Source organism: Pan paniscus, chromosome 4 (genome assembly GCF_029289425.2).
Source record: "Pan paniscus chromosome 4, NHGRI_mPanPan1-v2.0_pri, whole genome shotgun sequence".
Lineage (NCBI taxonomy): Eukaryota > Metazoa > Chordata > Mammalia > Primates > Hominidae > Pan > Pan paniscus.
In genome coordinates this window covers 97622730-97911087 of record NC_073253.2, presented here as the reverse complement: position 1 = coordinate 97911087, position 288358 = coordinate 97622730, and the positions used below count along the sequence as shown (strand labels likewise).

The 288358-nt window shown below is 36.0% G+C and overlaps 1 protein-coding gene across 6 annotated transcripts; it reads left to right on the top strand.

The window, feature by feature from the left end:
* Positions 1-136303: 136303 nt before the first annotated feature.
* SLCO6A1 (solute carrier organic anion transporter family member 6A1) lies at positions 136304-264498 on the top strand. Of its 6 annotated transcripts, none has more exons than XM_003828317.5 (14): positions 136304-136881; positions 154943-155200; positions 157518-157703; positions 159582-159678; positions 175566-175687; positions 176852-176961; positions 196616-196760; positions 215369-215564; positions 222239-222392; positions 235641-235828; positions 244341-244405; positions 246564-246701; positions 261863-262020; positions 263234-263583. In XM_003828317.5, exons 1-13 carry the CDS (start codon positions 136524-136526, stop codon positions 262003-262005), a joined length of 2160 nt encoding a protein of 719 aa, XP_003828365.1. In that variant the 5' UTR covers positions 136304-136523; the 3' UTR covers positions 262006-262020; positions 263234-263583. The 6 variants fall into 6 exon arrangements, with proteins under 6 accessions (XP_003828365.1, XP_054968481.1, XP_054968480.1 ...); XM_055112506.1 differs by having other exon boundaries at positions 263231-263416; XM_055112505.1 differs by having other exon boundaries at positions 136312-136881; positions 263286-264498.
* The last annotated feature ends 23860 nt before the right edge of the window (positions 264499-288358 follow it).

The following is a 288358-nucleotide window of genomic DNA, read 5'->3' as shown; positions in this document are numbered from 1 at the left end:
ACCCAGTAATGGGATGGCTGGGTCAAATGGTATTTCTAGTTCTAGATCCTTGAGGAATCGCCACACCGACTTCCACAATGGTTGAACTAGTTTACAGTCCCACCGACAGTGTAAAAGTGTTCCTATTTCTCCACATCCTCTCCAGCACCTGTTGTTTCCTGACTTTTTAATGATCACCATTCTGACTGGTGTGAGATGGTATCTCATTGTGGTTTTGATTTGCATTTATCTGATGGCCAGTGATGATGAGCATTTCTTCATGTGTCTTTTGGCTGCATAAATGTCTTCTTTTGAGAAGTGTCTATTCATATACCATTCAGGACATAGACATGGGCAAGGACTTCATGACTAAAACACCAAAAGCAATGGCAACAAAAGCCAAAATAGACAAATGGGATCTAATTAAACTAAAGAGCCTCTGCACAGCAAAAAAAACTACCATCAGAGTGAACAGGCAACCTACAAAATGGGAGAAAATTTTCACAATCTACCTATCTGACAAAGGGCTAATATCCAGAATCTACAACGAACTTAAACAAATTTACAAGAAAAAATCAAACAACCTCATCAAAAAGTGGGTGAAGGTTTTGTTGGTAATTTTTAAATTACCATTTCAATCTCGCTGCTTGTTATCAGTCTGTTCAGGATGTCTAATTTTTCCTGATTTAAGCTAGAAGAATTGTATCTTTCCAGGAATTTATCCATCTCTTCTAGGTTTTCTAGTTTATGCATATAAAGGTGTTCATAGTAGCCTTGAATGATCGTTGGTATTTCTGTGGTGTCAGTTGTAATATCTCTCATTTCGTTTCTTATTTGCATTTTCTCTCTTCTTTTCTTGGTTAATCTTGCTAATGGACTATCAATTTTATTTATCTTTTGAAAGAGCCAGCTTTTTGTTTCATTTATCTTTTGTAGTTTTTTTGTTTCAATTTCATTTAGTTCTGCTCTGATCTTGGTTATTTCCTTTCTTCTGCTGGGTTTGAGTTTGGTTTGTTCTAGTTCCTGGAGGTGTGATCTTAGATTGTCAGTTTGTGCCCTTTCAGTCTTTTTGATGTAGGCATTTAGGGCTATGAACTTTCCTCTTAGCACCGCCTTTTGATGTATCCCAGAGGTTTTGATAGGTTGTGTCACTATTGTCATTCAGTTCAAATAATTTTTTAATTTCCATCTTGATTTCATTTTTGACCCAATGATCATTCAGGAGAAGGTTATTTAATGAGCAAGAAAAAAAAACAAACAATCCTATCAAAAAGTGGGCTAAGGACATGAATAGACATTTCTCAAAAGAAGATATACAAATGACCAATAGGCCAATAAACATGAAAAAATGCTCAACATCTCTAATGATCAGGGAAATGCAAATCAAAACTGCAATACAATACCACTTTATACCTGCAAGAATGACCATGATCAAAAAAATCAAAAAATAGTAGATGTTGGCATGAATGTAGTGATCAGGGAACACTTCTACACTGCTGGTTGGAATGTAAACTAGTACAACCACTGTGGAAAACAGTGTGGAGATTCCTTAAATAACTAAAAGTAGATCTACCATTTGATCCAGCAATCCCACTACTGGGTATCTACCCAGAGGAAAAGAAGTCATTGTACACAAAAGATACTTGCACATGCATGTTTATAGCAGCACAATTCGCAATGGAAAAATTGTGGAGCCAACCCAAATGCCCATTAATCAATGAGTGGATAAAGAAACTGTGATATCTATATCTATATAGATATAGTTATAGATATGATGGAATACTACTCAGCCATAAAAAGGAATGAATTAGTGGCATTTACAGTGACCTGGATAAGACTGAAGACTATTATTCTAAATGAAGTAACTCAGGAATGGAAAATCAAACATCATATGTTCTCACTGATATGTGGGAGCTAAGTTATGAAGACACTCAAAGGCTTGCGAAAGATACAATGGACTTTGGGGACTTCTGGGAAGGGTGGAAGGGAAACAAGGGATAAAATAGGGTGCAGTGTATACTGCTCAGGTGATGGGTGCACCAAAATCTCACAAATCACCACTAAAGAACTTACTCATGTAACCAAACACCACCTGTACCCCAATAACCTATGGAAAAAAAAAGCTTTTTCTAGAATTAAAAAAAAAGTGGTCAGCTTGATGTTTAATTGCAGAATCGATCTTTCTTTATAAAAGAAAATATAATGCTTATTAAATAGCAGAAATAAAGTTATGTTTGACCTTACAAAAGATATATCTGGTATCTGAAGAGTTAAGATTAAGGAGGTTGAAAATGTTCCAGAAGTAAGAATAATTACAAGAAATGCATGTCTTATAGGCAAATGGTTCTTATAAAGTTAAGAGCTTGCTTTTACACGGATGAGAGGACAAGGTTTGGATAAAGGCTTGATTGGCCTTCCACGTGTGGAGAGACACCTTTTTATCATTCCTGTAAGAAAGTTGGTGATGTATCAGGAATAAATAGTTTAAAAATCAGGTCTGAGACCTAGGTATTAAGGTGATAAATGCTTTATGGTTGAGTTATGAGTGTCAGCTATGTCTCTGCTTGCCTTAATTAGACACCTCACCAAATCTGCGGGTGGAGCTTGCGTCACTTTATCAACAGACTCATCCTCTTGTGAATGATACGGGCCAATGGCACCCTGCTCGTCCCTGTGGGTGTGAGAGAAGGTCTGGGAGGGTGTGTGTGTGTGCTGTGTGCTCCCCATGTAAGGAATGGTATGTGAACATCAGCTATGGAAATTAACAGGTTTGGGGTAAGCTGGGTCAAGGACATGACAGACATACACAAAATGCTCTCTTAGACAAGAATAAAACATGCTAGAAATGTGTAGGACAGGAAGCAGGGTGAGCTTTTTGCTACAGTGATCAACAAAACATGTTACTAGGTATTTTTGTCAGGAGAATCTTAAACTTCCCAGACCCCTAAGCACTTAGCTAATTGATATCAGTTTATGACACTGATGGTAATTTTAGTGAAGTGACATGATAAAGTAAACAGCAATTCATATCTCTTAGACCGCTACAAAGCCTTACATGGACATGATTTTCTCCTCACATTTACCATGACCCAGGGCTTGAACAGCACTTTCATTCTTATTTTCTTCAGTATCAACCATCCAAACATTAACACTCTGGTAATGGCAAGAGAATGGTTCTTAAGATTTACAAAGTTATAAAATGTAATCCGCTATATATAGGATAAGTAGACACAAGTATCTGAATACTACTGTGGCCTAGAAATTTTAGATAGCACTTTTACTGTTGTTGTATTAAAATTTTTTTATTATAATTATTCACTTTAATACATATTTGTGCAATTATATATTGAGCATAAGATAATATATTATATACATTTTAATTATTAAATTTAAAACACATATTTGTCTCCCCAATAGATCATAAGCTCTTGGAGGTAGGAGAAAGATTGTATTTTATTTATCATAGGGTCTAGCAACAAACAGATGCTCAATAAATGTTCATTGAAAGAAGGAAGATTACCAGATGTTTTAAAAAGAAATTAACACAAACATTTACTATGTATTAGACTTTACAAATCATTTCATTTGTTCTTAATGGCCACTGTAAAATTTAAGTATTTTATTATTTCTAACTTGGGGAAGAAGAAATGAAGGCCTAAGGGGTTAAGTAATATGCTTGGTGTCATTGCCAGCAAGAATTGTAGCTAGGATTTGAAACCAGGTCTTCATAGTTCCATAGTTTGAGCTGTGACTTCCAGTTTAGATGAACACTCAAACAAACATTTTGAGAGAGTGTTTGTGTTTTATTGATTAAGAAGAGACTGGATAATACTACTTTTTGTAGAAATATGAAGACAATATGAAGTTTGGATTAATGACTCCTGGGAACTTGGTACTTTTTAAATCCTTTGATTCATAGACAGTGAAGATTTTTAGTTACTTAGTTGAATTTTTTATTCTATATAAAAACAGGTTTGGGCTGAAAAACCTGCTAGCTCCAAGTATAAATCTGGGAGGACAGGGCTGAGTCAGAGCTCACTGACCTTCTCAAAGAGGCTTGAGACATCTTTGTGCCAGCTGCACTACTGGAAGAGGGAGTCCTCAGGGGAAAAACACCCACTCTGTTTTATTAACGGAAAATTTGTCATTCTGGTTTTAACTGAAGGATTAAAAAGGAGACATGAGAATACTTCAGACATGAATTTCTGTATGATTTGGGCTCCCAGGCTTCAGAGATTCCTCTCAGGCAGACAAAGAAGGCAAGCCATGGTCAAGAGCTCTGGCCTTTATTTTGTTTCCCTGTGAAGCATTTTGTGAGACACAGATGCAAGAGTAAGTGGCTTATTCCAGGTCATCCCAGGAAACAGCAGCAAGGGTGTGGGCGAGTTAGACAGTGAAGAAGAGGAAGTCAGAAAAGAGTTTGTGATCAAGCAAGTCACCACTGTGGCTAAATTGGCAGTCATTTTCATGAAAACTGAGCAGCCGTGTAGATGGTGCACCTCAGAGTTAGGGAAGCTGAGGTGTGTTGTCCACAAGTTTCTCATTTGTCATTGGTTGATGGCTACATCTAAGACCAGTAACTGGTACAGAGACAAGTGTTATCAACATAAGTTATATGTTTCTTTTTCTAACCTTTTTCTTGTGCTTTAGTAACTTCAGTTTGTATATCAGAGAGTCAACCAATTCATTGACTATTGAAATTTACTAAATTCATTAACCTGTTGACTGAAATACCAAGCCCTGTATTCCCGCTCTCACACCTAGTCTTAGATACAGCATCACTGTGCTTATTCAATTTTTGTATTGAATAGACATAAATGTTGATTAGTCTTAAAGGAGCATCCACTTTCATGTAGCATATATTGTATTCATTGTGAACATTTTTGAAGTCTCCATAATTATTCATTTTGGAAATACTATGTAATGCTAATTGCATAGATCCATTTGTAAAATGGATAATATTTTGAAAGATATTAATGTGCTTTTCCAGTATTTTTCCTCATGGGGGTCTTTCAACTAGTTTACCTGAGGCATCCCTGCCTCTTAATACCAATATTAAGCTTTTGGTATGCAACATAGGATTGTACAGCAAGTTAGTATTCTTACAAGCCAGGCTATTGTCTTAAGGAAAGATTTTCTAAATTTTTTTGGTTCCCTCAGTTGCCATATTAACAACAGAATTTCTTGTACCATGTTGTCAATAAGCTATATTAACAATCAAACTGGAGGTCTCAGCCTTTGCCTATCATGGGGCTCAGATGGAACCTGGAAGGAGACTATGATTAAAAAGATATAAATGAAAAGCTGCCTCTTCCTGACCTTGAAATGCTATGAGAAGAGTAAGAGAGAAAAGGTCTAGGAGCAGAGACATTTAGATGTCTGCTCAGATTTTCACTTATTTGGAATTGGTCTAGAGAGGGACAGGTATATTAGTGAGGATACTACAGTGATAGCAGATGACTCATGTTTCCTACATCATCTAACAAACTGCCCTATACTGATCTAGATTACATTAACAGTCAAATAAATTTGATTGTCTCCAGCATGATTCATCACTCAGATCCTGTTGGTTAGTTTTTCCAGCCTATTCTTGCTTTCCTTGTGGTGTAGAAAAGAGTCTAATTTGAAAGCTTTCCAGAGGGGTTTTGTGCAGTGGGGAAAGGTGGCTTCTCAGCAAGGGCTGCTGAGTGGACAGCCTGAGCTGGGGCTGAGTGGTGTTAAAGGCAGACCTCCTATAGACCTATGGGAGAAGTTTAGGTGCACTCAGAATAGCCAGGAGCCATCACTAGGAGCATTACTTGAACCAAGAATATCAAAAAGTTAAAAAAAACTTCAAAGTTCCTGTGCTTCTGTCCTGGAGGTCCATAGGACCCCAAGGAATGAGATAGCCAAGGGCATCGCCCAAAGGCCAGAGGATGAAAAGATAGCATAAGGACCTTATAGTTCCTCAGCACCACAAGGTCATATAAGAAGGTCCCCATACCTCTTCGCTCATATACCCATTCACCACTTGCAGAGCAAAGAAGGGGGAAGGTGAGATTATCTAAGAAAAATAACATTTTTATCTTATAGAGACTAAGCACCACCTAAAGGGATTATTTTACTTATTGCATTTTATTAAGCTTTAACAATTGCCTACTTAGTTCATTTTTTGCCCATTTAGTTAGCAGAGGAGTGGGCATGAAGAATCAAAAGGAAGATCACGGTAGCTAGCACAAAACGAAGACATTACTATTTGCTCTGCAATTCCAAAATGCAGTATGATTTAGTAGTATCTACTCTGATATAGTCATATTCTTTAACATATCAAGTCTCCTAACCATTAAATATGGAGACCTCAAACTGGCCTTTACCAAATTATCTTCATTCTACCTCTGCAATATTTCTTTTCCTTCCTTCCTTCCAACCAGGTCTCGCTCTCTTCCCCAGGCTGGAGGGCAATAACGTGGCATGCAATCATAGCTCACCACAGCCTCAACCACTTGGGCTCAAGTGATCCTCCCACCTCAGCCTCCCGAAGTCCTGGGATTATAGGCATGAGCCACTGTGCACAGCCCTCTGCAATATTTCTAAACTCTCTTTGTCATAGCTATCCTGCTATTGCTCTAGTCCAGACCTTTCAGCCTCACTTGGACTAAACCTTTTACACTGTGTCTTCAATTCATGGCTTGCCACTCCAGTCCATCTACAGTTTTTTTTTTTGCCATGTGGATTTTACTGAACACCCCACCCCTTGCCATTTCATTGCTCCAAAATCATCTTGCCTAAATAACAAATTCCACATTCTTTAGACTGGGATTTGAAATTTTCTTGGATAGAGCTTCAATCCACCAACAGGTCTTTTTAGGATCTTTGGAAGAGCATACACATCCTCTCTTTGTGTCTGTGTTTATATTGGCCCTACTTCTTGGAAAGTCCTTCCTTTCCCATCTGTATAAGCTCGTAAACTCTGCAAATTCAAGCTTTAGAACAAATGTACCTCTTCCAAAAAGTTTTTCCTAACCCACTCAGGTAAAAAGCATTTTTACTATCTCCTCTCAGCATCGTTTGCATGGTCCATATTGGGAGAGTCTTATCTGTTCTATGAGACTATATTTTTTTTTACAGTGCCTTGCTCATGATGGTTGTTGAATATATTTTTTAAAATTTGACTGGGTAAAGGGAGGCTATATATATGTTAGACTGTAATGCTTAATTAGTAATCTTAAACAGATGTGTATTATTTACTCTACATGGACACTGAATGATTTTTAAGAGATACAAATTAAATAAAAATAATTTCTTATGCCATTTAACACATCCATAAATGTTGTTGCTGATAAGTTAAGCAGGAATGTGTGAAAAGTCATTGTAAACTATAACAGTTGGAGCCTATCTGAAGGCCTATAAATACCTAAAGAGGGCTCTTGCAAACTGAAGGATGGTTTTAATAGAACAAACTGTTCCATTTAGATTACATGAACACACAGTTTTAAAAATACAAAATTAGTGTCTTGTTTATAGTTCTCTACCCACTGGATTTTAGCAGCTTCTTTATTTTCAAACCACTTGAAAAGAAACAAATGAAAACTTACATAACATGAACAAAGATTTTTGAGCCATGTTTTTTTTTTCCTAATAGAAAATTTTTCTTCTTCTGAAACATCATGAGTAATTTATTCTGATGATGAACATGTTTTCAACATAATTGATGTCCTATAATTTCAGAGTGGAGAAGCAATATTGGATTTCATATATTAAAACAGTTTGATTTTCCAACTCTAAAATATATTTGAAATGTGGACATTCTCATTGATTTTTGTCTTCATAGTCTATATGCCAAGGACACTGTATATTTTGGAGACCAGTAGTGTTTTCTTTCTTTTTGATTCTTGTCTTTGTGAAGTAGCAAAATTGAGATAAGAAAGTGGAATATTCAAGCATCCTTATAAACTGTTAAAAATAGTCAACAAACTGAATAAATATCCCTTAGATGCTTGAGATCTTTCATAGACTCAATTCTTGTGTGTTAGGAAAATCTTTAGTATAGGGGACCCACTTATGGAGAGGAAAATAATTCTTTCTAGTCTTCCCTGCCTCCCGTTTTTCTTTCAAACAAGGGTTTGTAAAAATGAAATTTGATTCAAGAATCTAATTTGAGAGTTATAAGATGAATACAAAAAGGGAATCTCTCTATTTTGAATGAAGTTAACCTTATTCAGAGACATATATCAGAGACATAATGGACGGTACCAATTTTAATCAATATCTCAAGATGAACCAGATCAAGACTGATGTTACACTTTAGCAGACTAAACAACAGGAAAATGACCTGTCCTGAAAAGTGTGTGCACGTGAGTGTTTTTAAAGACCGATTGGGAAACTGCTATCATGATGTGCATTCAGTCAGAACCAAGCAGGCATTTCCCTTGCCCTTCGTGCTTGAATGCAAGGAGAGACAGGGAGGAGTGCCACTTCGGGAGGCCTCTACCTTCCTCTCCTCTTTGGCATGCACTAATTGACAGCCCCTCACAACTCTTTTCCCTTCACTCGGTTTATATACACAGGGTGACTGCTTTTTGGTCTACATGAGTCAGTATATTTATTTGGTAGAATTGATGAGCCTTGACCCCATAAAAACTGTATTGGAATAAAACAAAACACAATCATTTTCAAATCCAGTAATTTTACAGCCTATTAAAGGACTCTTTAGAGAAATCATTATGCATTTTATTAATCTAAAAAATTCAGTGTGTTCATATGAATGCATGTTCCCTCTTCTATTGTTGTGGTTGTTCTGTTAAGTTTCCATCTTATGAAACTAGCCCACTAGCCAAGGATAGATTTGCAAAGCAAATAGTATAGACTGATAGTCTGTGGTGTATTTATTACATGATTAGTTTAGATATCTTTTCTTCTTCCCTAGTGTAGCATTTTGATAATTAGTTGCTTGCTTTCTGATATTTAGTTTCTAATTCACTCTTTAAATCTAGCTAGGAGGAAATTTAAGTTAAAATGATAAGCATTGTATCTCATATACACTAATTAAATTGTCTTTTAAAAAGATGACTTGCATGTATATCTGTTTAACATGTTTCATTGAAACTGTTACAGTGGTATGTAATTTTAATGTAAAATAACCCTCTTTGCAGGGAATTGAGCCTGCTGCTGGATCTTTAAATTTTCAGTGTCTGTTGTCATAGTAACCAGAATTGACTCTCGTACCCACTGTGTTCAACATAAATTAATTTAAAGACACAGCGTTTGAAACAGTTTAGTCAATTTTAAGTAGGCATCTGGCTAAGCCTCAGATTTCAATGCTGTTTTTTATTTAAAATATCATTAAATGTGTTCTTTTTATGTTAATTATACTTATTTGTAGGATTCAGTACCTCAAATGTGATTTAAGATAAATGTGGAAAAACTGGTTCCTGAACTGCCTGTGAGATGTACACTTCTAATGATGTAAAAGGTGTTTCCTTTTTAAAAATAGAGGAATGTTCCTGCTTGTCCTGCCCAAATACCCTGGTATTATCTGAATATATAGTCTTGACGTCACCTAAATAAATCTTCATTTTGCATGTATTTATCAAAGATCCCTCAGCCCAGTACTGTGATAATCTTTCTAGGAGGAGGAAGCTGGCTATCTTCTGGCACTTTTTATGCCGGATAGACCCATCCCTATTACCTTGATGAGGCATGGATTTTCTTATTAAATAATTTGAATGAGGTTTAAAATATTTTTTCATGTAACCTCTGGGGCTTTTGGTTTTCTAGGTAGATACAGTGAAAAAACAAAAGAGGAAGAGAGAGAGAGATCTAGAGAGAGTTATTTTGGTGAGGTTCAAACTCATCCTGCTTTTCTTTTTTGACCTAGACAATTTTTACAGCTATTCCTACTGTATTTGATCAGGTAATATTTTATTTTTCACACTCTATTACTATTAAAGCAAATATATAGACTATACATTATGATAGACAAAGCTTAAGAGAGTAGTGATGCTTTCACAATATCATGAGATTAATATTTTTATTATAGAAAAAATTTTTCCATATTTTTAGTAGTTCTATTTTTTCCAATTATAGGTACTGTACCTTGTTTCTGAGGAATAACTTTGTTTTTCACAGCGCTGTTAGGCTTTATGTTATGCTTTTCTGATCATGGGAAATATCATGGCTACTATGCAGAAAATAAAATACACATCCAAAAATTTCTTCTCTTCTTAGAAAATATGCAGTTTACTCTGAAATGGCTTCATTTCCTCTGAACCATCAAATGCCAACTTGAAGTCTTCTGAACCATAATCCTTCACTTTTGGATTTAAATGATAGACTAGCGTGTAGGATTTCAGGAGCACTGCCTTCATATTTCTTCTGAAATTAGAAAGAACTCTATACATTAAATATTTAGAATTCTAGTTATACACATAAAACTCAGCTGCTACATCAGCCTAAGGTTTATGCGCATGAGTTGTTTTTTTATCTTGCTGTATTGATAGAAACCAGAACAAGACATTTAAGAAAAGACAGAAATCTGTTGCGGCCCTTGTGTGACTCATTGATGCCCACCAGATAGTGTCATTAATAAAAGAGCAGAGACAACACATCTGAAATTCATTGCTCCTGAGGGGATTGTTCTGCAATATATGTATGTCACCCATGCACACATATATATGTAGACAGAGAGAGAGAGAGTGTGTCAAAATGAAGAAATTTTAAAACTTCCTTTTTTTGAATTGAATCCCCTGAACATCTGTCTCTAAATGAGTATGCCATCAGTCATTATGCTAAATCTTCTTTTTTTGATTACCATAAATAAATTTGTAGATTTATCACTAGATTCACTTGAGAACATGTTTTGAAAAGAAGTGTGAGAATTCCTTCAATAATAAACACATGTCTGGGAATTAAAAATAATCATAATTTAATGTGATCATTTGATCCATAATTCAATGCTTGATATGAATGAAATCAGATACAGTTTATAATGGTCCGCAGGAGGTGATAATTAAAGTTGGAGAAAAGAATCTACTAGGAAATTTCAGGGATGAAAATTACTCTCAATTTCATCCTGAGAAACTTACATTTGATATGGTGACAGAGATTCAGAGTTGGGGAAAAAGAGGAGTCACTTTTATAAAGCAATATCATAAGGCTCATGACCACAGCTCTCCCCTTCCCCAGTAACAGCATCCTGTGATAATGAGCTTTGTCTAAAATGCAAGGGGCTTCAGGACTCATATGACTATTAAAGTTATCCTGAAATGGATTTATAAATTCCAGCTCTGTTCATATTGCATAGTCATAAATAAAAAAAAATTGAGAATAATAATATTTCAAAAAAATTATTTTACTCCCCCTCTTTCTTACCACCCCCCTCCACCTTTGTGCTAGTAATCTTTGGCAATCTAGAGAGACAGCAGAATTTGCTGAAAAAGGAATACAAAGGCAGATAATAGTGATGTGGTCTGGCTCTGTGTCCCCACCCAAATCTCATCTTGAATTGTAATGTGAATTGTAATTCCCATGTGTTGGGGGAGGGACCTCATGGGAGGTGATTAGATCATGGAGGCAGTCCCACCATGCTGTTCTCATGACAGTGAGTGAGTTCTCATGAGATCTGATGGTTTTGTCAGGGGCTTTTCCCCCTTTCCCTCTGCACTTCTCCTTCCTGCCACTATGTGAAGAAGGACATGTTTGCTTCTTCTTCCACCATGATTGTAAGTTTCCTGAGGCCTCCTCAGCCATGCAGAAGTGCATGTCAATTAAATCTCTTTCCTTTATAAATTACCCAGTCTTGGGTATGTCTTTATTATTAATAGCAGCATGAGAATGAACTAATACAGTCAGATTCTGCCTTGCTAAATAAGATTATAATGTAACATAATAGTCAACTGTCTTAAGATAGGATTTCACAATGTCCTCTATCCTCCTTTTGCTTTTAGTAGCTCAGGTGTTAAACTTGCAGCATTCTTTTGTAGAATAGAGGAGTTTCCCCTTCTGCCTTTGACAATGAAGCCACAGAATACATCTTAAGGACAGAAAGGAGAGGAGAAGAGGTACAGGACATAAACATATTATTTCCTGGCCTGGTAATTTGTTAGAGATCACAGAGAAAGCAAGAAAGATTTCCTTTCTCCATGCTAGTTATAGAGTACCTGTGGTATTAAGAGTGAAAGTGCTAGGAAAGGATGGAGGGCAAGGAGAAGGTATTGTCTTGCTCCCCATTTGTGATTCTGAAAAGTGGTCACCTCTCTGATTGCAACTGTATCATTTTCTAGGCCAGACCACACCAATGAGACTGCTCAGTGCTCAGGAAGGAGACTGTAAAGTTTAGGATTTCAGTATGGCATGAAAACAAGTTGAGCCAGATATCTGTCATAGCAGCAGAAGCAAAAGTCAAACCAATGGACTGAAAGAAGGGTCAGTAGGAATGGGAATTGAGGTGAAGTCTAGCCAGCCTCTGTTCTGCCCATGACAGACCTGAGTTCCAGTACACACAAGCTTTAGTTGTGAGTGCCAGAAGAGTCAGCTGCTTTCAGGAAGACTAGGGCTGTCATCCTAAAAATCAGAGGACCCTGATCCTTTCCTTCTGCCATGAGGTTAACCAACTGCTCTCAGTATACATCTTGGCATACTGCTGTCCCAAGTTCATGAGAGGCTCTGCTCATTATTTTTTTCAGTCATGCCTCTCTTTGTGCTTCAGTATATATAATTTATTTTGACTATCTTCAAGTTTACTAATGTTTTCTTGTATTGTATCCAATCCAGTATGAATCTTATTCAATTTTTTTTTACTTTGGATATATATTTTTTCAGTTTTAAACTTCTTATCTGTTCATTTTTGAACAGTATTCACATATGTCCTGAAATTTCCTAATCTCATTATATTCAACTTTTCCTTCAGATTCTCTTGCATATTTGTTAGGGTTACCTTAAAGTTGTCTATTAATACTAAGATCTGGTTTGTTTTAGTATATCAACTATTCTTCCTCTCTTGACTATGGGTCATCTATTTCTCTAATTGTTCATATGTCTAGTCATTTTTTATTACATACTGGATATTGTATGGATACGATAGAGACTCTGGATCCAATTTTTTTTTCTATCAGGCAGTTAAATTGTTAAATCACTTAGTCTTGGGTTGTAGTCTTTAATCCTAAAGTGTGGTTCTTCTGCAATTTTTTTTTTTTTTTGAGACAGAGTCTCACCCTGTCACCCAGGCTGGAGTGTGCAGTGGTGTGATCTTGGCTCACTGCAACCTCCACCTCCCGAGTTCAAGCAATTCTCATGCCTAAGCCTCCCTAGTAGCCGGGACTACAGCCGTGTGCCACTATGCCTGGCTAATTTTTTGTATTTTTAGTAGAGATGGGGTTTCACCGTGTGTTAGCCAGGATGGTCTCGCTCTCCTGACCTTGTGATCTGCCTGCCTCGGCCTCCCAAAGTACTGGGACTACAGGCGTGAGCCACCACACCCAGCCTCTTCTGGGATTTTAATAGAAATCCTGAGGTACTTCATAAGCCAGTCAAACTTGATATAACTCTAATTCCCAATCTTAACTCTCCTGTAGTGTGCATCCACTAAAGTCATTGTTAACTGCTGCCTTCCTGCAAGCTCCTTGGAGTCTCACCCTAACTGTCAGCAGTTTAGTTTGAATGGGGGTTATACATAGATTTTGGGGTTTTCCTTTCTGTAACACCCTCCCTTCCAGAATTTCTCCCTCTCAATATCCAGCCACTCGGGCAGCCCCCAGATCTCTCATCTGATTTTTCCAGTAATAATGTTTTGTTTGAGCTCTATCTATCCGGAGCTGTTTTCAAATCCTGACAATTTTCAAATATGACAATTTTGTCACTGTTTAGTGGCTTCGAATAGTAGTTTTTTTTCCCACTTAACTTTCTAATTGTTAACAGCAGGAGGGCTAGTCTAATATAAGCTACTTTGCCTTTACTGAAAGCCAGAATTCCTAAAGTGGAAATGTCCTTCAGTGTATAGACCAAGAATGGTAGGTGATAAGGTTCAAAATACAAAAAAAAAAAAAAAAAAAAAAAAAGCTTAATCATGTATGACTTCTTAATCCTTGGCAAGAGGTTGATGTTTATTCTAAGCATTATACCGGCATTACCAGGAAATTTTAAGCAAATGAGTGCTTCAATCTTATTTATGAATACAGTGGTAATTCTACATGAAAATATGCTAAATGATAATATTGGTAGTTCTACATGGAAATGGTAAATAATAGTACTGGATAGTGTTTATTAATAATAAAGTGCATGCCAGGCAGTAAGAAGTAACATAACATAAAACTTTATAGTGGGAGATGATACTGATGATTTACACAGGCAATGATACTCACCACCTGACTTATTAGGAAATAAAAGAGAAATAATTATGGCTTTAAAAATTGGGATTGTTTTGATAACTGAGGATGAGTCCTTTATTCACTCATTTATTTTATACTGTCCAGCTACTGTTCTAGATACTAAGGATACAATAGGAAATAAATACATTCTCTGGAGAAATGTAAGACAAGTCTATGTAGTTTTGACATTTTATCTTTGACAACCCCGAATACAGTCAGAAACTTACCTTCTCAATGAGATCTGGTAATTGAACATTTCTTTAACTTCTTTTACTAGAGATCAAATGTGAATCCCGAGTTACAGAAAAAAAAATACATGATAAAAAAAACTCTTCAAATCATGGATAAGGCATGACAATAACAATTCCTTTTAACATGAGTTCCAATTTGATGAAATAAATTATCATTTTTATATTACCAAAGATTATTTCTGACAGAAGAACATGGACTACTTTATACCTCTCTTGGCAAAATGATGAGCTAGGGTTGTAGTTTATCTGTAAATGTTTTACTCTCACTTAGGAGGCTATAAAAATGATTTAAATTAGGAAGAAATTCTCCTGTCAGTTGCAGAACGAAAACCATGAGCCTCCTAAGGAAAATCTCTGAGTTTGTGTGTGTGTGTGCGTGTTTGTGCAAGTGTGGCCAGCTCAAAAGCCATCAGCCAAATAATAAAACTAAAATAAATATTTACAGATCCATTGCATGCAACTCTGTTCTCTTGGTTTGTCAGGGAATCATACTTAACTTTCTTATTTCAGGGCTTTTGGCTCAATTCTGAATAAACAGTGAACATCCATGTGGGAGCAATGAGGAGGAACTGTAGCATCTGGTATGGCTTTAAAAATAACTTCCTACTTATGTAACTGAGATTTTACCAAAGATCAATGAGCTTTTTCAGGTCTGAGACCTAAGGTTGGATGGCATGAAATAGTTCCTTTGGAAGCTGTTGATTCATGTAGCACTGTTATTTTGAAAGAAAAACATTCCTACCCAAGAAGCAGATGTTAACAGACCATAGCCCTAGAGTCATAACTCTAGGTTATTGAGATCTAAGTTTTTGTTCTCAGCTTCATTTACAATCATTAAGAGTCTTTTACTTTTAGTTACTTCTTTATTGATCTCATACCACACATTTCTTCTAGTCTGTACAAAATGTCAACTTAAGTAGGGTGGGCATATCTGCATCCACAATCAAGCAAGCCTGCTTGGTTACAACACAAAATGGTGCCTATTGGCTCATTATTTCTAGATGACAATGTTATTCATGATGTTGCATGCTTCCAAGACAAAAACCACTTTATTGCATTAGCAGCTAAACCCTGTGATGCCTTTGGAATATGATATTGTAGAACAGTCTTTAGCTTCTCAGCTCTGGGGAGTTGTAGAACATGTTGAAATCAGAACTTATTTGTGGTTCATCTGAAAAAATATTCATCTGGGTTCTCTTTTAAACTTCCTTTGTAAGATGTTTTTCTTCAATGACAAATGCATCTGTAAATGGAAAGTACTTTCTGAAGAATTCTGAACTTTGATATTTTATAATAAATGTCCCACCATCTCTGGTAAGTAGGAGCCTAATAAATATTAAACCAGTGTATAATAATAGGTACTAAGCATAGGTCCTATGCAATACTTTTGGGGGGATGAATAGGATTAACAAGTGGGTTTCCATACTAATTTATTGACACATCGTAAGACATTTCTATAACTTATATATTTTTCCTGTGTTCCCCTTTCTTATTCTTTATTTTCTACAGCATATGAAATTGCTACTCCTGTAAAATCAGTCTGAGATTCAGGGGACACTGAAATACTGGAAGTGATGTATATTTTAGAAAGAAAGTTTGTGCAGGTCTACCCCCACATATCATCAAAAAGATAGAAAAAAAATAAAAGGAGGAAGACCACATGTCTTGAAGGCTGTAGTGATATCCAGTATATATTTATGGTTTGTCATCCTGTCATCTGATCATTAGCTGTTGATTTAGCTGTTGTGGTTGTTTTTTTAAATAATTTTTGTCTCTACTGAACTCTAGGAAAATAATTTGTGCATCCTAATTGGCTATCTTTGCCTTATTTGTGTGAATTATGCAAATTTTTAGTCATTCCTATACCCCATATAATCAAATTATTGTGCTAATAAAAACAGACTGCATATGCTTAGGCCATAGACTCTGCCTTCATGTGCTACAAGAAACATTGTTGCTTTTCTCAATCAGATTGAATGTAACAAAAAGTTTTTTTCGTGGAAAAGGAAATAAACCCTGAAAGATTTTAGAGAAGCATTATGCAATGTAGAAAAGAATGGAGCAAACACTCAAGAAAAGAGATTTGATGAAAGACTGAGTGGGGTAAATTTGGAAAATTGTACCTCTGAAAGAGTTAAATTTATATATATACATATCAATATTTCAATAAACATTGAATAATATTAATTTACATTTTGTTACTTACTATACCCCAAATGCGTACCCAGAACTCTGCTGGAGGAACACATAGTTAAAGCTCATATCCTTGATGTTTTAACTTTTAAGCCAATACCCAAATTTACATATTCTCCAAGTGACTGGTTGTGCAAAATATTGTTTGATTTGGCAGATTCCCTCCATATTCTTTTAAAAACTTTATAGAGACAAAATAATAGGATGTGTCTATTAGCCATCTATGAAGCTGATTATGAGGTTATTATAATGGAGATTAACTGTTAGAAAATGACTAGCAATAACTTTGTCATTAGATTGCATGTAAGAACTGAAATTCTCCATGCTGACCCAATCTCAATCTTTGTATGGTCTTCCCTTCCCTCAGAGTGGATTGTTTTCTTGCTTCGTCTTTCCCATGATTATCTGATGCCTACTTTCAAAGAAGCCCTCCACATCTTTGAAATCAATAGTCTACATTCCTGAGGTTGCAGGCCTTCTATGTTATTTTGAATCCATTGCTTCCACTTTGTGCCTTTACTGAAAGAAAAATTTAGAAACATGGCGAGTTTTCTTGGCATCTTATTATTTTCATATTTTCTCTTTCCGTAAAAGATGTTTCATCCCAGCAAATAAAATGCAATACAGTTTTCAAAGTCAAACAAAACCCAGCATATTCACATATGGTATTTCCTTTCTAAATATTTCTTGTCTCCTTTAACTTGGCATTCTGGTTGGGTTGGTGCTGAGATTCATCAATATTATTTTGTGTGATTTGATGAAACCCATTTCCTTAGCTCCTATCCCAGAGATAATTTTTGTTTTGTTTTTCTTTGTGCTCTGAACAGGCAAAGCCTTCTTAGCTGTCATATAATCTTTAGGGATGCTATTGGGCTCTTGGGAGAAATATTCCTTTATTCAAAGAAATGATCTGTCAGGGTAGGCTAGACTCAGCAGCAAACCCTGGTAGTGTTTGACCCATCACATCAAGAAACTTAGCAGCACTTGTATGACTGGGAAGGAGAAGAAGGGGATGTGAAATAATTGTATTATCAGGGTCTCTAGCCTCTCTGCTCCTGTGCTAAAAAGATACTAGATGAGTAGCCCCAGGAGTAAGTAATAGTGAAGAGAAATGCTTTAAAGTATTTTCTCAAACTTAGCAAACTTTGTGGACTCCCAAAAAGGCATAAGAAGATAAAAGGCTGAGTGATATGTTCTTCTCACCAATTGGGTGATTAAATGTCTGAGCTGGGGGAAAACTCTTACCTTACATGGGCCCTATAAGTAAAGGAAAAAAAGGAAAGCATTTGGCTGTGATGTTGTAAGAGAATAGTTATACTTAAAACACCTCCAATGTATCCCATTTTTCTGGATCCTTTTCAGACAAGCAAATGCTGAGGGAATTCATTACCACCAGACCAGCCTTACAAGAGCTCCTGAAGGAAGCACTAAATATGAAAAGAAAGGACCATTACCAGCCACTACAAAAACACTCTTAAGTACACAAACCAGTGACACTATAAAGCAACCACATAAACAAGTCTGCAAAATAACCAAATAACATCATGTTGGCAAGATCAAATCTACAAATATCAATACTAACCTTAAATGCAAATGGGCTAAATGCCTCAATTAAAATACAGAGTGGCAAGCTGGATAAACAACCAAGATCCACTGCTACACTGTCTTCAAGAGACTCATCTCACATGCAAAGACACATATAGACTCAAAATAAAGAGATGGAGGAAAATCTACCAAGCAAATGGAAAATGGAAAAAAGCAGGGGTTGCAATCCTAGTTTCTGACAAAACAGACTTTAAACCAACAAAGATCAAAAAGACAAAGAAGGGCATTACACAATGGTAAAGGGTTCAATTCAACAAGAAGACCTAAACTATCTTAAATATATACACACCCAACACAGGAGCACTTAGATTCATCAAGCAAGTTCTTAGAGACTTCCAAAGAGACTTAGACTCCTACACAATATTAGTGGGAGACTTTAACATCTCACTGACAGATCATCAAGACAGGAAGTTAACAAAGATATTCAGGACCTGAACTCAGCTCTGGATCAAATGGACCTGACAGACATTCACAAAACTCTCTACCCTAAAACAACAGAATATACTTATGTATTAGTCAATTCTCATGCTGCTATAAAGAACTGCCTGAGACTCAGTAATTTACAAAGGAAAGAGGCTTAATTTACTCATAGTTCTATGGGGCTTGGAGGGGGCCTCAGAAAACTTACAATCATGGCAGAAGGGGAAGAAAACACATCCTTCTTCACATGGCAGCAGGAAGAAGAGTGAGTGAAATGTGGAAGCTCCTTATAAAACCATCTGATGTCATGAGAACTCAGTCACAGTCTTGAGAACAGCGTGAGGATAACCACTCCCATAATTCAATTACCTCACACCAGGTCCCTGCCATGACACATGGGGATTATAGGAACTGCAATTCAAGATGAGATTTGCTTGGGGATACAGCCAAAACATATCAACAGCTCATTGCCACAGGCTCTTATTCTAAAATTGACCACATAATCAGAAGTAAAAGACTCCTCAGCAAATGCAAAATAACTGAAATAATAATAAACAGTCTCTCAGACCACAGTGTAATCAAATTAGAACTCAAAACTAAGATATTCACTCAACACCATACAATTACATGGAAATTGAATAACCTGCTCCCAAATGACTTTTGGATAAGTAAGAAAATTAAGGTAGAAATCAAGAAGTTCTTTGAAACTACTGAGAACAAATATACAACATACCAGAATCTCTGGGACATAGCTAAGGCAGTGTTAAGAGGGAAATTTATAGCACTAAAAGCCCACATCAAAAAGTTAGAAAGATCTCAAGTTAGCAACCTAATATCACAACTAAAAGAACTAGAGAACCAAGAACAAACAAAGTCCTTAGCTAGCAGAAGACAAGAAATACCAAAACTCAGAGCTGAACTGAGGGAGATTCAGACACAAAAATCATTCAAAAGATCAATGAATCCAGGAGCTGGTTATTTGAAAAAAATAATAAAATAGATAGATTGGTAGATAGATTAATAAAGAAGAAAAGAGAGAGGATTCAAATAAACACAATCAGAAACAACAAGGAAGATATCACCACTGACCCCACAGAAATACAAATAACAGAGAATATTACAAACACCTGTATGTACATAAACTAGAAAATCTAGTAGAAATGGATAGATTCCTGACACATACACCCTTCCAAGACTAAACCAGGAAGAAATTGAATCCCTGCAGCAAACCACCACAGCACGTGTATACCTATGTAACTAATCTGCATGTTCTGCACATGTACCCCAGAACTTAAAGTATAATAAAAAAAAATAAATTGAATACCTGAACAGACCAATAACACGTTCTGAAATTGAGGCAGTAATAAATAGCCTGCCAACCAAGAAAAGCCTAGGATCAGACAGATTCACAGCTGAATTTGAGCAGATGTACAAAGAAGAGCTGGTACCATTCCTACAGACACTATTCCCAAAAAATTGAGGAGGAGGGACTCCTCCCCAACTCATTCTATGAGGCCAGTATCATCCTGATATTAAAACCTGGCAGAGATACAACAAAAAAAGAAAACTTCAAGCCAATACCCTTGATGAACATTGATGCAAAAATCCATAACAATATACTGGCAAACCAAATCCAACAGCATGTCAAAAATCTTATCCATCACGATCAAGTAGGCTTCATCCTAGGGATGCAAGATTGGTTCATCAAATGCAAATCAATAAATGTGATTCATCACATAAACAGAACTAAAGACACAAACCACATGGTTATTTCAATCGATGCAGAAATGGCTTTTCATAAAATTCGGTGTCCCTTCATGTTAAAAACTCTGAATAAACTAGGTATTGGAGGAACCTACCTCAAAATAATAAGAACCATATGTAATAAACCCACAGCTAATGTCATAGTGAATGGGCAAAAGCTGGAAGCATTCCCCTGGAAAACCAGCACAAGACAAGGATGCCCTCTCTCACCACTCCTGTTCATCATAGCATTGGAAGTTCTGGCCAGGGCAATCAGGCAAGAGAAAGAAATAAATGGCATTATTTTTAAATTGGAATAATTACCTTTACCTCTTTTTACCAAAATGTTAAGGCTGAAGTATTTTTAGCATCTCAGGACAGTTACTCTCATCATATATCAAACTAAATCTCCTAGAAGTAATCTATCCACATCCATATCAGTTCAATCTCAGAAATCAGTATCTCAATGGGTACTGTGTACCCAAATCATCTGCTAGAATAAAACCTCTCTCTGTGACAGGAACAGTCCAAAAAGGAAGCTGGGAGTCAGCCCATCACGAGGTTGCTTGATCAGAATCACATGGTGAGAAACTCCATATATCCTCCTGATATTCTGAATGGCCTGTTGGGTGAGATTCTCCCTTTCCCCCAATTCCCCTTTCCTCCCACACTGAGAGTTCTAGCCTTATAGGTGAGAATATGTTAGATTCCTTGTGGATGCTGGGGAAGGGAAAAGGTAATTAAATACTGAATTTGAGCCTGATGTGGTAAGATTATGTTCATAGATCCCATTTGCTGAAGGTTTTTGTCAAGTCAGACTCTTTTCCTTAGCCCATGTATTTTGCTCTTGTGAGCAACTTGGGGAGACAGTTAAAAGGTTGAGCATGAATGGCTTCTCCTTGCTGGAAAGTTGTCTATATGCCTTGTCGACTGTGGGTAAGCCAGATCATCTTGCCATATATAAGACACACATGAGTCATCAACAGCTTATCCAGGAAGACACAATTACAGCTTGATCCCTTCTGTAAAAGTTCTTCAGGATACAGAGAGGACATGCCAACTAGAGATTAAGTATGTTTGCCTGAAATCAATAATTAAAATTCATTCTCCAAATTTGGGCTTTTTGTGCTAAATCAAGATTTGAAATTTGGGTATTGACAAGCTAATATTCTGCTTCTTAAACAATGTCCAGAAAAGGATTACTTGAATTAAGTGTATCATTATTAAAATAATTAAAATTCTACCTTTTATAAGGTAATACATTTTCAAAACATCACATTGAGCCTCTTTTTAATGATTCAAAATGAAGAAGTTAAATTTAGATAAACATCAAGGACTAATCAATAAAAAAATTAGAGTAATACTGAAACCTTATATGATCTGCATTTAAAACAGTTCTGCTCAGTACAAGAAACATTTATTGAATGCATACAATATCCTAGGTACTAATAATAAAATGATCAATAAAACATTATTCTTGTCACTTAATCTCAGGTAAGGGATGAGAGAATTGACCTAAACAATAATACATGTAAAAAATAAGCAGTAGAATGTGGAAGTGGATGCTGCATAGTAGACTTTGGAGACAGATAGGACTTAACTACTTAATTAAGAGAGCTCTTGCTCTTGCTCTAACTCTGTGTTTTTACATCAGCTACTTTATTCTTCCTTACCTTTGTTTTATCATTTTTGGCACAAAATAAGCATTCAATAAATAGAAGCTAATAACAATAATTAAAAAAATGTGTTGGGTACCGAAGTAATGTGCCATAGAGAATGATTTTGGGAAGTTGATCCAGGAAGGCTTGTAAGAGGAGATTATGTGTCCAAAGGGTTTTGATACAGGAAGAGAAATTTGCTAGGTAGTTAATATTTATAAAAATACTCCAGGAAAAGAAGACATGTTCAAAGGCAGAGGAGGCAGTAGCTCTAAAACCAGGTAACAGTTTAATATTGCTGTTGCATTCATTAGTTGTTGAAAAGTAATGAGAGATGAGGCTGGAGAAGAGGCAGGGGCCAGTTTATTAGGAGGCTTTGCCCTGACAAGAAGTTTGAACTTGATCTTTTAGGACAGAGAGTGAAGATATACTTTTTTGTGATTTTTTTTGTTTCACATTTGCTTTATTTTCTTTTATTTTATCCAAGGTTTAAAAATGGGATATTGCCCTTAAACTCCATGATTTTTGGCTTCTCTTGAAAATTTGCCACCATTAATCTGCATTTTCTCATGGCAGCTATTAATTGGAGATAAGCAATGTCTGCCTCTTCACAGGCATGTGCTCTCTTCATGGGCAATGAGAAAACTTCGAGGGTTTTAAGTAGATTTGTTATGTGGTGAGCTATGTCATAGGACTCTCCTTGTGTTTTTTCACTGTAGTTGAGGAGGAGGAGGCCAGGAGTTGAGAAGGGGTAATTGGATGTGACACCGCCAAAAGCTAAGTTAATGGAAGAAGGATACATAATGTGATTAATCTTGGTTAGAGAAAGATACATTAAAAAAAGCAAAATAAAGTTAAACATTCCTCTAGAAAAGGGGATGGGAATTTCATATATAGAGTTGGTAACTATTATTGGTTGGAAATTAACTCTTGTGGGACAAGATATCTGAATTTTTAAAAAAGATATCGCTAAAGAAAAACAGAAAAATAAAATAAAGCTGCAGTACAAAATGGACAATCAACCCAAATATTCTTTCTCTCCTCTTCTCCTAACTGGAAATTCCCTGTCTCCCCTTAACCAGCACTGGAAGCAGATGGGAAGAGAATAGCTGTGACTGACACACACTCTAACCCAGCAACCCTCAGCATACAAGTGGGAGACCATAAAGTTTTTCAAGACCCCAAAAGAGGCCAAAGGTCTGATAATTGCTGGGAGAAGGTCCACTATCCAAGAAGAGAAGAGGAAAAGGAATTAAAGTCTCCAAGCACTGGGGATGCAAGAAGAGAGTTGCACAGGAGAGAAAGAAGAAGTTGTCCACGGGGTGACCCTGCAATTGGAGGGAAATGCATGTGGATATGTGCAGGGAGTCTAGGAAGTGAAGCCTTAGTGATCATTTACAAGAATGAGGGTTAGGTAAAATAAGGGATGCAAAGCCACCTGTAGTCTATTCTAACCTCACTCCATCACTCTATACAATCTGTGTTTTATCATCTGAAATGTTAAGTAAAGACCTGTTTGGGTCTTGTTCAGAATCCCATACATTTGAGTTCATTAGTCAGAAAAAGGGAAAATACCACCACCCCATCCTGGAATGGCAGTCATGTACACTTTTATAATGAGAGATTGGGCAGCAAAGGGGGCCCCTTGTGGACCTCACCCAGCCAGAGAAGGAGGCAGAATGTTTCCTTTACTATCTTTTCCTCTCCCCAGAGGAACACTACATATTGTTCCCTCCATGGGCTTAAGAGAAGGTGCCAGGGTTACAGATAGATATATCGCTAGCTGTAGAGCACAGGGTGAATTGGGATGTCCATGTACAAAACTAGGGACAGGAGAATCAGTTTAAAGACTTTAAAAATAATTAGGAAAAAAAGGAAGGCCTGACCCAAAGCTTAGGAGTGCAGGTAGAGAAGAGATGGTGCCATGATATACCATGTCTCTGGGACTTTTCTGTATTCCTCTTCCTCTGTATACTGTATTGCCCTCATTCCCTATTTATTCAAAATCTGTGCTACCTCCACTGCGAAGACTTCCACGAGAAAATTCAGATATTTCTTCTTTTGTGGACACTTTCTACCTTACAAATAAGTTAATTTTAATTCAAGGAAGAGTTTTTCCAGAACCCTGTTGGCCTGCTCACAGGAATGTAAGTTCCTTAAATCTAGGGCACAGTGTCTTTGAGAACTGCAATCACCTACATCAACATGACATAGCTATTAGGACTAAGAACAGAGACCACCTGTGTCAACATGAGTTAGTATTTTTTTCTGTGAAACATTTGTCCAAGAAAGATAAGACTGTAACCAATAAATAGTTTGCACTTTTTGCATCAGGTAATTCCTGCAAATCAATTTATCTGAGATAACACTCTGCTTGACTAGGCAAATAGCTCACTTCTCAAACAGCAATTTATTCGTTAAAACCATCATCTTGCTCTGATGACCAATACTAAGCTATTATGTCCTGACCACTGCTCCATCTCAATCCATTTTCTACTTTGAAGGGCCCTTTTAAACTACCTGAGTTAGACCTCCAAATCCTATAAATACCTTCTTTTGTACAACATTGCTAAGACTGTCAAGGGGGTGTTCTCTCTTACTACAGTGAGGGAGGCTATCTGGCGGTGATATTTTGAAGTATTCAACATCTTTCGTTCTAAATCCATCCTGAAATATTTATGAAGCTCACGGCAGTGCTTAGTAAATATTTGTTGAAAGAAGTATTTAAGAGGAAAATCAACATGACGATGTTGGTAGATAGGAAAGTCAAGGATACTTCAAAAGTATGAAGTTAACTTGTGCCATCACTTAAGAGGGCAAAAACACAAGAGCATATTTTCAGTGAGAAGACAGTGATTTCAATTCTAGGTATGTTGTTTGACATTGCTGGGATGTGGAAATAGAGAGGTCTGATACACATGCTCTGTGCTCAGTGATGAAAGGCCCCCAGGAATAAGATTTGTGAGGAAGTTTGGGAACTTGTTTTCTTAATTAGTGGTTCTCAAAGTATGATCTTCAGGCCAGCAACATCAGCACCACTGGGGACTTTGTGGAAATGCAAATTTTGGGGCCCAGGCCACACCTACTTAATTGAAAAGTCTGGGATGGGGTTCAACTATCAGTGTTTTAAGAAGTCCTCCAGGTGATCTGCTATACCATGAAGTTTGAGGACCACTATCTTAAAAATTAATCAGAACTACCAAGCTCTAATGCTCAATGCTATCCAGACTTCTGGTGATAAACCTACTAAGGCATGCTAACATTGTGTTCTTTGTACAGCCAGGTCCTCCCTAACAGGGGATCTAAGAGGCTATAAATAAAAGCAATGAAAGCTTTTACTCTATGCATTTGAATGCTAGCTATACCACTTTCTATTTATGTGTCTTAGGAAGTAAATTGCTTAACCTTTTTGAGCCTAGGGTCCTCATCTGTAAAATGGGAATGCTAATGGTACCTATTTCATTGAATTCTTCTGATGATTAAATGAGTTCATATATGTAAAGTGCTTAAAGCTGTAATAAGTTTGCTGCTTTTAAAATCTTTACTCATTTAGAAAGTCACTTGCCCCTGGTCCCCCCAACCTTTTTTTTTTTTTTTTTTTTTTTTTTGAGATGGAGTCTCACTCTGTTGCCCAGGCTGGAGTGCAGTGGCGTGATCTCAGCTCACTGCAAGCTCTGCCTCCCGGGTTCATGCCATTCTCCTGCCTCAGCCTCCCGAGTAGCTAGGACTACAGGCGCCTGCCACCACGCCTGGCTAATTTTTTGTATTTTTAGTAGAGATGGGGTTTCACCGTGTAAGCCAGGATGGTCTCAATCTCCTGACCTCGTGATCCACCCGTCTCAGCCTCCCAAAGTGCTGGGATTACAGGCCTGAGACACCGCGCCTGCCACCCCCCCTCTTTTCTTTAACCGGCCTAACTAAATATTTAGTCTTTTGAAGTTTACCTCAAACCTCTCACGTGTGAAAGCTCTACTGGTTAGCCCTAGAGTTAATTATATTCTATTGCTTGGCTCATAGGAGGTATTTAATAAACACATTAGTTGACTGAATGAGCACTCTAGTCCTCATTTCTTTATTTCTTCTCTGAATTTTATAGATTTATTATCAGTACCTCTTATTTTGACACTAAACTATACCTTGTTGTATTTATGCCTTGCTTCCTAATCATATTATAAGCTCTTGGAGAGGAAGTATTGTGCTTTACTTATCTTGTCCACCTAACACAGCACCTGGCAGTGCTAACCACACAAACAAAATTCATTAATAATTTGTGCAAAATGAGGAATTTTTTTGGTCACAAATCCATGTACCCAAGTTTTCCAATTTATTATTTTCCTCATATCACAACTATTATTTACCCTATTAAGTTTTCCAGTTTATTATTTTCCTCATCTCACAACCATTTCAAAATCTTAAACTTCCACCACTTTCTCCCAAGGATCACAAGATTAAAAGAACAGAATATTTTTTCCCATTTCTGATGTCAGCCAGTAAAATCACTCTTATTATGTTGAGCTTCCATGTCAACCACATAAATTCAGCCTAAAATTCCTAAGATTATTCCTTAAATCAAAGCTAGGGTGTTATGTATGACCTGCTAGTCTGTTTTTTCCTTTTTCTTTTTTTTTTTTTTTGAGATGGAGTTTCACTCTTGTTGCCCAGGCTGGAGTGCAGCGCAGGATCTCAGCTCACTGCAACCTCCACCTCCTGGGTTCAAGCGATTATCTTGTCTCGGCCTCCTGAATAGCTGGGATTACAGCGCCTGCCACCATACCCGGCTAATTTTTTGTATATTTATTTATTTAGAGACAGAATTTTGCTCTTGTTGCCCAGACTGGAGTGCAATGGTGAGATCTTGGCTCACCGCAACCTCCGCCTCACAGGTTCAAGCATTGTTCCTGCCTCAGCCTCCCGAGTAGCTGGGATTACAGGCATGCGCCACCACACCCGGCTAATTTTGTATTTTTAGTAGAGATGGCATTTCTCCATGTTGGCCAGGCAGGTCTCGAACTCCTGAACTCAGGTAATCCACCTGCCTCAGCCTCTCAAAGTGCTGGGATTACAGGCGTGAGCCACCGCACCTGGCCTGACCTGTTAATATCAAGCCAGAATAATGGCACGCTCTATCTCTCCAGAAGGACACCTTTACTGCTAAGAAACGATGTTGCTTATCCTCTATGTAACTCTATTTTACCAGCAGCTTACTTCAGCTTTCCTTTAACCTATCTAGTAAGCTCACTGCTTTGTGTAGCACTGAATTGAAATTCTGCTGGCACAGAGGATTTAAAATTTCCCATCTTATATAGTTATGAAGCTCCTTTAAACATATAGATAATTAATGTAATTTATATAATGAAAGGTGAACATTAGAGCCAAATAAATCTGATATCAAAATTTAAGCTTTGTTACTAGTTTGCTTTGTGACCTTTACTAAACTACTCAACACATATGAGCCTCTATTTACTCATCTGTAGACAGGGACATAAATATTCACTTATGATGTTATGTGTGGAGATTAAATAAGACAAGTTAAGTACCCAGCATGTGAAAAATATTAAATAAATGATGAATTATAACAAAACAAATAAGCAAAGAGAGCAAAGTAGTGTAAATATCAGAAACAGAGGCCATTCTAGAGTCTAAAGACACATTGGCATTATGAAAACATGATCTCTGGTATTGTGGAATTAGTTCTATTCCAAAATTCTATTTAAATTTTATTCAAGAGTGGCCCCATCAAATCTCAAATCACTTTACTTTTGATAATTGATCTTCAAGTAAGATCTCTTAATTAATTACGTAACTGAAAGATCTCTGCCACACTTCTATCCTGAGAGATTGTTCACGGTTCACATGTGACTTCGTGGACCAGGAAATCTCATAACCCCTAGGCAAAGGCTTGCTGCAGCTATTCACTAAGCACATCTCACTAACTCCTCTGGAAAATATTGAGTGTCCTTTCTCCAGGATCTGTGGAAATAGTTGTACTCTCCAAAGGCTCTTTTCATTTTTCTCCATAAAACTCTAGAGGGAACAGTGAGAAACTGAAAATCTAATGATACTTTTTTTCCTTTTATCCAGAAAGACATGTGCATTCAAGAGGAAAGCAGAAAAGTCTCTGGGTAGGCAGGACCCAGGTGGTCTGGATGGCAGAAACTGTTCTGAAGGGCTGTTTGGAGATAAGAATATAGTAATATACAAGTATGTCCCATATGATTTGTAAGAATATTATTTTTTGGGGAAAAGCTGGAAGGATTCCCCTTGAAAACTGGCCCAAGACAAGGATGCCCTCTCTCACCACTCCTATTCAACATAGTATTGGAAGTTCTTGCCAGGGCAATCAGACAAGAGAAAGAAATAAAGTGCATCCAAATAGGAAGAGAGGAAATCCAATTATCCCTGTTTGCAGGCAACATGATTCTATGTCTAGAAAACCCCATAGTTGTGGCCCAAAAGCTCCTTAAGCTGATAAACAACTTCAGCAAAGTTTCAGGATATAAAACCAATGAATGAAAATCACTAGTATTCCTGTACATCAACAACAGCCAAGCTGAGAGCCAAATCAGGAATGCAATTTCATTCACAATTGCTACAAAAAAGAATAAAATACCTAGGAATACAGCTAATCAGGGAGGTGAAAGATCTCTACAACGAGAGTTGCAAAACAGTGCTAAAAGAAATTAGAGGCGACACAAAAAAATGGAAAAACATTCCATACACATGGATAGGAAGAATCAATATCATTAAAATGGCCATACTGCCCAAAGGAATTTACATTGAATCTCAATGCTATTCCTATCAAACTAACAATGACATTCTTCACAGAACTAGAAAAAACTATTTAAAAATTCATATGAAACTAAAAAGGAGCCTGAATCACCAAGGCAATCCTAAGCTAAAAGAACAAAACTGGAGGCATCATGTTACCTGACTTTAAATTATGCTACAGGGTCACAGTAACCAAAAACAGCATGGTACTGGTACAAAAACAGACATAGAACAATGGAACAGAATAGAGAGGCTAGAAATAAGTCTGCATGCCTACAGCCAACTGATCTTTGACAGAGCTGACAAAAACAGGCAATAGGGAAAAGACTTCCTATTCAATAAATAGTGTTGGGATAACTGGCTAGCCATATGCAGAAGACTGAAATTGGACTCCTTCCTTACATCATATAAAAAAATCAACTCAAGGTGGGTTAGAGACTTAAATGTAAAACCCAAAACTATAAAAAGCCTGGAAGGTAACCTAGGCAATATCATAATTCTGGATATAAGAATGAACAAAGATTTCGTGATGAAGACACCAAAAGCAATTGGAACAAGAGCAAAAATTGGCAAATGGGATCTAATTAAACGTAAGAACTTTTGCATAGCAAAAGAGACCATCAACAGAGTAAACACACGACCTACAGAATGGGAGAAAATTTTTGCAAACTACACGGCTGACAAAAGTCTAATACCCAGTATTTATAAGGAACTTAAACAAATTTACAAGAAAAAAGCCACAATCCCATTAAAAAGTGGGCAAAGGACATGAGCAGACAGTTTTCAAAAGAAGACATTTATTTAGCCAACAAACATGTGAAAACAACCTCAATATCCCTGATCATTAGAGAAATGCAAATCAAAACCACAATGAGATACCATCTCACAGAGGTCAAAATGGCTATCATTAAAAAGTCAAAAAATAACAGATGCTGACAATGTCGTGGAGAAAAGGGAACATTTATACACTGTTGGTGGGAGTGTAAATTAGTGATCCATTATCGAAAACAGTGTGGTGATTCCTCAAAGAGCTAAGAACAGAACTACTATTTGATCCAGCAATCCCATTACTGGGTATCTACCCAGAAGAATATCAATTATTCTACCCTTAAAGACATGTGCATGTGAATGTTCACTGCAGCACTATTCACAATAGTAAAGACATGGAATCAACCTAAATGCTCATCAATGACAGATTGAATAAAGAAAATGTTGTACATATACACCATGGAATATTATGCAGCCATAAAAACAAGATCATGTCATTTGTGGGAACATGGATGGAGCTGGAGGCCATTATCCTTAGCAAACTAATGCAGGAACAGAAAACCAAATACTGCAAGGTCTAACTTATAAGTTGGAGCTAAATGATGAGAACTCGTGGACAAGAACAGGGGAACAACAAACACTGGAGCCTACTTGAGGGTGGAGGCTGGGAGAAGGAAGAGGAGCAGAAAAAGTAACTATTGGGTACTGGGCTTAGAGCTTAGATATGTATAACAAATCCCCATGACACAAGCTTACCTGTATAACAAACCTGCACATGTACTCCTGAACCTAAAATAAAAGTTAAAAAATAATATTACTTAATTTATTTTTCTTGCAAAGCACCTGGAACAATTTCATGATTGATATTCTGAATCTAGTTTTATGTTCCACTGATTCACATATGAGAATAGCTACTATCTTTCCTACTTTCCTCTCATCATCTCTTTTGGGGAACAGAGTTATTTTGGGACCCAGTGAAGGGGAAGTGGCATTCTTAAATAACCTGGGGTTCAGAAGTGGAGGCAGCAAATATCTAGGGCCAGTTTTCAGAAGTTGACTTCAAAGAAAAACTCATTTCCAGCTGGAACACAGACTTGGCTGCAGGCCCTCTGCTGCAAGTCTTCTGCTGCAAATTTCTTCTTCAGATAGCCAAATAGAACTTCATTTATATTAATATGCTTTCTATATTTTAGAAGGCAAATCTCTCTAAGGGGTCTAGAAACTCACATCATTCATACATCGGTATAAATTGCTTACTTGAATTCAATAAGTTATTTCTCTCTGGAATTCTGCATTATGAAACCTATACATATGTGTGGTAGATTAAACAGAAGAATAAACCACTGACACCTATAAATAATAATTGAGTTGATTAAATTACAGCTACATATATTTTGTGCTGTAATTAATATGTGTTCTCTATTCTTCCTCCTGTGGGGAAAAGCAAAGCAGTGTTTTTAATTCTTATATAAACATGATTCCCAACTCTCACTTATGACTATAAAAAAAAGTATGCTGTCAGGAATAGTCAGAATGTTCCCAGTATTCAAATTTGGTTTTGATTTATAAAAGCCTCCTTTTGACATCTGTGTTTCCTAGTTATTTCCGTGCTTTTTCCATGTCATGGTCTCATCATCCTTTTCAATATCTTGAAAAAGTAGTCAATATTTACTTCTATTTCCTCTTTTCTATTTCAAAACTTTGTAATCCAAATTTTGTCCCCACTATTTTCTCAAATCACTTTACACAGCAAAATGATGTATTCATGTTAGTCAAATTTGAAGGTCTCCTCTATGTTCTCATACACTCAATTTTATTGCAAAATTGAATCATCTTCTCCATATCTTTGATTCGGTGTTTTTTTCTTCCATCTCTTAGAACACCTGATTTACTCACTTCTCTTCTAGTGCACTTTGTTCAAAAGTTAGAAGAATTCCTTAAAGATACTTCCGTGACTTAAACCAGTGGTTCTCAGCTCTGGTTATACATTAGAATCACCTGGGAAATGTTGAAATATTAATGATGCCTGGGTTATCCCAAGAGGTTCAGAATTAATTATTCTGAGGTACAGCCTGAGTATTTGGAGTTTTTATTAACAGTTCCCCAGATGATTCTGGCATTCTGCCAGGACAGAAAACAGTCTTAAACTGTGACTCAGATTTCAGGGAAGGCTATTTTTTTTTTGAGGTTCAAACAAAATTGGTCCAAGCTCCTGTTCCATGGGAAGCCCCAGGTCCTCTTTAAATAACTTTTAATTCTGGGGATTGACATTCTTGTCGTCCTTTCTGGTTATACATTTTTAACTTTCACAACATTTCATTTCATTTGCATCTCACCTCCTTAATCAAATGGTCCTCTTACTTCTGCTCTACACAAATCAAGATGTAGAACTTGGCCCCCTTTCCCTGAACCACACAGAGAAGACATTTTCATGGTGGTAGACTTTTCTGAAGATTTGCGTCAATCTAAAGGTTTTGCATTCAGGCAAATAAGCATGGAAAATTTATCTGTAGACTGTAACTTCCTGCCATATACCTGAGGTTTCTTTTGCCTGAAAGACTGTTCTCACATATTAAGTATCCTCTTATTCTAAATAGTTTAGATTTCCATCCCTTTGGCTCACTTCTTAGTATCAGTCTCATCAGTCTCTTAAAATGGAATAGAGTAGTATATAGGCTAATTTTTCCTCTAATAGAAATTGTATCTCCTCTTAAGGCAACTGCAAAACAAGTAGACTGGGAGAGATATAGAAGAGGAGGTTTAAAAAAGAAAAGAAAAATCTTATTACTCACAATGTATTTCAATCCCTGCTTCTGCCCAAGTCATAACGAAATCTAATGTCAGAAGAAACACAAACAAAATCAAGAATCAAAGCAAAAAATTAATCCAGATGAAAAAGATTTGAAATAAGTATGCTTTGGATGTTCAAACAGATGAATGAGGCATGGTTTCCACTTTTAAAAGACAACAAGTTATTAATTAACACAGACAAAAATGAAACTGGTAGATATTAAATATAATTGATTACACGTCTTAGAAATAAAAAATACAGTCATTGAAGTAAAAATGTAATTACTTCAGTTATTCATTACAGTTTAAGAAACTACCCCAAAATTTAGTAGCTTAAAACAAGTCTTCTCATGATTCTAGGTTGGGACCTTGGGGGAGTGTTCAGTTAGGAACATTGGCTGGGGTGCCTTATTTAGCTGCGGTCAGACGGTGCCTGGACTGTGCTAGAAGGTCCCAGAAATCCTTCATTCACAAGTCTCAGGCTTTCACCATGTTGCTTTTTTCTCTCTACCTGGTGTTTCATCATGCAGTAATCTAGCTTATGCTTTGTTAAAGCACGTTAGCTGGTTTACTGGAGAGAATATGAAGGCAAAAAATGCAAGGCCTCTTGAAGAACTGGCATGGGCACAGTGTCACTGTGCCACAGTCTATTGGTCAGCTGCATATAGGACTGACCTAGGTTCATGGGGAAGGAACACAGACTCAATCTCTCCCTGGCAGGATTGGTAAAGTCTCATTGCAAAAAGCACGTGGGACGGGAGACAGTGTTGTGTTTATCTTTGGAAACACAATCTACTGCTACAATAGACTGAATAAACTCTATAGGAAAAATAATAAATTGGAAGGAATGACCCAGAAAGCAGCACAAAAAAAAAGATAAATAAAATGAAAGAGCAGTTAAGAGAGGAGATTGATAGAAAGAATAGTTGAGGGAATGACAAAGAAGCAATATTTAGTGAGGTTGTTGCTAAACTTTCTCCCAAACTGAAGAAAATAATGAGCCCTAAGATCAAAGTAACTCTGAGTAACAAAATAAATAATGATACATCCATGACTAGAAAACCATAGTCAAACTGAAAAATGTCAAAATTTAAAAAAAATTTTTAAAGCTACTGGATATTTACCCTATAATAAAATGAGAAATAAAATTTAAACTAATAGATTGCGGAATGCAATGGAATATTTTCAATGCGTGTAGAGATACGTAGATCTTCAATCTAGAATTTGATAGCCAGCTAAACTATAAATCTGTAATGTTGGCAAAGGTAAGACATTTTTAGACACTGTAAGCCTTAAAGAGTTTATGATCCATAGATTCCAATTAACTTTGCAAGATGAGACATGAATGAAGGCAAAGGATGCAAGAAACAACAGCAAACATAGAAACTGATAATGTATTGGTAAATTTAATTATGTACAGTTAAAAAAACCTGCAGTTAAAAAAATTCTATATACTAATATTTTAAACAAAATAATATGATAGGGTGTGGTGATGTTAAATATTGCTATGTTGGGAGGAGGATCAGAATGTGGAATAATAGCTTTGTTAGAACAATATATGGCTAATTATACAAGTTAAGATGAAGATCTAAGGTTTGAAAACTAGCACAGATTTAAGTAGAAAATATAGAATACTTTAGCAAATCAACCAAAGGTAAGGGATTAAAAAGAAAAGAAAGAAGTAGAGGTAGTTAACAGAAAACACAAAATAAAGATGTTAGAAATAAGTCCACATACATCTGAAATTGTAATAATATAGATTGATTAAATTCACCTATTAAAGAATGATGGTTAGATTAAATTTTTAAAATTCCTGCTTTATACTACTTATAGATAAGTTGTATAGCAATGTATAGAAACTATAAAGCAAAAGGAATGAATAGAGATAGTGACACTACAAAGTAATACAATGAACAATCCATCACAAAGATATAATAATCATAACTGTTTTTCATTCACAATATAGCCTCATATAAAGCCAAAATTGACAGAATTAGAAAGACAATTGGACAGACCCACAACTAGAGTGAGAGATTTAAAGATGTTCTATGAGAAGTGGGTAACTTCTGATGTAATAGATGAAACGTTAATAATAGAATATAGTAGAACTTTTTTTGTGCCCCATGGGCTCCAGGAGCCCTAAGAGAGTCCTTTTCACTATTGTGACTTCTTGCTGGGCCTGGGGCACCTGGAACACTTCTTTATCCCCTGCATTTGCCTACAGTTGTGAACTGCTTAAAATACTGATAAAACTGATCATGTTCCCGGTCAAATTGGTGAGCAAATATTTAAAAAGGAAACGTAGTGTTCATATAGGAAAAGGAAGAAGGAAATTAGCGCATTCATGTACAATTGCAAGGTTTTTAAATGGGCATAATTTTTTGGCACTATAATTTGGCAATACTCTAAAAAAAACTTTAGAATTTTGCATATATTCCAATTCAGCAATAGCAATCCTAGAAAGTTTTTTTTAACAATGTAATTATACAAATGAGCAGGTATATATGCATAAGGAGATTCATCATAGAGTTATGTGTAACAGGCATAGAAAACAACCTAATGCCCCAAAACATGGAATTGGTTAAAATTTATTTGCAATTATTTGATAGAATAAGATGTGGTATTAATAGAGATATAGAAGTGAGTCAGCCAATAGTTGGTATTTGTAGCATGGCATCATTAACCTGAACCTGTGAAAACATGCTAAATAGTTTTCTTCTCATTTAATTAAAAGACGGTCTCATGATCCTCTTAATGTCAAGTTCTAAGCAGCCATAATCAGGAGAAGAAATAAAAGAAAACATGAAACTTATGAGCCATACCTATTGCATAAGAATAGCTAATGACATAGAAAAATGTTAATTATGTATTGTTAAGGGGAAAAGGCAGATTACCAGGGAGTATACCTCTGAACACTGATGACTATTAAATTTTCTTTAAAGAATATTTGTGTTGACATATATAGAGACAAAAATGTTAGCATGAGTGTTAAAAGTAATTATTTTCAGCTGGTGGGATTGTATATGACTTTTATTTTTTATTTTTCACAGTGAAGTTGTATTACTTTCATAGTAGAAAATATGTTTTTCAAAATATTTTTACTTATTCTTGAGGCCCTAGCATCTAAGAAACCTTCCTCATACTGAATCAATTTCTCCCTTGACTCTTTAGGTGTCTTGAGCCTCTTTCATGGCAGTTATCAAAGTTTGACCTTTGTTGGAGTAATCTATATATGTGTGTCTTCCTCCTCATCTAGATTGGAATTTCTGGGGTGTAGTGACTCACACTACTCCACACAAGTGGATTGCTCTTAATAGGTGCTAGGACACATAGTGTTGAATTGAATTGAATGAACTTTTGGAATACACTTTCATCTAAGTCAGATAGCAATAACTCAATACACCACATGCTCAAGTACAGAGTCAGTAATTGGAAACTCTAATTCCAAGTGGCTATAGAGTGTTGAAAGGAAACAAACTGACTTGTTGGGCTCAGTGAACTTCTTTAATCCTTATATAAAACTTTTCCCATACAACATTTTCATTTCGTGCAAGCAAAGGTATATTTTTTACTTCTACTGTTTGGAACTTGGTAGGATGAATATTTTACATAGGATGGACCATTTAGTTAAGATGGACAATCTGGGCAAACATTTCCAGTTTTCTGTTTGTAACTGAGGAAGAACAGTTCATCTTTTCAGAAGTTTTTGGAGTCAGCATATGTAGACAGTTTTTAACCTCTGAACCCTGATGGGCATGATGTGTCATTGTTAAGAAAGTCTGGTCTGGAATAATTTCTCCACTGGGAAGAATATTCAGTGATCCAGAAAAAGTTACCTACTCTCATGCCTTTGTCTGTATTTTTAAAACTAATTTCTGATAGAATGTACCTAAAGAAGAAGTACTCTAAAGTCAGGACGGAAGTGGAGCACAAGAGAGAAACTTCCAGGACACACTTACTGGTACAAAAAGAGAACTTGAAAAGCTAACCTGGGCCTGAAATAAAGACACTGGAGCTGAAGAGTAGAAATATCCTTATTTCTAGGAGAATTAAGCTAAATCTTATTATCAGCTAATATTTTCTTAAGTTAAGGCTTACATAACAATACAACAACAAGTCACAGTGCTGGAGTCTCTTTTGTTCACTGTTCTGCTTTTACGTTAGTCATTACCAAGCCATTTCAGGAAGGAAAAAGTACCTTCTTTTTAATGAGCTTCAAAAAACGAAAGTACATAACCCTTGCGGGTAAAGTATTCCAGAGCTGAGCAACACTTGCTTTAAACAGAAAATAACATTATGTATATAAATAACTGACAGTAAAATTGAAGTCTATGTCCTTTTGTTCTAAGCTTAATGGATGTGGGACTTGTGATCCTGGTTCTCAGTATTCTAAAACTTCATTTATATGACAACTGGCACCAGCACCAAAGTTATAATTATTATGGAGATGGCAATAGAAGATTTAGATATGTCTAAAGTTTACTGCAGTATTTCCAATTATTTGTAGGTGGTTAAAGTTGGTCGTTCAGATGGCAGAATCACTACGCCTATATCCACGTGTAATTTTGTGTGGATCATGAAGAAGAGAAAGAACTGCATCCATGCAAATAAAGTAGAACATAATTAACAATTCTTACTACTTTCTCTTCTCCAAGGTAAATAACCTAGCTGATTATTTTTCTTCAGAAGACTTCATTTCATAGAAACATGGCATTTAATAGCCAGACAGGATTGCTAAAATCATCTAGACTAATCCATAATTTCCTAGGCAAAGAAACTGTAGGGCTAGGGCGTTTTAGTTAGTGAAAGAGCTGGTATGGCGGGAGCACAAGGCTTCTGACTTCTGGTCCTGGGCTTTTAACATCATTTCATTGTATTGTTCTGCCACTTCCCCTAGACATTTTTTCCCCATTAGAGATATGTGTACACCAGGACCTAAGTTAGTGCTACTCTAAGTGTAGTTCTTGGACCTGTGTTGACTCATGACTGTTACTGATCAATGATGAGATAAGTAAATGCATTGAAAGTATTTAGAAACTCTTATAAGCCTGTCAAATTATTTGACAGAATAATTTATATCTTTGAATGTAACAATAAACAATTTGGACCAGTGGTTTTTTATGTCTAATTACGTAATTTTATTTACCTAGAAATTCTTTTCTATAGTATTTTATAAATACACTGATCTTTGCTGGATTAGAAATAAAAATTGGGCCATTGCCACAGATGGATGGAGAAGCACTAATTTAAGTGGGACATTGGGTTTTCCTAACAATTATTGGGGCATTAACAGAACAGAATGTCTACAAACTTATAAAAGTAATTGAAAAGAGTGTGCTTAGTATTTTCATTATGGTTGGAGTTTGACATTGAAGTGACTAGTTTGTGGAAAATAAGATAGGAGAAGCTGAAGAGCATTGAGCTATGACACATTTTTATGGCACTCCACTAATTACTCTCTAGTTTAAGTTCTTTCAGTTCAAGTTCTTTCAGTAATGTGATTTTTTTGGCCAAGTTCAAGAAATCTTTTAACAATTCATAGCATATGGGACAATTATTTTATACTATTGCTCAAATATATTTTCCACCATATTTTTAAATACACAGTTAAGTCTACATTCTTTTCCTTAATTTTGAAATTTCTGCCTAAGTCTGCTAGTATTTGTCCTTACTTACATAGTCAAGTTTATTATAATCAGTAGTCTGATTTCATCATGATTGCAAAAGGTCTAATTCAGTCCTCTGGACTTTCTTTCACCTATAGATTCTGTAAGCATAATTGCTTCCCAATATCCAAGTCAAAGAAAAACACAAGGATTTTTTATCATAGTATCAGTCTCAATTAAATATTCCTGGATATTCTCCCAAGGTTGTTGATATAGTTTGGCTCTGTGTCCCTACTCAAATCTCATCTTGACATGTAACTCCCACAATTCCCACCTGTGATGGGAGTAACCCAGTGGTAGGTGATTGAATTATGGGAGCAGGTCTTTCCTGCAGTGTTCTCATGATAGTGAATGAGTCTCACGAGATCTGATGGGTTTTAAAACAGGAGTTTCCATGCTCAAGTTCCTTCCTTTGCCTGCTGCCATCCATATAAGATGTGACTTGCTCCTCCTTGCCTTCTGCCATGATTGTGAGGCTTCCCCAGCCATATGGAACTCTAAGTCCAATTAAACTTCTTTCTTTAGTAAATTGCCCAGTCTTGGGTATGTCTTTAACAGCAGTATGAAAATGGACTAATACAGTAAATTGGTACAAGGAATGGGATGTTGATGATTAGATACCCAAAAATGTGGAAGCAACTTTGGAACTGGGTAACAGGCAGAGATTAGAACAGTTTGGAGGGATCAGAAGAAGACAGGAAAATGTGGGAAAGTTTGGAACTTCCTAGAGACTTGTTGAATGGGTTTTACCAAAAGCCTGATAGCAATATGGACAATAAGGTCCAGGCTTAGGTGGTCTCAGATGGAGATGAGGTAATTGTTGGGAACTGGAGCAAAGTTTACTCTTGTTATGTTTTAGCAAAGAGGCTGGCAGCATTTTGCTCCTGCGCTAGGGATTTGTGGAACTTTTCTACTTGAGAGAGATGATTTAGGGTATCTGGTGGAAGAAATTTCTAAACAGCAAAGCATTCAAGATGTGACTGTTAAAGGCATTCAGTTTTATATGGAAAGCAGAGCATAAAAGTTCAGAAAATTTGCAGCCTCACAATGCGGTAAAACAGAAAAACCTATTTTCCGAGGAGAAATTCAAGCCTGCTGCAGAAAGTCGCATAGGTAATGAGGAGTCAAATGTTAATCCCCAACACAATGGGGATAATGTCTCCAGGGCCTGTCAGAGGTCTTCACAGCATCCCCTCCCATCACAGGCCTGGAGGTGTAGGAGGAAATGGTTTCATGGGCTGGGCCCAGGGTCCCTGTGCTGTATGAAGCCTAGAGACTTGGTGCCCTGTGTCCCAGCCACTCCAGCTGTGGCTGAAAGGGGCCAATGTAGAGCTCAGGCCATGGTTTCAGAGGGTGCAAGCCCCAAGCCTTGTCATCTTCCACATGGTGTTGAGCCTGCAAGTGCACAGAAGTCAGTAATTTGGTTTTGGGAACCTCTGCCTAGATTTCAGAACATGTATGGAAATGCCTCGATGCCCAGGCAGAAGTTTGGTGCAGTGGTTGGGCTTTCATGGAGAACCTCTGCTCAGGCAGTGCAGAAGGAAAACATGGGGTGAGAGCACCCACACAGAATCCCTACTGGGGCACTGCCTAATGGAGTTGTGAGAAGAGAGCCACTGTCCTTCAGACCCCAGAATGATAGATCCACTGACAGCTTGCATTGTTCACCTGGAAAATCAACAGACACTCAACACCAGCCCATGAAAGCAGCCAAAAGGGAGGCTGTACCCTGCAAAGCCACAGGGGCAGAGCTGCCCAAGACCATGGGAACCCACCTCTTGCATCAGTGTGATCTGGATGTGAGACCTCAAGTTAAAGGAGATAATTATGGAGCTTTAAAATTTGAATGCCTTGCTGGATTTTGGACTTGCATGGGCCCCGTAACAATTTTGTTTTGGCCAATTTCTCCCATTTAGAATGGCTGTATTTACCCAATACCTGTACCCTCATTGTATCTAGGAAGTAACTAGCTTGCTTTTGATTTTACAGGCTCATAGGCGGAAGGAACTTGCCTTGTCTCAGATGAGACTTTTGACTGTGGACTTTTGGGTTAATGCTTAAATGAGTTATGAGTTTGGGAGACTATTGGAAAGGCATGATTGGTTTTGAAATGTGAGGACATGAGATTTGGTGGAGCCAGGGGCAGAATGATATGATTTGGCTCTGTGTCCCCACCTAAATGTCATCTTGAATTGTAATTCCCACAATTCCCATGTGTCATGGGAGGAACCCAGTGGGAGGTGATTGAATTATGGGGGCAGGTCTTTCCTGTGCTGTTCTTGTGATAGTGAATGAGTCTCACGAGATCTGATGGGTTTAAAAACAGAAGTTTCCAGCCGAGGCAGGTGGATCACAAGGTCAGGAGTTCAAGGAGAGCCTGGCCAAAATGGTGAAACCCTGTCTCTACTAAAAACACAAAAATTAGGCAGGTGTGGTGGCGGACACCTGTAATCCCAGCTACTCAGGAAGCTGAGGCAAGAGAATTGCTTGAACCTGGGTGGCAGAGGTTGCAGTGAGCTGAGATCGCACCACTGCACTTTAGCCTGGGCGACAGAGTGAGACACCATCTCAAAACAAACAAACAAACACAAGAGTTTCCATGCACAAGCTCCTCTCTTTGCCTGCTGCCACCATATAAGATGTGACTTGCTCCTCCTTGCCTTCTGCCATGATTGTGAGGCTTCCCCAGCCACATGGAACTGTAAGTCCAATGAAACCTCTTTCTTTAGTAAATTGCCCAGTCTTGGGTATGTCTTTATCAGCAGTGTGAAAATGGACTAATATAGTTGTTAATGACTTAACTGATAACTGCTCCCTCAGACACTCCAACCATTTATTAACCCACATAACACAATAAGAGAAGACTCCTAGCCACCTCGACTACCTAATAGTTGAAACCTGAAAGTGAAAAAACTGTGAGCATGAGTAAGACAGCTATCATAAAAGCTGTAATGATTCTAAATGCCAGGTCATAGCATGGAGCTGCCTCAAGTCAGTATCAAGTCTTGGTGTTATGTGTAGCCTCAGATCGGTAACTGATACTATTCCTTTAGTCTTGAATAGCCTACACACCCTGGACACAGACCCCTCAGACGCCACTTCCTCTGTCAAGTTCATTTTAAGACTTTCATTCTCAGTGCACTGACAGAGTTTTGCACGTATTTCAATGGCTGTTCTCTAATATTGCTGTACTTTTTTGCTTACATGACTGCCTGTTAGAGTTTTCCAATAAACAGATAGAAAGCAGGCAGTTTCATGTATACTTGTGTCCTTAGCACCTAGTGCATAATAAGCATTCCACAGAATTTGTTGAAGAAATTATTAGATGGTTATCTGATTTTCCCTTCAGTTCTTCTAAGTATAAAATCACACATGTGGCCCCAGCTAGTATATATTTTCTGTAGTCATAAAATCCACATACAACCATAGTATTTCTGTCTACCAATAGGTAGCAGTTTCATCTTGAAAATATCTATGATTCCAATAGGAATTATAAAAGGGGATGGAGTAGACGGTGCTTGGGTCAAGAATAAAGCTCACGCCTGAATTCGTGTTTCTGGTGTCATTTTATTAACCTACCTGCCCTGATGTTTGACTCTTACTTGCCTTGATCAATGAAGAACTGATTGGCTCTTCCCTCCAGCCAGGCATATCCCTTCCCTTCCTACCTCCTGCAGCACATCTTTTCCCTTCCTGCCTCTTCCAGACTGTCTCATGTCCAGTGCACACTGTTCTTGTTTCCTGTTATTATTAACTTGGAGTATCTGCCCCATATAAGTTATTAAGTATGAAATGTGAGCAGTAAATATGAAATCTTGAATTTATACCAGGCCGGTAGTTTGTTAGGCATCTTATTATATACAGTGGGCATATGGAAGAGCAATGTGTAATCTTTGCTCTTGAGGGACTCACAATTTAGTGGGAAATAGAAGGATTACTATTAAATTACCTAGTACTATCATTAATTGAGCAGTCACTCTGCCAAGTCTTTTACTTGTATAATCCCATTAATTTTTCATTAGATGATACTATTATTATTCCCATTTTGCAGATAAGGAAAGTGAATCTTGGGGAGATTGTGCAAATTGCCCAAGATCGCATTCCTTGTAAGAAACAGAATGAGGATTTAAACTTAAGGTGTTTGAATAGCAAGTCTGCACACGTAACTGTGTCATAATGCCTCTCTATAGATATTTCAACATCTCTTTTCCTAACTCATCTAAAAATTTCACTGTGGAAAAGAAGGAGAGTAGACCTCATTTTCCAATTATGTTTGATAAATTAGCAGATACTATAGCTGCCATGTGGAAACTTATTTTCCTGTAATATTGATGGAGAGTATCATGCAGGATCTTAAGTAAATTTTTAAGAGACTAAAATCTGTATCTCCGCTCTAATATGCCAGGACCAACACCTTACCATTGATTAAATTATTCTTTTACATTTATTATTTAAGAAAATAAACAGATAATCACCCATTGCCCTGTTTTTTATAAGGGTCTTGCCAATCATTTTTGCCTTGATTTCCTCTCACTATTCTTTCCAGCTAAGTTTTTTGCTTTATAATTTTCTAGGTTATTACTGCATTTTCCTTTTTGAAACAGAAGTAGAGGTTCTTTTGAACCTTCTTAAACCTGTCCAATCTTGTTCAAGTTCTCAAACACAACAGCCATTTGACCCATAAGGTCTCTGGTAATTTCATAAACACTTCATTATGAAAATAGTCAGGCACTACAGACTTGAACTCATTAAGTTCCTCCCAGGTCTCCTCCTATTGTGGCTTGATTTCTTGCCCTTCCATCTTCTGTGAGATCTGTTCTGTTTCCAATTACAGTTCATTTTACTAACACGATTTTTTTTTTTAGTATTAGCTATGATTAGTTTTCTATTGTGCTATAACAATAACAACAACAAAAAGACATCCAAGACACAATGTCTTCTTTGTCCTTCCAACCCTGAGAAATGAATCATATTGGGTTAGAGCCATGTTTTCCCTTAGTCTAGCAAATTCTTGTCTTTCTTATTCGAATGTGACTGGCAGTAAGTAAGCAGTGAAAAATTTCTTCTCTACTTTATGTGCTAATGTTGCTCTGGTGCTTTTTGCCTCATAAACTAAAAACAGAAACCACAAAATTTGTTGAAAAAAATAGATATTTATAATTCACTGGTGAATTAATGTATAGATGAGAGATTGATGTGAATTTTTGAGTGCTATTTATAAGTCACTTTCTGCCATATTTGAAACTCTGTACTTATCTTGATAATCCCATTACCCAAGGAGAAGCAACAGTTAATTCAGTGTATTTAAATGAAACCAACACGTTGAATTTTGCCAAATATTTGATTATTAATGCTGCAATTAGATTTTTCTGTTTTTAATAGAATTTTAATAATGAAAATTATGCTGCTTGGTTTAACCAAGCAGCAGAATTTCTTGATGATTTCATAACAATAAAGATTTCTGTATCAAAGAATATTATTTTATCATAAGCTGCTCACACAGTATAATGCGGTGCATTAGTTAAGTTCCTCTAGAACAAATAAGATCTATGTATCTATATATTATCTTGATATTATATATTTATATCATCTTGAGATATATATCTCTATATATTATCTTGATATATCTATATATTGATATGTATATATAATCTTGATATATATATATATATTTCAAGAGATTATTTCGAGTAATTGGCTTATATGATCGTGGGAGTTGGCGATTCTAAAATCTGCATGGCAGGATGGCAGGCTGGAAATCCAGGGAAGAGTTCATGTTGTGGCTCCAGTCTGAAGGCAGTCTGCTGGTGGAATTCCTTCTTCCTTGATAGACCTCAGTGTTTTCTCTTATGGCCTTTAACTGATTAGATAAGACCAACCCACATTATGGAGAGTGATCTGCTTTACTCCAAGTCTAACAATTTAAATGTTAAACATACCTAAAATATATTTTCGTATCAATGTGTAGACTGGTGTTTGACCAAAAATTTGGGCACGACAACCTAAACAAGTTCACACATAAAATTAACCATCACAAGTGTCTAACCAGTTCTTAATTTTAATTGCCACAAAATTTAAAGACAGTATTCAAAATAATTAAGGAAAAATCCTTTCCAAATGGATGCAAGCACATTTTATAAGATCATTATAAGAAAAGAGAGCAAACAAGTCATTTTTCTCTAGTTCTCTATACTTCAGGCGTAAGTATTTTTTCAAATGTGAAAATGGAGTTTACAGTTAAGAAGCCAGATGACTGGAAAAAAGACTGTGTTAATGCTGAGGAAAATTAAGGCAAAAGTTATTGTCATTACTTTGAAAAAGAAATAAGTAGAAACATCCACACACAAATTTCTTAACTCCTCTCTTAAGCTGTAAACTCCTTATGAATAAGGATTACATATCACATTTTTTCTGCTCTTTGTGGATCTTAGCATATTGTTGGATATTTAAGTAAGAGAGAGAATCTCTACAAAAGTTAACCCACAGATTCAGTAGACAAAAGGACCAAGTAAAGCCAAAAGGGCATCAAGGATGGAGTAAAGTGTAGAGGTTTGAGTGACTGCAAAGCACGAGAGGAAGGAGTTCTATGAGTTGTGAGGAGAAAGAGGCTGTGGCGGAGAAAAAGTGCAGTGAACTTGATATCTTGGTTGTAGTGTAGTGCTTTTAGATAATGTGATCCGTCTACAAGGTAAATGTCCAGAGATAGAGGTAGATGCATGTCATTGATGAAAGGAGGGGCATGAATAGCATGATACTGAGGTGGCTCATAATTCATAAATACATTTTTTGTTACTTAGAATGATGACAAATAATGGCGGTTGTGAAGAAAAATGTGTGCTCAGTACCACATTATCTAGAAAGGTGGGAGAAGTTTCTGGAAGTTATAGATGAAGGCAGCATTGTCATTATGAAGGTAATTGACAGATGTTTATGAAGGAGGTAGGCCAAAGCAGCACCTTTGGAAGGCATTGGGACCTTTAGAAATGAGAAGCCAAGAGAAGGTGTTCCTTCATGACTCCTAAATGGCGCTGGGAATGGAAAATTGTGACAGTTCAAGTTCTGAGTTTAAAAAAGGGTTGAAGTGAAATATGTACTGCATGATGTGGGAGTATTCAAGGGAGGCAACTAAGGTGAAAAATCTGGGTCAAGAGTAGTTGAGAACACCATTGTAAAAACAATGAATTGGGAGTAAACAAAGATATATTCAAGACATAATTCTTTTCTAGAAATATTGGGGGATCTAATGCTTTATGAACCCTGCTATACACATACACACAAACTCACACACTAATCAGCAATGCCTTAAATTCTATTAAAAAAATTGAAAGTAAAGTTAAAATTCTGAAGAGCAGTACAATCTTTCATTTAATTGCTAATATTTAAGGACATTGATTTCAAACCATCTATGTGTATAAAATATTTTTTAAAATTTAAATATTTGCTGAGTTCCAAAGAATGTTATATATTGCTAATGTATATGCAAAGTATTACACTGAGTTTAGAATCAAATTTCCTGTTCAGTAAATTAAAAATCTTATCAATGATAGATAAGAGTTGGGAAATAGGATGCTGAGTAAAAGTGAAAACAAAATAGAGCAATTAGTATTCTCCAACCCACTAAGGTGGATGAATGAAAACTGTTACCAGGTAGCTCTTGGCACATGAATGATGGATGGTGAATTTACAGTGCTAAAATAAATCCAACTGATAATTTACCTATTAGACATTCTGCTCTCAATACTGTTTCGAATCAAGACATTTACTAATACAAGCATCAGATTCTGAGTTCATTAATGATACATGGACACATCTGCCTTTCATCATGTGATTCATCTCTAAAGGCAAATTCAGGTAGAATGCTGGCCTTATTTCACAGAACAGCTTTAGTTCAGAGAACAGTTTAGTTCAGAGCTAAGAGCTGATCTTAAAGGTATCCGAGTCCTTTGATAGGCTTCTGGCATTTGTTGCTTGCTCTCATGCCTTTCATGCTGAAGCTTTTGTCTCCTTTGAGGGTTTGTTCTAAAGAGCAGGCATAGAGAAACACTTCTATGTACCTGGCTATGCCAATTGCTCCATCACATTTGGGGTACCAATAACTTTGGGAATCCACCCATCTCATTACTGCACAAAGAACAATCAACTCAATTCTTTCCTTCTTATTCTACAGACTGTGGCAACATACGCTCTGTGGGGAAAAGCATAAATGCTCTCTGCCTCACCTCAAGGGAGGAGGCTTTATTCTATCTTCCCTACATAAACCTGACAAGGGCAGGTTTCAGCAACACAACTTTGACCTGTGGGGTTGCAGAACTGGACTAAATAACTCTGAGCACCTGTGAAAGTCCTCTGGGGAATGTCTTTTCCAAGACAATGTTGTATTCCTTGAAAATGTATAAAGAAAAAACCCTGAGCTTGAAACGAAAAGGCATGCTTTTGAGTCTAGCCCTACAACTTGCTAGCTGTGTAACATTAGGCAAGCCTCCTTTCTGAGTCTCCTTTTGATATGAGAATAATAAGGTTTACCTCCAAGCTGATGTGTAGAAATCATGAGCTAGTAGATGAGCAATTACCTGGCAAAGATCCTGGTCTCAAAAAATGCTGATCAATAAATGCTAACCCTAAGATGTCCTGAGTAGACATTTGGTAGAAGGCCAAGCATATTGTTAAGTGTTTTCCAGATACCATCTCATTTAATCCTCCCAGCCATCTGGCGAGGTAGTCATCGTCTGTCTTCATAAACTTGATGAGAAAAGGAAAGCTGAGAGAATTAAAATAACTTACCCAAGTCACCCAAGAGTAAGTATAAATCATGGAATTTGAACTCATCTGACAACACACTCTTTCCTTTAGCATCTATTGGCTCTGAATTTGAAGTAGAAAATTAAACAGCTTTAAAAAGGAATAGGTTGGAGCTCTATAGAACTCCTGTTCTCATATCCAGGTTACTTGACATTTCTCTTGCCTGACAATTACTCTCTGATATTTCCCCAAAAGTCATTAGAATCTAAGCGCTTGAGAATCTAAGCTTTATTCTTTTTATTATGTTTTTTGTATAGACTACAGTGTCTGCAATGTAGTAGAACATTAGTAAAAGGTTTTTGAATGATGAATAATTTCATGTGTTGGCTGGGGTAAAGATTTGGGACTGTATGGGGGAAGTAAGGCCTGTAACTATTCAAGAGACATAAAGTAAATAATGACTGTGGATTCAAACGTGACACTCTCAGAACTAGTAAGAGCTTAGAAAAGTGTTCTGGACTGCTGGGTCATTCCAAAGATTCATTAGACCAGCAATTAACCAAAAAACTAGCCCAAATCTCATGCAGACCTTGGGATGATTTGGGTTTATTTGACATTCGTTGTTAAACTGGCGCTGATTTCATGACCCAGAAATCCTAATGTCTCTTCAGGTTTCTTTGATGCAGGTCATTCACATCCCAATAATATCATGCAAGCTGTAGAAGTGTATTCAGAATTGGCAGCAATTAAAGGGAAGAGAGTTAAAGGGAGGTAATAGATACTGTGATTTATGGGAAAATAACGCTTCTCTTGCAATTCTATTGCAAGAAGGGATCTACAGAATTAGAAAAAGAAATCATAATACCATTTCAAAATAATGGTTAAATCTTTGTAGGAACTAGTAATAACTTCAAGGGCCTTGCTTAAGGGAAGGGGGCTGTATCTGTTGGACATTAATTCTGAAGGTTTTTATTCCCTTTGAGGCATCCTATGATCTCTATTCAATAAAAGAGCAAAAAACACACAGTAATTGATGGCTGTCCTCGTCAGCTGGGGACATTTGCAGGTTTGGGAGAAGGAGAAAATGGGGCTGGAGTGAAAAGTTGGAAGCAGCCCACTGGATAATAGAAGAGAAGAAAATTATAGATCAAAGGATCTAGCTAGCATTTTTTAAAAAGGAGTTTTGGACCTACTCCACTCTGTTCTGTTAGGGTCCTAACAGTTGTAGTTTCTGCTTTTTGAGACACTGTTTTAGCACATAATGGGACACAAGTTTTAAGTTAATTTCTTCTAAAGTACTGACAATTTAAATTTACCTTTAAAAAAATTATTGCTTCCTGAGCTGGTATACTCTTATCAGATAACAACTTCTCAGTAAATAGATGTTTAAAAAATTAAAACTCTCCTTAGATTAACACGTAAACAATTATGATTTCAAGTTCTAATGTTTCTTAGAAAACAAGGTTGTAGGTCCCTTAATATTCACAAGACTTGGGATTCTGAAAAGGAAGTAGTATAGTTCAGTGGGGAAAAATCAAACAAAAATATTATCTAATTTCATAATCAGATACCTTTTATTCTAGTTCAAATCTTATATGAATAACATATCTCAATCTCAATCCACATTTAAAAAAGCTATCTGTCACATAGAGTAGTACTCTCAGGTCTGAATTTCTATAACAGATATTTCCAAGTTATTCTGCCTTCCTTTCCCACAAACTCAAGCAGTTTTATGTATTTGTGGTATGAAAGTTTTAGTTCCATTATTTAGCACAACCTGCAAGGTATTTACATATGTTGCGATTGTAACCATCTAACGATGTAGGTCTGTTGCGTAAGAAAGGGTTATTACTGTATGGAGGTTAAAAAAAAAAAAACTCCAAAAACCAAACAAAACAAATAGATGCATCCATTCCATTGTTGATGTCATGACTAGGTGTTGGGAGGATAAATGAGGGAATGAAAGAAGCTCTTGAGTTCTGGGGAGGACAGCTGCTTCATGCAGGCAAGACATCATTATTATTAATTACCTTTATTCACTTTCAAACCATCTGTTTCCAAACATGGGCACGTGTGGCCCTATTTTCCTATCTCAGTGCCCCCTAGTGTGTACCTTATACATATTTAATCTTCAACTGATTTCAAAGGAAGCAACATTATGTACAGATGGATGGCGCTGGAACAGAGGACAGACATTAATTCATTTCTTTGATGATTTTTTTTTGTTTGAGAGAAGATCGTTCATTCATATTAAACTATTGCTGATGGTATTATGCTAGTAGTTTTTCTTTAACCTTAAAAAAACTAAATAATGCCATCTGGTGGTGAAAATAAATATTCTAGAGGGTATTTCCAGAATTTGTTTATTTCATTTTTTTGTATTTTAATATCTTCATTACTGTAATAGTTTTTAACGAGTTGACTGAAGTCATTAGAAAGTAGAATAAAGATTTTACACAAAAGATAGAAATAAATAGTTTGGAATATATCTAGCCAGATCTAATTATACAGTGATGAAATTCCCAATTCAAGTTCTTTTCACCCATAAAGAGTGGTGACAGATTATGCAAAACCGTGGAGCTGGTTCTCTTCTTAAGTAACTGAGAGTGGTAATTTCCTGGCATCTGATACTATCATTTCTTCTGTAGTCACAATAAATAAAATGATATCCAGCCATGAAATTCAGAACTGCTCTCATGGGTGATAGACCAACTTCCTGATAAGATATGATGCTTTTATTGATTCCCTCTCAATTTTGCTCACCTTTGGAATTCAGGTCATGTCTGAAACCTAGAGGGGTATACTTGCTGGAAGATTTTGTTTTGTTTTTGTTTGTTTGTTTACATGAGAACCTGATGAGTCTGCTATGATAACTCAATGGGGCTGAAACTGGAGACCTGTATAAGTGAAAGATTATATTTTACTTAGGATCCACTCTCTCTCACGCTTTCTGTCCTCTAAAGACTAGGGTATGTCCCAAGAGAGAATTTGTCACACAGGGAAATGTCTTCAGACAACAAATTTCACTGAAAGTTGGCTTTTTCTAGGGTAACAAGGAGGAAATAGGGCTGGCACAAAGACAGTGTTCAATAAATATTTGTTGAATTACATCAAAATGAAGAATTTCTTCCCTCGAAGCCCTTGTAAGGGAAGACTTCAACCAAAATGAAATTTCTGAAATGCCAATGAACCACATCTCTCTGTTGCTTAAAGTCTTGCAATGGCTTCATAATCCACTCCAAATTCCTCACAAGGCCACCCATAATATGGTCCTTGTATACCTTTTGACTCATATTCTGTCATTCATCATTCCCCCCACTTGACTTCTCTGCTTTAACACAAACATATATCCATGTGCACGCATGTACACACACACACACACACACACACACTGAAATAGATCTATCCCACCCCCCAAAGCCAGTGTTCTGTTTAGCCTTTGCTGACCAAAGCACTCTTTCTTACTTTACCTAGTAAACTTTTAATCATTTTGAAAGATTCAGTTCAAACACTGCACTACTTCCACTAGGAATCTTTTCTTGAGTTTCTCATGTGGACAATAGTGCTTTATCCTCCATGCTCAGAGAACCTCATATACATACTCCAAAAAAATGCAGTTACTTTGCTAAAATTGTTTCCATGGACATCTTCACTATACCATGTGTTTCTCAAGAGCAAGGGCTACATTCTATTTGTTTAAAATCATTTTTAAATGTTTTGAGTGGTAATTGACCCCCATTAGGTACCTATTAAATGCAAGCTAAAGGCATGAATAATTGGTAGCAGATATTGCTAATCAAGCTCCAACATCCAGTCTTTCTTCTTATTTAATAGAACTCCAACCCACTTCAACCTCTCCGTAGCTACCCACCTAGGGAAGGTCCTATGACAAAGCTCTCACCGTGAGATATAACTGGATAAGATATGTGATGCTTCCTCCTTCCAACGTCCTTATTAAGAAACTGCTGTTCTTAAATTCTTTTGTCTTTTCTGCTTCTCACAGACTGAAAACAGGTGACAACTGGCAGTTTCCTTGGACTTAGTGATGGAAATGAATGTTGATGTTGGCTGAGCTCTCCTGACAGCCTGGGAACCTGCAGAAACTTGGTGACCAGACCACCCTACTTTGGGTTATGTTAGAGAAAAATACATCCTGTCATATTTAAGCCACTGTATTTTGGGGTCCCTTTATTACAGCAATTCAGGTGATGCCCTAATTAGTACACGGTTGAAATGGAAACTATTTTCTATGATATTGAAGCTTTATTTTCTCAGCATTGTACCATAGAAAATATTTCCATTTCTATTATGTATCAGGATATAACCTAGAAATACGTCATGGAAAACAATTAAATATTACTTTTACAGATAAGCTTCAAAACACTATCAAATTTCTATTTATTGCCTGTAGAACTTAAATTATCATTAAAAATTAAAAGGCAACTATTTCCAAGAGTAGAAACTTTATTTACAATCTTTAAAAATATCCTCTAGTCTTAAGACCCTACCTTGTTTTTAGCTTCTGTGTCTTCTTCCCTCATTGAAGAATCAGTCATTCACTTTAGGCACAGCCTTGTGTTATATGTTAGGAAAATCTTGACCTTGGATGAAAGAGAGAAAAGGAACTCCAGAATGACAGCCAGGTATTAATTGCTAGCATTACCTTCAGCAGCACTTAACACTGTTGTGCTTTTTCTTCTGAAACCTAATATTCATTCTTCTTTCTGGCCCTGGTATGTGAAACCATGTTTTAGAAACCTGAATAGCAACTGAAATGCTGTAAGGCTGGAATTGCATTCTTGCAATTGCCAGTGACCTGATTCAGGATACATCCCCTTGATCTAGATCATATGACTTATTTCTTGACCAACCTGTTAGAAATTTCCACTCTGGTGATTTTCCTCCAGTATGTACCACTGGGTATCTGTTACTATACTCTGTACATTTGTCTTTTGCTTATCAGGAGGCTATTATCATACCTAAAATCTGTGTTTGTCCCCTATTTCACTTGAGTGCCTGACACTTTCAGATGAAAAAGTCTTGGTTCCTCTTAGTATTCCTTAGTTTCCACTGGAGTTAAGGGTCAGTAATGAGAATGTCCTGAGATATAATGATATTGGTGAGTAGCTTCCAATTTGTCATTAATATATCATTAATATATATATATTTATTAAAGAATTTCATTGCAAAACATTAGGCTTTTGGGCAATATTGTCTTTAGCAATTGCCTTCAATCTAAGGTTGAAGGTACGCAAAACCATCATAGTGAACACTGTAATTTATCCCTGCCCTATACTTTCCTTTTCTCTCATAAATTATGTGGACTTTTTGGCCTTTTGTTAATTGCTTCTCTCTCATCTAGCTAGTCTAGCAATCAAATGTCCCTCCTTCTTCTTTTATAGAGGTAGGCATGTGAGCAGGGCTGAGCAGTGAGTGGCCTGGAATGTTGATTGATCCAAGGATAGGAAAATGGCTTAAGCAAGGCCTCAATATCCTTTCAAGAACTGATGTAGTTGCTAGAAGACAGAGAGTTTTTTTTCTCACCTTCTGAGATCATGTGTCATAAGAGCATTCAACCTGGGGAGGCAAATGACCAAGAAATAGAGAGAAAATAGGTTCCTGCCAACATCTTCTGAACATCCGGACTACGATTATTTTTCCTGCTCCTTCCAATAAATATGCAACAAGTTTGAGCTCTTTTACTTGCAAGGAAGGTAGTCTAAACCAGAGGTGATAAACTATGGCCCCATCATCTGTTTTTTTTTGTAAATAAAGTTTCATATGAACACAGGTACATGCATTTGTTTACATATTGTCAATGGCTTATTTCCCACTCCTACTGCAGAGTAGAGTGGTTGTAATGGAGATTGTATGGCCAAAAAAAAAACCCCTAAAATATCTAATATATGGCCCTTTACAAAAAAGTTTTGCCAAACCCTGCTTACTTTTGAAATAGGCTTTAAAAAAAGAAATTTTAATATTTAAACAATTTGAAGCGTTTTCAAATATAACTTTTCTTTTCTTTCCGTAACTTCTATGTCTTTTTAATGTGGACAAATTAAATTATGACTGAAGGAGTGATACTAAGGGTGGCACCAAATGTCAGGCAATTTTTGTTTTGTTGGTTTATGCTTCAATATACTTTGTTGATTTCTAGGCTGACTTATATTCAGTAAAATTGTATGCCTTACTACAAGGTGACGTACCGGGTGCAGTTTATTTTTGAGATAATATTGGCACCTTCTGTACCTCATAATTCGCAGAACTTATTCATAGTCTGTATAATGCATAATGATCTGCCTCATCTAGAGTTATCCAGTATAGTACCCACTAGCCACATGACATGTGACTATTGGCAAGTGAAACGGGCTAGTCTGAATTGACATATGTTGAACATGTAAAATACACACCAGATGTCAGTGAGCAAGCATGACAAATACAACACAAAAAGTCTCAGTGATAATTTTTGAATATTTATTAAATGTTAAAATGATATTTTTAATATATTGGATTAATAAAAATATATTGGAATTATTTTTTATGTTTCTTTTAAACTTTTGAAAATGAATATTAAAAAATTAATTACCTTTAATTTTTTAATATTTCTATTATATTTCTATTAAACATTATATTTCTATTTCTATTAAACAACAGTGATCCAGAAATCATAGAAAAATGTAGTATGACTGAAGATTAAAGTAAACTTTCATAACTTTGAAAGCATTTTCAGTATTTTATCTTTGTAAGATGGGCAAATCATCTCTATATTATTATGTTATATCCTTACATTCTCTTGAGGACCAGGCATTTGTGAATATGCACATACTGTTGACCAAACATGTAATTTGTATTTTGTTGATAAAATTTCAGCCTATGAAAAACATCATTACATATATACGATTAATTATTAGATACATATAGGTTCTGATTCTCCATATTTAATTTTAAAAAATCTATGCAGGGAGCATAGAGGAGCATGCAGAGTTGGTTACGTTCTTGTAAAAAATCTTATTATGTTATTTATTAAAGTAAGTCTAAATACATACAAATGTAGGGACATTGTAGGTATAATTGAAATAAGATTTTCTCTTCATTTATTTCTAAAGTTATTATCCTGTGAAATTTCTTATAGTGAAAAATACGAAAAGAATATTCATTCTTGTTTAGTTACTATGTTGTCATACCGAAATTGAGGTCTGCAAAATGGGGATGATGGGTAAAATGGAAGCTGTTCAGAGGTTCCAACCAAATGGCACTCTTTTAGATTTGATTGCTTAATTTATGTTAATCTCTTTTTAATATAAATATACCAATATATGCCTAAAATGAATAGTAACACACTTGCACCTTTCTTTCTAAACGAAAGCAGCTGGAGACATAATGAATTCAGTACAAATGTTATATATTCCGTTCACATCTCAATACATTTAGCATGTGTTGTTAGTATGTCATTTTTGAGAAAGAAAGGCAGCTGTCAGAGTATGAAACATGCTCACCAAGTCAATATGAAAGCAGTATTTTAGCTTCCTATTGAGCATTTATGGTTGCAAAAGGTATTTATCTACTGGGATGAACAGGAATCTAACAACCATTAGAGAGTTCTCCAATCATTCCTGAGCATGATGACTTTTTGGTGAGCAGGTAATATGTGAATCATGCATTGTATTTTATTTAAGAATTTAAAAGTAGATTCATAATAGAGTCTATATACTTCAGACATTAGCAGGCTCTTGGGTAACTGTCAAATGCTTTGTTTTGCATTTATTATTTCAAAAGAACAGCATGGAAATTATGCCAGATTTTTGCCTATTTATATTTCAGTTTATATCATTTAAAATTTGAAATTATATCAACGATTACATAGAATGTATTGAGAAAATTTAATAAGTTATTTAGATTTGTTTTAGATGATAAAATATATATATAGACAGTTGCTGAAAAAGAACTGCCATAATAACAGAATTTGCAAAGGCATAATTAAATTATAAGAAAACTATTTTTAGAATTTTTAGTATTTTCAAATTGAGTAAAGAGTACAGGGATCTCTCTGCATTATTTCTTATAATTCCAGGTGAACCTAAAAGTATCTCAAAATAAAAAGTTAATTAGGACTTGTGCGGTGGTGGTTCTAGCCTGTAATCCCAGCACTTTGGGAGGCCGAGGCCGGTGGTTTGCCTGAGGTCAGGGGTTCAAGACCAGCCTGGCCAACATGGCGAAACCTCATCTCTGCTGAAAATACAAAAATTAGCTAGGTGTGGTGGCGGGTGCCTATAATTTCAGCTACTTGGAAGGCTGAAGCAGGAGAATCGCTTGAACCCAGGAGGCAGAAGTTGCCGTGAGCCAAGATCGCACCACTGCACTCCAGCCTGAGTGACATAGTGAGACTCCATCTCAAAATAAATAAATAAATAAATAAATTTTAAAAGTTAATTAAACTGAACTAGAAACAGAGTCTAGTAAGATGACAACATACAAAATAGATAGCTTAACTATGACAGAAATAACCAATTAGAAAGTGAAATAGAGAAAAAGCTCATGTATAACTGCATCAGAAACTAGCATCAGTAAAATGTTATAGAAGAAACCTAAGTAATGTCCATATCAGGAGCTTAAAGAAAACATAAAACTTTGCTGAAAGACTTGAAAGACGACATGAAAACATGAATAAACAGATATGTAATTACTATGGATGGGAAGACTCTGTATTGTAAATAAATCAGTCATTTGCAAATTAAGCTGTGAATTCATTGTGATTCTAAAAATATAATCCCAAAGTGATAAACTCTTAAAACGAAATTACAAACTTCCTAAATACTTAAAGTTATACTGAGAGAAATAAAAAGAGGCTAGAATAAAACATATCACAGAGCAAAAAGTATCTATATACAAGACAAATGCACATACATATAAACATGTATATGTATAAAACAATATGACAGGCCAGGCATGGTGGCTCACATCTCTAATTCCAGCACTTTGGGAGGCTGAGGTGGTAGAACTGCTTGAATCCACGAGTTCAAAGCCTGGGAAACATAGAGAGCCCCTGTCTCTACAAAAAAAAAAAAAAAAAAAATAGCTGTTGTGGTAGCAGATACCTGCGGTCTCAACAACACAGGAGGCTGAAGCAGGAGGATCTCTTGAGCCTAGGAAGTAGAGGCTTCCGTGAGCCATGTTCGTGCCACTGCACTCCAGCTTGAGTGACAGAGAAAGACCCTATGTCAAACAAACAAACAAACAACATGACAAAAGTGAGGATAAAATAATGATCATATCAATAAATATAAACGGACTTACAAAATTATCTTCAGAGTGCATATAAATGAAGGAAGCAAAGTGAATAGAAATGTGCATAATATGTTAATGCTCATATGCCTAAACATGTTTGCTTATGATAAAATAAAACAATGGAAGGATAAACCATAAAATTACAAAAAAATAATATGGGTGAAGATAGCAGTAGGTGGAGAGGATTGGGTAGAAGGTGAAATTCTTAGGCTGTACTCTGTTTTATAGACTTGGAGTCATTTCTCTAAAGGAAATATATATTTTATGTAATTATAAAACAGTTAATTAAAAAATGGATAAAACAAGTGAACCTAAATTTTTATCAAGTTGGTGGCATAACCACATAAGTAGGAACTGTTTCACATAGCTGTGACAGAGTGATCTTACTATACATCGTTAAAGGAGATGCTGAAACCAGAAACTCTTCCAATGTTTACAATGTTGTTATAGTTATTCTGAGATTATGGAGAGTGTAGTGTTGAACAAAGCAAATAAATTATTTTTGCTTTGAGAATTGAGATTTTTGGCATGACAGAGATTTAAGGTTAATAGGGTCCAAAGCATCTGTATGATCCACTGAGACATATTTTTACTAAAAAAAATTTCTAGTTTTGTGTATTGAAAGTTGTACAAATAATGATCAGCCTAGTACCAGTAAATGTTGCAGGTGTCCAGACTGTGGACTCTAAATACAATTTTCCACCAAAAAGAAACAGAACACCTGGAGAAACAACAGATTACAGGTCTGGTTAAAAAAATGTACAAGTTTAGCTTAGCAACTCCTACATTACAAAGTAAGAATAATATATGACTAATCTGATCATGTCTAAAGGATGAAAGAGATCATCAGAATACATTTCCACTGGTCAAAAAAGGTACACCAATGAATTTAAACCACTAAATATATATTTATATGTTATTATTAATATATTAACAACATATACTTTCTGATTTCAAAATCTTTCTATACAGCTATACAGTAATCAAGACAGTAAGCTACTGTCATGAGAATAGCCATATAGATCAATGGAATAGAATTGAGAGTTCCAAAGTAAAATTGTACATCTGTAGTCAATTGGTTTTCCACAAGGGTGCCAAGACAATTCAATGGGAAAAGAAGAGTCCTCAAGTACTGCTGCGACAACTGGATATCCATGTGGAAAAAATGAATTTGGTCTAATACAATACAAAAAAACTCAAAAGTGATAAAAAACCTAACTGTAAGACCCAAAAAGATAAAACTCTTAAAAGAAAACATGCATATAATCCTCTGTGATCTTGGGTAAAGCAATGGTTTCTTGCTATGAAACCAAAGCACAAGTAACCCAAATAAAAATAGAAGAACTGGGACTCAACAAAATTGAAAACTTTTGTGATTCAGTGTATACTGTCAAGAAAGTGAATACAACCCACAAACTAGGAGAAAATATTTAAAAATCATATATTAAAATAGGGCCTTGTATCTATAATATATAAAGAACAATTACAACACGATAATAAAAAGTCAAATAACCCAATGTTTAAAAAAAATTGGCAATATGATCTGGCACTTTCATTTCTAGGTAAAGATCCGGAGAAATTGAAATCAATATGTTGAAGAGATATCTGCATACCCATGTTCATTGCACTATTATTAACAATAGCTGAGATATGAAATTAACACCTGTTTCCATTAACAGATGAATGAAAAGAAAATGTCACACACTCACACACACACACACACACACACACGAATACAATTCAGCAGCCTGTCACTTGTGACAACATGGATGAACCTGGAGGACATTATGGTAAGTGACATAGGCCAGGCATAGAAAGACAAATACTGTATGATCTCACTTATAAGTGGAATCTAAGAAATTTGAACTTACAAAAGCAGAGAATAGAATGGTGGTTACTGGAGGGTTGGGGGTGGGGGAAATGGGGAGATATTGGTCAAAGGATATAAAGTTTCGGTTAGACAGGAGGAAAAAAGCTTTTTAGATCTATTGCACAGCAGGATGACTCTAGTTAATAATAATGTATCCTATACTTCGAAATAACCTAGTAAATTTCAAGTGTCTCATCACAGAAAATGGTAAGTAAGTGAAGTGATGGATATATTGATTAACTTGATCTAGCCATTCCACACTATATACATATGTCAAAATATCACACCATACTCCATAAGTGTATACAATTAAGATTTGTCAATTAAAAATAATATTAACAAAAAATAAAAATTTAAAATGCACAAGATATTTGAAAAGTAATTTCTGTAGAGAAAATATACAAATGGCCAACAAACAAATGAGAAGATACTCAGAGATGACACCATTAGTCACTAGGTTAATGCAATTTGAAAACACAATGAGATACCACTTTATACCCACTAGAATGGCTAGAATAAAAACCATGGGCAATAACAAGTGTTGATGAGGATGTGGAGAAATTGAAATCTTCATACATTTCTGGATAAAATACATTGCTAGTGAAAATGTAAAATAGTGCAGGCACTTTAAAAAATGGCTTTGCATTCCTAAAGAACCTAAACATAGTTACCGCATGACCTAGCAATTAGACTCCTAGCATGTATCCAGAGAAATGAAAAAATTTGGTCACACAAAAACTTGTACACAAATGTTCATAGTAATGGTATTTATAATAGCTAAGAGGTAGAAACAGCTCAAAGTCCATGAACTGACAAATGGATGAACAAAATGATGTATATCTATATGATGAAATATTGTCAGCTTTAAAAAGAATGAAGTTTTGATACATGCTACAACATGGATGGACCTTGAAAGCATTATGTTAAGTGAAAGAAACCAGACACAAAGAGCTACATATTATATAAATCTATTTTTTAATATAATTTTTATTGATACATAATAGATGTACATATTTTGGGGGTATATGCAATAATTTGATACATTCATGTAATGTGTAAAATAATGTGTAAAAATTAGGATATCATAAGTAATCATGATATCCATCACCTAAACTATTTATCTTTACTTTATGCTAAAAACAATTAAGTTATTCTCTCCTGCCTATTTTGAAGTTTACAATCGATTGATGTTAACTGTATCTCCCTTCTGATTTATTGAACACTAGGCTTTATTTTTTCTAACTTGCTGTATATTTGTGCCCATTAATCAACTTCTATTTATCCTCCACCTCCCCTCTACCCTTCTGGCCTCTGGTAACCATTAATCTACTCTCAAACTTAATAAGATCTGCTTTTTTTAATCTCTCACATATGAGTGAGAACATACGATATTTATCTTTCAGTGATTAACATATTTCAAGTAAAAACCTCCAGTTCCATTCATGTTGCTGCAAATGACAGGATTTCATTCTTTTTATGTCTAAATAATATTCCATTGTATATATGTATCACATTTTCTTTATCCATTCATCCATTGATGGGCACTTAGATTGATTCCCTATCTTGGCTATATGAATAGTGCTGCAATAAATATTGGAATGCAGATGTCTCTTCAATATACCAATTTTCTTTCTTTTGGATATATGCCCTGTAGTGGAATTGCTGGGTTATATATGATAGTTCTATTTTTAGTCTTTTGAGGAACCTCCATATCGTTCTCCATAGTGGCTGTACTAATCTAAGTTCCCACCAACAGTGTATAAGGGTTCTCCTTTTGCTTCATCCTTGTTAGCATCCATTATTGCCAGATTTTTTGATAAAAGTCATTTTTATTGGGGTGAGATGATATCTCAATGTGGTTTTGATTTACATTTCTCTGAAGATTAGTGATGTTGAGCACTTTTTTTGTATATTTGTTTCTCATTGTTAATCTTCTTCTGAGAAATTTCTATCCAGAACTTTTGCTCATTTTAAACTGGATTACTTGTGTTTTCACGATTGAGTTGAGCTCCTCATATATTCTGGTTAGTAGTAGTACCTTGTCAAATGGATTGTTTGCATTTTTTTCTCTCATTATGTGGGTTGTCTATTCACTTCGTTTATTGCTTCCTTTGCTGTGCAGAAGCTTTTTAGCTTGATGTAATCTCATTTGTCTATCTTTGCTTTTGTTGCCCATGCTTTTGAGGTCTTAACTCAAGAAATTTTTGCCCAGACCAAGGTCCTAGAGCATTATCCCAATGTTTTATTCTAGTCGGTTCATGGTTTCAAGTCTTAGATTTAAGTCTTTAGTCCATTTTGATTTGATTTTTAAATAAGGTGAGAGATAGGAGCCTAGTTTCATTCTTCTGCATATGGTTATTTCATTTTTCCACCACCATTTATTGAAGACTGTCCTTTCCCCATTTTTATGTTCTTGGTGCCTTTGTCAAAAATGAGTTGGCTTTAAATATATGAATTTGTATCTGCATTCTCAATTCTGTTCCATTGGTGTATGTGTCTGTTTTTATGCCATTACCATGCTCTTTTGGTTACTACAGCTTTGTAATAAATTTTGAAGTCAGGGATGGCTTCCAGCTTTGTACTTTTTGCTCAGGACTGCTTTGGCTACTTGGGGTCTTTTGTGGTTCCATATAAATTTTATAATATTTTTCCAATTTCTGGGAAGAATATAAATAGTATTTTGATAGAGGTTACATTGAATCTGTAAATTATTTTGGGTGGTATTGTCGTTTTAGCAATACTAATTCTTCTAATCTATGAGCATGGAATGCCTTTCTATTTTTTTGTATTCTGTTCAATTTCTTTTTTCAGAGTTTTATAGTTTTCCTTATACAGGGCTTTCACTTCTTTGATTAAATTGATTCCTAGATATTTTGTATTTTATATTTTTTGTAGCTATTATAAGTGGGTTTCTCTTCTTAATTTCTTTTTCAGATTGTTCACCATTGGTGTATATAAATGCTACTAATTGTTTTATGTTTATTTTGTATCCTGCAACTATATTATATTTGTTAATCAGTTCTAACAATTTTTTTGGTGGTATCTTTTGGTTTTTCTAAATATAAAATCACATCACCTGCAAATAAGGCTAACTTGACTTCTTTTTTTCCCAACCTAGATGCCCTTTATTTCTTTTCTTTGCTTAATTGTTCAGGCCAGGAATTTCAGTATTCTGTTAAGTAAAAGTGGTAAAAATTGGTATTCTTGTATTGTTTCAGATCTTAGAGGAAAGGCTTTCAGTGTTTACCTGTTTAGTATGATGTTGGCTGTGGGTTTTTCATATATGGATTTTATCATTTTGAGGTTTCTCCCTCTATACCCAGTTTGTTGAGGGTGTTTTTTTTAATCACAAAGAGGTGTTGAATTTTATTGAATGCTTTTCAGCATCTATTGAAATAATTATATGGTTTTTGTTCTTGGTTCTATTAATGTAATGTATCACATTTATTGAGTTGCATATGTTGAACCACCCTTCCCATCCCTAAGATAAATCCCACTTGGTCATGATGGATGATCTTTTTAAGGTAATGTTGAATTCAGTTTTCTAGAATTTTGTTGAGGATTTTCACATCTATGTTCATCAGTGCTATTAGCCTGCAGTTATCTTTTTGTGTGTGTGTATTTTTGCCTGGTTTTGGTGTCAGCATACTGCTGGCCTGTAGAATGAGTTTGGAAGTATTCCCTCCTCTTCAATATTTTTGAAGAGTTTGAGTAGAATTTGTGTTAGTTCTTCTTTAAATGTTTGGTAGATTTCAGCAGTGAAGCCATTAGATCCTGGGATTTTCTTTGATGGGAGACTTTTTATTATGGCTTTGATCTTGTTATGCAGTATTAATTTATTGAGGTTTTCTATTTTTTCGTGGTTCAATGTTGATAGATTGAATGTATCTAGGTATTTACGCATTTCTTCTAGGTTTTCTAATTTTTTGGTATAGATAGTCATGATATTAAAAACCGCAATTACTTTTGCACCAACCTTATAATCTCTAATGATTATTGTATTTCTGTAGTCTCAGCTGTTATGTCTCCTTTTTAATTTTTCATTTTACTATTTGGGCTTCCTCTCTCTTTTTTTATGTTAGTTCAGATAAAGGTCCGTTTATTTCATTTACATTTTCAAAAACCAACTTTTCTTTTTATTGTTCTGTATTGGTTTTGCAGTCACAATCTCATTTACTTTTGCTCTGATGTTTATTATTTCTTTACTTCTAATAATTTTGGTTTGGTTGGTGTTCCTTTCCTAGCTACCTGAGGTGCAATATTGGTTTTTTATTTGAAGTCTTCCTGCTTTTCTGATGTAGGTGTTTATTGTTATAAACTTTCTTCCTAGTACTGCTTTTGCTGTGTTCCATAGATTTTGGTATGTTGTGTTTACATTTTTATTTGTTTCAGGAAAGTTTTTTCTTTTTAACTTCTTTATGGATTTATTGGTCATTCGGGAGCATGTTTAATCTTCATGTGTTTGTATATTTTTATTGATTTCTACTTCAGTCCATTATGGTCAAAAAAGATACTTGAGAGAAAATGGAGCAGTATAGTCAAATAGAAGGCTCCACTGACTGCCTCCCCAGTAAAAACACCAAATTAAACAACTCTCTACTCAGGAAAATCACCTTCAAAAGAAACAAAAATCAGGTGAACGCTCATAGTTCCTGGCTGTAATTTAATACCACTGAAGAGGCACTGAAAAGAATAGAAAAGACAGTTTGAATTTCCAATGCCACCCCTCACCCATCCACTGGCAGTGGTCATGTGGCATGGAGAGAGAATCCCATGGTAACCTCAAGTTTAAAAACACACAATGGATACCATATACACTTGTACTAAGAAAATATCTTCATTTTATTTCCTTTCTTTTTCCTTTATCATGTGATATAAGATTTATTGACTTCAAATCAGCTTTTAAGTGTTGTTAACTTTGCATAATAGCATTTGGGTTGGAGATTGGTGCATTTCCGGTTGTACAAAGGATAGCTGTTTATATGTTAGGCATAATTATGACCTTATTACTGTCTTTATTTGAAGATTATGTATGATTTCAGAAGGTGTGTATGGGTTCAAGTGGACAAAGGGTGGACTTGCGTTGGTTAATATTGTCAACTTAATCGGATTGAAAGATACAAAGTATCATTCCTGGGTGTGTCTGTGAGAATGTTGCCAAAGGAGATTAACATTTGAGTCAGTGGACTGGGAAAGGCAGACTCACCCTCAATCTGGGCGGGTGCAATTTAATCAGCTGCCAGCGTGGCCAGAATAAAAAGCAGTCAGAAGAACACGGAAAGACTATACTGGCTGTCTCCTGGCTTCCATCTTTCTCCCATGCTGGATGCTTCCTGGCCTTGAACATCAAACTCCAAGTTTATCAGCTTTGGTACTCTTGGAACTTCAACCACAGAGCGAAGGCTGCACTATCAGCTTACCTACTTTTGAGGTTTTGGGACTTGGCCTGGCTTCCTTGCTTCTCAGCTTGCAGACAGCCTATTATGGGACTTACACAACCTGTGATTGTGTGAGTCAATATTCTGTAATAAACTCATATATATATATATATATATACACACACACACACACATGGATAGATATACATATACATACATCTATATATACACATACATACATATATATATCCTATTAGTTCTGTCCCTCTAGAGAACCCTAATACAGATACACAAAAAAATGAAAAGGAAGAAATTAAATCATACAACCAGAGAAAATCTTCATTAAAAGGAAGACAGAAAGGAAAGAAAAAAAAAAGAAAATCACAAAACAACCAGAAAACAAATAATAAAATGGCAGGAATAAGTCCTTACTTATCAATAACACATAAATGAACTGAACTCTATAATAAAGAGACATAGAGTGACTGAATGGATTAAAAAAACGAACAAACAAAAAACAAAACAAAACAAAACAAAAAACAACAACAACAACAAAAAACAAGACCTAATGATTTATTGCCTTAGGAAACACACTTCACTTGTAAAGACACACATAGACTGAAAATGAAGGGATGCAAAAGGCTATTCCATGCCAATGGAAACCACAGAAGAGAGCAGAAGTAGCTGTACTTTTATAAGACAAAATAGATTTCAAGACAAAAACTGTAGGAAGAGACAAAGAAGGTCATTACATAATGATAGTGGGGTCAATTCAGCAAGAGAATATAACAATTGTAAACGTATATGCATCCAACACTGGAGTACTCAGATATATAAAGCAAATATTATTAGGGCTAAAGAGAGAGATAGACCTCAATACAATAATAGCTGGAGACTTCAACACCCCACCTTCAGCATTGAACAGATATTTCAGACAAGAAATCAACAAAGAAATATTGGTCTTAATCTGCAGTATAGACCAAATGGACCTAACATATATTTACAGAACATTTCATCCAAAGGCTGCAGAATACACATTTTTTTCTCAGCACATGGATTATTCTAAAGGATAGACCATATTTTAGGTCACGAAAAACTCTTAAAACATTTTAAACAATTGAAATTATAGCAAGCATCTTCTCTAACCACAATGGAATAAAACCAGAAATCAATAACAAGAGTAATTTTGGTAGCTATACAAAAACATGGAAATTAAAAAATATGCTCCCGAATGACCAGTGGGGTAATGGAGAAATTTTAAAAAATGAAAAATTTTTTTGAAAAAAATGATAATGGAAATACTACCTTTCAAAACCTATGGGATACAGCAAAAGTAGTACTAAGAGAGAAATTTACAGCAATAAGCACCTGCATATAAAAAGAAGAAAAGCTTTAAATAAATGTTAGGTTGGTGCAAAAGTAATTGTTTTTGCCATTAAAGGTAATGAAAGGGAAGAAAAGAAATAAGGATCAGAACAGAAATAAATGAGTTTGAAATGAAAAAATAAAAAAATCAATGACACAGGTCATAGATTTTTTGAACAGATCAACAAAATTGACAAATCTGTAGCCAGACTAAAAAAAAAAAAAAAAGAGTGAATACCCAAATAAATAGACTCAAGATAAAAAGAGACTTTACAATTGGTATGATAGAAATTCAAAGGATCATTAGTGGCTACTATGAACAACTATATTTCAGTAAATTGGAAAATCTAGAAGAAATGGATAAACTCCTAGACACATAACACATATAACCTACCAAGATTGAACCATGGAGAAATTCAAAACCTGAGCAGACCAACAACAAGCAATGATATCAAAGCCATAATAAAGTGTTCCAGCAAAGAAAATCTTGGGACCCAATGGCTTAACTGCCTAATTCTACCGAACATTTAAAGAACTAATAACAATCTTACTCAAGTTATTTTTAAAAAGTAGAGCAGGAGGCAGCACTTCTAAACTCATTCTACAAGGTTAGTATTACCCTAAATCAGAGTCATTAAAAAAACAAACAAACTACAGGCCGATATCCCTGATGAATATTGGTGCAAAAATCCTCAACAGAATACTAGCAAAGGGAATTCAACAGCACATTAAAAAGATTATTTATTATGACCCAATGGGATTTAGCCCAGGGATGCAAGGATAGTCCAACATATGCAAATTAATCAATGTGATACATTATATCGACAAAATGAAGGACAAAAACCATATAATTATTTCAATTGATTCTGAAAAAAACATTTGATAAAATTTAACATCCCTTCAAGATAAAAACCATAAAAAAAGGTAGGTATAGAATGAATATACCTCAACATCATAAAAGCCATATATAACAGTCCCACAGCTAGTATCATACTGAATTGAGAAAAACTGAAAGCATTTCCTCTACAATCTGGAATATGACAAGGATTCCGCTTTCACCAAGATTATTCAACATAGTAGTGGAAGTCCTAGCTAGAACAATCAGACAAGAGAAAGAAATAAAAGGCATACGAATTGGAAAGGAAAAAGTCAAATTATGCTTTTTTGCAGATAATATAATCTTATGTTGGGAAAAGCTAAAGACTTCACCAACAAATGATTAGAATAGATCAACAAATTCAGTAGAGTTACATGACACAAAATCAACATAAAAATCAGTAGCATTTCTACATGCCAACAGCAAACAATCTGAAAAAGAAATCAAGAAAGTAATTTCATTTACAATAGCTACAAATAAAATAAAATAAAATACCTAGAAATTAACTTAACCAAACAAATGAAAAATCTCTACAATGAAAACTCTAAAACATTGATAAAAGAAACTGAAGAGAATGCAAAAAAAGAAAAAGAAAGAATGATATTCCATGTTCATGACTTGGAAGAATCAATATTGTTTAAAATGTCCAAAGCAATCTACAGATGCAATGCAATTCTTATCAAAATACCAATTATATTCTTCACAGAAATAGAAAAAAACTATCCTAAAATTTATATGGAACCACAAAAGAGACTGAATAGCCAAAGCTATCCTAAGCAAAAAGAAAAGAAAATACTGGAGGAATAACATTACCTGACTTCAATTTATACTACAGAGTTATAGTAACCAAAATGGCATTGTACTGGCATAAAAACAGACACATAGACTAGTGGAACAGAATAGAAAATTCAGAAATAAATTCATACATCTATAGTGGTGCAGAAGAATGAAATTATACCCCTATCTCTCACCATGTACAAAAATCAAATCAAAATGGAACACAGACTTAAATCTAATACCTCAAACTATGAAACTATGAAACTATTATGAGAAACCTTTGGGAAAACTCTCCAGGACATTGGACTGGGCAAAGATTTTTTGAGTAATACCTCACAATCATAGGTAACCAAGGCAAAAATGGACAAGTGGGATCATGTCAAGTTAAAAAGCTTTGCACAGCAAAAGAAACAATCAACAAAATGAAGAGGCAACCCATAGAAGGAGAAAATATTTGCAAATTACCCATCTGACAAGGGATTAATAACCAGAATATATAAAGAGCTGAAACAACTCTATGGGAAGAAATCTAATAATCCAATCAAAAAATGGAAAAAAGACATTTCAGGAAAGAAGACATACAAACGCCAAACCGGTATATGAAAAGATGCTCAACATCATTGATCATCAGAGAAATGCAAATCAAAACTATAATGAATATCATCTCACCCCTATTAAAATAAATTTCATTCAAAAGACAGGCAATAACAAATGTTGGTGAGGATGTGGGGAAAGAGAACCCTGGTACACTGTTGGCAGAGATGTAAATTAGTACAACCACTATGGAGAACAGTTTGGAAGTTTCTCAAAATACTAAAAATAGAGCTACCATATGATCCTGCCATCCCACTGCTAGGTATATACCCAAAGGATGGAAAATCACTATATCGAAGAGACATCTGCACTGCCATGTTTATTGAAGCACTATTCACAATGGCCAATATTTGGGAGCAACCTAAGTGTCCACTAACAGATGAGTGGAAGAGAAACATGGTACATATAGACAATCCAGTACTGTTCAGCCATAAAAAGAATGAGGTCCTGTCATTTGCAACAACATAGATAGAACTGGAGGTCATTATATTAAGTGAAACAAGCCAAGTACAGAAAGACAAATGTTTCATGGTCTTACTTACTTTGTGATTTTGTGGAAGCCAAAAATGAAAACAGTTGCACTCATAAAGACAGACAGTAGAAGGATGGTTATCAAAGGATAGGAAGGGAAGTGAGTGGCTGGGGGAGATGTGGAGATGGTTAATGTGTACTAAAAAATTTTAGAAATAATGAATAAGACCTAGCATTTGCCAGCACAACAGGGTGACTATAGTAAAAAGTAATGTAACTGTACATTAAAAAATAACTGAAAGAGTAAAATTGGATTGTTTGTAATATAAAGGATAAATTGGGTGATGGATACCCCATTTGCCCTGAAGTTGTTATTATGCATTGCATACCTGTATCAAAGTATTTCATGTAACCCATAAACAAACACAGCCACTCTGTACCCACAAAAGTTAAAAATTTAAAAAGATACTTGATAGAATTTCTACTTTTAAAAATTTGTCACAACTTGTTTTGTAGTCCAAGATATGGTCTATCCTGGAGAATGTTTTATGAGCTGATGAAAAGTATTTGTATTCTGTAGCAGTTGAGTGAAGTATTTTGCAAATGTGTATCAGGTCCATTTGGTCAAGTATGTAGTTTAAATCTGATGTTTCTTTGTGGATTTTCTCTCCGAATGAGCTCTTCATTACTGAGAATGTGGTGTTAAATGCCCCTACTATTATTGCATTGCAGTCTATCTCTCCCTTTAGATCTATTAATGTTTGCTTTATATACTTGGGTGTTCCCTTCTTGGGAACATAAGTATTTATAATTGTTATATTCTCTTACTTGTAATATCCTTCATGATTACATAATGACCTTTTTTGTCTCTTTTACAGTCTTTGACTTGTAATCTATTTCATTTAATATAAGTTTAGCTACTACTGCTCTTTTTTAGTTTCTATTTCCATGGAATATCTTCTTCCATACCTTCCCTTTTAATCTATGTGTGTCTTCATATGTGATGTGTGTTTCTTGGAGGCAGTATATAGCTGAGTCTTCTTTCTTTACCTATTCAGCCACCCTATGCATTTTAATTAGAGAATCCAGTTCATTTACATTGAGATGTTATTGATAAGTAAGGACTTATCGCCTTTTTGTTGTTGGTTCTTTTCTGGTTATTTTGTAACTCCTCACTTCCTGTCTTCTTTTTTCACTGTCTTCCTTTAAGGATAATTGTTTTTTTCTGGTGGTATCTTTTAATTTGTTGCTTTTTATTTTTAGTATATAAATATGTATTAGTCTGTTCTCATGCTGCTATAAGGATATACCTGAGACTAGGTAATTTATAAAGAAAAAGAGGTTTAATGGACTCACAATTTCACATGGCTGGGGAGACCTCACAGGGCAGAAAGCAAAGGAGTAGCAAAGGCATGTCTTACATGGGGGCAGGCAAGTGAGTTTGTGCAGGGGAACTGCCCTTTATAAAACTGTCAGATCTTGTGAGACTTATTCACTATCATGAGAACAGCATGGAAAAAACCTGCCCCCATGATTCAATTATCTCCCACCAGCTTCCTCCCATGACACATGGGGATTATGGGTGCTACAATTCAAGATGAGATTTGGGTGGGGAAACAGCCAAACCATATCAATGCATATTGTTGGTTTTTGTATTGTGGTTACCACGAGGCTTACAGAATACATTTTAGATATAAAAAGTTATTTCAAAGAGATGACAGCTTATCTTTGATTAGAAAAAAGAATAAAACAAAATAACTTAAAAATACCTCTACACTTTATTTTTCCTACAATTTGACTTTTGGTTGTCTCAATTTATATATTTTTACTATCTCTTAAGAGGTTGCTATTGCTATTGTTTTTGAGAGATTTGTCTTTTATGTGTCATAGTACAATTATGAGTGGATTGCAAACCACAATTACAGTATTAGGGAATTCTGGGTTTGTCTGTGTATTTAATTTTATCACTGAGTTTTATACCTTCAAATGTTTTCTTTTTGCAAATTAACATTTTCTTTCTTTCAGACTGAAGAATTCCCTTTAGCATTTCTTGTAAGACAAGTCTGGTGGTGGTGAATTATCTCAGCTTTTGTTTGCCTTGGAAAGACTTTCTCTCTCCTTCATATTTGAAGGAGACCTTTTCTGGATATGGTATTCTTAGATAGCAGTTTTTTTTTTTCTTTCAGCACCTTGAAAATGTTATCACTCTCTCCTGGCATGTATGGCTTCTGTTGAGAAGTCTGTTGTCAGAGGAATTGGAGCTACTTTTCATGTTTTTTAAAATACGTTATTTGTCTTTTCTCTTGTTGCCTTTAAGATCCTCTCTATGCCCTTGACTTTTGAGAGTGTGATTATTAAATTCTTTAGAGTAGTCTCATTTGGATCAAATCTGTTTGGTGTTCTCTGGCCTTCCTGTACCTGGATATTTATGTCTTTCTCAAGTTTTGGAACGTTTTCTATTAATATTCCTTTGAATAAGCTTTTTACTCCTTGCTCTTGGTCAACTTCCTCTTGAATACCAATAATTCCCACATTTGGTCTTTTGAGGTGATCTTCTATATGTTGTAGGTAATTTTTGTTGCTTTCCATTCTCTTTTTTTTCTCTGACTATATTTTCAAATAGCCTTCCTCAAGCTGATAAATTCATTCCTCTATTAATCTGTTTCTGCTGCTGAGAGTCTCTAATGAATATTTCAGCTGAGTAAGTGTATTTCTCAGTTCCAAGAATTCTGTTTTACTTTTTAAAATTATTCCAATCTCTTTGTTAAGGTTCTCTGATAAACTTCTGCAATGCTTTTTCTGTGTTATTTTGGGGATTATTGACTTTCCTTACCACTGCTATTTTCAATTATTCGTCAGAGAGGTCACATACCACCACTTCATTAGGGTCAGTTACTGGTTCCTTGCCTTGTCTATTTAAGGAGGTCGTGGCTCCCTGGTTGCTGTTGTCTTTGTGTATGTAAATCTATATTGTTGCTTGGAGGATTTATTCCAGTCTTCTTTGTCTGGCTTGTTTTGTTTTTTATTGGATATAGTTGCTTAGAGATTCTTTGTAATTTACTTGAATTTCTTTTGCTTTTCCCACTAGGTGTCTGCCTCCTGTTGCCACTAGACGGCGCTGTACGTTCAGGCTTGACTTTTCTACAGGAAAGGATCGGAGTACTGGCCCTCCTGAATGGGGGAGGTCCCAAAAGGGATATCCTGGCAGAGTGGGAAGGCTGGCTAGGGATTCCTCGGGGGACTTGTGAAGTGTACCTCTTACATTGTGGTGCTGCTAAAAAGTCACTCTGATTTGGTATCCTCTATTACGTAGCAGAGTTTCCAGGCCTGAGGATAGTACTCCTGCCTCCCTTCTTTGTCTCCGACTGTCCTCAGGGCTTTTTCTCCCTTCAGGTACTTGCCATGCTTCCTGTGTGTTGAGGCAGGGACAGGTCTCCTGCCAGGGAACCAAAGGTGGTACAGAAGCTGGTTGTCCATCTCAATCTCATTTTTTCCAGTGTAGAAACTGGAATTGGGGGAATATTTTCCATACACTTGGTGCTGACCAAATTGGGGGAAGATTTTTTTTATTCCCTGTAGCTCCAGGAACTGTTTCATCATCATATTTGAATTCTGGGACATTACAGGTGGTAATCTCAGTGCTGTATCTTTGTTTTTGGTTTTCAGTGTGAGGAAGTTAAGCTAGTTTGCTTATCTGCTACCATTTTGGAACTAGAAACTTCCATATGAATCTATTTATATGAAATGTTCAGAAAAGGCAAATCTATGGAGACAGAAAATTGATATGTGGTTTCCAGAGCTGGAGGAATGAGGGACTGGAAAATAACCACTAATAGTTTCTTTGGGGGATGATGAAAATGTTCCTGAATTAGTGACAGTGGTTGCACAGCCTTGTGGATATATTAAAAACCACATTGTACACTTGGAAAGTGTGCATTTTATGGCATATGAATTATAACTCTATGATATCCATCTATAATATCTATTTACCTGCCATAATAATACTAACAAAACCCTCATTAGTCATTTTTAGAGATGCCAAAGTACTCTGTAAGCTGATATATAAGAAAAAGATCAGGAAAAACAATTTAAGATGGAAATTCAACAAGCCATGTCTATCATACATTTGACAGACCTTACACAGCATTGAAAAGATTATTTTGTAAAAAGGATTGAAGTTGGGGGGTTATTTTTCCTGTCAAATATTAAAATTCCATTTTATTTACATAATTGAAACCGTGGTATTAGTAAAAGTTCGTAGAAATAAATCAATAAAATGGTTTACAAAGCTAAGTAGATATATGTGAATATTCATATATATGAAAAATATAAAATATAAATATATAAAGTATAATATATTACATATTTTATAGAATGAAAAAATATACTTGATTATATAAATACATATAATTATAGTATATATCATATAAATATATTTATAACATTTTTATGAAAGTTTAGTTTGTAATTTCAATGCAGTGAAGAAATTATTCATCCTTCACCCCTGAAAGGGAGTATTTATTTTATTTATTTTAATTTTAAGTTCAGCGGTACATGTGCAGGATGTGCACATTTGTTATGTAAGTAAACGTGTGCCATGGTGGTTTGCTGCATAGATCATGCCATCACCTAGGTATTAAGCCCAGCATGCATTAGCTATCCTTCCTGATGCTCTCCCTCTTCCCCCACCACCCACAGATAGGCCTCAGTGTGTGTTGTTGTTCCCTGCCATGTGTCCTTGTGTTCTCATTGTTCAGCTTCCACTTATAAGTGAGAACATGCAGTGTTTGGCTTTCTGATCCTGCGTTAGTTTGGTGAGGATAATGGGCTCTAGCTCCATCCATGTCCCTGCAAAGGACTTGATCTTATTCTTTTTTATGGCTGCATAGTATTCTGTGATGTATATGTACCATATTTTCTTTATCCAGTCTATCATTCATGGGCATTTAGGTTGATATCATGTCTTTGCTATTGTAAAGTGTTGCAGTGAACATACGTGTACATGTATCTTTATAATAGAATGATTTATATTCCTTTGGGTAATGGGATTGCTGAGTCAAACAGTATTTCTGTTTCTAGGTCTTTGAGGAATTGCCACATTGTCTTCCACAATCGTGAAACTAATTTACACTCCTACCAAGGTGTAAAAGCATTCCTTTTTCTCCACAACCAATCCAGCATCTGTTGTTTTTTGACTTTTTAATGATAACCATTCTGATTGCTGTGAGATAGTATCTCTTAGTGGTTTTCATTTGCATTTCTCTAATCATCAGTGATGATGTGCTTTTTTTCATATTTTTTTGGCCACATGTATGTCTTCTTTTGAGAAGTGTCTGTTCATATCATTTGCCCACTTTTTAATGTTTTTTTTCTTGTAAATTTGTTTAAGTTCCTTGTATATGATGAATATTAGAACTTTATCACATGGATCGATTGCAAAAATTTTCTCCCATTCTGTAGGTTGTCTGTTCACTCTGATGATAGTTTTTGGCTATGCAGAAGCTCTTTAGTTTGACTAGATCCCATTTGTCAATTTTTGCCTTTGTTGCAATTGCTTTTGGCATCTTTGTCATGAAAACTTTGCACATGCCCATGTCCTAAATGGTATTGCCTAGGTTGTCTTTCAGGATTTTTATAGTTGTTGGGTTTTACATTTAAGTCTTTAACCCATCTTGAGTTGATTTTTGTATGTGGTGTAAGGAACGAGTCCAGTTTCATTCAGTCTTCTCCATATGGCTAAGCAGTTATCCCAGCAGCATTTATTGAATAGGGAATCCTTTCCCAATTGCGTGTTTTTGTCAGGTTTGTTGAAAATCAGATAGCTGTAGGTGTGTGGTCTTATTTCTGGGCTCTCTATCCTGTTCCATTGGTCTATGTGTCTGTTTTTATACCAGTACCATGTTGTTTTGGTCATGGTAGCCCTGTTGTACAGTTTGAAGTCTGGTAACATGATGCCTTCAGCTTTGTTCTTTTTGCTTCCAATTGTCTTGGCTATTCATTCTCTTGTTTGGTTCCATGTGAATTTTAAAATGGCTTTTTCTAATTCTGTGAAGAATGTCAGTGGTAGTTTAATGGGAATAGCATTGAATCTATAAATTGCCTTGGGCTGTATGGCCATTTTCACAATATTGATTCTTCCTATCCATGAGCATGGAATGTTTTTCCATTTGTTTGTGTTATCTCTGATTTCTTTGAGCAGTAGTTTGTAGTTCTCCTTGAAGAGGTTCTTCACTTCGTTAGCTGTATTTCTAGATATTTGATTCTTTTTGTGGCAACTGTGAATGGGAGTTCATTCATGATTTGGCTCTTGGCTTGCCTATTGTTGGTGTATAGAAATGCTAACGATTTTTGCACACTGATTTTGTATCCTGAGACTGCTGAAGTTGTATACTAACTTAAGAAGCTTTTGGTCTGAGACAATGGGGTTTTCTAGATATAGGATCATGTCATCTGCAAACAAAGATAGTTTGACTTGAAATGGAGCATTTAAGAAAATAAAAAATAAAGTATTCATTAATGTTAGTACAGTTACCATGGATTTTAAAAATAAAAGTTGACTCTTACTTCAAACCACACACAATACATTTTAGATAAAAGAACTAAATGTAAAACATAAACAAACCAAAACAAAATAAATGCTAACTACAGCCATATCAAAACAAAAGCACAAAAAATTAATGTAGGATTGTGATGAGGAAAGCCCACTTCACCAAAACAAAAAATCCTGAAGTAATTCAGGAAAAGTCTAATTAATATAATCTCATTAAAGCAAACACTGCTTATGGAAAACAAATAGATGTTGGGAAAAATATTTGCAACATGGAAGTAAAAAGAAATTTAAAAAATTACTACACACCATTAAGAAAAGCTCATCAAAAGAAGATATGCAGACTAGAGATTACAGTATCAAATATAAGAATAAGGAATATTCAGGACAGACAATTGGAATACTAAAGGGATTATGGAACCAGGTTTTTGACAGTGACATCACTCTTTTTAAAATGACATCTATTCTTAGAACAAAGAAGCTAATTTTAAATAAGAAGTGCAAATTATCTTTTTAAAAAGCCTTATTTTTCACCTTTGTCAATGGTCAAACGAGGGCATTGACCAAATCCTATTTAATGCAACCAAAATTTGATATGAAAAAACAAAAGTGTAAACCTTTTAGAAGAGGCTTCTAGAAATTCCATTCCAGAAAGACTTTAAGAAGATAATTTATAACCATTTATGCATTATAATAGATCTTTAAAATTGAACTAAAAATGTATTTTTTTCCAGTGCATGACATGTTTACAGGTAAGGAGTTGTATAGATTGTATCTCAAGCTCCCTCCAAGACATCATCATATCAATAATCTTTATTCCCAGATTCTGGCCTACACAATCAAGTGTCAATTATCCAATCTAATGGAAGGCTACATGTATGCATATGTGCAAAAATAACAATAACTTCACTATCCAAATTATATTTTATTCATGTTATTAACATTAGTTTATATTTCTGCAGCTAACCACTGGTAATAAATGTACCTTAAACCATTACCTATCAAAGCATCTCATTCTATGTAAAGAAGAAGTGAGCTAGATGCATCCTGATGCAATGAGACATGAACATGCAATATTATGTTTTTCTTGGAAAATTCAAAGGAACTATATTTGAGTTGGAAGTGCTTAGCATTGGGGCTTAATATATGCAAGGTTTAAAAAATGTTTTTTTTTAAATAGAGACAGGGTCTCTCTCTGTTACCCAGGCCTAAGTGCAGTGGCATGACCACAGCTCGCTGCAGCCTTGAACTTCTGGGCTCAAGGTATCCTCCTGCCTCAGTCTCCTGAGTAACTGGAACTACAGGCACTTGCTGCCATGCCTGGCTAATATTTTATTTTTTGTAGAGATGGGGTCTCGCTACGTTGCCCAGACTGGTCTCAAACTCCTGGGCTGAAGTGATGCTCCTGCCTTGGCCTCCCAAAGTGCTGGGATTACAGGCATGAGATACCACGTCCAGCTCAAGTTTCAATTATAGCATTACCATTTACTAGCTTGGAATTTTCACTACCTGTAAATAAAATTGAAGTCATTTTCCTCTTTGATGAAAATACTTATGTCCTAATGAGGAGAAGTGTATTTTTTTTGCAATAGTTGTAGTTTACTGTGAACTAACATATATTTGACTTTTCAAAAGGCTTTTATGCCTTTCAAATATTGAAAATGAGATTTAGAATGAAACTGAGTAAGTCGGTTAAAGCTTTATTAAGGAAAGACTTGGGAAAACCTTGAAATGCCAGAAAGCCCTGTAAGAAAAAGTGCAGAAATGGAATTGAAATCTGCATCTGCCACTGTCATAATTAAATTTTCTTTGGCATAACCAAATAAAGTTTTCAATACAGCTTTATTCATGCCATTGTGCTTGGCACTGAATAAGTCAGACTGAAGAGCCTCTTGTTTATGTCTCTCTAGTCTTTCAATCAGAGCTGACCATACTGTCTACAAAGGATATCAAAGTACATTAATTGGAACATATCTATAGTAAAATAGTAAATGCCATATGTATTTGATACAAGTAAAAATAGTTACTTTCAACATGATCATGTTTGGTATTTTTTTAAAAAAACTTCAACTTTTATTCTAGATACAGGGGTATGTGTGCAGGTTTTTACATGGGTATATTGCATCCAGATAGTGAGCATAATATCCAGTAGGTAGTTTTTCAACCATTGACCTCCCCTCCCCCACCTTCTAGTAGTCTGCAGTGTCTACTATCCCCATGTTTATGTCCATGTGTGCTCAATGTTTAGCTCCCACTAATAAGTGACAATATGTGGTATTTAGTTTTCTGTTGCTGCATTAGTTTGCTTAGGATTATGGGCTGTAGCTCCAAACATGTTGCTGCAGAAGGCATGATTTCATTCTTTTTTGTGGCCACATAATATTTCATGTTGTGTATATACCAGATTTTCTTTGTCCAATCCATCATTATAGGCACCTAGGTTGTTTCTATATCTTTGATATTGTGAATAGCACTGTGATGAACATAAAGTGCATGTATCTTTTTGGTAAAATGGTCTATTCTCCTTTGGATATATAGCCTGCAATTGGATTGCTGAATTGAATGGTAGTTCTGTTTTAAGTTCTTTGAGAAATGTTCAAACTCCTTTCCATAGTGTGCGTCATGTCCTTTCCTTTCCAAAGCTTTCTCAACAGAGTGAGGCACTTTGTTTTTTCAGATAAACTTCTAACAAGTTACTGAGTATTAAGAAAGTCACATTGCTATCCTCATTTGTTTATGAAGTACCAAGAAAGTTGGAAATCTTTTTCTAAGGAAATCTATTATTTCTACAATGACTTTGACACAATTGAACAACCCTGTTTGGTTTAATTGAGGATACTACGTGATATGGCTTGGCTCTGTGTCCCCACCCAAATCTCATGTTGAATTGTAATCCCCAGTGTTGGAGGTGGGACCTGGTGGGAGGTGATTGGATCATGGGGGTGGTTTCTGATGGTTTAACACCACTCCCTAGTCCTATCTTGTGATAGAGTTCTCACAAGATCTGGTTGTTTAAAAGTGTGTGGCATCTCCCTCTTTACTCTCTGTCTTCCTCCTGCTCCAACCGTTTAGGACACGCTGGCTTTCCATTTGCCTTGCGCTGTGGTTGTAAGTTTCCTGAGTCCTCTCCAGCCATGCTTCCTGTACAACCTGTGGAACTGTGAGCCAATTAATACGCTTTTCTTCACAAATTATGCCGTCTCAGGTAGGTCTTTATAGCAATGTGAAAATGAGCTAATACACTATGCATAGGTATTAAAAATATGTGACAATTTATTTATAATGACATAGACATTTTCTCTCTACAATTGTGTGTAGTAAGTTTATTAATATATTTGATTGGCACGGAATTGAACTAGGGTGAAGTCTGTTTTAGGACTATAAAAAACATGTTTCACTACCTATAAATAAACTAAAGCACTAGATGTTTGTGAGGAAGTTAGCTCATTGATTGTTTATTTGACAAGGAAGACTGACCACCTTAGGTCTCTAATGACTGCCAAAGTATAATGGTTCCTGTCCTCTGTCTTCAATTTAAGTCAGAAGAGTTCCTTTCGTGGTAGTTCCTTTCATAAACTCCCTGTGGCTGAACCTGACCAAAAACACAAAGAACAATACATCACTCTCCTATCCACCGACAGTGACAATTTTCTAGCCAGTTAGGTAATACCATCCAGTTTATTACTCAGGTTTCTGCATCTTTCACAAGACTTAAATTGTCCACCTACTTTTAATTTGGGGTTGCCACATTCTTTTCAGTGAAAGGTGAAATGTTTAATAATTTCTTTCAGTAATCTATAACCTGCAATTATCCTTCAGCCAGAATCAAACTGTTTCTCAAATAGAGTCTTGTTATATTTGTTTAACTTTCCATAGAACACTTGATTTCTTTCTTGTAATTCTGTAGAACAGTGTAAGCACAAGTACACAGAACTCTCACTGCATCATTTATGCATAAATATAATAGGTTATGAAACTGGTCTCTTTAATGTACCCAAACATCCCTTCACCCTCCAGGTGGTGCTAGAGCATTTAACATGCTTCATCTTAGGTGGTCTAGTGGCTTGTTTGAAGACTAACACTGTGAGGTAAGAGATATATAGATACTTACATCACTTTTTTAACAATGAAAAAGGAATTAACTCAAGAATATATGATTATTAAGAAGCTAAATTTAGCCTTTAATAATCATAAGAAGATTGCTCTAAGTCCGGCTAAATTCTCTGAAAACTTAGAACTCATAGAATTCTTACTGAATTTAAAAAAGGAATCACAATGCAAAATGAAATCTGATCAAGATTTGTCTCTAAACCAATGAGTATGCTGAGTGCCTCTCAGAATTCCTGAGAGATTTGGGATATGTCTATTCTTTGAAACTCCCCATATCCTAAAAATGGGGAGCTATCAAACCAGGGTAGCCAACAACATTGTGATATGCTTTACATACTTATATTTGTCAAATGAGGACTTTTAATACATATACAAGTCTCTGACTATGTCTATAAAAACTCCTTTGGTAATAATGGCAAAAGGCTACATCTGAGGCTCCTTGTGGCTTGTGGAGCCCTGTGGTTGTGTTTTGCATGAAAGCTAGCACACAGGCTTAATCTCCTCTGCTGCTTGCTTAGAATATATCAATAGGCAAGGGGCCTTGTTTATCTTGCATTCAGCTGCTGTAAGAGTGAACTTGGAATAAAATACTTGACATTCTTGAAAGGAACTGAACCATGTAATCTCTTCCATTTGAACCATGTGTGGCATATGATCATTCTTATACAAAGATTCTAGGGCCCTGGGCACTTAGCCTTTCTCCTCTGATTTCCATCCAAATGACTGTGTTTGAGAAAAAGAGGTAAGGCCATTCCAGTTAGGAAGTTATATATTTTATTTGAGTTGGAAGTGCTTAGCATTGAGGGTTAATATATATATTTATATATTTTAAGAATAGATTTTCTCATAATTGATATTTTATGACTAAAAATAACAATAAGATAATATAGGATAACAGTAATAAATAATAATATATAGGATAATAATATTTTGGAAATATTATTTAATTGATGTCTCAAGAAAATAAGATTAAAATTACTTCAGCACAAGGCATTGAGGTTCTGTTTGGTTTTTTTGCCTGTTAATTTAATTATGAGCAATATAGTTAGGGAAGCAAATTAATCACCATATTTAAAGAGCTGACATTTAAATATAGCATTTATAATAAAAGTAATCATCAGTCTAGAAGTTAGAGTAAAATTAATCTTTTATAAAGGATTTTCAGCAGCCATGACCATCACTGCTATGTAGAAAAATTTCTACATATTTATAATGAAATTAGAAATACCCAACCAATCAACCACAAAAGTTAACCTCATAAGCTCAAAGTCCCTTTGGCCAATCATTACCTGAGAGGACAGTAGAGTTTCTAAGAACACCCTAAAAGTATTCCTTACGAACAATATTAAGTACTGATTTAGAGGTGTTCTGCAGGTTAAGAGGTTAAACTAGATTAGCATACTTGATATCTGTTTCAGAGAAATATGTTTAATCATTGAATACCTTCTATGGTCAATGGCACATTTTTTCAAACTAGAATAAATTTTAGAATGTGCACTATGTAATATCAAAAATTTGAAAAATGTTTTCTTCTGTTTTTAATTGGGGTATTAAGACAAAGAGGAAAGTATAGTAGTCCTTGTTTTATTTAAGTAATTCTAGATTGTCTAAACTATGGCAAAATTCAAGTTATATCCCCAATGAAGGAACATAAATGAAGAAAATAAAACATACAGTTCACGTCCTACAAATAAAGTTTACATATGTTTAGTTATTATGTTGTCTTTTAGGTTCCTTTTAAATGACCAAGAGGGTTATATGTAACAAAAACATAATTGCTGCAATGAATAAAATTGAGGCTAAATCATTGGGTATATAGATTATCATTTTCTTAGAATAAATTTTAGAAACAGAGTTGATGCAACCAAAATATCCATATTTTAAAGCAGTAAATCCAAATGGATAAAACATACTCCTGAGAATTGTAATCATTTCATGTTCTCTCTGGATTGTGTGAGATAGTCATCTCTCTGGACAAAGTGTGGGCATTTTTTGATCATGTTAATTTAAATTTGGACAATATATAAAAAGGCAAATAATGGAAAACTGACTGGCCATATGCAGAAAACAGAAACTGGACCCCTTTTTTACACCATATACAAAAATTAACTCAAGATGGATTAAAGACTTAAAAACAAGACCTAAAACCATAAAAACCCCAGAAGAAAACCTAAGCAATACCATTCAGGACATAGGCATGAGCAAAGCCTTCATGACTAAAACACCAAAAGCAACGGCAACAGAAGCCAAAATTGACAAATTAGATCTAAGTAAACTAAAGAGCTGCTCCACAGCAGAAGAAACTATCATCAGAGTGAACAGGCAACCTACAGAATGGGAGAAAATTTGTGCAATCTATCCATCTGACAAAGGGCTAATATCCAGAATCTACAAAGAACTTAAACACATTTACAAGAAAAAAAACAACCCCATAAAAAAGTGGGCGAAAGATATAAACAGACAGTTCTCAAAAGAAGACATTCATGCGGCCAACATATATATGAAAAAAGCTCATCATCACTGGTCATTACAGAAATGCAAATCTAAACCACGATAAGATACCATCTCATGACAGTTAAAATGGTGATCATTAAAATGTCAGAAAACAACAGATGCTGGAGAGAATGTGGAGAAATAGCAATGCTTTTACACTGTCGGTGGGAGTGTACATTAGTTCAACCATTGTGGAAGACAGTGTGGCAATTCCTCAGGGATCTAGAACTGGAAATACCATTTAACCCAGCAATCCCATTACTGGGTACATACCTAAGGGATTATAAATCATTGTACTATAAAGACATATGCACACATATGTTTATTGCAGCACTGTTCACAATACCAAAGACTTGGAACCATCTCAAATGTGCATCAATGATAGACTGGATAAAAGAAATATGGAACATATACACCATGGAATACTATGCAGCCATAAAAGAGGATGAGTTCATGTCCTTTGCAGGGGCATGGATGAAACTGGAAACCATCATTCTCAGCAAACTAACACAAGAACAGAAAACCAAACACTGCATGTTCTCACTCATAAGTGGGAGTTGAACAATGAGAACACATGGACACAGGGAGGGGAACATCAAACACCAGGGCCTGTTAGGGGGTAGGGGGCTAGGGGAGGGATAGCACTAGGAGAAATACTTAATGTAGATGACAGGTTAATGGGTGCAGCAAACCACCATGGCACGTGTATACCTATGTAACAAACCTGCGCGTTCTGCACATGTATCCAAGAACTTAAAGTATAATTTAAAAAATTTTTTTAAAAAAGAAGAGAACAGAAAAAAAGATGTTATACCATTGTTAATAATATAGTATACCTCAAGGAAAAGAGATGTATTGAAGAGAATATTCAATGCACTCAGAGGATGTGCTAATGACTATAAAATGTTCATAAGAAGCTAAAGGAGAAAAATCACTCATTTTAATGGATTTGCTATATTGCATCTACATGGAAAGAGAGAGTGGTACTCCTTACTTTGTTTTATGTTAATACATGAGTACCCTTTAATGAATGAAATAGCCTCTGCTAAATATCATAAGCATAAAATATTGAAAATAGAGATATTTGCTGTTTGCTTCAGAGCTATGAAAATGACGTTTCATTACTGGCTATTATCTGGTTTTATATGATAGAAGTAAACCAAATATGAGACTATAAATACTGAATTGTGTTAATGTGAAGAGAATAGAAAAATTGGTGCTTTTAATTCACAGATGTGCAGCTCTGTTAAAGATTGCATTTTATTTTTAGGTGGCTTATTATTCAGAGCTTAATGCTGAAAACTAGAAAATCTTTCCAGTTATCTTAGTTTGGCAAAAATCAACACTTAACTCACTTTTCAATTCTTCTTCCATTGAAATAAGTATGGGAGTTGTGTGATGTGGGGCAGTAAAAAGAATGCGGGTATTTGGAATCAGAAAAACTTGGGTACAAATTTTGAACCGGGCATTTATTAAATGTGTAAATTTGATCAATCTTGTATGTAAAATAGCACATTAATACATATTGATTTACCAAGATTTGTTTGTAAATCAGAGTAGGTAAAAGCTTATGATTCTTAAGTGATGCAAAATTGACTATATTAATCAAGGTAGGGTAAGTGATATAAATAGAAAATCCTAAAATTTCAGTTACTTAATACAACAAAAGCTTGTGATATGATTTAACTCTGTGTCCCCACCCAAATCTCATCTCAAATTATGATCCCCATAATCTCCACGTGTCAAGGGAGGGACCAGGTGGGAAGTGGCTGGATCATGGTGGTGGCTTTTCCCATGCTGTTCTTGTGATGGTGAGTGAGTTATCATGAGATCTGATGGTTTTATAAAGCGGTTTTCTCTGCTCTTGCTTGCTTTCTCTTGCCTGCCACCATGTAAGATGTGCCTGCTTCTCCTTCTGCCATGATTGTAAGTTTCCTGAGGCCTCCCCAGCCATGCAGAACTGTGAGTCAATTAAACCTCTTCTCTTTATAAATTACCCAGTCCCAGGTAGTTCTTATAGCAGTGTGAAAATGGACTAAATACAGCTTATTTCTTGATTATGTGATGGATGTAAATCACTAGGTTGAGGGAGGCATCTGTTGGCTCTGTCATCCCCTACATCAGAGTCTTCTGGTAGCTGGAAGACACAAAGCAAAGAAAACATGGAATTAGGTGGGAGGTTTTAGTGAGCCAAGCCTGAATGTTGCATATATCACATGCATTTATCTTCCATCAGCCAAATTCAGTCACATGGCCATACAAATAGACTAGCTGTGTACTCAATAAAAAGATGAAATAATTTCAGTCTCTGCTCATTCACTAAGTGACCTGAGCAAATTTAACTGATGTAAGTAATCTAAGGTGATTGACCTAGGCCAGTTTAGCTATTCACAAATATTAGTCTCTCTCTCTCTCTCTCTCTCTCTCTCTCTCTCTCTCTCTCTCTCTCCCTTCTTTCCTTTCTTTTTGGCAGAGTCTCACTGTCACCCAGGCTGGCATGATCTCAGCTCACCGCAACCTCTGCCTCCCAGGTTCAAGCAATCCTCCCACCTCAGTCTCCCTAGTAGCTGGGATTACAGATGCTTGCCACCATGCCCAGCTAATTTTTCTATTTTTAGTATAGTCGGGATTTCACCACGTTGGCCAGGATGGTCTCGAACTCCTGGCCTCAGGTGATCCACCCACCTCAGATTCCCAAAGTGCTGGGATTACAGGTGTGAGCCACCACACCTGGCCAGTTTTCTTAAAACTAGATATTAGTAGTCTATAATCACAGTGATTATAAGTGAGAACACGTGGTATTGGTTTTCTGTTCCTATGTGAATTAGCTTAGGATGATGGCCTGCTAAGCTGGAGAGCTACATCCATGTTGCCGCAAAGGACATGATTTAGCATTTTGTATGGCTGCATAGTATTCCATTTTATGTATGTATCACATGTTTTTTATCTAAGCCACTGTTGATGGGCACCTAGGTTGATTTACTGGAGTTAATTCTTAAGAGATGTATTTCTGTATCTTCTGGTTTTGATATTCTGGAGACTTGATTCAGATAAAGATTTGCTAGATTGTATTTATTTCTTTAACTCCTTCTACTTACCCCAAAATTTCAAGTAATTAATATCAGGTATAAGATTATGTTACATACTGCTTTTTGAAAGCACTAAGCTTGTCATTAATTTTCTTACTTTTTCTTCATAAAGAAAGAATATATGAAAAAGAATCATAAATTCAACAACTATTTATTGAGTGCCTACTGTGTGGTAGGAATTGCTTTATATGCTGGGAAGTTAGCAATGAGCAAGAGTGAGAAGAATTTTACTTTCATGGGGCTCACTTTCTACTGATAGGAGGTGGAAAAGGAACAACATATAAGTGAGCAGGCATGCACATAGACAAAAATGCCAGAACATAAAATAAAATAGGGTGAAGTGTCAAGGAAACTTGTTGAAGGTGAATGCTGGTTGAGGAAGAAATAATTAACCTGAGATGTGCATGATAAGAAGTCAGGTATGTGAAATTAGATGGGGGAAACAGCTAATGCGAAAGCTATAAGGGAGGCATAGTACAGGAACAACAGCCATCCCTTTCCTCAAGCAAAAAGGGGTAGAAAGTAAAAAACAGAAATGTAGCTGAGTGGAGCAATGTAGGAGATGCACTGGAAGCAGGTGATATGTTTTATGTTAATACATGAGTACCCTTATATCAGATGATACAAGGCATTGTAATCTATCTTCCAAAACACTCTTCTGGACAATTGCACAATTTAACCAACACTTCCTTTTTAGGATATGTTTGTGTGAATGCTTTCACTGTTCCTTATGCACTTTATAGATACCATTTCCTCCTTCTGGCTGCATTTTCTTGGGTTGTTAATCTACATCCAGTTTTGAATGTCTGAAAGCTCTGTGACCCGATGAACACACTTACATATCATTCCCAGTCACTTCTTGGCTCATTTACACCTACCAAAAGATGGTGAGCATTAGGCATCTGTGCACCTTATTGATACATATTATACATATTATCATAATCACTTTTCACACTGAGTTGAAAGGTTTGTGATGTGACACTGGTTCTTTAGCCTATAAGCAAAGTTTGGCTCTTGTACTTTAATAAATGCATGACTGGCTAGATTCTATGCATATTACGTATGTTCATTGGCTGTCTTAAGCTCCTAAAGGACTGAGACAGTTTAGCTCTGACTACCCTTAGTATTACTGCCTTAATGGCAGGTATGAATATGCATATTATGCTGTAGCTGATGATGAAAAACAGAGATGGTTAACATCTGAAGTGTAACACCAGCTGTAAATGCCTCTATATTAAGAAAGTGTTTCTTTTCTAGAACAACTATGAATGGGAAAACAGAACACATTTTTGTGCCCATCTGTTTGTGACACAGCTTAGAAAAATATTGTTAAGTGATTTGAGGACCAGTTTCTGGGTCTCTTCCCCACTGTTTCATGTATTTCATAATTTGGCAGCTATTTAGAATACTTTGAATGTTATTGGCTTAAATAGCTAATTTATACTTGCTCTAGAATATTGAACTATTCCAAAGAGCAACATTCTCTTCCTGCAGTCATACTTCATAACCCCTCTTGTTAATTCCAAGAAACAAACTCCCACACACTGAATAGTTGGAGCTGTTTGCATGATTATACTCTGAAGCTTGCAATAATTTTTCTTCCTCTCAGCTAACAAAACAAATACATTTTTATCGATGATCTGAACAATTAAAGAGATAAGTTAAATTAGAATATTTTAAAGGAATGCTACCTTCTAGATAAAACCATTAGTGAGCATCATAAAATGCTCACTCTATCAACATCATTCAAGATTGGACAGAAATTCCAGAAGCTGAATCTCTCATACTTAGCTGCCAAAAGGTAAATATTGGCTCGAGAAAATGTGTTTAAAGTTTACAGAGGCAATGATGCTTCTAGAAGGATTCCTTATTCTGTCCTAAGTATCATAGAACAAATGTAAAAGCTCACAGTCTGACTCTGCCAAGATTCCTCATTTGTGAGATTTACTTAACTTCACAGAACGAACAAAAATGCTTTCCAAAAGATTATCTGCAAATGATCCAAAAATGCCTTTGTGAGTACTTTTATTTAATTTTTGAAATCACCACTCATAGCTGTGATTTGGCAAGTGTTTGTCTTTTCCAAATACCTCATCATCTTTCACAGGTTGTGAAAAATGAGTTTGAGATCGATCTTATCTGCGAATTTTGTTACCTTTCTTTAACGTTGAGAGCAACTTTTTGTGAGAACAACTGGCTGAGACTCTAGATGAGGGTTTTTTTTTTCAAAAAAGCTAAGAGTAGTGAAAGAACAGAATATTTGTTGATGTCCTATTATGTGGTAAACATGTTGAACAAGATAATATTCTTGCCCTCAGGTAGTTTATACTGTATTGAAGGACTGGAGCATATAAAAAGGAAATTCAGTATAATCTTATGTTTGTGTGTTAGGGGCTGGGAGAGGGGAAATGCAATCAGAGAGAAGATTTCCTGAAGGAAATAATATATAAGCTGAGATATGAATAATATACACAGTTGCCCAGAAGAAGAATGGGGATATTGAAAGGAAAGATGTCTCAGGTCAAGGGCCCAGCATTTGCAGAGCGCTTGGGTTGAGAGAACATGGACCATTCTGAGAACTGAAAATAAATAGTGCAATACGATTAAATCATCAGTTGCATTTTGTTAAGACACAATGCTGTCTTAGTCAGCTTGGGCTGCTATAACAAAATCCCATAGACTGGTGTCTTAAACAAGAGACATTTATTTGTCACAGTTCTGGAGCCTGGGAAGTCCAAGATCAAGACACTGGCAAATTTGGGTCTTGGTGAAACCCTCTTCCTGGCTTGCAAAGTGGTAGCCTTTTTGTTGTATCATTACATGGCTGAGAGGGGAAGCTCTGGTATCTCCTCCTTTTATTATAGGGGCACTAATCCCATCAGGGGGTTCCACCTTCATGACCTTATCTAAACCTAATTACTTCTCAAAGGTCTCACCTCCTAATACCATCACTTTTGGGGATAGGGCTTTACTGTATGAATTTTGGGGCAGAGCACAAACATTTAGTCCATACAAATGCAATTTTTCTTAAGATATAAAATATATTAAATTTCAAATTTTTGTTAAATTATTAATTTGTATTAACAATAGTGTATAAGACTTTATTCCTAAGTGCTTGCTAAAAATCTTCAGGTGGAATAAGAAACCTACAAAATGATTTTTATATCCAGTTCTCCCCAGAAACCTTGAAACTGGTATTTTCTAAAATGATTTTCTTAGTATTTCCTCTGGACAAAATATATTTCAATTCTGACTGAAAAGAATGTGCAATCTCTGGAGAGGAGTGTTTTGTTGAGCTAGAATTCTTCTTAGTAGACACAGGCCCAGACCAGAACCAAATCACCTTTAACTGCTCGACTTTTATATTAGTCAAATAAAGGTAATTATCCTTAGCTGTCTCCTTTCCTGCTTCCTTCCAAACTCAATTTTCTTAGTAGTGAGGAAAGTCACATTAAAATCCTACTTTAAGAAGGCTAGATGGCATAGTCTAATATGCTTTATTTGAAAAATAACAAAGAGATTAGATCAGAGTCCAAGAGGAGACAGACAGAAGCCACACAATAATTTGAAGAAGAAAAGTTTAATATAAGAATTAACTATAAATTATAACTATAATTATTAATTATAACTCATAACTATTAATTATAACTTAATAGGGAACTAACTATTAAGATGTCAGGAGAACCCTGAAGCCTATCCTAGGGTTAAGAAAGAGTGTAAGGAAGAAATAAACTTGGAAGGGTGGCCTCTGCTCGTGTCTGGGATTCAGACCTCGTTAGAGAAGGTGTGGTTGTAGCCCACTAGATGACAGAGAAGTTCATGGGGGTTGAATGGCCAAAGCTGGCCTACGGTCTCCAGGCAGCAGGGGGTGCAGGTGAGCCGACGCTGCAGAGGGGGTGCACAGAGCAGCTGAGATGTTAGAGTCAGCAGATGTGTGATGCCTGTGTATGGAACGCTGCAGCAAAGCAGTTACCAGACTGGACTTGGGACTGAGACTGCACCAAGTGGTCGCATGCTCTGGGCCAGCAGTAGGATGTCCACTGCATATCCCCACCCATACTCCTCTGGCTGCCAGTGTAGGGACAAGAAGGAAAAAACAGGCCATATAAGCAATAGAACGAGAAGCTCTTTTTTCCTGTAATGTCCTTCCAGCCCTCTCTACTGAAAAAAACATAACATTGTAGTTACTGAAAAGGAGAATTGCTTAAATAGATTCACTCCATTGTCACAAAGCAGATCATAAAGCATATATTTGGATCTGACAAGCAATAATTTGATAAATGACACGGCAAAAAAATGGAAGATAAATTGGCAAAGACAAATTGTAATCTTAACTAAGGGAAATATGTAGATGCCTGTACATCTTCTTGCACTCCCTAGAACAACATACTTAGAATTCTATCCTGAGGAAATATTGCAGTAGTGAAAATTTCATTGATTTGGCCCTTGTTTTTCTTCATTCTGCCCCCCCACCTACATATATGCATGTGGATGCACACACACACACACACACACACACACACACACACACACACACACACACCTTACCTGAATTCTGATTCCTGATCTGCCAGATCATAAATCTCTAAAACAATCTGCCTATTTGTAAAGTAGCAATTAAAATATGTCTTCACAGTATTGTAAGGGTTAAAAAATGATGTTTGTGAAAACTCAGCCCATTGTAGATACTAAGAAAATGTTTGTTAAATTCAAATCCTTTGTAATTTTTGGCTCAAGGACTTGTTTAACAGAATACAAATGAGAAGGACTAGAGCTGGCTTTTTGCTTCTTATATGTGGAGGAAACTTCACAGAAGATCCTAATGGAGACAGTTCCAAGAAAACATTAGAATAATATCTATGCTCTACAATTAAATTGATTCAGGCTTTGTAAACTGAAATTACAAACTCATTTTCTAAAGGTCTCAGACTTCTATACTTCTGTGAGAAGATAACAATTATTAATTGCTACTGTATTTACATAGATGTTTGAAAGTTACAATTGTAGGGTTGATCAATCAATGTGGTTATTTTTAATAAAGTTTCTCCTTTCTGCTGCATAATTATCTTTCACATTCAATATATATTCCTAGCTAAACACACTTCCACGTGTGTGTGCAGACACCCACACATTTATTTATTCCAGCTAGCAGAAAGTTCTCTTAGTTGAAACATGAATAAAGCTACTTACTTCCAAACTCCAGCATTAGTCATATTCTGTGTTCTTTTATGCCTTACAGTTCTTGATGTTTCCCAATCATATACCATCTTATGTCATCAAATCATAACATTTCTTCTACCTGGAATGTTTTTGAAAGGTAATGCTTCCTTCAAGGCTTTACTGAGAGTGCAAACAAGAATGGTCGCTCTGTCCTTCCACCTATCCCACTGCCATCCCCTCCACCCACCCCAGCATGTGGTCTACATACAACTTTCATTGTGTATTTTCTTGTGTTGCAGGCTTGTATGTATCTGCTGTGTCCAAATAAATGCTCTTGAATGAGACGTCCAATATCTCCTTTGTGTAATATGTAGCGGACGGAAGATGTCTTTTCCTCATCAATCCTAGGTTCATGGCTAAGGCCCTTTTACAAAAACAGATTAACAAGAGAAAGCATACAGATTTATTTAATATAAATTTAATGGAACACGAAGCCTTCATAGGAAATAAAGACCTGAAGAAACAGTTAAACCTGCTTTTTTTTTTTCTTTTTTGAGATGGAGTCTGTCTCTGTCACCCAGGCTGGAGTGCAGTGGTGTGATGTCGGCTCACTGCAAGCTCCGCCTCCTAGGTTCAAGTGATTGTCCTGTCTCAGCCTCCCGAGTAGCTGAGACTATAGGGGCACACCACCACACCCAGCTAATTTTTATATTTTTAGTATAGACAGGGTTTCACCATGTTGGCTAGGCTGGTCTTGATCTCCTGACCTCAGATGATCCACCTGCCTCGGCCTCCCAAAGTGCTGGGATTACAGGCATGAGCCACCGTACCTAGCCCCGAGTGTGTTTTTTATACCAATTTGATAAAGAGTGGATTGTCATGGAGAAAGGGCAAAGAGTACAACCCAGTGGTGGTAAACTGGGGGGAAACTTAGCGAAGTCTTTTTTTCAGATTCTTCTCTGTTCTGTGTGTCTTCAGAGATAAGAATACTCCTTTCCTCCACATATGGGATGAGAGGGCACGTCTCACATGAAGGCCTTACAACCTTCTTCAGGGGAAGGTCAGAAAAATCCTTCGTAGTTTTTATGACCTGCTTCAGGGGAGAAGGATGTGGGAAAGGTCAGAGACACCTTTTCATATATCCTGTTTCTCAAATTTCTTCATCTTAAAATATTCAATATGCCAAGGTGCCATATTTTGGGATAACATGTCTTGAACTCCGTTGAATACATTGTGTATTATGGTATATCATAATTGCTACCCAATATTTGATTAGGATAATAATAGCAATAAGGTAAGTGATATCAATTTGATTGTAATAATAATATTAGCTATATTTTAAAATTTAATTGCTGAACAGTGAATACATTTAGAAGGCTCAAAATTCAAAAAGCGTGAAGAGTCCTACAATGAAAACTCTCTCTCCGCCTTCTTCTCAATTCCCCTCCAGCTAGGTAATTAATGTTATTAGTTTCTTAGCAATTCTTGCAAGAAAATTTTATATATGTGTAAGTAAAAATATGTGAAATTCCCCTATTTGTTTCAGGTATGCAGCACTTTGCTTTTTCACCTTAACAACACATTTAGGATAGCTTTTCACATAACCTATAAATAATTTTAGCTAACACATTTATTGTTTTCTATGTACCAGATTTTGTTCCCATTGTTTTATATGTATTAACTTAGTTAATGCTTACAACAGCCCTCAAAAGTAAGGACTATTATTATCCCCCTTTCACTAATGAAGAAACTCAAGCACCAAGAGTAAAATAAACTGCCCATGGTCACATGATAGTAAGCACACAACTCAATATTAGAATACTTGTAGTCTGGCTCTATCACTCATGTTTTTACCCCTATGCTACACTAACATTTGTAGAACTTCCTCATTCTTGTTTACAGCAGAGGCTGGAACATTGACTATATAACAACAGCCGTTTTTAATCTCACTGTATATCAAGCACAGGGCTAGTCACATTATTAACTGAAGGAGGCACAATTTATATGGAGTTCTCTATGACTAGATCATCCATGGTGTTGTTTGATATGAATATTCTGGAGGCCCTTTCAATAATGCGAAGAAAATGAGATGTAGATTGGCAATTTGGCCAAGATTACATAAAGTGCTGGTAAGTGGCCGAATTGGGATTTGCATGTGAATCTACCTGACATCGATGTTTAACTACCACACTACACTTCCTCAGATGCTTTCAGGCTTAAAATCCATAGCAAATGGAAAATGTACCTTTTAGCTCCTAGGTGGTATTGAAATTTCCTTTGCAAAAATTGTAACAGAAATCGAACCTCACTTACTCCATCTTGCTTATAACTTCCAAGCTGTCCTAGTACATTCCTGGGTGTAGGCCAAGTTAACTATTCGAGGAACTTAGTTTATAGTGTAACTTTAAAACAAAGATAATAAGAGCTCCTTCCCAAAGCCAGCCCCCTCCTTGCTCAGGGACCAAAACCACTTTCTAAAACTAACAAATTAGCCAGAAGGTTAAATTTATGCTTCAGGAGTCATGTAGCCAGAGGTCACAAGATGTGTTACCTCCTCACTTACTTCTATAGATAACATCATTATTGTAAAACCTAAGACTGGTAGTTTCCAGGCCCTGTACTCTGATGGGCCAGCTGGCCCCACCTGAACCAGGAACCCATACCAAGAAACTGGCTTATCTGGTCATGTGGCCCCCACCCAGGAACCAACTTAGTGCAAGAAGACAGTTTTGACAACCTATGATTTCATCCCCAATACAACCAATCAGAGTTCCTCATTCCCCAGTCCCCTGCCTACCAACTGTCCTTGAAAAACCCTAGTCTCAAAGTATTCAGGGAGGCTGATTTGTGTAATTAGTCCCATCCTTTCATTTGGCTAACCCTGGGATTATTAAAATCTCTTTACTGCAATCTTGCTGTCTCAGTGAACTGGTTTTATGTGTGCAGTGGGCAAGAAGAACTGACTAGGCAATTACAGTTTTGAAGAAAAAACAGTGGTGCCTTCTCTGCTGAGTTTTCTTTTGGATACACCTATGGATTCTCTGCAAATACTTCTTTTCTTATCCACCACCCCTTTCCCAAACTTGCCTTATCTATTTCATTCAAACGTAAGAGGATGCATAACAGGAATTCCTATGGGTAACATAAATGTCCAGCTTATGATATGGATTCTGGTTGACTCAGTCTGCAGAAAGAAAGTACAAAAGAAATAATGACAAGCTGTATTTATTTGCTTTGTAATCTTTTTTTTTTCTGTCCAGCTCAAATCTGATGGCTCTTGCCCTTATGATGTTAATTTTTCTTTGCATTTCATTTAAGTGACTCACAATTCTGGAAATTGGTGAAAATTTGTGAAGTGTCAAAACAGGCTTTTTAACTTTCCCTTTAACCTTTGAAAAGGGGTTACTCTTCTGGGGGAAAATGAGCAGATGGTACCTAAAACAGTTGGCCAAATATCTGTAACAACTCTGTCACTTGACTGTATGTAATCAGCTGGAGCATCTGTCAGGAAGAAGAGTTATGCTTCTGTGCTTCTCTCTCTTGACAATTAATCACACCGCTCCTCCATTTCTCACTGTTCAACATGTTGTCTTTTTCAGAACCTGGTGCCAAGAGATTTCAGTGACTCTGACATAATTCAAAAAAGATACTACAACAATAGCATTATTGCAAGTCCTATGAGACAAAGAGAGACTTCACTAGAAGAGAGGCTGACATTTGTTCAGTTATTTTTGACAAGACTATATAGAGTCAGTCACTTAATCTCAAGCGAATTATGATCCATGATGATATCTCAATAAGGAAAAAAAATCTAATATGCTATGGAAACTCTACAACTTCATTCTCCTCCATCATTCTGACTCATTTCCAGTCAGCCTATATTCAAACGTGTACATGGTGAAGAAAATCCATCATTAATCCTCATGGTGATAATATGTCATTATTACCACTCGAGATGCCTGAGTCAAAGATCAAGTGTCTGAATGCAATCGTATTTATAATATTGTCTGTGTCAGTGTATTAGTCAGGGTTCTTCAGAGCAATAGAGCCAATAGGATATATGGATACATATTTTGAAATAAAATACATATTTTCATGTATGAAAAAATATGTATCCATATATCCGATTAGCTCTGTTGCTCTGGAGAACCCTGACTAATATATTGACATACATATACACCCACATATATATACATGTATATTTATATAAGGAGATTTATTATAGGAATTGGCTTACATAATTATGGAGGCTGAGGTATCCTATAACATGCCATATTGAAGCTGGAGAACCAGGAAAGCTGACAATGTAATTTAGTCTGAGTCAGAAGTCCTGTGTAGCAGAGAAGGGGTTGATGGTGTCAGTCCTGGCTTGAGTCCAAAGACCTGAGAACAAGAAACACAGATGTCTGAGGACAGGAGAAGATGGATATCCCAGCACAAGGCAGAGAAAGCAAATTCGCCCTTCTTCTCCCTTTTTTGTTCTATTCAGGCCCTCAACAGATTAGATCATGCCCACTCACCCTGGTAAGGGCAATCTTATTTGTTCAGTATCCATATTCAAATGCTAACCTCGTTCAGAAACACCCTCACAGGCACACCTGGAAATAATGTTTTACCAGCTATCTGGACATCCCTTAGCCCAGCAAAGTTAACACATAAAATTAACTATCACTATCAGATAGAGGTTGTTAATGTCCATGACTATACTTTGGCCAAAGTAACAAAAGAAAGAACAGGATAGCTGTACTAAGCTGGAGGAGTCATAGTCATAATAATAAAACCACTGGTCATAGATGTACACATAGTTTGTTCAAGTAGAATATTGCAGGTATGTAAGACCCTTTAAAGGTAGAATGAATAAGCTCCATTTCATAGGTAAAAAACAGGTTATATGCTGCATCCCAGGCATGCACCAGCTCTTATGACTTTCCAGACACCATCTCAATTGCTCCAAGCTCTTTAGCCAAAGTCATGATATTTTGAATGTTTTTGCTCAACACTGGTCCAGCCCAATGGAGGCTGTTTATGAATTAAGCTAAGCCAGTGGGCCCTTCCACCTACATCAGAATAAGAAACTCACATACCAGTCCAGGCGATGAGGCAAGACAGAGGACTCAGTTTTATTTTTCTTCTTTCTTTTGCCAAACCTTGTGGGTTTTTTTCTTTCTTTTTGAGATGCATTTTATGTTTTGTAGCTGATTCTGGAATAGGGGATATATTTATGGGAACAGAGAAATAAGAACAGAGACTGTCCATGGATAAACTAATTTAACAGTGCTATGTTAGAAAGTAAGTGAACCTGCCACCTATTCCTTTGTTCTTAGAGGCTACCATAATAATACAGAACTGTACCCTCTCTTCCACAAATTTTGGAGACTTTAGATTTCTATATAAAAAGGGCTCAAGGGTACAACTGGAATTAGCAGAAGTGGGAAAGCTGGGGACCCTGACTTGAAATTGTATTTGCTTAATATGATATCCTTGGATTACATATTATAGATAAAGTCTCAGATGCTTTTATTTCATAAAGATTAAAAAATTCAATTGTCTATAACAATATTGTTATCTGATATTACAATTACAGTAACTGTTTTTATTTAAAATGGTTTTAAAGGACAGTGGGTCTAGCAGAGCTGAAGCTTACCCAGGTTATCCTTTGATTCTAATACTTTTCATGGGATCTTCCATGTTGTTTCCACCTCCATCCTCAAAGCTGTCAAATACTCCTTTGGGCTTCCATTGTACTTTATATACTTTTCAATTCCAGCTTTTATCATTTAGAGTTGTAATTATTTATTTGTACCTTTCACTAGATCATTTGCTCTTCAAGAGCAGGGATATTATACCTATGGCACTGGGTACTGGCACATAGTCTATGCTCAACATCAGCATAGACTGATGTTAATTGAACCACAGACATAGAAAAAGAACAAACAGTTTGAGTCAATCAATCTTTGCCATGACATTGTCAGTAGATCCCCTGACTCATTCCTCAGTGGAACTGGTGAAAAGTATTTTAAAACAACCATTCAAAGCTTCTGGAAATGGCCCTAAGTACAAACCGCAAATTCAAAAACATCTATTCAAGAAAATCTATGAAAGATTGGTATGAAAGGTGAGAGTCTGTGACATTTGAACCAAGACTGCTTTTTTGTTCTGCCTTACCAGTTCAACAAGGTAGAGACTCTACTCCAAACTGCTGTAGTCAAGAACATGAGGCTGCTGCAGCTCCAGTCCCTGGAGGTCTTCCGCACTTCTCATTCTGTCCTAGCTACCCATTGCTGAGGCTAAATTTCAGGTGATTGCTAATGAGAGATGGAGTACTGAAAATACTGGGGTCCTGAATGCACTTCCCGTAGGTTCATGAGGCAATGGTTCCATGACAGGACAGGCAAGCTGAGAGGATCTCTGGCTGTTTCCACCCCTCCCATCACTGAATGCACAGCTCTAGAGTAGAGTGGTCATGCAGAGAAAAGCTTTCCATTGTTCCCACACCCAGTTCCTGAGTCCAGCTCAGCAAGTTCACCTGGGAGAAGAATCAGGCCATAAAACAGTTTCTAATCTCATCTCAAAGGAATTGACTTCACTGCAACACAGCGTGGAGAAGTTCAAGCTTAAGAATACTCTCAATAATAGTGGAGATTGTGGTGAAAGGCACTTGGGAGGAGATTCTTGGATTTAATGACAATGCATCTTAGACTGTAGGCTAGCAGGTTTGTAGGAGAGAATCAGAGAATGAGACCACTGGGAGGAGTCCTCATAGGTCAGGACAAATATCAAACACTGACCTCAAAATCTATTTTTTTCCTAAAAGCCACAGTTTGGTTGAATTAATTTGCAGGGAAATTTCTGCCTTAGGACATTGTTGAAAGTAATAGAACAACCAGCTGGCAATTAATGGAGTTTAACATTAATGAGTATGGTTAGGGAAAGAAAGGAAGAAAAACCCTACAAATACCACTGTCATTATGTCACATCATAGGGTAACTGTAAGCATATCTCTGCTTCACTGAGAAGCATTAACAGAGACTTAACACTTTGTGTGTGTGTTGAAGGGCGGGGGAGTGGGCATAGGGAATAGACTTCACTAAAATAATCTAGCCAGTCTCTAACAAATAAACAAATGAAAATGACAAGCCTGGGAAGTGGGAAACCAGTACTTGGAGTTTCTACAATATATTATCTGAAATTTCCAGTTTTCAGCAAAGAATTGCAAGGCATTAAAACAAACAAACAAACCAACAAACAAACAAAAACAGGAAAGTAAGACCCAGATAGCAGAAACAACAAGGGAAACAAACAAACAAACAAAAACTGGTAACAGAAAGTCCTGTGAGAATGACCAGGGATCAAGTTTCATAGAAAAGTCTTTCAAAGTAGCCACTATGAAAAAGCTCACATTACTAAAGGAAATCATGATTAAAGAAGTAAAAGAAGGTATGATGCCAGTGTTGCACCAGATAAGAGCAATAGAGATAGGAGGGTGATAAATGGTACTGGGTTTCTTTTTGAGGTGATAAAAATATTCTATAATTGACTGTGGTGATTGCACATATTTGTGAACATACTAAAAATCACTAAATTGGCTGAATTTCATGTCAAGAAAACTAATAAAAATTAAAAACAAAACTGACAAGAGAAATAAAGTTTGATGTAGGCAGGGACTGTAACTCATATATCTCTGTTTCTCCTATAGTATATAGCTTGGATTTGTGTATGGTAGATTCTCAATAAATATGTGTTATTAAATATTTGAACAGAAATAATCTGAATTGTCCATATGCTATGATGTCAGGAGTTATTGGAGAGTCCCACATATCAAAGTTCTGTATAAAGAATCTCAGAAATTCTCAAGATCGCCATATATAAAAATATCTATTTTTATCTGATAGAAAATTACCACTATTTTGCTACTCTATGCAACCTTTCAAAATATAGAGCCAAGAAGAAGAGTACTGTAATTAGAATCTGATCAGAAGAATTCATAGACATGCTAGTACTCTGTTACTTTATAGCTATTAGCCTACTTTATAACCCAGTATACCCTTCTATGAAGCTGAAGACTATAATTTTATTACAATTCCCAAAGCCAAATTCAGTCAAAAATATTTCTGTATTTCTTCACATTATTTCTCACATTGTCGAGGATTTTCTGCCAGCCGTCTTTCTTGGTCACCTCATAGGCTACAAAATTTTGAGTTTTCTCACTACGTGAATTAAATGTGATATTTTACTGTGTATACTTTAAGAAGTGCTAATAAAGCATTTTTTTCAGATATACTAGATGTTATTCCTTTAGAAAACCCAATAATTGTAAATAAAATAGATCTCATCTTTATGTTCTATAGAAAACAGGGTTTTCAAAGTTTCTATTTCTATAGTAAGAGTAAAGTTAGAACTAAATTTATTTATTATGTAATTTCTAATTAGAGATATTTTTGTCTGGCTTAAGAATACATAATTTATATATGCATATGTATATTACATATATACACATACAAATGTATACATATTTATAAGTCAGAATGCTCTTCTAATAGTTATTTGATTTTTCATATTTAGTAGTAAAATAATTTTCACATATATGTAAAAGACAGAACGTATCTAATGATGAAAGAACAGTATGTAATGATACTTGATTTGTGTAAACCTCCAGGACATCCTATTATGTTATTTCCAAGCTTATAGTTAGACTATTTATTATAAAATAAACATTACCCTCTCATATTAGAGTTATTGAGATTCTCAAATAAATATATTTTTAAAAAATCAATGCACATTTAAAATATGTTAAGAAAGAGAAATAAATGTTAAGATTTTCCTGTTAATAGAGACTTTTACAAAATCTGCCAGAATTATTCAGAATGTTTATAATCTTAGTTGCTTTCTCCCAGGCGATTTTTGGCATGTCAGGTTAATTGAGCATTCAAATATTCAATATTGAGAAAACAAAAATCAAAACTAATTATACAAAGGATTTGAACAATAAAAATCAGCCTTTTTAGGTGTGCCGTCAATGACTTTTGACAAATGTACATAATGTGTAATTGTGACAACAAACAAGCTATGGAATACTTTAATCTCAAAAGGTCTATATAGGTATGCCCCTTTGCATGCAGCCTCTTCTCCTCAATCCCAGTCCATGGCAACCACTGATGCAGTTTCAGCCTGAAGTTTTCCTTTCAAGAATGCCACATGAGTGCAGTCATATAGAATGTAGCCTTTTGTGTCTGGCTTCTTACAGTCCACATTATACTTTTAAGATTCATCTATGTTGTTGCATGTAGTTCATTCCTTTTTACTGCTAAGTACTATGTCATTGTATGGTTATACCACAGCTTATTCATCCATCCCCCAGTTGATAGGCTGTTTTTAGTTTGGGGAATATAAGGTTGTTATGAACATTTACATATTGAAATTTGTATGGATATAGATTTTCATTTATCTTGAAAGATGTAAAGGTGTGGAATTTCTGGGTAGTATAGCAATATAAAGAGCACTCACAACTCAGCATTAAGAAAACAAACAAACCAATAAACATTGGGTGAAAGATTTGAATAAACGTTTCAGCAAAGAAGATATAAAGCAAGCAAATAAGCATGTGAAAAGATACTTGACATTATTACTCATTAAGGAAATGTAAATTAAATTTATAATGAGATACTACTATACAGCTATTAGAGTGACTAAAATAAATGGGTGGCCAAGTGACAATAAGGATATGAAGCAATTGAACTTTTATATGTTGCTGATGGGAATGCAAAATGGGACAGCTACTTTGGAAAACAAGTTTGGAGGTTCTTACAAAATTAAACATACACTCTGTCAATTTTCCTACAACTAGCTTAAGCAAATGGCTCCACCTAGTGTATATATGAAGATAAATGTTTATAAAATTTACATTTACATTTGAATTGGAGGAATTTCATGTCAATTTTTACCCTACTTTTTGTTTGAACATTCTTATTTTATTTTGAATCATATTTCTCAATAGTAGTTTATGCTCTCAAGGTAAGAAAATCCCAAAGAATAATCAAATGCATAAAACAAAATCTAATTAAATGTATAAAACAAAAACAGAAAATAACATGAAGCTAGAGTAGGAGAAAAATAGTAGGAGAAAATTGCCTTTCTCTCAGGCGATTTTTGGCATGTCAGGTTAATTGAACATTAAAATATTCAATATTGAGGAAACAAAAATCCAAAACCAATTAGACAAAGGTTTGAACAGTAAAAGTCAGCCTTTTTAGTGGTACAATCAATGACTTTTGACAAATGTGCATAATGTGTAATCATGGCAACAAACAAGACATGGAATACTTTAATCTCAAAAGGTTTATGTATGCCTCTTTGCATTTCATTCCTTCTCTTCACTCCCAGTCCATGGCAACCACTGCTCCAGTTCCTGTCTGAAGTTGGATCAGGTGCTATATAACCTCTTGTGAATCTAAGACACTAACTAGTGAAAAACGTATTTTCTTAAAGGTAAAATGATATGTTGAAATAGAGTACTGAGAAAGCAAGAAACCCTTATAATTTCAAATTATCTCTTTTTTTCATTTTGTATGTTAGTAGTAGAATTAATATGTAAAATGAATATATAAAGAGATGATTATGCAGCTGTTTGACTTGAGATCATTCATGACATCTATTTATTTATGCTTCGACTTTAATTCAGTATTGAATATATGGCAGACACAATACTAGGTCCAGCAGATGCAAAGAAAGATAAATAAAGCATGGTTTCTATCTTCTAGGAGTTCACATATATTCTGGGACTGACAGTAACATTATATAAAAGTAAAAGCAGCAAATTTTTAAAAGCACAAAAGGTAAAACCTCATTCTACATACAGCGGTGTACATACATTAATTTTCAAAGTTAATTTCCTGATAAAATTTCATTCATTTTACATGAAATTTGTGTCTCTTTTCAGATATGTGCAATTATAGGAAAGCCTACTTCAATTTAGAAGAGGGATAAACTTTTTCTTTGCAAAATTATGTGAAAGAATTAAAAAATATATATATATTGGGAGGCCGAGGCGGGCGGATCACGAGGTCAGGAGATCGGGACTATCCTGGTTAACATCGTGAAACCCCGTCTCTACTAAAAATACAAAAAATTAGCCGGGCGTGGTGGCGGGCGCCTGTAGTCCCAGCTACTTGAGAGGCTGAGGCAAGAAAATGGCATGAACCCGAGAGGCGGAGCTTGCCCTGAACCGAGATTGTGCCACTGCACTCCAGCCTGGGGGACAGAGCATGAGACTCCGTCTCAAACAAACAAACAAACAAACATAATAGACTTTATATTTGGGGCAATTTTAGGTTTACATAAAAATTGAGCAGAAAGTACTGAGTTCCCAGATACCCACTAACCACCCCCCACTTCCCTTGTTAACAGCTCCCATTGGTGTTATACATTTGCTACAATGGATGAGCCAATATTGTGACATAATTATTACTTAAAGCCCATAGTTTACCGATTTCTTGCTCTTCTTTTAATCATGGTAAAATATACATAACATAAATTTTTGCCATTTTAACCATTTTTAATTGTACCATTCAGTGGCATTCAGTACATTTGCACTGTTGTGCAATCATCACCAGGATCCATTTCCCAGATTGAAACTCTGTATCCATTAAACAAAAGTTCCCACAGGCTTCACTCTAGGTGTACATTCTGCGGGTTTGGACACATGCATAATGACTTGTAGCCACCATTACAGTATCATACAGAGTAGTTTCACTGCCTTACAAATCCTTCTCTTCATTCCTCCTTCCTCCTGCCCAAACCTCTGGCAACCTGATCTTTTATTTTATTTTATTTTTATTTTTTTTCTTTATGGAACTCTTTTTTTTATTATTATACTTTAAGTTTTAGGGTACATGTGCACAACTTGCAGGTTTGTTACATGTGCCGTGTTGGTGTGCTGCACCCATTAACTCGTCATTTACATTAGGTATATCTCCTAATGCTATCCCTCCCCCCTCTCCCCACCCCACAACAGGCCCCAGTGTGTGATGTTCCCCTTCCTGTGTCCAAATGTCCTCATTGTTCAATTCCCACCTATGAGTGAGAACATGCGGTGTTTGGTTTTTTGTCCTTGCCATAGTTTGCTGAGAATGATGGTTTCCAGCTTCATCCATGTCCCTACAAAGGACATGAACTCATCATTTTTTATGGCAGCATAGTATTCCATGGTGTATATGTGCCACATTTTCCTAATCCAGTCTATCGTTGTTGGACATTTTGGTTGGTTCCAAGTCTTTGCTATTGTGAATAGTGCCACAATAAACATATGTGTGCATGTGTCTTTATAGCAGCATGATTTATAATCCTTTGGGTATATACCCAGTAATGGGATTGCTGGGTCAAATGGTATTTCTAGTTCTAGATCTCTGAGGAATCGCCACATTGACTTCCACAATGGTTGAACTAGTTTACAGTCCCACCAACACTGTAAAAGTGTTCCTATTTCTCCACATCCTCTCCAGCACCTGTTGTTTCCTGACTTTTTAATGATTCCCATTCTAACTGGTGTGAGATGGTATTTCATTGTGGTTTTGATTTGCACTTCTCTGATGGCCAGTGATGTTGAGCATTTTTTCATGTGTTTTTTGGCTGCATAAATGTCTTCTTTTGAGAAGTGTCTGTTCATATCCTTTGCCCTTCGCCCACTTGTTGATGGGGTTGTTTGTTTTTTTCTTGTAAATTTGCTTGGGTTCTTTGTAGATTCCAGGTATTAGCCCTTTGTCAGATGAGTAGATTGCAGAAGTTTTCTCCCATTCTGTAGGTTGCCTGTTCACTCTGATGGTAGTTTCTTTTGCTGTGCAGAAGCTCTTTAGTTTAATTAGATCCCATTTGTCAATTTTGGCTTTTGTTGCCATTGCTTTTGGTGTTTTAGACATGAAGTCCTTGCCCATGCCTATGTCCTGATTGGTATTGCCTAGGTTTTCTTCTAGGGCTTTTATGGTTTTAGGGAATCCTTTCCCCATTTCTTGTTTTTGTCAGGTTTGTCAAAGATCAGATGATTGTAGATATGTGACATTAGTTCTGAGGGCTCTGTTCTGTTCCATTGGTCTATATCTCTGTTTTGGTACCAGTACCATGCTGTTTTGGTTACTGTAGCCTTGTAGTATACTTTGAAGTCAGGTAGCATGATGCCTCCAGCTTTGTTCTTTTGGCTTAGGATTGACTTGGCAGTGTGGGCTCTTTTTTGGTTCCATATGAACTTTAAAGTAGTTTTTTCCAATTCTGTGATTCAATGCCATCCCCTTCAAGCTACCAATGACTTTCTTCATAAGAAGGATTTTTAAATTGCCTTGAGAATTCATTGTTTTCAAGTAATTTAGTGGAACCAGTTTCAAGATAAGCATTTACTATAGAATGCAAGGCCCTAAGTGCTATTAGTACTTTCCATACCATGCTACAGGCAATTTGACAGTAATAAAACTGTATTTTTTAAGAAACTCTTTAATAAGACTTTATGAATTTAAATTATGCTAAAGTAGCTATGTTAAGAATTAGAAATATAGTTTATCTCATTGTACTTCTTTGATTCATTTGATGAAAACCTCTTCCACCCACTAAGTAGAGAATATTTTCTTAAATGGTTTAGATACATTGAATTACATCGATAAAACAGAAAAATTTGGGTAGTAGAAAATATTGGGAAATTGGTTCATTCAGGACCATGTCATTATTTTCTCCCATATTTTTACTATGAAAAATACATTTCAGAGGATATCCATCTTTGAAAAAATCAAGAGGTTTTAAATTTTATATTCTACACCAGAACATTAAAATAAGTATTCAATGGGTTTTGTAAATTGGACTAATCACTTTCCAAGAGGACCAGGACACAAAATTCTCTCATGTAAATAGTGGACGTCAAAAAGCCATTAATGTAAGATGTTGGAAAGCCATTCTTATTCTGGGCAGACTCTTATCAGTGGTCAGATGTTCTATTGTTTTTCTAAGACATACTGCAACTGGGAACTTTTTTTATTCTCAATTTAGAATGGTCATCCCAAATGGCTGGAAAGCTTCATATTTCTCATGTTTCCTAGCAGCATCGGTCCCTGAAGAGTGGAACCGGCCAAGATCATGATGTCATTCCCACTGTGGCCATGAGTATTCCAGGGCTAAATTGTTTCTCATCTTATATACTATTGAATATATTGCCCATGTTTAATGTTATGAGCTATACTAGTATGTACAGGAAATTAAGAAAATTCACCTGGTTTAGAAATTTATAGAATATTTCTTTTCTATAGTATGGCAGTTTATATGATAAACTATTCACTGCAGTTCGATTCAACTCTTAAGATAGCTAAGTTAAAAGATGCAATTCTAAATTCTTGAGAGAATAATTTCTATAACCTATTAATAGAAGAAACTTTCCATGCACATTAAACTTGGTTAGCTATAAATTATAAGAGAGTTTAACTATAAACCTTTAACCTATCGTATGTAATAATTTGTCTGTTTTGTGGTAAACATTCTATATAAAAACAATAAATGGCTTCTAATGGGCTGTAGAGCCATGCTTCCTGTGTGCCTGCACCAGTGATCTCTGCTTTTTGAAACTGTGGCTTATTCAGGACTGTATCCTGTTTCAATTCCTCTAATGGAAAGAGGTTTGTTTAGTGAGTTTATGTTTTACAAATTTCTTCCCTCAAAGGAAGTCAATGTCCATATTATTGCAACACCCTTACAACAATCTGGTGATGTAAGAGGCAAAAGTTGATTTCTACAACTTAGTATTGAGGAAACCAGTGTTTACTGAAGTTAAGTGGTTTAACAGAAGTCATTTGGAGGTACAGAATAGACTCTCTTACCGCCATTTTTAAAAAACTAACTCAGACCATATTTTGCGCACAATATATAGTCATAGTCCTGGAGTATATTAAGTTCTTAAAGTCAATATGCAGTACAGATGCTGCTGCTGAAGAGACTGAGTTTTCTGCACATGTTTGATAGTGCCATGTCTCAGAGGTAATTAGCATTTTCCTAAAGCTTTCTGTTTAAATTACTCTTGCTAAACATGACTTTTTAAAAAATTGTGTCTGCTTGATCATCAAAATGATCATTTGATATTTTTTTCTGCCAGTGACAGGGAAAGGACATCATATTAGATGGGTTGAATAGGATAATTATTATTTAAAGAAAAGCTTATTATTTTTAATTTTGTTTAGAAATGAGGTCTCACTCTTGTCACCCAGGCTGAGTACAGTGGCATGACCATAGCTCGTTGTAGCTTGGAACTCCTGGGCTCAAGCAATCCTTCCACCATGGCCCCCCAAAGCACTGGGATTACAGGCATTAGCCACTGTACCCAGCCTTAAAGAAAAGTTCTTAATTGCACAGATTTGTGCAATAGCAATAGGAACAAATAAAGTAGTTCACGGACAATTGGTAACTGTTTGTGGTTGAAGCAAATCTGAACTCTGACTGGTATCTGACAGAGACTGGAGCTGCTCTGTACTGATAGGAAGAAAACGGCTCAGTCGACATGATCCATTTCTGGTTCTCCAGAAAAGGGCACCATGTTTCAAAGATATAAATAGAAGAGAAAAAAGAAACTAAGTCTGTGCCAAGACCAGGACCAAGTCAATTCTCTAGCCTTTCAGGACTGAGGCTTTCTTCAAGAAAGGAAAGATTGGAAATTAATACCAAATTATAGATTATACAGTTATAATTTACTTCAGGTTTGTTAAAGCACATGTGTTGCGAAATTTAAGATATGAAGAGGTCTTGTTATAAATATCAGCCTTTTGTTGTTGCCTCCAAAAGCCCTAATTAAAGTACTACAAAACATCTATTAATAAGTAGTCAAAACCAGGTAGATCAGGCATTAAGTTTACACAGCACTTTCGCAGGCACTAGCTTGGCATAATAAACCCATCATGAAGGAAGTCATTTCATTAGCAATTCTGATTAGCTTTAACACATGTGTACTCATTTTATAGGGGGTTCTTATACAGTTACTAAAATTCTTTTAATAATATCTCTTTCATTTTAAAATATTTTATAATAATGAATAACTGAGTGATTACTATTTTGAAACACTCTAAACATTATGAAAGTGTCTGTGTGATTAAATTTGACCTATTGTATCCCAGAACCTAAAATATCTTTTGACGTTTTTCCCTCTGTCATTTAAAAGGGATCTCAATACTGACCAGGTACTGTTTGATGAAACATGACATCTTTGTAACAATATTCAACACACATTTATGGAAAACCAACACATTTAAGCCATTGTCCTAACAGCCTGGGTGAAGTGCTAAGAATTATTAAGATATTTGAATAACTTTATCCAGATACATGCAGTTCTGGTTTGATTATTTTTGACCAAAATTGACAAAGTTCAGTCAAACACATGTTAGTTCAACCTTACAATCAGGCTCTCTCTCTCTCTCTCTCTCTCTGTCTCTCATTTTTAAATGAATTAACTAGTTGACTGAATTGATCTGGTATTTTTAGTAAAGTAGTTAAACTGGGTGTTGTGTGTAAGCACATCTTCAATTGTCAGAACCTTAATTCTGATTAACTCAGTTGAATCAGATTATGTAGGAACATAGACAATTTTTTTTCCCTTTATGTTACCTTCTTCTATTAGTTGTTGCTTTTCTTTCCTACTTCAATAGTGGATTTTAGCTTTGCAGCAGCCTAGTGACTATGCCTGAGTTTACAGATGGCTGTGCATCTTATGCAGAACTCAGGTTCCAGCTGGTAAATGCTGTAGCAAAAATATAGTGACAAATGTAAGACATGGGCGTTATATTATGATTTTATAAAGATCCAAGTGAAATTCCCTGAGGTGCATTTGAATTTAAGGGCTATTAAAAATATACATTTGTTATGGTTTCATTTTTGTTTTCTTGCGTGATATTCGGGAAAGTCTTTTTCTTTTCCCCTCTCTCTCTTTTAGTTCATGTTCCATGATAGCTATTTCAGCTTTATCTTTCCTTTTCACTCCAACAAGTCAGGCCAAATTGAATATGTCCTTCAATTCATAAGTTTTAGTCTGTATATGTTGCTGTAATTTATTAGAGGTCTTCTTAGCTTCAGTTGCTACAGACTTTTGCCTTGCAAAAAACAAAACCAAAAAACATAAACAAAACTTGTTCCCTGAGGCATAATTTACTGTATAGTAGGAATTATGAAATACAAGAGAACTTGGTAAAATTTCAAATTATCTTCTCAGTCCTAGCAAGTAATAGTAACCATTCCATAAACTGAGTTTTCTGCCTTTTTCCAGGAAACAAGAGGCCAACATCAGTATCACTGTGGAAATTTAAAGAGGAAATATGCTAATCTTTTTGCCAGATTGATTTTTATAAAGCAAAAAATTACTTGGTTTAGGGCATAATACATAGACTATCTAAAATAACACACAGCAGCCATTTAGTAAACATTCTTAATTATCTTGTTTTGAAAATAAAAGTTGGGCAGTCTCTGTTGGTCTGTTGTTTTCCTTGCCCAGGAGATACACCCTGGACAACTCAGTGCAGTTAATCAGGAGCTTGCTCAGCCTTTTGTCCTTTCCTCTGGGAGATAATTCACATTCCATCTCTCCACAGTGCTTACCAATGCAGTAAGGCACGCCAGTACAAGGGAGTTTAAAATACTCCACTGTCAATGACCAAGACCCACTGGCTTGCTCCTCCCCTTCTTCCCTCAGTATATTATAGTTCAGTCTAATCTGGTGTGTAGATTCCATGGAAAAGAGAAAACCCAGGTAGAAGTCTGGAGATTATACCTGAAAGAAGGCAAACAGAAGACGAAAGTTTTCAAGAATCCAGTATTTATCATCCCATATCATGAAGGTGTGGGTAGAGGAACCTGGATAAAATCTAGTGACTAAGAAATTGTAGCAGAGGATTTAGTACAACAAAAACAATTGTAAGATAACAACTGGTTACTTTAAGCAAAACAAAACTGGCACACTAGGGACAAAATTAGTAAGCATAACACAGTGGTTAAACATTAATGATAATGTACACAGACAAACACACATACATACACATATATATAATTCATAGTAAGAAGATAAAATGTTTTCCTAAAAATTTTCCAAAATAATTACACGGTAATATTAGTACATTAATTCTAAACATACTCAAAAGAGTTAAAAAATAGAATCTGCTGGTGAAACTCAAATAGAATTAATGACTTCATGAATTTGGTATTTATATCACATTTAAGGATACAAAGTTGCATTGGTTAGGAATCGGTAAGTTGTAAGAAATAAAAGCACAAATTAAACCAGCTAAAGAAAACAAAAACAAAGGGATTCATTGGCACACAACACTGGAATTGAAGAGATACGCTTCAGTTGTAAGAGATTTAAATAATCTCATCAGAATTCTGTCATTCTATCTGTATTCCTTCTTTCTGTATGTTGGCTTCATTCTGAAGTTAGGCTCTTTTCAGATGACGAGGAAGAAGATTTCTGTTAGCTGAAGCTTATATACATTCATCTTAGAATTTTAGTGGAAAAACTCTTAATAAATCTATATTAGTCTCAGTAAAAACGATTGCTTTTGCTTAAGTCATGAGACCAGCCTTGTGTCAATTAACTGTGCTAGGAGATGAGGTGCTATGATTGGTCCAGAGTGGGTCATGTGGCCACCCTATAGTTGAGAAGTAGTCCTGAACATTATGTGGGAGCAGTCCAAATCAGAATGAATTGGAGAAAACTTAACTGTTGTTACCATAGATGGGAGAAGAAATACTAGGCAGGCAAACCAACAAAAGTTTCCTACTGTAGTAATATTTTTAATTGGGAATGGTGGAAAAGATTATTTATGAGCATTGATTTAAAAAAAACAAGTGAAACCATTTTACTGTCAAAATACCAGAAAAATATGTTTTACACTTATAGGTAAAGTATAAGACGGTATAGTCTACTTATCAGAGTTAATGCTCTTCATGCTCAATTTTCTTTACAAATTTTAGCCAGTTGAAAAATAAAACCTGATTGTAACTATTATATTTGCAAGCCTTATAGGCAAACTAGACTGAAAGAAGTGTATGATACTTGTAGTTAACTCTGACTTGAGTGACAGAACTATATAAATAAAATTGTTGTAACAGAAGTTCAATGATTCTGATTGTGGTATAGTACACTTATGTTCAGTGTAGAAAACAATATGTGATATGAAACTTACAATAGCTGTGACTGTTGGAGTGCACAAAATGAAGGTAATTCCTGCAATTCCCCTTTAACATTCACATGTGGCTAACTTAATAATTATTAAAAGTTTTAAAAAGAATTTTAAAGTCTGCAGTTCTGTCTGTATTACATAGATTTGACATATCTTCCATTTATAGGTTATATAACTTTTAATTATGTGGAATGTAAGTCAACAAATTTATTAAACCTTTGCAGAGAAGATTTGTTAGCAAGTTCATATACAACATACAGTATTACCAGTTCATGATTTTGTCATTCTCAATAGCTACCACCAATCTTCAACTGTTGAATAAGTTATTTCTGACAGTGATATCTAGAAGTTAATAATAAATTCAAACTTTGTGCAAAGTTTTCTGGTATTAACTTAAAATATAAATACCAAGATTCAACAGTGATTTTTGAAATGGTAATCCAAATGTTTTGTGCTGACTTATTCTGAAAGTCTGGAAGGAGCCTTGCACATCTGAATAATTCTAATTTGAAAATTAGTTTATGAGTTAAGAAAAAGTGACAGAAAGGAAAGCTCAAACTTGCTTTCTGCTTACTCTCTTACTTTCATGAAAAAACAAACTCATGAAAAGTTGAAAACTTATGACTACAAAACATATATATGTACATAAAACTCATAGTAAGAAAATATGTTTTTCTAAAAGTTTTCTCATTTGATGCAGATAAAACAAAAACCATCTAGAATCTCACATTAATCATTATTGATGCAGATAAAACAAAAACCATCTAGAATCTCACATTAATCATTAACATTAGTTGTATTAAAATGTATGTTTTGTAATAAAGAAAACTCTCAGAATAATAAATGTGCTTTTGTAGTCAGATGAACCTTTACAAATTACTTTATCTTAGTATTGTTCCTATATCCACCTAATAATACTGTAAATAGATTGCTAAAATACCTATGATGAATGAATTGAACCAGAAATTATTTTTTCCCAGTGACTCCTGAGATCTTAACAAATTATTTTTTTGCTCCCTTGTAGCTGCAAAAAAGAGCAAAATTCTAATAAGTGCTTCTTTACAATTTATATACTTTGCAATAATGAAATTGATATTTAGTTGAGTTCTGAAGACTATTTAAGATTATCTAAAACATATATGATTATATTATCTATCAGCTTACTTCAAAAAGTCTTTCTAATCAATAAGTTAAATCAAATAATAAGATTACATAAACATTTTTACTAATTTATTCAACAAGTTGTCATTGTGCACCTACTGCCTGATACATGCTATTCTAGGAGGCACACTGAGATTGTGGTCATGAATATCTGTTCTCTTGAATCCTATTTTTCTTTCCTTTTTTAACTTTCATTTTAGGTTCGGGGTACATATGCAGGTTTGTTAATAGAGGCAAACATGTATCATGGGGGTTTGTTGTACATATTATTTTGTCACCCAGATATTAAGGCTAGTACACATTAGTTATTTTTCCTGGCCCTCTCCCTTCTTGTTGAAAATCAGATGGTTGTAGGTGTGCAGCATTATTTTTGGGCTCTGTATTCTGTTCCATTGATCTATGTGCCTGGTTCTGTACCAGTATCATGCTGTTTTGGTTACTGTAGCCCAGTAGAACAGTTTGAAGTTGGGTAATGTGAGGCCTCCAACTTTGTTCTTTTTGCTTAGGATTGTCTTGGCTATTTGGGCTCTTTTTTGGATTCATATGAATTTTAAAATAGTTTCTTCCAGTTCTGTAAAAAAATGTTATTGGTAGTTTGATAGGAATAGCATTGAATCTGTAAACTGCTTTGGGCAGTATGACCATTTTAACAATATTGATTCTTTCTACCCATGAGCATAGAATGTTTTTCCATTTGTTTTTGTCATCTCTGATTTCTTTGAGCGTGGTTTGTAGTTCTCCTTGAAGAGGCCCTTCGCTTCCCTTGTTAGCTGTATTCCTAGGTATTATATTCTTTTTGTGAAATTGTGAATGGGAGTTCATTCATGATTTGGCTCTCACCTTGGCTGTTGTTGTTGTATAGGAATGCTACTGATTTTTGTATGTTGATTTTTGTGTCCTGAAAGTTTCCTGAAATGATTTATCAGTTCAAGGAGCTTTTGCGCTGAGACTATGGGGTTTTCTAGATACAGAATCATGTCATCTGCAAACAGGGATAGTTTGACTTTCTCTTTTCCTATTTAGATGTCCTTTATTTCCTTCTCTTGGCTTATTACTCTGGCCAGGACTTCTAATACTATGTTGAATAGGAGTGGTAAAAGACAAGACAAGGTGCCCTCTTTTATCATCATACTGAATGGGCAAAAGCTGGATGCGTTCCCCTTGAAAACGTCAGTTGGGCTTTTGCTCATTCAGTCAAATGGGCTTTTGCCCATTCAGTATGATGTTGGTTGTGGGTTTGTCATAGATGGCTCTTATTATTTTGAGGCATGTTCCTTCTATGCATAGTTTATTAAGGGTTTTTAACATGAAGGGATGTTGAATTATATCAAAAGCCCTTTCTGCATCTATAGAGATAATCATGTGGTTTGTGTTTAGTTCTGTTTATATGATGAATCACATTAATTGATTTGTGTATGTTGAACCAACCTTGCATTACAGGGATAAAGCCTATTTGATCATGGTGGATAAGCTTTTTGATGTGCTGCTGAATTCAGTTTGCTATTATTTTGTTGGGGATTTTTGCATCTATGTTCATCAAGTATATTGGCGTGAAGTTTTTTTGTTGTTGTTGTGTTTCTGCCAGGTTTTGGTATCAGGATGATGCTGGCCTCATAGAATGAGTTGGGGAGGAGTCCCTCCTGCTCAGTTTTTTGGAATAGTTTCAGTAAGAATGGTATCAGCTTTTCTTTGCACATCTGGTAGAATTCGTCTGTGAATCTATCTGTTTCTGGGTTTGTTCTTGGTTTGTAGGCAATTTATTACAGATTCAATTTCAGAGCTCATTACTGGTCTTTTCAGGGATTCAATTTCTTTCTGGTTCAGTCTTGGGAGGATATATATGTAATAATTTATCTATTTCTTCCAGATCTTCTGGTTTGTGTGCATAGAGGTGTTCATAGTAGTCTCTGATGGTTGTTTGTATTTCTGTGACATCCTCTATTTCAAGATAATAGATAGATCAATAAATAAGATAATTTCAAATAGTGATCAATTCTATAGAGACAATATAATTGAGTGATGGGAAAGTGTGCACTCATGTTTGAGTTTCATGTTATAGGTTTAGGAAATGAGTTAGTCTAGCTGGGATAATTTGCCAAGGAATTATGCTGAGGAAGCACTTAATTTAAATCTTTCATTAATTTTTTTGCAATGTACAATGTCTAATATCCATAAAGGAGATTAGAAATGTAATTAAAGATTACCATAGAACAACCAGCAGGCAAGATGTTTATACAACTAACATATTTATAGTGAAAAATGTCTTTGCTGACACCCAGTCTGCTGGAGTGGGAACTGAGAATTGAAACAGAAACCACAACTTTTCAAAGCGTATTGTGCCATGCCTTGCAAAACAGATAAATTGTACTGAATGATACCCATTGTAGACTTATAGCACTAGTTCGCTCAGACCCGTATATTTCAAGGTAACACCATAGGTAGATTGACATAACAGTAGCTTCTCAAGGATTCTCTAAAGAGAACACTAACTGTTCCAGCAATTCCCTAGTTTACAAACTGTGATCATTCAACCTAGACTACTCTATTTCTCACTCCAGGCCCCCAACCCCCTGTGTTTCTTCCCTTACTCCCCAATTTTTATATACCCATTACTCCATGGTATGCTGTCTTCCTTGCTGCAAGTGATGAACCTAACTTTGTAAACTACAAGTGTGTTCCAAGTAGTCTTTGGTTGATGGGAACTGATAAAGAACTATTTTAAGATGATTTGAACTATTTCAAATCACACCATCTTTTTTGAAAGTGGAAATTAAATAGGGAGAAAGAGATGAGAATATCTGAATAAACTTTCTTATGTTAATTAGCCACCTGAAGAAATTAGAAAGGATATACTTTTTCAATTTAGTTTTCTGAAACAATAAGCAACTACATATGATTACAGAAATATTAAATTACCATCATGTATTTGATATGTTCTAAGACTCTGAAGATATGCCTTAATCACAAATCATTATAAAATGAATATCTTCTATCACAGGGCATTATTCTCCAAATTAAAAACTCTTAGAATCTGTTACTATGCATTATACAATTATAGAGATGTAGGATTTTCACTGTTTAGAATATATTCTATTGCTGTAAGACACCCAAGTATTTCAACCAAAGCACCTTATTTTTATCATGATATTTTGTATTTAGGAGACTTATCCCTTTGTATTCAATTTATTCTGAAGGATAGTATCTGGGTGGTTTAAGTGGCCTTCTAAATTGGTAGAATATTTGCTTCGTGAGCAAAGAAAAGTTGCAAGCAGTTCTGTCTCATGTTGTGAAGCAGCGTACATCTCTTTAAAGCCCCTTTGGGACAAAGCAGAGTTTCTAGCAGGTTGTCACACAAACCAGCAAAGAGAGCAACAGCTCTGCATAGGTGAGTAGCTCCTCAAGTCCACTTTGAGAATAATTCTGGGTTATCTAGAATTTTATTTTCCATAGAGCATCAAGGTAGAGGTATGGGAAATGTGTAGTCCCTGTAATAGGTCTTAGGACAGTTGTCCTCCATTCTGGTTGCATATTAGAAACATATGGGGAGCTTTAAAAAAATCCTGATACCCAGATCATAGCCCAAACCAATTAAATCAGAATCCCTGAGGATGGGACCCAGATATCAGGGTTTTTTAAAGCTCTCTGGATGATTACCGTGTGTGGCCATGATTGAGAACCACTACTTTAAGAATAAACTGAGTTACTGGCAGTAGTATGTCACTTGGAAAAACAATTTAATGATCTAAGAAGGGTAAAACAAACAAGCAAACAAAAAAGTAAACCTTATCCCTTAGACTTCCTTGTTAAGGAGACATTTCCTTGTGGATGTGCTAAAGGTTACATTAACCCATTTAAAACTATTTTAGTAGTTCAGATGATAGTTAATGTCCCACCAGCTCTCCATTTGTCCTTGTTTTTCTGCCAGAAATACTTGGTTAATTTTGAGCTTCAAGTTTTATGATATTTCTAATAGGTAAAACATCTACATTGATTAAGACTATTGAGTAGTCGATATTTATTAAAAAACAGAATTTCTAGTTAATTTGATAGAATGTTCTAGCTTGACTCTCTAATAGTGGTTAGTGATTATCTGTGGACTATTTTTCATTAGACCTTTTGTTAAATCTTTAATCAACTGATAGTATAGTGATATTTATATACTTATAAATATCCATGTGGTTCAGAGCTTAGGCTTTTGTGTTAGACCTAGCTGTATAATCTTAGTAAATTAGGTGGTTCTCTGGACTTTTTTTTTTATCTGTGAAATAGTGATAATGTGTGTACTTAATAAAGTATAGGACTAATTACAGAGCACATAAAAAATACTTTCTACAGTACTTGATGAATAATAAGTACTAAGTGATAGCTATTATTAAATCATTTTAGTAATATGCACATTGGTATAATCTGGAGTAAGTAAAGTCTCTCATTTCTACATATGGAAGAAAGAAATAATTTTTGTTTTTTTTGTTTGTTTGGTTTTTTTTTTTTTTTTTTTTTTTTGCAACTGGAGTATACTGAACATTGGGCCAGGAGGCTTGTATAGATTTTTCATTTCATCCTCTTTGTGTCAATTAGATTACATCATCCAAGCTTTGCAAATGAGAGTACTGTGGCAAGACAGATTAAGAATGCTACAATTAGGCTGGGCGTGGTGGCTCACACCTGTAATCCTAGCACTTTGGGAGGCCGAATTGGGCTGATCACCTGAGATCAGGAGTTAGAAACCAGCCTGGCCAACATGTGAAACCCTGTCTCTACCAAAAACAGAAAAATTAGCTAGGTGTGGTGGTGGGTGCCTGTAATCCCAGCTACTAGGGAGGCTGAGGCATGAGAATCACTTGAACCCAGGAGGCAGAGGTTGCAGTGAGCCAAGATCACGCCACTGTACTCCAGCCTGAGCAACAGAGAGAGACTCCGTTTCAAAATACAAACGAACAACAAACAAACAAACAAAACAATGCTACTATTTCAGTGGACCCTTTTAGTGATATTTAATAGAAATAATCTTAAGGAATGCCCACAAACCTTGCTCTCATATTAATTTTAAACAGTAGAAAACGGTCAGTATTGTAGTGTAGGGAATATTTCTTGTGGCTCTTTTCTATTATTTAACCTTGGAGGCTGGGATAAGAGAAATCATTCAAGTGTTGGAATATCTCGATGTATAATATTAATTTTTTTCCTTTGGAAAATAGAAGAGAAAATGACACAGAGATGTTCAGAATCCAGAAAAGTAAATGTCTGGGGCTTCAAATATATAATAGGCCCAAGGTAACCCTGTATTGGTCAGCATGAACTAGTCAGATAAATACTTTGATTTCTAATCTTAGTAAATATTTTTTTCCTAGTACAGCAATCCACATAGACCGATGATAATTAGACCTGCTTTCTCCTTTAACTGGGTTTTAAATGAGCAAAGAGAAACAACACTCCCTTTGTACCTCATCTCCCTCTCTCTTTCTTTTTTGTTTTCTTTCTTTCTTTCTTTCTTTTTTTAAAGATGGAGTCTCTCTCTGTCACCAGACTGGAGGGCAATGGCACGATCTCAGCTCACTGCAACCTCCGCCTCCCAGGTTCAAGCGATTCTCCTGCCTCAGTCTGCTGAGTAGCTGGGACTACAGACACGCGCCACCACACCCAGCTAATTTTTGAATCTTTAGTAGAGACAGCATTTTGCCATGTTGGCCAGGATGGTCTCGATCTCTTGACCTTGTGGTCCGCCCACCTTGGCCTACCAAAGTGTTGGGACTACAGGCATGAGCCACCACACCCAGCCTCCCTCTCTCTTTCTATTCTGTCCACCTTAGAGGTAAGCATACACCAGCAGTAGGCTTATTTTAATAAACAGAGCCAGGACAGTGAGTATGTGGTAGTGGAAGTACCACATAAGCCCAGTACCTGGGGCTGGTATGGAGAATTTTTTGCTTGGTCTAATTATGCTTTGAGGCCCCCTACTTGTTTGTCTGTAGATTATTCTCTGTAAAAACAAGATAAACTATAAATATGGAAGCCCAGTGGAGACTAGTTTTTGTCTTAAGGGCTCATAAACATAGTATTCATTACTACCCCATGTGTGCTGAGGAGGAATATCCAGATGGTGAAATTCTTTCTCCTTGTGGCCACAACTGTGAATACTTTCTCCCATTTCTATCTTTTTGTTTTGTTCACAAGATGTGAAATAATGAAGCTCTTTCCTTTATTAGTGCTTGATATTAAGAGTTCTTAATTTAGCTGAAACTTGGTCACCTGTCATTCTTTGAGTTAGTTCACTTAATTGAGGTCCTCCAGAAAGCAAAGCCTGGAAAAAGAACTTGTGTGTCAGTAGTTATTTGGGAGGCAGTTACAGATAGCCGCAGTGAGGCTAAAGTCAAACGGGAAGGCAGGAGAAGCCAAGACCAAGGTAAGTTACTGAGCTGGTCATTTCTGTCAGTAATAAAGGCTCCATCCGAGGAGGGCCCTGAATACCTTCCAGAATTGTCCACCTGAGGATGCTCCGGAAGAGACATTTGGCCTTGGGCTCTCATTCCCCACTCATTGAGGGTTATCCATGGTTACTACCTGTAACTACCATTGTGTGTATACCGAATGGGACCCTTCAGGACTCTCAGGGCACAGAACTGAAAAAGCCTGACCAGTTGGTTGGGTTGAGACACTGTCAGCACCAAGAGAACTAAAGCAAATACTGAACTGATCACCACAGCCATGGCTGGAATCAGAAGTGAAGCCAAGGGAAAAGGAGATTGGGTAGCTGATAAAACACAGAAGCCATTTTGGGTTAGGCATAATGGAAATATATTTATAATTGATCTACCTGTGTTTGAATCTGGACTCACTCACTTGCTGTGTGGGTCATTTTTTACCAGTTTCTCAATGTTTTAATTTCCCTGTGTCTCTCTTTTTGTTTCTCCATGTATTCATTATACAATGGAAGTGATATGTGCTTCATAGCAAGGATTTAATAGTTAGCGCTATTATAGGCAAAGCGTTTGGTCCATATTACCTGGAAGACAGTAAGTTATATAGAAGAAGAGGAGGCTTGCAATCTCATCACATAACTTTAAAAACACTTCAATAAAAATTATTTCTGTTGAACTATATAGCAATCCTTGAGTTAATTAGGGCAAGAATTATATTTATTTCATAAATAAGGCCTTGAGACACAGAAATATTATGTTTTAATAAAAAGCTCTTACCGGGTAAGGAACAGTGCCAGTTTTCTGTCTCCTTTTCTCAATGCTTAATCTCTTTCCTTCATTTTTAGCAAATATTAAATTAAGTTGGTCTGCAATTTGCACATACTTACCTACAAATACAAGTAATGGATCCCAGGCCTAATTGCAGTGGACTAATAACTGTTTACTTACTGAACTTGGTGAGTAGCTCATTCCCTATCATTGATTTTACTGTTGAAAATTGGTCAAGGACTTTCCAAGTCATTTTCCCATGTCAGAGTTCACTACAGACGGGCCTGTGTAATTATCTCCACTGACTTCTAGCTCTTAATTAAGTTAGTGATTTCTGTTGTCTTCCTTAAAGTTCTTAGGAAGTGATTTACTTGTCCAATAATTCTGATTAAGCATGCACATTGGATGTTATTTTTTAAAAAAGAACCTAAGTAACTCTTAAAAAACACACAAAGGAGTTTATAATTCAAAGAGCCAGTACCAGAGTTATATAAGCTATATTAATCCAAAATTCATCATTTAACATAAATGTTGTTAGTGACAATAATTTAACAAAGGTTATTGTTATTTATTTATTTAATAAAAACTATATTGCAGTTTTACACAACATCTTAAAACCTATCACTATGGCCGGGCGTGGTGGCTCACAACTGTAATCCCAGCACTTTGGGAGTCCAAGACGGGTGGATCACGAGGTCAGGAGATCGAGACCATCTTGGCTAACGCGGTGAAACCCTGTCTCTACTAAAAATACAAAAAAATTAGCCGGGCGTGGTGGCAGGCACCTGTAGTCCCAGCTACTCGGGAGGCTAAGGCAGGAGAATGGTGTAAACCTGGGAGGTGGAGCTTGCAGTGAGCCAAGATTGCGCCACTGCACTCCAGCCTGGGCGACAGAGACTCCGTCTCAAAAAACAAACAAACAAAAACCTATCACTGTATGTTCTTATTTCAATATTGGTATAATATTTATTATGTGCCTAGCATTTCTCTAAGCCTCTTACTTATACTAACCCATTTAATCTGCACAGTAGCCTAATGAAGTAGGAACAATTATTATCTCCATTTGATAGAGGAGAAAACTGAAGCACACAGAGGTTAGGTCACTTGGTCGAGGTCCCATCACTAGTAAGTGGCAAAACCTAGTTGCAAACCCTTGTGGAGGGGTCTCAACATCTATACCCTTAAATCACCTTACCTATTTCCTGTGGTTCATGTGGTTCCTAAAAAAAATTAGATGCTAGTGATTTTAGAAGACACAGATGAGTTTTATTAGAGCCTGGGTTTTTGTTTTTTCAATTCTCCCCAGACCTTTTAAAGTAAACACATATAGTAAAACTACCTCTTGAAGAATTTAACAAGATATATGAAATGGACTACCATAGACAAAATGTGCAAAGATGTCTGTGTTTATTCTGTCTACTCAGTTTTCTTGATATAAGTTTTCATATCCCATATTATCTGTGATCTATCTTTAGTTGCTAAAGTCAGAAATCTAATTAAATTAGTTTAACAAAAAATAAAATTTATTGGTAGTTATAACTGAGCATTCTAAATGTTAGTGCCAGTTTGGGAGCTTACTTATTCAAGACATCTTTTTTTAAAAAAAAGAAAATCCCTCTCTATCTCTTGTCTTTGCTTTACTCTTTGTTGGATTCAAGTAGGCTGCCTACATGTGACATCAATGTTGACCCTAAAAATGGCAGAATTACATAATTATTAGGGCTCTCAATCTCTGAAGGAGAGCTTCTTTCATGCAGAGTGTATATTAATTTCCAGCAAAGGACTGCTTGGCTCTGCTTGGGTCATGTGTCTGCTCCTGGAGTAATCATTAATTCCAGAAGCATCTGGTGCTTGATTGGTCAACTTGGGATCAACACATTATTAGAACCACAGCAAATAGGTAAAGAGCAATTCCCAAGAGAAAAAGAGGATTCAATTCACAGAACAGAAAAAGAAATCTATGTCACTGGTAAGTTATTGTTTCTTGGGGTTCTAAACTGTTCAGTTCTCTTTGAGACTCTTCATGATGAGAAAAATGGTAATAGACATTGCTGGGCTGTTTTCTATTTCCTCAGAGAGCAAGACAATGAAGATTAATCATAAAAATGTTGCCTATTATTTATCATCTCACTTAAAGGAAAACATACATTTTTAATTATTTATGATGAGCCATAAATTGCTTCTTGTGAGTAATAAAAGTTATTCAATTTAAAATGAAAATATTGGCTGAGTGCAGTGCCTCATGCCTGTAATCCTAGCACTTTGGGAGGCTAAGGTGGGAGGATAGCTTGAGCTCAGGAGTTAGAAAACAGCCTGGGCAACATGATGAAATCCTGTCTCTAAAATACAAAAATAATTAGCTGGGTGTGGTGGGGCACACCTGTAGTCCCAACTACCAGAGAGGGTGAGGTGGGAGGATTACCTGAGCCTAGAGAGTTTGAGGCTGCAGTGAACTATGATTGTGCTACTGCACTCCAGCCTGGGGAACAGGGTGAGATCCTGCCTCAAAAAAATAAATACATAAATAAAATGAAATTATTATACTCTAAGCTCTCTGTAGCGAATGTAATACTGTATAATAAAACATGTCTGATAACATGTGAGTTCATCCTTTCTTCTCCAGTCTTATCTTCCACTATTCCTTTAGACTCATTTTTATTCCAGCCATAGCAAAGTATTGGAAACTCCCAAAATGTGCTGTCTTTTTACATGGTAGTATGCTTTTACATGCATTGTCATCTCCTGGAATGCCAGTACTTGTCTGCCACATACTCTTGGTTCCAAGGAAATCTACCCAGTCCATAGTCCTTATAGCTTTGCACTGACCTAACTCTCATTCCTATCCTTTCCTCCTATAGCATTTTAGGCTAGGAATGATGCATGCCTCAATTAATACAGCAAACCCTCTGTAAGATAAATAGTATTGTTATCCTTTAATTACATTTGAGGAAACCAAGGCACTAAAACACTGCATAGAACTGGTAAATAATGGAGTCAAGATACACAGCCAGGCAGATGGATTTTCAAACCCATATTCTTAATCACTCTAATATATTGTAATATATTGTCTTTTATGTAAAGGATCTTACTGAATGAATAGATAAGTGATTATTAAGAATCATAACCAATGGGTAAAAACAAGAGTTAAAATTAAAAAGAAACTAAAACTGATATCAGTTTACTTAAAAACAAGACAGAAAAGCCAACTGTCACATTTCATGAGTGTGATGTCGATTGGCCAGAGGCTTTAGAAAAATGTGAGGATGTTTTTGCAGAACAAGATAACGTGTTTCTGAGAGAAAATTTTCATCTATTAGAACCATAGCATTTAATAAACACACACAAGTGCACACGCGCGCGCACACACCCCTTTCCAGTGTGACCTGTTAATTCAATATATACATTTAATATTTATTTTTTTCCTTTTGTCAAGAGTTAAACTTGTTAAACTTGCGGTAACCTACATGCACTTATTTTTCCTTTCACAAAATATCGCTAATGTTTGTCCTTTGACATTTCAGGAGTGAAACCTTCTGACAGTGCTGCTGAAACACTGCCTACTTTGGTTTGAAATTCACCTGGGTTTAGTGAGGTATGACACGCAGGTATTGGAAAACTGTCAGTATGAAGTTTCTTTTGCCTGATTAGCACTGGCTTCCAAAGCAAACACTTCAATTAGGTTAGATTTTAGTAAGATGCCAGGGAATGCAAATAAATGAGAGATGATGGGTTCATGCAAAAACAAACGAACAAAAAGAAACATTTAAAAGCGATATGTAGCCTCTGTAGAAGCAGAATTCTGTCCAAAAGTTAATAAGCTTTAGACCTTAAATAACAGAATAGACAGCATGTTCCATATCCAAGGAAACCTTGCCCTATTCTCATTTAACAACTATATTAAATCCAAATTTAATCTCATTTAAAAAATCATTATTCATCTTAATTTGTTGGCTTCTCCCTAGCTGGAGCTAAATGTTCCTATTTTTATCTGAACTCTGCCAATTACCTGATAAATCTTTCACTGTCATTTAGAATATGTTATTCAATACCAGGAACTTCCTTGCCTTTCCTTTATTCTTTAGATTAAACTGCCATTTTGGATTCTTCATATTGTATATTTTGAGATAAATTGCAAATAAGTAGTCACAGAAAAAATTATTTTATCTTAAAATTAAATGCTTTTTTTCATTATCTTCATCAAATACTTAACATCAGGTGTTTAGAATCATGCTTCTATACCCTTAACTTGTTTAAACTCTTCAACATTTACAGTCTATTCAATGTGTTCATTTCATGTAAGATATGCAGAAATGAGAGAGACCCATGGAGATTTGTCTCTCAACATTCAAGGCCCTTTATATACTAAGGTCTCCAATTAATCCCTGATCATTTAGGCTAATTCACTCCTGTTTAAAAGATATACCAGTACTGGTTGCCTACAATATAATCACACACATATTCATACTCTAGTACATTCACACTTCTTTCTCCATAACTTCATGGGTTTGCGTAGAGGACCATAGCAACAGGTGATGATCCAAAGGACTCCCACTCTCTTTTGGAAGACTTGATTTCTAATGTGTATTGACACCTGATGGGTTTTCCTAAAGCCCTTCTCCAACTTGAGCTCATATCAATACCCCCTGACTGAGGTCTTACCATTTGGTGGCTCACCCCAACCCAGCAAACCTTGCACCTAGAACCCAAGAGCAAGAAAGAATATCAGTAATCTTGCATGGGATTTTTAATGCTGGGATTTACTTCTGAAACAATTCTTTAGATCTGAACTATTAATATTATTGCTTATACCTCTACTGAACTCCAGACCAAGCTCTTGTAAGCTTCAGTCTGTCACAACTCTGCCCACTACATTTCTTTCCTGGCTTCAATCTACTGGACTGTTCCTAAACCTTGCCTTAGTCCATATCATTATACCCATCTTCACAGTGAGATCTGTGGCCCTGGTTCTATGATCTGTACATGAATAAGACACTGGACTGCACATACTACAGAAGTGACAAGGTGGGAGAGTCGCTTTTTTCTGTTCACAACAGAACGAAGATTTCCAACACATGAGTTCACATTAGTGTATCTTTTGTGTCCAAATTAAAACTTGACCAGGAAGTGCCCTGCCTCTTGAATAACAACACGCGTTCATATGCCTATACTGAGCTCCAACTCTGTGCTGTGTACTGCATGAGGGACTTGGCCTATAGATTTATAGTTGATCCTAGTTATGACCATTATCATCCTTATTTATGAGTCCTTTGCACTGTAGTAGATGTTTCATACACTTAATTTTAATTCATACCCAGTACAAAGTCATAGTAAGGCATTATTGTCCATATTGTAGAGATAAGAAAACAGGTTCTGAAATGTTAAAAATTAGTAGCAGCAGAACAGGAATTTCAACTGACAATATTAATGCTCTGACATTCTAGGAAAAATTACAAACATAAAGAAACAAAAAATAGAAATTTAAATAGCAATACATATCTCTACATTGTTTATAGGTAAATAGATTTATTGCCCTGTTGGACACACAAGTAAACAATAGCATCCCAAATCTGAAAGTAATGGAATAACGAACCTGATTCTCACTACATGAAATGTATCAGCCTTTTAAACACACTGTCCCCTCACTTTAGGCTCAAAATGTCCTGTTCTCTTTCTTTCTCTCCTCTTTCTCTTTCTTCATAGACAAGCATGGGTATGTGCAGAAATTGTGACAAAATCAGGCACAGTATATAAGCAATACTTACCATGCTGTGGCTCGTATCATTATTGACCAATTGTTTTTTTTCATTATTTCAGACAAGTGAGTCTTTGCCTGAGCTCTTAGTGAGAGCTGCTTTGCAACAAAAAATTGCCATAGTCTGTTGAATTGCTATTGAGATGCACTAGATTGTGGCTAAATCTACTGTCTTTGAGACTGTGGATAATGGAGTTTCCCTATGCTCGTAAGGTTAATATTATTTACAGTAAGATGATTTCCCTAGAGATGCTATTTTACTGTGGAATACCCTAAATTCATAGTACACTTTCAGCTAAGGTTCTGGACTTGTTATACCAATGCCATCTAATAAATTCATGTATCAAAACACAGATTCAGAAATTAACGGAAGCATGAACCTGAAGATTCCATTTCTAAAACCAACTTATCTTTTACTGTGGTGCAGAAAAAAAATACTACTCCAAGTGAGAGCTTAGTTCAATTTACTACTCAAATATTAAATTTTAAAGATTATTGGCACTTTAAAATGAACTCTTTTTTAAGTAGTTTTTTTTTAAAGAAAGAACAGATTGCTAAGAAAAACTAGTAAATTAGGAAAATGTAAGTAAAATTGCCATTTCTTATTTGAGGGAAAAAATGGCAGGGAGCTAATCCACTTCTTTCCTTGTGAGTGAAGGAAAACATCTTCCATGATTTGCAATTACATTGATTCAGGGTTTGCATCTCCCAAAGGACACTAATTGTACTTTTTCTTTAGTTCTGCTCTTGGGACAATAGGACAGATGAGATCTCAGAGCAAGAACTGGGAAAGAAAAATGCTGATTTGTGGCTGGGCCTTCTTTCCTGACAGTTGTAATTTCCTTTATTTTCACTTAACATCATTTTCTTCCTACTTTCTCTTTTATTCTGATATGTAGTTTTGTGGACTGAATGCTTGTGTATCCCCAACCCCCAACTAATATGTTGAAGCTCTCACCCACAGTGTGATGATATTTGGGGACAGAACTTTTAGGAGGTGATCAAGGTTAAATAAGGTCATAAGCAGGGGGAAAAGTGTATCCTAATCCAGCAGGACTTTTGGATTTATAAGAAGAGGAAGAGAGAAAGATCTCTTTATTCTTCATGTGCATCTACTGATCTCTTTATTCTTCATGTTCACAAAAGGCCATGTGAGGACACAGTGAGAAGATGGACATCTGCAAGCCGGGAAGAGAGGCCTCACCAGAAACAGAGTATGCTGGCACCAGAATCTTGGACTTGCCGGTCTCCAAAACAGTGAGAAATAAATTCCTGTTGTTTAAGCCACCCAGTCTGTGGTACTTTGTTGTACTGTCCCGAGCAGACTAAGACATGTGGTTTGTATATTTAGTGTTTGAAGGGCACACTGGATAATGCCGAAGAATGTGGGCTTTAGAAATAACTTGGATGTATATCCTGGCTTTGCCAGTTGGTAAGTTTGTGACCGTGGGCAAGTAATGTAATATTATCTTTGTCTAAATGTTCTCATCTGTAAAATAGATCAAAAGCAGCTACTTCATGGCATTGTTTTAAGAAAAAAGTAAGTTAATACAGTGGCCTAAACCTGAGACATGAACATTTTTAAAGTTGTGGACTGTTTGAAGGAAATCCATTTTCTGAACCTGAACTCCGCGTGTACTGTGCCTGAGAACTTGAGGCTGGAGGAGGGGTCATGCCAGAGTGTCATGCCTGTTTTCCTCTCTCTTTTCACAGCCTTTCTTTTCCACACTCCAATTTAAGGCACACCTCTTACTCATCCAGAATCTTACTGTGCTGTTTTCACTAAATGCATAAATGTTCCTATGCCAAACAAAGCAACTATAAGAAATGGTGTTGTTAGTGTTGAAATAATGAACGATGGTAATAATTAAAAATATTTTTGCAAGTTTGGCGATTTCCAATATTTTGCTTTCAACAAAATTGAAGGAGGACCTAATTGAATTTTCAGGTGAAAGTATTAAGAATAATTAGGGATGGTTAGAGCCAAGAAATCTTTTATTCCTATCTACTTCTGTATGTGAACACAATTCTTAGCTTGTCATGTCCGTGTCACAATTTTTAAAAATTATTTTTGAATTTATGTATATATATTTTTAACTTAGGATGGTGGGTCTCAAATTCCTTTATGACCTAGCATCAGAAGGCAGAATGCATCACTTTGGCTGTAGTCACAAGCCAGCCCAGATTCAAGGGGAAGACACACAGATGCCACCTTTTGATGGGGAGCTATCAATGTCACATCATGAGAGGACATGACCGGCAGGTTATATTATTGCAGCCATCTTTGAAAAATACAAATTACCACATATTAAGTGGGGGAAAATTCTGCAACTTCAAAACTGCAAGGAATTTTTTGTTTCTATAAGTGGAGAAACTTGAATTTACCTTTGAGATCAGTTATATTCTTTGTTTTAGGGGAGAAATATAAACATTTTAATAGGGCTATTCCTAAGGTAAGCTAATATCCCATTCTGGAACAGAAATATATCATAATAAAAAGTGGAATTATTCCACATTATAAATAAACTTTTTTCTTACTTAGCAATGAAGTCACCTCTCTGAAATTTGTTTTCTTTCAGAATAATAAAAAAACTCCCCATTTTATCTCCTTCTAGAGTCCTTGGGGAGTCCTGGTTCTGCATCCTAGTCCAGACAGTTATGCTGAAGGATACTCCTGTGTGTGGAGAAGTTAAATCTAATGTGGCAAGAGTTTGGAGACTAGGGGCGGAGATATCCTCAAGGAGTTCCATTGGAATGCTTTGACCCAGAGGGTGCTGGGAGTATGTAATGTCTGGTTTTGAGTTTTTCTCTTCTTTTTGATATGGTAATTCTATATTATAATATCCCAAAGGTTTAAGTAAAATTTAGCTTTATGTTACATTACACTTTGGGGTTCCTTGTTCTTTGTGGAATTAAGGAAGAGGCTTGTATTAGGATGACCAACTTCTCCTGGTTTGCCTGGGATTTCCCACTTTTGAACTGAAAAATATAATATTTCAGGAAATCGCTCAGACCTGGACAAATCAAAATGGTAGGCTACTTTGGCTGGAGTGTACACTTAGGATTAACTTGTTGGGAGAGAAGGGTAACAACCTGGACACGGCTAGTTTCAGGTCAGTTAGTGGCAAGCTTCAGAAGATGTGTACTGTGTCTTTCTTACTGGAATTCGCAGCTCAGATATTAAGCAAATGTTAAGAAAAATTATCAAAACCTTGGAAACAGGCAAATAAGATTATCGGATATTCTTTCAGTTTTGTGCTAGGTACTGTCCAGCAGAGGCTACATGGCATTATCTGATTCTCTAGGGGTTAGTACTTTTCTTTGACTTTCTATTTAGAAATGAACAGAATTTTTTTTGTCTCTGTAAAGGTAGACACTAACGTATGAAAACTGATACAAATGATTCTTTTCTGATAGTAATAGAAATGAATTTTATTCAAGAGATGCAAGTGATTTCCTGTAAAAAAAGATGACTCCTGAAAGTTACAGTTTTATTGCCTGATAAGATATTAACCAATTAATATTAGCATTAGCCAATTTAAATTAGAATTCTTACTCAACTCTTCTGTCTTTAAGCCACTATAAATACTTTGCTTTCCCCAATTACTTTGGAACCAGCCTCATGATCTTGCTGATACCCTCATTAATGTGATAAATAATATTTGACCCTACTGATTTTTTGTATGGGTGGTGATTGTATCATTTTAAAAAATCATAGGTTCACATTAGGGATTTATAAAATATGTTAATATCCTTCAGAAACATCCAAGAAATTCATGGAGAAAGTGAAACTGGTAAAGCTCTGGGTTTCCTCCATCCAAGCAGGATGCAGACTTGGATTACTTATATTGCAGACTAGTGATGTACATAGCCTTTATATAATGGGCCACTACACAGTAGGGAGTGGGGAGGGCATATTAGATTTAAACTTTGTAGTAAAAGAAGCATCTAAATCAATGATCTCCGCACAGTGGAGGATGTTTTTTAGATCGTATCCAATAAAAAGTTGTAGTCCTAAGAAACATGGCTAGAAAACTCTTCCAGTGCAATGAGAGAACGCTTTACAGAATATACCTAGAAGAAGATGACTTTCATAATATCTAGCTTTTTAAAGGTTTGAGACAGGTATGTTTATAGGGCTAGAGGTATTGAAATACACTTGATAATGCCTTGGTTCTTAAAATGTGAGTTTATAAAAAATTATAGGTAAAGAACATGGAAATTCTAAACTCTTGGTCAAACTGTATATAAATGACTTTTTTAGATGACAAAAAATGTATAACAGCAATTTTATACCATTCACTTGTGTACATTTGTCTTAAGACTTCTATTATTTAAATAAGAAGGAATTGGAATTCATTATCAGAACCATATTATTTATGTTTGAAGTTTGTTGAATATATAGAATTATCTATACTTGGATGACATTTTTGCAATAGCTAATAAATATTGGTATATTTTCCTCCTTTTCTTATTCCTTTCTTTTTCCCATAAAAGGAAAAAGCTTGCTGTTTGCTCATTACCACAGAGGAAAGTTATGAAGAGGTTAATTCGCTGACACAATAAATTGAGTTTTCCTAGCTTTAGTTTCAAAAGGCCTAAAAGCCTCACAATTATACAAGGTGGCCTAAAAGCCTCACAATTATACAAGGTGACTGCATAAATATTAAGAGTTTCTCTGAGGAGAACATTTAGAGAACAATACATGTTCTCTCCCTCCTAGGGTTGGAGAAGGGAAAATAAATGTGATGAAGAGATTTGGATATTCCTAGAGGGAGATCTGACTATACAAAATAGTTATCTTCGTAGAGTATGTATGAAATCTCAGTAAGATAACTATATCACCCTATATGTTTTCTTGCCCATGTCAATCCTCTTACTGGTTGCTCACTATAGCTAGAATAATGCAAGAGAAATACATATGCTGTGTGATTGTGTCATCAGTCACTGATGAATTTCCATTGTTCTGCAGATTAAAGCCTCTAATGTTTACATGACCACGGTAACATTGGTCATGTGCATTTGACTCTAACTACATTGGCCCCTTCTCAATTCCTTGAAGGTGCAATGTTCTTTTCTGCCATATAAGCTGTTCCCTCTGTTCTTCTTATACCTAGTCCTTGGCTTAGAAAATTCTTAATCATTCTTTGGATCTTAGCTTAAATGATTTCTGAGGGAATCCTTTTTAATCCTCTAACTTAGGGCAGATCTTCTTGTATATTCTCATTGCATTCTGTATTTCTCTTTAGCACATTTATAGTTACAAGTAAATAATCTTTGGATTTTGTAAATGTTATTTTATATATATGTATATATTTCCACTCAGTTCCTGCATTTGCGTCAATACCTTTTCAGTATTTCTCTCTTCCTTGACCTTCCAAAGATCTTTCTCTATTCATGACTCATCCCTAAATTCTGCAAAAAGGAGATCTTTACCCATGAACTCCATTTCATTTTGCTTTAGAACTTGTTTTACAAATATACTGTGCACAGTTAAAAAGTTACAGGCAGGGCACAGTGGCTCACACCTGTAATCCCAGCATTTTGGGAGGCCGAGGTGTGCGGATCACGAGGTCAGGAGTTTGAGACCAGACTGATCAACATGGTGAAACCCCATCTCTACTAAAAATACAAAAATTAGCTGGGCGTGGTAGTGCCTGTAATCCCAGCTACTCAGGGGCTGAGGCAGGAGAAATGCTTGAACCCGGGAGGCAGAGGCTACAATGAGCTGAGATGGGGCCACTTCACTCCAGCCTGGGTGACAGAGTGAGACTCTGTCTCAAAAAAAAAAAAAAAAAAAGAAGTTACCACAATATAAACAAAGATACATTGTTGTATACTGTTCATAATCAATAACAATAGTTCACCTCTCATAGAGTACTGGAAACAAGATTGGAAATGTTAAATAACTTTGTGATTAAAAACAATTGAAAATATTTTCCAGAAAGAAAACATAAGTAACAAAAGTAACAGAAGAGGAAATCTATTTTAAATGTCAAAATCCATTTCTTTTAGACTTAGTCTAAGAATAAAAGTATATGCCCTCTAGATGGCAGCAAATTAAATCTTTTTTTTTTTTTTTTTGAGGCAGAGTCTCCCTCTGTCGCCCAGGCTGGAGTGCAGTGGCGCGATCCCGGCTCACTGCAAGCTCTGCCTCCCAGGTTCATGTTATTCTTCTGCCTCAGCCTCCCGAGTAGCTGGGACTACAGGCGCCCACCACCACGCCAGGCTAATTTTTTTTTGTATTTTTAGTAGAGATGGGGTTTCACCATGTTAGCCAGGATGGTCTCAATCTCCTGACCTCATGATCTGCCCGCCTTGGCCTCCCAAAGTGCTGGGATTACAGGCATGAGCTACCGTGCCCGGCTGCAAATTAAATCTTTTAAAACATTAGTACCTCTGATGAAGTAGAGGAAAAGGGGAATCCCTACTGGCAGCTAATTTGTAAGGGAGGGCTAAGTATATCAACAGAAACCACAGCTGGCAAAATGCACTAGCAAATCAGATAAACTTATGCAAACAAATCGTGACTACAGACCACACTGATCTCTTAAAGTCAATCTCTTTTAACATCTATTCCTTAGGACCCATATGTCTGTAGATCTTGTACCCTGATACATGCAAACTGATCCAACAATAACTCCCCACATTCTTAACGTGTTTTGAAAATTCAATCACTGACTGTGCCAAAACCTGCGTAGTTCACAAGTTCTCACCATTCCCTGACATGACCACCCTGTGACTAACTCTAGCACCCAAAACCCTTTAAGTATACTTCCCTGATTCCCTTTGCTGTCCATTCTCCCTTACTGCTATGAAGGTGTTAGCAGTGGTATTGACTGATGAGCTTTATTTAATAAATTTATTATTTGGCTGATAAGCTTTTCAACACATCAATGAGACATGTTATTTTCAAAACTTGTTAAGGTATTATCTTCAAAATTACCTATATATCAAAATAGATTTATTTCAGGTACCATAAACCAAATGTTAACAGTGCAAAAAGCAAACCATTAAATATACATACCGACAAAGACTCTTTGATCAAACTTTAAACAGACTCTATTGAGCCCTCTTTTTGTGTAGGCCTCATCCTTGGGCTCTGTCTTCAGCCTGTCTAAATAAGACTTAGCAAAGAATTCTGCTAAGCCATCAGACCCTCAATGTCTGATCAACCTTCATATCTGATCAAGTTCCTCATCCCACACCCTTGATATCTAAGTCCTTGGCCTGCCTTTAGCAAGAATCCTGTTAAGTCAGTTTAGCAAGAATCTCCCTACCTTTGATATCTCCTGTTAATAATTTTCCATCTACTGACACCCTCAATCTGCTCTTTAGCTTACAAATACTTGCTTGTTTTTGTTGTATTCACGAGCTGAGCACAGTTTCTCTCCTACATTACAATAGTCCTCAGTAAAGTCTTCCTTACTATTGTAACAAGTGTCAGAAGAATTTCTTTTCAAAAATACTTATTTTTTAATGCTTTATTTGTTTTTTAAAACTTTAGCATGCCACTTAGCAATCATTATAAATGGCTTCAAATCACTTTAAAAAAAAAAAAAAAACCGTAACAGAAATACACTTTTAAAGGTCCTCTTCATCATCAGTCTTCTCATTCGCATGTTTATTACTTCATTTATTGACCTCTTAAATGATCTAATATCTTCAACTTCAATCCGCTTTACCATTTTACACACTGAATTTCTGAATTTCTACCTAATGAGTAAAAATAGTTTTGTATTAGTCAATTTTCATGCTGCTGATAAAGACATACCCGAGACTGGGAAGAAAAATAGGTTTAATGGACTTACGGTTCGACATATCTGGAGAGGCCTCACAATCATGGTGGAAGGCAAAAGGCACTTTTTACATAGTGGCAGCAAGAGAGAATGAGAGAGAAGTGAAAGCGGAAACCCCTTATAAAACCATCAGATCTCATGAGACTTATTCACTACCACAAGAACAGTATGGGTAAAACTGCCCCCATGATTCAAGTATCTCCCAACGGGTCCCTCCCACAACACGTGGGAATTCAAAGATGAGATTTGGGTGGGGACAGAACCAAACCATATCATTTCACCCCTCGCCCTGACCAAATCGCATGTCCGTACATTTCAAAACCAATCATGCCTTCCCAAAAATACCTCAAAGTCTTAATTCATTTCAGCATTAACTCAAAAGTCCACAGTCCAAAATCTCATCTGAGAGAAGGGAAGTCCCTTTCACCTATAAGTCTGTAAAATCAAAAGCTAGTTAGTTACTTCCTAGATACAATGGGGGTACAGGCATTAGGTAAATAAAGTCATTCCAAATGGAAGAAATTAGCCAAAACAAAGGGGCCACAGGCCCCATGAAAGTCTGAAATCCAGTGGGGCAGTCAAATCTTAAAGCTCCAAAATGATCTTCTTTGACTCCGTGTCTCACATCCAGGTCATGCTGATGCAAGAGGTGGGCTCCCACAACTTTGGGCAACTCTGCTCCTGTGGCTTTGCAGGGTATAGCCCCCCTCTCGGCTGCTTCCATGGGCTGGCATTGAGTGTCCGTGGCTTTTCCAGGCACATGGTGCATGCTCTTGATAGACCTACCATTCTGGGGGCTGGAGGACCATGGCCCTCTTCTTACAGGTCCACTCGGCAGTGCCCCAGTAGGGACTCTGTGTTGGAACTCCTACCCCACATTTTCCTTCCTCACTGCCCTAGCAGAGGTTCTCCATGAGGCACTGCCCACTGCAGCAAACTTTGCCTGGGCATCCAGGCGTTTCCATACATCCTCTGAAATCTAGGCAGAGGTTCCCAAACCTCAGTTCTTGACTTCTGTGCACCTGTAGGCTTAACACTACATGGAAGTTTCCAAGGCTTGGGGCTCCCACCCTCTGAAGCAACAGCTTGAGCTGTACCTTGACCGCTTTTAATCATGGCTGGAGCAGCTGGGACACAGAGCATCAAGTCTCTAGACTGCACACAGCATGGGGACCCTGGGCCCGGCCCACAAAGCCATTTCTTCCTCCTAAACCTCTGGGCTTGTAATGGGAAGGGCTGCCACAAAAGTCTCTGACTTTCCCTAGAGATATTCTCCCCATTGTCTTGGTGATTAACATTTGGCTCCTCGTTACTTTTGCAAATTTCTGCAGCTGGCTTGAATTTCTCCTTAGAAAATGGGATTTTCTTTTCTATCACATTGTCAGGCTGCAAATTTTCCAAACTTTTATGCTCTGTTTCCCTTTTAAAACTGAATGCCTTTAACAGCACCCATGTCACCTCTTGAATGCTTTGCTGCTTAGAAATTTCTTCTGCCAGATACTCTAAATCATCTCTCTTAAGTTCAAAGTTCCACAAACCTCTAGGGCAGGGGCAAAATGTCACTACTCTCTTTGCTAAAACATAACAAGAGTCACCTTTGCTCTAGTCCCCAACAAGTTCTTCATCTCCATCTGAGAGCACCTCAGCCTGGATTTCATTGTCCATATCATTATCAGAATTTTTGTCAAAGCCATTCAACAAGTCTCTAGGGAGTTCCAAACTTTCCCATGTTTTCCTGTCTTCTTCTGAGCCCTCCAAACTGTTCCAACCTCTGCCTGTTACCCAGTTCCAAAGTTGCTTCCACATTTTCGGATACCTTTTCACCAGCGCCCCACTCTACTGGTACCAATTTACTGTATTAGTTTGTTTTCAAACTGGTGATAAAGACATACTGAGACTGGGTAATTTACAAAAGAAAGAGGTTTAATGGACTTACAGTTCCACATGGCTGGGGAGGCCTCATAATCATGGCAGAATGTGAAAGGCACTTCTTACGGGGTGGTGGCAAGAGAGAATGAGAGAAGCAAAAGCAGAAACCCCTTATAAAACCATTAGATCTTGTGAGACTTATTCACTACTATGCGAACAGTAAGGGGGAAACTGCCTCACCAGGTCCCTCCCATGACACATGAGAATTCAAGATGAGATTTGGGTGGGGACACAGCCAAACCATATCATGTTTATTTCAATGTTTACACATTGCTTAATTGTAAGATTCCAGGCCTCCCAGTTTCTTCTGAGTGTCTCTGTTTCCATAAGGTCTCAGGTAGGGAACCATTTCTGGGGATCTAAATATTATTCCACTTTTGATTCTAGCTCTCTCCCCATCAGGGTAATTTGTTGTCCCTGAAGCTACTTCATGAAGCTTTACAACTTATTGTCACAGCACTTGATTTTCTTCCTAAGTGTCTTAAACATTACCTCTAATGGGCCAGGTTTGGTGGCTCACACCTCTAATCCCAGAACTTTGGGAGGCCAAGGCAGGCGGATCACAAGTTCAGGAGATTGAGACCATCCTGGCTAACATTATGAAACCCTGTCTCTACTAAAAATACAAAACAAAAACAAAAAACAAGCCAGGTGTGGTGGCACGCACCTGTAGTCCCAGCTTCTCAGGAGGCTGAGGCAAGAGAATCACTTGAACCCAGGAGACAGAGGTTCCAGTGAGCTGAGATTGGGCCATTGCACTCCAGCCTTGGTGACAGAGTGTGACTCTATCTCAAAAAAAAAGAAAGGAAAAGAAAAGAAAAATACCTCTAATGTACCTCACAACAAACATCAACTTAGTCTGCTATGCCTCCTGCAAACATTATTACTTATCTGAATTCTACCAGTTCATTACAGATAATCTGAAATGTTGCCATCTCTTTACAGCCTTTTGTGAAAACATTTGCTGATAGGTTTTCCCCCTCAATCGGTAAATCTCTACTCACCAATAAGGGTCTGACTTATAGGGAGGTATATATAACAGTAGTTACTTTTTAATATGGTGGCTCATTATTCTAATAATTTGAAACATAATTATCTTTGTTTAAGCATATGCCAAAAATGAGCTAGATACTTTTAATATATTGCTTCTAATCTTCACAGTAATTTTTCAAATGGGATAATTATTATCCTCATTTTACAAATGAAGAATTAAGGGTCAGAATGTTTAAAAGACTTACCCCAAATCACATATCAACTAAGCAAAGTCTATACTTTATTCATTACATATAATGCTTCTTTCTTTCATGTCCCCACCCGTTTCCTCCAGTTGCCTTTGTTTTCTTCTGGACTTAAAAAATTATGTAGCATTTTACTTATCTAGCAGTTAGACTTCTAATCTCAGTAAACTGAAAAGATTCACAGAAAGCAAAAAGTAAAATAAAGTAAAATAAAAAGTCTGTAGTTATCAAGAAAAATAGTACTTATAGCACCCAGATATCTAACATTAGTTTCAACATAGGACCTGTAAATCTTATATTGTGAAGGAAAGATGTAACAAGCGTCACTACGATATTATAGGTGGTAGCATATTAGAAATTGTAGCAAAATATCACTACTGTCTATCAGGGAGGAAGTAAAAATCATTTACCAGGAAAGCAAAGCAAATGAGGACCATTTACTAAAAGAGAAAACAGTTCTATATCTCTTAATAGTTGAGGTCATCTTATATTAAGCCACATTATTATAATTTGCACCATCATGCGGTTTATCTACTTCATAGGCTCATTTGCTAAAAGGATTATATGAATTATCATCAATATGTTACTTTAGTGAGTAGTTCTTCCTACATGTTTAGAGCTTTTAGCGGAAATAGATATTACATAGAGAATATAAAAGAGCACCGCATAAACATTCATTGTTTAATTTAAGCTGGTTTCTTGAATATCTTAAGCACTTGGATTGCTGAACTCATCAGGGAATGCTTTAGTTGGTAGCTATATTTCATTGCCTGTATCGAAATTTTATACTATAATTACTTGCTAACTTTTAGGAAACATGTAATTAATATGCATACATTTTAAGATTCAAAGACAATTTTTTTCACATTTAATATTTCTGGAATTGAGATAGTTTTATAACTCTGATCGACATCATCTATAAAAAGATTTTTAAAATCAGTGATCTGTCTTTCAGGAAAATACACACAACCATGTTAATTTCAGTATGGTCAGAGCAAAAATTGAAAAACAATCCAATACCCATCAATATAAAAGAAAGTGGTTAAATAAATTATAGTAAATCCATACCATGAAATTCTATCATGCATGGTACTATCATAAAGGTAGCCAAAATGAATTAAGTGTGATGTTTTCTAAGGTTAAATGAGCAAGGTAAACAAATATCCACAATTTCTACTTAAATACTTAGAGTACAATTTTTGTAGCTGGATGACAGTGTCCTATATTATGTAATAAAAATATGCTGATCAAAGAATGTTGAAGGTATGTTTGTCAGTGTTTCCACTCCACCCTTAGCTTTCAGCAGGTCCTGTATGCTTGCACCACAGGTAGGGTTTCCCTCTGCTCTCTTGACTCACCTATATTGGTGGAGTGCTGTTTTTTCACTCATGCAAAACTCCTCATCGGGGCAGAAGCTAGGTTGTCCCTGGTCCAGCCTCAATTTTGGACATGCTCTGAATGCCTGAACCTCAAGTTTGGGCTTTGCCTTGTTTCAGTGGGGTTCTTGGGAAGAAATGAAGTTCCTGCTCCTCTCTTTTTGGCAAACTGTTTTATTTCTATCCCTCTCTGGTGGCAGTCAATCTTAAGGTAGGCCATATAGGACAGGATGGTTTGCTGCTCCTCCTTCAGTGGGTTTTTTCTTCTGTAACAGATAACCTTTGTCACAGACTGGAGGGCATGAGAGTTTCCTGCCTCAATCCCAGAGGCAAAACTGCTTTTGCTTTGGATAGCAGAAGGGTCAGTGGAGGTGGGAGGGCAAGTATTCCTTCTTCTTTCTCAGGGACAGTCTACCACGACCAAATCTTTTCCCTTAAGCAAAGATCTGGTAAACGGGTATAGACTCCCCTTGTTTCTTAGGCTTCTAGGGTTTCTAAACTATTAAGCTTCCCTTGGCCTTTAAGAATTCATTAAAATTTCAAGTGTTTCTATCTTCCTTTATGACTGCTCTTTCTTCCTTCTGTGCTCTTTGAAAAGTAAAATGGTTTGTGTGTCCCATCCTTTTTCTGAAGGGCTTGTTGTCCTTTAGAATCAATTTGCCTAGTTTCTTTACAGCAACCATAGCTATAGAAATGTAGCTCTCTGAGAAAAAAAGTATTTTTTCATACTATCCAGCTTTGTTGTTGTTGTTATTATTGGAGTGGGGGTTACATTTTATTTGGCTTTCTACATTCTGGGTAGAAGTAAAATTCCCAGTAGCATTCATTTTTAATGGAGTTGTCTTTTCCGCTCTGCACCCAAGCAGTACCTATTCTGGTTCTGAAGCACAAGAATAAGAGCCCACCACTCCCCACTGTCTTTCCTACCTCCTAGGATTCCTGTGGATTTTTTTTTTTTTACATTTATTATCATGAAGCAGTGTAGAGTCAAAATCAGGCTTCAGGTCAGTGGTTCTTAATTCTTCTTTCCCTGGTCTACCAGGCCAGCACTATTGGAGCAGCACAAAATCTTGTTGAAGAGCTAAATTGGTTTTGGCAACACAATGTCTAATCCATAGGAGAGAAGATAGTGCCATCTCTCCTGGAAGGTCACCCTCCACATATACATGGCCTAAAGAGCTTATATATCAGCCTAAGAAAAGAAAACCAATAAGAAGTTGCATTTTCATTAAAAAAAGAAAGCCACGTTTCATATCCTACTACTCTTCGCTTACATTCTTTCTCTTCAATAAAGTTTTTATACCTGAAAAAATAATCCTCTGGTCCTCGTGCCCTCATTTAAGGTGGGAAATAATAATCTTTTCTGTTCTTGAGTTGGGATAGAGTTTCTAGGGCAATAATTTCTATGTGTAAAACACTTCACTTAAGGACATTCATTCGGACATTGATTTCTGATTTTTGTTCGTCCAAATCTTTTACTGCGGTGAAACTGTTTTTGTTGTTGTTGTTGTTGTTGTTGTTTTAATGTCTTCTGCTCTCTCCTGGTCCTTCAACAATTTTCAGGTTGTTTCTAGTGAGATTTTTCAGTTGGAAAGCCACCATAATAAAGTAAGTCTGGGGAAACTGGGGACGGACAGTTCCACTTTTTTTTTTTTTTCCATGCTTCTGGTGCTCTTTGTCTGTGTTAGCAGTTATCAAAATCTAGTTTTAGCTTTTTTTTTTCCTTCCGCACGTGGAAGAAAAGAAGGAAAACAGCTTTGGAAGTCCTCAACCGTCAACCCCCTGGGAGGACGTTTGCCTCCTGCCCTAGGAGAAACGTTCGCTCTGGAGGCTTGGGCGGCAAGAGCCCCTTGTGGCCACCGAGTCCTCCGACGCCCTCGCCAGGCTGGCCTTTGGGTTGGCCCAGGCAGGACGGGCTGCCGAGAGCACTCGGGCCGCGTCGCCAGGAGCCGCCCAGGGTGAGCCATGTTCGTAGGCGTCGCCCGGCACCCTGGGAGCCAGGATGAAGTCTCAAGGGGAGTAGAGCCGCTGGAGGCCGCGCGGGCCCAGCCTGCTAAGGACAGGAGGGTCAAGGGAACCCCGAAGTCCTCGAAGCCCAGGAAAAAACACCGGTATCTGAGACTACTTCCAGAGGCCTTGATAAGGTTCGGCGGTTTCCGAAAAAGGACAAAAGCCAAGTCCTCAGTTTCCAAGAAGCCGGGAGAAGTGAATGACAGTTTGGAGCAGCCCTGTGGTTTGGGCTGCTTAGTCAGCACCTGCTGTGAGTGTTGCAATAACATTCTCTGCTTCATGATTTTCTACTGCATCCTGCTCATATGTCAAGGTGAGCCTGAAGGAGGCGGTTTGTTGTGGCGAGGGCAGCTGGGGCCGCACTGGCGGAGGCGGGAGAGGGAGTATGGCGGAGGACGCCCTGGGGTGGCCCAGCATGCCCTGGGGTGGCCCAGCCTGAGGCTGCTTTCTGACTTCTCAAGGCGTTGTCGGATCAAAGTTTAGCCACCCAGTGGGTTTACCTTGCCCGCTGCCTAGACAGAGCAGATTTATCAAGGAAGGGGAATTGCCATGGAGAAAGAGTAAGGCACGCAGAGCCGGCTGTGCGGGAGACCAGAGTTTTTTTATTGCTCAAATCAGTCTCTCCAGCATTCTGGGATGGGATCAGAGTTTTTAAAGATAATTTGGCTGGCAGGGGCTCGGGAACTGGGGAGTGCTGATTGGTCAGGTTGGTCAGGGAATCATAGTGTGGTCGAAGTCAGGTTTTCTTGCCATCTTCTGTTCCTGGGTGGGATGGCAGAACTAGTTGACCCCGATTACTTATCTGGGTGGTGTCAGCTCAACCATCCAGTGCAGGGTCTGCAAAATATCTCAAGCACCGAGCTTAGGTTTTACAATAATGATGTTTTCCCCAGGAGCAATTTGCGGAGGTTCAGACTCTTGGCGCCAGAGGCTGCATGACCCTTAACCTTAATTTCTAATCTTGTAGATAATTTGTTAGTCCTGCAAAGGCAGATTAGTCCCCAGGCAACAAGGGGATCTTTTCAGAAAAGAGCTATTATCAATTTTGTTTCAGAGTCAAACTGTGAAATGAATTCCTTCCCAAAGTTAGTTCGGCCTAAGCCCAGGAATGAACAAGGAGTTTAAAGGTTAGAAGCAAGAAGGAGTGGATTAGGTCCAATCTGTTTCACTGTCATAATTTCCTCATTTATAATTTTTGCAAAGGTAGTTTCAAAAACAGGTTAACCGGCTGGCACGAACTTGGGTGCCTCACCTCCTCCAGAACCTGACTGGCACAGTCCATCCTACACGTTGTGGGTGATGAGGGCCTGGCTTCCAGATAGCCAGCTGCAGAGAGGATATTGTTGAGTCATTTATCGTTGTTTGGTCACCAACTCTGAGAAGTTCTGGGTTGAATCACCTGGAGTTTAAAATAAAGTTGAAAACGGTGTCTATGATCATTAAATGGTTTCTGATCCTGCTCACAAATTTGCGACATTCTGGCTCAGCCACTCTCTATTGGATCTTTTTTCCTCATCTATGAATTTATACAAGAGAATCTAAACTTGAGGTTGTTATTTTTGCCCACATATTTTGAAGAAGGTGAATTTGAACACTTTAGACCTGGCATGCCTCTCTGCTTGACCACAGCTCTCACCTCCCCTATTACATCAAGATTCTTTACTAGCCTCTTTTCAATGATGGCATTGGAATTTGACAAACCTGTTCTCTTTTTTGCTCTAAGATGCTAGGTCTAAATAAGTGCAATCAAAAGGCTGTATGTTGTAAGACCCATACTAGAAAAACAAATAAATTGTCATCGAGTTTGTTGTCTTGAGATTATCAAAGAAGTTTCTTAGAAGAACAAGCATTTGAACTATGCCTTTATAGTAGGTACAGTTTTGAAAGCCAGAATGAAATTAAAGAGTATTTGTTGAATAGGGAAGCGAGTTAATGAATCGTGTTTTGTTTTAGAAAGGCTTGTTTCACAATAGTGAATGACAAGTTTGGCTGGATAATGGTTTCATCTAGGCACCATAAGGGGGTAATTATATTTATATTATCCATCATGTCTCCTTAGTGACTGAGGTATAGGAGACACTCAGTAAATATGTATTCGATGCATAAATGAATTTTAAAAGAAAGGAAAAGACAGATTATGCCTAGATTATGAAGGCCTTTAAATACCAGACATAATTCTGAAAGGATATAAAAGGTACTTACTTCCCACTATGTTGGGTCATGGGTAAGGTGCTTTGCAAGTATTATCTAATTTAGTGTAATCCCCTTATTAGGTGGGTAATGAGGAGCCATTGAAGGTTTCTGAACAAGTGATGGACAGTATATGGTTTTTAGCTCTGTATCTTAACTGACTTCATACAGGTAGTTAGCTCAGTTTGGGTATAATATTGAGTCTTCCATTCATAAAAATGGTATATCTCTTCATTTTTCTATTTGTCAATTGATCTATTTATTATTTTTACATTGTAAACAATTTTAAAATCATTTCAAACATAAAGAAGGGATACAAAGGCAGTACAAACAACACCTGCTTCCTGTGAGTCAACCAGATTCTTCATCTGTTAACATTTTACCACATTTGTTCCTTCGCCTTCTCTTTCCCTATACATGCCCAGTTTTTCAGACATGGTGCACCACTACTGCTAACTACTCCAGTGTGCAACTTCCCAAAGTGAGACACTCTCTTACATAACCATCGTTCCTCACAGGCAGGAATATCAGTACAATACTACCATCCAATTATGAACTGGTGGTCCCATCCAGATGTTGCCAGCTGTCTCAATATTGTCTCCTTTTCATTTTGGGTCCAAAATTCTATACACGAACATATGTTGCATTAAGTTGTCATATTTTACAAGTCTTCTTTAATCTGGAACACTTCCTCATACTTTCTTCTTGTTTCCTATGTCCTTGAAAGTCTTACAGAGTATGGTTTCTTTGTAGTGCAGGATGAGCTTCAATCTTGGTCTGTTTGATGTTTTCTTATGACCAGACTCAGGCCTTTTTTCCTTCCCTTCCTCTCTTCTTCTCCCTTTCCCTCCATCCTTCCTTCTGATTTATTTAGATATAATTTATGTACAATAAAATTCACTTTTCAAAGTATGTTATTCAATGAGTTTTAGTAAATATGTACAGACATGAAACTACCAGTGCAATCAATTTTATTTTTTATTATTTATTTATTTAATTAATTTTGAGACTGCCTCTGCTGAGTGAGTCTTGCTCTTGTCACCCACGCTGTAGTGCAATGATGTGATCTTGGCTCACTGCAACCTCCGCCTCCTTGGTACAAGTGATTCTCCTGCCTCAGCCTCCCAAGTAGTGGGGATTACAGGTGCCCGCCACAATGCCAGGCTAATTTTTTTGTATTTTTAATAGAGATGGGGTTTCACTGTATTGGCCAGGCTGGTCTCAAACTCCTGACTTCCGGTGATCCGCCCACCGCGGCCTCCCAACGTGCTGGAATTACAGGCATAAGCCACCGTGCCCAGCCAATGCAATCAATTTTAGAAACTTTCCATCACACTAAAATTTTCTTCATGCCCCTTTGCAGTCACTTCCTGCTCCTACCTCCTACCTTAGGTGACCTTGACCTACTTTCTGTCATTAGAGTCTTACATTTCCTAGAATTTAATATACATGGAATCATACAGTTTCTGTTTTTTTTTGTTTCTGGCTTCTTTTAATAGCTTGATGGTTTTGAGATTCATTCATGTTTTTGTGTGTATTAACAGTTTGCTCTTTTTTATTGTGAATAGTATCATTGAATGGAATTTTATCCACTATATCCACTCAGTAGTTATGGACATTTGCGTTGTTTCTATATTTTTTTGACTACTATAACTAATGCTGTTAAGAGGAATTGCATATACATATTTGTGTGGACATATATTTTTGTTTCTGTTGGATACATAACTAGGAATATAATTGCTGGGCTGTATAAGTATTTAAGTGTACCTGCTAGAAACTGCCAAATTACAAAGTGGCTGTACCATTTGCAATCCTGCCCGTCAGCAATATATGGGTTCCAGTTCCACATTCTTATTAATAGTTGGTATTGTCAGTTCTTAAAATTTTAGCTATTCCAGTGATTGTATAATGGGATCTCACTGTGATTTTAATTTGCATTTCCCCAATGACCAATTGTCTCAAACATCTGTTTATATGCTTTTTATCCATTTATATGTCTTTGTTTGTGAAGTGCCCTTTAATAAATTGAGTTGTTTCTCTTATTACTGAGTGTTCTTTATATAATCTGGATGCAAGCCTTTTGTTGAATAAATATTTACTAATATTTTCTCCCAATCCATGGCTTTTTAATATTTTTCTGTGTCTTTTTGACGAAGAAAGGATTCAACTTTCAACTTTGATGAAGTATAATTTATTAATGTTTTAAATGATTCATTCTTTTTGGCTTCTATCATAGAAACTATTGCCTAACTCAGTGTCATGAAGGTTTTCTACTTTGCTTTTCTTCTAGAGGTGTTATAGTTTAGCTCTCATGTTTAGGTCTCTGATCCATTTTGAATGAACTGTTTTGGTGTATGGAAAGGATCAAGTTTTAAATTTTTTTCATATAGAAAAAATGCTTTATTCCAGTATAGTTTATTGAAAACAGTGCCCTTTAATCCATTGAATTATCTTGATACTTTTGTGGAAGTTCTGATCTCTTTCTGAGTCTATTTCGAGACTTTCTATTCAGTTCTATTTTCCTAATACATCTATACTTATGCAAATATTATATTGCATTGGTTACTGTAGCTTTATTATATGCATTAAAATCAGGTATCCTTTCGACTTCGTTCCTTTTAAAAGTTGTTTTGGCTATTCTAGATCTTTGCTTTTCCATATACATTTTAGAATAAACTTGTCAATTTCTTTAAAAAAGTTACTAAGATTTTGTTGAGTCTATAAATTTGGAGAAAATTGACCTCTTAACGATATTAAGTGTCCTCATGACTGAACATGCTGGATATATCATCTTCATTTACATATTCTATCCTGCATCTTTGTTCAATTAACCTATTACGTTACAGAAGTCATTTTTTTGCAGACTCCTTAGGATTTTTTAGTATACATTATTATATCATCTGTGAATAAGGACAGTTTTACTTCTTCCCAATCTGGATGCTTTTTGTTACGGTTTGTCACTTTATTCCACTGGCTAGGCTCCCTGGTACAATGGTCAATAGAAATTAGGAGAAGCAACGTTCATTGATATTTTTCTGATTTTTAGATAGAAAAAATTCAGCCTTTCACAGTTAAATATGTTAACTGTAGGTTTTATTTTTTAAGATGCCTTTTATCAGTTTAAGGATATCTCTTATTAGTTTGCTGAGAATTTTTTGTCATTAATTGGTGTTGAATTTTATCATGTGCTTTTTCCTGCCTCTATTGAGATGTTCATAAGGAAAAATTTGTTGTATTAATATGATATATTGCGTTTTTTAATATTTGGATATTTGACAAACCTTGCATTCCTAGGATAAGCCCTTTTTATTGGATTATTGTCTTTTTCTGCGTATTGCTGGACTTAATTTGCCAAAATTTTGTTAAAAATTTTTGTTTCTATGCGAGTATTGTTCTACAGTTTTCTTAGAGTGTTTTTGTCTGTCTTTAGTAACAGGTAATAGTAGTTTCGCTAAATTAATTGGGATGTTTTTCCCCTTCTTATCTTTCCTCCTCATTTTTTCTGAAAGAGTTTGTGCAGCATTATGTACCCTTTGTGTAGTATTTTTTTTAAATACACTTTAAGTCCTAGGGTACATGTGCACAATGCACAAACCTGTCAGACAGAGACATTTAAGTCTGCAGAGGTTTCTGCTGCCTTTTGTTTGGCTATGCCCTGCTCCTAGAGGTGGAGTCTACAGAGGCAGGCAGGCCTCCTTGAGCAGTGGTGGGCTCCACCCAGTTAGAGCTTCCCAGCTGCTTTGTTTACCTACTCAAGCCTCAGCAATGGCGAGCACCCCTTCCCCAGCCTCGTTGCCGCCTTGCAGTTTGATCTCAGACTGCTGTGCTAGCAATGAGCGAGGCTTCGTGGGCATGGGACCCTCTGAGCCAGGAGCGGGATATAATCTTCTGGTGTGCCCTTTGCTAAGACCATTGGAAAAGCGCAGTATTAGGGTGGGAGTGACCCGATTTTCCAGGTGCCGTCTGTCACCACTTCCCTTTGCTAGGAAAGGGAATTCTCTGACCCCTTGCGCTTCCCAGGTGAGGCAATGCCTCCCCTGCTTCAGCTCACACTCGGTGGGCTGCACCCACTGTCCTGTCCCAACTGTCCAACGAGCCCCAGTGAGATGAACCCGGTACCTCAGTTGGAAATGCAGAAATCACCTGTCTTCTATGTTGCTCATGCTGGGAACTGTAGACTGGAGCTGTTCCTATTTGGCCATCTTGGAAGTGCACCCATTGAGTATTTTCTTGACCCTATCCAGTCTACTGAGGAGGTCATCAAAGACATTTTTTTTCATTTCTGCTGCAGTGTTTCTGATTTCTCACATTTTATTTTGATTCTTTCTTAGAGTTTCCATCTCTCTCCTTACATTACTTATCTGTTGTTGCATATTGTCCATTCTTTCCAATAGAGTCCTGATATGGTTTGGATTTGTGTCCCTGCCCAAATCTTATGTTGACTTGTCATCCCCAATGTTGGAGGAGGGTCCTGGTGGGAAGTGATTGGATCACGGGGGCAGACTTCCCCCTTGCTGTTTTGTGATAGTGAGTTCTCAAGAGATCTGGTTGTTTAAAAGTGTACAGCACTTCCCCTTCACTCTCTTCCTCCTTCTCTGGCCATGTAAGATGTGACTGCTTTTGCTTCACTTTCCACAATGATTGTAAGCTTCCTGAGGCCTCCCTGAGGCCTCCCCAGCCATGCTTTCTGTACAGCCTGCAGAACTGTTGAGAGGTGACAGCATGCTGGCAGTCCTCACAGCCCTTGCTCACTCTCTGCACCTCCTCCGCCTTGGCACCCACTCTGGCCGTGCTTGAGGAGCCCTCCAGCCTGCCGCAGCTCCGTGGGAGCCCCTTTCTGGGCTGGCCAAGGCCAGAGCCGGCTCCCTCAGCTTGCAAGAAGGTGTGGAGGGAGAGGCACGGGCGGGAACCGGGGCTGCGCACTGCACTTGCGGGCCAGCACGAGTTCTGGGTGGGCGTGGGCTCAGTGGGCCCCGAACTCGGAGCCACCGGGCCACCCACAAGCCCCAGGCAGTGAGGGGCTTAGCACCTGGGCCAGCAGCTGTTGTGTTCAATTTCTCGCGGGGCCTTAGCTGCCTCCCTGTGGGGCAGCGCTCGGGACCTGCAGCCCGCCATGCCTGAGCCTCCCCCTACCTCCGTGGGCTCATGTGTGGCCCAAGCCTCCCCAACGAGTGCCGCCCCCTGCTCCACGGCGCCCAGTCCCATCGACCACCCAAGGGCTGAGGAGTGTGGGTGCACCGTGCGGAACTGGCAGGCAGCTCCACCTGCGGCCCCGGTGGGGGATCTACTGGGTGAAGCCAGCTGGGCTCCTGAGTCTGGTGGGGACTTGGAGAACCTTTATGTCTAGCTAAGGGATTGTAAATACACCAATCAGCACTCTGTATCTAGCTCAAGGTTTGTAAACATACCAATCAGCACCCTGGGTCTAGCTCAGGGTTTGTGAATGCACCAGTGGACACTCTGTATCTAGCTACTCTACTCTGGTGGGGACTTGGAGAACCTTTGTGTGGACACTGTGTATCTAGCTAATCTAGTGGGGACATGGAGAACCTTTGTGTCTAGCTCAGGGATTGTAAATCCACCAATCAGTGCCCCGTCAAAACAGACCACTCGGCTCTCTGTAAAATGGACCAGTCAGCAGGATGTGGGTGGGGCCAGATAAGATAATAAAAGCAGGCTACCGGAGCCAGCTGTGGCAACCCCCTGGAGTCCGCTTCCACACTGTGGAAGCTTTGTTCTTTCGCTCTCTGCAGTAAATCCTACTGCTGCTCACTCTTTGGGTCCACACTGCCTTTATGAGCGGTAACACTCACCGCGAAGGTCTGCAGCTTCACTCCTGAAGCCAGCGAGACCACGAACCCACCAGGAGGAACGAACAACTCCAGATGTGCCGCCTGAAGAGCTGTAACACTCACCATGAAGGTCTGCAGCTTTGCTCCTGAGCCAGCGAGACCACGAACCCACCAGAAGGAAGAAACTCGGAACACACCCGAACATCAGAACAAACAAACTCCAGACACGCCGCCTTTAAGAACTGTAACACTCACCGTGAGGGTCCGCGGTTTCATTCTTGAAGTCAGTGAGACCAAGAACCCACCAATTCCAGACACACTGTGAGTCAATTAAACCTCCTTTCCTTATAAATTATCCAGTCTCAAGTAGTTCTTTATAGCAATGTGAAAATGGACTAATACATGTCTTTAGCATATTGATCATAGTTATTTTATTTTTTAATTGACATATAATAATTGTACATACATATGGGATAAAATGTAGTATTTCAATTTATGTTTATATTGTGTAATGATCAAATTGGTATAATTAGCAAATCCTTTGCCTCATATATTTATCATTCCTTTGTGGTGAGAACATTCAAAATGCTCTCTTATAGCTATTTTGAAGTATACAGTACATTATTGTTAATAGGGTGACTCTAGTCACCCTACTGTGCAACAGAGCACCAGAATTGATATATCCTATCTAACTGTAACTTAGTACTCATTGACCAACCTCTGTGCATCCCTCCTTCCACCCTCTCCAGCCTCTAGTAACCATTATTCTACTCTTTACTTCTGTAAGATCAACCTTTTTAGATTATACATATGAGTGAGATCATGCAGTACTTGTCTTTCCATGTCTGGCTTATTTCACTTAACATGATGTTCTTTATCCATGCTGTAGTAAAAAACAGGATTTTATTCTTTTTTATGGATGAACAATATTCCATTATGTGTATATACCACATTTTCTTCATCCATTCATCTGTCAATGGACACTTAGGTTGGTCCATATTTTAACTATTATGAATATTGCTTCAATAAACATGGGGATGCAAATATTTCTTTGACATACTGATTTTATTTCATTTGAATATATATCCAGTAGCAGAATTGCCGGATCATTTGGTAGTTCTATTTTTAGTTTTGAGGAACCTCCATACTGTTTTTATAATGGTTATTCTTACATAAATTCCCACCAACAGTGTATAAAGGCTTCCTTTTCTATACATCCTTGCTAATACATATCTTCTGTCTTTTTGATAACAGCCATTGTAACTGGATATCTTATGATTTTGATTTGCATTCCCCTGATGATTAGTGATGTTGAGCATTAAAAAAAATAGATCTGATGATCATTTTTATGTCTTCTTTTGAGAAATGCCTATTCAGGGCTTTTGCCCATTTTTAAATTGGATTTTTTTTTGTTTGTTTGTTTTGCTATTGAATTGTTTGAGTTCCTTAAATATTCTGGGTAATAATTTAAATTTCTGGAAATCCCCCTTTTCCATATGATTCTGTTTTAGAGTTTTCCACTGAGGGTAACGTATGCGATGTTTGGAAGGTTGAAGAGAAGGAGAGGAGAGTCATCCTTCTCCAGAGATGTTTGCAAGCAAATCCTTGCAGGTCTGAGGTTGCGTGTATCCTGCTGAGCATTTAAAAACCACCCACTTTGCTCCTGCAGGCTGATGCAGCTCTTGGGAACTATTGCAGAAGCTCTTGAGCATTGCTCAATTTCTTGATGACTTTTTGAAGAAAATAAAGGGGAGAAATAGCAGTGGGACATACCCCTAACCAAAGGGCCTCTAACTTTTATGCTTCTATGCTTTCTATGCTTCTGTCTCCCCTGGCCTACTGGCTGTAACTTCCTGACTTTTTATGTGACTTCCTCAATCTTCTGTCTCTCAGTTCTCCCAATATTTGAATGTAAGCCCTAATTCTTAAATCCTCATTTTCTAGCATTTTTAGAGTGGGTCTTCTTTTGTATTTGAATGAAAAATGATCAATTTTTTGATAGATGAAATTATTCCTTAAAATGGGAAATCTAGAATTTTTTCTCTGATGTGACTAAATTTGAAGACAGTACTGACCTTGTTGCCAGTGCAAATATGGAACGCTGATATCTCTAGGTTGTAGTAACAACATTATTGCTTAAATTAAATTGACTGAAGTGTCAAGTGTCTGTTAGGCAAGGATTACCTGTTTGGGTTTTCTTCTTCTCCTGAATCTTGTCCCCATAATTTCTCATTGCTTAGTTAGCTCTTTATGCTTTCAAACAGATCTAAAAGTATTTTTTAACTTTCATATTCTCAGCAGAATGAGAGAATTGAATTATTTAGTCTACTATTAATGGAAGTGTAATCAACAGGTCAGGGAACTATATCAAAGGGAGTTGTTCAAGTGTATCTTAACATGTTACTTTTAAAAATAGAATATTTGGAAACTCATGTGAAAAATATAACAAAACATTAACATTTGATAAATCTAGGAGAATTGTATATTGCTATTTTCTGTGATTCTACTGATTTTTGCTCACCTGATATGTAACAGTTTGAAAACATTGAGATTTGTTTTGGTTTGTTTCTCTTTATGTTTTCTTTATTTTCTCATTTTATTTATTTAACCCTATGTCAGTTAATACTTAATATAATGATAGTTATTGTATTGGAATTATACTCTTTATCATTATAAAATTTTCCCTTACTTTGTTTAATTAATTGCCTTATTGTAGGGGAACATATTTACTACTTAACTGGTTGACTATATGCTTTAATTTATGTGAAACAGCTCCCGTTTATGCCAGCTGTCCCATTTTTCATTGCAATTTTCTCCCTTTTTGCTAAGTATTATTATTAATAGTTTATTTAAACAAGCTGGGATGGATTTAGTTGGTCCTAACTTTGTGCTTTTAGATTCTGCCTTGGTCTTGTTTTACAGTGGTTAAAAAATTTGTGTGCTGAACACAATTCTTACTTTGACATAGAGTAAGATCTAAAAGACAACCAGCAATAACCTGTCTTTCTTTCTAGACCTTGTCCACATGTAGTGTTAATGAAAATTCCTTTCAGGGACAGTGTGATGTGCATTTCTTGAAAAATGAAGTAATCTTGGATCTAGTCTCTAAAATTAACTCCACCCAATTTTGAGTGGTTGGGCAAGTATTTGATGCAGCTGGTTCTGCCACCAACTTGGTATATTAGCCAGATTTGTGATGGTCCATGCTGCGACTTGCAAGATACATGAAGTCACCAGGCTACCTGTTGGTAGGGTCAGTGGGAAGCATTAGACATAATAGATTAGCTTTACTTAAAGTATCTGTAGGAAACAGTGGCCGAAGAGTAAAGTCACAGAGTGCATAGTAGTCTAAGCACACTTTGTACTACGGTATTTTCATTTATCATATAGTGCATATAACCATCATTTTATGATTTTGTTATTTGGTAATGCTTTTTTACTTTCTAGTATACCTTTTTTGGCACCATGACATCAAAAATGGCATGTGCTATTCTTAAGCAAATTGATGAAGACTTGTACATTGTTTACATTTACTATTTATCAAAGGCCATAGTGATATTACTGACCACATAAAAACCTGAAGACATAAATCTGCTGAAGTTAATGGTGATTTTAGAAGACTACAGCTGAAAAAGATAACACATGCAGCTGCAAAAGGCTTATTTACAAAACATTTTGTGAAGTATGATTTTTTCATCTAGATTTAACTGTTCTAGTTTAATTTTACTCATTTTCAATTCCAAATTTTTATATTCACATATGAAAATTAAAATAATAGCTGTAAATGAATTCACCCCATTAGCAGAAGGACAGTTTTTCAAATTGTTAAATAATGCCAGCTTTATATCAGTACCATCGGGAACTTCAAATAGAAAATACATTAACTCAAATAATAATTTATTTTTTGTGAAATTAAAGGAAAGTTTTGGAAGTTCATTCTGTTGAAGATAAACACCTGATATTAATGTGAATACTATATTTTTAAATTTTCATTTTTGAAGATACAATTATTTATTTCTGTAACGATATTTACACGAATTTTTGGGTAGAGAATCATAGTAAAGACAATGTACTTATGGTACTAGGAAAGCAGTGAAGCAGAAATGTGCTTGGAATTGGTACACAAACAATTCCTAATTGTATCCTAAGAAAATATAATATTTAACATCAACATTTACAAACATTTATTCATGTTCAAGTTTTTATGTATTAATACTTCATCTTATTGGTATACATTGCCTTTCTTTGCCTCCTGGAAACAATAGACTTCACAAATGTTGGACTTTTTTTCATTATTTTATAAATTAACCTCAGTTGATTTATGATTTTGAACTGTTTTATAAATAAATTCTCTAATTTGCAGTTGTACTTTTATTTAAAAGCAGCTGAAAATCTTCCATTAAAGTATTCAATGAATGAATCACCATACTTCTAAAATATTAGAAGCTTTTGTTGAATTTTAATTATTGAAAACAAAGCTTAAAAATGGGAAGATACTAAAATGCATCCCTCCAAAACTAAGAGAGGAACTAAACAAACTATGAGAGCTTGAGTAGCATACAAGATTTATTTTAGAAATTCTTTAATTGTGCTTTGTACACATTTTTATTTTGGGAAAGAATCTTTGGATAGTTCCTTTGCTCTAACTAGGCAATTTATACTTTTTAAATTGAATTGAATGAACTTAAGTAGACCTATAGCTTTACATAGCTGAATTTGGTGAAACAAAGTAATCATAAATAGAGACAACTTATTTGAAGAGTTTTGTCTTGTAAAATATTTTTCAAAGAAATATTCTCTGAATGTAATATTTTGGTTGAAATAGTTTAATATGAAAATATAATTGAGAACATCCTTCATTTAACAGTGCTTGTTTTTGAGCTTACTAGACACTTACACACTTGTAGAGAGTTTTTATCAATTAAAATATCATTTTCTACAGTGACACGTCAATAGAGGTTGTAATAACTTCAAATTTATTAACTATGTATTGGAATCCCCTAAGACCACAGTCAGGCTAAATGATTCCCTGGGACTTCACAGGACTTAAAATAAGCTCTTGGTTATGGTTTATTACAGTGAAAGGATACAGATTAAAATCAGCTGAGGGAAAAGGCACATGGGATGAAGTCTGGAAAAAAACAGGCGCAAGTTTTCATGTGTCCTCTCCCAGTGGAATCACATGGACATGCTTATTTCTCCCAACACGTGTGATAACACATCCAAAGTGTTACTAACCAGGGAAGCTTACGTGAGCCTTCACGGTCAGGGTTTTTCTGTCAGTCATGTAGGCATGCAACACCTCTGTGACTAACCTCAGGTACTCAGACTCCACACCCACACCCCATGACAAGAAAGATCTTCACCATAAATCACATTGTTAACATAAACTGTGTGATCAAACTGGTACAATATGGCCCAAGGCCTCTGCCATATAAAAACATTGTTATTGGATAGAATATTCCAAGGGCTTAGAGCTTTTCTCCTGGGGGCCACCGAAGAGCCAGTCCTGAAGTCAGGCCTTTTATTTTATTTGTTTATTTATTTATTTATTTATTTATTTATTTATTTATTTTTGAGATGGAGTTTCACTCTTGTTGCCCAGACTGGAATGCAATGGCGCAATCTCAGCTCACCACAACCTCCGCCTCCCAGGTTCAAACGATTCTCCTGCCTCAGTCTCACAAATAGCTGGGATTACAGGCAGATGCCACCAAGCCTGGCTAATTTTGTATTTTCAGTAGAGATGGGGTTTCTCCATGATGGTTGGGCTGGTCTCGAACTCCTGACCTCAGGTGATTCGCCCGCCTCAGCCTCCCAAAGTGCTGGGATTACAGGCATGAGCCATGCTCCTGGCCAGGCCTTTTTAAAACAACCCAGTCCTGTTCAGTTAACCCTTCACTGCAAAACTGTAAAAAGCAACTTTAATATATTGCACCTAACTTTGTAAAAACTACTAAAATATTTTTTCAGAAAAGATATGAATCACATTTTATTAAGGATAGTATGGCTAAGAAACTGGTTAAAGTATGTGTTTATTAATAATCTTATTTTTTTAAAAAATTCTGATATATAACATAAAAATGCTTGGAAATGTTTTAAGTAAACTTTTTCAGCTTCACCAATGTAATAAAAGTAATTTATCTATAATTACAAAAATAATATGACCTTTTTTTTTGACAGAGTCTCCCTCTGTCGCCCAGGCTGGAGTGCAGTGGCGCAATCTTGGCTCACTGTAAACCTCTGCCTCCTGGGTTCAAGCAATTCTTATGCCTCAGCCTCCCTGAGTAGCTGAGATTACAGGCACCCGCCACCACGCCTGGCTAATTTTTGTATTTTTAGTAGATACAGGGTTTCACCATGTTGGTCAGGCTGGTTTAGAACTCCTGATCTCAGGTATCCACCCATCTCGGCCTCCCAAACTGCTGGGATTACAGGTGTGAGCCACTGCACCCAGCCAGTAATATGACTTTTGATATAATATTCTGTACCGGTCATTGAACCAGGAGAAACAAAACAAAACAAACTAACGAACCCTCAAAGATGGAAATCTGGAATTAGCTGTCTGACATGATTGGGCTTGGAGCCAATGAAAACAGTGATATTTGTGCCTGTGAATTATGGTTCACTAGAAATCCATGGCATGTAGCAACAAAAAGAGTCATTTAAATTATTGCCTAGGATAAAGTTCTTATTGAAGGCAAGACACTGAAAGACAAAATAGGTGCTGCAATTGACTCTTGTGGTGGAAGCTTTAACTGCATTGAAAAGTTTACAGAAAGAAAATGAAAAGTTTAGGGTATGGTTAGAAAACGTGTGAGCTTCTCTCATAGTTTCATAAGAAACTCTTATTATTTTTAGCCACATATTTTTGGTCAATACTAACTCTTACTCACAGGCGGCAGAATTGCAACATAAGTTGAACTCAAACTCACCAGATCACTTCTGTGGGAGCTGGGGCATTGATTTGAGAAAAAAGAAACCTTGAGAATTAGGATAAAGGCATCTGGGTGAAATTTGGTGAACCTGAGAAACATGAAACCCCAAATCCTGTACCTTCTTTGCCAGTAGGAACAATTATTCCTCTTATATCTGAAGAGAAACAGTTCCTTGCTTGAAGACATTGAATTGGCCTCACCTGAGTTAAAGGAACGCTAATTCCCCTTATAAACGATCCCATACCCCATTGCTGCCAGACTCATAACTCAGATCCAGCCTTCCCAGAATGATTAACATAAAATCTATCCTATGAGAAAATATTCTATATACCAAAAATTTCTTGCCACTTCAGTAGTAGTTCTAGACACCAATTGGTTTGGAGTATATGGAACACTCTCTCTTCCAAAATGAAGGAAAAGTGTGTGCTATTGTACCACTCACTATTAAGAAAGAGGCACACTTTTTGGTGAGCCTCTGTGATTTTTCAATGGTAGAAGTATGCTATGGTAGCATTATAGATTTAGGGGAGGCCTTGAAAAGTAGAGGAAAAAGGAAATTCTCCCTGTGGAAAGAACATTGAGCAGTACATCTGATTGTCCATATTGCCAAACATTGCCCAGTGGTTTGACCATTTGGTAATTAGAAAGGCTGTGTAAGTGGTGAGTCTCTCCATATGAGCAGAGTTATCCTATCTGAATGAATGTTCACCAAAAGAAAGCCATTGCACAAGAGGCTCTCAATAATGAAGTAGATAGATAGATATGAATATTAGCCAGCCTCTTTCCCTAGCCATTCTATCTCTTGTTCAATGGGGTCTTATTTATAGTGACAATTACATCAAGGATGGAGGTTATATAAGAGGTGAATACATGGCCTTACCTTCACCAGAGCTCGTCTGGTTGTTGCACTGCTGAATGCCTGCCTTGCTACCAGGAAGAGTCAATATAATCTAGGTATTGGCTCCATTCCTTAGTGAAACCAACCAGTTACCTGGAGGCAGGTATTATATAGTTCTGGTTCTGTTATGAAGTGGGCAATAATTTCTCCTCACTAAATTAGACATTTATTTGGATATGGGTTCTTCTTTTGTCATCATGGTCCTGCTAACACTACCATAACTGGACTTAATGAATGCCATATAAAGCAGTATTACCATATTTACCAACACATTGCTTCTAATTAAGGAACTAATTTTACAGTAAAGAAGTATAGCAGAAGGTTCATGTTCATGTAATTCACTGATTTTACTACATATCTCAATAACCAGAACTTTTGCTCTTATAGATAATTATGATGTCTTATTGAAGACTTGGATAAGACTCGTGGTAGTAGACAACATTCAACCACTCCCAGTAGTAAACAAGTTTGTAGTGCTGTCCTATAGGATGGGGTATGTGCTTTGAGAGAACAATCTGTGTATGTTATCTGCGATCAAGGGGTAGAAGAGCGAGTGAATAGTAGAAGAAGGAAGTTATGAATATCAACTATAGTCTCATAACCACTTAGAGAAATAAAACTTGTAGCAGCTCTGCATTTCCTCTTACTTGCTTGTCTTGTGGATTCACACACAAATATGTCATATGTACATTTGCGTGTGTATATGTTTATATATGTATATGTTCTGGTTTTTTATTTTCTCTCTTTCTCTCCTTTCCTATTTTATTTTTCTATTAATACTTTATGGAAGGTAGCGAACCATATAAATTAATCTCTAGGTTATAGAATATGCCTCAATCGGAAGGGGAATTAATAACCCCACCTTAGAGATAAACTCAGTTACCAACAGGACTTATTTCCTACATTGGCCATTATCCTCCTTGGCCACATCTAATGTAAAAGTTAAAGAAAATTCTTATCCTGGGTGCAGCAAAGTTTTTATATGTTGTTTCCTGCTGGTATTGGTCTGCTGAAACTAGTTGTGGCTCCAAATCTGGCTCGTGGCTTCTTTGGCAATATATTTCTCCTCAAAAATTTAGTTAGGGCTGTGACATATTTGCTTAACTATTGATGGTTACCTTTGCAATTTGGTTTTTAAGTTAAAAAATCCATTCAGGTTTGTGATTAAACTGAAGGATTAGCATTACACTGAGATAGATATTGTGATTGATTAGACTATGTATCTCTCTTTTTTGGAGAAAGTGTAACAGCATTTCTGTAAAATGATAATTGTGATACATTAGGCAGAAGCATGATGATATTGCTACTTATTTGATATGAAAGTTTAAATATGGGAGGAAGGGTGAAAATGTATACCAAGTAGTCTAAAAGATAAACGCTGCAAGTTATTTGTCTGTTGGCCATGAACTCCATTACTCACTCCTATTTGCAAGGGGAATGGGAAGTCTGAAACCACAATTCCCAGAGTTGCTGGGGCCCAGCTGACTTCGACTTACATGCTGCAAGTGAATCTGTGGCAGCAGATTTGCAAAAGGACAAAGGGAAGACTCTCTTTTCCTTTCTGTTTCTGGTGGTTTTGGCATCAGGAGCAATGCTGGGTGATTAAAGGCTCCTGGATTTATGCTCAGGAATAAATGTGATGCTATCAGCACTATAGAGCCCATGGGCTCTGGCACCTGCAAGGGCATCAAAATCAGCAGGTGAGCTCCCTGTCATAGGAAGACTGTGGGCTCCTGGCTTCCTGCCAAAAAAAAAAAAAAGGTAGTGATTGCAGTTCTAACAGCAGCAGCAGCAGCAATAGTAGCAGCAGCCTATGCACCGGTAACTTTGGTTGCATAGATATCATGAATTTTGATTAGTAACCATTTGGACTCCAACTAATGTACTACTTTTGTAATCAATCCCTACATCAATTAATTTTGTTTCAAATTCTTAGTGTGATTATGATTACTTTTTTCCTAGTTGGATGTTGAGTGATAGAAATACACATAATATGGTACCATTCATTTCACATTCAAGAATATGAAAAACAATACTTGATATTGTCTAAGGACATATGTATTGTCAAAAATGTTAAAAAGGCTAAAAACTGGTAAACTTTAAATACAGGATGCTGATTATGGAGGGGAGGGAGACAAACGAGTTTGGGAAATATGCATTGGGCTTTAACTATTTTGATAATGTTTTATTTTCTATTCTATATGGTAGATAAATAAATATTATATTAGTAATGGTTTTAAATTTTTTATAATGTGAAATGCAATACATAAAAACAAAGATCAGTACTAAGTGAGATGACACAGCAATCACTATTCTTTAGGAAATTACTCAGAGAGGTAGTTAAAAAATAGCTTCAAAAATTCAATTAGTGAATATTTTGTAGAGGTTAAGGCCTATTTATGTTTTAGAAAAGGAATTGTTACATGCTTATAGCTTTTAAACATTCAGAATAATTTAAAATAAACTTACATCATGTAATTTAAATTTTGCTTTGTAATAATCATAATGACCTCTTAAAATGCATATCGTTGTTTTCTCTTTCTTTTTACATTTTAGGTGTGGTGTTTGGTCTTATAGATGTCAGCATTGGCGATTTTCAGAAGGAATATCAACTGAAAACCATTGAGAAGTTGGCATTGGAAAAGAGTTACGATATTTCATCTGGCCTGGTAGCAATATTTATAGCATTCTATGGAGACAGAAAAAAAGTAATATGGTTTGTAGCTTCCTCCTTTTTAATAGGACTTGGATCACTTTTATGTGCTTTTCCATCCATTCATGAAGAAAATAAACAAAGTAAGGTAGGAACTGAAGGTAAGGTTTTAAAATATACTGTCATACATCAAATCAATATTCATTCAAACCTTGGCTCAAGGAACTTAAAATAGACTGTGATAATTATTTGTTTGTATATCTATCCATCCATCCATTTGATTTATATGACCAAGTTTGCTAATTAACTAATTGTAGCATTCCAGTGGACATATATGTCATCACAGAGGAAGTTAATGATTAATTTTAGTCTACTGATAGAAAACATTTATTTTCAGATGTTGTTCAGTAGGAAGCTCAGTACTGTGATCCCTAGGAGAAGGGAAACAAACAACTTGAATTTTCTTTGAGAAGGGAAGAGTGAATCGATTAGGGGCATTTTTTATTATTATCAGGAGCTTGAAGGACCTCCTTGAGTTTATTAATCATGAACTCAAAGTGGGATTTGCATGGTTGTGCAGCCACATCAAGCTTTAACAGTACATGTAGGGAGTGGGAAGAAGAGTTATTTTGAGTAGGGTTGCAGTTTTACCATGGTTTTGCATGATTTGAAAGAGAGCAAGGGAATTAAAAGTATTTAAATGATAGTGAAAGAAGTAAGGACATGAAGGGGACATTGGGATAGTGAAAAGGAGCAGAATCAATGGATTATATACCCTGATGAATTTTAAGGATTGTTGGAATTGGGTTGCTGGAAAGAGTGAGCGGAAAGATAGGGGTGGTTAGAATGTAGATGCTTGAAATTATCATTAGGAAAGGTTTGTAGTTATTATTTTTGACATTTAAAATTACTAGCTGTATTTGTCTATTCTCAGACTGCTATAAAGAACTACCTGAGACTGGGTAATTTATAAAGAAAGAAGATTTAATTGACTCACAGTTCTGCAGCCTGTACAGGAGGGCTGGGGAGGCCTCAGGAAACTTACGATCATAGTGGAAGTTGAAGGGGAAGCAAGCCTATCTTCACATTGTAGCAGGAGAGAGTGAGCAAAGTGGGGAGTGTTACACACTTTCAAACAACCTGATCATGTGAGAACTCACTCACTGTCACGAGAACAGCAAGGGGGAAATCTGCTCCCGTGATCCAGTCACCTCCCACCAGGTCCCTCCCGCAACATTGGGAATTACAATTCCACATGAGATTAGGGTGGGGACACAGAGCCAAAACATATAACTAGCCAAGGTAGGTGGAGTACAGTGCATAACAGGAAAAAAGTTCAAGGAACTAAGAGGTCAGGGTGTTGGAAATATCACATTGACACTGATATCACAAGTTAATATGTCTGTATAAAATTGAACCTTTGGCATTTGAATGACAGTTGTAGAGACTACCTCCCACTTGATATGGAGTCAAAATCATTTCACATGGATACTAAACCAGATGAAAATTTTCATTTGTATACTGTATTGCAATCTGCACTTTAATAGTGTTTCTACAATATTATTTTAAGAGCATTTTGTTAAATGTCAACCCATGGTTAAATAACCATGGCCAATATAATCTAATAGTATTGCCTGGATCTAACAATCTACAAACAAATTTAATTACACAAGCATTTACTTAATATTGTTATATAACCATGTGAATAAAAAAAGTATAAGAAATATACTGTGACCTGAAAGATATTAAAATCTAGTGGATGACCACATAATGACTAACTCTAACGGAAAGAAATGTTTACTGTATAATGCCTTGTCCTTATGAACATATGTTCTAAAAGTTAGTGGGTTTAAAATGGGAAATTATTTAATCAGAGTGAGACAAAGTGAATATAAAGATTGTTAAAGAGGTGAACATAAAACTAAACTCAGAAAGTACTCTTTGATAACTCAGATAATCTAGAACATTAGAAATACTTTTAGCCTAGGGTCAAAAGTCAGGGGAACTAGATGCCAAATTTAAGAGGAATATGTGCTATGTCTGTGTGCAAATGCATATATATATACAAACATATTTATGCACACATATATATAATCATGCATGCACATTTATGTTTTGGTTTATAATATATGCATTTTTTGCAGGATTCCCACACAATTTCTTCCTTTTTTTTATTTTTTATTTTGGAGACGGGGTCACAATATGTTGCCCAGCCTTGTCACAATCCTCTCACTTCACCTTTCCTAGTAGCTGGTACTACAGGTGTGTGCTGTGTCTGGCCCAAATTGTATGATGGCATTTTTCTGAGAACATGATGATTGATTGCAGTACTACTACATTCAATGTAAATGAAATGTTAACTAAAAGAAAAAAGCATAATTTTGGAAATAGCTTGTAAAATATTTGATAAAGAATACTGCACATTTGTTGTATGTTTGAGTTCAATTAACAAAAATATAATCATTGTATTTTCAAAAGATATTTGCGAAGAAATAAAGGTTGTCAGTGGCTGCCAGAGCAGTGGTATATCGTTCCAATCAAAATACCTGTCTTTCTTCATCCTTGGGCAGACTGTGCAGGGAATAGCAGGAATGCCTCTTTATATCCTTGGAATAACCTTTATTGATGAGAATGTTGCTACACACTCAGCTGGTATCTATTTAGGCAAGTTTTACCCCCTCTATTACGATTGACCCATTTTGAGTTTTCTTTGAATTTTGGTATGCATATCTAAGCTGATATAGAAGTACTATTGGCCCTTATGATAACATTGTAATAAATGATAATTGGTATGCTAAACCTCCAAATCACATTGATTCACCTAATTCTAAGTAGCTGTTTGACATTTGAGATTCTAGACAAGTCACCTTAATGTCACTGAAAATATATAGAGCAATTGAAAAAATACGTACTTTCGGCCAGGCATGGTGGCTCATGCCTGTAATCCTAGAACTTTGAGAGGCTGAGGTGGGCAGATCACTTGAGGTCAGGAGTTCAAAACCAGCCTGGCCAACATAGTGAAACCCTGTCTTTACTAAAAATACAAAAAAATTAGCTGGGCATGGTGGCGAGCACCTGTAATCTCAGCTACTCTGGAGGCTGAGGCAGGAGACTTGCTTAAACCCAGGAGGCAGAGATTGCAGCGAGCCAAGATCGTACCATTGCTGCCTGGGTGACAGAGCAAGACTCCGTCTCAAACAAACAAACAAAAAATACTTTCTTAATAAAAATTATACTCTTTATGTATATGTATGTACATTTATAAATATGTATATTCATATATGTGTATATATACTTAATTAATAATAGCATACTATCCCTATTTACAATGTCTATGCCACTGTATCCTACAATAAGTAATCCTGGCTATATCTCAGAATAACCTGTACTGTCTTATATTGCAATAGATTCTGGTACTGGTAGATCATCTATTTGTACAGGGTTATCTAACTATCACTTTTGAAAATAAATTTAAAGTTGTTTTTATATACTTATTGCGAAGGTGTATTGACACATCCTGGTAGCTAAGGTGAAGGGTGCAGAAGTAATGATAACTTTAAAGTATCATCTTGCTAGAGCACCCCAAATTAAATAAAATAAGATATTTTTAATTTCTAGTTATATTAAATATATTTCATGTATATTACATTAAATATATAGATTAAATAAAGTATAATGAATTATATACTGAGTTTCTCTAATACATGCATTAGATAGTATGTATGATGGTTAGTTTTATGTGTTTGCTTGGCTGGGTTATGACACCTAGTTGTAAAGACAAACACTACTCCAGATGTTTTGGTGACTGTCATTTTTAGATGCGATGAACATTTACAATCAGCAGATTTTGAGCAAAACTGATTTCATAATGTGGATGGGCCTCATTCAATCAGTTGAAGGTTCTATGAGCAAAAACTGAGGTTTTCTGAAGAAGCAATTCTACCTAAAGATTGTAACATCAACTCTTACTTGAATTTCCAGCCTGCTGGCCTGCCCTACAAATTTGGGACTTGCTAGGCCTCATAATTGTATTTTGTATGAGCCAATTCCTTAAAATGAATCTGTCTGTTCTCTATGTCTTTGTTTTTTGAAGGTCATTTTTATTTTTGTGTTTAAAATTTTTTTTAATTTCAGTAGTGTTGGGGGGAACAGGTGGTATTTGGTTACATAGATAAGCTCTTTAGTGGTGATTTATGAGATTTTGGTGCACCCATCGCCCAAGCAGTGTACGCTATACCCAATGTGCAGTCTTTTATCCCTCACCCACCTCTCACCATTACCCCCTGGTCCCCAAAGTCCATTATATCATTCTTATGCTTTTGCATCCTCATAGCTTGGTTCCCACTTCTGAGAACATAATGATACTTGGTTTTCCATTACTGTTTTTCTCTGTCTTTTATTGATTTTGTTTCTCTGGAGAGCTCTGACTAATACAGAATGCTATGAAAAGCTTTCAGAAGTAATCAATTTCAGTCAATTTTTATCATAACGAAGCTGGCTTATGAAATTGTTTGATGTTCAGTTTCAGTGCTTATTTTACAGGTATTGCAGAATGTACATTAATGATTGGATATGCTCTGGGTTATGTGCTAGGAGCACCACTAGTTAAAGTCCCTGAGAATACTACTTCTGCAACAAAGTAAGGCATTATTTTTTCTTTTTTTGTTTACATTGTATAAAATACTTACTAAATAGCTACCATAGCTTACAAGTAAATATATATATTTAATTTGTAATAACCATAGTTTTAGAAAAAATATATGCAAATGTGACTTATATGCACATATTTGTACATATAAATACATCTGAAATATACATCTTAAACATTTTTAAGTGCATAGTACAGCACTGTTAACTATGTGTACATTGTTTTTCAATATATATCTAGAATTTTTGCATCTTGCAAAAATGCAATCATTGTTCTACTTTTGTTTTCTGAGAGTCTGACTATTTTAGACACCTTATAAAACTGGAATCATGCAGTATTTTTCTTTTTGTGATTGGCTTATTTCACTTTAAATAATATTTTGAAGTTTCATGCATGTTGTAGCAGATAACAGGATATCCTTCTTCATTTAAGGCTGAATAATACTCCACTGTATTATTGTACATACCACACTGGCTTTATTCATTCATTTTTCAATGGACATTAAAGTTGCTTCCAGCTCTTTACTATTGTGAATAATGCTGCAATTAATACAGGTGTACAAATATCCCACAGAGATCCTGTTGTCAATTCTTTTGTATATATACTCAGAAATTGGATTGCTAGATCATATGGTAAGTCTATTTTTCCAGTTTTATTTTTTCAAAAAACTTTTATACTGTTTTTTATAACGACTGCACCATTTTACATTCCTGCAGTGCACAGGGTTCCAATTTCTCCACATCCTCACCAATACTGTTTTGTTTGTTTTTTCTGTTTGTTTGTTTGTTTGTTTTTCTGATAGTGACCATCCTAATGGATCCAAGGTGATACCTTATTGTGGTTTTGATTTGCATTTCCCTGATTATTAGTAGTGTTGAGTATCTTTTCAATGCTTCTTCACCATTTGTATACCTTCTTTTATCAATCCAAGTCCTTTGGCCATTTTTAAATCAGATTGTTTTTTGTTGCTATTGGGTTGAAGTTCTTCATATATTCTGCATATTAGCCTCTTTTCAATACATGGTTTGCAAATGTTTTCTCCCATTCTGCAGGTTGCCTTTTCACTTCGCCAATTGTTTCCTTTACTGCAAAAAAGTTTTTAAGTTCTATGTCGTGCATTTGTCTGTTTTTGGTTTGCTGCCTGGGCTTTTGGTGTAATATCCAAAAAATAATTGTCAAATCCAATGGCATGAAGCATTCTCCCTATGCTTTCCTCTAGGAACTTTATGGTTTCAAGCCTTGTGTTTAGATGTCTAATCCATTTTGGGTTAATTTTTGTATATGGTGTAAGGTAAGGTTCCAACTTCATTCTTTTGCATGTGGATATCCAGTTTTCCCAACACTGTTTTTTGAAGACAATTCTTTGCACGTTGTGTAGCCTTGGCACCCTTGTCAAAGATCATTTCACCGTATATATGAGGGTTTATTTCTGGGTTCTCTATTCTATTTCATTGGTCTGTGTGTCGGTCTTTATACCAGTACCATACTGTTTTGAGGACTGTAGCTTTGCAATATATTTGAAATCAGGAAGTGTTATGCCTCCAACTTTGTTTTTCTTTTTGCAGATTGATTTGGCTGTTCAGGGTGTTTTCTGATTCCACAGGATTTTTTTTCTATTTTTGTAAAAAACGCCATTGGAATTTTGATAGGGATTGCATTAAATCTGTATTTCACTTTGGGTTGTATAAACATTTTAACAATATTCTAATTCTAAGAATATTAATATTAATTATCATGTTCAATCCATAAACATGGGATCGCTTTACATCTATTTGTGTCTTTAATTTTTTTCAATAATGTTTTATAGTTTGCAATGCGCAAGTCTTTCTCCTCCTTGTACACTGTTCATTGTCAGTGTATGGAAACACAACTGATATTTGTGTGTTGATATTGCATCCTGCAACTTTACTAAATTCATTTAGTAGTTCTAATAGTTACACATATGTTATGTGTATGCAAGTATGTATGATCCTTAGGGTTTTCTATATATAAGATCATGTCATCTGAGAACAGGGATAATTTTACTTCTTCGTCCCCTGTTTGGATGCCTTTTATTTCTTTTTCTTCCCCAATTTTTCTGGCTAGGACCTTCCAGTACTATGTCGAACATGGTGAGAACAAACTATGGACTTGTTCCTGATCTTAGAAAACTTGCTGGTTTTCACCATTGAGTATGATGTTAACTGTAGGCTTTTAATACAAGGCCTTTACTACATTGAGGTGTAATTTCCTTGTATTCCTAGTTTTCTCAGTGTTTTTGTCCTAAAAGGGCATTGAATTTTGTCAAATGCTTTTTCTGAATCAATTGACATGATCATGTGGTTTTTCTCTATTATGTTAATGTGGTGTATTACACTGATTTATTTTCATATGCTGAACCATCTTTATATTCCAGGAACAAATCCCACTTGATTATGATGTATATTCCCTTTAATATGTTGTTACATTCAATTTGCTTGTGTTTTGATTAGGATTTTTTTCATCAGTATTCATCAGAGATATTAGTCTGTAGTTTTCTTGTAGTATCTTTGTCTAGGTTCAGTATTAGAGTATGTTGGCCACATAGAAAGAATTTGAAGTATTCCCTCCTCTTCAATTACTTGGAGGATTTTGAGAAGGATTATTGTTAATTCTTATTGAAATATTTGGTACAGTTCTCCAGTGAAGCTATCTGGCCCTAGGCTTTCCTCTGTTGGGAGGTTTTTGATGGCTGATTCAATCGCCTTACTAGTTACAGGTCTGTTCAGATACTTTGTTTCTTCATCATTTAGTGTTGGTAGGTTGAATGTTTCTAGAAATGTATCCATGTCTTCTAAGTTATCTAATTTGTTGGGATATAATTATTCATAGTAGTTTCTTGTGATTCTTCTTACTTCTGTGGCATTTAGTTGTAAAGTCTTCCGCTCATTTCTGATTTTTGTTATTTGAGTCTTATCTCTTTTTTCTTAATTTCTCTGGCCAAGGTTTGTCAATTTTGTTAATCTCTTTTAAAAAACCATCTCTTTGTTTTGTTTATTTTCTCTATGGTTTTTCCAGGCTCTATTTCATTTACAGTATTTCTGCTGTAATCTCTATTATTTCCTTTCTACAGCTACATAAATATATATTTTAAAGCTGTATTTTAATTATATATTGGGAACTAGTACCATCAATTACCTCCTCCTCAACTTTTCTTGTTCTCTTGTTGAGATGATGGAGTTAATTAAGGAGCTATACCTACCACTTTAAGAAAATAGAGAAGTGTACCTTCCATTTCTGAAATTCTGAGTTCATATGAAGGAAGAACTAGTAGAAACTGAGATAACGAAGAATAGTTCCATGGTTGTTTATTGCTACAGGTACTACCTGGAAACTATCCTGCTAGTTCCCCTGGCAACTCACTTGGGTTCTTACCCAGCTAGTATAACGTTTTGGTAACTACCAGACAAATATCATAAAAGGGAACAGATAAGTTTTCAGGGAATAAGCTGTGTGCTGAATATATTTTGTTTGCCTCTCTAAATTTACTCTTCATCTTTCTAAAATCTTCTCCACCCTCCTCTGCTCAGGGAGGCTGACCTGTATTGACAGCCTCAATGTATTCCCCTGTACTCTATCTAGATTTCACTTGGGTTTTGCCACTGAGAGTCATTGGCAGATGAGAAGGCAGGGGAAGCTTAAGATTACGGCATTTATTCTTTCGGTTCTTCCTGAAGGCTTGTACCCAGATTGGTTGTATTTCTCTTCTGAAGGCCATGGCTATCAGCAGGATACCCTCAACATTTATTAAGCACTATTCCAATGACATTCAGGGCTGTGATAAGAGCTTGCTACTATAGCTAGCCCCAGAATGCTATACTGTGCCTTGTTATTTTTCCTGAAGTCTGCCCACATTACTAAAAATAGTTCCCTTATCACTCTTCAAATGATCTAGTGTGAGTTAACTATACATTTTCTACCAGGATTCTGAGTGATATTAGAAGTAGTATCAGAAGTAGCAATAGGGTTCCAGAACTATGTTGAATGTTTGTGTACACAGATATTCTTGCTAGGGATAAATTGGACATAGTTATTAAAATTATCACAGGTTGTGGATTGGGATTAAGGCTTTAGGAAATTAAGGGGGTGTAGCATTTAATTCAAATGACAAAAGTAATTTTAAAGAATTCTGGGCTGTATGGGTTCTTTTAACAACGCTAGAGAATATTTCCAGAGAAAAGGAAACATTTAAGGGTGTGAATGTTCAGAAAGGAATGGTCACTACATTATGGCTTCACTAAACAGTGGCCCTAAGATACAGGAAACCCGTCTAGCAGTTAGAATTTCAGGCTGTCCTGTATTAAGGTTGTTCACTTAATATAGGAGAGATGGCCTGAGGTATAAATCTCTAATGATTTATGTTCAGCTTGTTTGGGTAGTTAGAGACTTAGAGCAAGACTGGAAAATAGGTGGTAAGGAGAACATGTGATTGAACCTCTCTGAAGGGGTGCATGAAGAAGGTATTTACTTTGGAAGGTTCTCAAGTCAGTCGAACAGTATCACCAATCCTGTTAATGTCAGTGAGCCTCTGTCTCTTTTTTTAAAAACCAACCTAGGTCTTCATTAATGGGCCCATGTGAAAAATGACCATGGAGAAATCATTACAACAACTCACGAAAGAAAAACCATGCCCCAAGAAAGGAGAAAACAAAGCTAACTCCACCACCTATAACATCTTGGCTAATCAGAGGTCCTGAGTCTGTCCACATGACACCTTTATTGCAAGCATAAAAAACAATCGGAAAACCAGTGCACTAAACAAAACTACAACCAAGGACCTTCACAGAATCCACTGCATTCCCCTGCTACCTCCACCAGAACAGGTGCTGGATTCCATGGCTGAGAGGCCTTAAGACAAGTCATATTATAGGACTCTTTAGAGATGCTCCCCAGTACCAGCCTGAAGCCTGGTAGTTCCACTGGGTAGCTAGGCCCAGAAGAGAAATAATAATCTCTACAGTCCAGCTTTCAGGAAGCCCCATCCCTAGGGGAAGCAGGAGAGCACCACATCAAGGGAACACCCCATGAGACAAAAAACCCTTCAAAAAATCAATGAATCCAGGAGCTGGTTTTTTGAAAAGATCAACAAAATAGACCGCTAGCAAGACTAATAAAGAAGAAAAGAGAGAAGAATCAAGTAGACACAATAAAAAATGATAAAAGGGATATCACCACCGATCCCACAGAAATACAAACTACCATCAGAGAATACTATAAACATCTCTATGCAAATAAACTAGAAAATCTAGAAGAAATGGATAAATTCCTGGAGACATACACCCTCCCAAGACTAAACCAGGAAGGAGTTGAATCTCTGAATAGACCAATAACAGGTTCTGAAATCGAGGCAATAATTAATAGCCTACCAACCAAAAAAAGTCCAGGACCAGACAGATTCACAACTGAATTCTACCAGAGGTACAAAGAAGAGCTGGTACCATTCCTTCTGAAACTATTCCAATCACTACAAAAAGAGGGAATCCTCTCTAACTCATTTTATGAGGCCAGCATCATCCTGAAACCAAAGTCTGGCAGAGACACACACACAAGAAAGAGAATTTTAGGCCAATATCCCTGATGAATATCGATGCGAAAATCCTCAATAAAATACTGGCAAACTGAATCCAGCAGCACATCAAAAAGTTCCACCATGATCAAGTGGGCTTCATCCCTGGGATGCAAGGCTGGTTCAACATACGCAAATCAATAAACATAATCCACTCACATAAACAGAACCAACGACAAAAGCCACGATTATCGCAGTAGATGTGGAAAAGGCCTTCAACAAAATTCAACAGCCTTTCATGCTAAAAATTCTCAATAAACTAGGTATTGATGGAATGTAACTCAAAATAATAAGAACTATTTATGACAAACCCACAGCCAATATCATACTGAATGGGCAAAAACTGGAAGCATTCCCTTTGAAAACCGGCACAAGACAAGGATGCCCTCTCTCACCACTCCTATTCAACATAGTATTGGAAGTTCTGGCCAGGGCCATCAGGCAAGAGAAAGAAATAAAGGGTATTTAATTACAAAAAGAGGAATTCAAATTGTCCCTGTTTGCAGATGACATGATTGTATGTTCAGAAAACCCCGTCGTCTCAGCCCAAAATCTCCTTAAGCTGATAAGCAACTTCAGCAAAGTCTCAGGATACAAAATCAATGTGCAAAAATCACAAGCATTCCTATACACCAACAACACACAGAGAGCAAAATCATGAGTGAACTCCAATTCACAATTACTACAAAGAGAATAAAATAACTAGGAATCCAACTTACAAGGGATGTGAAGGACCTCTTCAAGGAGAACTGCAAACCACTGCTCAACGAAATAAAAAAGGACACAAACAAATGGAAGAATATTCCATGCTCATGGATAGGAAGAATCAGTATCGTGAAAATGGCCATACTGCCCAAGGTAATTTATAGGTTCAATGCCATCCCCATCAAGCTGCCAATGACTTGCTTCACAGAATTGGAAAAAACTACTTTAAACTTCATGTGAAACCAAAAAAAAAGCCTGCATAGCCAAGACAATCCTAAGCAAAAAGAACAAAGCTGGAGGCATCGCGCTACCTGACTTCAAACTATACTACAAGGCTACAGTAAGCAAAACAGCATGGTACTGGTACCAAAACAGACATATAGACCAATGGAACAGAACAGAGGCCTCAGAAATAACGCTACACATCTACAACCATCTGATCTTTGACAAACCTGACAAAAGCAAGCAATGGGGAAAGGATTCCCTATTTAATAAATGGTGCTGGGAAAACTGGTTAGCAATATGTAGAAAGCTGAAACTGGATCCTTTCCTTACCCCGTATACAAAAATTAACTTAAGATGGATTAAAGACTTAAACGTAAGACCTAAAACCATAAAAACCCTAGAAGAAAATGAAGTATCTGCTGTCTTCAAGAGACTCACGTAATACATAAGGACTCACACAAACTTAAAGTAAAAGGGTAGAAGAAGATATTCCATGCAAATGGTAACTAAAAGTGAGCAGGAGTAGCTATTCTTATATCAGACAAAACAGACTTTAAAGCAACAACAGTTAAAAAAGACAAAGAGGGATATTATAAAATGATAAAAAGTCTAGTTCAACAGGAAAATGTCACAATCCTAAATATATATGTACTTAATGCTGGAGCTCCTAAATTTTTAAAATAATTACTACTCTATGTAAGAAATGAGATAGATGACAACACAATAATAGTGGGGACTTCAGTACTCCACTGACAGCACTAGATAGGTCATCAAGACAGAAAGTCAACAAAGAAACAATGGACTTAAAATATACCCTAGAACAAATGGACTTAACAGATATTTACAGAACACTCTACCCCAGAACTGCAGGATATATTCTTTTCCTCAGCACACGGAACATTCTCCAAGATAGACCGTATGATAGGCCTCAAAATATGTCTCGATAAATTTAAGACAATCAAAAGCATATCAAGTATCCTCTCAGACCACAGTGGAATAAAATTGGAAATCTACTCCAAAAGGAAACCTCAAAACCATGCAAATACATGGAAATTAAACAACCTGCTCCTGAATTATTATTGGATCAATAATGAAATCAATATGGAAATTAAACATTTCTTTGAACTGAACGATGATAGTGACACAAACCTATCAAAACCCCTAGGATACAGCAAAAGCAATGCTAAAAGGACAGTTTATAGCATTAAATGCCTACATCAAGAAGTCTGAAAGAGCATGATTAGACCATCTAAGGTCACACCTCAAGGAACTGGAGAAACAAGAATGAACCAAACACAAAACCAGCAGAAGGAAAGAAATAACAAAGATCAGAGCAGAACTAAATGAAATTGAAACCAAAAATACAAAAGATAAATGAAACACAACACTGGTTCTTTGAAAAGATAAACAAAATATATAGACCATTAGTGAGATTAACCAGGAAAGAAAGGTGATTCAAATAAGCTCAATTAGAAATGAAATGGGAGATATTACAACTGATACCACACAAATGCAAAAGAACATTCAATGCCACTGATACGGTTTGGCTGTGTCCCTACACAAATCTCACCTTCAATTGTAATAACCCCCACATGATAAGGGCAGGGCCAAGTGGAAATAAATGAATCGTGGGGGCAGTTTCCCTCATACTGTACTCGTATGTAGTGAATAAGTCTCATGATATTTGATGGTTTTATAAATGGGAGGTCCCCTGCACAAGATCTCTTGCCTGCCACCAGTTTTGTTTTTTTTTTTTTAAAGAGATTCTTACTCTGTCACCCAGGCTGGAGTGCAGTGGTATAATCACAGCTTACTAAAGCCTCAATTCCTGGACTCAGGTGATCCTCCCACCTCTGGAGTAGCTAGGACTACAGGCATGCATCCTCATACCAGGATAATGTTTTTGTATTTTTGGTAAAGACGAGGTTTACAAAGAAATCAGAACTTCATATACATCATATGTAAAAATCACAATATACAAAAATCAACTCAAGATGGATTAAAGACTTAAATGTAAAACCCAAAGCTACAAAAACCCTAGAAGAAAACCTAGGCTGTACCATTCAGGAATAGGCATGGGCAAAGATTTCATGATGAAGACACCAAAACAATTGCAACAAAAACAAAAATTGACGATTGAGATCTGATTAAACTAAAGAGCTTCTGCACAGCCAAAGAAACTATCAACAGAGTAAACAGACAACCTACAGAATGGGAGAAAATTTTAACAAACATGCATCTGACTAAGGTCTAATATCCAGCATCTATAAGGAATATAAATTTACAAGAATAAAAACAAACAACTCCATTAAAAAGTGGGCAAAGGACATGAACAGACACTTCTCAAAAGAAGACATACATGTGGTCCACAATCATATGAAAAAAGTCTCAACATCACTAATCATTAGAGAAATGCAAATCAAAACCGCAATGAGGTACTATTTCACATAAGTCACAATGGCTATTAAGAAGTCAAAAAATTACAGATGCTGGTGAGGCTGTGGAGAAAAGGAACTCTTTTACACTCTTGGTGGGAGTATAAATTAGTTCAACCATTGTGGAAGACAGTGCGGTAATTCTTCAAAGACCTAGAGACTGAAATACCATTCAGCCTAGCAATCCTATTACTGGGTATATACCAAAGATAAACATCATCCAGTTATAAAGACACATGCACGCATATGATCATTGCAGCATTATTCACAATAGCAAAGACATGGAATTGATCTAAATGCCCATCAATGATAGACTGGACAAAGAAAATGTGGTAAATATACACCAGGGAATACTATGCAGCCATAAAAAGGAATGAGATCATGTCCTTTGGAGGGATATGAATGGAGCCGGAGGCCATCATCCTTAGTAAACTAATGCAGGAATAGAAAACCAAATACCGTATATTTTCTCTTATAAATGGGAGCTAAATGATGAGAACACATAGATACATAGATAGGAAAAATAGCTGCAGCCTACTTGAGGGCAGAGGATGGGGGGAGGAAAAGGATCAGAAAAAGCATCTAATTAATACTAGGCTTAATACCTGGTTGATGAAATAATCTGTAAAACAAACCCCTGACACACATTTACTTATTTAACAAACTTCTACATCCTGCACTTATACCCATGAACTTAAAATAAAAGTTAAAAAGGAAAAAGAGAATCCCAATACTAACTAATGTGAATATTCTGAGTTTCTGGTGGGGGAGGAATGGGTTTCTGCTGTATAGTAGAGACAGGCACAACTTTGTTTGAAATCCAGGGGATTTACTTGATTCTTAGTATTCACATTGTCCAGTAGTTCTCTTTAATGAATAACTGCCTCAACTCATTAAAGAAAATACCACTAAGGCTCAGATCTTATAGGAATGATAGTTTGGGTCACCTCACCAGGTGAAGTATTCTTTCCAACCAAGGTGCTAACTGAGGGTAAGGTATTCATATGATAGATGGTGAATGAAGGAAGATGTGATGGTAAACTCAGACCTTGTCACTACTAATGATGCAGGGACAGTAGCAACTAGGTTTTGTGTTAATTTTCTTCTAATTTTTATTCTTCTAGGTTATATGATGATCCCTGGTAATGGTAACTGTTTTAGACATAATGCGTTTCTCTCGAGGTACTTGAGACAAAGAATTTGAGATAAATACATGAATGCACACTATTAATTTGAGAAATGATACTAGGAAGCATGATAGGGTAGTGGGGAAATAAGCATGGGAAGTTAAAGAAGACAATAAAGTGTTCATTATATTGAGCAATTTACTGCTTGGGGCAACTAGGACTCAATCCCACTGGAGAACTCTGGCGGACAGTGTAATATATGAGTTATCCCAGATATATATATATATATATCCACTAACTCCTAGAAATTGTTGGTCAAGCGATGCTCCTGGGGTTATTATTAAGCCCTAGGTATTTCTGACCTGCTCTCTGAGAACTGGGCCAAGCATAAAGTTCCTGCTATTCAAAGTTAATCATTTGTTATATATGGGAGTGATGAATGCCTAGCTGACATAATACAAATGGGACACTAACAACATCTTCTACAACAGTGTTTTAGTTTTCAGTTGCAAATATATTTGAATTATTATAACCCAATAATTGTATAATAGCTAACAGGATTTGGTGTAGTTATCTCAAGAATTTTCTCGCCCAAGATTTTTTTTTTCCAGCAAAGGGCACTAGCAGATTCTGAGGTACAAAAGTGAAGGATTGTGTTGGATATCATCAGTTTGCTGCTATAGTTCCACTCCCTACTTTTCTCCACTCTGCTCTGTACCTAAAGAGGTTGACCTATTATAGACAACATCAATGGTCTCCTTTACCATCTAGCTTAGTTTTAGGCTTGGCTTGTGAAGAGCACTGGCAAGAGATCTGAGAGCATCAGGAAACTTAAATCTGGATATTTATTCTTTCCTTTCCTTTCCTGATGAATCTCAATGGCTTGGTGGTGTCTCTTTAATAAAGGCTACATTTGTCTTATGACCCTCTGATACAACCACCTGTAGAGCTCACTTAATTTCTGTCTCCTCTTGCCTCTTCAGGCACCTTTTCAGGTGGTAATGGCTCTTTTCTGTTGCAAGACCCAGGATACCAACTCTTCCCATACGGATTTCTTTAAACTTTCCTTATGTCACTTAAATAGTCCCTTTTATTAAATTACTCAAAGAGAATGTATTATTAGGACTCAGTATGTATATTAACCTTCTGTATTTTTTTGAATTTGCTTCTTATTTCCTGTCTTATTTTTATATTGGTTCATTATTTCTTATAGATTTATAAAAATTCTTCACTTATTATGGATATTAATTGTTTGCTAGACCTATGACAAATAATTTCTCCCAATCTGTCCTTAAACTTTGTATATGGTATATTATAGAAACTTTAAAAGTTTTTTATCATCAAATATGTCAATATTTTTCTTTCCGTAAACTTTGAATGTTCTTTCTTGCGTAAGAAGTTCTGTTTTTTTATTTCGATAGTTTTTGGGGAACAGATGTTTTTTTTTTTTGTTACCTGAATAAGTTCTTTAGTGGTTATTTCTGAGATTTTGGTGCACCCACCACCTGAGAAGTGTACACTGTACGCAATGTGTAGTCTTTTATCCCTCACCCCCCATCCTACCCTTCCCCGCAAGTCCCCAAAGTCCACTACATTTCTTCTTATGCCTTTACATGCTCATAGCTTAGCTCCCACTAATGAGTGAGAACATGCACAGTTCCATCCAGGTTGCTGCAAATGCCATTATTTTCTTCCTGTTTTGTTTTGTTTTTTTTTTCTTTTTTGAGACGGAGTTTCACTCTTGTCGCCCAGGCTGGAGTGCAATGGCGCGATCTCGACTCACTGCAACCTCCACCTCCCGGGTTTAAGCAATTCTCCTGCCTCAGCCTCCCCAGTAGCTGGGATTACAGGCATGTGCCATCACGCCCGGCTAATTTTGTATTTTCAGTAGAGATGGGGTTTCTCCACTTTGGTCAGGCTGGTCTTGAACTCCCGAGCTCAGGTGATCCCCCCGCCTCGGCCTCCCAAAGTGCTGGGATTACAGGCATGAGCCACCGTGCCCGGCCTATTTTGTTCCTTTTTATGGTGGAGTAGTATTCCATGGTGTATATATACCACATTTTCTTTATCCACTCATTTGTTGATGGGCATTTAGGCTGGTTCCATATTTTTGCAATTGCAAGTTGTGCTGCTATAAACATGTATGTGCAAGTGTCTTTTTCATATGACGTATTTTGTTCTGGGTAGATACCCAGTAGTGAGATTGTTTGATCAAATGGTAGCTCTACTTTTAGTTCTTTAAGAAATCTCCATACTGTTTTCCATAGTGATCGTACTAGTTTACATTTCCACCAGCAGTGTAAAAGTATTCCCTTCTCACCACATCCACACCAACATCTACTAATTTTTATTTTTTAATTATGGCCATTCTTGCAGGAGTAAGGTAGTATCTCATTGTGGTTTTAACTTGCATTTCCTTGATAATTAGTGATATTGAGCATTTTTTCATATGTTTGTTGGGCATTTGTATATCTTCTTTTGAGAGTTGTCTATTGATGTTCTTTGCCCACTTTTTGATGGGATTGTTTTTTTCTTACTGATTTGTTTGAATTCCTAGTTGATTCTGGATATTAGTCCTGTGTCATATGCATAGTTTGCAAATATTTTCTCCCACACTGTGGGTTGTCTGTTTTCTCTGCTGATTATTTCTTTTGCTGTGCAGAAGGTTTTCTGTTTAATTAGGTCTCATCTTTATTTTTGCTTTTGGGATTTGCTTTGGGATTCTTGTTCATTAACTCTTTGCCTAAGCCAACATCTAGAAGAGTTTCTATGATGTTATTTTCTAGAAGTTTTATGATGTCAGGTCTTAAATTTAAGTCTTTGATCCATCTTGAGTTGATTTTTGTATAAGGTAAGACAATAAGGTAAGACTTGAGTTGATTTTTGTATAAATGGACAATGAGGATCCAGTTTCTTTCTTCTACATGTTGCTTGCCAGTTATCCAAGCACCATTTGTTGAATAGGACGTCCTTTCCCCGATTAAAATTTTCGTTTGCTTTGTCAAAGTTCAGTTGGTTGCAAGTATTTGGCTTTATTTATGGGTTATCTATTCTGTCCCATTGGTCTGTGTGCCTATTTTTATACCAGTAGCATGCTGCTTTGCTGACTATAGCCTTGTAGTACATTTTGAAGTCAGGTAGTGTGATGCCTCTAGATTTGTTATTTTTACTTAGTCTTGCTTTGGCTATGCAGGCTCTTTTTCAGTTCCATGTGAATTTTAGGATTGTTTTTTCTAGTTCTCTGAAGAATGATCTTGGTACTTTGATGGAAATTGCATTGAATCAATAGATTGCTTTTGGCAGTATGGTCATTTTCACAATATTGATTCTATCCATCCATGAGCATGGAATGTGCTTCCATTCATTTGTGTCACCTATGATTTCTTTCAGCAGTGCTTTGTAGTTTTCCTGGTAGAGGTCTTTCACCTCCTTGGTTAGGTATGTTCCTAAGTATTTTTATTTTATTTTATTTTATTGCAGCTGTTGTAAAAGAGATTGAGTTCTTGATTTGTTTACCAGGTTGGATATTGTCGGTGTATAGCAGTGCTACTGATTTGTGTACATTGATACATTATCCTGAAACTTTACTGAATTCATTCATCAGTTCTTGGAGATTTTTGGATGGGTCTTTATGGTTTTCTAGCTATATAATCATATCATTGGTGAACAGTAACAGTTTGACTTCCTCTTTACTGATTTGGATGCCCTTTATTTCTTTCTCTTGTTTAATTGCTCTGGCTAGGACAAGAAGTTCTTATGCTCTATAAACTTGTTAAAATATTTGACTATATTTTCTCCAGTACTTTTGTAAATGTGTTTGTATGTTTATATTTAACATTCAATTTCAGTTTATTTTTGCATATAAGAGGCATGGGCCAAGCTTCTCTTTTTCCTTCAACAGGATATCTAATTGCACTGATGACATTTATGTATCATTATGTGTTTTTTATTGATATTAAATACCATCTTCATCATAAACTAAAGTTACCTGTATCCATAGATTTCCTTCTTGTCTCATTTAATCTATTCCCTGATAAACATTTCTATTCCCATGCCAATATTACAATATTTTAGTTACTAAAGCTTTATTGTATAGTTTTCTATTTGGTAAGAGAAGTACCCATTTATTATTGTTTTTCATCCAACATTGGGGCTATGTTTGCAAAATGACTCTTCAATCTAAATTTTATAATCTCAGGTTTTAATCAAAGCATTTTGATTTGAATTACTTGAATTTGTGGGCCACATTAGGACTGTTATCTTTTCATACATATGGTATGTTACACTATTTTCTCTGTTTTTCTTTTATACCCTTCAATAAAGATTTATAATTTCCTTTATTGAACATATTCCATTAAGCCTATTCCTAGGCATTTCATACATTTGTTAGTATTGTGAATGGAAGCTCTATATTTTATATATAACCATTATATTGTTTTTCCCAATTGATAGTTTTTTTAGTTGATTTCCCTACCTCTTCCGGGTACACAATTATACACACATATGTAATAATCACATGTAATATAATGTATATAGTTAGAATACATAGCTGGGTTCAAAAGTGAAAAAAACTCCTGACTATTATAATCAATGAGGAAACATGCAGCCCTAGTGACAATCTGGAATTGAAACTCCCTGAGTGTAGCATATGCAGATATATATATATATATATATATATATGAGACAAGTGGGTAATGACAAAGACTGCAACCCTAGGAAAATTGGAATTTCTATTCCTTAATAATGCTAGCAGTAGACAAAGAGCTGTCCCATCAGTGAATAAGACAGTGTACATTCTCTACATTCCTATGAGAAACAAGGTCTGTAAGAAGTTGTTCACCAGATCTTGGTTGGCAACAGAAACACCCATGAAAGACCAGCACTTCCAAAACTATGGTTTCTGTGGATGTGAGCATTTTCCCACAATGACTGTTTGGAGGGGGTCTTAAATGTGTGTGAAGTAGAAGACAATGGCGTCTATGTATTAATCAACTTCCCCTAATCTCCTCCTTAAATGATAGAATAGCTTCACAACTATGAAAATTCTCCACAAATCCCTGGCTTCAGCATTAATTGAAGACAAAGTATGCTTAAACTGCAAAATAATTATGAGTAAAATGAGAATAATAACAAATCCCAGCATAGAACCCTCGACTTTCCAGTATCACCTTCCCCACTGCAAGGCTTTATGGTGAACAAAGGCAGATGAAGAAAAATTGCAGAGAAGACAGAAGACAGCAAAGGGTCCTAAGGGTGATTTGGAATAATAACTAGAAGGATACATTCACACTAAATCTGAAAGTTCAGAGAAGGGACTAGAAGAAAGGGATTTCAAAATATTTGTAATTGAAAGGATTAAATGCCATAAAAAGCTTCAGTTGTGCAACATAAGGGGCCAAGCTTGTCATAAAGGTCTCAGTGCTTGATTTTTAAGAATGATTTTAAAGGAAAGGTAAGATTTAAAAAGGTAGTGTTCCAAATACATAGCTTCTGGTGGATAAAAATAAGTTAAATAGGAAGAAACAAGTACTTTTTGCTACCTGAGTGGTGCCAAGAAAAAGAAGGAAAAGGGAAAATATTAGAATCCTGTAAGACAAAACAAGCACATAATTGGGGACTCACAATTACTCCCACTCAACAAAACAAACAATAGTAACAAATTAACAAAAAAAGTTCCATTTCTGTCTCACTCTCCAACCCTCCCTCTCTCACTCTCACTTTCTCCACTCTGTTTGATTATGGTTTTGTTGTAATCAAATACCTAAAGTTGCTTTTTTTTTTTCCCACTTTTCTCTATTAAAGCACTACAGTCAATAATGGTAGTCCAGAATGGCTATGGACTTGGTGGATTAATTTTCTTTTTGCCGCTGTCGTTGCATGGTGTACATTAATACCATTGTCATGCTTTCCAAACAATATGCCAGGTGACTATAAAATGTAATTTATTAAATTGGAGGATAAGAGTTTCTTTCACCATGGTTCTTATTCTCATAGAATGACTATATTACATTTTTAATAAAATGAGTATGCCTCTCGCTGTAGTGGTTTGTCATAGAGATACAGTGTCAAGTGCTAGTGTTATTTAAGCAAATAAAGCAGCATTACAGCCAAATATTATTTGATTTATGTACCAGAATTTCTTCTTCTTTGTATTTAGTTTTGAGACAGGGCCTTGCTCTGTCACTCAGGCTGAGTGCAGTGGTATGATCACAGATCACTGCAGACTCAAACTTCTGGGCTCAAGTCATCCTCCTGCCTCACCTCCAGAGTAGAATTGGACTACAGGTGCATGCCACCATGTTCAGCAAGTTTTTAAAATTTTTCCTTTTTGTTCTAGAGATGGAGTCTTGCTATGTTGTGCAGGCTAGTCTTAAACTCCTGGCCTCAAACTATCCTTCCACCTTAGCTTCACAACGCGTTGAGATTACAGGTGTAGGCCACCACACCTGGACCAGAATTTCATTAGAATTAGTGCATATTTTTGTTTCTCATTATTTCCTTTTAAAGACGCTTTATATCTAGAGTTCATACAGTGTCTTGAAAACAAGCATATTTAAATCTACTTTCCTAGCATTTAATGTATTGACTACCTTAGAATTGTAAGATAAAATAATAACTGTTAAAATTTTCTTAGAAACACTGAAAAATACATGTAAATTCAAAGAAATCAAATAACTCTCCTGATTATAGTACATTTCATTGGCACAAAATAGTTTTAGTTATATCAAAGATTATTCCCTCATATTTTAGAGCAAATCAAGTGTGGCTAAGTTTTAAAATAAATTAAAATTTTATTTACTCAGTCATAGGAGCTACATTTCAAGTATTTAACAGCCACGTGTAGCTAGTGGCTACAGTATTGGACTGGGCAGATATGGAAAGTTTTCATTATCACAGAATGTTCTTCAGGACAACACTGTTTTAGAAGATTATGTCTTTTAATTAATGAGATTGAGTTTAGCTTGTTCAAAAATAACTCATTTGCCATTTCAGGATTAATTGAATTTATTAGGGTGTGTATGTAGGTTTTATGTATGGGTTTTAGTTATTTGAATATGTCATAAGTTTTTTTACTTGTTTATATATAGGTTCAACACGGATAAAAGCTAGGAAACGTAAACAGCTTCATTTTTTTGACAGCAGACTTAAAGATCTGAAACTTGGAACTAGTATCAAGGATTTATGTGCTGCTCTTTGGGTAAAGTAAAATATTTTACTTGAACAATCCAACTTAGTTGACCTGTTTAATTTTCTAATAATTAACTTATGAAAACACCCATAAAGGGTTCAACCTAAATCTGGGTGAGACTTTTTTTTTCTTTTTTATTATTATACTTTAAGTTTTAGGGTACATGTGCACAACGTGCAGGTTAGTTACATATGTATACATGTGCCATGTTGGTGTGCTGAACCCAGTAACTCATTATTTAACATTAGGTATATCTCCAAATGCTATCCCTCCCCGCTCCATCCACCCCACAACAGGCCCCAGTGTGTGATGTTCCCCTTCCTGTGTCCATGTGTTCTTATTGTTCAATTCCCACCTATGAGTGAGAATGTGCAGTGTTTGGTTTTTTGTTCTTGCAATAGTTTGCTGAGAATGATGGTTTCCAGCTTCATCCATGTCCCTACAAAGGACATTAACTCATCATTTTTTATGGCTGCATAGTATTCCATGGTGTATATATGCCACATTTTCTTAATCCAGTCTATGATTGTTGGACATTTTGGTTGGTTCCAAGTCTTTGCTATTGTGAATAGTGCCACAATAAACATACATGTGCATGTGTCTTTATAGCAGCATGATTTATAATCCTTTGGGTACATACCCAGTAATGGGATTGCTGGGTCAAATGGTATTTCTAGTTCTAGATCTCTGAGGAATCGCCACATTGACTTCCACAATGGTTGAACTAGTTTACAGTCCCACCAGCAGTGTAAAAGTGTTCCTATTTCTCCACCTCCTCTCCAGTACCTGTTGTTTCCTGACTTTTTAATGATCGCCATTCTAACTGGTGTGTGATGGTATCTCATTGTGGTTTTGATTTGCATTTCTCTGATGGCCAGTGATGATGAGCATTTTTTCATGTGTCTTTTGGCTGCATAAATGTCTTTTTTTGAGAAGTGTCTGTTCATATCCTTTGCCCACTTTTTGATGGGGTTGTTTGTTTTTTTCTTATAAATTTGTTTGAGTTCATTGTAGATTCTGGATATTAGCCCTTTGTCAGATGAGTAGATTACAAAAATATTCTTCCATTCTGTAGGTTGCCTGTTCACTCTGATGGTAGTTTCTTTTGCTGTGCAGAAGCTCTTTAGTTTCATTAGATCTCATTTGTCAATTTTGGCTTTTGTTGCCATTGCTTTTCGTGCTTTAGACATGAAGTCCTTGCCCCTGCCTATGTTCTGAATGGTATTGCCTAGGTTTTCTTCTAGGGTTTTTATGGTTTCAGGTCTAACATTTAAGTCTTTAATCCATCTTGAATTAATTTTTGTATAAGGTGTAAGGAAGGGATCCAGTTTCAGCTTTCTACACATGGCTAGCCAGTTTTCCCAGCACCATTTATTAAATAGGGAATCCTTTCCCCATTTCTTGTTTTTGTCAGGTTTGTCAAAGATCAGATGGTTGTAGATATGCGGCATTATTTCTGAGGGCTCTGGTCTGTTCCATTGGTCTATATCTCTGTTTTGGTACCAGTACCATGCTGTTTTGGTACTGTAGCCTTGTAGCATATTTTGAAGACAGGTAGCATGATGCCTCCAGCTTTGTTCTTTTGGCTTAGGATTGTCTTGGCAATGAGGGCTCTTTTTTGGTTCCATATGAACTTTAAAGCAGTTTTTTCCAATTCTGTGAAGAAAGTCATTGGTAGCTTGATGGGAATGGCATTGAATCTATCAATTACCTTGGGCAGTATGGCCATTTTCACAATATTGATTCTTCCTACCCATGAGCATGGAATGTTCTTCCATTTGTTTGTATCCTCTTTTATTTCCTTGAGCAGTGGTTTGTAGTTCTCCTTGAAAAGGTTCTTCACAACCCTCATAAGTTGGATTCCTAGGTATTTTATTCTCTTTGAAGCAATTGTGAATGGGAGTTCATTCATGGTTTGGCTGTTTGGCTGTTACTGGTGTATAAGATTGCTTGTGATTTTTGCACATTGATTTTGTATCCTGAGATTTTGCTGAAGTTGCTTATCAGCTTAAGGAGATTTTGGGCTGAGACAATGGGGTTTTCTAGATATACCATCATGTCATCTGCAAACAGGGACAATTTGACTTCCTCTTTTCCTGATTGAATACCCTTTATTTCATTCTCCTACCTGATTGCCCTGGCCAGAACTTCCAACACTATGTTGAATAGGAGTGGTGAGAGAGGGCATCCCTGTCTTGTGCCAGTTTTCAAAGGGAATGCTTCCAGTTTTTGCCCATTCAGTATGATATTGGCTGTGGTTTTGTTATAGATAGGTCTTATTATTTTGAGGTATATCCCATCAATACCTAATTTATTGAGAGTTTTTAGCATGAAGGGTTGTTGAATTCTGTCAATGGCCTTTTCTGCATATATTGAGATAATCATATGGTTTTTGTCGTTGGTTCTGTTTATATGCTGGATTATGTTTATTGATTTGCATATGTTGTACCAGCCTTGCATCCCAGGGATGAAGCCCACTTGATCATGGTGGATAAGCTTTTTGATGTGCTAATGGATTCAGTTCGCCAGTATTTTATTGAGGATTTTTGTATCAAGACTTTTGAAGTCTTTTAACTAACTTGTTCACTCTACAGATAATAAAAAATAGGGCTGGCTTAGCCAATAACTTGACTAGTGTCAGATATTGGCACCAGGTATTTTCCTTCTGTTTCTTTTAGTTTTATATTATTTCGTGTTAATTTTTTCTCTGCAGAAGTAAATAAGGCATTTAATGGGATGACATGCATGTATCAACATTATCTTTTTTATTATGTTTAAGTAACTCAGAAGAGAACTCTAGAAGTTGAAAAATAGTCCCACAAACATCATGTTTTGTGGAAAATATCTCAATATTAAATGAAGAAAATCTTTGTTTTTCTAAGTGAAACAAGGTCTACAATATAGACATTGTAGAGTTAAAAAACACCAACTTTTAAATAATGATTTGACTTTCCATTTGTTTTCTCTTCTGCTATTCATAACTTCATCCTTTCTGTTGTTTGCAAAATTGTATTTCTCATATACAGATTTTATCACGCCATTTCTCAGATTACTTGATAGATGAATTTCATACCCTTTAATAGGACTTTGAAGATCTTTCACAGTAGCATCAACTGAATTTTCCTATCCCATTTTCTTAGAATTTTATCCCTTTCTCCTCCACATTCCAGCCACTTGGTCTTTCCTGGACACATTAGGTAATTTTATAGTCCTGTATTTTGATAGATGCTAATCTATCTATTTAAAATGTCGTTCTCTCTCTTCTCTATTATAAAAAAACTCTTTGTCAAATTTCACCTTATATTCCCAGGCAAAATGAGTTTCTCCCTCCTTAATGTTTTCATAGATCTTTGTTATAACATAATTTATATATATATATATATATATATATATATAGTTATACTGGTTTAATCCTAAAACAAATGTATATGTTGTATAAAATCAGAAATATGTTTACTTGTTTCTATTCTGTGTTTATCTTTTAATCAAATCATAAACCATCCCTCCTAATTAGTTACATTTAATTCAGATTTGTATTTAGTTTTAATTTTTATCAAAATATTACATGTACATATATTTTAACAACACAGAAGCCAATTAGTTATAATCTCTTTCATATTGCTAAAAATTAAGACACAATTATTAAAAACACTTGAGAAAATTTAAACATGAGTGTTTTAAGGTTTTTTTTTTTTGTTTTAAGTCTACTGCCAGAAAAGAAAAAAAAAAGCAAGCCAATTCCAATTCTTCTTACTTGGAAATGGAGGATTTTATTATTATTGTTAGACAGGATATAAAACAATATAATGCCTGGTAACAATCTTAGACTTCTGACTAACATCTATCTGAGTAGATAACTAGATGATATCTGATTTCTTTTTGAAGTTTATCAGAAGGTGGCACTTTTAGAATTGCAGAGAGAGAAACGTGGAAAATCCTGACCTCCAAAATGTGGTGGTAAAACTGGCAGAATTGTCAACAACTATTTTGAAACTCTGGAAATTAAGCAAAGGCATACAATAAATTGAAAGCATTTATTCAAGAATTATTGAACATTGGTTAGAAGAGTAGGGTCTGTGGCATTTAAATTTGGGACTGCATCCATTGTCTTTTCTTTCCTCCCTACCCTCCATGTCTTGGTAACAGTGAAGGCTAACAGTCTTCCTGCCACTTGAGGTGGTTGATCTAGTTTTGAGCTCCATGGAAAAGTCCTGGGACATTGTAGTCAGCAATTACAATATTGGTGGCCAGTCTTTGGAAAAGGCCAGCATCGTAGCTACCAGAGGCAGCAATACTTGTTAGGGGTAACAGTAAACCAGCCAAAAATGTAAAAGATATATCTGGCCAATGATATTAGGCTTTGAAAGCTTTAATATATTCATGGGGATCTGAAAGGGTTCACACACTCAGGAGAGGTCAGAGATGGCCCCAGTTATCTACTGGTTCCTGGCTGAGCACAAGTCCTTACATAAACAGAAAGTGAAAGTCAAAGCAGCTTGTAAACTGCCTGAAACTTGAATACGTGATCCAATCCATGTACAGATCCCCTCAGCAAAAAGTGGAAGCCCTACTGACTCAAGATATTTAAGTAAAACCCCTGCCCAATTATTGGGTGGCCATCAAGGTATGCTGACCCAGGGTGACTCCTGGGAAGCCAGGCTTAAAAATGAGGAAAATAATTAAAAATAGAACATAGGCTTCAGTGGCTGCATACTCCTAGGAAGATAGAATTTATTTAATTAGTCCTGAAAAGTAATAAACAAGAGACAGAAAACAGCAATAACGCAACTCCTGAGGGTGGGGAAGTCAGAATCCAGAAAAGCTACAACGTATTATTTAAAGTGTCCAATTTTCAACAAAACCTCATGAAAAATGCAAAGAAAAAAGAAAATGTGGCCCATATAAAGAAAAAGTCAGTACAAACTGTCTCTGAGGTGGCTCAGGTGTTGGATGTAGTAAACAAAGACTTCATGTAAACTATTATAAGAATGTTCAAAAGAATTTTTAAAATGTTTGCTTTTTTCCTTTCTTTTTTTTTTTTTTTTTTTTTTGAGGCAGGGTCTCACTCTGTCACCCAGGCTGAAACACAGCAGCATGATCATGGCTCACTGCAGCCTCAGTCTCCCTCAGCCCCCCTGAGTAGCTGGGACTGTAGGTGCACATCACCATACCCAGCTAATTTTTAAATTTTATGCAGAGAAATCTCACTATGTTGCCCAGGCTGGTCTTGAACTGGGCTTATGTGAGATATCTCTGATTTTAGATTAGGGGAAGAATTGCACAAAAAATTAGGGGAATACATAACCAAAGTTTCCTTTTATCTTGATAAAAGAGTGGAAAACTGACTGGAAAATAATAAAACTAAAAAAGAGTATTTGGAGGAACTTAACTTTCTAAAGGCCAATTGTCTTTCTCTATTAATTCTATAGTTCTATCCCTCATGGTTCATGCCATTTGGTTTGGATCATTTTCTTGAAATCCAATGGCTGTTTAGAAACTCTTGACACAAGGACAACTAGAAAATCATTCCAACAAAGAAATCGTATGTCACCATCATTATAAGACTTATTGATTGGGAGCTGGTTTAAATATACTTCTCCTGAGTGTCTAGGCATAGGTTTTAAAAAATAGTCTTTTCTTGTAATGAATTTTTATTAAAGTGAGACAAAAAACTGGCTATTTTTCGAATGGATTATCTACTCTTACCATGTTTCTTGCAGGTCATTATGTTTTTTAAAACATTTTTCCAAAAAGGAAAGGAAAGAGTTTATGAAAATGTCAGTAATTTTAATAGTTTTAAAGTAGACAAGATAGATGCAAGTAAAATAAAGTATAAAAGCTGAAACAAATATAAAATATTTAACATTTTTATGGAGTTATAATATCCACGAGGTTAAAAGTTATAAACGTAAAAGTAGTTGGAATTAGACTTTTAGAACAGAAGGTAGAACAGAGGATAAGAAAAAAAGCTACCTCTCTATAGCTGTAAGAATAAAATGGATTACAAATATTTTAAAAAAGAAAAAAAACATAAAGTTTGGAGGTTAGGAAAGATCACAGAAAAGCAAAAAGCAAAAAAATAAATCCTGGATGGAATTTGGTAAGGAATAATATTTTATAGAGGAAAAGCTCCTTCTAAATGTGTGGAACAGAGAGCTCAACCCTCTTATCCTTTTTCTTCATCTCACGTGTAAGTTTCCTGCCTTATTACAGGGACTATATATTTGCATAATAGGACTCAGATGAATAAGGAAGTGTCAATGAATATTATGATATTAAACATCTTGTGAACTGTAAAAGACAAAATGAATGTGAGCTATTATTGCTATGTGACTGTTAATTGTTGACAAAATAAATCAAAGGAAGCTGCTGTCCAAATTATTTAGTCATCTTCCTATTGGTAGTTAAAACAATGAATTTCCTTTGAAAGCAAGTAAATAGCTATCATAGAAGAATCAATATAAATCCTATTTAAATAACATAATTTTCAAAACTATATTAGAGAGTGCCAAGATGTCTGACTAGAAGCAGCTAGTGTGTGCTGCTGTCATGGAGAGGAGACAGAGTGGCAAGTAAACACTAGCTTATCAACTGGCCTGTCCAGGAGGACACATTGGGATTCATCAAGGAAGCAACATGACCCATGGAGAAGAGGGAAGACTGAGACAGGACAGTTGCCCACCTGGGATTGGTATAGAACCATGGTAGGCTCCCCACGGAGGGGAAACAGCAAGTGAGTGAGAGCTCCCAGGGTCCCACACTTCTGCCACAGATCTTTGCAACCCTGGGCACAGGAGATTCCCCCAACCCACTCCATCCAGGGCCTCCAGAATGACATGAAGAGCTGCATGGAGCCTGTGCAGAGCTGCTGTTCAGGTACATGCCAAATCCCAGGGCAATGGACTCCTGAACACCCCTATGCTAGCAGCTGTGTTTCTGCCAATAAAGGAGGCCAGGTTCTCTCACATGCCCCCAGGATAGGGGCCATATCCACAGTGCTGATAAGCAAGATGGACTGAGGGCCTAGCCTCCACTACACCTTGCCAGACAAAGTTCACTGGCATGGGATGCTAGCACAGCCAACCCACCCCTGCCTGAGCTCTCAGGCTGGTAGCAGCTCTGTATATCCCTGGGATGGGGCTCCCAGAGGTAACAGACAGGCCTGCTATTTATGCCACTCTACTGCCCTCAGGCTCGATAGGGAGCAATGAGCTTAAGGACTATTGCAGGCCTCCTGCACAGTGTAGCTTCCTTATACAAAAGCGACCAGATTGTTTTCCACATGGAATCCTGCCCCTGTGACTCCTCACTGGGCAGGGCCTCTCCACTTGGGCACCCAGCACAGTCACCCTGCCCCAACCTGAACCCTTCAGTTGATGATGGCTCTGCATTTCTCTGGGGAGGAAATTCCAGAGACAACTCACAGCCCCTCTTCCCTTGCTGCTGCAGTGGTACCACGGTTACTATCCTTAGGCTGGGAAAGAGATAAAGGGTCTGAGTGCTGTACTCACACCTCCAGCATGCCATGGCTGCCCTGTGAAGAAAAGACCAGTCTTTCTTGCCTGTGAGCCCCCTGCTCACTACTAGGCAGGGCACCTCGGCTTGGGCCTGCAACACAGGTACTTCACCCTGGGCTAATCATACCAATTGGTGTGCTTCTCTGGAGTGGAGCCCCAAGAGATTAGTGAAAGGCCCTCTGCTGTTGCCACTGCCAAGATCCTTGCCCCTGGTGCCTCCAAGCCAGGGAGGGAAGAAAAGGCATCAGCTTGCCCCAGGGCTATGATGCGCAGCCCGGAAATGCCAAGCTGAGATCTGCAGCCAGTGCTAGTGGGAAAGGAGCCCACACTCTCAGAGCACTGAGAGAGCATGGCTGCAAATACAAGGAAATACAGAGGTGCTGCATGGCTGAGCAAGAGCCCACCTACTGGCCATGATGCTTAAGTGCCATCTACTGGATTGCAGCCCAAACTTCAACACTGAAAATACTTGGCTAATATATCCCGCTATGAAACCAAGCACAGGAATTCTGTCACAAATAAAGATGCTGCACAAAGCCTTGGCCCTCTGAAAACATCCAGAAATGAAGTCAACTGACTCTAGTCAAATTACACCATGGTTAAAGGAACATAGCCCACACACATGAGTAAGAACCAGCACAAAAAGCCTGGCAACTCTAAAAGCCAGAAAGTCTTTTTACTTCCAAACAACCTCACTAGCTCCCCAGCAATGCTTATTCACCAGGATGAAATGGTTGAAATGACAGAATTCAGAATCTGCATGGAAATGAAGATTTTAGATATTCAGAAGAATGCTGAAACCCATCCCAAGGAATATAAGGAATCCAGTAAAATGATGAAAGTGATGAAAGCTTAAGTAGCCATTTTAAGAAAGAACCAAATCTAGGTGATACAGCTGAAAAACGCACTACAAGAATTTCATGACATAATTGGGAGTATTATCGGTTGAGGAAAGAATCTCAGAGCTTGAAGACCAGTGGTTTGAATTAACTCAGACAAAAATAAAAAATAATTTTACAAAATGGACAAAACCTCAAAGAAATATGAGATTATGTTAATAGACCAAATCTATAACTCACTGGCATCCCTGAAAGACAGGGAGAAAGAGCAAGCAACTTGGAAAACATATTGGAGGATATTGTCCACAAAAATTTCCCCAATCTCACTAGAGAGGTCAATACAAAAGTCAGGACGGTGGCTCACACCTGTAATCCCAGCACTTTGGGGGGCCGAGGCGGGCGGATCACGAGGTCAGGAGATCAGGACCATCCTGGGTAACACGGTGAAACCCCATTTCTACTAAAAATACAAAAAATTAGCTGGGTGTGGTGGCGGGTGCCTGTAGTCTCAGCTACTTGGGAGGCTTAGGCAGGAGAATGGCATGAACCTGGGAGGCAGAGCTTGCAGTGAGCCGAGATCATGCCACTGCACTCCAGCCTGGGCAACAGAGCGAGACTCTGTCTCAAAAAAAAAAAAAATCAGGAAATTCAAAGTACCCTTGTGAGATATTATACAAGATGACTATCCCCAAGAGACATAGTTATCAGATCTTCCAAGGTCAATGCAAAGTAAAAAACACTAAAGGCAGCTAGAGTGAAGGGAAAGGTCACCTACAAAGTCAACCCCATCAAGCTAACAGTAGACCTGTCAGCAGAAACTCTACAACCAGAAGAGATTGGGGGTCTATATTCTGGAATTTTAAAGAAAAGAAATTAGAACCAAGAATTTCATATCCAACCAAACTAAGCTTCATAATCCAAAGAGAAATAAAATACTTTTTAGACAAGCAAATGCTAAGGGAATTTGTTACCACCAAGCCTGCCTTATAAGAAGTTCCTAAGGGGATGCTAAACATGGAAATGAAACACCATTACTGACCACCACAAAAACACACTCAAGTACTATTGACACTATAAAGCAAATACACAATCAAGTCTACATAACAACCAGCTAACCACACAATGATAGGATCAAATCCACACATATGAATATTAACCTTGAACAGAAATGGGTTATAGCTGCCACTTAAAAGGCACAGACCGTCAAGTCGGATAATAAAGCAAGATCTAACTGTATGCTATCTTCAAGAGACCCATCTCGCATGCAAGGACACCCATAGGCTTAAAGTAAAAGGATGGAGAAATATCTATCAAGCAAGTGGAAAGCAATAAAGAGCAGGGATTGCTATTCTTATTTCAGACAAAACCAACTTTAAACCAACAATAATCAAAAAGGACAAAGGGGGGCATTATATAATGACAAAGGTTCAACTCAACAAGCAGAGCTAACTCCCCTAAATATATATGCAACCAACACTGGAATGCCCAGACTCATAAAACAAGTTCTTAGAGACTTATGAAGAGACTTAGATAACTACACAATAACAGTGGGAGACTTCAACACCCCACTGACAGTATTGGACAGATCACTGAGGCAGAATACTAACAGATATTTGGGACCTAAACTTGACACTTGACCAAATGTACCTAACAGTCATCTATGGAACACTCCATCTAACCAAAACAAAATATACATTCTTCTCATCTGCACATGGCACATCCTCTAAAATTGACCACGCAATCAGCCATAAAGCAATTCTTAACAAATTCAAATAAAATGAAATCATACCAACTGCACTCTCAAACAACAGTGCAATAAAAATAGAAATCGATATCAAGAAGATCTCTCAAAACCATACAATTACATGGAAATTAAACAGTCTGCTCCTGAGTGACTTTTGGGTAAACAATAAAATTAAGGCAGAAATCAAGAAATTCTTTGAAAGTAATGAAAACAAAGATACAACATACCAGAATCTCTGGAACACAGCTTAAGTATTGTTAAGAAGGAAGTTTATAGTGCTAAACACTCACATAAAAAAGTTACAAATGTCTCAAATTAACAATCTAACATCACACCTAGGGAAACTAAAAACAAGAGCAAACCAACTCCAAAGGTAGCAGAAGAAAAGAAGGAAACAAAATCGGAGCTGAACTGAACAAAACGAAGATGAGAAAAACCATAAAAAGATCAATGAAATGAAACGTTTGTTCTTAGAAAAAATAAATAAGATTGATAGACCACTAGGTAGACAAATAAAGAAGAAAAGGGACAAGATACAAATAAACATAATCAGAAATGACAAAGGGGAAATTACCACTAACCTCACAGTTATACAAAAAACCCTCAGAGACTATTACAAGCACCACTATGCACACAAACTAGAAAATCTGGAAGAAACGGATAAATTTCTGGAAGCATGCAACCTTCTAAGATTGAACCAGGAAGAAATTGAAACCCTGAACAGACAAGTATTGAGTTCCAAAATTGAATCAATTATAAGAAAAACGACCAACGAACCAGAAAAGACTCTGCATGAGACAGATTCACAGCCAAATTCTACTAGACACATAAAGAAGAGCTGATAACCAATCCTACTGAAACTATTCTAAAAAAATCAAGGGGGAGGTACTCCTCCTTAACACGTTCTATGAGGCCAACGTCATTCTGATACCAAAACCTGGCAGAGACACAAGTGAAATAAGAACGCTTCAGGCCAATATCCCTGATGAACATAAATGCAAACATTCTCAAAAAAATACTAGCAAACTGAATCCAGGTGCACGTCAAAAAACTAAACCACCACAATTGAGTAGGCTTTTATTTCTGGGATGCAAGGTTTGTTCAACATACACAAATCACTAAATGTGATTCACCACATAAACAGAACTAAAAACAAAAGCACATGATCATCTCGATAGATGCAGAAAATCCTTTTGATAAAATTCAATATCCTTTTTGGTTAAAAACTTTGAACAGGGCCGGGCGTGGCGGTTCACACCTGTAATCCCAGCACTCTGGGAGGCTGAGGTGGCAAATCACAAGGTCAGGAGTTTGAGACTGATCTGGCCAACATGGTGAAACTCTGTCTCTACCAAAATACAAAAAATTAGCAGGGCATAGTGGTGGGTGCCTGTAATCCCAGCCACTTGGGAGGCTGAGGCAGAAGAATCACTTGAACCCAGGAGGCAGAGGTTGCGGTGAGCCGAGATCGCTCCACTGCACTCCAGCCTGGGCGACAGAGTGAGTCTCCATTTCAAAAACAAAAAACAAAAAACAAAAAACCTTTCAATAAACTAGGCATCGAAGGTACATACCTCAAAATAAGAGTCATCTATTACAAACCCATAACCAACATCATACTGAATGGGGAAAACCTGGAAATATTCCCCTTTGAAAACTGGAACAAGACAAGGATGCCCTCTCTCACCACTCCTGGTCAACATAGTATTGGAAGTCCTGGCCAGAGCAAGAGAAAGAAAGCACATCCAAATAGGAAGAGAGGAAGTCAAACTTATTTTCTTTACAGACAATGTAATACTATACCTAGAAAGCCCCATAGTATCTTCCCAGTGGCTCCCAGATTTCATAAACAACTTCAGCAAAGTTTCAGGGTACAAAATCAATGTACAGAAATCAGTAGCATTTCTCTACACCAATAATGTCCAAGCTGAGAGCCAAATCAAGAATGCAATCCCATTCACGATAGCCACAAAAAGACTAAAATATAGGAATACAACTAACCAGGATGTTCAAAGATCCGTACAAGGAGAACTATAAAACACTGCTGAAAGAAATCAAGGCAACACAAACAAATGGAAAAATATTCCATACTCATGAATAGGAAGAATCAATATAGTTAAAATGGCCATTCTGCCCATTTTACAGCTATTTACAGATTTAATACTATCCTAATGAACTACCAATGACATTTTTCACAGACTTAGTAAAAACCACCATTCTAGAATTCATTTGGAACATCATCAACAACAAAAACCCTCAAAAGCCAAAGCAATCCTAAGCAAAAAGAGCAAAGCTGGAGGATGCCACTACCCAACTTCAAAATATACTACAAGACTCCTAAAACAGCATGGTACCGGTACATAAACAGACACAGAGACCAATGGAACAGAATAGAGAACACAGAAATAAAGGTGCACACCTACAGCCATCTGATCTTCAACAAAGCCACCAAAAACAAACAATAGGCAAATTACTCCCTATTCAATAAATGATGCTGGGATAACTGGCTAGCTATATGTGGAATTGAAACTGGACCCCTACCTTTCACCATATACAAAAATCAACTTAAGATGGATTAAATATTTAAATGTAAAATCTAAAGTATAAAAACCATAGAAGACAATCTAGGAAATACCATTCTGGATGCTGGCCCAGGCAAAGACACGATGGAGACTCTGAAAGCAATCTGACAAAAACAAAAATTGACAAGTGGGACTTAATTAAACTAAAGCGTTCTGCACAGCAAACGAAACTATCAACAGAGTACACAGACAACCTACAGAATAGGAGAAAATATTTGCAAACTATACATCTGACAAAGGTCTATAAAGAACTCAAACAAATCAGCAAGCAAAACAACCCCAAACAACCCCAAACAACCCCACTATAAAATGGGCAAAGGACATAAACAGACACTTTTTCAAGAGTGTCTTTTCAAAAGAAAACATACACGTGGCCAAAAAACATATGAAAAATGCTCAGTGTCACTCATTATTAGGGAAATTCAAATCAAAACCACAATAAGATATTATTGCACACCAGCAAAAATGGCTATTTTAAAAAGTGGAAAAATAACAGATGCTGGTGTGGTTGCAGAGAAAAGGAACTCTTAAACACCGCTGGAGGGAATATAAATCACTTCAGCCATTGTGGAAAGCAGTGTGGCAATTCCTCAAAGAAGTTAAAACAGAACTACCATTTGACCCAGCAATCCATTACTGGATATAAACCCAAAGGAATATAAATTGTTCTATCATAAAGACACATGCATGCATATGTTCATAACAGTACTATTCACAATAGCAAATACATGGAATCCACCTAGATGCTCATTAGTGGTGAAATGGATAAAGAAAATGTAGTATATATACACCATGGAATACTATGCTGCTATACAAAAATGAAATTTTAGTTTTCACTGGAACATGGAAGTAGCTGGAGGCCATTATTCTGATTATCTGGGTGACAAAATTTTCTGAAACCACACCCCCTTATGACATGCAATTTACCCATGTAACAAACCTAAAATGAAAGTTGAAAACAAAATGAAAGAAAACAAAATTATAGTTCTCACTTGTATTTAGGTCAGAACATTTTGTAGTAGTTTTAGTCTCTGAATCATCTTCTAGGTGTGACTCTAAATAAACTGTTTTTTCTGAAAATAAAAGAGGTGAAATGCCAGCAGAGCTAGCAAAAAAAATTTTAAATTTGCAATTAGCAGCATTTTCTAGAGGAGATATTTTATTCTGATGGACAGATTGATGAGCCATTACTTATTTTCTATGGCTAATTATGGCTATTTAGCATAAAGAATCAAGAACAGATCAAATAAGAAGTTAAATCACAAAGTAAAACAGAGTGATTTATTGGTCTCCTCTTTAACTTATGTTTTCATCCTTTTTGTCTCTAGGGAAAGGTCTTTTACTGGCAGAATCAGTGTCTTCTGCCATGCAAACTTGATTAGGGTAGGGAGTAAATCAATGCTTGAAAGATAAAATTCTAGAAATTAGTTGGAACACTATATGTCCCACCTTCAATAAGCCCTGGTTGAGATTTTACAAACCCTTTCCTCCTTGCAACATTCCTCTGCCTTTATTTCCTCCTCATCATTTGTTTCTGACTTCTATTAGAGGACTATCCTTAGCTTAAAACTACTTTTCTGCAGCCTTTATACCTTATACTTTATATATTTGCAGATCCTACTCTTATTTCAGACTCTTACTAAGTAAGCACATGTAGGAGTACCTAGCCTAACTGGAAAGCAATCCTAGACCAAAATGAACCCCTTCTTGTGTGGAAAAAACCTTGGTTGTAGATAAATTCTGTGATTAACAAGGGCTACCTAATAGCCACAGTACTGCGAGATAGGGATGGTTGAATAGCACTGTCTGCTACTGTACAGCACTATTCTGATTTCTCACTTTTTATATCAACATCTGTCAGAATTGAGCCTGAGTTCACTGCATAAAACTCTTTGTATATTTATTTGTATATCTATCTGGCTTTCACCTTTCCCTGTCATATTTATTTTTAAGAAAAGAAATAGACTTTTTAAAATGCAGAAAATCCTGGGTATTTTATTGGAAGGAAATCTATGGCATTCTTAATATTTGCTATTCTCACAGTCCCTTTCAGAATACAGTGCCCAGAAATATTTCCTTGTGCATTGGTTACCATGCTCTGTATAATGTAATCCAAATGTTTTAGCTAAAACTGTTACAGTTTTTGGCATCAGCACTTGAGCTTAATAAAGCAATTTTTAGATTACCCCTAAACCTGGGAAATGTCCTAATTTGAGAACAATGTCCAGTAAGGACACCTTGTTGAAGAGTGACTAACTAATCTAGTCAATTCCTCTTTTGGGGGAAAGTATGAATAAGAGGAAGAGTGGGAAACTCAAACAACACAACTTTGATATACTGACATAGCAAAAATAAAAGTACAAAGGGCCATTGAGAAAGAGAAGTAAATATGAAGAAAATAGTCACTAGCTAAAATAGACCTAGATGAATACACAATAAGGAGACAGAAGTAAGTTGAATATCTGGGTCTTTGAAGTAATTAAGACTTACTCTGAATGATGTCTCACTTCCTTTTTTCCGTCTTTTTTTGAGATGGAGTCTCGCTCTGTCTCCAGGCTTGGAGTGCAGTGGCGCCATCTCAGCTCATTGCAAGCTCCGCCTTCCAGGTTCATGCCATTCTCCTGCCTCAGCCTCCTGAGTAGCTGGGACAACAGGTGCCTGCCACTATGCCTGGCTAATTTTTTGTGTTTTTAGTAGAGATAGGGTTTCACCATGTTAGCCAGAATGGTCTTGATCTCCTGACCTTGTCATCCACCCGCCTTGACCTCTCAAAGTGTTGGGATTAGAGGCGTGAGCCACTGCACCCAGCCTAATTTTTGTATTTTTAGTAGAGACGGGGTTTCACCATGTTGGCCAGGCTGGTCTCGAACTCCTGACCTCATGAGCCGCCCACCTCGGCCTCCCAAAGTGCTGGGAATACAGGCATGAGCCACTGCGCCCAACCCGTTGTCTCATTTCTTTATGAATGCTGAATTGTTTAGCTACTGAGAAAGTGTATTAGTTTTCTTACTTTTATGTTTAACCTTATGATAAATTGCATCGGTGGAATTAACAGCGTCTGTTCCTTTTAATCTGAAAGAGCTTAAACACATTCCAGATTCAGAAATCTGGAATAGGAGCTGCGATCTGTGTTTTATACCATGTAGATAATTCAAGGCACGCTAAAGTTTGCAAATAACAAATCTCGTAATCCAGTGCAATCCTTTAATTTTATAAATTAAGAAATTAATGTTTATTTTTACTGGACACTTGTTATGTGCCAGAAGTTGTATTAAACCATTACATGTATTCAATTATCATAACCATTCAGAAAAATAGACATTATTGTTTCTCGTTTACAGATAGTGAACCAGTAATTTAAAAAGAATGAGTAATTTTTCCAAAACAACATAGGTTATGCACACACATACACACACAAACACACATATCCATTACTTGTGGCTTAATTGAGGCTAAGAGCATAAGAATAAGTGTTGTATTTGACTCTAAATCCAGAAATCTGCCTAGTGTAATATAATACTTCCTAAAAACGAGATATGGAGAAACTGTGATTTGCTTATTGATGCTCCAAAAATCAGTTCCAGGGCCAAGATTAAAAACTAGATTTGTTTCTTATTCTGCCTGTTGCAGCTAGTACAGACCAATATTTTTATATAAAATCATAGGATACAGCTATAACTCTCTTTAGGGTAAATGTGTTTAATATTCAGTTCTCAATAATTATTTTAAAATAAATGAATAAATAACATTTGTGAGCTAGAAGAACGTATGAAAAAAGCTGTAATTCTCTAGTTAATCAATATTTGAATCTACTACATAAAATAAGTAAATAAAAAATAAAGGTAAAGTAAAAAAACTATAGAATAAATAAAAAGAATAATCTACATTTAAAATTAGCTAATAAAGTAAAAGTAAAGTAAAAAGTAATCACAAAACTGTAATTCAGAAATTTATTTAACAGAGATGCTAAAAAAACTTCATGAAAAAATTAAAACTTTATGCAACATTATTAAAGATGACTGGGATAAATTGATAGCTAAACCATGTTAATGTTTGAAATGACAATATTCATGTATGTTAGTTTTTTCTTAAATAATCTGTGAATCCAATGCAAGTATAATCAATACTATGGCAAAAATTTTATTTTTTTAGAAAATGAGAAACTGATTATACAATTTGTATGGCAGAATAAGGGAATGGATACCTAAAACAAAGAGCACTGGACCTATTTCCCATTAAGACTCACTAGAAAAACCACTGTAGTAAAAACAGTGTAGCATTTCCTTGATATAGATTAATAGATCAATGTAAGAGAACTGAGAATTCAGCAACAGACTAAATATTACACATAAGAACTTGCTATGTAATAAAAGAGTCACTGCAAAGATAATTGTTCAGTAGATGTGATAGCCAATTGGGCTATTTGTGAAAAATGACCATGGATTTCTACCTCCTATTATGTATAAAAGTGATTTCCAGGTTAATAAAATGTGATTAGATAAAACACAGTTAATGTTAAAAATGAAAGAAATACCTCTGTGGTATAGAGGTGGGAAAATGTTAAACAAGATTGCAATAGTATTAAATATGAATTCGAACTTTATGGATTAGATATATCAAGTCAAGGATTTCTGTTCTATGAAAGAAACTGTAGACCACATTAATAGATGGGTGACAGATATCTAAATCCAAGTGATTAATGTTTAGAATACACAAGCAATTTTTAGAAAATCTACCCCCAAATTTCAGGAAGCCTAACAGAGATAGAAAGAGCCAGTTCATACACACAAAAAGAATCCCAATAGCTAAGAACTGTGTAAAGAAAGTTTCAATTAGATTTGAAATTAGAGAAATAGGAAACAAAGCATTGTGGTACTACTTTATACTTGTTACCATTGCAACATTTTGAAAGCCAGCTAATAATACCAAGTGTTTGTGATTATGTTATCTACTTCTGCATAATAAACTACCCCATAACTTAGTGGATTAAAACAATATAAAATATATTTTGCTTATGAGAATGCAATTTGGACAGGGCTTGTCCCTCTCAACTATACTTGGGGTCAACTAGAGCAGCAGTCCCCAACATTTTGACACCAGGGACCAGTTTTGTGGAAGAAATTTTTTCTGGGGTGGAGGCGCTGGTTTTAGGATGATTCAAGCTCATGGCATTTATTGTGCACTTTATTTCTATTATTATTACATACTCACCATAATGTAGAATCAGTGGGAGCCCTAAGCTTGTTTTCCTGCCACTAGACCATCCCATCTAGGGGTGATGGGAGATAGTGACAGATAAACAGGTATTAGATTCTCATGGGGATCGCACAACCTAAATCCCTCACATGTGCAGTTCACAATAGGGTTTGTGCTCCTATGATAATTTAATGCCGCTGCTGATCTAACAGGATGCAGAGCACTCCTGCCACTCACCTCCTGCTGCACAGCTTGTTTCCTAACAGGCCATGGACTGGCCTCTTACTCTTTCTATAGAGGCTGGGGATCCCTGAGCTAGAGTGATCAAAGTCTGGAGAATGGAACCATCTGAAGGCTTGTTTGCTCTATAGTTTTTTGATACTGTCTGTTTGCTAGAATACCCATACATATCCTCTGCATCTCTCTTGGGCTTTTTTACAACATGGTGACTGAGTCCCAAGGCAAAAGTTCTGAGACTGTGAAAGATCCCAGCAAAAGTCATATTTTCATTTTATGACCCAACCTCAGAAGTCATGTAGCATTATTTGTTTCGTTGTGACAATTAGAACGCCTTTCCAAGTTTAATGACCTTTTTATGTGGAAATGACATAGTTCTGGATGGGCATGCTAAACCATAAATATTTCTTTGATAACTTTTAGAAAGTACAAGCTAAATGAAGAAAATGAAACACTACCATCATTGTGGTGGTATAGTCATTTTAGTGTAATCTGATACATTCTGGAGAACAATCTGGAGAAATGGTGGAATAAAGTATGCTAAATCCTTATGCCCTAGGAATTCCTTTCTAGGATATATGCTTCTAGAGACACTCTATCACTGGACCTTAAAGTACATGCACAGGGGTGTTTAATGTAGTGTAGTTTGTGATGGTAGGGAGTTGAAGGCAAGACAAGTATTTAATATTATGGGAATGAATAAATATGGCAGAATCACACTATGTAAAATTAGATAGCACTGAGAATTTGAACTAGTTGAGTTTGCAGACTATGATCACACCTAACAGGGATGTTTAGGGCCAGAAAAAGAAAATTTAAATAAATTAGAAATATATAAACATAAAATAGCACTAAATATATTTTCAGTGAGATACGCATAACCAAGGAAATACAGAAACTAATTTGAAAGTTAATATTTTACTATCTTTTTAATTACTCTGTGTAGTATATTAGATAATAATAAACCATCACATCTTAGCCTTCTAAATAAGTTCCACAAGTTTACCAAAATGCAAAATTTAAATAACTTAATTATTTGTATAGGTAGATTTCCAGGAGTAAAATATAAAACATTTTCTGCAGTCCTACTGGTTTTTCTTGAGTATTGCTTAAATTTTCTTTGTTTGTGTTTTAGTTGAATAAAAAAGACTTGCTTAAAAAAATAAGTAGACAAGCAAAAGTAAGAAGAAATTCTAGATATATGGTTAATAATTTACCTATTTTTCTCTAATCTTTACAAAAAAATTCCAAGCCCATAAATAAAAATTAAAGTAGTATGAAGAGCAAATCAAAATTTAAATGGTCAAAAACAAACTTTCTTTTATAGAATTTGTATATTGGTGAATCATAGATTGCTGTTTGGATCTGTCTGATCTATCTATCTATCTATCTATCTATCTATCTATCTATCATCTATCTATCAATTATCTTTTCAGTTTAGATTGGGAATGGTAAATTTTTGTAGACAGATCATTAGCATTTGGTTCTGTCTATTCCTCTTTATCTAACAAAATAAAATAATAGATATATAACTTATTTTTATTTCAGATTCTGATGAAGAATCCAGTGCTCATATGCCTAGCTCTGTCAAAAGCTACAGAATATTTAGTTATTATTGGAGCTTCTGAATTTTTGCCTATATATTTAGAAAATCAGTTTATATTAACACCCACTGTGGCAACTACACTTGCAGGTAGATTTACCTTCTTATTGTCATTTCAAAAATTTTGCACTGTCTTATTGTATGTACTTATGAAATACTTGAAATAAATAAAAATATAAAGAATTATATACCTAGATATGATTTGTGCAGATTTTACAAATATGAGCACTTTGCCATCATAGTGTCAATATTTTTAACATATAAATCCTTGTAAAAACTTCCGTGTTCCTCCTTTATCCCATTTATCTTCATTCCTTTTCACTGGTAATCACTCTTCTGAAGTCAGAGTGAATCATTCCCATGCATGTTTGTACATGTTTACTGCTTATGTGCTTGTCTATATACACCTATTTCTAAAATTTATGTATCACTTTATATATACTCTTCTGCAGCTTATTTTTTCATCAGAAATTATGTTCTTTAGATTTGTGTTGATCTATATCTATTTAATGCATTTCAGTTTGCTATTTTATTTTATGATCCTATTTTATGAGTATACTATTGTTTATGTATTATCCAATTAATGGATATGTTGTTGCCTCCCACTTTTTCTCTCTTCCAACCAGCACAGTAATGAAAAGGTTTGTTGATATCTCCTTCTGTACATTTGTAAAAGTTGATGTAAGTTTAGACATTGAAGGGAAATTGCTATTGTGTACATTTACAATTTTATGAGATATTGAGAATTGGCTCTCCAAAAGAGGTTGCAAATGGAATTAAATGTTTTAAAGTTTTAGCATTAATAGGAAAGTTGTAAATGCAATGATTTATTTTAGGGTGTAAAAGGTCAAGGATGCATCCAGTAACTTTGAGGATAACCAATAAAGTAGTAGTAGTAAGAGACTATATTAATAGGAAACATTTAATTAATTAAAAAAAGAAAGGAACGACAGAAAACAAAAAGCATGTGGGCAAAATAGAAAGCAAATAAGATGTGCAGAAATCCTGAGTATAAATCTAAACCTTTTATGGAGTACATTTTTTATAAAAGGCTTGTCTGACTGCAGATTATCCAAAAAGCCAAAATAGATCAGCTTTCAATGGCCATAATGACAAATTTTTTCATGAGCATACCAGGTTTGGGGCACTCTGATTAATCAAATCAGCAGAACGTGAGGAGTAAATTCATTCCATTTGTTTCTTATTATATTTAATTAAGGCTATTATCAATGGATTCCAAGAACCAGGGTAAGGCTACATGCAGTATTGACTCCCTCAAGCTCCTGGATCTAGCCAGCTGAACAAATCCTTAAGCCATCAAGGTCTATCTTAAAAAATCAGGTGGCTTTCTCCTTAAGTTTCTCTACTGACCTTTCCACTTAGCCTGAGATATCAAAATATAACAGAATACATTAGCAATTGCAAATTCTACCTTGGCAAGAATGAAATTTGGGGTAATTTTATCATCTGTAATAATGTTGATCAGTAAGTGAGGCTGAGCAGAGTGCTTTCCAGGAATGAGGTGGTGTCATTGATTATTTCAAGTCAAGTCACAGACAAATTTTGCCCTATAGTTTCTAATTGTATTACTCTCATCATAAAGATGGCTTCAGTAAGGCTGTGTATGAATAGCATACCACTAATCTTGCCAGGAAGCTCCCTTGAGTAACTGAGTGTAACTTCATTTTAGAGAAATTTCTAATCTTCGAAGAGCTATGTGATCTGCTGGTGGTGATATAAACACTTGATGATCTTTTATGACCACCCCTATGTTCTTGAATCTATCATTTCCATTTGACAAGTAAGGCTTGTCAAATAGTTATGAGGCTGGTTTAGTTCATCCCAAAATGAGAATATAAGTTCACAAAGTCAAAAGATTGCTGTAAGTTAGGACTTTGGTTTTGACAAGATGGCAGTGTAAGCTAGTAGTTGCTTTTCAAATGGTAGCTGTTTTAGGGAGTCAGTGAGTGTTATACAACAGCAGGTGTTTCTGAATGGAGCCTATATCTTTTATCTAGAGGCTGCAGTCCACGAAATTATCAGTCATGGAGATTTGTAGCTCATGGGGATCATTAAATTTCTAGCAGCTCAAAGAAGAGAGTATGCCACAGCTTGCTTATCAGCTTCAATGTAGGTTTGCGAATTACACTCCCTGTAAGTTAGCTGTTATAAAAGAATGCCCAAGACAGACATCTACCATCTCTGATACCCAGAGTCCAAAGTGACATTAGGTTCCCTTTTGGTTGGAGGGAAATGAGACATTTTTTTGCTTGACTTCCAGAGTAATTGAGCATTGTGAATCCATTTGCATAGTACCCCAGAAACTTGATGTGCAGTCTTTGGGTTTTGTTGGGATTTATCAGTTACCCTTGCAGGTGAAGGTGTGATAATACCAAAGTTAGAGCCATTGAGTCTAAGGCTTGAGAGTCTCTAGCCAACTGCATATCATCTATCAGTGAAAGGTTTAGGCATCAGAAGGTAACGGGAATCACACTAAATTCTTATGCACCTTCTTGTAGCCAATGGCAGAGCTTTAGGTACTCCTGAGGAATAACTAAAGAATATTACAGTATTCTTACTGTAAAGGTATATTTGTGGTTTTCAAGCATGAATGAGAATTAGTCTTTGTCCTTGGGTGCCAATGGGATAGAAAAGAATGTCTTGGCAAAGTCTAATACAGTATATTAAATGTAATCAGTCTGTGTAGTAGATTTGGTTACATCACAATGCCTGGAATAGCCAGGGTTATAAGAGCAATAACTGAATTCAACAATAATCAATCCACTATAAACCTCCAGCTCCAGCTCCTGATAACTTTTTTTTTTTTTTTTGAGATGGAGTTTCACTCTTGTTGCCCAGGCTAGGGTGCAATGATGTAATCTAGGCTCACCACAACCTCCACCTCCCAGGTTCAAGCGATTCTCCTGCCTCAGCCTTCCGAGTAGCTGGGATTATAGGCATGCACCACCACGCCCAGCTAATTTTGTATTTTTTAGTAGAGACGGGGTTTCTCCATGTTGCTCAGGCAGGTCGCGAACTCCCGACATCAGGTGATCTGCCCGCCTTGGCCTCCCAAAGTGCTGGGATTAAAGGCGTGAGCCACCACACCTGGTCCTGATAACCTTTTACACTGGCCATGATGTGTGTTGAATGGAAATACTGCATTTCTTAGTACCCCTGCTACCTTATATACTCAAAGCTAGGACTTTCCTTTCTGCTTCTTGGATTCTACATTGTTTCTGTTAGACCGTGTGAGAGGAAACAGGGAGGCACGTTGGGTAACAATTCATGTGTTCCATTATCACTTCTGGAGTTTAACAGCATTCATAGTATAATATTATAGAATATAAATACTAATTATATATTTAGAAATTGAAGCTACAGCATCAGTATATTGAGGCTACAACAAACATGCATTGAAATTGTCCAGAGTACCACCCACAAGCTTACTTCACATTCTTTTCAGGAATGATGAGAGTTCAAAATCTGTTCAATGCCTCATCTATGATTTCACACAGGAATTTTATTTGTCTTAGGAAAATCTTCCTAAGAGGGTCACAGCAAAACTACTTTATAGCAGTCAGGACACACTACAAAAAACTCTGAGATCTTTTATTGTCTTAAAATGGATCCAAGAATGGATCCAATGATAGACTGGAAGAGGAGCTGGACCTCCAGTCAACCCAGCTATTGGCTATTTTGTTTAAACAAGAAATTATGTACTGCACTTTATCATGTCCCAAGAAAATGAACTAAAATTCTGATAATTCACCGGTCCCTGCTCATAGTGGCTATAATTTTTTTTTCTTTTTACACTCAGGGTAATTGCACATTGCTGGAACTGTTATCTGTAACTTGAAAGCAGAAGGAATCTTCTGTCTAATAAGAAAAAAAAAATTAATAGTTTTTACAGTGGGGCAGTCCTGAAGCTGATGGCCAGATTGACAAGGAAGTTTGCTTGCCTAGAGAAGAGTTGATAAGACCTATGGTACTTTCTATGGTGCTGTCTTTAAACCTACTTCAGCTTGCAGCTACAGAAAGCCACGTCTCTGTTAGCATCCCATCGTTGTTGCCAAGAGTGCTCAGATCTGTAATGGGTTTGAATTTCATCCTATCTGTAAGCTAACAAGTTAACCTAACTTAGTTTCATGTGTGCTGGAAGAAGACACCAAACTTCTTGGTCAGAGATGAAATAAAGTTTATGACTCACAGCAATAGCAGTAATGAGAGTTCCTGCTAGGTTTCTGAGCTCCAGTTTCCAAAGGGTGATGTGAAAAGAGGCCAGGTGATATCTGTACACACAATGAGTTGCATTACATGAAAGAAATCTTGAGGTTAGGGAACCCAGGTCTTTTATAGTGGGCAGTAATTATGCTTGTCTTTGGCTCCAGAGGGAGGCATTATACTTGATAAAGAGTGTCCAGAGGGGACACTCTCTCTGTCTTCCAAAATTCTAAGCAAAGTTGTCCTGTGCTCTACGTGGAAATACTTATTATCCAAGGCTACTCATCGTATAAATATCCTTGAAAAGATAGTGGAGAACAAAGAGCAGTCAGTGCTTCTGCTTGCAAGATATACAGAAAGTTTTCACCCAATAAATATATTAGTAGTTATGTTAAATATAAATAGTCTAAAGAATGTCAGATTGGGAAAAAAATTTCAATATATGTTACTAACAAGAGGCACTCCTTAAATATGGGGACATGAAAAGGTTGAAAGTGAAAGGATAGACGAAAGATGCAAATGCTAACCAAAAGAGAAGCTTGTGCAACTATAATAATTTTAAATATTGTATCCTTTAAAGAACACAAGAACTACGACAACTCAAAAAGCTGGAATGTCTTTTTTCCTTCAAAAAACCTCACTAGCTCCCCCATGGAGGCTAGCACCCCAGTACCTGCCAGCACCCTGCCACAGCCAAAAAGCATACACTCTGCCATGCTGCCACTGCTGCTGTTGCTGGTACGTGCAAACAGGATGGATCCCATTGCCACTGCCCTACAAAGTGCTTTGGCTGCCACCATCCATTGGAGTGTTGTGACCAGCAGTCCAGGAGCACCTTGACCCCTCCAGCACAGCATGTTTCTACCTTGAGGAGCCAGAGAACAAAGCCAGTGCCCAATACTGGTCCCCAGGAGTTAGGCCACACAGTCCAGGAGTCCTGAGCTGAGCCTTTGCCTTCTAAAATCTTCCAGAAACAAAGCCAGTTGAATGAACCCACCTTATACAACAAGCAAACCCTCAAGGTCATCAAATAGGATAAAAGAAAAAAAAATCCAAAGGACAGGAACTTCAAGGATTAAAGGAGCATCAGCCCACAAAGATAAAAAAGCAGCACGAGAACTCTGACAACTCAAAAGGCCGTAAGGTCTTCTTTCCTTCAAACAACCTCACTAGTTCTCCATCAAGGGTCCTTAACCAGTCTTAGATGGCTGAAATGACTGAAATAGAATTCAGAATATGGATAGGAACAAAAATCAAGATTCAGGGGAACATTGAAACTCATTCTAAGGAAGCTAGGAATCACGAAGTATACGGGATCTGGAAGATAAAGTAGCCAGTATAGAAAAGAACATAACTGACTTGATAGAGATAAAAACACACTATGAGAATTTCATAATGCAATCACAAGTATTAACAGCAGGATAGATCAAGCTGAAGAAATAATCTCAGAGCTTGAAGATTGGGTTTCTGAAACAAGACAGAAAGAAAACATGAAAGAGAAAAGAATAAAAAGGAACAAACAAAATGAACAAAAATATGCAATTATGTAAAGAGACCAAATCTACAATTCACTATCATCCCTGAAAGAGATAGGGAGGATGGAAGCAACTTAGAAAACATATTTCAGGATATCATCTATGAAAACTTTCACAACCTATGTAGAGAGGACAACATTCAAATTTAGAAAATGCAGGAAACTCTCACAAAGTGCTTCACAAAAACATCATCCCTAAGACATAATCATCGGATTCTCCAACTTCAAAATGAAAAAACAATGTCAAAGGCAGCTAGAGAGAAAGGACAGGCCACCTACAAAGGAAAGCTTATTAGAAGACCTATCAGCAGGAACCCTACAAGCTAGACCTCTTAGCAGAAACAGCAGACTTCTCAGCAGAAACCCTACAAACCAGAAGAGACTGGGAGCCTATATTCAACATTCTAAAAGAAAAGAAATTCCAATCAAATTCATAGCCAGCCAAACTAAGCTTCATAAGTGAAGTAGAAATAAAATCATTTTCAAACAAGAAAATTATGAGGGAATTTTTTACCACCAGACCTGCCTTACAAGAGCTCCTGAAAGAAGCACTAAATGTGGAAAGGAAAGACCATTACCAGCCACTACAAAAATGCACTTAAGTATGTAAACCATTGACACTATAAAGCAATCACACAAACAAGTCAGCATAATAAACAGCTAACAACACGATGACAGGATCAAATCCACATATAGCAATAGTAACCTTGAATGCAAATGGGTTAAATGCCCCAATGAAAAGACAGAGTGGCAAGCTGAATAGAGAAGCAAGACCCAATGATATGCTGTCTTCAAGAAATGTGTCTCACATACAATGACACCAATAGACTCAAAAATAGATGAAGAAAAATCTACCAAGCAAATGGAAACTGAAGGGGAAAATGAATGAAAAAAGAAGGGGTTGCAATTCTAATTTCAGACTTTAAATAAACAAATATTGTAAAAAACAAAGAGGGGCTTTACATAATGGTGAAAGGTTCAATTCAACAAGAAGACCTAACTATCCTAAATATATCTGCATTCAACACAGAAACAACCAGATTTATAAATTAAATTCTTAGAGACCTTCAAAGAGCCTTAGACCCCCACCAAATAATAGTGGAAGACTTCAACACCTCACCGAAAGTGTTAGAAAGGTTATCAAGGCAGAAAATTAACAAAGATGTTCAGGACCTGAGCTCAATGCTAGACCAAATAGACCTGAGAGGCATCAACAGACCTCTTCACCAAAAAAACAACAGAATATACATTCTTCTCATTGCCACATGGCACATACTCTAAAATCAACCACAAAATCAGATATATAACAATCCTCAGAAAATGTAAAAGAACTGAAATCATACCAACCACTCTCTTGGACCACAGCACAATAAAAATAGAAATCAAGACTAATTAAATTGCTCAGAACCATACAATTAAGTGGAAATTAAATGACCCACCCTGGATGACTTTTGGGTAAGTAATTAAATTAAGGCAGAATGAGAACAGAGATACAAAACACCAGAATCTCTGGGATATAGCTAAGGCAGTATGAAGAGGGAAATGTATAGCACCACATGCTCACATCAAAAAGTTAGAAAAACCCCAATTTAAAAACTAACATCACAACAAAAAGAACTAGAGAAGCAACAGCAAACCAATTCTAAAGCTAGAAGAGGAAAAGAAATAACCAAAATCAGAGCTGAACTGAAGGGGATGGAGACACAAAAAAACATTCAAAGGAACAAGGAATCCAAGAGTTGGTTTTTTGAAAAATTAATAAGAGAGAAGATCCAAATAAACACAATTAGAAATGATAAGGAGGATATTACCACTGACCCCACAGAAACACAAATAACAATCAGAGACTACTATGAGCACCTTTACAAACATGAACTAGAAAATCTAGAAAAAATGAATAAATTCCTGGACACATAAAGCCTCTCAAGACTGATCTAGGAAGAAATTAAATTCCTGAACAGACTAATAATGAGCTCCAAAACTGAAATAGCAATAAATAGCCTACAAACCAGAAAAAGCCCAGGATTAGATGGATTCACAGTCAAACTCTACCAAATGTACAAAGAAGAGCTGGTATCATTACTACTAAAACTATTCCAACAAATTGAGGAGGGGAGACTCCTCCCCATCTCATTCTATGAGGCCAGAATCATCCCGATACCAAAACCTGGAAGAGACCAACAAAAAAACAAAAATTCAGGCCATTATCCTTGATGGACATACATGCAAAAATCTTCAATACATACTAGCAAATAAATCCAGCAGTACATCAAAAGCTAATCCACCATGATCAAGTAGGTTTTATCCCTGTAATGCAAGGTTGGTTAAACATACACACGTCAATAAACATGATTTATCACATAAATAGAACTAAAGTGAAAACCACATGATCATCTGAATAGATGAAGAAATGACTTTCAATAAAATTCAACATCCCTTCATGTTAAAAACTCTCAACAAACTTGGTACTGAAGGAACATACCTAAAAATAATAAGAGCCATCTATGACAAACCCACAGCCAACATTATACTGAATGGGGAAAAGCTGGAAGCATTCCCCTTGAAAACCAGAACAAGGATGCCCCCTCTCACCATTCCTATTCAACATAATATTAGAAGTCCAGCCCAGAACAATCAGGCAAGAGAAAGAAATGAAGGGCATCTACATAAAAAGAGAGGAAGCCAAACTATCCCTGTTTGCAAACAACATGATTCTATATCTAGAAAACCCCATAGTCTTGGCCCAAAAGCTTCTTAAGCTGATAAACAGCCATCAGCAAAGTTTCTGGATACAAAATCAATATACAAAAATCAATAATATTTCTATACACCAACAACAGCCAGCTGAGAGCCAAATTAGAAATGCAATTCTATTCACAGTTTCCACAAAAAGATTTAAATACCTAGGAATGCAGCTAACCAGGGAATTTACAGATCTTTACAATAAGTTACAAAACACTGCTCAAAGAAATAAGAGATGACACAAACAAATGGGAAAACACTCCATGCTTATGAATAGGAAGAATCAATATCTTTAAAATGGCCACACTGCCCAAAGCAGTTTACAGATTCAGTGCTATTCCTATTAAACTACCAATGCAATTCTTCACAGAACTAGATAAAAACTATTTTAAAATTCATATGGATCCAAAACAGAGCTCAAATAGCCAAGACAATCCTAAGCAAAAAGAACAAAGCTGGAGGCATCACATTACCCAACTTCAGACTATACTACGGGGCTACAGTAACCAAAACAGCATCATACTGGTACAAAAACAGACACATAGACCAATGGAACAGAATAGACAGCCCAGAAGTAAGGCCACACACCTACAACCATCTGATCTTCAACAAACCTGACTAAAACAAGCAATGAGGAAAGGATTCCCTATTCAGTAAATGGTGCTGGTATGACTGGCAAGCTGTATGCAGAAGGTTGAAACTGGACTCTCTCTTTATACCATATACAAAAATCAACTTGAGATGGATTAAAGACTTAAATGTAAAACCCAAAACTATAAAAACCCTAGAAGAAAACCTAGGGAATACCATTCTGCACATAGGAACTGGCAAAGATTTTAGGACGTAGACTCCAAAAGCCGTTGCAACAAAAGTAAAAGTTTACAAATGGGATCTAATTAAACTTAAGAGCTTCTGCACAGCAAAAGAAACTATCAACAGAGTAAACTAGACAATCTACAGAATGGGAGAAAATATTTCCAAGGTAAGCATCTGACAAAGGTCTAAAATCCAGCATTTATAAGGAGCTTAAGCATTTATAAGGAGCTTAAACCTAGAAGAAAAAGAAAGCCCCATAATAAAGTGGGCATAGGACATAAACAGACACCTCTCAAAAGAAGACATGTGGCCAACAGTCATATGAAAAAACCTCAGTATCACTTATCATTAGAGAAATGCAAATCAATACCACGAGATACCATCTCACACTATTCAGAATGGCTATTACTAAAAAGTCAAAAAATAACAAGTGCTGGCGAGGTTGCAGAGAAAAGAGAATGCTTATACACTGCTGGTGGGAGTGTAAATTAGTTCAGCCATTGTGGAAAGCAGTGTGGTGATTCCTCAAAGAGCTAAAGGCAAAACTACCATGTGATGCAGCAATCTCATTACTGGATATATACCCAGAGGAATATAAATTTTTCTGTACAAAGACACATGCATGCATATGTTCATCGCAGCACTATTCACAATAGCAAAGACATGGAAGCTAAATAAGAACCTATAGATGCAAAGAGGAGAACAACAGACACTGGAGCCTACCTGAGGGTGGAGGGTGGTAGGATGGAGAGGATCAGAAAAAATAACTCTCAGGTACTAAGCTTTTTACCTGGGTAATGAGATAATCTGTATAACAAACCCTTGTGACACAAGTTTACCTATATAACTAACCTGCATATGTATCCCTGAACGTAAAATAAAAGTAATATGTCCTCTAGCAGCTTATACAATTTTTTTCTTTATTCTTGTTGTTATGAAGATTTCCTACCTTGTTATCTGTAAGGGTGACTTTTTGTTACTTCTCAGTAGTTGGAGTGTACATTTATTTCCAGGGCTAATATTTCATTAATTATGTAAATTTTTCATCCTCAGCTGCAATTTTTCAAACAATTGTTTTTCTGGTATTACTTGTATTGTTTTTTCACAACTGCTAGAAGCCTTTTTGTGGAGCTTCTTATTTATTTTTATTATCTTTTTTTCAAGAACTATTTTTTGAACAGTTTTAGATATCTTGAAGATAGAAATAATATTGAGAGTTTCTGGCCAGATATGGTGGTTCATGCCTATAATCTCAGCACTTTGGGAGGCTGAGGTGGGTGGATCACTTGTCAGGAGTTCAAGACCAGCTTGGCCAACAAGGTGAAACCCGGTCTCTACTAAAAATACAAAAATTAGTATGGTGGTATGGTGGTGCACAACTGTAATCCCAGCTACTTGGGAGGCTAAGGCAGGAGAATGGCTAGAACCCAGGAGGCAGAGGTTACAGTGAGCCAATACCATGCCACTGCACTCCAACCTAGTGACACAGCAAGACTCGGTCTCTCTCTCTCTCTCTCTATATATATATATACACACATATATATATATATACACACACACATACATACACACACAGAGAGAGGGGGTTTCCACATACTGTACACCCAGTTTCCCCTTTTATAAACATCTTATATTAGCATGGTAGATTTGTCATAATTAATGAACCAAAATTAATACAATATTACTAACTAAAGTCAATAGTTTGTGCAGATTTTTTTCAATTTTTACCTAATGTCCTTTTTCTGTCCCAGGATCTCATTCAAGATACTACACTATATTTAGTTGTCATGTCTCTTTGAAGTTCTCTTGGCTATGACAATTTCTCAGTCTTTCCTTGTTTTTGATGACCTTACAGTTTTTAGGAGTACTGGCCAGTTGTTCTGTAAGATGTCCCACTATAGAAAATTGCCTAATATTTTTATCATGATTAGACTGGGATTATAGTTTTTGGAAGGAAGACCCAGAGGTAAAGTATCATTTTCAAAACATCATATCAAGGGAATATACTATCCATGTGAGTGACTGCTTTTGAATTTGACTTTGATCACCTGGCTGAGGTAGCATTTGCCAGGTTTCTCCCCTGTACTCATTGTCTTTTGTTTGTTTTGGTTATTCTTCTCTCACTCTTTTGTCTTTTTTTAATACACACTGTAATAACACAGTGTACTTTTCCAATTTATCAATTTGCTTATAATTGTCTGTAGTCCGAAGGTCATCCTGAGATTTGAGTTTTTAAGAATTATATTTTTTAATATCCAGGTTTCTTATTTATATTTTATTCACTTTTTTATCATCTCTTTTTATTTTTCTTCTTTATTTATATGAACACTTTCATTTTTATGTCATTGTTCAACTCCCACTTATGAGTAAGAATATGTGATGTTTTGTTTCCTGTTCCTGTGTTAGTTTGTGGAGAATGATGGTTTCCAGTTTTATCCATGACCCTGCAAAGGACATGAACTCAATCTTCTTTATGGCTGCATACTATTCTATGGTGTATATGTGCCACATTTTCTTTATCCCGTCTATCATGAATGGGCATTTGGGTTGCTTCCAAGTCTTTGCTATTGTAAATAGTGCTGCAATAAACATACTTGTGCATGTGTCTTTATTGTAGAATTATTTATAATCCTTTGGATATATAAGCAGTAATGGGATTGCTGGGCCAAATAGTATTTCTGGTTGTAGACCCTTGAGGAAGCACCACACTGTTTTCCGCAATGGTTGAACTAATTTACACTCCCACCAACAGTGTAAAAGTGTTTCTATTTCTCCACAGTCTTGCCAGCATCTGTTGTTTCCTGACTTTTTAATGATTGCCTTTCTAACTGGCATGAGATGGTATCTCATTGTGGTTTTGATTTGCATTTCTCTAATAACCAGTGATGATGAGCTTCTTTTCATGTCTTTGTTGACCACATAAATGTCTTCTTTTGAGAAGTGTCTGTTCATATCCTTTGCCCAGTTTTTGATGGGGTTGTTTGTTTTTTTCTTGTAAATTTGTTTAAGTTCCTTGTAGATTCTGGATATTAGCCCTTTGTCAGATGGATAGATTTCAAAAATTTTCTCCCATTCTGTAGGTTGCCCATTCACTCTGATGATAGTTTCTTTTGCTGTGCAGAAGCTCTTTAGTTTAATTAGATTCCATTTGTCAATTTTGGCTTTTATTGCCTTTGCTTTTAGTGTTTTAGTCATGAAGTCTTTGCCCATGCCTATGTCCTGAATGGTATTGCCTAGGTTTTCCTCTAGGGTTTTTATGGTTTTAGGTTTTACATTTAAGTCTTATATCCATCTTGAGTTAATTTTTGTATAAGCTGTAAGGAAGGGGTCCAGTTTCAGTTTTCTGCATATGGCTAGCCAATCTTCCCAGCACCATTTATAAAATAGGGAATCATTTCCGCATTGCTTGTTTTTGTCAGGTTTGTCAAAGATCAGATAGTTGTAGATACACGGCATTATTTCTGAGGGCTGTGTTCTGTTCCATTGGTCTATATGTCTGTTTTGGTACCAGTACCATGCTGTTTTGGTTACTGCAGCCTTGTAGTATAATTTGAAGTCAGGTACCGTGATGCTTCCAGCTTTGTTCATTTGGCTTAGGATTGTCTTGGCTATATGGGCTCTTTTTGGTTCCATATGAAGTTTAAAGTAGTTTTCTCTAATTCTGTGGATAAAGTCAATGGTAGTTTGATGGGAATAGCATAAATCTATAAATTACTTTGGGCAGTATGGCCATTTTCACGATATTGATTCTTCCTATCCATGAGCATGGAATGTTTTTCCATGTGTTTCTTTCCTCTCTTATTTCCTTGAGCAGTGGTTTGTAGTTCTCCTTGAAGAAGTTAGTTCTTCACATCCCTTGTAAATACCTTGTATTCCTAGGTATTTTATTCTCTTTGTAGCAGTTGTGATTGGGAGTTCACTCATGATTTGGTACTCTGTCTACTAATGGTGTATAGGAATGCCTGTGATTTTTGCACATTGATTTTGTATCCTGAGACTTTGCCAAAGTTTCTTATCCTCTTAAGGAGATTTTGGGCTGAGATTATGAGGTTTTCTAAATATACAATCATGTTATCTGCAAACAGAGATAATTTGACTTCCTCTCTTCCTATTTGAATACCCTTTATTTCTTTCTCTTGCCTAATCACCCTGGCCAGAATTTCCAATACTATGTTGCATAGGAGTGGTGCGAGAGGGCATCCTTGTCTTGTGCCAGCTTTCAAAGGGAATGCTTCGTGCTTTTGCACATTCAGTATGATATTAGCTGTGGGTTTATCATAAATAGCTCTTATTATTTTGATATATGCTCCATCAATACCTAGTTTATTGAGTGTTTTTAGCATGAAGGGGTGTTAAATTTTATCGAAGGGATTTTCTGCATCTATTGAGATAATCATGTGGTTTTTGTCATTGGTTCTGTTTATGTGATGGATTATGTTTATTGATTTGTGTATGTTGAACCAGCCTTGCATCCCAGGAATGAAGGCGACTTGATTATGGTGGATAAGCTTTCTAGTGTGCTGCTTGATTCGGTTTGCCAGTATTTTGTTGAGGATTTTCCCAACACTGTTCATCAGGAATATTAGTCTGAAATTTCTCTGTTGTTTTGTCTATGCCAGGTTTTGGTATCTGGATGATGCTGGCCTCATAAAATGAATTAAGGAGGAGTCCCTCTTTTTCTATTGTTTGGAATAGTTTCAGAAGGAATGGTACCAGCTCTTCTTTGTACCTCTTGTAGAATTTGGCTGTCAATCCATCTGATCCTGGGCTTTTTTTCATTGGTAGCCTACTAATTACTGCCTCAATTTCAGAACTTGTTACTGGCCTACTCAGGGATTCGACTTCTTCCTGGTTTAGTCTTGGGAGGGTGTATGTGTCCAGGAATTTATCAGTTTATTCTCGATTTTCTACTTTATTTGCATAGAAGTGTTTATAGTATTCTCTGATGGTAGTTTGTATTATTGTGAGATCAGTGGTGACACCCTTTTATCATTTTTTATTGTGTCTGTTTGATTCTTCCCTCTTTTCTTTTTTATTAGTCTGGCTAGCAGTGTATCTAGTTTGTTAATCTTTTCAAAAAACTAGCTCCTTGATTCATTGATTTTTTGAAGGGCTTTTTGTGTCTCTGTCTCCTTCAGTTCTGCTCTGATCTTAGTTATGTCTTGTCTTCTGCTAGCTTTTGAATGTTTTTGCTCTTGCTTCTCTAGTTCTTTTCATTGCAATGTTATGGTGTCAATTTTAGATCTTTCCTGCTTTCTCCTGTGGGCATTTAGTGCTATACATTTTCCTCTAAACACTGCTTTAGCTGTGTCCCAGAGATTCTGGTACCTTGTCTTTGTTCTCATTGGTTTTAAAGAACTTATTTATTTCTGCCTTAATTTTATTATTTACCCAGTAGTCATTCAGTAGCAAGTTGTTCAGTTTCAATGTAGTTATGCAGTTTTGAGTGTGTTTCTTAATCCTGAGATCTAATTTGGTTGCACTTTGGTCTGAGAGACTGTTTGTTATGATTTCCATTCTTTTGCATTTGCTAAGGAGTGTTTTACTTCTAGTTATGTGGTCAATTTTAGAATAAGTGCTGTGTGGTGCTGAGAAGAATGTATATTCTGTTAATTTGGGGTGAAGAGTTCTGTAGTTGTCTGTTAGATCAGCTTGGTCCAGAGCTGAGTTCAAGTCCTGAATATCCTTGTTAATTTTCTATCTCGTTGATCTGTCTAATATTGACAGTGGGGTGTTAAAGTGTCCCACTATTATTGTGTGAGAGTCTAAGTCTCTTTGTAGGTTTCTAAGAACTTGCTTTATGAATCTTGGTGCTCTTGTATTGGGTGCATATATATTTAAGATAGCTAGCTCTTGTTGCATTGATCCCTTTACCAATATGTAATGCCCTTCTTTGGCTTTTTTGATCTTTGTTGGTTTAAAGTCTGTTTTATCAGAGACTAGGACTGCAACCACTGCTTTTTTTTTCTTCTTTCCATTTGCTTGGTAAATATTCCTCTATCCCTTTATTTTGAGCCTATGTGTGTCTTTGCACATGAGATGGGTCTCCTGAATACAGCACACTGAAGGGTCTTGACTCTTTTTCCAATTTGCCATTCTGTGTCTGTTAATTGGGGTATTTAGCCTATTTACATTTAAGGTTAATATTGTTATGTGCGAATTTGATCCTGTCATCATGAGGATAGCTGGATATTTTGCACAGTAATTGATGGAGTTTCTTCATAGTGTTGTTGGTCATGATATTTTGGTGTTTTTGCAGTGGCTGGTACTAGTTTTTCCTTCCCATATTTAGTGTTTCCTGCAGGAGCTCTTGTAAGGCAGTCCTGGTGGTGACAAAATCCTTCAACATTTGCTTGTCTGTGAAGAATTTTATTTCTCCTTCACTTATGAAGCTTAGTTTGGTTGGATATGAAATTCTGGGTTTAAAATTATTTTCTTTAAGAATGTTGAATATTGGCCCCCACTATCTTCTGGCTTGTAGGGTTTCTGCAGAGAGATCTGCTCTTAGTCTGATGGGCTTCCCTTAGTAGGTAACCTGACCTTTCTCTCTAGCTGCCCTTAACATTTTTTGCTTTGTTTTAACCTTGATTAATCTGATGATTATGTGTCTTGGGGTTGCTCTTCTCATGGAGTATCTTAGTGGTGTTCTCTGTATTTCCTGAATTTGAATGTTGGCCTGTCTTGCTAGGTTGGGGAAGTTCTCCTGGATAATATCCTGCAGTGTGTTTTCCAACCTGGGTCCATTCTCCCCATCACTTTCAGGTACACCAATCAATCATAGGTTTGGTCTTTTCATAGAGTCCCATATATCTTTTAGGCTTTGTTCATTCCTTTTCATTCTTTTTTCTCTAATCTTGTCTTCATGCTTTATATCCTTAAGTTGATCTTTAATCTCTGATATCCTTTCTTCCACTTGATCGATTCAGCTATTGTTACTTGTGTATGCGTCACAAAGTTCTCGTGCTGTGTTTTTCAACTCCATCAGATCATCTGTGTTCTTTTCTAAGCTGGTTATTCTAGTTAGCAGCTCCTGTAACCATTTATCAAGGTTTTTAGCTTCCTTGCATTGGGTTAGAACGTGCTCCTTTAGCTCAGAGGAGTTTGTTATTACCCACCTTCTGAAGCTTACTTCTGTCAATTTGTGAAACTCATTTTTTGTCCATTTGTGTTCCCTTGCTGGTGAGGAGTTGTGATCCTTTGGAGGAGAAGAGGCATTCTGGTTTTGGGAATTTTCAGCCTTTTTGCACTGGTTTTTCCTCATCTTTATGGATTTATCTACCTTTGATCTTTGATGCCGATGACCTTTGGATGGGGTTTTTGCATGGGCATCTTTTTTGTGGATGTTGATGTTATTGCTTTCTGTTTGTTAGTTTTTCTTCTAACAGTAAGGCTTCTCTTCTACAGGTCTGCTGGAGTTTGCTGGAGGTCCATTCCAGACCCTGTTTGCCTGGGTATCACCAGCAGAGACTGCAGAGCAGCAGAGATTGCTGCCTGCTCCTTTTCTGGAAGCTTTGTCCCAGATGGACACCTGCCAAATGCCAGCCAGAGCTCTCCTGTATGAAGTGTCTGCTGACCCCTGCTGGGAGGTGTCTTCCAGTCAGGAGGCATGGGAGTCAGGGACCCACTTGAGGAAGCAGTCATTCCCTTAGCAGAGCTCGAGCACTGTGCTGGGAGATGTGCTGCTCTCTTCAGAGGCAGCAGGCAGGAATGTTTAGGTCTGCTGAAGCTGCACCCGCAGCCACCCCTTCCCCCAGGTGCTCTGTCCCAGGGAGATGGGAGTTTCATCTATAAGCCCCAGACTGGGGCTGCTGCTTTTCTTTCAAGGATGCCCTGCCCAGTGAGGAGGTATCAAGAGAGGCAGTCTGGCTACACTGGCTTTGCCGTGCTGTTGGGGGTTCCACCAGTCCAAACTTCCCATCGGCTTTGTTTACACTGTGAGGGGAAAGCTGCCTACTCAAGCCTCAGTAATGGCAGATGCCCCTCTCCCCACCAAGCTCGAGCATCTTAGGTTGACTTCAGACTGCTGTGTTGGCAGCAAGAATTTCAAGCCAGTGGATCTTAGCTTTGTCGGCTCCATGGGAGTGGGACCTGCTGAGCAAGACCACTTGGCTCCCTGGCTTCGGCTCCGTTTCCAGGGGAGTGAACAGTTCTGTCTCACTGGGGTTCCAGGTGCCACTGGGGTATGAAAAAAAAAAACTCCTGCAGCTAGCTCATTGTCTGCCCAACTGGCAGCCCAGTTTTGTGCTTGAAACCCGGGACCCTGGTGGTGTAGGCACCCGAGGGAATCTCCTTATCTGTGGATTGCCAAAACCATGGGAAAAGCATAGTATCTGGGCCGGATAGCACCGTCCCTCACAGCTTCCCTTGGCTAGGGGAGGGAGTTCCCCAGCCCCTTCTGCTTCTCAGGTGAGGGGATTCCCCACCCTGCTTCTGCTCGGCCTCTGTGGGCTACACCCGCTATCTAATGAGTCCCGGTGAGATGAACCGGGTACCTCAGTTGGAAATGCCGAAATCACTCACCTTCTGCATTGGTCTCTCTGGGAGCTGCAGACTGGAGCTCTTTATGTCATTTATCTTTCTAAGCATTCTAAAATTGTTTATTTTCAAGTCTTTGTCAGGCACTTCTATAAATTTAATCTAGTGTTAATGGGATTTTTTTGTTGTTTTTTATCCTATGTTTTTCTTGTTAAATTCATATTTAGATGTAACAGTATTATATATTTGGATTACAGGGAGTTGCATCAATGTATGAATTTACTGTGCTATCTCATCTGATTGTCTTCTGACTATATTTCTCCTGCTCCTCCTCCTCCTCCCCCTCCTTTTTCTCTTTCTTTTGCTTACCTGTTTCTAATTCCTTACTCTTGGATAGAAAACAATGTCTTTTAATGGCTCTTCTAGAGTCCCACTTTGTTGTGAGATTATTAATATTGAACGTTCATTCGTAGAACTAATGGGTGGCTTGGTTCAATTCTTGTTAACAAATCTCTGTGAACTTTTGTCAGTATAATCCTGTCTCTTGTGATAAGCTATAAATCCAGGAAGCTTGTTAATAATAGCTCTCAATAAGACAGCTCTTGTCTTCCATTTTGCATGGACTAAGTTCCCGGTTTATCCTTGATGGCATTACTATAAAGGACCAAAACTTCACCATCACTGCCCTGAAGTCAGTAGGCCTATGGCTTCAGCCCTGCTGACAGGTTTTTGTTTCTATTATGGTTCGGGTTCATCAAGCTATTTAGCATAACTGTACATTTTCTGTCTTTTAGTTTAAATACGTGTTTGCTATATGTTTAGAGCAAAGGAAATTGTATCAATATATGTATTATCTGTACTATCAGCTGATTATTTTTAACTGTGTTTTTCTCCTCCTTTTTTTTAGGACTTGTTTTAATTCCTGGAGGTGCACTTGGCCAGCTTCTGGGAGGTGTCATTGTTTCCACATTAGAAATGTCTTGTAAAGCCCTTATGAGATTTATAATGGTTACATCTGTGATATCACTTATACTGCTTGTGTTTATTATTTTTGTACGCTGTAATCCAGTGCAATTTGCTGGGATCAATGAAGATTATGATGGGTAAATGTAGTCTTGTATATTAGACTTTTACATCAAAATCCTACAGCATATTCCTCAGGCAATTAATAATTATCTATCCAGTAACCCTTATATGTTCATATAATTATTGGAATTATCGAACACATAAAAGAAATATAAAGTACAGTTTAAATTTTCATAGTAAGGCACAAATATTATAATGGTATCTTTTTATATGACTGTTTATGCATTCGTAAAGTAATGAAGAAAAAACACATTGAAGAGGTTTGGAACCTAGAAATAAAGTTTTGTATTAGGGTGGGTAGCAACTAGGAGACAGTACTAACTGTCTGTGCAAAGCCAGTCTTACCTTGCGTTTCTGAATTGGTTTGTCTGCCTTCTTATAGACATCAAAGAATGAAACTAAAGTTCATCTGAAGGTATGCATGGGTAATATCTCATTTAAGCTAAACATGCCAAAATTCGAAGAATTGGGCAAAGCTTGATATTAAATACTAAATAACAAAACTGGAATTGGAAACCAAAGGACTGAACAAGTAAAATAAGAGTTTAAGACTTCTACTTTAAGCAACAATGGATTAGTTTATGGCAGATCAATCTTCTCACTGAGAATAACTAGAAAAGCTGAATACAGTTTTAAAAGATTTGGTTAAAGGAATCAAAGAGTTATTTAGGCAACTAGGAATTTAAAGGCCAAAATCCTGGGAAAAGGCAAACCATGGAGAGGAGGGGCAACTTTTTGCAGCCACTTTTTCCCTGAGAGTATTTGCTGATTCTGAACATTGGCAACAAGCTGAGAATTTGGGTGAAGAGTTTGGGCAGAAGCATCTAGTAAGATTACAAGAATTTTAATAGACATATGAGTCTAAAGAGAAAAAAATTAGTACATAGAAAGGCCATGGTATCAGAGAGAAGAGAGAGGTAAACAAATGATGCAACACTCTGCCAGCTTATAACTCAAGAAATTTGCTGTATTATGAAGCTAGGAGGCTAAAATCAAGCAGAAATCCCATGAAAATCAGGGAAGAATTCCAGCCATATTGTGATGCTCTGTAGATAGGAGATAGAGTTTAGAGTGTGCTGGGTAAAGGAATCCTGGTAAATCCTGGTTCTCAATTAACATCTGTGTAAGGCTAGGACCTAGGAGCCAGGGGCCTTTCTAAAGTACTATGGCCTGGCCAGGAGTTAATTTGGTCTCTTAATTGGGTTAGTGTGGTCAGCCAACAAGCTGTGTCATAGAGAGATAATATGATCCAAAGCTATAAAATATAAATGATAAGTGAACTTCATATCAGTAGCAATAATTATCCAACAGAAAACAGAGAGAAAATAGAATTAATAAAAATTAACAAAATGTCAATGAATTGAACAGCTTCAGATGGCCATTGCATGTGTAACTGAAGTCCCCAAAGGAGGGCATCTGGAGAAAGAAAAATATTTCAAGATATTATGGCCAAAATTTTTCAAATTTCATATAAAAATAAACTGTAAACATGTTAAAAACTCAGCAAAACTTTGGTACAAGAAACATGAAAAAAATTACACCATAACACATTGTAATCAAATTATTCAAAATAAGTGATATAAAGCAAATCTTAAAATTAGCAAAAATTAGCAAAAAGTATATGTATGTACATATACTTTATACAAATACATATACTTTATGTATAAATGTCCAAAGATAAGGGTAATGGCATATTTTTATCAGAAACAAATGCAGGTAAGAAGACAGTGGAATAATATTTTTAAACTCCTTAAAAAAAAGTCACCTGTAATTTTATATCAACCGAGAATATCTGTCAAAAAAATGAAGGAGAAATAATTTTAGACGAAAAAAATAAGTAATTTTTTTTTTGATGGAGTTTCGCTCTTGTCACCCAAGCTGGAGTGCAGTGGCACAATCTCAGCCCACTGCAACCTCCACCTTCAGGGTTCAAGTGATTCTCCCACCTCAGCCTCCTAGTAGCTGGGATTACAGGCATGTAACCTCCACCACACCCAGCTAATTTTTGTATTTTTAGTAGAGACAGGGTTCACCATATTGGCCAGGCTGGTCTTAACTCCTGACCCACACTACATAAAATGTTAAAGGAAGTCTTTCAGTCAGAAATAAATGATACCAGATGTAAATATGAATCTACATAAAGGAAAGAAGAGCAATAAAAATGTTAACTATGTGGATAAATATACATTTTTAAAATTATTACTTGTCTCTTTGAAAATAATTATTTAAAACAGAAAAATATGTAATATGGGTTTACATGAAATGCTATAATAGCACATGTTGGTAGACTGTGTTAAGTTAAAAATGTATACTATAAATCTTGAAGCAATCACTAAAATAACAGAGTCACAACACATAAATCAACATAGTTAAAATGAAATTATTAAAAAATAGATATTTAATCCCAAATTAGGCAGAAAAAAAGGAAAAAGTGCACGAAAAGAGATAGGACAAATGGGAAGCAAGAAGAGGGTAGATTTAAACCTAACCATATTAGTAATCACATTAAATGTACATAGCTGAACATCTCAGTTAAAAGGGAGATAATCTTTATTTTGAAAAAAAAAAGAAGACCCAACTATATATGCTGTATTTTATAAATGCATTTCAAATATAGATAGTAGTATATTAAGCAGAAAGAATGGGAAAAGATGTATCTTATTAACAACAAGCAAAAGAAAGCTGGAGTATAATACCAGATCAAGTATTTTTGAGAGCAAAGAATATTAGCAGGAATAAAGAAGATCATTACATAATGATAAAATTACCAATTCATCAGGAATACATAACAATCCTAAGTATGTATTAACTGCATGTAGAGCAAAAATGTGTACACTGCAAGGAGAAATGAAGACATTTACAGCTATAGTCAGATAATGGATAGAAGAAGGCTCAACAATAAATAGAAAAAGTAGACCAAAAAAATCAGTGGTCAGAAGTAGATCAAAAAATTCTGGTTTGAACCATACTGCCAACTGTCTTAATTGACATTTGTAGAAATGGCCCACATAACAATACACATTCTATTCATGCACGCATGTAATGGTTACCAAGTTGGAGCATATTCCGGATTGCAAAACCAATCTCAGTACATTTTTAATATATTTTTTATTTGCATAAATTTGTGGGGTATGATTGCAATTTTGTTACAGGCATAGGTGAGATAAGTGGTCAAGTCAGGGCTTTTAGGGTATCTATCACCCAAATAATATACATTATACCCATTAAGTAATTTCTCATTATCTGTCACCTTCTCACCTCCTTACCTTTCTGAGTCTCCATGGTCTATCATTCCACTCTCTACAATTATGGGTACACAAGTTTTAGCTCCCAGTTGTGACTGAGAACATGTGATATTTGTCTGTCTGTGTCTGGCTTGTTTCACTTAAGATAATGACTTCCCATTTCATCTATGTTGCCATAAAAGACATTATTTCATTTTTTTCTTATGACTAAATAGTATTCAACGTGTGTGTATATATATGTATATATAAATATTTATATATCACATTTTTTAATTCAATCATCTGTTGATGGATATTTAGGATAATTTCTTATCTTTGCTATTGTGAATATTGCTGCTATAAATAACTACAGATATCTTTTTGATATATTATTTTATTTTTCTCTGGTTAGATACCCAATAGTGAGAGTACTAGATTGAATGGTAGTTATATTTTTTAGTTTTTGAGAAAACATCTACTGTTTTTCATAGAAGTTGTACTAATTTACATTCCCACCAACCGTGTAGAAGCATTCCCTTTTCTCCATATCTTTTCTAACATCTGTTATCTTTTAACTTTTTAAAAATAGCCATTCTGACTAGGGTAACATCATACTTCGTTATGGTTTGGATTTGCATTTGTTTGATGATTAATGATGTTGAGCATTTGTCATACACCTGTTGGCTATTTATATGTTTTCTTTTGAAAAATGTCTATTCATGTCATTTGCCCCCTTTCAGTGAAATTATTTGTGGGGGTTTTTGTTTAGCTGTTTGAGTTCCTTATATATTCTGGATATTAGTCTTCGTTGGAAGGATAGCTTGAAAATATTTTCTCCCAAACTTCAGGTTGTTTGTTCACTCTGTTGATTATATCTTTTGCTGTGCAAAAGCTTTTTAGTTTAATTAAGTCCCATTTGTCTATTTTTGTTTGGTTGCTGGTGCTTTTGAGGTATCAATCACGAATTCTTTGCCTAGACCAATGTCTGAAAGAATTTTTCCTATGTTTTCTTCTGGTATTTTTAGAGTTTGGAGAGTTATATTTAAGTCTTTAATCCATGTTGAGTGCTTTTTGTATATGGTGACAGACAGGGGTCCATTTTCATTCTCTTATACATAACAATCCAATTTTCCCAGCATCATATATTGAAAAGGGTGTCCTTTCTCTAAATGTATATCCCAGTTAACTTTGTCAAAGATCAGTTGGCTGTAAATATGTGGCTTTTCTTCTGGGTTTTCTGTTCTATTTCATTGATATATGGGTCTATTTTTATACCACTACAATGCTGTTTTGGTTACTGTAGCCTTAAAATGTAATTTGAAGTTGGATAATGTGATACCTCCAATTTTGTTCCTTTTGCTTAGAATTACATTTGCTATTTGGGCTTCTAGTTTTGTTTGTATATGCATTTTAGGATTTAAAAAATTCTATAAAAATGATGCTGATATTTTGATGGGGATTTTATTGAATATGTAGATTGCTTTGGGCAGTAAAATCATTTTAACAAGATTAATTCTTCTGATCCATGAGCATGGAAAGTTTTTCCATTTGTTTGTGTTATCAACAATTACTTTCTTGTAGTTTTCTTTTCTTATAGAGATCTTTCACCTTGTTAGTTTAATATATTCCTAGGTATTTTACTTTTTGGACCTATTGTAAACAAGCTTGCCTTATTAATTAATTAATTAATTTATTTATTTATTTACTTACTTACTTTGAGATGGAGTTTCACTCTTTTTGCCCAGGCTGCAGTGCCGTGGTACAATCTCAGCTCACTGCAACCTCCACTTCCCTGGTTCAAGCAATTCTCCTGCCTCAGCCTGCTAAGTAGCTGGGAGTACAGGTGCATGCCACTATGCCTGGCTATTTTTTTGCATTTTAAGTAGAGATGGGGTTTCACTGTGTTGCCCAGGCCGGTCGGAAACTCCTGAGCTCAGACAATCCACCTGCCCCGACCTCCCAAAGTGCTAGCATTATAGGCATGAGCCATCGTGCCCAGCCTGGCTTGTTCTCAGCTAGATTTTTATTGGTGTATAAAAATGTTACTAATTTTGTATGTTAATTTTCTACACTGAAACTTTACTGGATTCATTTATCAAATCTAAGAGATTTGTAATGGCGTCTTTAGGTTTTTCTAGGTCTAAGATTGTATCATCAATGATCAGGGATAATTTGACTTTCTCTTTTCCAATTTGGAAGCCTTTTATTCTCTTTCTCTTTCCTGGTTGCTCTGGCTAGGACTTCCAGTACTATTTTGAATAGGACTGCTAAAAGTGGGCAATTTTGTCTTGCTCTAATAATTTTAAGAAATTATGCTGGATAGATATCTATATGCAAATGAATGAATTTTAATTCACATCTTGCACCATATAAAATAATTAGTTCAAAATGAATTATAGATGCAAATATAAAATATAAAACTCCAAAAATATAAGAGAAAATATTTTTTATCTTGCATTAGGCAAGTATCTTTTAGATGTGACACCAAACACATAATCCAGAAAAAAATGAATTGATAAATTGAAACTTGTCAGAAATTTAAAAACTACTGTTCGAAAGAACTTGTTTATGGTATGAAAAAGCAAGCCATAGAATGTGAAAAACTATTGGAAAATAATATATCTAACAAAAAAATTACTTCCAGAATATTAAAAAATAAGCAATCCAACAAAATAGGCAAATGATTTGAACAGATATTTAATAAAAAATACAGTTTGAAAAGAAATATATGGAAAGATGATCAACATCATTTGTCACTAGCAAAATGCCTATTAAAACCCAAAATATGAAACTACTACATCCCTGTTAAAATGTCTAACATTTTTTTAAAAAGAGACCATACCAAGTGTTGGTGAGGAGAACAAACGAAACTCTTATACACTGCTGATGGAAATGTAAAATATCACAACAGTTCTGAAAAACTGACAGTTTCTTAAAAAGTTAAGTGAACACCTACTGCATGATGCAAACATTCTATTTCTTAATATTTACCCAAGAGACATGGAAGCATATGACCATACAAGACCAAATAAAGACCAGCTGCATGAAAGAAGCCAAAGAAACCAGACATATTCTATGATTCTATTTCATAAACACTTAGGAAATTCAAACAAGTGAATAGTAACAGAAAGTAGATCAGTGTATGCCAGGGAGTGGGGAAATTACCAAGGGGCACAAGGAAACTTTTGGGTTTTTTTTTATTATTATGTTTGTTATAAATAAACTTTTGATTATTATGTTTGTTGGCATGATTTTGGTGATGATTTCACAAGTGTATACACATATCAAAAATTTTCAAATTTTAGTCTAAGTATGTGCAGTCTATTGTACCTCAGACCTCAGTAAAGCTGTTAAAAAAAGAAATTATTTCAATAAGCATATTTTATGGATCTCACTGATATCTTGACATTTGCATCAATAATTATAAAACAATGGTAATATGATTACATTCAATCTTGTTTTTACAGAACAGGGAAGTTGGGAAACCTCACGGCTCCTTGCAATGAAAAATGTAGATGCTCATCTTCAATTTATTCTTCTATATGTGGAAGAGATGATATTGAATATTTCTCTCCCTGCTTTGCAGGGTGTACATATTCTAAAGCACAAAACCAAAAAAAGGTAATTATTTTTTATAATTATTATGTTTTGTTATACATTTATATTTTCATTATATTATAATTATTATTTTTTATGCTTCTTCCTCTTTAGTGAAATGTTCAACTTGTAGATGCTATTAACATTTTTCTTCCAACTCTGTATAAAACCTATTTTTTCTTATTTTCCCCTTTTAAGTGTTAAAGACAAGAAAATAAAATTTGTTTTTTTTTTTTTTGGTGTGTGTTTATTTTTTGAGACAAGGTCTGACTCTGTCACCCAGGCTGGAGTGCAGTGGAGAGATCCCAGCTCACTGCAACCTCCACCTCTTGGGCTCAAGCCATCCTCCCACCTCAGCCTACAGGATAGTTGAAACTACAGGCACACACCACCGCACACAGCTAATTTTTGTAATTTTTTTAGAGATGGGTTTTTGCCATGCTGCCCAAGCTGGTCTTGAATGCCTAAGTTCAAGTGATCCACCTGCCTTAGCCTCACCTCCAAAACTGCTGGGATTATAGATGTGAGTCACCGTGCCTGGCAAAAATTTGTTTTATATTGCCACAATACAAAGAGCTTATGGAAATTGGGAGTGAAAGAGATATTCCTACATTAAAATGTCAATGAAAAGAGTCAAACTCTGTAAAATATTTGAAGAGACTTATTCTCAGCCAGATATGAGTGACCATGGCCTGTGACACCTTGGGAGGTCCTGAGAACGTGTGCCCAAGGTGGTCACAGTGAAGCTTCGTATTATACATTTTAGGGAGGCATGAGACATCAATCAAATACATTTGAGAAATACATTGGTTTGATCCAGAAAGGCGGGACAATTTGAAGACAGGGGAGGGGAGGGTTGTAGCTGGGGTAGGGTTTTGGGGTGGGGCTTCCAGGCTGTAGGTAAATTTAAACATTTTCTGGTCGACAATTGGTTGAGTTTGTCTAAAGACTTGGGATCAATAGAAAGGAAATGTCCAGGTTAAGAAAAAAGATTGTGGAGACCAAGGTTCTTTTGAAGTCTCATAGTGGCTACCCTAAGAGACAACAGATGACAAATATTTCCTATTCAGACCTTTTAAAAGGTGGTTGACTCTCAGTGAACCTCTTCAGGATTGGAAAGACATGAAAGAAATGTTACGTTATTTGCTATGCTAATAGGGATTCTTTACAGATGCACATTTCCCCCCCACAAAGGACTGCTTTGCAGGGCCATTTCAAAATATGGCAAAGAAACATGTTTTGAGGTAAAATATTTTGATTTTCTTCTTTGTCACCTAATGTTATGCCAGAGTCAGATTAGAAAGTTAGTCATGATAAAGAGGGTTAAATAAAACCCATCTGATGAGAATTTATGGTTTGAAGGGCATGAGTCCCCAGATCCCTTAGATAGGAGTTTGGGCAAGATTAAAAAAAAAAAAAATCAGAGCTTAGTCCTCAATAACACATCTATGGGGCCAGGTGTAGTGGCTCATGCCTATAATCCCAGCACTTTGGGAGGCCTAAAAGGGTGGATCACTTGAGCCCAGGAGTTGGGGACCAGCCTGGGCAACATGGCGAAACCCTGTCTCTACAAAACATACAAAAATTAACTGTGCATGGTGGTGCATGACTGTAGTCCCAGGTACTTGGGAGGCTGAGGTGGGAGGATTGCCTGAGCCTGGGAGGTGAAGGCTATGGTGAGTCATGATTGTGCCACTGCACTCCAGCCTGGGTGACAGAGTGAGAACATGTCTCATAAAAACACAACAAAACACACACATACACACACACACACACACACACACACACATATATATTACATCATCCCAACTTTATTGTTTTAAAGCAGTGGGGAACTCTTATCTACCTCTTGCCATAGCAAAGTTGAACGAAACAGCCTGAGAGAACCTTCCCCTATGTAGTTTGTCTTAGCTCTATGCTACTTAACAGCGGCACCCAATCCCCTGAAACTTCAAGCCACAATCTTTTCCACACCTAGAGATTGACAAATACTATCCTTTTGGTCACCTTTCACTCAGTTTTTCCTTCTACTGAAGAATCCAAAGTGTTTACTCTCTACCTTTTTGCTGTTTCTCTTTCTGCTCCACATTAATTTAGATGTGGAAATTAGTCCTTCTATGGTTTATCAGAAGTCACCCTAACTTGTATGCTTTTGTTAGTACATCCAGGAAAGTGAGAGACTTAGTTAGAGGTTCATGGGGCAATAACACATGTGACTCGAATATATGTTATTTCTGTTTGTCCTTTGGCATTTATGTAAATTGAGGCTATTTAAAAATTCCCTCATGTGCTCATCTGTGGGGCCATTACCATCAGAATCCCTTATTTCTCTGGGAAAATGCTAACACATTTTCTTCTTCTGTCATGAAAAACAGTTGACCACTCTACCACTTGTTGAGGTTAATTTTTTAATATCCCAAGTTGCATAAATAAGCTTTTGGCTAAATGATGGACTATCTACTCCAACTTTCACCTTTTAAATAGCATAGAAGTATGGATCCATTCTTTGAAAATTCTCTTTCTCTTTCCTTGCTCTGGCTAGTCTTCGTGAATGGGAGAGAGCAACAAAGAGGTGTGGTGCCTTTTCTGGCCTGCCCATGGCCACCCATGGACAAATCAGCATGCACTACCTCCCCTCTGAGGTCCATAAAAGCCCAGGGATCAGCCAGAGCAGAGGAGAGGATGGAGCAATGAAGGATGACCAGCTACAGAGAGGAGCTACCCTCTCTGCTTAGAGCTGCAGACATGGGGATGACCAGTTGCAGAGAGGAGCAACCCTCTCGAGGGACTCTTCTCTGCTGAGAGCTGAACACTGGACAGGATGACCTGCCTACAGAGAGGAGCTACCCACTGCAGTTCTCCTTTGAGCTGTTGTAACACTCAGTAAAGCTCCTCTCCTTCTTGTTAACCTTACACTTGTTTGCCTACCTCATTCTTCCTGGACACAGGATAAGAACTTGGGCAAAGGCACGTTAGCCACAGAGATTTCCAGCCTCCAAAGTGACACCCCAAAGATCCCATAACACCACTTCCTCTCCTTCATTTTATTTTTAAATGCTCACTATGTCATCACAGTATACAGTAAAACTGTTTGACCTTGATGTTTTGATTCCCTAGAATATTCAAGAGCTGAACAGGCCATGAAGGATATAGCTGTAACCCCTGCGTCCTTTTTTTCTAGGGAATCTCTTTTAGAGACTTTATTTATTTCATGAAACTCTTCATAGTTTTCTTTATATTTCTCTAAGGAGTAATTAATTCATGAGGAATAACAGTGATAGAAATAATCCACAAAATAGTCACTCAAACTGTGTGATAACATTTGATACTTAATGAAAACTGAAAAAATAAAATCGATATGAAAGAAATTGCCTAATAGGACAATTAGCCTTGCTAGGAAAAATGGCTTTGATAGAAAATCTACAAAGTAGAAGCTTTTAGTAAAATGTGATATGGATGGAACCGATTAATGGATAGAATAAGCATCAATTTCAAATGGGAAAAGATCAATACCAATAAAAAAATCTTAACAAAATAAAAATTAAAATAAGATACACTATACAAAAAATGATCAAGTACCTATATACTGTTAATGGAATCCCCTTTGAAAAATATTTTCTCAATGAAAATATGTCAAGTATGAAAAAATTCTGATTAAATGTTCCTATTCAAAATATGATCAGGGCCAACATAAGTTAGAATTAGATGCTCTTCAATGAAACTTATGCAAAAGTTTGTGAGAGGAGTAGTAGGAAATACTATACCTCTAACGATTTTTAGGTTTCTCTAGAAAAGTACAGCTCTACTAAAACTGAAAATAGATATCTGCTGTTGATATTGATAATATTCCTGGGCAGCTTTTCCTCACTGAGAACCACACGTATTCTTCTTATCCATGCTTCCAAAGATCTTCAAATTTCTTTATATAGATATTAAATAAATCTTGGGCTTTTTTTGTGATCTCCCCAAGACTGATTCCTTTCAGCCGCTGATATAGTTTTCATTATAAAATAGCAATATGGAATATTCTTCCAGAGGTTCAACAGAAACTTCATTCTATTTATCTCTGAAGAGGAAAGTAAATCACATCCAAAGGATTAAGGATTATAAGAAGCAAGGCTTCAGGTTTTCATTCAGCTTAAATATCATTGGAATATTTTAATTTTATTTACTGACCTCCTATCTTTGTGTTATTTTTAATATGTATTTTTATATGTTTTAAATGAAATATGCTATTATAATTTGGCTTTTGTACAGTCAATATTGACTTTTATTTACCCTTTTCCTTGCATTTTCATTCTTTCATATGGGATTATTTTTCTTCTGCCTGAAGAACCTTATTTCACCTTCATTTTGAAAACTGTTTTCACTGGGTATGGAACTTTAGATTGGCAGTGATTCCCGCTACTCCTCATTCCCCCCACCACCAACATTTAAAAAATATCATATGTTGCCTTCTGTTTCTGGATGCTTTAGGATTTTCTCTTTGTTTTTGGTTATCAGAAGTTTTACTTTGATGTGGCTTTGATTATGTTTATTTTGCTTGGGTTTCACAGAGTATCTTGAGTCTGTGGATTCAGGTCTATCGGTTGAAAAATTCTTAGCTATTAACCTCTCTCTCTCTTTCCTGTATTTTTGGGAACTATGTATTAGTTTATTATTGCTACATAATAAATTACAGTAGCCCCTGCATCCATAATTTAAATGACCTGCAATCAACTGTGGTCTGAAAATATTAAGGTATTTTGGGAGACACAGAAAGAGAGAGAGAGAGAATCTTCACATAACTTTTATTACAGTATTGCTATAATTGTTCTATTTTATTAATAGTTACTGTTAATCTCTTACTGTGACTAATTTATAAATTAAACTTTATTATAGGTATGTATGTATAGGAAAAAAAGAGTAGATATAGGGTTCAGTTCTATTCATGGTTTCAGACATTCAGGGATCTTGGAATGTATTTCCCATGGATAAGGGGGGATTATTGTACCACAATTTTAGTGGTTTTGAATAACACTCATTTATTAGCTTTCAGTTCTAAGGTCAGCAATCCAGACATGCCATGCATGACTGGGTCCTCTGCTCCAAGTCTCACAGGCTGAAATCAGGGTAATAGCTGAGTTGTGCTCCTTTCTGGAGGGCCTTGGAAAGAGTTCACTTCTAAGTTTGTTCAGGTTATTGAACAAATTTGGTTCCTTTGGGTTAAAAAAAGAAGGCTCTAATTTTTTTGCTAGCTGTATGTTGGAGGCCAGTATTAGTTTTCACAGGCCTCACACATTCTTTCACATATAACCCACTCCGTCTTCAGTGTCAGCAACGGAGAATCTCCCTTATGTTACATATTTTGTATCTCTGATTTCAAGAGGAGCCCGGTACATTTTAAGGCTCACCTAATTAGATGAGGTTTATCCAAGATAGTCTTTCTTTCTTAAAGTAAACTATGCCATAGAATATAATTGAGTAAAACTGATTGATGCAGGCAGATGAGCTCCAGTATTGGGGCTTAGCCCGGGAAGGTTCTTGGCCTTGCCCAGGAAAGAATTCAAGGGCATCATTCAAGGTTGGTATTACACAGCAACTTTTATTGAAGCACTGGTATACAGTAGCAGCAGAGAGGTATTGCTCCTTGTGCAGCAGTACCCAATAGGCAATGTGCCCACAGTAACAGCTCAGAGGCCGGTCTGCAGGTATATTTATATCCACTTTCATTACATGCAAATTAAGGGACAGATTATGCAGAAATTTCTAGGAAAAGGGCGGGGGGTAACTGGGTTGTTGGGTCATTGCCATGGAAAGGGGTGGTAACTACTACTGTCGCCATGGCAATGGCAAGCTGACATGGCACACTGGTGGACATGTCTTATGGAAAGCTGCTTCACCCTGTCCCTGTGTTAGCTAGTCCTCAATTTGGTCCAATGTTTGAGCCCCCATCTACGGAGTTGAGTCATGCCTTTTACTTCCTTATCAACTTACAGTCCTAGGGATTATGTAGGGATATACACAATAGAGGGAGAGAATCTTGGGTGTTGTTTTGGAATTCTGCTTAACGCAGACTACAAATAGTCATTTCTACTCCTGTTCCATAATCTTTTGCTACTTTTTCTCTTTTCTGTCCCCTTTCATCTGTTTATTTAAATATAGATAGTTTCTGTTCATCTATCTTCCAGTTACTAAGCCTCTATTCCGCAGTGCCTGCTCTGCTGTTAAACCCATTTTCTGAGGTTCTAATTTCACTTGTATTTTTTAGTTCTAGTATTAATGTTTTTTTTTAGAATACAAATCTCTGGTGAAATTCTACATAATTTAAGCTATGTTATTCATTTGTCTCCTGTACTTTCTGGAACACATTAATCATAACTATTTTAACATTCTTACTATTAACTCTGCTATCTAGTTCACCTATGAATCTACTTATATTGTTTATTTTTCTCTAATTTTAAGCCAAATTTTCTTGTCACTTTGTATGGCTTATAATGTTGTATTAAATTCTGAACACTGTGTATGAAAAAGATCTAATATAATTGTATAATTGTCTATTTCTCTTTATTTTTGTGTTGTGTATTAACGTGTATATGCCTACATATTAATAATTGTCACATCTTTTTGATGAACTATTCATTTATCTTTCTAAAATGTCCCTTTTCATCTCCGATAATAATATTCTTTTTCTTGAAGTGTATTTTGCATGATATTAAATCATTATTATAGCATTATTTTGCTATTTTTATGGTGTATTTTATTTCTATCCTTTTGTTTTCCTGTGTCTTTATGTTTAGACTGTCTCCTGTAGCCAGCATAGAGTAATGGGTTTACCTTTTCTCCAGTCTGTTATTCTGTCTTTTAATTGGAGTTCCAAAATTATTTACATTTAATAGAGTTATCAATATGGCTGAGTTTAGATCTAGCTGCTCATTTTATTATTGGAATTGAATACACTTTGCTATTTCACTTTAGTATACCTTGACATTTTGTTTTATCTCTTTGAATTGATTTTTAATTGAATGGCTCTTAGATTATATAACATTTCACAGTCTATTTAGAATTAATATTATAGCACATAATGTAATATAAAACTCACCATATAGGTATAAAACTCACCATATATGTACCTTTACTTTTCCCCAGTAACATTTATGTTGCAGTTGTAACATGTCTTATAGCTATACATATATTCAAATTTGTGATAGATAATATTATGACTTGTTTAAAAAAAAATTGTACTTAAAATATCTTATGAAAATAATGTAGTCTTATATTTACCCAGAAATTTAATATTCATCGTTCATGAAGATGTGAGTTTCACTCAGCATCATCATTTACCTTAAGTTTGAAGAACTTATTTTGGCATTTCTTGTAAAGGAGGTAGGCTGGTGACATCCTTTTAGTATTCTTTCAACTTAAAATATCTTTGTCTTGCCTTCATTCCTGAAGGATATTTTCACTAGACATTGAATTCTGGGGTGATCATTATTTTCTTTCAACACTGTAAATATGATGCTTCTCTGTATTCCAGCATCCATGGTTTCTGATGATATATCTATGGTGATTCAAATAATTGATTTACTTGTATATAATATATATTGTTTTATCTAGCTATTTCCAGTATTTCTTTTTTTTTTTAATTTTGCTTTTCATTAGTGTGATGGTTTGGTTTTCTTTGAGTTTATCCTGTTTGGAATTCACTGAACTTCTTGAATCCATAAATTTATATTTTCACCAAATTTGGGTAGTTTTCAGCAATTTTTAATTTAAATGCCTTTTTCTGCCCCAATATCTTTCTCTTCTCCTTCACAATTCAGCTGCTTTTCTTTCATTTAGAACTTCTACAGGTAGTTACTTTTTGCATATTTTAGCTAGAGTTTTTATTTGTAATCAGTTGGAGGGATGAGACTTGGAGGACTTAAATTATGTCAGAAAAGGGATTCTCACTAATTATTTTAAATGCTGTAAAATTGTATAACAAATAATAATATAATGAATATTTTGGCTTTTAAATTCATGTTCCTGTGTTGGAGAATTCTGTGAGATACCTCCAGTGTATGGAGGTATGTGTATTTTCTTTTAATTTAGGCACGATTTTTCATATGTTTTGAATTAAAGTTTTGGCTGTTTTATTGTTTCATCAAATGTAGAACTTACTTCTCTCTTTTCATCCTTGCTCTTTGGTTTAATTTCTGCGATGCCAGTTGAGTAGTTGCCTCTTTATAGGTAATAGAGCACAGGTATACATTCTCTAGTGTTCTCCCACAAAACTTGGATATTTTATGCCTCTATTAGTCTAACATTTCATACTAACATTGTGTACATAAATCCATTATAGTAATACCAAGTTTATGAAAATAACATTTCACTCTAAAATTAAAACATAAATAAAAACAACACAGAGATACCCTTTTCTCTTTTTAATTTGTTAAATTAAAAAATGTTGATAGTTCAAATTAACACATAATCTTATATGTTTCTGGTGTTATAAACTTTCAAAATATATTCTTTTTTTGTTTTTTTTGTTTTTTTTGAGACACAGTCTCTCTCCATCACCCAGGCTGGAGTACAGTGGCACAGCAGTGGCGAGATCTTGGCTCACTGCAAGCTCCGCCTCCCCGGTTCACGGCATTCTCCTGCCTCAGCCTCCCAAGAAGCTGGGACTACAGGTGCCTGCCACCACACCTGGCTAATTGTTTGTATTTTTAGTAGAGATGGGGTTTCACCATGTTAGCCAGGATGGTCTCGATCTCCTGACCTTGTGATCCGCCTGCCTCAGTGTCCTAACGTGCTGGGATTACAGGCGAGAGCCACCACACCCAGCCTAAAATATGTTCTTAAGCAATTTGAGAATACATATCAAACAACCTTTAAAATGCTGATGTTCTTAGATGCAGTATTTTCCATAGTGAGTCTCAATTCCAAGAAAATAAAATAGATATTGTACATGTAAGTAATATTTTAAAACTCAGAAGGGAATAAATTGGCAAGTTATAGGAATGAGTTTATGTAAATGGTGACGTATGTACTTGAAAGAATAATATGAACCTTTCAGAGATGACTAGTCAAAAAATAAGAAAAATAAAAAGTAGAAAAATAATTAGAAAAAATAAGTAGAAAAATAGGAAAAAAGTATATGTATAATATAAAATTCAGTTAAAAAGCTTGATTATATGCTGTACTTGTTAGGAAATTTGTCTCTTTGGTTCACCATTATTTGCAGTATCTAGATTACTGCCTGTTTCTTTGCAGATGCTTAATAAATATTTGTCAGATGAATAATCATTAAAATGTTACTTTAAATTTACACCTTTTTTTGGATAAAGTAGTAGTTTTTCATGGTAAATAATTCAAATAGTTTAAGCTGTACTGTTAAATATGTCTCCTTTCTATCACAGGCCATTGATACCTTGTGCTCATATTCAGAAGCAACAAATTTTACCGTCTGTTTTTATGCATCATTATAGAAATATACATGTTAAAGCATATAAAGTCTTTTCTATACAAATGGGAGCATATTATACATATTTTATGCACTTTGTTCTTTTAACATGATATCTTAGAAAATAAAAACAAATACTTTAAGATAATATCCATCTTTGGGGACTTGACTGTTTTTACTTTTTTCATTTTTCTATATCTTAAAAATATTTTCAGTGGTCATGAATTATTTTTATAATGAAAAGTAACAAAATTTAAGTTAGCACTGTACTTTCATTACCATTACTATGCTCTGGTAACTGTGTAGAGACTAATCATGTCCTCTCAGCTGAGACAGTACATTTGGGTAAGAAAAATACTCCTGTTCAAGGCTCACAAGCTTTTATCCAAAATTCTTGCATTCAAATATCTCAGTTGTTGGATTTCAAAAAGAAATATAGTACATAATCATTGTATATCATATTCCACACTCAGCAGAGCAGCAACTGTAATCAAACATTAATATTTCTATACCAACACTTATGATATTCTCATTTAGAGAGATAAATGAAAACATTAAATAGCTTTACATTATTCTAGGTCATATTTTTTCATCAAATAAGCTGCAAAGAAAATTATTTGGTTTTCAGAGTTCTCTGGACTTGAAAATTATGTGTAGAGGACTGTGGGCCTATATTAGTAACTTAGAAACTAACATTATATAGTAATTAACAATGGCTTGCAAGCCATTTGCAAAAGTTGATATTTTATAAATTTTATCATGGTGTTCCAATTTAAATGAGGAAAAAGTCATTGAAATGTAATGTCATTGTGATGGTATTAACAAGTGGGATCATTAAGTGGTGATTCGGCCGTGAAGACTTTGCCCTCATCAAGAGATTAATGTCATTATTGCAGGAGCAGGTTTGTTATTGTCATGGTGGGTTGCTATAAAAACAGTTTGGCCCTCTCTTGTGCTCCTGTTCTCTTACCATTTTGCCTTCTGCCATGAGATGATGCAGCATAAAGGCCCTCACTAGATGCCACCACCTTCATATTAGACTTGCCAGCCTTCAGAATTATGAGAAATAAGTTGCTCAGTCTGTGGCATTCTGTTATAGCAACACAAAGTGAGCTAAGACACTCATTAGTACTTTTAGACCATTTTCCCTTTACTTTTTCCCAATTCTCCATTGAAACTTACTTGAGCAGGCATTACTTCTGCTATCCTTTTTGTTACAGTCATTTTCAGACTCAAGAATACTTCCTCCCATTCCTTGAGGATTTTAGGCCCTGGTTCACTGGCATTCTTTCTAATACAGTGGTTAGTAATCTTGAAATTCATCTTGAGGCTCTTTCTAATACTCTAACCATATAATTCCTTGACATATTCTTTCCTGGTAATCTTGTTTGCACCCCACCTCATGCAATGTCCTTCGGTGGTCATACCCTAGGCCTTTACAATAACTTTACTCCTTCCATGATCTCAATTTCAATTATTCTGCTATTGATCTACAACTTCCTTTCTTTCAGCTCACTTTCTCTAGTACATGGACTCCTTAGTTCTTCAATCCTTTTAGAGCCCAATGTCTTCTGATTCCATAATCTGTTCATGAACCCTTCGTTGTATTTTTTACTTCTCCTTTTAGCCATCTTGTATGGCTAAAAGGTTGTATGGCCTACAACTATTTATTGTGCTAAATATCTTTTGTCTGTCCTCCAGATTCATTTTTACCTTTCTCTACCCTCCTCAATATAGGATGAAAGCTCCTTTGCCCTCTGGCTTTGGACTGGGTTAAGATGATAAGGAGTCCTAATAGGAAATCAGGAAGACAGGGAAAGCAAGTGAAATCATGGTGTTTATTTTCTTGGTTCTTTCCCTGAGCTGTGAATGACTGACTGCCTCCCTTGACTAAAAGTCATAGTTTCTCTTAGGAAGTCCTTCCCCATATGACCTTTTCTTTCTGGTGACCATTTTCACTCTAGAATCCTTCAGCAAATCCTTTCAAACCTATTTTCAAAGTAAACTCTGAATTTGGCCATTTTCATTTTCTCTGATTACCACCCTGGCCTCCCAAGCACTATTGTCTTGTACTTTATTTTATAGACTTTTAACTGTTTTATCTGCTTTTACCCTTGCCTACATATTTCAAAAGTCTCAATATAGCAGTCACAATGATCTTTTAAAATATGTCATTTATATATCCATCCAATGACTTCACATCACTAAAAATAAAAACCAAAGTTCTTTACATTGCTCTTGAAATTGCCACCCGATAGCTGTATAATCCTTCCTTTCCTACCACCCTGATTTTATTTTCTCTTAGTCTCCTTCATGTTCATTCTGATCCAGCATATTCTGTTCTTGTTTTTCTTTCAACTTTTCAAGCAAGCTCTACCACAAGGCTTTTCAATTACTGTTCCTTTTTTTTTACTTGAAACATTCTTTTAGATAACCGTGTGGTCCACTCACTTACCTTTTTCAGATCTCAGCTCAAATATCACTTCATCATCAAAACATTCTCTGATCATGTTAAGTATTGTCCTATAACCCCCCCAATATTCCCTGTACTTTTCCTTGTTTTATTATTTTCTCCATAGCACTTATCATTAAATACTCAAGTTCCTTTTTTTTAAAATGTCCTGTCTCCCCAAATAGAAAGTTTTCTACATGGAACGGTGGTTTCTATATTATTGTTTACTGTGTTTTCCCAAAACCTAGATTGATGATTGGCATATAGGCACTCAAAAAAATATTTGGTGGAATGAAGGAATTGATATTTGGATATTTGGGTATTTATATTATTTAACATATTTATTAACCTCTCAGCAACTTCACCCATCAAACTGACATAAATTTGTCTGAATTATAATTTTCTGAATAACCCAGATTCAAGTTATGTTTAATTTCTCTTATTTTTTCACTAGTAAAATCTAATTCAATATTTCTGCTAAATTTATTGTATTGTTCTTTTCTTCTTCTTATTTTGTAGTTTAGAATATTTCCAATAAATTAATAAATTGCGAACTGGTCTCTGCATCTTTAAACTCTGTTTAATTCTCCTTAGAAAATGTCACCAATTCATCTGCCTTAAATTATCCACCCTACAGCCACAACTCCAAATTCTCATTGGCTTTCCATTCAGGACTGCAGTATGAATCCCATTGACTCTAGACACTTTTGCCTTCGTGCTCTCTTTTCTTCACTAAAAAATTAATAATGATAAAGAAATTATTTTATCTACACCACATTGGTGTGAAAAAATACAATCCAAGCTGGATTCATCATTATATATTCATTTTATATAATTTATTATTATACACTTTTTTCTTTGATTTTAAAATGCTTTAAAATTAAAATATTTTATGTGGTTCTGAATATGTTACAGATTCTAGGCATTGTGTCTGTTGTCCCAAATGGATAGCAGCCCTGTCATTATTACATACAAAATAAAGTCTTTTTAGTATGGTTTCAAAGCCTTTCACAATTGGGTAACTATCCATATTTTAAATCTCAGCTAAAATTCCATTTTTTGTTACATTATTTTTAATTTCCCTCAATTTATATATTTAACAATTTCTTATGAATTTGAATATAAATATTTTGAGGAAAATTTCTTAAATTAACAGAGCTTTTCCTAAGTAATTATAATTACACACACACAGATTTTTTGCCATGTAAAATACCTTGGATTTATCATTAATGTTTCATTTCTAAATAATACATAGCAGGCTTAATATAAAGACATTTTGAAATAAAACTAATGAGTCTCCTTGCAGTTATTGATTTAACTTTTATTTTATGATAAGAACTTTTGTTTATGACTATTTTTCTGAAAGATTGTTTCCTGTCTTCAATACTCACAGATGTACTACAATTGTTCTTGCATTAAAGAAGGATTAATAACTGCAGATGCAGAAGGTGATTTTATTGATGCCAGACCCGGGAAATGTGATGCAAAGTGCTATAAGTTACCTTTGTTCATTGCTTTTATCTTTTCTACACTTATATTTTCTGGTTTTTCTGGTGTACCAAGCGTCTTGGCCATGATGCGGTATGTATATATTACTCATTATTATTGTTTATTTAATATATAAGAAAAGTAATTTTGGAAAGATTTTAGAATATTGTAGCAAATAATTTACTCTGTGTTTCATGGTAGCAAATGCAGAGGAAAAGTTGTTAAATTGACACAATTCATGTGTATAATTATTTCTCTTTTAGCTAACTTATTTGCATAGAGTATGTAAATATCACATTGTTTAACTTTAAAACAATGTATTTACCTAATTTAACACACATAGAAATGTTATAAATATAGGAAAAAATATTAATTTTAACAGATTTGATTATAATTTTAACTCATTATAATTGGTTATAGGAATTTATTAACTATTTACATCCATATTGCTTAATTTGACTATGAGAAAGCATGAGTGTCATCAACAAAGGAGCATAATAACTTTTAGAATTTCAGTATATAATTTTTATTATTATTCTAAACAAAACCAACATTTATTATTTATGCGTTCTTCCTAAATATATGAAATCCATTTAATATTCATTTGTATCATAGTGCAGAATAATTGTTTTGTTATTTTCAATTTTTTTTTTCAAGACGCTAACAAAAAACTTTAAGGCGTGAAAAGCCTGCATAGGCTGACCAGGAAACAAAGAGAGGAAAATGGTAATTTCTATCTGAGTTGATTTGGAAGTACTATAAGATCTATTCCATAAAATGACTTATAAAGATAAATGATTTCTCATAATACAAGCAGGCGGGGGACAAGACCTTAGCAGGAAAAGTGAGCAGTGAAAGTGAAGCCAAAAAATGTGTGAAATATCCTGGCAAAAAGTCTGCTATGACAGGATAGCATGATAATGAATGAGGCAAAGAGATTTGAGCTAGGTAAGGGCCCAATTCACATTAACACGACCTTCTTTGCCATGTTAACATGAATGTTGCTATTCTGTGTACACACCTGGGAACCACTGAAAACTGCAAACCTCAAGAGCGAAAGTGATCAGATGGCATTTTAGATAGAATGCTTTGAAAAGACTGTGAAAGATGGAGCTGAGGGGAAAACCTGGAGAAAATGGAAAGCCCTTAGAATTTAGTAGTGGTGGCCAGGCGCGGTGGCTCACTCCTATAATCCCAGCACTTTGGGAGGCCGTTGCGGATGGATCACTTGAGGTCAGGAATTCGAGACCAGCCTGGCCAACATGGTGAAACCCTGTCTCTACTAAAAATACAAAAATTAGCCAGGTGTGGTGAAGAGGGCCTGTAATCCCAGCTACTCAGAAGGCTGAGGCAGGAGAATCGCTTGAACTCGGGGCGGAGGCTGCAATGAGCCAAGATCCATGCCACTGCACTCCAGCCTGTGTGCCAGAGTGAGACTCTGAAAAAAAATAAATAAGAGGGTAAGGTTTATTAATTTGATATGCCTGGTACAAAATATGGAGAAATCTATGATTATATCCAGACTTCCAGTTTGGAACTGAATGAATGATAATTCCATTAACTAAAATATGAAATACAAGGAGAAAAGAAACCTCAGACTGAAGATGATCAGTACAATATTGAACATTTATTAGTTAGTGTTCTTTGAAACATTCAATGTTTCCAGCAGTGAGATGAAAGAGATAATAGTAATATTCTAGAAGTTTAGTTCTGAATCTCACTTCTCTCAATAGCAAGACAGAGATAAAGAGAATAAAACACACACACAGACACACACTATAGTTTCAGTACAATTATGACATAGAACAAAAAAATGACAAAGTTGAAATTGCATATAAGTGTTGCCAAAATTTAAGCAGGACTGGAAACCAGCTTGTAGGTTCAGAAGATGTTATAAGGAACAGAAAATATACAGAGGACCCAAGGACTGACAGATCACAGGTATCTCTAACATATATTTCTGCTCAGAAGGAGAGGGTTTGGTCTTGATATGGACCTTCTGGGAGCAGGACTTACATAGATAAGTTGAGGAAGAATCTCTCAGGAAAGAAGGAGAAGGAGGCTTGAAAATTTCCCAGGAGGTCCGGACATGGCCGACCTCAAAAAAAGCCAGGAAATACACCTTTTGCAAATGAATGCATATAACCTCTGAAAGCAAGAAATGTGAAGAGATTTTAAAAACCCTGGGCTGGCAGTAAAAGCTCTTTTGAACTAGGACATATTTGGAGAGGCAGAGGAAGTGTTACTACACATAGAAGTCATATTTAAGTCTACTATATCAATAGAAGAGATAACCTATAGGTTCAAAGCTTGGCCCATGCTCCACCCCTGGAAACTTCCTCAAGTTTAAGAAAATGTATTGCATTCAAAAATGAGTAAGTAGAAAAGGAAAGGATTCTGCCTATGGACAAAATTACAAGTAACTGCTACAAATGAAATGAAAATTATCAAACATTACTATAGACAATGAAAACTCACCAAAAAAAGTTACCATGTATCAGATAAAAATATAAATGTAACTACATATGAGTTTAAACTTTAAAAATGAAACAATCATGGCCACAGAACAGAAGAAAAGAACTAGATCCTCTCTGAAACTCGTGTTGCAACTTAATCCACACTATAACAGTATTAAGAGAGTAGGCAATCTGACTGCTGTATTTGAGAGGTGGAACTTTTGGGAAGTACTTAGGATTAGATGAGGTCATGAGGGTGAAGCATTCATGGCTCTGTAAGAGGAGAAAGAGAGACCTGAGCTAACACACTCAGCCCCTTGGACATGGGATACCCTGTACTGCCTCAGGACCCTGCAGAGTACCCACCAGCCAGAAGGTGTATATTGTGTTACATTTATATAAGATGTCACTATTGGAAGAAGTTGGGAGAAGATACACAGCATGCTTTGTACTATTTTTACAATTTCCTGTGGGGCTATAATACTGTCAAAATAAAAGTGAACAACAAACCCCACTCACCCACTCCCTACACACTCAAATATCACACAAAAGCAGTCTGACTTGAACAAAGAGCAAAGATGTGTCTTGTGTTATTGAATAGGAAAGCCAACACCACAAGTATATCCATTCTCCTTAAGTTAATTTATAATTGTAACATGATAATGAAAATGCCAGTAGAACTGTGGAACTACATAGCCTGATTCTAAAGTTCTTATGGAAAAATAACAAGCAAGAGTAAGCTTGGGAATCTAAAACAGAGAAGCACAATAATTGATGCCTAGCCTCACAAGCTAAAAGGCACCCTAAAAGTCTCAGAAATAATGCCGCATATCTACAACCATCTGATCTTTGACAAACCTGACAAAAACAAGAAATGGGGAAAGGATTCCCTATTTAATAAATGGTGCTGGGAAAACTGGCTAGCCATGTGTAGAAAGCTGAAACTGGATCCCTTCCTTACACCTTATACAAAAATTAATTCAAGATGGATTAAAGACTTAAATGTTAGACCTAAAACCATAAAAACCCTAGAAGAAAACCTAGGCAATACCATTCAGGACATAGGCATGGGCAAGGACTTCATGTCTAAAACACCAAAAGCAATGGCAACAAAAGCCAAAATGGACAAATGGGATCTAATTAAACTAAAGAGCTTCTGCACAGCAAAAGAAACTACCATCAGAGTGAACAGGCAACCTACAGAATGGGAGGAAAATTTTGCAATCTACTCATCTGACAAAGGGCTAATATCCAGAATCTAAAATGAACTCAAACAAATTTACAAGAAAAAAACAAACAACCCCATCAAAAAGTGGGTGAAGGATATGAACAGACATTTCTCAAAAGAAGACATTTATACAGCCACCAGACACATGAAAAAATGCTCATCATCACTGGCCATCAGAGAAATGCAAATCAAAACCACGATGAGATACCATCTCACACCAGTTAGAATGGTGATCATTAAAAAGTCAGGAAACAGGAGGTGCTGGAGAGGATGTGGAGAAATAGGAACACTTTTACACTGTTGGTGGGACTGTAAACTAGTTCAACCATTGTGGAAGTCAGTGTGGCGATTCCTTAGGGATCTAGAACTAGAAATACCATTTGACCCAGCCATCCCATTACTGGGTATATACCCAAAGGATTATAAATCATGCTGCTATAAAGACACATGCACATGTGTGTTTATTGTGGCACTATTCACAATAGCAAAGACTTGGAACCAACCCAAATGTGCAACAATGATAGACTGGATTAAGAAAATGTGGCACATATACACCATGGAATACTATGCAGCCATAAAAAAGGATGAGTTCATGTCCTTTGTAGGGACATGGATGAAGTTGGAAACCATCATTCTCAGCAAACTATCACATGGACAGAAAACCAAACACCGCATGTTCTCACTCATAGGTGGGAATTGAACAATGAGAACACATGGACACAGGAAGGGGAACATCACACACCAGGGCCTGTTGTGGGGTCGGGGGAGGTGGGAGGGATAGCATTAGGAGATATACCTAATGCTAAATGACGAGTTAATGGGTGCATCACACCAACATGACACATATATATATATGTAACTAACCTGCACATTGTGCACATGTACCCTAAAACTTAAAGTATAATAAAAACAAATTTTTTTAAGTCTCAATAATTAAAAAAATAGTAGTGACTTATAAACAAATAGTAAGTATAGAAATAAACCCCAACTCATGTGGGAATTTAGTATGCAATGAAAGTGAAATCTTAAATAAGTGCAGCAATGATGGACTGTTGAAAAATGGTTCTGTTGTAACTTGATATATTTTTTTCCCAAAATTATTTCCATTTCTACCCATCTCCTAAAGGTTACTGTCTTTTTTATACTTTCAGTGTTTCTTTATGCACATACAAGTAACTATAAATGTATATCTCTATATTTTATCCTTTCATCACAGGAGGTAGCATACTATATTCACCATTCTCTATTTTGATTTTTAATGTAACAATATATTCTTAATATCTTTTTTCATGTAAACATAGAGATCCTCTCTATTTATTTTTTACAGTTGCATAGTATTGCATTGCTCAGAAGTGCAATCACTTATTCAACCAATCTATTCCTTCGCATTTAGCTTTTTCTCAGGTTTTTATTATCCATATTGTTATCTATATGATATTATATTGTATACTACATATAATATGATATTGTATGTAATATGATATAGGTAACCTTACAGAAATAAATTTACCTATTTGCAGATAAACAGAGGATAGGAGTATAAGCAAGCACATTTCTCCAGTGTGCCTTCTTTACATTGTTTTGCTTTCCAAAGCATGTAACGATATTACAAATTCAAATTCAACAAAGTTTAATCTTTAAAAGTTCGATAAAAGTCAAAGCTAAAGACATTAAATATGAAATTATTGTTAAATAAGTGATAATTAAAGGCAAGGAAATGGGATAGCATTCAATGATTTTCAACAGGTCAATGCTCATATAGAGGACAACTAGAAAGACTGGGTTAAAGGATAAAAGTCAAAAAGAGGCAAAGGACTAAAGGGATCAAAATTCCAGAGAGAGCAGAAGCTTTCAGAGGTGAACTGGGCATCTAAAACTGCCCCTGAGGTACTTGCCAAATTCTTGATGCACGCTAGATGCTGGCAATCTGCACTAGGCCCAGGTTGGGGGTCACAACTGGAAGACAAGCAAACGGGCAGTTTTCAGTGATCACATGGGGCTAAGAATGACAAAATAATTTTTCTTCTTGAGAAATTTGCTGAAATCTGAAGCAGTGAAGGGCTTCAGTATAAACAGAAAAGAATCATGATGTATCTGTATCTTTCCATCAAGAGGCTCATTTAGAAAACTAGTTCTTCAACATTTTCCCTTCTGTCTTCATTATTTTAACATATTTATGGCTCCTTAATTGTGGTAGTCACTGTGGATTCAAATAAGAGAGTGGAGGAGCACTTTAAGGAAAAAAGTGGAATAAAAGAGGAACACAAATGACCAGGTCTCTACTCCTCTGATGGATGTTAGATGTAACAAGGTAGACAGAAAAAAAAATGTAGTTTTACTAATAAATATTGAATTGTACTATTAAAATATACTCCAAACAAAATAGAAAAACACAATGAGAAAATTACATGATAGTCTAACTTATTCTGGGGATTCGGGGAGGGTATTCCTGAAGAAGTTACATTTGAACCAAACCCTGAAGGATGGAAGATAAGTATTTCACACAGTGGGAACAACAGATGCAAAAAGTCTGGAGGGAGAAGTAGCTTTGTAAGCATGTCATATTACAGAATGTAATGAGCATGGAGGGTGATGGGGGCAAAAGTTGAGAAGTGGCATGAAATAACACTGATTAGATCAGGCTGACCATTTTAAATTTTCTTTGCAATTCTAGATTTAATTCTTAGAACAATGGGAAGCCATTGAAGGATCCTAATGTGAGGCATTAGAATAATCAGAATTTCATCTTAAAATATCACTTTCGTTCTTATATGGAGAATGCACAGAAGGGATAAGGGTGGTTATTGGGAGATAAATTGTTTCATTTATTTCATGAAGCTATAGGCTTGAAATTGGGCAGTGGTATTAGAGATAAAAAAAGAGATATGAAAAAAATTTTTTAATGACAGTGTTGGATCTACTGATTAGGTGTGGTGAATGAGAAAAAAAGATCTTTTTGAAAATGCCTTTTTCCAAGATTTGGGCTTGAGAAGTGCGTAAACAAATGTTCCATGTTTTTTTTTATTTTGAAACGGGGAGCTCTAGGGGGAGAACAAATTTTGTGCAAGACAGCAATTTATATTTAGAACCGATGTCTTATAAGAAAGATATGGATTAAAAATATAAATTTAGAGGCCATATAAAAAACAGTGAAAGCTTCCTTTTACATGTTGGGAGAGTATTGACAAGTTTTTTGTTGTTGTTGTTTATTTCAAGAAATTCTTAACTATTCTATTATAGATTAGATTTTTAAAATGTTAATGCTTTTTTGTTAAAGCGCAGTAGTTTTTCATTAAAATCTTAGTTGTGTATTCGTATTTCTTAGCTATTTTTGTGCTATTCACTGAAATAATTTTGGAAAATCCTGGAAATTATTTATCTTTTCATCTTGTTTTGTATGTTAGAAAGAGGGTGGCAATCAAACTGAAGATACATAAATATTGCTTAATGATTATACTTATGAATAATGGTCAGCTATATATGTGCTTCACATAGCTCCAATATCATATGACATAAAAGAAAATTACTTATGCTAAATAAAGGAGAACACTGAATTATAGTTAGGCAACATTTCCACTTTTATATCAAAAATTACACTAAACTGTGATTCTAAAACGTGACTTTTTTAATTCTCTTTAGTGAATCTGCTCATAATGAAAGTGTAAATTATTTTTATTTAAAAATTTAGTTATCATTTGAGAATTGGTTAATTTGTTTTTATTTTTCTAATAGTAAATATATGAGGAAGAAATATATATTTTTACCAGGTTGATATGGGTAGAATTATCTCACTTTTTGCAAAATATTACAAAATACTGTGTATGTGCTGTATTTTTATAAATAGAATCATGTTGGATGAAATATTGGTCATAATATAGTTTATTGTTCAAGTTTGAAGGCAAATAAACAAAAAGTAAGTATTGAGTTTATTTAAAATGCCCATTAATAATGTAGTTCTTATTTTTTAACTTTTTAAAATGTTCAAGGATTATTTTTAATTGTATTTTTATTTATTTTCCAAACTCCTAATATGTATGGTTATACATTTTTTTCTTTTTTAAACAAATGCTTGGTTTGATCAGTAGGAAAAACAGATCTTCATTCCTTATATTTGGAAAAGTTATTTTTCATTTATTTTAGCTTTTAAATAGTGAGTGTAGTAGTCACAGGTCAAACATGAAAGAGGTGGCATCCTCAAATTAGAACAATTTGAGTAAGGTTGAATTAAGTGACTATTTAAAATGTAGGTAAGGTGTAAGGAATCCCAAATAATAGTGCATTACCTCTGGTATCCTTCCACTCCAGGCCCGAAGAGAAACAAGGGCTGGGAAGAAAAAAGGAATCCTGTAGAGAGGACTCCTTCACCCATGGAACACTGTCACCCTGGGTAACTGCTGGGAGGGAACCTTTGAATACAAATCTTGACCTCACTTTCCTCACTCATTCATAAGTGTCCCAATCAGTAGCCAGAAGACAAGAGAGCCCATTGATATAGTCCATTTACCTCAGCCTCCCGGGGCAGAAAGCGAGGTAGAAAAATGTGGAGAGTGAATCTCACAGGGGCAAAAAGAACTCTAAAATAATGAGTGTACATGATAGAATGAAAACCGGTAAGTATAAAATCTAGTGCTAAGTCTTTCCAGCAAAGGAATGGGAGCTGGGGAAGAGGATTTGGGCCATAAAAACCTTCTTCTTTGGGAAGACCAAGGACCTTTGGAAATGGCTGGCAAGGGGCAGGATATGGAGAAATGGGGAGTTGTAGTCCTTTAACAGGCCAGCTTAAACTCTGTCAATTGGCTAAAGATTCTTAGTACAACTGATGCACCAGAAAAAAAAAAAAATGATTAGCCTTGAATCTAGCATACATTCTTAGTGCTAATAACAATGATGTGCTGATTATATCATTGCTATTTACTTTCAGGGTTGTACCTGACAAACTGCGTTCTCTGGCCTTGGGTGTAAGCTATGTGATTTTGAGAATATTTGGTATGGATTTTTGGCAATCTCTTATTACATCAAAATTTTTTTGATATGTATATATGTCTACATGTGTATTTAGTATTACAAATAAATAATAGTAAATGACACAAAGCGAGTGAAAGGGGGAGCTGCTTTGCAGAATTTAGGAGACAATGTAAAGAGGGAATACCTAATGCAAAGCTCATTCTAATTATCAAATTATCAAATAAAATATGCATATTATATTTGATCAGAAGAGACAACAAATTTGATTTGAAATATAGTAATCATCTCATATGAGTGGTTTGGTAGGCTCATACAAAACTCTTGTAATACTTTACATTGCTTGCATGTTTGGGAAGTTACTAACCTAGACTAACATTTTTAAATGTTTTCATCACCAAAGACATTGAATCTAATGTTTTCAAAGATTTATTTGTTTCTAAGAACAAATAAATGTTGGGAGGTAATGTACTATTTTCTTTGAATTTCTTAAATAGCAAAAACTAGATTTCAAATGCACATTATGACCATTTTAGAACCTCTGATTTACTAAATTCTTGGATTAAAGACTGAAAGGCATATAATTTTAAAATGTAGAAAAATCTAAGTGCGGCTCTGATAGAGATCAGAGAAATTCTATAGCTAGATCTACTTGTGTGATTAAAATTAGCTTTTTAACTGGGAAAAATTAGATAATATTTTTGTTTTGGACAATGATTCACTAGGTAAGAGATTTGTAATGGAAGAGGTAGCATAGGAAACAGTCAGTCAGTACACAGGAAGTTTCCTGCATTGGAAAGGGAGCCAGTAAGGCTGAGTATTTTTGAATGGGAGAGGGTAGAATAAGATGATATTAAATATTATAGACATAAACTGTCTATAGATATTTTAGGGTTTTTCTGCCAGATAATTTTAAGCATATGATAGATATTATTTGATTTACATTTAAAAGATAACCCCGGCTAGGCACAGTGCTCATATTTGTAATCCCAGCACTTGGGGAGGCTGAGTGAGGAGGAAGGATGGCTTGAGGCCAGGAGTTGGAGACCAGCCTTGGCAATATAACAAGACTGTGTCTCTAAAAATAATAATAATAACAGTTTTTAAAAATAAAAAGTAAAAGGTAACTCTGCTGATAGAAGAAAAAATACTTACGGGAGATAAATGTGGAGGAAAAGAAAAGGGAGGCTTTTGCTGAAGTCTAACAGTTATATTAAAGTGGATTCTAGGGTTTGTAGTACAAATAGAGAGAAAACAACATATCCAAAATATGTTTGGAGTTAATGTTACAAAGATGTATGATGGATTGAAAAAAGATGGTAAAAAATGGAAAAAATGAATAGTAGTCAATTGTTTTTTAAACTTGAGCAATTAAAAAAGAGTACTATCACTCACCAAGAGGAGCGAATCTAGATAATGCACATTGGCAAGAATCAAGAGTCATTTAGGCAAGAAGGTCCTGATATTTGGTCAAGAAAGATGATCCACCATCAGAGTTTTTAGTTCTGAGAATCTGAGTCTGGTGTGTTTGGGGGCAACTCTGTGTGTGTGTGGGGAGGGTGGGGGGGGGTGTGACTGTTCACTCGCTTTTGGCTGAAAGTATCATTGTTGCTGTGGAGATTTTGTCTGAGACTGTGTAGAGGTTTCCCTCAGGCAGCACAGCTGGTCCTCTGGATCTGAGGTCATCTGAATCTGGGGCTACTATAAACATGCCAGTGTATTTGCATTTTCAGTTATTTTTCTCAATGTCTTGATAAATAACAGATATACATTTGCAAACTCATTTTTCAGTCGTTGAAAATTTTACAATTAAAGATATTTGAAGACATACTAACTTCACAGAATCAGTATTTGGTATCTCTGTTTTAAGTACTTTCTCCTAAGTTTTTCACATAAAAGCCAATAAAAGTATTGAGATGTCGTTTAAATAGCAACATGTACAACATTCTAAACAGAAGCAAAACTACTAATTGTTTCATACCTAGAGGGATATGGATTGTTTTTGAAAACTCACATTGTTTCCAGTGATTAACAATCCTATTTATAAATAAATTATTAGCTAATTTTAAGTGATATGTTTTGAATGATGAGTCGTCATTCATATATATTATGTGTGTGTGCATTACATGTTTAAGAGAATAGTGCTTTCACAAAGAATTTACAATCATTGCATTTTTCATAGGGACTATTCCTGGACCATCAATCTTTAAAATGTCAGGAGAAACTTCTTGTATTTTACGGGATGTTAATAAATGTGGACACACAGGACGTTGTTGGATATATAACAAGACAAAAATGGCTTTCTTATTGGTAGGAATATGTAAGTGATACTTATTAAAAAACTTAGAAAAATAAAATTATTTTTAAAAGTTATGGTTGTTAATAGTAATGTAGAATTATAATTATAAACCATGAATTAAATAAGTACTTTGATGAGTAAAGGAGGCTTAGCCTGCAAAATAGAGACCACATCTCTATAAGTAAAATTTTAAAAAATAAAAAAATAGCCGAGTATGGTGTCACATACTTGTAGTCCCAGCTATTCAGAAGGCTGAGGTGGGAGGGTCTCTTGAGCCTGAAAGGTCGAGGCTACAGTGAGTCATCATTGTCCCAGCCTGGGTGACAGAGTGAGACTCTTTCAAAAACAAAAGAAAAAAATAAAAATTAAAAAAAAAGGATTATCTAGTTATATAGTAAAAATTTTAGAAACTAAAGTACCATAGAATTTATGTATTTGAGTCAGTGAGTTAAATATGTAATAGTTCCCAAATAAAGAATGATAATTAGCAGAATTTTAGTTTGGGAAATAATTTTGCCCAGGTACATATACAAAAAAATTTCTTGACCTTGTAACCCTTTCTACCTCCACAGTAAAAGTTGGTTAAATTTGAAGAAAATTTTTGCACCATTAGAGAACATCAAGCTACTCTTATTTCAGTTAAATCTACACTTCATATTTTCTCTTTTGTTCAATGATATAACAGTGCCTAGAACACAATAACCTTTCAATATTTGTTGAATAAATAAGAGATATAGGGACTTGAGATGCCGTGGTGGTATGAGATGTGGTCAAAGTGTTGGGAAAGTCTAGACATGTTTTTATAACTTTGGAAAACTTATCAGATCTTCCTGAATAATAATTTATTCATCTGTTAAATGAGGATATTGTACTGCCTAATTTCTGAAGTCTTAATCAGAGTAAACGTTAAATGATTTTATTGTATATTATGTTTTGTGTGATACATACTTTAAAGTGTTTATATGTTTTATGGTTTCACTGAGTAGATTCAGTAATTCAAAAAAAACATAATGATAGACTTTAATATTTAAGAGTAACAAATATCTGTTTGATAAAAGTATAGAGCAATGCCTTCTAATTCCGAAGTCAAGTATTCAGCAAGCTTGACCTACACTGGAAACTGAGTAAAATAAAACAAAATCAAAAAAGTCAAAATGACACTTGAGAAGTCAAAATTAACTTGTTAGAGGCAATTCAACAAAAATAAGAAATGTTCTTAAGGAAGTCTTAAAACTTTGCTGAGACTTTAAATTTTTATTTTAGATACAATTGTAACATAGTTACCTGTTTTCAAACACAGTATGTACTTGACAAAGTTGGTGAACTAGAAGAGATTCCAGTAGGGAGCTATTGAAAGGAGATACGAATAATTAAAAACATAAATAATTATAGTCAAATAGAAAAGGCAAAGATAGAGAACTGCAACATTATGCATGTGTGGCAATTTAGTGTAAGCCAGTATATTTTTAAATATATTTCATTGGTTATATGACTCGAAATCACTTGGTGTTCTTATTAAAAATATACATTCTGAGGCCCTGAATTAGAATTCCAGGGATTAGAAGACATCAGCAAAATAGAGGAATAGGAGTTTTCAGCACTTCTTCCCTCACAGAAACATTTATTTGACCATCCATGTGTGAAAATACCTTCAGGAGAGCTAGAGAAATTACATTGAAAGAATATAGCACATGGATGTAGCAGAGAAATAAGAAAAGACACATTGAAGAGGGTAGGAAGTATAATTTCACATGACCTGCATCACCCTTCCCCAAAGTCTGGCAGAACAGTGCAGAGAGATACCCTCCATGTGAAGGAATGAACTCTAAGCAAGAACCTGATTGCCATTGACTCGAAACCAAGTCTGTCTTAGTGAAATACAGCTCTAGGCTGACCCTCTTAGCACCAGGCTCTAGGCAGACACCTGTGGAGGAAACTCCAGGCCTGCTGCAACTACAGGTTGAGTCCCAAAGCCCTGCACTTCAGGCTGGCACCCACAGACTATGCCCCCAATCCTGTGTTACACAAGACTGGAACCCAAAAACCTTAGTTTCAGGCCAGCACCTGCAGCCCTAGGCACTGGGCTGGGAACTTGCAGCCTGAGGCACCAGGCTGATACTCACAGACCCAACTTCCAGGCCAGCCCTTGCAAATACAAGTTCCAGACCTGTCCCCTGTATTCCCAGGCTCCAGAGTAGTCCCCATAGCCCTAGGTTCCAATGGACGTAAGGTCCAGGCTCACTCCAGTAGACCCCAATGCTGTCCTGGCCCCTGCAGACCCACGCTTTAGAACCACCTCTGCAGATGCAGAAACAAGGCCCACCCCAAAAGTGCTCAAGGCCTGCCCCAGCACCATCTCAACCCCCATGAACATAGGCTTGAGGTTGGCCCCCACAAACTCAGGGTCCAGGCCTGCTCTCATGGGCTCAGTCAAAAAGTCCATCTCAGTGGACCTTGGCACCAAGCTAGTCAAGGTGAACACAGGATCCAGGCCTATCACAGTGGATCCAGGCTTTAGGCCAGCTCCTGTAGACCCATGAATCAGGCCAGCCCATCTGCTGACCCAGGCACTGGGTCAGTCAAGTATGTAAGGACTGGAATAAATGTCTACTTCTTCAAAAGTGCAGATCCAATGTCTGGGCACAAGGATTACAAATAATCAGGAAAACATGACACCACCAAAGCAATGCAATAAAACACCAGTAACTGATTCTAAAGAAATGGAGACTCACTAGGTGTGGTGTTGTGTATTTGTAATTCCAGCTACTTGAGAGGCTTGGCAGGCTGAGGCAGTAGGATCATTTGAGCCCAGGAATTCAAGGCCAGCCTAGGCAACATAGTCAGAGGCCATCTCAAGAAAAAAAAAAAAAAAAAAAAAAAGGAAAAACAGGAGAAAAATGGAGACTTATGAACTGCCTGACACATAATTCAAATTAGTCATCTTGAAGCTCAATAAGCTACACGAGTACACAGACAGCTAAACAAAATCAGAAAAATAACAAAAATAATACACAAACAAAATGAGAATACAATAGAGATACAAGCCATAAAAAAGAAATAAATTTTAGAGCTAAATAACACAATAATTAAACTGAAAAATTTCATAGAGAACTTCAACTGCAGAGTAGATCAAACAGAAGAAAGAATCAGTGAGCTTGAAGGCAGGGCATTCAAAATTACCCAGTCAGAAGAGTGAAAATAAAAAAGAATACAAAACAGTGAAGAAAGCCTATTGGAATTACAGAACACCATGAAGCAAACCAATCTATGCATTATGAGAGTCCCAGAAGGAACAGAGAAAGATAAAGGGGTAGAAAGCTTATTTAAAGAAATAATGACAGAAAGTTTCCCAAATCTGGAGAGAGAAATGAATATCCAGATCCATGAAGCATAAGTAACACCAAATAGATAAGATGTAAGGAAGTCTTCACTGAAAACACTACAATCAAATTCACAAAAGTCAAAGGCAAGAGAGAATTTTGAAAGCAGTAAGAGAAAAGCAATTCATCACTATAGGGGAACCTCTATAAGACTAGGAGCAGAAATTTTGCAGGCCAAGAGACAGTAGAATGATATATTTAACGTGCTGAAAGAAAGAAACTGCCAGCCAAGAATACTACACCTGAGAAGTCCATCCATCAGAAAAAAGAAAAAAGACTTTTCCAGAACAATAAAAGCTGAGGGAATTCAACACCACTAGACCTGACTTACAAGAAATGCTAAAGGGAAGATCTTAAGCCATTATGCTTAGGCCTGCTCCCACACTGTGGAGTGTACTTTCATTTTTAATAAATCTCTGCTTTTTTGCTTAAAAAGAGAGAGAAATGCTAAAGGGAGGTCTTAATGTTGAATTGAAAGGTTGCTAACTAACCACATGAAAACATATGAAAGTATAAAACTCAGTGGTAAAAGTAAATACGTGGTCAAATACATAGTCAAATTTGGAATACTCTATTACTATAATAGTGATGATTAAATCATTTTTAAATGTACCATACAACTCAACAAAAGTATGAAAAAATAACTATAGCTACAGTAATATGTTAAGTAAATGTGGGATGAAGAGAAGTTAAAATCTAGAGTTTCCATATGCAATGGAAGTTAAGTGGTTATCAGCATAAAACAAATAGTTATACCTGTAAAATATTTTATGTACACCTTATGGTAACCAGAAACTGTAACAAATAAGGAGTATCTGATCAAAATATAAAAAAAGTTAAAAGGATTTAAAAAAGCATACCGCCACTACAAAAAAATATTCAAACCACAAAGGAAGACAGCAAAGAAAAAAGAATGGAATGTAGGAAAACAACAGAGTCAGAAAACAGTCAGAGAGCAATTTAAAAATGGCAGTTGTGAGTCCTTAACTATCAATAATTACTTTAAATGTAAATAGGTTAAAATCTCTAATCAAACATTACTGACTGACTGAATCTAATGTTACACCTCAAGGGGCAAGGGAAACAAAAGAACAAACTAAGCCCAAAGTCAGCAGAATAAAAGAAATAATAAAAATCAGAGCAAATGTCAGTGAAATAGAGATTAGAAAAATATTAGAAAAAATAACAAAATAAAGAGTTGGATTTTTGCTAAAATAAATTAAACTGGCAATCCCTTAGCTAGACTAAGAAAAACAGAGAGAAGACTCAAATAAATAAAATTATAAATTAAAGATAACACATTGAAAGTTATGCGACAGAAATAAAAGGATCATGAGACTATTATGAAAAATTATACATCAAATTGGATGACCTGGGTAATATGAACAAATTCCTATAAACATAAAACTTCATAAAGACATAATCATGAATAAGTAGAAAATCTGACCAGACCAATAATGAATTAAGAGTTGAATTAGCAATCAAAATCAGGAAAAGCACAGGAGTCGATGACTTCACTGATGAATTCTGCTAAACATTTAAAGATGAAATAATACTAACCTTTCTCAAACTTTTTTAAAAATTGAAGAGAAAGGAACATTTCTAAACTCATTTTATGAGACCAGAATTACCCTGATGCCAAAGTTAGATGAAAACACTCCAAAGAAGATAAAATTAAGGGCCAATATCCCTGATGAACACAAATGCTGAAATCCTCAAGAAAATACTAGCAAACTGAATTCAACAGTACATTTAAAAGGATCATATATTATGATCAAGAGGGATTTATCCCTAAGGTGCAAGGATGGCTCAACATACACAAATCAGTTAATGTGATATGCCATAATAAAATAAAGGATAAAAATAATACGATAATTTCAATAGGTAAAGGAAAAGTATTTACAAAACTTAGCATCATTTCATGATAAAAATCCTTTAAAAATTAGATATAGAGGAATGTATCTTAACACAATAAAGCAAATATATTACTTACTCAGACCTAATATCATGGTTGTGAAAAGCTGAAAGCTTTCTCTTTATGATCAGGAAAAAGACAGAGATGTCTATCTGCTCTATCCACTTCTATTCAATATGTGTGGGAAGTCCTAAACAGAACAATTAGGCAAGAAAAAGGAAACATGGCATCCTAAAATTAGAAAGCAGGAAGCAAAATAGTTTCTCTTTGCAAATGACATTATTTATGTATATAAAACACTATATATATATACACACACATATACATACACTATATATAGTTTTTGGTAGAGTGTCATATATATACATATATGTGTACACCATATATATACAATAGACTTTTCATATATATACACATATATCTCTCATATATATACACACATATATATCTCTCATATATATACACACACGTATATATCTCATGTATATATATGTATATACGAACACACATATATGTATGAATCTCCACCAAAAAACTGTTAAAACTAGTAAGTGATTTCAGTAAAGTTCCAGGATAAAATCAGCATTTAAAAACCAGTAGTAGTTCTACAACTAACAAGAACTATCTAAAAGAGAATCAAAAAAAATTCCCATTTATGGTAGTGTCAAAAAAGAGATAGACAGAAATAAATTTAACTGAGGAGGTAAAAGATCTGTATGTTGAAAATCGTAAGAGATTGATGAAAGAAATAAAAGAGGAGACACTAATAGATGGAAATATCCTATGTTCATAGATTGGGAGAATTAAAATTGCTAACATGTTCATAGTACCCAGAGTGACCTACAGATTCCAAGCAGTACCTATCAAAATCCCAATGACATTTTTTCACAGCAATAGAAAAAAAAAATCCTAAAATTTGCATGAAATCACAAAAGACCTTCAATGGCCAATACAATCTTTGGCAAAATGAACAAAGCTGAAAGCATAACCCTATCTAATTTCAACATATACTACAAAGCTATAGTAATCAAAACAGCATGGTCCTGGCATAAAACAGACATAGGCCATTGAAACGGAATAGAGAACAAAGAAATAAACTATGCATTTATAGACAATTGATCTTTAACACGTGCCAAGAACACACAATGGGACAGTCTTTTCAATAAATGGCACAGAGAAAACAGGATAGCCATATGCAGAATAATGAAATTGAACTCATGCTATATACAAAAATCAATTCAAAATGAATTAAAGCCTTAAACGTAATATATGTAACTGTAAAAAGCATAGGCAACAAAAGCAAAAATAGACAATAGGATTACATTAAACAAACAAAAAAGCTACTTTTTGCACAGCAATGGAAACAGTCAACAGAGTAAAGAGATAACCTATGGAATAAGAGAAATATTTGCAACCCATATATCTGATAAGGGGCTAATATTCAAAATATATAAGGAACTCAAACACTTATTAGTAAGTAAAGAAATAACCTGATTAAAAAATGAACAAAGGACATGAAAGGATATTTCTTAAAAGATGACATAAAAATGGCCAACAATTATATTTCTGAATGCCTAAATCACTAATCATCAGGAAAATGCAAGTGAAAATTGCGATGAGATATCACCTCACATCTGTTAGAATGTGTATTACCAAAAAAAAAAAAAAAGATAAATATTGGTGAGGATGTGGAAAAAAGGGAACCCTGCAAACTGCTGATGGGAATGCAAATTAGTACAGCCATTACTGAAAACAGGTTCTCAAAAAATTAGAAATAGAACTACCACATGATCCAGCAATCTCACTACTGGGTGTATATCCAAAGGTAATGAAATCAATATGTTTAAGAGATATCTGCATTCCCATGTTTATTGCAGCATTATTCACAATAGTCAAGATATGGAAATAACCTAGGTGCTCATTGACAGATAAATAGACAATGGAAATATGAGAGATATACATACAATGGAATACTATTCATCCTTAAAAAGGAAGAAAATTCTGTCTTTTGCAACAATGTGGGTGAAACTACAGGACATCATGTTAAGCAAAATAAGCTAGGCATAGAAAAACAAATACAGCATGCTCTCACTTATACATGGAATCTAAAAAACTCAAACAGAAGCAGAGAATAGAATAGTTGTTGACAGGGGCTGGTGATGGAAATGGGAAATGAGAGATATTGGTCAAAGGATATAAAATTTTAGTTAGACAGAAGTAATAAATTCTTGACATCTATTGTTCAATGTGGTGACTTTAGTTAATGTATTGTATACTTGAAAATTGCCAAGGGAATAGAACTTAAGTGTTCTCACCCCCCAAAAAATAACCGAATAATGTGATAAATATATTAACTACATTGATTTAATCATTTTACAGTGTATAGTCATCAAAAACTAATGCTTTATACTATAAATATATACCCTTTTTATTTATTTGTCAATTAAACCATTATAAAGCTTAGGGAGAAAAGAATTCCATGGATTGGTGGTTGGCATGCTTACTCTAAATAAAGTACTCAGGTGATTTCAACCATAGTAAACTGCTGAAGATAGCTCTTAATACGTTAGAGGAGCTAGAGTTGTACTGTCCAATATGAAGGACATTTGCCACATGTGGCTATTTAAATTTACATTTACATTAACTGAAATTAAATTCAGTTACAAATTTAGTTCCTTAGTCACAGTAGGCAAATTTTACATCTTTAATGATCACATTTGGCTAGTGGCTACTTTATTGAATAGTGCAGATGTAGAAGACTGCCTTCATTGCTAAAGGTTTTATGCCTAGCACTACTCTAGAGCACGGGTTACTCAACAGTGATCTGTGAAATCTTAAGTGCTAAGAATGAACTCCAGTATATTTGAAATGGAAAATTTGGCACACATATTTGTAAGTTCAATTTTTTCCTCCTGGGGAAAAGGCTGTGACATTCATCAGATTCTCAAAATATTAATAAAAATTAGTTGCATTAGTTCTTTTTGTTGGCAAGGAAGTCTATCTGATCTTTCTTTTTCAAATCTTAAGTTTTAATTAGGATGACTCATCTAATGCTTTTACCTCAAATGAAGGATTCCATCAGCTCTAGTTCATTTGCAGTAGAGTAGATAAGCCTTTGCAAACATTTTGTTTCTTAGTTTGCCATTTTTACCACTTCACATGGTTTCTTTGGTAGAATTTTTATTGAAATATAATATATACATATATAAGAAAGAGAACATATAAATATATGGCTCAACACTTTTTTTTATAAATTGAACACACCTGTAATTAGCACCCATATCAGGGAACACAATGTATTAGAATTAATAAATGAATTCAGCAAAGTTGCTAAATATATAATCATTGTACCAAATCAATTTTGTTTCCAAATACCAGATGCAACCAAATTAAAATACAATATGATAAATACAATAACACCAAAAAATCAAATACCAATAAAAAATGTAAGTTGTATAAAACGTCTACACTGACAACTACAAAATCAATTTGAGAAAAATTAAATAAAATCTAAATAAATGGGAAAAAGTTCACAGATAAGAACATTAATAAATGCCATTTATCCTAAATTAATCTACAGCATGTGATCACAAATTAATCCCAAGAGAAATTTTTGAAATTGACAAAATAACTAAAATTCATATGGAAAGCTAAAGGGTAAGAATTACTATGAGAATATTGAAGTTGAAACAAAATTGAGGAATATATGCTAACATATAAAAACCTATTATAGAGCTATAATAATTAATACAATGTGGTATTGGTGCAAGCATCAACACATTGATTAATGGAACAGAATAGAAAAATCAGAAACAAACCTTCATATGCACACTCAACTAATTTACGATGAAGGGGACCCTGCAATGGTTAAACAAACAAAAAGGTTATTGGCCATTTTATGCATGTCTAATAAAATGTGTTTTGATCCCTATCTCACATCTTATACAAACATCAGTTCCAGATGCATTACATATCTAAATATGAAAGATAAAACAATAAAGCCTTTTGAGAAAAATGGGAGAATATTTTCATGACCTTGGAGTAGGAAGAACATAAACAGGACACATGAAGCACTACCTAGAAAATAAATCAGACTGTAGTAAAATTAACAAATTATTACCAAAAAAATTAAGATAAAAGATAACAATGTGGAATACAGTGAACCAAAGTGAAAAAGAACTAATTATCAGAATAAATAAAGCACTCCCACAAATCAATAAATAAAGGATAACCTTACAAAAAAGTGGATAAAAGACTTGAAAAAATTCTTCACAAAAGTAGATATCAAATACCCAAAAACAATTGAAGGACTGGGTGCAGTTGCTCATGCCTGTAATCTCAGCACTTTGGGAGGCCGAGGTGGGCAGATTGCCTGAGGTCATGTGTTCGAGACCATCCTGGCTAACATGGTGAAACCCCATCTCTACTAAAAACACAAAAATTAGCTAGGCGTAGTGGCGGGCACCTGTAACCCCAGCTAAATGGAGCTTGAGGCAGGAGAATCTCTTGAACCCAGGAGGCAGAGGTTGCAGTGAGCCAAGGTCATGCCACTGCACTCCCGCCTGGGTAACAAGCATGAAACTCTGTCTCAAAAAAAACCACAAACAAACAAACAAAAACAACAATAGAATGGATAATATATTGTGGTAAATTCAACAATGGCATTCTGTACAACAATGAAAATGAAAAGAACACAACTACATAAAATTTGGATGAATCACACAAACATTATGTTGAATGAGAGAAACCAGACACAAATGAGTATGTAGGCCCTATATAATTCCACTTACATAATTTTGGTTTGCTATATAAATATATTCAAGAGCAAACAAAACTAACTTTTATCAGTTAGTGACCCTGAGGAATCATAAGTAGGGTTGCCAGGGTGCTAACAATATTTCATTCATGATTCAAGTGATGGTCACACTGTTCGGTTTGTAAAAAATATATCAAATGGCCAGGCATGGTGGCTTATGACTCTAATCCCAGCACTTTGGGAAGCCTGAGTTGGGCAGATAGCTTGAGCTCAAGAGTTTAAGACCTATGAGTGAGAACATGCAGTGTTTGGTTTTTTGTCCTTGTGATAGTTTGCTGAGAATTATGGTTTCCAGCTTCATCCATGTCCCTACAAAGGACATGAACTAATCATTTTTTATGGCTGCATAGTATTCCATGGTGTATATGTGCCACATTTTCTTATGTACCCTAAAACTTAAAGTATAATTTAAAAAAAAAGAAAATTACTTTGCAAATCACTATGAGCCAGGGCAAGATAATTATTCTAATTTCTACAAAATTCCATTTGGTACACTTATATATTGTATAATAAAAATTAATACCTTGTTTATTATAAGAAAATAAATATTAAAATTTGAAATTATATAAATATTCAATAAGCAGAAAATTACTTATACATTAAATTTATATGCTAGAGTTTACCAGTTAATAAATTGCCAAATTATTTTGTTCTTTATTAAAAAAAAAAAGAGTTTAAGACCAGCCTGGGCAATATGGCAAAACCCTGTCTGTACAAAAAATATGCAAAAATTAGCTGGATGTGGTGGCTCACGCCTATAGTCCCAGATACTCGGGAAGCTGAGGTAAGAGACTCACTTGAGCCTAGGAGGTGGAGATTGCAGTGAGATGAGATTGTGCCCCTGCACTCCAGCCTAGGTGACAGAGTGAGATTGTTTCTATATCTATCTATATCTATATATATGTCTATGTCTATATCTATATATATATATCAAACAATACTCTTTTTATTTAAAAAAACTGAGGTGTAATTAATACAATTAACATAGATTTTAGAAGTTCAACTTGATGGCTTTTGATAATTGAGTACCCTTGTGGAAACACCCAAAACAAAATATGGAAATTTTTCCCATAACCTTTTCCAGTCATTTTCCCTCCTTTTCAGATAGACTCCTTTCAGATTTTTAAAAAATATTTTAGTTTTATTTGGTCTAGAAATTTATATAAGTAGAAGACTGTACTCTTCTACGTGTGTATCTTGCTTAATTTTATGCTCTTGGAAGATTCATTAATGTTCTTTCTACAGCATTAGCTTGTGCTTTATAGAAATTGCTGAGTACTAAGTACTATTTCAATTTGTGAATATGCTACAGTTTATCCTTTCTCTTATTAATTAACAATACTTGGAGTGTTTACAGTGTTTGGTTATTATAAATGAGGCTTCTGTGTATATATTTTTTTGAGACAATGTCTTGCTCTGTCACCCAGGCTGGAGTGCAGTGGAGAGATCATGGGTCATTGTAACCTCGAACTCATGTCCTCAAGTAATCCTCCCGCCTCAGTCTCCAGAGCAGCTAGAATTACAGGTCCATGCCACCATGCCCAGCTAATTTATTTACTTTTAATACAGAGGAAGTCTCACTGTGTTGCCCAGGCTGATCTTGAACTCCTGGCCTCAAGTGATCCTCCTGCCTCGCCTTCCAAGGTTTTGGAATTACAGGTGCTAGCCACTGTGCCCAGCTCACATTTTTGTACAAATGTTTTCATAGTCATATGTTTTTGTTTTATTGGGTAAATCCCCAAAAGTGGAATTGGTGGGTCACAGAAGTTGAAATTCATTGAAACGTCTCTTATGACCTATCAGATGCTCTATCTCATGAATTATTCATGTACACCTAGACATGCATATTTTGCAGTTATTTGGTATTGTCTTTTGATAATATCAATTAGCTCATTTTGTATTATTCAGATCATGTTCAGATTGTATCATTGTATTTGTGTTCTATTATTGACTTGAGGGATGCTAAAATTTGTAGGTTGGTTAATACATCCATTTCTATTTTTAATTTTTCCATTTTTTTCTTTAGATATTTTGAAGCCCTATTGTTTGGCACACACACATAGGATTTTTATGTCTTTTTGATGAATTGTTATTTTTATTATTACTTAATGCCCATTTCTCCCCCTCCATTAGTGATCTTTTTCTTAAAATCTATCTTGTCTTTAATATTAATATGATGTATGTGTATGTGTACGTGTACATATATTCTTTTAGGTTCATCTAAATATGTGCCCTTTCTGCAGATCTGCAATATTCTCTCTAGTATAGGCACCTGAAGAACATCTTTTTTAGCATTTCTTTTATACAGGAGATGAATTATTTTACGTTTTTGTTTAATGAGACTGTATTTTGGCTATGTTTATTTTTGAAAGATATTTTTGCTTAATATAGAATCCTGTAACTCTCGGAATTTTAAAGGCATTACATCACTTTCTGGTCTCCATTGTTTCTGGCGAGAAGTTAGCTGTCATTAGTGATGTTGCTTTCCAACATGTAATATGTCTTTTTATTTGGATTTTATTCAAGATTTTCTCTTTGATTTTGTCTGACTCTTGTTAAATTGACTACAATGTGCCTAAGTATGGTTTTCTGTGTATCATTGCTTTTTTTCCCTCTTTTGTGTATGCTGAGCTCCTTGGATCCATGGGTTGATGTCTTCTACATTTTTGGAAAGTATTTGGACATCACCATTCAAAATATTTATTTTATCTCATTTTTCCTACTCTCTCCTTCTGGGGCTCTATTTAATATATGTGTGATCACTTGATACTATTTCATGTATCTTGGATGCTCTGTTATCTTTCCTTTTTTAATTTCTAGTTATTTTATGAAGTTCATTTTGTAGTTTGTATTTCTATACTGAAAATTTCTCATTTCTTCATGCACCCTGTCGGCCTTTTCTGGTAGATAAATAAACATAAATATGTTTCACCATAACTATTATTATTTTAAAGTTTCCACCTGTTGATTCCAACTGCTAGAAACTCTCTGAGTTTTTATTGACTGCTTTCACTTTTAATGGGAAATAGTATTTCCTGGCTTTTTCATATGTCTTGCAACATATGATTGCATTCCAGGCCTTTTGTGTAATAGAATAATACAGACTGAAATAAATATGTGCCTTCAGAAACAGACATTTTCCTTCTGTTATTCTACCTAAGTGGAGGGTAAGTTAATTAAATTTCTGACTCAACTAGTGGCTAGTTTGCAGCTTTAGTTTGAGTTGGTTCCCTACTGGCTTCAAATTTTCGAGGGGTAAGTGATTAGAACTTTGTCTTATAGTAGTGCTTTAGAATGGCAAAATTGTGTAGACCTGCCTGTGCTTCACAAGTAGGCTACATATCTTTGAGTGTCCTGACCCTCTTGGCTTTTGATATCCAGCATATGTCTTGCTATTTGTTTGAAAGCTTTGCTGTCTTCAACTTTGTCACTTCAGCCCTGTTAGACCAAATGAATCTTTGTTCTTCAGCAGCATCTTTTGCCAGAGTAAAGGTTTGTATCTTAGCCCCTTGCCCCCATCCAATATAGAAAATAGCCACAGAGAAAAAGCTGTTGCAAAAGTCGGATCACCTCCACTTAAGTTCTGCCCTGCCTTGGATATTAATCTATCTCTTTCTCATTTCTTCATCAACTCTATCAAGTCTTTAAACAGAAGATTTTAATCTAGCTTTTCCTATCATTTTCAGATAATTTGCCTGCTGCAATAATTCCCTTTTTCTTGGAAGCATTACTGGCTTGTTGTTCAAAATTGCTCAATTTTTCTTCACAAGCTATACCCTAAAGAGAATAATTTACTATAACTATTTACTGTGTTATTTACTATGTTACAATTGTTTAATGTTACAACTATGTCAGAGATAACTACCATTTAAAAATGGTATTTTCCCTGTAAAATGTATAAAATGTTATTGTATCATTATAAATGGCATAGAATCATTAATGTTTCCTTTTTATCTTGAAACCATTATGTCAGATAATTGATATTGTGACTGTAAAATATTTTACACTTAGAGAGGCCAAGGCGAGATGATCACTTGAGGCCAGGAGTTCAAGACCAGCCTGGGCAAACTAGCAAGATCCCATTTCTAAAAAATTAGCCAGGTGTGGTGTCACCACCTGTAGTCCCAGCTACTCAGGAGGCTGAGGCCAGAGAATCACTTGAGCCCAGCAGTTCAGGTTGCAGTAAGCTATGTTAGCGGTACCCCTGCCTGAGCAATAAAGGGAGGTCCTGTTTCAAGAAAAAGAAAAATAGGCCAAGCATGGTGGTGGCTCCTGTCTGTAATCCCAGTACTTTGGGATTTGAAGGCAAGGAGATCGCCTGAGCTCACAAGTTTGAGAGAGCACCCTGGGCAACATGGCAAAACCCCGTCTCTACAAAAACTATAAAAATTAGACAGGTGTGGTGGCACATGCTGAAGTGGGAGGATAGCTTGAGCCGGGAAGGTCAAGGCTGCAGTAAGCCAAGATCGTGCCACTGCACTCCAGCCTGGGTGACAGAGTGAGACCCTGTCTCAAAAGAAAAAAAAAAAGAATTAATTTAAAAAAATTGAAAAAGAATTAATTAAATATTGCATCCAATATTCAAGTACATTTGTATAATGCTTGTAATGTTGTAATGTATTAACTTTCTGCAGCTTGAAACATGAAAATGAAAAAACCTACAAAATTAATGAACTTTTTTGTAATATTTGTTTTATTTGAAAAATGATGAATATTTCAAAAAGAGCAAAGCTGCATGAAATGACTTAGCTCTGGTTCCTATTGATAGCTAAGTTTTGAAAGTCAGAATTTATATTTCATGTTTCAGAATTAACACAGTCTATGAGGTAATAGCACACCTTGCACTTGGGAAGGGGGTAATATGTCTAAGAAATCTAAAACATATTATAAACATTTAAAAATCTCCTTTAAGTAACTTAATATAATTTTATGGCATTAATTGCATTCTAAAATCGGGGAATTTATACCTTTATAGGTGAAATATGCTTACCTTTCTTTGGTAAATAGCATTTTTGCCTACATTTTTGTTCTAAACATGGACATATCTGATCATTGCATTTTTTAAATTTAGGTTTTCTTTGCAAACTATGCACTATCGTCTTCACTACTATTGCATTTTTCATATACAAACGTCGTCTAAATGAGAACACTGACTTCCCAGATGTAACTGTGAAGAATCCAAAAGTTAAGAAAAAAGAAGAAACTGACTTGTAACTGGATCATCATTGTGTAAGAATTACACGTTGTCAATCTATCAATGAAATATTAATATTAATAAAATTTAAAGTAATAATAATGTAATTACATGTTTAACAAATGTGCTTCATATAATTCTATATATTTTATTATATTTTGAGTGCAAATATAATAATATAGTCTGTGTTTAAAATTTTTAAAAATATAAAATACACATTTAATACTTTCAATGAAAGATAATACTTTGATTGAAAGAGATTGAGTGAAAATAGGAAAATACACCTAGGTTAATTTTGACTGAAGTGATAGCCCATTAGTTGTTGGCCTTTGCTATTTGGAATTAATTAGGTTCCCTTTTTAGCTTATTCTTAGTACTTTTGATTTTGGCAGTAGATATTTATTTCTCCATTTTTCTAAATAAAAGTATATTTGCCACTTAAGTTCATATAATTAAAGTTGAAATTAAAGTTATATTTATTTTCCAAAAAGGACTATTTTAAACCTTTTAAAAATTAACATTTTATTTATCTATGATTTGATGTACAGAGGTTTCCTCAGAAAATTTCTTTGGTTAATTGACCAGTTTATAATAAATATTTTGATGTTTCTTTAATCTTAGTAAACATAAAATTCAATATACTCATATACTTCTACCTGTTTTTTGTTACCTTTTTCCTTTTTTTTTTTACCTTCACTTGGATTTTATTGATAAAGACTAGCTGATAATCTGAGTTGAAACCCACTTTTCTGCTTGCTTTTACACTTCATTTTACAATTAATCGTAATTATTTAATGTGAAGAAATATTTAAATGTAGAAAATGTGTCAACTATTTATAGATTTTTTAAGCTAAAATGCATTTGTATAGAGACTTTGTTATAATTTTTTATACATTATTGTACATCAATCGAAATTAGATTTTCCAAATATTGTATAAAAATCAGATTGTTGTGAAACAAGGTTCTCTACAATGTTTCTTTGTTCTCTTGGGAGAAGTGATAATAGCTGACAAAATTTCTCCTCTGTTATTAACATTAGTCAATGACCCTATGTGGATGGGTGGACATTGCCCTATTCATGGTCGTGGCTAGCAGAAGAAAATGTGAAGCAGGGAATATTCATATCTTACTACACATTTTTATTTCCTGTTGTATATTTTATTTCAACATGCATTTTAAAAACCTATAAACTAGTCTTCATGTAAAACTCTACTTGATTGCTTGACTCTTCTCTGTTTGAACCAGCAGGATTGCAGATCATTTGAGGATCAGAGTGTGAAAACGAGTTTCTCTTTTACAGATTCTCCAAGATTTGTTTCTGTGCCCAACTTTCAGAAGAGGAAAATCACACATTATGTTTACATAAGTAGCAAAAATATATTTATGGTGATCTGCATTTTCATAATAAAGTGTCCTATTGTGAAACATTTCTGGTAATGATTTTAATGTATGTAGAATTTTTAGGATTTACTGGGAGAATTAAAGTTTAATAATTTTAGATTATTTACATTTCTTCTTAATATTCTGCTGTCTAGAAATATTAAAAATTATACAACTAGGAAATAAAGTAAAATAATAACATTCAAAGCCACTTTGAACATGCTTGTACAGTGTGTTTGTGGGGTGTTTGTGTGTGTGTGTGTGTATAGATACATATTACCTGTTTATGTTTCTCTTGCTTTCTTTTTTTTCAGAAAATAAATCAGTGAAGGTATAATAAAAATTATGGGTTGGGAAGTACTGTTGAAACTTTAAATTTAAATATAGATTTTTGCTATAACAGAGTACGTGTTTCTGTATCACAAACTAATTCATGGAGGATCGATAAACAGGGAAGTAATGTAAATATAACTCAGAAGTTCTATTGGTTAATTCCAATTTAATACCTCTTTAAGTAATCAGGGGAAGTTTTTCACTATTATAGAGAAGATCTTAGCAATAAATTAAATCTTAAAAAATGCTAAAAATCCCACAGAAGTGCCTTCCTTTGGAGTCAATTTTGAATGAGTTAATGCCATCAAGGATCATTATACTTTTGAGAGTATTAATGTACCTAAGGATACTGTAAGTGCAGGTGAAGAAGCTGCAAAGATACTTCTAAATATTGGAATTCTAACTGTGATGAAACTGGCCTCTTTTTGGAGTTCATATCCTCAAGGACCTACATTTTAAAGGAGAAAGGTGAGCCCCAGCATTTAATCCTACAAAGGACTGACTATGGTGGTGGGTAGAAATGCTAGTGGAGGTTTAACTGTGCTAAGGTGTGTTAAGATTCTGATTGTTTTTGTTAGAGCTCTGGTTACAAAGTTGAATATTTTTGAATGGTTTAACCTTAACAATATTTTCTCCATAAGCCTACTCAGTCCTGGTGCTTATTTTTGCCTAAAGGGACACTGTAAATGAATGCATATGGAAATGCTTATATTTTAAAATTGATGATAATTTATTTGTGCTCTTCAAGTTGCACTTGTTCTGAGTTCTTAAAATGATTGCTATAAAAATCTCAGGTTCTTACTCTTCTTCTTTTTGGATTCTTTTTTTATATCAGATTGAAATTTTACTGCTTGTAACATCTAGCAGTTAATCTAGTGTTAAATGTAGTCCAGAAATGCAATATGTAGCTAGGAAAATGTCAATTTGGGGTTTATTAATGGCGTATTTCTCCGTTTTCAGCACTATAAAGAGTTTGCTCCCATTTTTATATTTATTTGGTTCTTTCAGTCTGGCAGACACAGAGAAGTAAAGGTGTGTTCAATTTAATATTTTTAAAGCACTCTTTATATTTTTAACATTGTCTAATATAATATTTTATTTGGGTATCATATATAGCACAATATAGGTTTTCAAACTCTAACGTGAGACTACTTTCTGAGGGTCTGAATATCTGCTATTGAAAGTGCTGGTGATGAATTTATTAATCTATTGTTGACTCTTGATATAGGAGGTTTCTACTAGCTATAAACATTAATTATAGTCCTTCCCTGTTGATTACATATATATATATGTAATCAACATATATTACATGTTTCTCTTTGTGTGTGTGTGTATATATATATATATATATATATATATATATATATACTCTGAAGCAACAAACTCTACTCTCTCTCTCTGTCTCTCTCTCTCTCTCTCTCTCTCTATATATATATATATACCTTTTATTTTAAGTTTGGGGTACATATGCAGGTTTGTAATATAGGTAAATTGTATGTCATGAGAGTTTGCTGTACAGATTATTTTGTCACCCAGGTAATAAGCATAGTAACCAATAGGTAGTTTTTCCATCCTCACCCTCCTCTCCCCCTCCACCTTCAAGTAGGCCCTGATGTCTGTTGCTCCCCTCTTTGTGTCCATGTGTTCTCATAATTTAGCTTCCACTTGTGAGAACATGTATTTGGTTTTCTGTTCCTGTGTTAGTTAGCTTAGGATAATGGCCTCCGGCTCCATCCATGTTGCTGCAAAGGAGATGATCTCATTCTTTTTATGGCTGTGTAGTATTTTATGGTGTATATGTACCACATTTTCTTCATCCAGTCTACTATTGATGGGCATTCAGGTTGATTTCATATCTTTGTTATTGTGAATAGGGCTGCAATGCACATCTCTGTCCATGTGTTGTTATGGCAGGTTGAATTATATTCCTTTGGATATATACCCAATAATGACATCACTGGGTTAAATGGTAATTCTGTTAGAAGTTCTTTGGGAAATTGCCACATTGCTTTCCACAATGGCAGAACTAATTTACATTCCTACCAGCAGTGTATAAGCATATCTTTTTCTTCACAACCTTGTCAGCATCTACTATTTTTGGCCTTTTTATAATTGCCATCCTTACTGGTATGAGATGGTATCTCATTGTGGTTTTGATTCGCATTTCTCTAATGACAATAGTGTTGAAATTTTAATATTTGCAAGCTATGCATCTGACAAGAGTCTAATATCCAGAATATATAACAAACTTAAACAAATTTGTAAGCAAGAAACAAATAACCTCACTAAAAACTGGGCAAAAGACATAATAACATATTTTAATCAACCCCAACCTCTAATTCAGTCAGCTATTTTCCAACTTGAAAATCCTAGATTAAAAAAAATAGAAAACCTAAACTTGTTTCTATCTAAATGCAAGACATAACACAAAGAAGTTGCATTTTAGAATAATTATTTGAAAAGAAATATCTAGTATTTTGTATTTACAGTCATTGGCTGCATAATGATGTTTCAGTTAATGACAGATTGCATATACAAAGGTGATTTACCCTTATACAATCTGTAAAACTATAATGGGCCAATGATAGAATGTCATAGTGCAACACATTACTCTTGTGTTCGTGGTGATGCTGCTGTTAATAAATCCACTGTGCTGCCAGTCATATAAAAGTATAGCATGTACAATTATTATATATACAGTATATAATATTTGATAAAAAATATAAATGACTATGTTACTAGTTTATGTATTTACAATACCATACTATAATTTTTATTGTTATTTTATAGAGTACTCCTTCTACTCATAAAAAAGTTTACTTTAAAACAATATGCCCCTTCACATCGTGATGCATGAGCATCAGCTTCCTGATTGCATTATTTTCTCTTGTGCTTGATTGAATCTTGTGTTATTTTGTTCAAGATGGCCTCTAAGCACACAAAATCCACAGCTTATATGGTCAGTAAGGGGCTACAAGTGATTGGAGAGGATGCACAATGACAATATACTCTAGTTTGTGTAAGTACTCTATGATATTTGCACACAAACAAAATTGCTAACAATGCATTTCTCAAAATGAATGTATCCCCATCATTAAGTGACACATGACTATTTGTTCAAATCAAAATTCAGTTATGTTTTCAATTATGTGTTAGCACAGCATACATTTTTCTAATAGGTATTGTTCTGTTATTCATCCAAAGTAGAATATTGGATTTATAAAAAGGTAAAGTTTTGGTATACCTCCTTATATAGTCATATGTCAACTCAAACCGGGGATACATTTTGAGAAATGTTGTGCAAGCATCATAGAGTGTACTTATACAAACCTAGGTGGCATAGCTTAGGCTATACCAACCTAGGCTATATGGTATATAAAGGAACAGTAAGAATATGGCATATAAAATTTTAAAAATCATACCCTTGTATAGAACAATTACCATGAATACAGTTTGCAGGACTGGAAATTGCTCTGGATAAATCAGTGAGTGACTGCTGAGTGAATGTGAAGGCCTAGGACATTACATTACTGTAGACTTTATAAGCACTGTACATTTAGGCTACACTGAATTTATAGAAGATATTTTTCTTCAATAGTAAATTAATCTTAGCTCAATGTAACTCTTTTACTTTATAAAATTTAAAATTTTTAAAAATATTGACTTTTGTAATAATTTAAAACAAAATGAATATTCTCAGGGAATTAAGAGAAACAACAAAAATTCCTTCTTTATAACCTTATTGTATAAGCTTTTTTCTGTTTTTAAAATTTTTTATGTTTTTTTTACTTTTGAAACTTTTATGTTAAAAAGTAAGACACAAAAATTCACATTAGTCTAGTCCTTCACAGGGTCAGGATCATTGATATCACTGTCTTCCACCGTCACAACTTGTCCCACTGGAAGGTCTTCAGGGGTGATGACAGGCATAGAGTTGTCATCTTTTATGATAATAATGCCTTTTTCTGGAATAACTTCTGAGGGACCTGCCTGAGGCTTTTCTTGAGAAAGTGGCATTTTTTCAGAAATATGTCCATGATGGTTTGCTTAGTTTACTTTTTTCTTTTCTTTTCTCTCTTTCTTTCTCTTTCCCCTTCCCCTTCCCCTTCCCTTCTCTCTCTTTCTTTCTCTCTCTCTTTCTTTTTTTCTCTCTTTTTCTTTCTCTTTCTTTTCTTTTCTTTCTTTCTTTCCTTTCTTTTTTTGACAAAGTCTCACTCTGTCATCCAGGATGGGGTGCAATGGAGGGATCTCAGCTCACTGCAACCTCCACCTACCAGGTTCAAGTGGTTCTCCTGTTCCAGCCTCCAGAGTAGCCGGGATTACAGGCATGCATCACCAAGCCTGACGGGGTTTTGCCATGTTGGCCAGGCTGGTCTTGAACTCCTGATCTCATAGGATCCACCCATCTCGGCCTCCCAAAGTGCTGGTATTAAAAGCGTGAGCCACCACGCCCAGCCTGCTTATTTTTTTCATGATAAATTTGCTTTTAAGCAAATAATGAACCATGAATTTTGTTCTCTGTTAATGAAAAACTTTCGGTGTTGGGGTCCATGTTTTCAAGCTTTTTAAGGAGTCTACTGAGGTCTGCAAAAGCTTCTGCTAAACCTTTCACTATTAATTTTCTTGGGGAAATTTTTCAGCTACATTATAATCTTATAGGACCACCATCTTAGGTTTTCATTATTAGCTAAAATGTCATTGCGCAGTGCATAACCGTATTACATATATTATAATCTAAATAGCTTAAGAATAAAACTATTTACCCAAATGTAAGGAAATATAAATATCTTAAAGCTATCAATTCAATCTTTTTTAAAAGTATTTTTGTCTTTTTCTATAGAAGTATTATATTTTGAGAAGGAAAGATTTCTCTGCAATCTTTTTTCCTTGTGTTCAAATAATATTTAAAAACTTTGACAAATGGAGAAATTACTCATATGATAATAAACATGCAGGGAAAGATCATATACTTACTGTTATGTAAACCTATAGTCACAATACTCATCTGTGAATTGGAGCATTCAGTCCATTGCACCTTGAGAAAAACTTTAGGATTGTTTGTATTTCTCTATTTCTTGATTTAGCTATACACAATGCCCATACACACAAATATAAGATTTATTTTTTGAAAATGTTCAATTATTGAAATATTCAACATTTGTTTTCTTTGTTTTTGCTAACTCCTATTATGCAAATTCTACATCATTTGCATGTGTATTCTATTATTTTATATCTAATTCTTTTTCACTTTATTTCTGATTCAGTTGCTTACTTTTTGATTTCTTCCATTTGATTATCAGGTTGATTTCTAGACGACTATTCTTACCTTTGCTTCCTCCATGTTCATCTTTTTTCCTTTTCTGTGATGGTTTTGTTTTCCCCCTAAATTCTCTCAGTTCTATCATTCCATCTTCTCTTGATATCTTATAATTGCTCCTCTTAGTTATTATATTTATTATTTTTAGTCCTCTTAAAGAGGCAATTGTTTTAATATCCTATTTCTTAAACTAACGTGTTTTTCATTTGTTCTATTAGTACATTTTACTGCTGTTTCCTGCATTTCTTATTATATTACTGATTCCCTGCATTGAGTTTCAGTTGATTACTTGCAGGAAGTTCCTTTAAGGGAGAGATCAGAATAGCATTCTAAGTTTTATAAGCTCTCTTTCAAAATTTACCCAGGCTGCTTCCTGCTAACATGGTCACTCTGTTTGATTCAAAGTATAGACAGTTCCTGACTATCGATAGTTTGACTTAAAATTTTTTGACTTTACCATGGTGTGAAAGTGATATGCATTCAGTACAAACCATACTGTAAGTACCACAATTCTGTTTTTCATGTTCAGTGTAGTATTCAATAAATTACATAAAATATTCAATACTTTATTATAAAATAGGCCTGTGTTAGATGACTATTCCCAACTGGAGGTGAATGTAAGTGCTTTGAGCACATTTAAGGCGGCCTAGACTTGGCTGTAATGTTTGATAGGTCAGGAGCAGTAAATGCATTTTTGATTTACAGTATTTTCAAATTATGATGGGTTTTTCAAGATATAATCCCATGGTAAGTTGAGGACTATCTGTATATTCCTATTTTCTCTACTTTAGTGAATCAAACTGGGTATAAGTGTATTTTCGTATATATTCATTTTACTTCAACTTGAGTCTATAACTTTCAAGGTATGCATATTTTGCTTGTAGTTCATGAGGCCTCGTTCTGCAGGCCATGCCACCATGTCTCTTTGCATTTCTTTCCTTGAAGTCTTTGCCTGATCTGTGCCCTATCTTGAATAGGTCCTCAACAATGTCATAATATATAGTTGTAGTTACACACACACACATACACACACTCAGTCACACACATATATGTATGTATGTATGCTTTCAACCATTGTTACTGGCTCATAACTTCCATATATTTTGTTACAGCAAAAAGATTGTCTCTCTGTGACCTTCTCCTAACCTCCTTTCACTTGCCCAGTAGGCAAGACTATACTCTGACAGTGGGTCATAAGACCTTCATCCCAGAGAGGGTCCTGCCTCATACCCTAGAGGAGGGAATGCTGCACAGAAAGACCCAGAAGAATCTGAACAGACAGGCCTTGCTGGGATTAGATTATACCCATTTTGTCCAATCACATTCGGACATGGTTATCAATTATGCCTATCCAATGAAGTTTTCCTCAAAGTTACAAAAGGACAGGGTTCAGGGGGCTTTCAGATAGTGAAACGTGGAGTTTCTTGGAGAGTGGTGTACTCAGGAAGAACATGGAAGCTCTATGCCCTTTCGCATATGCCTCACCCTATATGTCTCTTCATCTATACATATCTTTTGTAATGTGCCTTATAATACACTGGTAAATGTGTTTTCCTGAGTTTTGTGAGCTGCTCTAGCAAACTAATCAACTCAAAAGGGGGTTGTGGAAACTCCAATTTGGAGCCTGTCGGTGAGAAGTTCCAGAGGCCCAGTCTTGTGACTGGTGTCTGAAACAGGGACAGTTTTGGGGACAGATCTCTAAACTTGTGGGATTTGACACTGATATGGTTTGGCTCTGTGTCCCCACCCAAATCTCATCTTGAATTGTATTCCATAATTCCCATGTGTTGTAGGAGGTACCTGGTTGGAGATAATTTGAATCATGGGGGCACTTTCTCCCATACTATTCTTGTGGTAGTGAATAAGTCTCACAAGATCTGATGGTTTTATCAGGGATTTCCACATTTGCATTCCTCTCATTTTCTCTTGCCATCGCAATGTAAGAAGTGCCTTTTACCTCCCGTCATGATTCTGATGCCTTCCCAGCCATATGGAACTGTAAGTTCAATTAAACCTTTTTTTCTTCCCAGTCTCAGGTATGTCTTTATTGGCAGTGTGAAAATGAATAATACAGTAAATTGGTACCAGGAGTGGGTGCTGCTGAAAAGATGCCCAAAAATGTGGAAGGGCCTTTGAGCTGGGTAACAGACAGAGGTTGGAACAGTTTGGGGGGCTCAGAAGAAGACAGAAAAATGTGGGAAAGTTTGGAACTTCTTAGAGGCTTGTTGAATGGTTTTGCCCAAAAGGCTGATAGTGATATGGACGATAAGGTCCAGGCTGAGGTGGTCTCAGATGGAGATGAGGAACTTTTGGGGAACTGGAGCAAAGGCGACTCTTGTTATATTTTAGCAGAGACTGGTGACATTTTGCCCCTGCCCTAGAGATTGATTTTTGGAACTTTGAACTTGAGAGAGATGGTGTAGGGTATCCAGTGGGATAAATTTCTAAGCACAAAGCATTCAAGAGGTGACTTAGGTGATGTTAAAGGCATTCAGTTTTATAAGAGAAGCAGAACACAAAAGTTCAAAAAAATGGCAGCCTTATAATGTGATAGAAAAGAAAAACCCATTTTCTGAGAAGATATTCAAGCTGGCTGTAGAAATTTGCATAAAAGATGAGGAGCTGAATGTTAATCTCCAAGACACTGGGGAAAATATCTCCAGGGCATGTCAGAGGTGTTCACAGAAACCACTCCCATCGCAGGCCTGGAGGCCTAGGAGAAAATGGTTTCTTGGGCCTGGCCCAGGGTCCCTGTGTTGTGTGCAGTCTAGTGACTTGGTGCCCTGCATCCCACCCACTCCAGCCATGACTAAAAAGGGCCAAGGTATAGCTTGGGCTGTTGCTTCAGAGGGTAGAAGCCCCACATCTTGGCAGCTTCCACGTGGTGTTGAGCCTGTGAGTGCACAGAAGTCAAGAACGGAGGTTTGGGAAACTCCCTAGATTTCAGAAGATGTATGGAAATGCCTGGATGCCCAGGCAAAAGTGTGCTGCAGGGGCGGGCCCTCGGGGAGAACCTCTGCTAGGGCAATGCAGAAGGGAAATGTGGGGTCGGAACCCCCACACAGAGTCCTTACTGGGGGACCACCTAGTGGAGCTGTGAGAAGAGGGCCACTGTCCTCCATACCCCAGAATGTTAGATCCACCAACAGCTTGCACCGTATGCCTTGAAAAGCTGCAGACATCAATGCCAGCTCATGAAAGCAGCCAGGAGAGGGCCTATATCCTGCAAAGCCACAGGGGTGGAGCTGCCCAAGACCATAAGAACCCACCTCTTGTATCAGCAAGACGTGGATGCAAGACCTGGAGTTGAAGGAGATCATTTTGGATCTTTAAAATTTGACCGCTCCACTGGATTTTGGACTTGCATGGGCCCTGTAACCCCTTCGTTTTGGCCAATTTTTCCCCTTTGGAACAATTGTATTTACCCAATACCTGTACTCCCATTGTATCTAGGAAGTAACTAGGTTGCTTTTGATTTTTCAGGCTCATAGGTAGAAGGGCCTTGTCTCAAATGAGACTTTGGACTGTGGACTTTTGGGTCCATGCTGAAATGAGTTAAAACTTTGGGGGACTGTTGGGGAGACATGATTGGTTTTGAAATGTGAGGACATGAAATTTGGAAGGGCCAGGGGTGGAATGATATGGTAGGGCTCTGTGTCCCCACCCAAATCTCATTTTGAATTGTACTCCCATAATTCCCACATGTTGTGAGTGGGACTCAGTGGGAGATAATTTGAATCATGGGTGTGGTTTCCTCCATACTGTTCTCATGGTAGTGAACAAATAACACAAGATCTGATGGTTTTATCAGGGGTTTCCACTTCTGTATTCCTCTTATTTTCTCTTGCCACTGTCAGGTAAGAAGTGCCTTTTACTTCCTGCCATGATTCTGAGGCCTCCCCAGCTACCATGTGGAACTGTAAGTCCAATTAAACCTCTTTTTCATCCAGCTCTTGGGTATGTTTATCAGCAGTGTGAAATGGACTAATACACACACTATCTTCAGGAAAATAGTGTCAAAATTGAATTGAATAGGGCACCCAGATTGTTTCCACTGCAGAATTTATTGCTTACTTGGTGGTGGGGAGAAACTCCTCACATTTGGTCACAGAAGTCTTTTGCCTGTGTGGATTGTTGTGATGTGAGAGCTGAGGAAAAACAGTTTGAGGTTTTTTTCACTTTTACATTGGTATATAGGCTTAATGCTTTAAAGTGAACCCTTAAACTCAAGGTGTATATTTTAGAAGTGCATTTCTGTTATCATCTTCCATTGGAATTTCTCATTATTCAGCCTAATCTCAGCTTCTTTTGTCAAGCATTTCATATATTTTTTAAGCCTATAAGAATTTTTTTCTATTCATCTTGGCTTTCTAAAAAACTTTGTTTCCAGAAAAAGAAGTTGTTAGTACTACTGTAAAGAAGTGTATTACATCTTCTATTTGTATAGTGACTACTGTGTGCTTTTTCTATTCTATATTTTTTCTAACCGGGAATTTTTATTAAGGTTTTGTGACTATGTAGGAATTATTTTATTCTATCTAGCAATATGCCAACACAATAAGCCACATTTAGACCAAATGGTAGTGATAGAAGACCTGTACTTGGAGCTGAATGATGTAATTTGATGAAACTTTGAAATTGCCTCATTATGTAGAGGAGATGTTTTATTTTTAATGCAGTTTTCAGCAATTTTCTAATTTTTTATTTTGCTAAAATACATACAACATAAAATTTGCCATCATAACCATTGTAAAGTTCTCATTTCAGTGGTATTAAATACATTCATAATATTGTGCAACCTTCAGCAACATGTATCTCCATAACTCTCATAAAACCGAAACTCTATACTTATTAAACAATAGCTTTTTATCCCTTTCCCCCAGCCCCTAACAACCAGCTTTATACTTTTTGTCTCTATGATTTTGACTTTTCTAAGTGCCTCATGTAAGTGGAATCATGCAGCATTTGTCTTTCTTTTTTTTATCACTGGCTTATTTAACTTAGCAAGTTATGTCCATGTTGTAGCATGCATCAGGCTGAATAATATTCCATTGCATGAATATACAAACACAGGTGTACAAATATCTCTTCAAAATCCTGCTTTCAATCATTCAATAATTTAGATATATAGCCAGATTTTAAATTTCTGGATTGTAGAGTAATTGTATTTTTAACTTTTTGAGGAATTGCTGCACTGCCTTATATATTGGCTGCACCATTGTATATTCCTACCAATAGATTACAAGCTTTCAAATTTCTTCATATCCAAACCAACACTTGTTATTTTGTGGTTTTGTTTTTGTTTGTTGGTTTATACTAGCCATACTAATGGATATGAGGAAGGTATCTCATTATAGATTTGATATGCATTTCCCTAATGAGTGGTGGTATTGAACATCCTTTCATATGCTGGTTGGCTATTTGTATATTTTATTTTATTAAATGTCTATTTAAGTCTTTTGCTCATTTTGGAATCAGGTTATTTATTTTTTTGTTGATGATTTTAGGAGCTCTCTAAATTCTGGATATTAATCTCTTCTTATATGTATGATTTGTAAATATTTTCTCCGATTCTGTGTGTTGTTGTTTTACCCTGTTCATATGGTCTTTTGATGCATAAAATTATTTGATTTTCAAGAAGTCCAGTTTGGTATTTTGTTGGTGTTGCTACCTGTTCTGTTGGTGTTATATTATTGCCGAATGCATTATCATTAAGGTATCGCCTTTATTTTCTTCTTAGAATTTTATATTTTATGTCTTACATTTAGGTATTTAATCCATTTTGAGTTATTTTTTGTATGTGGTGACAGATAAGGATTCAACTTCATTATCTTCCATGTGGATATCCAGTTTTCCCAGCAGGTTTTGTTGAAAAGGCTGTCTTCAAAGGGAATGCTTCCAGTTTTTGCCCATTCAGTATGATATTGGCTGTGGATTTGTCATAGATAACTCTTATTATTTTGAGATATGTCCCATCAATACCTAATTTATTGAGAGTTTTTAGCATGAAGCGTTGTTGAATTTTGTCAAAGGCCTTTTCTGCATCTATTGAGATAACCATGTGGTTTTTGGCTTTGGTTCTGTTTATATGCTGGATTACATTTATTGATTTGCGTATATTGAACCAGCCTTGCATCCCAGGGATGAAGCCCACTTAATCATGGTGGATAAGCTTTTTGATGTGCTGCTGGATTCAGTTTGCCAGTATTTTATTGAGAATTTTTGCATCAATGTTCATCAAGCATATTGATCTAAAATTCTCTTTTTTGGTTGTGTTTCTGCCCAGCTTTGGTATCAGGATGATGCTGGCCTCATAAAATGAGTTAGAGAGGATTCCCTCTTTTTCTATTCATTGGAATAGTTTCAGAAGGAATGGTACCAGTTCCTCCTTATAAGAGCTATCTATGACAAACCAACAGCCAATATCATACTGAATGGGCAAAAACTGGAAGCATTCCCTTTGAAAACTGGCACAAGACAGGGATGCCCTCTCTCACCACTCCTATTCAACATAGTGTTGGAAGTTCTGGCCAGGGCAATTAGGCAGGAGAAGGAAATAAAGGGTATTCAATTAGGAAAAGAGGAAGTCAAATTGTCCCTGTTTGCAGACGACATGATTGTATATCTAGAAAACCCCATCGTCTCAGCCCAAAATCTCCTTAAGCTGATAAGCAACTTCAGCAAAGTCTCAGGATACAAAATCAATGTACAAAAATCACAAGCATTCTTATACACCAATAACAGACAAACAGACAGCCAAATCATGAGTGAACTCCCATTCACAATTGCTTCAAAGAGAATAAAATACCTAGGAATCCACCTTACAAGGGACGTGAAGGACCTCTTCAAGGAGAACTACAAACCACTGCTCAAGGAAATAAAAGAGGATACAAACAAATGGAAGAACATTCTGTGCTCATGGGTAGGAAGAATCAATATCGTGAAAATGGCCATACTGCCCAAGGTAATTTATAGATTCAATGCCATCCCCATCAAGCTACCAATGACTTTCTTCACAGAATTGGAAAAAACTACTTTAAAGTTCATATGGAACCAAAAAAGAGCCCGCATCGCCAAGTCAATCCTAAGCCAAAAGAACAAAGCTGGAGGCATCACACTACCTGACTTCAAATTATATTACAAGGCTACAGTAACCATAACAGCATGGTACTGGTACCAAAACAGAGATATAGATCAATGGAACAGAACAGAGCCCTCAGAAATAATGCCACATATCTACAACTATCTGATCTTTGACAAACCTGAGAAAAACAAACAATGGGGAAAGGATTCCCTGCTTAATAAATGGTGCTGGGAAAACTGGCTAGCCATATGGAGAAAGCTGAAACTGGATCCCTTCCTTACACCTTATACAAAAATCAATTCAAGATGGATTAAAAACTTAAACGTTAGACCTAAAACCATAAAAACCCTAGAAGAAAACCTAGGCATTACCATTCAGGACATAGGCACGGGCAAGGACTTCATGTCTAAAACACCAAAAGCAATGGCAACAAAAGCTAAAAGTGACAAATGGGATCTAATTAAACTAAAGAGCTTCTGCACAGCAAAAGAAACTACCATCAGAGTGAACAGGCAACCCACAAAATGGGAGAAAATTTTCACAACCTACTCATCTGACAAAGAGCTAATATCCAGAATCTACAATGAATGCCAATAAATTTACAAGAAAAAAACAACTCCATCAAAAAGTGGGCGAAGGACATGAACAGACACTTCTCAAAAGAAGACATTTATGCAGCCAAAAAACACATGAAAAAATGCTCACCATCACTGGCCATCAGAGAAATGCAAATCAAAACCACAATAATGAGATATCATCTCACACCAGTTAGAATGGCAATCATTCAAAAGTCAGGAAACAACAGGTGCTGGAGAGGATGTGGAGAAATAGGAACACTTTTACACTGTTGGTGGGACTGTAAACTAGTTCAACCATTGTGGAAGTCAGTGTGGCGATTCCTCAGGGATGTAGAACTAGAAATACCATTTGACCCAGCAATCCCATTACTGGGTATATACCCAAAGGACTATAAATCATGCTGCTATAAAGACACATGCACACGTATGTTTATTGTGGCACTATTCACAATAGCAAAGACTTGGAACCAACCCAAATGTGCAACAATGATAGACTGGATTAAGAAAATGTGGCACATATACACCATGGAATACTATGCAGCCATAAAAAATGGTGAGTTCATGTCCTCTGTAGGGACATGGATGAAATTGGAAATCATCATTCTCAGTAAACTATCGCAAGAACAAAAAACCAAACACCGCATATTCTCACTCATAGGTGGGAATTGAACAATGAGAACACATGGACATGGGAAGAGGAACATCACACTCTGGGGACTGTTGTGGGGTGGGGGGAGGGGGGAGGGATAGCACTGGGAGATATACCTAATGCTAGATGACGAGTTAGTGGGTGCAGCGCACCAGCATGTCACATGTATACATATGTAACTAACCTGCACATTGTGCACATGTACCCTAAAACTTAAACTATAATAATAATAAAAAAAGAAAAGGCTGTCTTTTCTCCATTGAGTTGTCTTATCACACTTTTTAAGAATCATTTGACTATATATTTAAGGGTTTATTTCTGGGCTATCTATTCTATTACATTGATATACATATTTTATATATATATATATATATATATATATATATATATATATATATGTTTTTATGCCAGTATCACACTGCTTTGATTGCTGCAGTTTTGTAAATCAGGAAGTGTCATTCTTCCAGCTTTGTTCAAGGTGATTTTGACAATTCATTGTCTCTTAAAATTTCATATGAATTTTGGTATGGGATTCTCTATTTTTGCACAAAATGTCTTTGGATTTTTGAGAGGGAATAGAATCTGTAGGCTACTTTCGGTAGTATTGACATTTTAACAATGTTAAATTTTCCAATCCATGAACAGAGATGTATTTGTATTTATTTCTGTCTTCTCAAATTTATTTCTGCAAAGTTTTATAGTTTTCATGCAAAAGAATCACCTCTTTGGTTAAGTTAATTCATATGTATTTGATTATTTTTGATGCTATTGTAAGTGAAATTGTTTTTGTAATTTTTCTTTCCAGTTTGTTCATTGTTAGTGATAAAAATGCAACTGATATTTAATGTATCTTCTTTTACCTTCAGTAGTTTTGGACGAACAGGTGGTTTTTGGTTACGTGGATAAGTTCTTTAGTGGTGATTTCTGAGATTTTGGAGCAACCATCACCTGATCAGTGTACTCCGTATTAAATGGTAGTATTTCATCCTTTACCCTCCCTCCCATGCTTCCCACTAAGTCCCCAAACCCCACTCTATCATTCTTTTATTATTATTATTACTATACTTTAAGTTCTAGGGTACATGTGCACAACGTGCAGGTTTGTTACATAGGTATACATGTGCCATGTTGGTTAACTGCACTCATTAAGTCACCATTTACATCAGGCATTTCTCCTAATGCTATCCCTCCTCTAGACCCCCTACCCTATGACAGGCCCCAGTGTGTGATGTTCCCCGCCCTGTGTCCAAGTGTTTTCATTGTTCAGTTCCCACCTATGAGTGAGAATATGCAGTGTTTCATTTTCTGTCCTTGTGATAGTTTGCTCAGAATGATGGTTTCCAGCTTCATCCATGTCCCTACAAAGGACATGAACTCATCCTTTTTTATGGCTACATATTATTCCATGGTGTATATGCGCCACATTTTCTTAATCCAGTATATCAGTGATGGACATTTGGGTTGGTTCCAAGTCTTTGCTATTGTGAATAGTGCCGCAATAAACATATGTGTGCATTTGTCTTCAAAAATTTTCTCCCATTCTGTAGATTGCCTGTTCACTCTGATGGTGTTTTCCTTTGTTGTGCAGAAGCTCTTCAGTTTAATTAGATCCCATTTGTCTATTTTGGCTTTTGTTGCCATTGCTTTTGGTGTTTTAGTCATGAAGTCCTTGCCCATGCCTGTGTCCTGAATGGTATTGCCTAGGTTTTCTTCTAGGGTTTTTATGGTCTTAGATCTAACATTGAAGTCTTTAATCCATCTTGAATTAATTTTTGTATACGGTGTAAGGAACGGATCCAGTTTCAGCTTTCTCCATATGGCTAGCCAGTTTTCCCAGCACCATTTATTAAATAGGGAATCCTTTTCCCATTTCTTGTTTTTGTCAGGATTGTCAAAGATCAGATGGTTGTAGATGTGTGGTGTTATTTCTGAGGCCTCTGTTTTGTTCCATTGGTCTATCTCTGTGTTTTGGTTCCAGTACCATGTAGCCTTGTAGGATAATTTGAAGTCAGGTAGCATGATGCCTCCAGCTTTGTTCTTTTGGCTTAGGATTGTCTTGGCAATGAGGGCTCTTTTTTGGTTCCATATGAACTTTAAAGTAGTTTTTTCCAATTCTGTGAAGAAAGTCATTGGTAGCTTGATGGGAATGGCATTGAATCTATAAATTACCTTGGGCAGTATGGCCATTTTCACAATATTGATTCTTCCTATCCACGAGCATGGAATGTTCTTCCATTTGTTTGTGTCCTCCTTTATTTCATTGGGCAGTGGTTTGTAGTTCTCCTTGAAGAGTTCCTTCACATCCCTTGTAAGTTGGATTCCTAGGTATTTTATTCTCTTTGTAGCAATTGTGAATGGGAGTTCACTCATGATTTGGCTCTCTGTTTGTCTGTTATTGGTGTATAGGAATGCTTGTGATTTTTGCACATTGATTTTGTATCCTGAGATTTTGCTGAATTTGCTTATCAGCTTAAGGAGATTTTGGGCTGAGATGATGGGGTTTTCTAAATATACAATCATGTCATCTGCAAACAGGAACATTTTGAATTCCTCTTTTCTTAATCGAATACCCTTTATTTCTTTCTCTTGCCTGATTGCCCTGGCCAGAACTTCCAACACTATGTTGAATAGGAGTGGTGAGAGAGGGCATCCCTGTCTTGTGCCAGTTTTCAAAGGGAATGCTTCCAGTTTTTGCCCATTCAGTATGATATTCGCTGTGGATTTGTCATAAATAGCTCTTATTATTTTGATATACATTCCATAAATACCTAGTTTATTGAGCGTTTCTAGCATGAAGGGCTGTTGAATTTCGTCAAAGGCCTTTTCTGCATCTATTGAGATAATCATGTGGTTTTTGTCATTGGTTCTGTTTATTCGATGGATTGTGTTTATTGATTTGCATATGTTGAACCAGCCTTGCATCCCAGGGATGAAGCCCACTTGATCGTGGTGGATAAGGTTTTTAATGTGCTGCTGGATTTGGTTTGTCAGTACTTTATTGAAGATTTCCGCATCAGTGTTCATCAGGGATGTTGGTCTAAAATTATCTCTTTTTTTGTCTTGTCTCTACCAGGCTTTGGTATCAGGGTGATGCTGGCCTCCTAAAATGTGTTAGGGAGGATTCTCTCTTTTTCTATTGATTGTAATAGTTCCAGAAGGGACGGTACCAGCTCCTCTTTGTACCTCTAGTAGATTTCGGCAGTGAATCCGTCTGGTCCTGGACTTTTTTTGGTTGGTAGGCTATTGATTATGGCCTCAATTTCAGAGCCTGTTATTGGTCTATTCAGAGATTCAACTTCTTCCTGGTTTAGTCTTGGGAGGGTGTATGTTTCCAGGAATTCATCCATTTCTTCTAGATTTTCTAGTCTATTTGCATAGAGGTGTTTATAGAATTCTCTGATGGTAGTTTGTATTTCTGTGGGATCGGTGATGATATCCCCTTTATCATTTTTTATTATGTCTATTTGATTCTTCTCTATTTTCTTCTTTATTAGTCTTGCTAGCAGTCTATCAATTTTGTTGATCTTTTCAAAAAACCAGCTCCTGGATTCATTGATTTTTTGAAGGGTTTTTGTGTCTCTATCTCCTTCAGTTCTGCTCTGATCTTAGTTATTTCTTGCCTTCTGCTAGCTTTTGAATGTGTTTGCTCTTGCTTCTCCAGTTCTTTTAATTGTGATGTTAGGGTGTGAATTTTAGATCTTTCCTGCTTTCTCTTGTGGGCATTTAGTGCTATAAATTTCCCTCTAAACACTGCTTTGAATGTGTCCCAGAGATTATGGTACATTGTGTCTTTGTTCTCATTGGTTTCAAAGAACATCGTTATTTCTGCCTTCATTTCGTTATGTACCCAGTAGTCATTCAGGAGCAGGTTGTTCAGTTTCCATGTAGTTGTGCAGTTTTGAGTGAGTTTCTTAATCCTGCATTCTAATTTTATTGCACTGTGGTCTGAGAGACAGTTGTTGTGATTTCTGTTCTTTTACATTTGCTGAGCAGTGTTTTACTTCTAACTATGTGGTCATTTTTAGAATAAGTGTGATGTGGTGCTAAGAAGAATGTATATTCTGTTGATTTGGGGTGGAGAGTTCTATAGATGTCTATTAGGTGCAGAGCTGAGTTCCTGTGCTGGATATCCTTGTTAACCTTCTGTCTCATTGATCTGTCTAATACTGACAGTGGAGTGTTAAAGTCTCCCCTTATTATTGTGTGGGAGTCTAAGTCTCTTTTTAGGTCTCTAAGAACTTGCAGTATGAATCTAGATGCTCCTGTATTGGGTGCATATATATTTAGGATAGTTAGCTCTTCTTATTGAATTGATCCCTTTACCATTATGTGATGGCCTTCTTTGTCTCTTTTGATCTTTGTTGGTTTAAAGTCTGTTTTATCAGAGACTAGGATTGCAACCCCTGCTTTTTTTTTTCTGGGCTTTCCATTTGCTTGGTAAACCTTCCTCCATCCCTTTATTTTGAGCCTATGTGTGTCTCTGCAGTGAGATGGGTCTCCTAAATACAGCACACGGATGGCTCTTGACTCTTTATCCAATTTGCCAGTCTGTGTCTTTTAATTGGGGCATTTAGGCCATTTACATTTAAGGTTAATATTGTTATATGTGAATTTCATCCTGACATTATGATGTTAGCTGATTATTTTGCCCGTTAGTTGATGCAGTTTCTTCCTAGTATCGATGGTCTTTACAATCTGGCATGTTTTTGCAGTGGCTGGTACCGGTTGTTCCTTTCCATGTTTAATTCTTCCTTCAGGAGCTCTTGTAAGGGAGGCATGGTGATTACAAAATCTCTCAGCATTTTCTCATCTGTAAAGGATTTTATTTCTCCTTCACTTAGGAAGCTTAGTTTGGCTGGATATAAAATTCTGGGTTGAAAATTCTTTTCTTTAAGAATGTTGAATATTGGCTCCCACTGTCTTCTGGCTTGTAGAGTTTCTGCCAGGAGATCTGCTGTTAGTTTAATGGGCTTCCCTTTGTGGGTAACCCAACTTTCTCTCTGTCTGCCCTTAACATTTTTTCCTTCATTTCAACCTTGGTGAATCTGACAATTATGTGTCTTGGGGTTGCTCTTCTCGAGGAGTATCTTTGTGGTGTTCTCTATCTTTCCTGAATTTGAATGTTGGCCTGCCTTGCTAGGTTGGGGAAGTTCTCCTGGATAATATCCTGAAGAGTGTTTTCCAATTTGGTTCAATTCTCCCTGTCACTTTCAGGTACACCAATCAAACGTAGATTTGGTCTTTTCCTGTAGTCCCATATTTCTTGGAGGCTTTGTTTGTTTCTTTTTACTCTTTTTTCTCTAAACTTCTCCTCTTGCTTTATTTCACTAATTTGATCTTCAATCATTGATATCCTTTCTTCCACTTGATCAAATTGGCTACTGAAGCTTGTGCATGCATGACATAGTTCTCGTGCCATGGTTTTCGTTTCCATCAGGTCATTTAAGGTCTTCTCTACACTGTTTATTCTAGTTAGCCATTCATCTAATCTTTTTTCAAGGTTTTTACCTTCCTTGCAATGGGTTCGAACATCTTCCTTTAGCTCGGAGAACTTTGTTATTACCAACCTTGTGAAGCCTACTTCTGTCAAATTGTCAGGTCATTTTTTGTCCAGCTTTGTTCTGTTGCTGGCAATGAGCTGCGATCCTTTGGAGGAGAAGAAACACTCTGGTTTTTAGAATTTTCAGCTTTTCTTCTCTGGTTTCTCCCCATCTTTGTGGTTTTATCTACTTTTGGTCTTTGATGTTGGTGACCTACAGATGGGGTTTTGGTGTGGATGTCCTTTTTGTTGATGTTGATGCTATTCCTTTCTGTTTGTTAGTTTTCCTTCTAACAGTCAGGTCCCTCAGCTGCATGTCTGTTGGAGTTTGCTGGAGGTCCACTCCAGACTCTGTCTGCCTGGGTATCACCAGCAGAGGCTGCAGAACAGCAAATATTCCTGCCTGATCCTTCCTCTGGAAGCTTCATCCCAGAGGGGCACCCACCTGTATGAGGTGTCAGTCGGCCTCTACTGAGAGATGTCTCTCAGTTAGGCAACACAGGGGTCAGAGACCCACTTGAGGAGGCAGTCTGTCCATTCTCAGAGCTCAAACAGCATGCTGGGAGAACCACTGCTTCTTCAGAGCTGTCAGTCAGGGAAGTTTAAGTCTGTAGAAGTTTCTGTTGCCTTTCGTTCACCTATGCCCTGCCCTCAGAGGTGGAGTCAATAGAGGCAGTAGGCCTTGCTGAGCTGTGGTGGGCTTCTCCCAGTTCAAACTTCTAGGCTGTGTTGTTTGCCTACTCAAGCCTCAGCAATGGTGGATGCCCCTCCCCCTGCCAGGCTGCTACCTGGCAGGTCCATCTCAGACTGTGCGCTAGCAGAGAGCAAGGCTCTGTGGGCATGGGACCCACCTAGCCAGGTGCGGGAGAGAATCTCCTGGTCTCCCATTTGCTAAGACCATTGGAAAAGTGCAGTATTTAGGTGGGAATGTCCCATTTTTCCAGGTACAGTCTGTCATGGCTTCCCTTGGCTAGGAAGGGGAAATCCCCTGACCCCTTGTGCTTCCCAGGTGAGGTGATTCTCCACCCTGCTTCAGCTCACCTTCCATGGGCTGCACCCACTGTCCAACCAGTCCCAATGAGATGAACCAGGTACCTCAGTTGGAAATGCAGAAATCACCTGTCTTCTGCATTGATCACGCTGGGAGCTGCAGACTGGAGCTCTTCCTATTCAGCCGTCTTGGAACACCTACCCCATTGTATCATTCTTATGCCTTTGCATCCTCATAGCTTAGCTCCCACTTACAAGTTAGAATATATGATATTTGGTTTCCAATCCTGAGTTACTTCACTTAGAATAATGTTCTCCAACTCCCTCCAAGTTGCTGTAAATGCCATTATTTCATTTCTTTTTATGGCTGAGTAGTATTCCATGGTGTATATGTAGCACATTTTCTTTATCCACATGTTGATTGACAGGAATTTAGGCTGGTTCTGTATTTTCACAATTGCGAATTGTGCTATAAACTTGCGTGTGAAAATATCTTTTTAATATAATGACTTCTTTTCCTTTGGGTGGATACCCAATAGTGAGACTACTGGATCAAACGGTAGTTCTACTTTTAGTTCTTTAAGGAATCTCCTTTCTGTTTTCCACAGGGGTGGTGCTAGGTTACATTCTCACCAGCAGTGTAAAAGTGTTCCCTTTTAACCAAATCCATGACAATATCTGTTATTTTTTTACTTTTTGATTATGGTCATTCTTGCAGGAGTGAGGTGGTATCTCACTGTAGCTTTAATTTGCATTTCCCTGATAATTAATAATGTTGAATTTTTTTCATATGTTTGTTGGCTATTTTATGTCTTCTTTTGAGAATTGTCTATTCATGTCCTCAGACCACTTTATGATGGTATTATTTCTTTTTTCTTGCTGATTGGAGTTCCTTGTAGATTTGGAAATTAGTCTCTTGTCAGACGCATAATTTGTGAATGTTTTCTCTCACTCTTTGAGTTGTCTGTTTACTCTGCTATTTATTTCTTTTGCTGTGCAGAAACTGTTTAGTTTAATTAGGTCCCATCTATTTATTTATTTATTTGTTGCATTTGCTTTTGTGTTCTTGGTCATGAAGTCTTTGCCTAAGCCAACATCAGTTTTTCCAATGTTATCTCTGGAATTTTTATGGCTTCAGATCTTAGATTTAAGTTTTTTATCCATCTTGAGTTGATTCTTGTATAAGGTGAAAGATGAGCATCCAGTTTAATTTGTCTATGTGTGGCTTGCCAATTATCCCAGCACTATTTGTTAAATAGGGTGTTTTTTCCCCAATTTATATTTTTGTTTGCTTTGTTGAAGATCAGTTGGTTGTAAGTAATTGACCCGGTTTCTGGGTTCTCTATTCTGTTCCATTGGTCTATGTGCCTGTTTTTATATTAGTACCATGCTATTTGGTAACTATAGCCTTGTAGTATAGTTTGAAGTTGGGTAATGTAATACCTCCTGAATTGTTCTTTTTGCTTAGTCTTGCTTTGGCTATTCAGGCTCTTTTTTTTGTTTCATATGAATTTTAGGATTTTTTTTTCCTAGTTCTGTGATGAATAATGATGGTATTTTGATGGGAATTGCATTGAATCTGTAGATTTCTTTTGGCAATATAGTCATTTTCACAATGTTGATTCTACCCATCCATGAGCATATGTTTCCATTTGTTTGTGTCATCTGTGATTTCTTTCAGCAGTGTTTTGTAGTTTTCTTTATAGAGATCTTTCCCCTCTTTGGTTAGGTATATTCCTAAGTGTTTTTTCATTTTGCAGCTGTTGTAAAAGGGATTGAGTTCTTGCTTTGTTTCTCAGCTTTATCATTGTTGGTGTATAGCAGTTCTACTGATTTGTGTATATTGGTTTTTGCATCCTGAAAGTATGCTGAATTTATCTGTCAGATCTAGGAGCTTTTTGGATAAGTCTTCAGGGTTTTCCAGATATATAATTATATCATTGGCAAACAGCAACAGTTTGACTTCCGTTTTACTGATTTGGATGCCCTTTACTTCTTTATCTTGTCTGATTGCTCTGGCTATTACTTCTAGTACTGGATTGAATAGAAGTGGTGAAAGTGGGCATCTTTGTCTCATTCCCGTTCTCAGGGGGAATGTTTTCAACTTTTCCCTGTTCAGGATGATGTTGGCTGTGGATTTGTCATAGATACCTTTTATTACCTTGCAGTTTGCCCCTTATACGTCAATTTTGTTGAGAGTTTTTATTACAAATTGATGCTGGATTTTGTCAAATGCATTTTCTGCATCTATTGAGGTAATTGTATAATTTTTGTTTTTAATTCTATTTATGTGATGCATCACATTTATTGACTTGAGCATGTTAAACCATCCCTGCATTCTTGGTATGAAACCCACTTGATCATGATGTGTTATCTTTTTGATATGCTATTGAATTCGGTTAGCTAGCATTTTTTTGAGGATTTCTGCATCTATGTTCATCAGGGACATTGGTCTGTAGTTTTCTTTTTTGTTATGTCCTTTCCTGGTTTTAGTATTATGGTGATACTGGCTTCACAGAATGATTTAGGGAGAATTGCCTCTTTCTCTCTCTTTTGGAATAATTTCAGTAGGATTGGTATCAATTCTTCTTTGAATGTCTGACAGAATTTAGCTGTGAATTAATCTGGTCCTAGACATTTTTTTGTGGGCAATTTTTCTATCACTGTTTCAATCTCACTACTTGCTGTTGGTCTGTTCAGAGTTTTTATTTCTTCCTTATTTAATCTAGGAGGGCTGTATATTTCCAGGATTTATTCATCTCCTCTAGATTTTCTAGTTTGGGTACATAATAGTGTTCATAGTAGCCTTAAATTCTCTTTTATATTTCTGCAGTATTGGTGGTAATATCTCCCCCTTTCATTTCTAATTGAGCTTATTTGTATCTTCTCTCTTCTTTTCTTGGTTAATCTCACTAATGATCTATCAATTTTATGTTCTTCAAAACACCAGCTTTTTGTGTTGTTTACCTTTTGTATTGTTTTTTGTTTGTTTCGATTTCATTTAGTTCTGCTCTGATCTTTGTTATTTCTTTTCTTCTGCTGGTTTTGGATTTGGTTTGTTCTTGTTTCTCTAGTTCCTTGAGGTGTGACCTTAGATTGTCTATTTGTATTCTTTCAGACCTTTTGATATAGGCATTTAATCCTATAAGCTTTTCTCTTAGCACCACTTTTGCTATATCCCAGAGGTTTTGGTAAGTTGTGTCACTATTACCATTCAGTTTAAAGAATGTATTAATTGTCATCTTCATTTTACTGTTGACCCAAAAATCATTCAAGAGCAGATTAATTTCCATGTGTTTGTATTGTTTTGAGGGTTCCTTTTGGAGTTAATTTCCAGTTTTATTCCACTGTGGTCTGAGAGAATACTTGATATGACTTCGATTGTCTTACATTTATTGAGACTTGTTTTGTGGCCTATCATATGATCTATCTTGAAGAATGTTCCATGTGCCAATGAAAAGAATGTATATCCTGCAGTTGTTGGGTAGAATGTTCTGGAAATATCTGTTAAGTTCATTTGTTCTAGGATATAGTTTAAGTCCATTTTTTCTTTGTTGACTTTCTGTCTAGGTGACCTATCTAGTACTGTCAGTGGAGTATTGAAATCCCCCACTATTATTGTGTTGTTGTTTATCTGATTTCCTAGGTCTAGTTGTAATTGTTTTATGAACTTGGGAGCTCCAGTGTTAGGTGCATATATTTAAAATTGTGATATTTTCTTTTTTAATGAATCCTTTTATCATTGTATAATGTCCTTCTCGGTCTTTTTTTTTTTTTTTTTTTACTGTTGTTGCTATAAAGCGTGTTTTATCTGATATAAGAATAGCTACTCCTGCTTGCTTTTGGTTTCCATTTGCATGGAATATCTTTCTTCACTTTTTTACCTTAAGTTTATGTGAGTCCTCATGTGTCAGGTCAGTCTCTTGAAGACAGAAGACACTTGGTTGGTGGATTTTTATCCATTCTGCCAGTCTGTATCTTTACACTGGAGCATTTAGGCCACTCACTTTCAACGTTAGTATTGAGATGTGAGCTACTATTCTATTCATCATGTTAACTGTTGCCTAAATAGTTTGGTTTTTTTAAATTTTATTATTGTTTTATTGGCCTTGTGAGATTTATGTCCTAAGAAGATTCTATTTTGCTATATTTTAAGATTTTGTTTCAAGATTTCGAACTTCTTTTAGCATTTCTTGTAGTGCTGGCCTGGTAGTGATTAATTCTCTCAGCATTTGTTTGAAAAAAGACTATCTCTCCTTCATTTATGAAGCTTAGTTTCACTGGATACAAAATTCTTGTCTGACAATTATTTTGTTTCAGGAGACTAAAGATAGGATCACAGTCCCTTCTGGCTTGAGAGGTTTCTGCTGAGATATCAGCTGTAAATCTCACAGGTTTTCCTTCATAGGTTGCCTGATGTTTTTGTCACAGCTTTTAAGATTTTTTTCTTCACCTTAATTTTAGATAATGTCATGACTTATCTGTCTGGATGATAATCTTTTT

Coding starts and splice junctions, on each gene's coding strand:
- SLCO6A1 (XM_055112505.1), top strand. CDS start 136,524: ATGTTCGTAGGCGTCGCCCGGCACCCTGGGAGCCAGGATGAAGTCTCA. Junction 155,201..157,517: donor AAGTAAGGTAGGAACTGAAG/GTAAGGTTTTAA, acceptor TATTTTCAAAAG/ATATTTGCGAAGAAATAAAG. Junction 157,704..159,581: donor CTCAGCTGGTATCTATTTAG/GCAAGTTTTACC, acceptor CTTATTTTACAG/GTATTGCAGAATGTACATTA.